Here is a 225,012-nt window from a genome sequence, read left to right as displayed (position 1 = left end):
ACCTAATATTGTTCGCACCAGTGATACAATTTCAATCTGTTGTGTCCATGGAGATGAGAAAAGATATCCGACAGCTGACATCTACATTAAAGTTCAGGACCAGATGTATCTGCTGAATGTGGGTGTTGTGAACAGTTTGCCTTACTCTGCCGTGTTAGGGCGTGACCTTCCTGTGCTTTTTGATTTGTTGGAGTCTGAGCAGACTGAGGAGTGCAATGTAGCTGTTACCAGAGCTCAGGCTAAGTAAGTCAGTACCCACTCTGAGACCCTGAGTGCCCTGCCTTTTTTTTTAATGAGGAGTTTGAGACAACTGTGGTGAAGCCACGGAAGACCCGCAGACAAAGAAGGCAGAAATTCAAATTTTCACCTGTGGATACGCTGAGCCAACACCGTCACCCCTAGGGTTTAATATTCCAACTGAAATTGCTGAACTCCAAAAATCTGATCAATCTTTAATATCTCTTTTCTGGAAGGCCAAAGAAAAGGAACCTGGAGTGGAGCAGGTTAACAGTGAGTACATCTTGCAAAATGACATTCTCTATCGTCAGCAGGGGTCGGTGCTGCAGCTGGTGGTTCCCCAGAAGGTTAGAAACGCCATTCTCACCTTAGGGCATTCTATTCCGTGGGCTGGCCACCTTGGTAAACACAAGACCACAGCTCGCATCAAACATCATTTCTACTGGCCTGGTCTTAGCAAAGATGTGGCTCAGTTTTGTAAAAGTTGCTCACAGTGTCAGATAACATCTGCTAAAATCCCCCATAGAGCTCCACTCCAACCTCTCCCTGTCATCGGCACTCCTTTTGAGCATCTTGGAATGGATATTGTAGGGCCTGTTGAGAGGAGCAAAGCAGGAAATCGTTACATGCTTGTTGTAACAGATTATGCCACAAAATATCCTGAGGTGTTCCCTTTAAAATCTATAAAGGCCAAGCCCATTGCATTTTGTTTAGTGCAGTTCTTTGCAAGAGTTGGGTTTCCACGAGAAATACTAACTGATCAAGGCACTAACTTCATGTCTACTCTGTTAAAGCAAGTTTATCAGTTGTTGGGCATCCGGAGTCTGAGAACTTCACCATACCACCCTCAAACTGATGGGCTGACAGAACGGTTTAACCAGACATTGAAACAGATGCTCAGGAAGTTTGTCAACGACAGTGGTAACGATTGGGATCAATGGCTGCCATATCTACTCTTTGCTTATAGAGAAGTCCCCCAAGCCTCCACAGGTTTTTTACCTTTTGAGCTGTTGTATGGTTATGAGGTTCGTGGCCCTCTAACTCTGTTAAAGGAGATTTGGGAGGGAGACAAGGTGGAGGGGGGATCCAAGAACATTTTGTCTTATGTCATTCAGATGAGAGAACGGTTGGAGAAAATGGGTGAACTTGCTCAATCACATATGGTGGAGGCCCAGCAGCAGCAGAAGTCTTGGTATGATAAATCTGCTCGTCAGCGTGCGTTTGAGCCAGGACAAAAGGTGCTCGTGCTCCTCCCCAGTGACAACAACAAATTGTTGGCAAAGTGGCAGGGGCCATTTGAAGTCATGAGGAAGCTGGGACCCACCACATATGAGGTGTCCACCCCAGGGCAGTTGCGCTCCAGCAAGGTCTTGCATATAAACCTTCTGAAGGAGTGGGTGGAGCGTATTGAACACAAGGCGGATGCAATGCTCATACGGCGAGTGCCTGAAGAAGATGAAGCAGATGAGCAATATCTACCACCTGCTGGCTCTCTAGATTATGATCTCAGCCATCTCCCAGAGGACAAGCAGCAGCAGGTGAGAGAAATGTGTAAATCAGCAGTCTTTCAAGAGAATCCAGGGAGAACTGACATTGTCGAACATGATATTGTGGTACGAGAAGGTGCCTCTGTGAGACGATTAAGTTACAGGATCCCAGAACGTCTGCTGCCTTCATTGAAGAAGGAAATCGATTTGATGCTATCTCTAGGGATCATTGAAAGATCTAAGAGTGAATGGTGCAACCCTGTGGTCTTGGTACCCAAAAAGGATGAGAGTATGAGGTTCTGCATTGATTTCAGGTACCTGAACTCCATATCCATGTTTGACTCCTACCCGACACCAAGAATTGATGATCTACTTGAACGTCTGGGAAAAGCAAGGTACCTGACCACAATAGATCTGTGTAAGGGTTACTGGCAGGTCCCACTCACTCAATGGTCCAGAGAGTTCACAGCATTCAGAACACCATGGGGGCTTTTCCAATTTACAGTCTTGCCATTTGGACTACATGGAGCTCCAGCAACTTTCCAACGGCTGATGGATCAGGTATTACATGACTGCTCTGACTTTGCTGCTGCTTACTTGGATGATATTGTTATCCACAGCAACACCTGGGAGGAGCATGTGGAACACCTGCGAACTGTTCTGGACCACCTGCACTCGGCTGGGTTGACGGTGAATCCGTCAAAGTGTGTTTTCGCCGCTGCTGAGACAGAATACCTGGGCCATGTCATCGGCAAGGGGGTTATCAGGCCACAAGTCAGCAAAATCGAGGCCATGGAATCATCCCCCCTGCCCCAAACAAGGAAGCAGCTGAGATCTTTTGGGCATGGCAGGTTTCTACTGTCGTTTCATCCCTCAGTTCTCCAACAGGGCAGCTCTGCTCACAGACCTGACGGGATCACATTCCCCCAATTACATCCAGTGGACAGAGGAGGCAGTGGCAGCGTTTCATGACATACAACAGTCACTAAGTAAGCAACCGGTTTTGTACAGTCCCAACTTTGATGAACCATTCATATTACAGACTGATGCTTCAGATCGGGGCCTGGGAGCTGTCCTCCTTCAGGAAACCATGGAAGGCCGCCATCCAGTGGCTTACATCAGCCGGAAACTGTTTCCACGGGAAGTTCGGTATTCCACAGTAGAGAAGGAGACCTTAGCGATCAAGTGGGCCCTGGACTCCTTCCGCTACTATCTACTGGGAAGAGACTTCACCTTGGAAACTGATCACAAAGCACTACAGTGGCTTGAGCAGATGAAGGACACAAATGGGCGAATTACCCGCTGGTACCTGGCCTTACAGCCATTCCGATTCACTGTCCACCACGTACCAGGCAAGGAGAACCTTACTGCTGACTATCTCTCTCGCTGTTCCAGCGAGAGCTCTGAAGAGGGGAGGTGTGTGATGGCATGCCACACATGGTAAGCTCCACACCTCACCACCCGTTGATTCACTTTAGTTTAATTTACAGTCATTACTTTAAAATATTCTATTTATTGTTCAATATCGTTTCTTTATTAAATGTATTCATTTTTCCATCACACCTTCCAATGTTTATATGGCGTGCACACATATTAACCTTGCAAGGTCAAAGTTCTGTTTTATGTTATATTAATATATCTTTCTTTGTTTGAGTTACCTGGGGGTTGGTGTCTCCTCCTGTCTGGCAAAAGGTGTGGCAAAGGGCTGGGAGACCTGAAGTACTGCTGACAGCCTAATTGGATTGCACCACATGCTTCATTGCCTGGGGGGTGTTTCATGTTTGTTTAAATGTTTTGTATTAGTTGGTTATATGGCAGCCATCTTGTTTTCCCCCGTGTGTGTCATTTGGTTTAGCTAAACCAGTATTTAAGTCCCCCTCTGTGTCATTTCAGCAGGTCAGTTTACCATATGTTTGAGGTTTTGTTAATTATTATCTTGAGTTTAGTCTGTTGAGTTGACCTCTTTTATTGGTCTGCCTGTTTAAGTTTTGGCTTTGTTAAATATATTTTCATATTTTTGGGTCAATAAAACCTGTTTTTTGAATTAAAACCACCGGTGTCCTTTATGCTTTACTGCTTGGTCCCTGACACTGAACAATGGCCTTCATCATAGTAGGGCAGTGGTTCTATAGCTTCTTCTGCTATGTCCCTTCCATTGTGCAATTTACAAATAATTACATTTCATCCTTACAGGTTGTATTTATCAAGTTTATTTCTTTATTTATTACAAAAAGTCAACAGCTTTGATCACTTATTTTGCAGAAAATACTTGAACTCTACTCTAACTCAAATCCTTCAGTGATGAGAATTTTAAATGCATTATTCTAAGTTTCTTCTTTTGATTCACAGCATTTCTCCAGTATGCACATAGTTATGGTTAATTTCTTGTCAACATGTTCTTGTTTTAGACATTATGCTTGACAAAAATGTAAAGAAATGTGATTATTATTTAAACATGAGTTGGTTAAGGTGCTGGGATGACATGTTAACACCTAGCAGTGAGCATAAGAACCTGACGTGAAAGAAAAATGAACTGTTATTGATTAACATAATAATTCATTATTATTATTGTTATCACCATCATACAGATATAACACGATAAATTATGAAAAAATGCAATTACGCACTAACTGAAATCAGTGTGAATTTTTTCTATATATTTTTATTTTAGCATGTGCATAACATCACTAATATAACCACTATTATATTGTCTAGGGTACACTGTATGTTATACTGAATAGATGATGATGACTACCTTAAACTCTAATATTACTTGATTAAAAGCAGCATTTCCTTCAACATCATCTGCACCATTTTCACTTATACTTCTTTCAACAAAGCAATGTCTCATTTTAATATGACTCACTTCACCAGATAGGTGGCTGCTTATTTGTGTAACCATAAAAAGTGAGGTTGGAAAACTGCAAAGTGCTCCTATAAACCATTACATTCACAGTAAAACTACAGTGTTTTGTACACTACTGCTCATGAAAGTGTTTTATATTGTAAAGAAATACTGTTATTTTCTGCAGAAGAAGCAGTGGCCTTCAGATTTGTAGAAACAGAGAAAATAAAATGTCTGTCTGAAAAAAGTTTTCCATTTTTCACATAATGTGTGTTTTAAAAATGTTAGCTAAACTGCAATAAAATGTTGGGGTTTACCATTTACCATTTCATGTTTTTACTCTGGTCATTCACCCTCCCTGCAGGAGACCTATGCCCACCAAATGTCAGGGCTCTGTGTGCGGGCAGGTGGAGAATGTGGACCCAAGTGCAGAACTCAAACACTAACTTGAAACTCAAAACCACAGCTTTATTGCTGGCACCAATAAAAACAGAAACCAGACATGAACAGACTAACTGGACCACACAGGCAGGATCTGAGGGTACGACGCAACACCGAGCATGGGAAAACACAGGGCTTATATACACAGGGTAGTAACGGGGGAATCGGCAACAGGAGGGAGACACAGCTGGGAGAGATCAGGGCTAACGAGACAGGGGGAACAAAGCCGCACACACTAACATAAGACAAAGACTTTCACAATAAAACAGGAAACATGAATTACAACTCAGAGACACGGACTCAACACAGAGAGACAGAAAATGACACATGGAACTGAACTATACATGAAACCACAATTCCTAAAACATGGATAACAGAAATATGAAACTCTAATAACAATCATCACGACCACAACAAGAGAACAAGAAAACAATCCATGATGCAAAATTAAACCAAAACATCATAAACTCAAAATACTGGGTCCAACGGACCCAGAACCGTGACACCAAAAGAGCAAGCACCTAACTTTGAGACGCCCTAGGGAAATCAGAGATTGAATATATGTATCCTACCAAGCAGCTTTCATGCATAATATTGTCGCTGATTTGAATGCAGCTGTCATTAATTCACCTCTAGGTTCCTTACAGTGTAAAGCCAACTTTATATAAAGATGAGCGTAGCTGTTGTGATGTCAGAAGTTGCTTTGTGGGCTACTGTTTTGGAGTGAAGAGAAAAAACATTTCCAGCATCAGGCTGTAAACATGTTTATTTCTGTTCTAAAGTTGTGCATTTTAACATGGGCGTGAATTAGCATTGACTTGCTTTTAAACTGAAGTGGCCATTCAAGGATCTGCAGTTTTTGTTATCTGGTCAATGGATTCATTTTTAACCACTGGAGATCACCGCTTGGTGAGAAGCCAGAGGCAGAAACAACCCAACCCTTCTGTGTTGTAATGTCATTTTATGGAGGCCGATTTTTGGGAAGTTGCAACACAGGATCCTTAACACCGACCTGTAATATTGTATTCCTCAGGACAATATCACAGCTAAAATATCAAGATGTTCACATCATTTGTTCATAATTGCTCTTTTGCCTAAGAACATCTAAAGTTTCCTCACAGTATTCTAGCCCATATCCATTTTCACACTGACTTCCTTTTTTGTAATACACGAGGAGGAACCATAGGCCTTTATTCAAGTGTGACAAAGATCTTTTTCAGCCCAGCATGTAGCCTACATAATGTCAGCTCTGGGATTAAGATATCTAGGAAGAAATCAGCTTCACTTTTTGTTTGTACTAAACACCTGCAAAAATTCAGTTTATGAATTACTCAAGTTAGTAAATCTCTGTGCGTTAGGAAGTTCATCCCATCTAGATGAAGTCCCAGTTTACAAGTTTACATTCCTGACTTTAGTTTCAGGTGCATTTCTTTTCTTTGCTTAAGCAGCCCCTCCCAAGTTCAGGTCATTTACCGCGCTCTCATGTATTGTTTCTTGAAGAAAAAGAAACCACTAAATGAATAACGATGTGTAAACATTCAGTTACTTCAACAGAAAAGAAAAAAAAACAACTGAACAAATGAATCAATCATGCTTGGGTTAATGAGCAGTAAGGCTTAATAGGTCAGTAACATTATGTCGCAAACTACGGCTCCAAATATTAGGTAATACAATGCTGTGTTAACATGTGACATATGACTTATGTGGATGAATTAATATTTTTTCTCTTGTGATCTAATAAACACGGCTGAACTGAGAGATCCTAAAACTAATCTTTTGTTTTCTGTAGTTTAAAAAACAGAAGACTTGCCACAATGTCATACAATAAATGAATTCTTATCAATGACTTTGAACAACAAAAAGACTGTTTGATATTGCAAATAATAAATAATAATAAATACTACAAAAATAATAGATACTACAAATAGACAGCAAGGAAAATGCCTGGATCGAGGTTATGGCTGCTGATAGACTGAATAAGAGGAAAAAAGAGAGAGGAAGTGAGAGAGGGTGATGACCTTCCTGTCATCCTCATTTCAGGTAAACTCTCATCCATTTATCCATCCCGCCCTCCATCCCTCCCTCATGCTGTGTTCCCAGGGCAGCTTATGCTGCCTGGGGCTGTTGGAGGGACAGCCTGTCCTCTATTTGAGGAATACTGATTGGTTCTCAGGCATACTGAGTTAAAGCTCAAAAGAATCCAGCACACCTTTTGCATTTGACTCCCTTGTATAGTAAAGTAATTTTAATCCCGCTCTCATTGTCAAAGATGGGATTGTTGGGAGCCATATGCTTTTCTTTAGCTTTGGTAAGTCTAACTCGGCTAAATATAACTTTTTATGTTAAAATCTATAAAACTGAAACAGTTGTATGATTTTTCATTGTTTTTATTTACAGATACTTCACATTGCAGAAGGTAAGAAAATGGAGACATTTGCGTGACTATGCAGGTCAAAAGAGCTATGTATTAGCATAATTTGGTCATTTTTAAACTTATGACCATGATAATGACTAGACTATAATAGAATAGAAAATATCATTAAAGCTCAAGATGTCACACTGGCTTCTGTTCAGTGTGACATATATGTGGCTGTATTATTTGTTGCTGTGCAACCTTTAATGTCAAAGTTTATTGCAGTGCATTTCCATTTCTTTCAGGATGCAACATCGTGTCAGCAAGTCCATCAAGTGCCTCATCAATTTTGGTAAAATGGAAGGAATATCCTGGAACAACAAACTATGTTTTGGACCTTCGGGAGAAAAACTCTCCACAGTCTGCACCAATTATAGCGTCCATATCCGGATCCCAGACTGAGAGGAACATCTTTGGTCTAAAACCAGGAACTGAGTATAATGTGACTGTCAAAGCTTTTGTCTTCTTCAGTGTGGCGTGTGTTAATTCCACTCTGGCTTCCACAGGTAAGTCCAACATTTTTACAACAACACTGATTGATCGTGATTGAGAATACTGTCATTTTTTATGTTGACTTCCTTTAGCAGTTTATGTGAAATAGTCTCGCCTGCTCTTTCCCACCAGTCCCTGACACATCACAGATAGTTGAAGGGCAAGCACTATCAAGTACTTCAATCAAAGTAACATGGACAACAGTGCCTTCAGCACAGAAATACTATCTAGAGGTGTACTCTCAGACCACTGGAACCGTGATGAACTTTACATACACCAACACCACAGCTGTGGTAAGAAACCTGCAGCATTCCTCCAACTATGACTGCTATGTCTACACAGTTAACCAGGCAGGCCTGGGAAGCAGAAGCAAAGTGAAGACCATCACAACCTGTAAGTGACCAACTTCAATTAGAATGTAGAAGTGTTTTAGGGTGGATGGGTATTTTATAGTCGCTCTCTGAAAAACAGGTAACTCTTGCAAATGTTTGGTAAATTTAAAAAAGAGAACGTTCAAAGAAATCTCATGACTTTTTCAGGGGGACAGGAGCAGATATTCCAAAATAAATGCATAGAAAGTGAAAAATTACATTAAAGCTATGCATTTATAAATGGTAGCTTGACCCTTTTTAATCAAAGGTCTCTAAGAATTAGAAACTTGTGTAGAAAAAGTATTTCACTGATTTGTGTCAACTATTTAAGAGTATTCATATCTGAATAAATCCCACTCTCTTTCAGTGGTGCAGCCTCCAGTCGGTATTACTGCAACACAGACTAACCAGGTTACGGCAAGAATAACGTGGGAGCCTGTGAATAGGGTCCTTTTATACCATGTCAGGATTCGCAACCTAGATGATCCCAGCAGTCAACCCTCTTCATACAATGTCTCAGACACCAAGCTGGATGTTCAAGGCATCCTCCCATGCTCCACCTATCTGATATCAGTGTTCTCATACAGCATGTTCTTGGTGCCGAGCGAGCCCACGGACTACACATACACCACCAACAGTGAGTCTGCAGAGCCACACAATATCAATAACTTGGTGATTAGGATCTAGGTCAGCCATTCTCTCTGAAGCGTCCCTTTCAGACACTTAGAATATGATCCTCAAGGACAATTCAGATGTTCTGAAAACCTATTTGTTAGGTTAGGTGGAGGCTGATGGGAAAAGAGACATGTGAGAAGATTATTTGGGTTTTATAGCACTCTACTATTAGATATGAGGTTTCCCTTCAAATACAGATTAGAGGCAATGTAGCATCAAACATCAGTGAAATGATATAATTTTCTGAAATAAAATTATATTAATGCGTTGCTTGCAGAGCTGACACCTGTTTCATCAGTATCAGTGGACTACAGCTGTACCACTAACTCTGTCACCGTGTCTTGGCCGGCTGCTTCGGGGGCCACGTCCTACAGGGCCGTGGCAGTTGGCAGTAATGGCACACAGCTGGAATGCACCAGCCAAAGCACCAACTGTCCAATTAAAGAACTGAGCTGTGGCCAGGAATACAAGGTGTATGTAATGCCCATGTCAGACAAATGCAAGAACTTCATCCACAACACCTCAGCTTCTTTTAATACTGGTGAGACCGAATAAACACACACACACAAAGAAAATAAAGCAATGGGGTTCCCTTTAAAGTCTGTTTTTATCAGGGTTTTTATGAAGTGTGTAAGCAGCATACCCAACCAGCTGAGCCTTTGTTCACAGCGGGATTGTTTCCTTCTTCAGCTGTAAAAGCTGAAATAATCCATTTTGTTTTAAATAAGGAAGAATCTGAGAGCTCATATTCCAAATACACGTATAGGTTTGGTATTGAAAAATCTGGCATTTTACTTTTAAGTTTTAAAATAAAGAAGCCAATCTGAAGAGGGACTAAAAAGAATGAAGAAGAAATATAAAGGAGTTTGTTTTAACAAAGAAATGTAAAGCAGTGATTCTCTATTGATGTCCCACAATTAGGTATAATTGTCCACAAATCAAGCATAAGGGGCATAAGGTGGTCTAGTAAGTGGTCACGTATTTCAAGCTTCTACCTTGTAAGGGAACTTCTATAAATGTCAGACTTTCAGAAAGCTGCTCTTGAACTACTGGAGACAATATACAACTCTTTTCATAAGATCAGCAGAAGGCCTCATCCTGTTACACAAGCATGTGTAAAATGTTTTTAATGCTCCTTTAGATTAGACGTTGAAACACTGAACATCTTTATCGGGAGAGACGATTCATAACTAGCAGTATTTTTACCTATTGCATGATTTCTATTGGTAAATATTTGGCCCTCCAGCAATAGTCAACTGGATGTCAGGACTTTATTGTCTATTTTGGGCAGGCAGTTAATCTTTTCATCTCACATATCCCTCCATTCAGTCGGGGATCTCGGAGCTGAGAGTGCGTGTTCAGCCCCACCCAATGGGTCACATTGTGCTTGGCTAAGTTGTCGTGACTTGGATGCTGCTGAATATAATTTCATGACAAGCAGCTCTAACATGTCAACCACCCACGTATTTAATTCGGGACAATGAATCCTTAAGTCAATCGAGTGATAAAACACCTTTTTAAAAAGAGCAAATCCCTGGAAAGGGCAAAGAAAAACTCTATTTTTTATAATAACAATAACAAGCTCCACCAATCAGCTACAAATTAATTTTAAGACAAGGATTGATGTCAAATTTAAGAAGAGGGCTTTTTCCAAGTATATTACACCCACTTGTTTTTACCTCAGGATAGCGATTACTGGTGTCACATTGGTCTTGCGCCTAATGGGAATACTTGTTTACAAGTTTTTCATTCCAAGTTCACACACTTGTTTTAGTGATCACTAGGCGTCTCCTTTGAAAACTGGGTCTCCTTTTGAGATTTGCTGTCTATATCATATTGTGTTGTGTTCAGCCAGTTAAGAATGAGCCTGTGTTTAAGTGAAACCTGAAACATTATACAGTGAAAAGCAACACTGGAGCGCAATCTTTAGTATCAGGGCGTTTTAACCTGAACAGAGATTTGAGAAGTTCACCTTTGATGAGGATATTTAATCCAACCAGTTTTGTTTGTTTGTTTTTAGCTCTCCTGCTATCCATCCATAGATAGCTCTACCATCCATCCTTTATATACAGCATATACGTCATGTCTGTGATGTGCTATTTTTTAAATGACTCTATGTCTTCCCATCAAGCCCCTTGTCCTCCAGCCAACCCGATGTTGTTGCGGGACTGCGACACTGATGTCATCATTTTTTCATGGAATCAGACAAACGAAGTAAACCACTACTTAGCCAGGGCAGTCGACTCCAAGGTATTATATTTTAGATTTACAATTGCTTATTTTTGTCAAATAATAATTGCACAACCTTTTTTCCGCCAATAAAAACATCTTGCTGAGAACTGAATGAGAAGATTAATTTATTAAGCTTTAGAAAATCTGGTAGGCAGATTTCATGCAGAACTAGATAGTCTGTATGAACATTTCCAGCCAGTTTCTTAAACTAGCTCCTTAATCTTTGCTTGTTTAACACTGTTTTTCTCATCTCTTCAAATTCCCAAGACTTTATCTACCTAAGTAGAAAACAGAATCATAGAAGTTGGATTTCAAAAAGAAAGTTTATGAGAGTCTTGGCATACACATGATCTTAAAGTGGTCAGATCAACAGAAACCTAAAAATTTTCCCTCAAATGTTGACCTTTGTGATAAACTAGAACATGTAAATTAGCACTGGCTAAATATTAAATATTCTTCTTTGCACCCAGGGAATGGTCAGGCAATGCATGACTCAAGGAAACAATTGTTATTTCACAAATACATTCTGTGGACGGTACTACTCCTTCACAGTTCAATCTGTGTCTGGGAGTTGCTCAAGTGGCTTCAGCTCTCCTGTTGGCGTTCGCACAGGTATGATTTCAATAAATCTGCAACATAATTTTGGGTAACTAATGTCCCATTTTCTAGTGAATGATTTGACAAATTTATCTCACTGGGGCTAACTATTTAAATAGTCTTTTATCTGCAAATGATTACATTGTTAACATTCCAAATTGTAACAGTTTTTGAACAGGAAATTTAACGTATTCCTGGTTCTGAGAGAAACTGAAGTGCGTTCTCATATCAGCTCTCTGTGATGAATGTGATGAATCCAATTTACAATTCAATATCAGTTGTGTTCAGCTTCTCGTTTATATAAATGCAAACATTTTAGTACATTTATGCAATTCTTTATTTCCACTCTTTCCAGCACCCTGCATTCCGCAGAATCTGGAAACAGTAGCCGACTGCAGCGTTGACAGTTTGCTCAGCAAGTGGGACAATGCTGAGGGGGCACTGTACTACACCGTGGCAGCTGTGGGCAACTACAGAAACAGCAGCTACAACTGCAGCTCAGTGTCCAACAGCTGTGTTATGAAGGGCGTCAAGTGTGGAGACCATCTGACCGTCACCATCAGATCTTTTGACAATGACTGTCCCAGTCCAACAGTGCTGGGGCCACCGGCTGAGACAAGTGAGGAACACATGTTAGAGCAGGGGTGGGCAATCTCAGTACACGAGGGCCGGTGTTCCTGCAGGTTTTAGATCTCACCTTGGGTCAACACACCTGAATCACATGATTAGTTCGTTACCAGGCCTCTGGAGAACTTCAGGACATGTTGAGGAGCTAATTTAGCCATTTAAATCAGCTGTGTTGGTTCGAGGACACATCTAAAACCTGCAGGGACACCGGCCCTTGTGGACTGAGATTGCCCACCCCTGTGTTAGCGCCTCAGACATCTGCATTTGCATTCACTCCATTAATCCAAAAGAGCACAGACCCATTTTTACTGCCAGGAAAACTATAGTAGAGCCGATGTTAAAACTTTAACATGACTTTCCTCAGTGTGTAAAGGGGCAGTGACACAGGTTCTTATGGGTTAATTGGTTTATACAAATCTTAATGATAACTAAGATTTTATCAGTAAAACATATTTAGTATGCCAACCAAACCAATCTCAGTGTTATATTTACATATTTGCATATTTCGATTAATTAAATGTTTATTTTTAATAGCATTGGATTAACTGAGCCAATATTTTATATGCAACAGGATAATCTGTATTGTATCTACATTACTCTAAGTTGCATTACTGCAAATTCAGCTGTTTACATATTAAAGTATGATAATAATAATAATAAAAAAAGATGGCTCACAATTTACTTACTAAAGAATCAGTGTGTAGTATTTAGTGGTATCTTGCGTTGAGGTTGCAGATTGCAGCTAACTGAATACCTGAACCTTACCAAGCATGTAAGAGAACCTATGGTGGTAGTAATGTTTACACAGGTGGTTCAATCTAGGCTCAGTGTTTGGTTATAGTAAAACATGGCAGCACAACATGATGCAGTCTATGGTGGATGACCCATTCCTACACAGCTATGCAAGATTCATTCTAAGCTTGACAAATGATTAACTGCAAGTGAAAACATTATGAATATATTATATTACATGTCTTTGTTACATTTTACCAGTGGATATATATAGAATATAGCCAATAAACAAGCAAGTACTAATTCTATTTCCAAAGAACAATGTTTTTTAATGTCTTGCTGCATAATTTAATTGATTATCTTAAAAGTTTTGGACTGTTGGTTTGTTAAAAAAAAACCTGTAAAAGACATGACCTGAAACTGTAGGAAATTTTGACTAGAATTTTCAAGCCTTTTATAAAGTTGAAGAGTAATTAAAAGAAATCTGTAGATGTATTTGCAATAAAAAAAAAACTAAAAACTAAAAATAGATCGTTTACTTAATTCTAGTACTGTGAAAGTGTTCCAGGTTGGTATTATTATTAACTTGCTTGCTTTCTACCTCAGCCCCATGCACTCCCCAGAACATCTCAGCAGAGAGAAATTGTGCAAAAGACTCCATCTCTGTGAAGTGGGAGATGAGCAACGCAGCACTTTTCTATGTTGCAATGGCAAAGGACAGCAATGGGGTCATTCATAGCTGCAACTCCTTGGATATGTTGTGTATGATCAGTGGCTTGAAGTGCAGCACCAGCTACAAAGTCTATGTTATTGCCTCCAACTTCATGTGCAACAGCTCTGAGAGTGACATGTTTACCATAGAGACAGGTAACCTCTAGTGAAGATGCTCATTTAGTTACTTTATGTAAAAGTTGCCAAGATGTGCATCTTTTTTCTGAGTGAGCATTAATGACAAAAATGTCACAGTCATATTTGCACATTTCTTTTATTTTATTAAAAGTTAAATACAGTTTTGTTTCTTTCTGATTGATAATGGCCCACTTGTGTCATTTCAGTTCCCTGCCCACCAAATAACCTCACTGCCACCCTGGACTGTGCAGCCAATGAGGCTCTGATTTCGTGGCATGGAAGTGTGAGTTCCTACACTGCTACCATTATAGATTCAAGTCAGCGACTTTTAAGCTGCAGTTCCACTGCAACCAACTGCAAAATACCTAACCTGAAATGTGGCGAGCTCTACACTGTGACTGTCAGCCAGCATGACGGCAACTGCTCCAGCATGCCCTCTACGCACATCTACATGGAGTCTGGTAGGAAAATTTTCAAAATACATTAAAAACTGACCACATGTCAATTTGTCAGATCTAGCGTAGTGCTGATAGTCTGAAAAGGCCTAAAATGCTTTTTGTACACAGAAAAAACAGTTTTGATTTATTGTAACAAAAAGGTGTGTTCCCTCGGACTTTCCTGAGACCACAAGAGTCATTTTGCTCCACCAGCACCTGACCAGTAATCACTAACCAGGGGCTACATCCATTTATGAAGTCTAGAGCTTAGCAGTTTGGAGTCAACTGATTTTGACACTAGACAGAGAACTGACCGAGAAACTGAGGGAGACTACACACTTGTACAGTAGACTGTCAATCGCATGGTAGACCTGCCAAATTTAGCTTCTTAACTCTAATGAATGACATTAATTAAAGTGATCAACATGTTATATTCACTAATGCTACAACACTGAGCCCTATACTAGCAATACTAGGAAAGTATTTACAGAGGTCATAGATCTTGAAGAGTCATCCCCTGCTGGCCACTAGAAAGAATGTAGGTTACAGGCGCTTTAGCGTTGGCTTAGTTTTCACACCCAGATACAAATGATCTCTTTTCTACTAAGACAGACAGTGAGGCTCTAATATAATGGATCTTCGCCTTTCCATTTCCCTAAACATACTTTCGATATTAAGTTTGACAGAAGTATTCGTTTTGAATATAAAATTAAATGAAAGTTATTGATTCACCAATTCATTTCTTAGCTGCCTGCCTTCACCCAACCTTCTTATTTTTCGTTCAGTTCCTTGTGGGCCAGCCAGCGCAAGTGCCAGGGTGGACTGTGCATCAGGCAATGTGACAATAAGCTGGAACGCATCCCAAAATGCAGAACGTTATATCGTCAAAATCTCAAACGGCACCATGCCGTTGACGTATAACACCACACAGACAAATCTGGCAGTCCACACACTGGAGTGTGGCCAGGAGTACAAAGTGAATTTGATGTCCTTCAATGGCAGCTGCGTCAGTCGTCCTTCAGAGTTATATTTCAGGGAAGGTAAGAGAAGTTAACCCTATAAAGTTTTTTTATTTCATTGACATCAGTGGTTCTACTTTGCTACCTACTAAGATAGTTTCTTCATTAAATAACAGCTGAGCTAATCAGAAAATTTCACTCCCAGTTCCATGTGTACCCACTAACGTTGAAACAAGGAGAAGCTGCAGCCAGAATTTTGCGGACGTCATGTGGCAAGCAAGTCGGGGTGCCATAAACTACACTGCTACTGCTCTGGATGCAGATGGCAGTTACTTAAAGTGTACATCCAATGAGACATCGTGCAGGCTGGTCAATGTAATGTGTGGACATGTGTATAATATCAGTGTGGTTGCTGTGGATAACACGTGCACCAGCATGAAGAGCCGCACATTGCAACTACAGATAGGTACACGCTGACAAAAATATAAGTTAACACTGCTTATGTGCAATCACTGTCAAACTTACACCATGCATGTGTTCTGTGTCGTTCCTCTGCAGAGCCCTGTTCACCCTCTCAGCTGACCGTCTCAGTGAACTGTAGCAGTAACTCTGCCAAGTTAGCCTGGCAGAGCAGCCCCAACGCAGTGTCTTATACTGGCAAAGCCATAACCGCAGACGGTCACAATGTGACCTGTTCCACAACGACAGAACTCAGTTGTAATTTGGAGGGTCTGCAGTGTGGAAAGATGTATAACTTCACTGTGTCAGCTTCAGATTATTACTGTCAGAGTCCAGACAGCAAGCCAGTCATCCATACAACTGGTAAGAAGCAGTAGCACCTCTGCTTTTATTCTACGTCCTAATAACCCTCTCGTACTTATCGAATCCCAAACAGCAGTTGAGATATTGCAGACGAGTAAGTCTAACTGTTTTTCTGTCATCTCAGCCCCATGTACTGTGCAGAATATGCTGACCACTCTTAACTGTACCACCAACATACTGACCATCAGCTGGACACCGGGATCCATGCCAGTAAACTACAGCACCACAGCGGTGATGACAAATGGCACTACACTTCGCTGCGTCACGCAGAGTTCTAGCTGTACGATGCCTGAGTTACAGTGTGGACAGCAGTACAGTGTGAGAGTCAAGCCCATCAGCAGCACATGTGAAGGACCCAGCAGTGTCCCGGAGATTGTAAATTCAGGTATTTTAGTTGACTTGTTAAAGTTTATGACTCTACGAGCCATGATCTCACTCGACATTAAAATGTTTTTTTTCTGTCTTCCTTTTCCTCTTTGTCACATCATTTCTCTCACAGTTCCCTGTGTTCCTGTGAACATCCAAACCCTGGTGGAATGTTCCACTAACAGAGTGTGGGGATCCTGGGATGCAGCTCCTGGGGCAATGTACTACATCTCCACACTGAAAGGAGCAGGAGGTTTCTCTACATCCTGTCAAACAGCTAACCAAAGATGCCTCTTCTCTGGTCTGCAGTGTGCTCAGACATACATGTTCAGTGTGATGGCCTCCAACAACAGGTGTAACAGCTCAAACAGCGTCATGGACACAGCAACAACTGGTAAAATATGGACTAAAATATTTTTTGTAGGGTGTGAAAGCACAGCTTACAAATTAGATTTGCTAACAAGTGATTCTTCAAGTTGGGCAAAAGAAGATTATCTCAGCGTTCATTTTCTCCACTTTGACTTCCAGCACCCTGTGACCCTACAAACGTGGCTGCTACTCTGAACTGCCTCTCTGATGTGGTGACGGTTACTTGGAGGGCCAGCGCCGGCGCAAATTATTACACAATCCTGGCTGAGGCCAGTGGACATGTCGACTCCTGTAATTCCACTGGTACTTCCTGTGAACTAACCAAGATGCAGTGTGGGAATGACTACACTGTGACTGTTCTGGCAGGGGACACAAAGTGCAACAGCTCCATATTTGCTAAAACCAACATTACAACAGGTACTTTCATTTTTGGTACAAAGAATGACGTCAGGATAAACTGAGTAGCTCAAATTATCCTCATGCAAAAAAAGAATGAAATCTTAAACTTCCTAAAACTGCCTACAATTATAGATTACTTAACCAGAAAGATTCCTTTAATCAGCACATCTGTAATGTGTTTTGTGTGCAGCTCCCTGTGCTCCAGTAATCCAAGACCACTCACTGAACTGTAGCTCCAACCAAGCTTTGGTCACCTGGGTTAAGGATGAGGATGCCATGACTGTCATGGTCAATGCAACCTCCAGTATGGGATATATGCAGTCGTGCAGCTCATCTTCCAACAACAGCTGTGTCCTGGATCTGCTGTGTGGAAACACTTACACTGTAAAGGCTGTCGCAAAAGGACCTCAGTGTCAGAGCAAACCCAGCTCTGCTTTTCAGATTGTTACAGGTAAAGAATATAAGAAAAAAATTTGACTTAACAATTGCTGTTTCTTTTTGATGTCTTTCTCTGATTTTCTTTTGAAAACAATTCAGTAGTGGTGGTTTTTATACTTTAAAACAGTACAGTTTTTATAGCAAAAGAAAGAAATCTGTCAGCACAACTTATATATATATATAAAAAAAAAGTTTTGTTAAAAAAAAATAATCTTGTAGCCCATTGCCCATATCGTCTTTTTTGTTAATTCACAGAACATGTCCTTTTTCACCGTAGACCCAATTTAAAAAAAACGCACACACATACACAGAAATTTTTCTACTAAATCTTGGAAAAAAAACAGATAATAGTACTTTCTATCATTTATCTATTACTTAATTACTTTGATGTAGTTTAAAAGACCTTGACAGAGGTCTTTATTAGCAGGAAAAGTGTAAAACATCTGAAAATACAGTTAAGTCCAAGTCCAACCAGCTGTCCAGATTAGAGTCTTTGCTTGGCCAATTCTGGCCCCCAGACCTAATGTTTAACAACCCTATCATAAGGTTTAGGGATGGGTTAAAAAAAAGGTTGAAGGTATTCAGGAACTGAACTTGTCTTCTCTCACACAGCACCCTGTACCCCTGCAAACGTGGAGTACCAATACTCCTGTGACACTGGCATTGCTTTTGTGAGTTGGGATGAGACTTTGGGCAGGAAGAGATTCTATGTGCATGCTCAGTCTGGAAATCTCACAGCCTCCTGCAGCACCAGCCAGACTGACTGCTCCCTGCCCACGCTGCTTTGTAGTCGCACATACAGTGTAAAAGTAGTAGCTCTGGCTGACTCCTGCAACAGCAGCGTGCCCGGCGTAACGACTATACAGACAGGTAAGACGGAGAGGATGTAGATGCAGGTGATGTATATACAGCTGGGAAAGTCTGTGGGAAATTCAAAAATACTATTTCTGATTACCATGAATACAATTTCCAATTTCCCCATGTTCCCTTTTCTACTATCGTAAGTATCCAAGTGTAGTAAACTGTATATAATACAGTAAATTCTGTATTTCTTTTAAAATACTTAGTTGAAATGCCGAGTAATGCATTGGATTAAAAATTATTTAACACATTTATTTAAAAAAATATATATAAATGTAACTTTTAGCAAATACATGGCTTAAGATAGCGGTCCCCAACCCCCGGGCCACGGACTGCTACCGGTCCGTGAGACGTTTGGTACCGGGCCTCGAGAGTTGAGGCGGGCGTGAAATCTATGGTTTTCAGGGTTTTTATTGGTTTCTATCCTTATTTTTTTATTGTTATTATTGTTAACTTGTTTTCTCTGGGTCTTTTCCTGTGTGTTATGAATAAGTCTTCTTTTTTTGGTTACCAGTACTGGTTTTATTTTGTTGTATTTATCCGCGACACCTTAAAGGCCGGTCCATGAAAATATTGTTGACATAAACCGGTCCGTGGCGCAAAAAAGGTTGGGGACTGCTGGCTTAAGAGATACCAGGTGTAACTTCCTAAAAAATTTAAATGAGGGTTAATTAGGTGGTGTTTGTACTCAGTGGTTTTTCCTTTTGTTTTCCTGTCAGCCCCTTGTGCTCCAGTGAACGTCAGTGCTTCCCTGTTGTGTGACAACAACACTGCGGCAGTGAGCTGGCAACACAGTCCTAGTGCAGTGTCCTACAGTGTGAAGGCAGTTGGCAGAGACGGCGACCTCAAAAGGTGTGCCACAAACAGCACAAGTTGCCTGCTACCCAACATGCACTGCTCTCAAACCTACATTATCACCGTCACTCCCTTCTCTATGCGCTGCGAAGGCAGAGAGAGTTTCCCATACACCTACAATGCAGGTGAGATAATGCCAAATAAAAAAAATAAACTGGATAAACTTGGCTTTAATCAACTTTATGCATTCTTTAAAATAACCACTAACAATATTTATTTAATAATTATTATATCTATCTTTTATTAATTCAAAACAAAGATTTCGCTTTTAATATTTTTAATTATATTTAGATTTATAACCCGTCCAACTTTATCTCACCATCTTTTTCGCAGGTTCCTGCCCTCCCACCAACGTCCACATGTCTCTGCAGTGCGATGGAAATGTGAGCCGTGTGACCTGGGACCCTGCCCTTCGAGCAGATTTCTACTTGGCCACAACCGCACCTTCTCTCACGGACAAACACATCCACAACTGCTCATCCAATGGAACAAGCTGCTCCCTTACAGACCTCCACTGTGGAGAAACAGTCGTTGTCACTGTTGTCACCATAGAGAGAGGCTGCACGAGCCAACCCAGCGTACCATTCACCTTACAAACAGGTCAGAGAATTGAACCATCCATCCATCCATCCAACTTTTGTAGTGTTCAACAAATACAGCTACCATAGAACTAAACGTCAGATACAATGTACAAATCTGTTTGCCTGGTACTTTTGTGCATCAACATTTTATTAATATGTTATAATGGCTCACATCTGCCACGTTTCAGTTCACCCATATGCAGACCATAACACAGAGCAGAAAGTGAACTTATTTTTGAAAAGATATAACAAAAGTCGACAAAGGGTAAGGTCACTAAATTCAAAGGGTACAAAACCTAAACCAAAACCTAAACAATGCAACAGAACTAGGAACTAAAGAACTTGCAAGAAAGAACCAGAAAAAATGATAAACAATCATATAGACAGTTGTCCTGTCAGATATAACCAACTTTCAGGAAATAAAATAGAACTTACGCAGATTTTGTCTTACCCATCCATCCATTCTCATTCGCTTATCCTTGTCAAGGGGCAAAACCCTATGATAGGCTGGGACATGCTCTTTCCCCCATAGGGCAAGAGGCAGGGTACACCCTGGGCAGGTCACCAGGGCTAACACAGAAAGGCAGACAACCATTCACACTCACGGACATAAAAAAATTGCTTGTTAACACATAAGATAAGCAAGACAGTTGAACGCACAGTGATCTTAACACTAATTAATGCCATACCAATAAGTTGATTCTGTTCATCTGGACGTAAAGTTTCCAGTGGGAGACGAATTAGGTAGGTTTTTCAGGTAAAATCAAATCCAAAGACAGGATCTGTTGTTGCTCATATTCTATTTCTAAAATAGTGTTAAAAAAATCACTGGGACACTAATTATCAAATTGTCTCTCTACCTGTCTCTCCCCCTTCTTAGTCATCTGCCCACCCACTGGTGTGACTGGAGTGACAAATTGCAGAAACAATGACATCACAGTAAGCTGGGACCCAAGTCCAGAAAGCGGAGTGACCTATTTCATCTACTCCCAAGGAAACAGTGGGATCGCTTATAACTACTCCACAACTCAGACGTTCTATGTGATGAATGGGCTGCAGTGTGGACAAGCATATATGCTCTCAGTGGCTGCCCAGGACCCTGACTGCACCAGTCTCTTGAGCAAGCAGATAGAAACTGAGACAGGTTAATATCTGGATATTTCTGGGTTTGTTCACCAACAAAGTACTGGTTTGACATCCTTTGCAAATAATTAACCCCAGTTTGGTCTTTTTTTTAATGCAGATGATTTTGTTCATTTCTCACATAATGACTTGTTGTTAATCTCCTTACTTCCAGTTCCATGTCCTCCAACCAACCTGACTGTCAAAACTGAATGTGCCACAAACTTAGCAATTCTGAAGTGGGCACCGAGTAGACATGCCATCTCTTACACAGCCACATTAACTGGTACCCACGGCCACTTAGTTTCCTGTGGTACCAACAAAACAACCTGCTCATTGAAGGTGGATTGTGCAAAGCAGTACTCAGCTTTTGTGGTTGCTTCCAGTGCAACATGCAACAGCAGTAAATCAGATAATCTAACTTTTGTCTCAGGTACATGACATCTGCTTTTAGGGTTAGATTTTCTTTTAAATCTCAAAACTATTAAACAGTCAACTGATAATCTTCCTTTCTCTTCTCTTCCAAAAGCCCCTTGTCTGCCTGACAGGGTACAAGCAAAGCTGGACTGCAATGCTAACACCTTTGCAGTGGAGTGGAGGGGAAGCCTTGGGGACATTGATTACACTGCAATCGCCATCGGCAGCGACAAGACACGGAGAACTTGCAACTCTAGTAGCACCAACTGCGTCATCCAGAACCTAACTTGTGGCCTCATTTACAGCATTGTCGTCACAACCTCGTCAATCGACTGCGGCTTCATTGAAGGCTCCGACTATAAGACACAGTCAGGTAGCAAATATTCTTTGACCAACATTAAAATTGGGGCAAATGTTTTGAAGTCACTAAACAAAATCCATAACAACGTTATAAAACATATTACAATTCACACATCCTGAGTCATTTAATATTTAATATTTATTTTTAGGTTTTGTGCAGCAACATTCATACAGTATACTTCTATCCCTTCAAATTTTTCATTATAACCTTTATCTAACCTACTTTCACCCCATTTAATAACTTTTAAAACCACCCACATCTGCAAGTTAATCTTCCTTGCTTTGTCTCCAGCCCCCTGTAAGCCAAACAGCGTGATGGTGAATTTGCAGTGCAGAACAAACATGGCGACTGTCAGCTGGGCAAACTCAGGCCCAGACCAACTGCAGGTGGTGTCAGCGAGGGACAGCAGAGGAACAGTCACCACCTGCAACTCCACCAGCTCCAACTGCACCTTCAGTCAACTTAAGTGCGGGGAGATATATGCCATCAGTGTGGTCGGTCTCACAAGCAACTGCAGCAGTGAACTGGCTTTTGCCCAAAGACTTAACACGGGTAATTTAGCAAATAATAATGAACAGATTGATGCACTGTATCACTGTGACAATTCATCAAGCTTGTTTATAACAAATGCAACAGGTTGTTTAGACTCAATCACATTTAGAAGCACAAGACATAATGGCCTGTGTCATGGCATAATTGAAACCTCTATTAAGTTACAGCACAGCAGAATAATAATAATACAGACAAAAATAAAAAAATAACTTTCATTTTTCTAAATTAATTTGCTTAGAAGAGCCATTATTTGTGATCTGCACACAAGCTGTTGTGAATGATTGTTAAAATAAAGGCAGAAAATATAGCCAATCATAGCCAAACACTCCCCAGTATTGACATAATTATCAAGGCTATATGAAAGAATAAATACCCCCAAACCCTATAATGTAATGTAAAAATATTTTTTAAAATGTAAAAATGTTTCTATAAAACTACTAAAAACTGAAGAATATTTTAACTGCATTATATTTTTTTACTTATGCAATGAAGCTGAAGCAGCATTTTGAAATGGTATTAGATTTAGGCGACGCTGATTTGACTTCTGACATCATAGTCATCCATCACTGAACCTGGACAAGTACATGCCATTAGTGTAGAATATTACAAGCCTGAGCACTGCAGGAATAAACAATATCACACTAATCCATACACTTACCTGTTTCTGTCCTCCATCAGCTCCATGCATTCCCACACACGTCACAGCAAGGGTGTACTGCAACACCGGCATCACTGCAGTCACATGGGATGCTGCGCTGGGTGCCACATCTTACACTGTCTATGCTCGGGGCAGTCTGGGCTACAATGCTCAGTGTAACAACACCGACACCAACTGTGACTTCCTTAACCTGGCCTGTGGACAAGACTACAACATCACAGTGGTGGCTCTCCATAACACCTGTGTCAGCATGGTCAGCGAGACTGTCAAGGCCACCACAGGTAATAAAATACAACCTGTCATACCCACACAACAAACTGCTCACTAAAAGTAAATTGTGCACAGCTGTAATGTTGCTAATGCAACATGAAACAACAGTGCATCAATTTTTCACACCTACTTTTAGTGTTTCTTTGTGTTGCAGTTACTTTTAATTTACTTTAATGAACATAGCATTAGCTTTTTTATTATTAGCGGCTAAGCTAAATGTTAATGTTATAAAAAAAAGGTAACAGCAATTAAATACCCCCCCCCCCCCCCCAAAAGATCAGCTGAACATCTTTTTTGAAGATTAAATACATAAATTGTGTTAATAACATCTGCTACATGTTAAAAGTATTAACTTTTCAAAGTTAGTGTCCCTAGTTAACTGCTAACCTGCAGTTATCCTAACAGGAAAACCATTTACTATGTCAGAGCTTTTAAAGTTAAAGAACATTTCTATAGAAATAACTCCTGTTCCTGTGAAAATGAATCCCTGAAACTCAAAATGTAAAAAATTTTTTTTTTTTTTAAAAACTACACCTGCTGTTCTTTTTTTCTTCCCTGTTTGTTAGGTCCTTGTCCCCACAGTGGTCTGAGAACATCCCTGGACTGCAACACCAACACAGCTGTGGTATCTTGGACTACAGGAATTGGCATCCTCTACTACAATGCCACAGTTCAAGCCTTCGGCTCCATAGACAAGCAGACCTGCTCTACAAATGGCTCCTCCTGTAATATCAGTTCTCTGCAGTGTGGGGAAAGCTACAAAGTGAGCGTCAGTGGGCAGGGACTATACTGCAGCAGTCCTGCTCAGGACTGGCAGAGAGTGAACACAGGTGGGGTCAATTACATCCTTACAAAACAAGCTGACACCTAACTGGAAGATAATGGATAAACTGTTCTGTGCACATTTGCATACACTATCCAAAATGTTTTACTGCTTATCAGCTAATTGTTCTCTTTATCTGTTTTAACATACTATGGAAACCATTTCTGCCCAAGCATCTCACTAACTAGTGTTAATATTAGTTATAACATGTAACTGTATGAAATGCAAATACAAATTATTCCTGATTCATTCTGACATCTTTTTAAAATCTCAGGATCTAGCTCTAAACAGAAACCTCTATCAATGAACCGTGAAAAATAATCTCACTCACTGCTTGTTTTTCCTCCAGCTCCCTGCCCTCCCACCCAGTTGATGGTGAACTCTTCATGCGAATCAAACAACATCTCAGTGTCCTGGCAGGCCTCTCAAGGCTCAGTCTCCTACATGGCAGTGGCTGAAAATGAACAGGGCCGCCGGTGGTCGTGTAACACCAGCAGCACCAGCTGCCAAATATCTGGTCTGCTCTGTGGGCAACAGTACAATGTCTACGTTGTCGGTATTGATGACAAGTGTACTGGAGCCAAGAGTGACATGAAGAAGATTCGCACTGGTAATTTGTCTATTGTTATTCAAAGCTTTGCACTATATTCACTGATTTATTCATCAGTTTCAGAAAAAGGGATTTCACATTTACTTTGTATACTTTAACAATTCTTTGCTGTTACTGAGCACTAGCCAAAACAGAAACAGACAGCTGCCACACACTTGATCTTACTCCATTTATGACATATGAATCATTTAAATGTGGCTATAAAGACATGACATGGTGTAATTGGGATATTGGTTAAAACTTATAAACATTCAATTGAATTCATGAGCTAAATTCATATGTCTAAGGTGTTTTTTGTCTTTGTTGTTATTTGTTGTAGCAACCATACCCTTAAATTAGACAAAATACATTCTTAATAAACATAAAAAATTAGCAGTTCTGTGTCTCTGTTAATGATTTCTGTTACCATACAGAAAGTATTGTGTTTGCTTTGTTTCCAGCTCCGTGTGTGCCACAGAACATACAGAACCATCTGGACTGCCTGTCTGGTGTCCTGAACATTACCTGGCAGTCGACAGGTTACTTTTTGAACTTCCGCGCCTCTGTGGTGAACAGCAAAGGTCAAAAGAGCGTTTGCACAACTCCTACGCATTACTGCGTTGTACAGAACATGCAGTGTGGGCAGACCTACAATGTTACAGTGGTGGCCCAAGATGAAGCTTGCAACAGTTCCCATAGCCCCACAGAGCAGGTCTCTACAGGTCGGTGCAGCTCCTGTTGGCAGTTCTAGTGCACCTGCTCTAGTATTCAGTGTTCAGCTATTCAGATCTGATATCAGCACCTCTTATCTATATCTATTTATCTTTTAATAGCTGTTTGATTAAAGTGATTTTTTTGGTTCATACATCACATAATAAAGTTTTACCTTCTTGTTATTTACCTTCAGTCTTTACCTCAACTTCTCCTCTTTTTCTGCCGTTCCACTCAGCTCCCTGCCCTCCCTCATCCTTCCTTTCTAATGTGAACTGTGGCACTGGCGTCGTATCTGTCACCTGGAACAATAGTGTGGCAGGGGTGATGTATACAGTGTCTGCTGCAGATGCCAAAGGTGCCAGACACAACTGCAGTAGCACAAACAACGGCTGTAATCTCAGCACACTGGCGTGCGGGATGCAGTACAATGTCACAATCACACCATACAGGAATGAATGTGTGGGCAAAGACAGCCAAACTAAAATGGTCAAAACAGGCAAGTATCAGCTGTTCTTCTGTTTTTGATCGTATATTCCTCACTTCCATCCCATATCATCCTCTCACTTGTACAGGCTGTTGTTAGAAACCCTATTCGCTGCTTATTTCTGGTAAGCCTGTGGTCTTTAGATGATGCAAAAGATGGCTTTGTGCATATAAGGTTAACCAAAAAATCTGTCATAATTTTAGATCACAGTTCTAACTCATGTATAGTGATAGTGACGACAGAAACACACCAGCCAAGTCATTAGTTTAACAGACTTGTTACAAAAATGCACAGATAATAAAATATTACGACATATTTCAGCAGCTGAGATAATTTCTGGACTGCAGATTTGAGCATCTGTTGATGATATCTACAGAATATAATTGTAAATCCGGTGGTTTGTGTAATCTATGAATACTGTAAGCACCTAATTTCCTGTCCCTGGTTGCCTCCAGTTCCTTGCGTACCCCAGCTGTCAGACGTGGAGATCGACTGCCTGACGAACTCAGCGTGGGTGATGTATAACGAGTCTGCCGGGGCCAAAGAATATGTTGTGGTGGCAACAGACACCAGGGGTGCTGTTCAGACATTTGATTGTAACTCCACGTCAGATGGGATGTGTTCTCTGCCACCACTTACATGCAGCCAGAATCTCACCATTACCCTGAAGGCCAAGGACCAGCAGTGCACCAGTGCACCCAGCAACTCTGTCAAAACCGAGACAGGTAAGGGAAAATTATAACGAACGTAAAAGCAAACACCGAAACTGTAAAACCAGGATAAAAGGGAAGTCACTTTAACTAGAATATCACCAGTGCTCTGATGCACTGTGGATTTAAATAGACTTAAACTGATAATATCAATTATATCATAATATATGTTAAAATTATTAAAAAGAAACCATTTAAAAGGCCAGTAATATGAGGCATGAAAATGGTTCTGCTCCTCTGAATCTTTGGTTTTTGGCTCATACAGCTGTTTACCCATTGCTCTGTCTGCAATTTAAAGGATGTGTGAAATGCACTCAGTGATCACCTAATGGGGGGGACAAATTGTGCTCGAGGTCAGCGCCACATTTGTCATTTTACAAGCAGTAAGCGGTAAATGAGCTACTACATAACTGATGTTCTGGTTTTGTTATAAACTGCTGCTTCTTCCTCTTTTTCGTTTGGCTGCTTCCATCTCATCCTATCACACCCACCCTCTGCATGTCCATCTTCACCACATCTGTGAGGTGAAAATTGATAATGTGGATACAGCTTCACAGGCATGAAATATTTACAGTTAAAATACTCTTTGCATAAAACAGCTGAAAGTCACTGTTTTATGGGTTAAATATGTCTAACTTGACTCTGAGTGTGAATGTGTCCAAGTTATGAGTTAATTTTCTTGGAAATGTAGCCCACGCTGGGTTTTTCATGTGTAATGTGTTGTTGTGTTGTGTAATCTCAATAATATTCAAGAAAGGACAGAAACAGAAGTTCAAGTCTGTACCTCAGAGTATTCCTCTTTCTACAGCTCCCTGCCCTCCTAATGGCGTAAAGGAATTAGTGAACTGCAACAACGGAACAGTCACGATTACCTGGTCGACTGTCTCAGGTGCTTTAACGTACACGGCCACGCTGGAAGACGTGTACGGAGACAGTACCACGTGTTGCACTACATCAAACACTAGCTGTGATGTCACACATCTGCCATGCGGCGAAATTTACATCGTGCACGTCACGGTTGAGGGACGAACCTGCAACAGCTCAGAGAGCGAACAGCTGATGTTTAGGACAGGTACAGTGCACACAGTAAATTACATAAAATATTCATTAACATAACTGGGGGGAAAAAAGAAAGCAGACGTATATTTCTGTCCCACTCAGTGCCATGCGTTCCTGAGAATCTCAAAGCCAGCCTGAGCTGCAGCAACAATGTGGCTTCCATGTCATGGAGCTCTATGAAGGAAGGACAGCTTTTCAGCGTAAAGGCAGTGGGTACTGACGGGCATGTGGACGAGTGCAGAGTTCCTGACAAGCAGTGTGAACTGACCAATCTGCACTGTGGACAGTACTACACAGCCACTGTGTCTGCAGAGGACATGACGTGCAAGAGCAAACCGAGTGAGAATGTGACGATCAAGACAGGTATGCACTCCGACTGCTGAACCGTTTTATTGCTGTCGTTTTATTTTGACAGGAACACAAGTTACCAGTGATTTCGAAACTGTCATTGAAAGTTTAGAACTTTGCATCTACTTACGGTACATTAAATTCAAATTCTACTTGTTTTTAAAAAGGTGATGCCAGTTTATTTTTCTCAAAGAATTTTTTTTCATTCAGAAGAGGTAATTATACATTCACCTACTGGTCACTTTATTAGGTACACCTTACTTGTACCAGTTTGGGCTTCCTTTTTTCTTCCTGGCTTAGATTCAACAAGGTGCTGAAACATTTCTGAGATCTGGTGTCTGTGGAGGCTTTTTAAGTACAGTTAATTTAAAGAGATGATTTGACTTTGTGACATGGTGCAGGATCCTGTTGTAAGCAAGAATCAGAGGAGGACTACACTGTGGTCATAAAGGGATGGACAACAGCAATATTTGAGTAGGCTATAGTGTGTAAGTGTGCTTAGTTGGTACTATGAGGCCCAAAGCGTGCCACGAAAATATCGAACACACCATTACGTCACCATCAGCCTGAACAGTTGAAACAAAACAGGATGGATCCATGCTTTCATGTTGTTTCTGCCAAATCCCGATACTACCTTCTGATTATTGCTGGAGAAATTCAGACTCATCACACCAGGCAACATTTTTTCAAATCTTTCTGTGATATTAATCACGAACTTTCAGGAATTACAGCTCTGCTCTAAACATTGACAATTGTCTCTTCTCATCAGTGCCGTGCACTCCAGCAAACGTCTCCTCCGTGGTCGACTGTCAGGCCAATTCTCTCATCGTTTCCTGGTCGAAAAGCTCAGGAGCTGATTCCTACATCGCCACACTGCACGACAGCACCAATCAGGGCACAACATGCCAGGCCACAACAGAGGGCTCCTGCAATGTGACAGGACTCGGCTGTGGACAGATCTACCATGTTTCCGTAGTGTCTTCTGATGGGTACTGCAACAGCCCGCCCACTCCTGTTGTTGACACACCGTCAGGTAGGACAGAGAGAGAATTCAATGCATTTTAATTATAGAGAATTATCTGTGGTACAACATGAAAAACGCGTCACATGTGTAAACTGAGAAAATGTACCATTTTAATAAAAACATTGCCGTCCTTGTCTGATACAGGATTCTTGCTGCTCAACAGTCCTGTTTCTTCTTTTATGCAAAGTGCATTTTAGGCCTGATTTATTATCTTTGTATACCCAGTCAGTTGTTTACTGACTGCCATTTAACCCAATTAGTTGGAAAATGTTCCTCATTATTCCTGGAAACATTTTCACCCTTTTGTTCCCGCTACTTAACTTATTTGAGAAGTATTGCTGCCATAAAATTCAAAATGAGCTCATATTTTTCTTAAAAATTAACATTTTCTCATTTCAAACATTTTATATTCTGTCTTTCTGTGTTCTATTGTGAATAAAATATGAGTTTGTGAGGTCTGCAAATGATTTTACCCAGCATAAAACTACTTTAGAAAACTGACTTGTAGTTTTGTGTAGTTAAAATCTGCTTTTCTTTTTCATATTTGTCAGTTGCGATACAGTGATGGATGATGTTCAATTTTACATTTTAGTAAAATGCTCTGTCCCTGGCTTCTACATTTTTACTATTCATATAAAGTTTCCTGTCTTATCTGTCTTTCCCTCAGTGCCCTGTAATGCAATAAATATCAGGGCATATATGGACTGTGCGATTAAGGCAGCTGTGGTTTCATGGTGGCCGAGTGATGGAGCCTTGTCATACATCGCGATGGCCACTACAAAGTCAGGTCACAACGTCACCTGTGAGACCAACAGGACCTCCTGTGACCTGACAGAGCTGCTCTGTGGACAGAGCTACTCTGTGTTTGTCAAAGCTATAGGAAAGACCTGCAGCAGCATCGCTAAAATGACAGGACAGCTGGTCACTGGTGAGCAGCACCACAGAGGCTTCACGAACCTATATAGCACATCTTTCGTCTTGCCGAGTTTTTCCACCTTTAAAAAAAGTGAAACAAACTGCTAATTTATTTAAATTGTATAATTATGTTGACCTTTCCCACTTAAAACCAACCAAAGTATCAGTAAAAGTGATAAAACACAATTAACCAAAATGACCTTAAATGCACTAAAATTCTTGAAACAATAAAGTTTCTGCTTTTTTCTAACATTACTTACATTACATAACTTTACTACAGTGGACCATATCTACGCTACCTTCTTGCATTTAATTTGAAGCTGCAGTTCGAACACACAAAGCTACATTTTTGTCTCAGTTTTCCTCCATCCTCTCTTTTAGAGCCTTGCATCCCAATCCAAATCACCACCCAGTACAGCGTGACAATCGGCCAGGTGCAGTGGGACATAACCAAGGGTGCTAATTACTACACAGTCACGGGGCAAACAGACCAGGGACTCACCACCTCCTGTGTTACCAATGACACTTACTGTGCATTGTACAACATGAACTGTGGCCAAATGTACAGCATCGTTGTCACAGCAAACAACTTTGTGTGCCAAAATGTGTCTACCTCTACTGAACAAGTTTTAATTGTGACAGGTGAGAACACGTGCTAAACAATTTTTTGTTCCCTGATTTATTTTGGTATCAAAATATCTTCATGTTTTCCTCCATGACTACTGATGGGCTCTTTAAATTTGCAGATCCCCGCTGATAGTTTATTAAGTCACTTTGGGCAGCCTTTAGCTTCAACAATTGGACAGAATATATATCAACATCCACACTAAATCATTCTGTTGTGTCTCTCTTTCCGCACTCAGAGCCGTGCCCGCCCAATAACGTGCAGACAAACGTTAACTGTCAGAATAACCAGGGGATGGTCTCCTGGGAGACAAGTTTTGGTGCAGTGGGTTACGAGGCTCGCTTCGCTGGCCGTGACGGACACTCGCTGTCCTGTCATACTAATGCCACTTCCTGCAGCGTGGAAGGACTTCACTGCGGAGTCATCTACCACACTAATGTCATTGCTATTGGGGAGAAAGTCAATAGCAGCAGGTCCAACACTGTCCTGCTGTATTCAGGTACCCTACCAGCCTAATTTTATTGACATTGTATGCTGAGACCCCCTTCTCTCTTTCCCAAACTTTATAACTGCAGTTTTCACTTATAGCTGAACGGTTTTAAGATGTGTTTTAATGAAAATAATGTAAACTGCGAGAACTTGATTGAAAAAAAGCTAAAATGATAGAAGAAATGAACTAAAAGTAAGACACACGTAATAAACAGAAAATATCACGTGCCATCTCTTGGTCTGAAGACAGCCAACCCCCTTAAAAAGTTTTCTTTTGCTTCTTTGAACCTCATTTAAGTGTTTACTTTTATAACAGCATCATAGCAGGCAGCCTAGGCAACAAACAGCGTCTTGCTTGCTGTTTTAAAAAATCAGGGACTTTTTTTTTTTTTTAAAAAGGGCATAAAAATCGGGTATTTTGAGCTACATCAACTACATGCCCATGCAGAGAACCTGTGCTTCTCAGTGAATGTGTACTCGTCTGCCGAATTGTATAACATCTATTTTCTGAAGTGGAAACTTGAATAATAAATATGATTTGGAGCCGTGCATTCATGGAGATCATTGCAGCTTTAAAGTCGATGTCCTGCATGGCAGTACTGATGTTGTTGTTTTTTTGCCAATAGCTCCCTGCGCAGTTGGAAAGTGCACAGCTAACCTGGACTGCTACAATGACACAGCCACAGTCTCCTGGAGTCCAGTCAGTGGAGCAAACTCCTACATGGTGACTGCTGTTTCAGCAGATGGTTCCCACGTTTCCTGTGAGAGTACTGAACATCAGTGTAATCTGACAGAGCTGGAGTGTGGACAGGTGTACAACGTCACTCTCGTAACCATCAGCGACCACTGCCGGACTGAGAAAAGCACTAATATCTCCTTTAGCACACGTGAGTTGAGCCGCGTCTCAATCACGATCTTAAATTTATTCTACAGTCTAAAATAAAATCATTAAAACTATTTTCACTCTTTGAATTACGGCCTAGGCCCCTGTAAGCCGTCACGTGTGGGAGTGGATCTACAGTGTGGGACAAGTACAGCCAACATGTATTGGGAGGAAAGCGCGGGAGTGGAGCTCTACATGGCTACTGCCACCAACATGGGAACAACACTGAAGTGCAACTCCACCAATTCCACCTGTCAGTTCTCTAACTTGACCTGTGGGGACACCTATAAACTCTCTGTCATTGCATACAGCAACAGGTGCTACAGTGAAATCAGTAGCACTGTGGAGATTCAGACAGGTACAGTAACTCGTTAGTACTGATTGACTGAATGAGTGATTTGTACTTTAATTACTGCCTGATTGAATTAATAACATGCTTTATTTCCTATTAAGTGGCCTAACCTTAATTATTAATTATTCTGTACATAAAGATAGGTTGGGAATTTTCATCCACAAAGACTGTTTAGATTTACTCTATTAATCAATTAATTACTATTAATTTCCCTAAATTTAACAGTTGCTAGACTGACAGCAACATCCCTCAGAATACCAATGTGACTCTTCTTTTGTCAGAACCCTGTAAGCCAGATGGTTTGAGGGTCCATGGGTCATGTAACAATGAGACGGTGCTGCTGTACTGGTTTAAGGCTAAAGGAGCATCGGCATATATTGTGAAAGCAGACGGAAACCTGGGATACAGCACGTCTTTAAAAACGAATAACACAATGATAGAGACCAACCTGCCCTGTGGACAGCTGTTCACATTCACTGTAAAAGCTCAAGATGACTGGTGTGACAGTCCTACAAGCCGGCCTGAAAAATACATGACAAGTATGTGTCTCATTTAGATTTTTTTCACACATAACATGCATAATGTGTGATGATTAAACTGTTAACCTTCTCGTCAGCCCCCTGCGTCCCAGCACATGTACAGAGCTTTACACGCTGTGAGCAGAGCCTGGGCTCAGTCAGCTGGGCCGCGAGCGATGGCGCAGAGTCCTACATGGCCATTGCAACAGGACAGGATCGCCACATCCACACGTGCACCACAAACACCACCATCTGCACCTGGAATGATCTACACTGTGGTGAAACGTACACAGTTTATGTCGTTGCCATGAACTACGTATGCACCAGCATGCCGAGCAACAGCACTTCAATTCGGATGGGTAAACAAGCTTTTAAACAGCAGTAATATTTCTGGAATTGTTTTAATGGGGGTTTTTTTAGAGCACATGAAAATGAACGCACTGCATGCAGAACAGTAGCAGTACAGAGCTGAATATCTTAGTTTTAAATTGCTGACATTTTATACCATTTCCTAGCACTTTCATTTTGTCGCTCTAGACAAATCAATACAATTAAATAAAGAAATAATAATCAAATTAATCAACACTAATAAATGTCTAAACTTATGTCTTCTCTTTTTAGCACCATGCATACCTCAGAATCTGACATCATCTCTTAATTGCACTACAAAGGTGAATATTATTTATCTGGATTTTCTTTTAACTCTTTAAAAAGGTTTCGGCTCAGTAAATTAAAGACATACCCAGTTCACCTGGGTAAAGATAAACTCATAGATCTTACTCCCTGGTTCATTGCTTATATAGCTTGAACTCTCTTAAGCAAACCTTCGTGTGATTTTATTGAGTAATCTTCAGGAAAAGTGTCAAACCTTCTTGAAGGACATTCAAAGTAAGAATGCTATCTTGATTTCTGATGAGGATTGAATTGTATGATTGAATTGTACTGTAATATTTTCTAAGGTGGGATCACTGGCCTGGAATGCCAGTGAAACTGCAGAGTTTTACATCGTGACTGCAGAGAACAACATTGGCCACAAAGTGCAGCTCAGTACCAATGATACCTGGACTTACATTTCTGAGTTCCACTGTGGTCAGGAATACTTCCTGTCTGTTCAGGCGGCAGATTCAGTGTGCACAAGCCGCCCCAGCCCACCTTTAAGTCTTACATCAGGTAAAATCCGGTTTATACTTGGAAAAATTTGTCTTCAAGCCAGTAAGTAAAAGGGCAATGCATATATTATATTTCTTTGCAAAAATGCACGATAACCGTAAAAACAATTGTACATAAAGGATTTTATGTTGTAAAATGCATCATTTCTTACATATACTAAGGAACTGTAATTGACAACGAGTGGTAAAACAATTTTTATTGCCGGTCACTTAAACGTGATTTTTACAGACAGACCTGGAGTCATTGAAATATGTGCTGTTAAAATGGAACTGTGCACCATACTTGAGACCCTTTTTTTCTAATCCAGTCTTTTCTCCTTTCGTCCCAAAGAGCCCTGTTCACCCACCGGTATCTCCAGCTTCATGAACTGCATCTCCAACATTGCTGTGGTGTCGTGGACTGGCTCGGCTGGTGCAGAGTACTACATTGCCAAAGTTAGGACGGAAGATGGACAGTCTTCGAGCTGCTGGTCTGACAGCGAGCAATGTGCCATGCCCAATGTCCTCTGTGGACAGAACTACACAGTGACTGTGGTGGCCTCAAACAGGAAGTGTAACTCTGATCCCAGTAAAGGTGACCCACTGCGATCAGGTGAGGACAAATCAGTATTTTTGCTACGCTGTTGTTATTTTTACTCTGAAAATAGAAAGTGTGTAAATAATTCAAAGACAGATCTAATTTAAGTCTTTTTTAAATGTAGTTCTGTGTTCATTTAAAATGTATACTTAAATGAGTTTCAATTTCCTATTCTTCACACTTTTATCTAGTTCCTTGTGTTCCGACTAATGTGGAAGTGAAGATGGTTTGCTCCAAAAATCAGGCTGTTGTGTCCTGGAGTGCTAGCAATGGGGCTCTTTCTTACAAAGTGACAGCAAAGAGCACAGTGGGGTCCATGTCCATCTGCCAGACTGCAGGCCCAAGGTGCACTTTGACCAATCTGATGTGCGGACATGACTATTCTGTCCAGGTGGTGGCAGAGGATGAAACCTGCTCAAGTCTGCCCAGCCCAGCTATAACTTTCCATTCAGGTAAAACAGTGAGATTTTAAATGAATCTCCTTTGGACTGTGTGATGTTCATGATGTCAGTGTGTCATAGATTTATTGCTCTTAGCATGTGCAAGTACTCAAAGTGTTACTCCCTTCTTTTGTCAGTTCCCTGCACACCCAACATTGGCACAGTGATTCTGGACTGCTTCACCAACTCAGCCCTCTTGGACTGGGCCTACGCTGAGGGTGCCTTGTATTACAATGCAACAGCACACTCATCCAGTGGCCATGTTTCCACCTGCAGCTCCAACATCACCAACTGTGAGCTGCCAGGCTTACAGTGTGGTCAGATCTATGACGTGATCACTGTGGCCTCAAATTATGAGTGCAGCAGCCCTCCCAGCTCCACACTCCAGGTGGAATCAGGTAAAAATGCAATAAAAATAAGTTAAAATTGTGAGGCAATGATTTGCTGTAGTGTACCACTTATTTGGTAGTTTCACAGTAATTTCAAACTGGCGGAAAACATATTTTTTTGGCATATTTCAACTTCTAGGGGGGCATAAACAAATGCAAAACTCAGTATTGCGGGAGTTTAGTTGGGTCGCTTACTAGTGCAAACTACATGTCATTTTTTAGGGACCTGAAGATGTTATTAAGTTTTCCATTATAAAATTATTAGGTTTTTAGGTATAAAAGCCTTGATGAAGCTTAAGGAGCTGTTATGTTATCTGAGTCAGAAGTGTAAGCACCTAGAAATGGAGCTAGGGTTGCAGCTAGCCACTATCATTACACTTACTACCTCCTCATTGAGCTATTTCACTTTGTCCTTCAACCACCAGTGCCTTGTCCTCCCGAGGATGTTGTGCATGTACTGGATTGCTCTACTAACACAGCTGTGGTGGAATGGCAGGCCAGCAGAGGGGCGGACTACTACATTGTCCAAGCCGCCGGCGTGGAAGAAGATGAAACGAGTTGCGAGACAATGTCACAGTCCTGCATCCTCGCAGACCTCTTATGTGGCTTCACCTACAACATCAGCGTGATTGCTGTTAATGATGTGTGCAATGTGTCAAAGAGTGACACACAGCAGATGCAAGCAGGTACAATAGGGAATGTTCATGTCTGACAGCCAGTTACGACATGCTAAGTCCATAATTTTCTTAAATAGGAAAATAAAAATACATAATGTTTTTGTGATTGTTTAAATATACTACTGAACAATCTAATATTTACACACAGATGTTGTTACTACTAGTTATTATCATTGAAAAGGTCTGTATGTGATCATTGCATCTGTACTAATCGTTCTTTCCCTGTGTTTTTGCAGTGCCCTGCATACCACACCTAGTGGAGGCCAGGGTTGTTTGTGAGTCTGGTGCTGTGGCAGTGTCTTGGGAGCCAAGTAAAGGAGCATTATCCTACACGGTAGTTGCCCAGGGCCGCGGTGGCTACGCTTCAGTTTGCAACAGCAACGACTCAACCTGCCTGCTCGGTGACGTGCTGTGCGGCCTCAACTACTCGATCACTGTTACTGCTTCAGATGACACATGTAACAGCACTGAAAGCTCTGCTGTGGAGATCAACACAGGTTAGAAGATTTCATTTATCAAAATATGATGGATTTTTTAAAAAGAAATCATGAATATATAGTATATTAGAGTGCAATTAATATTCTTCTGTGTTCACATTTGTCTTTAGTGCCATGTGTGCCTCAGAAAGTAAGAGCTGAGATGGTGTGCAGGAATGACACAGGAGTGGTATCATGGGAAGAAGGGGAGGGTGTGTCCATCTACAAGGTCCAGGCTTTTGGACCTGATGGTCACAAGTCAGAGTGCGACACAACTGAAAGCAGTTGCAAGCTACCCAGCATGCACTGTGGCCAGCTCTACAACCTGACAGTTACAGCTCAGGATGGACGCTGTGATAACAGCCGAGCCCACCTCAGCCTGCAGTCAGGTAGGTGGGAACTACTGTGTGTGTGTGTGATCTGTGTTTTAAGATGTCTTTAAAGCTTAGCCAATGATAGTAATGATGAAAAAAATGATTGTATGTTGTTGACATGTCAGTTGTCTTACTGCTCATATCATACCTCATACCTCAGCAATGCTTAATTCATCTTTTTCTTTCACAGTGCCATGTAAGCCAACCAGCGTGAAAGCTTCTTTACGATGCCACTCAAACTCTGCTGCAGTGACATGGGAGGGGGCCAGCGGAGCTCTCCTATATACTGCAGTGGGTGTTACAGCAGATGGCCGTTACAGGGCTGAGTGTAACAACACTATGACCTTCTGTGATCTGAGTGAGCTGCAGTGTGGGCAGACCTACAATGTTAGCATGTTCAGCCAGGATGAGTCCTGTTCCAGTTTGGAGGGCAACAAAGCTTACGTACGAACAGGTATCAAAAGCAGCGGAGGCTCAGACATGAACTCAGTGTAACAGCTTGTGACTTTATACAATCTACATACAGATGGCAGGCTTAATAATTTATCTGAGTAGTTTAACAATACTCAAACAACTTGTGTCTCTGCCACCCTCAGCGCCTTGTCCACCACAGAATGTGGTTGTTGGTGCACAATGCGGAGCAGGTTCCATGGTTGTGTCCTGGTCCCCCAACCCCGATGCCCAGTACTTCCACGTGGCTGCAGTGAGCAACACTGGGGCGAGACTCTACTGTAACTCTACTGGAAATAGCTGCACTCTAAATAATCTACCCTGTGGACAGAGCTACAACATCACTGTGCTGTCTATAAGAGATGGTTGCCAGAGCAAACCGAGCGCTGTGGTGGAGTCTTCTTCAGGTAAACTTTTCTTATAAATACAAAATGTACTGATGTGCTGGAGACGTGATACACTTTCTTCATGTCTTTGTTCCATAAATAAGACCCCAAATATGAGACGGTGTATTAATCTGGAAAGCAAAACAGCTGCAAATATCAATCTGATAATAAATATTTGTTAGTTTATTTCATCTTTAAAATCAAGGCTTAAGATCTGAATTATGACAACAGCTGGACCATCAGGTGCAAAAGCCAGCAAACCATGTATGTAACATTTCTTTAGAGATGGTGTTATAGAGAGTTTCCAGATGTGGGAAGTGGGAGGAGTCCCGGCGCATAACTGCAGTTCAACATGTTGAAATAAGAAGCTGAGCTTATGGTGCCAGTGAACATCTGTAGATGATTAAATATATATATATTACATTTACCATGCGCATTAATGTTTTGCCTGATCTTCGGCTTAAGCCACAGATTTTTCACAGGATGTTAACCGGTGGGTGCTACTGGAAGTTTAGAAATAGATATGCTTTCCATCATTTTTTCTTTTATGTTGAATTAAATGTGGATCTCCTCTGGAGCAACTTGCTCATTATTTTGCCTTTCACCTTTAATAGCTCCATGCATACCCAGGAACATTAAGGGTAGTCTGGACTGCATATCAAACAGTGCCTGGGTGACGTGGGACGACTCGATGGGAGCAACCAGTTACTTTGTGCTGGCCCGAGCAGCCAATGGTCACAACTCCAGCTGCACTACCACCTCATCTCCCTGTAAAGTCCAGGATTTGAACTGTGGGACACTTTACACCTTTAAGCTCAAGGCTATCAACAAGCACTGCAGCAGTATTGACAATGCCACCTTTGAGCTTGAGACAGGTATTTAGCAGGAATCTCTGCACTCTGGATCCCTCTCTGTTAAGTGTGTGGTGTTTTGTGTGTTTTTGTGAGGTTTCTGCAAAGTATTTTGACCACTGACATCTCTGGGTGAGGCCTGCTATCTATATCTTTTCAGCTTGTTTTCAGCTGTTTTATCATTTGTGACAGATTAGACATTGGAAAGGATTTTTCCTTTTTCTAATTATTGGTTTGAATTCTTTTCTGTAGGTCCTTGCACTCTAACATCCATCAGTGCAATGAGCCAATGCAACAGTGACACCATCCTAGTTGAATGGAAGGTGACTGCAGGGACACCAGTCTATGTGGTCACAGCTGAAGGTGATGACAACTCTGTTGTTACCTGTAACAGTACCTCCACTTCATGTGTACTCCAGAATGTTCACTGCGGCATGCACTACAGCGTCATAGTAGCAACTTCCTCTGATAAGTGCAGCAGCTTCAGAAGCCCTCCAAAGAAGATCCAAACAGGTATTCTTCAGCTTCCCAGATTTGTCTGCTAAACTACAGTAGAGTTTCAGTACAAACACCCACAGAGATTTGAATCAGATAACTCTGTCTTCTTTAGCACCTTGCGTCCCAGCCAATGTAACAGTGGTGCCATCGTGCAAGGACGCTGGGGCCAAAGTGAGATGGGCGGACTCTCTGGTGCCCACATCATACCAGCTGATAGCCACAACTCGAGATGGACACGTGGCAACCTGCAACACCTCAGTGAACAACTGCTCTTTGGTTGATCTTCACTGTGGTCAGCTGTACAATTTAAGCATCACTGCCAGAGGGGAGAACTGTACCAGCTATCCCAGCAGTTCATCCTTTAAAACAGGTACAAATAACTGATCAGTTATTTTCTGTCATCTTATTGAGCTTTACTTCTTCAAGTCTTTTGATTAGTTTGTGTTACTGAAAAGGGTATCCTGTTTTTTAGATTCAACATTTCTAAAAAACTGCGTTTAGAAATTGCGCTGCATGCTACGTTCCCCTAACAGGAATCCTCTCTCTCCTTCCTATCAGTGCCCTGTGCGCCCTCTGATATCGCGGTGGATATTGACTGTCAGACCAACTCGGCTGCCATGTCGTGGAACAAAAGCACGGGTGCTGTGGAGTATTTTAGCTTTGCACAATCCACGAATGGAGTCGCCCTGTTCTGTAACAGCAGCAATCCCTCCTGCACCTTCAAAGGGCTGGAGTGCGGTGGCGTTTACAATTTCTCTGTGACAGCCTCTAACAGCATCTGCAACAGCTCATTCAGCTCACCTCTGCAGGCCGGAGCAGGTAAGTCAAACATTTATATTTAACCACAAGTTTGGGGGAAAAAAGTGTTTAATGTGTTTCTACTCCTACATTTATGGTCAATTTGCAGTGTTATTGATAAAATGCTTCTTCCTTCTTCTTCAGTCCCGTGCCCTCCTTCTCGTGTGAATGTCCGTATGCAGAGGATAGACAGGTTATACTGGGCCATGATATCATGGAGCAAAGTTACATGTCCTGATGTTGATTATTTGGCGGAAATCAGCGGTCAGATTGAAAACAACCCACAAGCCTTGATGACTGTCTCTTCTTATTGGCTACCCAGGCCATACTTTGAATTTCCAGTGCCTTGTAGCACTGCTTTTAACATCACAGTGCGTGCCAAGAACTCAGCTGGTATCGGCAAGCCATCGAGTCCCATTACTGCACTAACAGGTAACTTTCTGTTCTCATTTGTAGACTTTAAATGGAACAGGATGTGTTTTTGCATGGATGTTTATGCAAATGCAGATGGCTGCAGTTCCCTGGTTCTGCTGGAGGTCTCTTCCTATTAAAAGGGAGTTTTTCCTTCCCACTGTTGCCAAAGTGCATGTTCATAGGGGGATTGTTTGATTGTTGGGGGTTTTCTGTGTTATTGTAAGGTCTTTACAATATAATGCACTTTGAGGCAATTATTTGTGACTTGGCGCTATATAAATTAAATTAAACTGATTTATTTTGAATTAAACTAAACTTATACCATAATGTCAGCCTCAAGTTATAGCGATTTATACATCAAATGCAATAATAACAAAAGTATAGATAAAATTTTAACTGTAGCATTACCCTTTCCTTCGGTTAACAGCATTTTCACTGTTTCCTTCCCAGCCCCGTGTGCTCCACAGAGTGTGATGTACACTGGCAACAGGCAGTCTGCTGTCCTATTCTGGAATGCTTCAGTGTTTGCTACCAGTTACACGGTCTACAACGTATCGAGAGGAACCCGTGTAAAACTATGCAACACCACCGAACTTTCCTGCCAGCTAACCGACTTCGATCCTAATGCAACTATAGTGACAGCTAGCAATGCTGTAGGGGAGAGCAATCCCAGCCAAAACATTACAGGTCAGACAGACAGCAGTGGTCTGCAGCCTGCACGCAACTTAGGAAAACAGATTTAAATGTTTCTACACTCCTTTGTGTTTTATGTAATTCTTTATAACTTTGTATAATGCCACTAAAAATTAAATGTGGTTGGTTCTTTTTCTATATATTGCTATTTAACACAACCCTCTTTGAGACATTTTCTTACGAGTGCTTTCCGCATCTTCCTCAGGTCCAGTGACAACTCGCAGAAGAAGAGACCTGGAATTTGTTCAGTTCTATGCCAGTTTAGAAGAGGGTTAGTCTGTTTGTATTGGTGTAAAACAGCATCAAGATAGTGTTGCTCATGTAATCAATCAGCTGTCACTCACTTCCCTCTGTCTCCGTTAGATCTTGAAATCCCAGAGGTGCTGACATTAACAGTAACTGGAGTTTCTTTGCATGTGAGTTGGACGACAGTGACGGGTGCCACCGAGTACACACTTATGATTGAGGAGGAGCAGATAAAGGGAAAAGCCAGCAAGCCGGCGAGAGTTCGAAGAGTGGAAGGTGACTCTTACACAGAGACTGATCTCAAACCCCAGACCACCTACTGCGTCAGGGTGGCAGCCAAAAATGCCATCAACCAAAGCAGCTACTCCCAGTCCAAGTGCAGAAACACTGATGCTCTAGTGGGCTCTTAGTGACACACACACACACATGCACGCATACACACAAATTCACTTAAATAGACACTGGACTAAACAGAAATACTATCATATGCCACTTTGTAGCATCCATAACACAACTCATGCTGGTTTGATCGTACACATACTTTAGGAAGATAATTGTGAAAAGGAAGTAATCACACATACAAAGTCATGATAAAATTATGTTTCTTAAATGTCACAAAGAGATGATGATCAAACCTAACAACCACTTATAGATTTAAATGCTTCTGAATTTTCTGTGGGAGTAGTTTGTATATTTGCATAAATGTAGCTCTGCTGAAATTATACAGTATTTATCAAAAACATGCTTATATTTTTGGGGTAGGTTATTCGATTCTCTGCATGATTGATGAAAAATGTAGTGTAAACAAATAAAATGGTAATTTATAAAGCTATATTTGTAAAGCCATGCAGTATCTGATCTTTTTGATGTACTATGTGACTTCTCAGATTGTAAACACGCCGACAGATGCTTTTGAACAATCCCAGAAATTAAAGAATAAAAAAAAGGTTGAAAACACACAAAACAAATCTAATCTGGAGTTTCATTTTTTCCAACTTGGAAAGCACACCATCTTTTAACTCTGAAGCTTTACATATCAGGGCCTGTGCAAGTCTGAAGATTATTTTAGAACAACTTCAGATAAACAACAGAAGACATTACATTATGTCACTATTTATTCAAAAAATGCTAATCCAAATTACAGAAGTAATCTGTATTTTCTCATACTCAAAATCAGAGGTCTTCACTGGGATTTATGCACTGACAGGCAGATACGTGGATAGCTTTAACACTTAGAACAACCAGGAGGGTCATTTTGACCTTAAGTAGAATTTGATTTGGGCCCCCCGCCAGCACCAGTCCCGCCCACCTCAGCACCACTAGTATTATCTATAGTTTGTTCATGCTTTATCATTTGTGCGTTAAACATCAAACACAACTATTATCATAACTTACTAGTGTGCTGGAAGGAAATCAAGACAATGTATGATTCCTGTTCATGTGCCTCACAGCTGTTCCGTATTTCCCAAATGTGGTAAAGCGCAGTGATATACTGTGAAAGGAAATGATGCAACTGAAGCCTGGCAGCATCTGGTATATACAGTGGGGCAAAAAAGTATTTAGTCAGCCACCGATTGTGCAAGTTCCCCCACCTAAAATGATGACAGAGGTCAGTAATTTGCACCAGAGGTACACTTCAACTGTGAGAGACAGAATGTGAAAAAAAAAATCCATGAATCCACATGGTAGGATTTGTAAAGAATTTATTCGTAAATCAGGGTGGAAAATAAGTATTTGGTCAATAACAAAAATACAACTCAATACTTTGTAACATAACCTTTGTTGGCAATAACAGAGGTCAAACGTTTACTATAGGTCTTTACCAGGTTTGCACACACAGTAGCTGGTATTTTGGCCCATTCCTCCATGCAGATCTTCTCGAGAGTAGTGATGTTTTGGGGCTGTCGCCGAGCAACACGGACTTTCAACTCCCGCCACAGATTTTCTATGGGGTTGAGGTCTGGAGACTGGCTAGGCCACTCCAGGACTTTCAAATGCTTCTTACGGAGCCACTCCTTTGTTGCCCGGGCGGTGTGTTTTGGATCATTGTCATGTTGGAAGACCCAGCCTCGTTTCATCTTCAAAGTTCTCACTGATGGAAGGAGGTTTTGGCTCAAAATCTCACGATACATGGCCCCATTCATTCTGTCCTTAACACGGATCAGTCGTCCTGTCCCCTTGGCAGAAAAACAGCCCCATAGCATGATGTTTCCACCCCCATGCTTCACAGTAGGTATGGTGTTCTTGGGATGCAACTCAGTATTCTTCTTCCTCCAAACACGACGAGTTGAGTTTATACCAAAAAGTTCTACTTTGGTTTCATCTGACCACATGACATTCTCCCAATCCTCTGCTGTATCATCCATGTGCTCTCTGGCAAACTTCAGACGGGCCTGGACATGCACTGGCTTCAGCAGCGGAACACGTCTGGCACTGCGGGATTTGATTCCCTGCCGTTGTAGTGTGTTACTGATGGTGACCTTTGTTACTTTGGTCCCAGCTCTCTGCAGGTCATTCACCAGGTCCCCCCGTGTGGTTCTGGGATCTTTGCTCACCGTTCTCATGATCATTTTGACCCCACGGGATGAGATCTTGCGTGGAGCCCCAGATCGAGGGAGATTATCAGTGGTCTTGTATGTCTTCCATTTTCTGATGATTGCTCCCACAGTTGATTTTTTCACACCAAGCTGCTTGCCTATTGTAGATTCACTCTTCCCAGTCTGGTGCAGGTCTACAATACTTTTCCTGGTGTCCTTCGAAAGCTCTTTGGTCTTGGCCATGGCGGAGTTTGGAGTCTGACTGTTTGAGGCTGTGGACAGGTGTCTTTTATACAGATGATGAGTTCAAACAGGTGCCATTCATACAGGTAACGAGTGGGGGACAGAAAAGCTTCTTACCGAAGACGTTACAGGTCTGTGAGAGCCAGAGATTTTCCTTGTTTGAGGTGACCAAATACTTATTTTCCACCCTGATTTACAAATAAATTCTTTACAAATCCTACCATGTGGATTCATGGATTTTTCTTTCACATTCTGTCTCTCACAGTTGAAGTGTACCTCTGGTGCAAATTACTGACCTCTGTCATCATTTTAAGTGGGGGAACTTGCACAATCGGTGGCTGACTAAATACTTTTTTGCCCCACTGTATGAAGCTTTGGTCATTTGGATAAACTGGCCTAGAGGGACAGACCACTGTGTATTATGTAAAACCCCACAGCACAATGAGCATATAATAAACCTCACAAGTCTATTTTTGGGTTTCAAAACTTTCAAAATGAAATGTTCTGAATGCTGTGATAAAACAGTTTCTGTTTAAATAAATTATTTCAGTGTAAAACTGGGACTGTGTGACACCTCAGTTGTCTGAGGTGATCCTGACGGATCAGAACTAACTGATAATTAAGGACAGTCAAGTTTTATCATATGAACAACAGTATGTTACCTGAAAGTATTCAAACACTGTATTACGAATTCTTGTCTCTGTGGGAAAGTTGCATTCACTATATGTGTTTAGGGGTTTTCGTGGCTGCAGTGAGTGATGCTGCAAGCAGTGTTTTAAGAGAGAGATAGAAATAAAATGGTCTTCTTGTTTGGATTTTGCAAGTCCACAAGACCTCAAGTCAGTAAGAGAAAAGCACCCTCTGCAGTACAGCCCATGCAGCAGTCCATTGTCCATAGCACAATCCATTTTCACACAGGAATACACCATAACACAAATATTTTTTATACACATGCTGTATGTCTCTTACTGGATATTTAAGTATCGTTTTGTTTTTAATGGGCATATGGAAGCATGGTTATTTTCATATTTCCATAAAATGTTAACCTCTCTGATAGTTTTTTTTTATTTTTTATTTTTACATTGAATACTGAAAATTCTTGATAATACATCTATCTCTGCCTGGCATGCCCCCCCTATAATATTGGTATATGTTTAACACACACAAAATATACATTTATCAAACTGGTTTGTGTGACATTTCAAGCGCTCTTTGGGGCCCCCTTCTGGTGTTGGAATCCCATTTGCAATTCATTTGCTCGGATTAATAAGGTGCTCCACACTCTTCTTCACTCTGCAACCCATTTGGTTCTCCACCCGTTCCACCACACACTGCTCTGCTTAGCTATGGCTCAATGCGACCCTGCAGTACTTTTTAACCTTTTATCGTTATATATTTAACTGGAGCTTTGCAAAAGGTTGTCAACAGCCAAAGAAGAGCTTTGAATTTCCTTTGAGAAGCCTGGAGAACTGTTAATGACAACAGCTTATAGAAATCACAAAACAAGACTGCCTAAGAGAGTTCAGGCAGAAAAAAAGTGGTCATATCCATCCAAATATTGACATTCTGGCTTGTTAGACTTGTACAAACTCAATTTATGCCTTAGACTGTATTAGCATGTATGTGTGTATGTTTTTTCTATTTTCCATAGCAAAATGTAAAGAAATGCAGGTTGGCTCAAGGCTTTTGCACAATACGGGATATATTTGTGGTGGAAAATGGACATTTGTATTACTACATAATTGCTTTGCTTATATTATGTGGAGTAGAAGCAAAAATATTTAAAAATAAGTCATATATTTTACTTTCAAAGACATGCTCAAGCCTGCTGAAGCCTCGATTAAGCTTTAAGGGATTTTTCCAAAGCCAACAATTATTAATTTAATATAAAAAAAAATAAATTTTGACCAGTTGGATGCACTTCCACAACTCTACCACTTTTGAAGCCATGTGTTGCCGATATATTTTAAATAATGTAAGAACAGAACCATCTTTGCTCACCCTCCCCTCCCCCCAAAAACGCTCCAGACTCGATAACAACAGCGCCCTCTGGTGGCCGGCGGGCGGGGTTACAGGACTCTAAGACGAGACAAAGATGGATCTGACGTTCAGTCCGCCGCTTCACAAGCAGAGACATCAATTTGTCGTCGATTTTGTCAAGAGGAACAAACCTAAAAAGGTCGCTAATGTCTTCGTGAAAAATAAATTTTTTAAAACTTTAGCTTAAAAGCAAGAATTTCGTTTAGCGACGTTTGACTACACCAAAGCTAATTATGTTAGCAAACATTTTCACCAAACCAATTAAGTTAGCTACTATAGTGCATAATAAACTACGTTGCCTTGGCTTTTCTTAACGCTTTGGGTTCACTGTATTTACAATTTCTTATTAAATTTCTTTAACCGAGAGTCTGCGCTGTGCCTTTGTCCAGGTGGTGGACTTGGGCTGCGGTGAGTGTACCCTCCTCAAAATGCTCAAGTTTCACCACGAAATTGAACTTCTGGTTGGAGTGGACGTGAACGGTGCCAAAGTCAAGAAAAGGATGTATGTATGTATGTATGTATGTATGTCTGTTCACGCAAATGGTGAGAGTTAAGATTAGACTGCGGGGTTAAAGTAATTTAAAGTGTATTCTTTGGCGAATCTTGTGCATCAGTGCACCAACATATATTCCTCTTAACATGTTAACGGAGACAACAGGTCTGTCTAGGCTATGTCGAGATTTTTCATTTCGTTTTATAAAATAATCCCGTCCACACTTAAACTCAAAAATGAAGGAAAACGCTGCTATGAACATGCCAAAGCAACAGGTGGCGATATATTCCTAACAGTGTAGAAATGTTGGCCAATCAGAAGTCTAGAAGCCTCGGTGGGAAATAGTAAACAAGGATGGGGCATAGAAGCAGAACCGAGTCGTATGTGTGGAGGGACAGTAACTGTGTGTATATGTAAGCATTTAACCACTGCAGAGAGTACAATTAACAGTATTATAGAAATTCATTTCACCGAAACGTCTGTGAAGGTTCTCAGTCATCCAGGTCATCGTAGTCAAAGGAGCTTGCGAAGAAAAGCGTCTGGACTTCTTTAAGTTGCTTGAAGACGTTTCACCTCTCATCCGAGAAGCTTCTTCAGTTCTAAGGTCAAATGGTGGAGAGTCCCAGATATAAACCTAGTGGGAGTAACCCCCCACAGAGGGACAAAAGGACCCCCTGATGATCCTCTAATCGCCTGAGCCAAGGTGTGAAACTGGGCGTGGGTCCCAATCAGCCAGAGTTTCGGGTGTGTTCATTGTGAAACCTGGCCCCACCTTAGACTCAGCAGTCCATCTGCATCTTAAGGATAAAGGACACTCTTTCGAGGATGCCAATGTTCACATTTTGGACAGAGAGGACAGATGGTTTGAAAGAGGAGTGAAAGCCATCTATGTCCACTGTGAGCGACCATCTTTGAACAGAGGCGGGGGTTTACGACACCAACTCTCTGCCATCTATAATCCAGTTTTGAGATCCCTTCCCAGACGCCTTAACGCCCACTCACATCCTGGGCCATCTGACCTCAGGAATTCGCATGATAAGGTGGGGCCAGGTTTCACTATGAACACACCCGAAACTCTGGCTGATTGGGACCCACGCCCAGTTTCACACCTTGGCTCAGGCGATTAGAGGATCATCAGGGGGTCCTTTTGTCCCTCTGTGGGGGGTTATTCCCACTAGGTTTATATCTGGGACTCTCCACCATTTGACCTTAGAACTGAAGAAGCTTCTCGGATGAGAGGTGAAACGTCTTCAAGCAACTTAAAGAAGTCCAGACGCTTTTCTTTGCAAGCTCCTTTGACTATTTCACCGAAACAATAACGTGGCGCACATTGTGACGTCAAAAAGGCGCACATCTTTGACGCTGCATTTTCTCCGTTTTTCTTGTCCACACATAAATGCAAAAACGGAGTTTTCAAAAATATCCACCCTGGCCGGAGTTTTTAAAAATCTCCATTTTCAGTGACCGAAAACGCTGTTTACGTGTGGACGCAAGGTGCAAACGCATAGAAAAATCTGCGTTTTCAAAAATACCCGGGTACGTGTGGACGTAGCCTAGACCTTTGCAAAAAAAATTGACTGAAACGACTTTATGAGATCACTAAAATATTTCTGTAGAGTAAATATCCTTAGAGTGGGTATTTAATTTGGTAAAATTTGTTATCACAAACTACAAGATGAAGGTTTGATCGACGTTTTTGAGGCTTTGGATGTCTTCAGGCCTGTGAGTCAGCTGCTTTCAAAGAGTCCTGTTGGTTATATCGTAACATTGCTGATTTTCACAAATCCCCACCTCTTGCATTTGTCTTAAATAAAATGATAAGTACATAGTGTAAAACTAACACTGAAACTAATAAAAACCAAACAAAAGCTAAACATTTTTAAATGATAAAAACTCGACTTGTACAGGGAGTGCAGAATTATTAGGCAAGTTGTATTTTTGAGGAATAATGTTATTATTGAACAACAACCATGTTCCCAATGAACCCAAAAAACTCATTAATATCAAAGCTGAATGTTTTTGGAAGTAGTTTTTAGTTTGTTTTTAGTTTTAGCTATTTTAGGGGGATATCTGTGTGCAGGTGACTATTACTGTGCACAATTATTAGGCAACTTAACAAAAAACAAATATATACCCATTTCAATTATTTATTTTTACCAGTGACACCAATATAACATCTCCACATTCACAAATATACATTTCTGACATTCAAAAACAAAACAAAAACAAATCAGCGACCAATATAGCCACCTTTCTTTGCAAGGACACTCAAAAGCCTGCCATCCATGGATTCTGGTAGCTAGCATTCCACACACACACATACACTTTTTGCCAAGGTTCCAGCTGCAGTCACCAAGACATGTAAATGTATTTAGTAACCCTCTGGGGTTTATTGTATTTTGCACACCTCTGTTGCACACACATAAGAAATTCACTCACATGTGTTGTACCAGTGTACCTGCACATGTTATGTGATACGGGAAATCTCCAATTTTTTTAATTTTTTAATTTTTTTTGAGATTAAATAATATACCATTGTAAAGACGACACAAGAGTTCCAGAGGCTCTTCTGGGAGCCAGAGTCGACCAGAAAAGGTTTCCCCGAGCTTGAGTCCTCTATGAAGAGCAGCCTTTCCTTATCGGCAGCGGTCACAGCCGCTACAGAGCGCTGGCAGGCTTGTTTCCCTGGGCCTTAAAACTGCAAAGGCGGCACGGTGCTGTCACGCTGATGGTAAAAACACAGGCCTTTACCACAGTGCCGCTGTGCCACTTTATTTTTTAACAAAACACTACGCTTTATGTATAAAGAACTGCCTATTCTACTACTTATTGAAGAAAAGAATCCACAAAAGATTAGTTTTACTTTCTTTTATTTGTTCCAGATAAATTATAAATTATTTTTTAAAAAGCAATGAAATGCATCAGATGTCTCCCATGCTTTCTTTTCTGCTGTAATTTTTTTTTTTGAACATAAATTGGTCTATTGAAAATAAAATGTAGTAAGAAACACTACATTTTTTCAATAGGCCAATTTATGTTTAAGAAAACCCCAACAATCAAATGATCCCATCTGAGCAAGCACTGGGCGACGGTGGGAAGGAAAAACTCCTTTGTCTTAAAAAGAAGAAACCTTCGACAGAACCAGGCTCAGATGGTGCGGCTTCTGTCAAGACCGGTTGGGGGTTAGGTAGTTAAAAAACTACTCTAACGGTACAGCACTACAGCTTTTTGGTGGAAATGGGTGGAAGGATGGGTGTTACACCTCGTTTCATTGGAGGTCTTACAGGTGGTCGGGGTGTAGATTCAGCTTTTTTACAAATAGGTGGCAGAGGGACAGGACTAGGTTGTGGAATTATAACTGATTGGGTGGGAATCGGTTGCTTTCCACTTCTGGATATAGGTGGAACACACATCCTACGAAAAGGTGGTAGGTTGTCGGTCGAGAAAGTTTCCTTTTTCGTTGGTTGTGTGACTTGAGGAGCGGGTGTCAACTTTGTGTTTTTCGGTCTAATGGGTGGCAGTGGAGTCCGCTGTAACTGTTGTTCGTCAGATGCATCTTCCCTGCCTACGTAAATGTATTTATGTTCCTCAAAAAGGGCAATGTCTTTTTCAACTTGACTCATTGCCTCTTCAAGAAACATTTTGTAATTGTATTTTTTGTGCTGTGAAGGGGAGATAGTAAAAGGGAGGGATTGATATTCAAAGTTTAGCTCATTAAACCTCCTCTTTAGGCCCTGGAGAATGTTTTGTTTCTCCTGTTCGGCCAGTGGTTTAACTGTTTCCTGTTGTTTTGTTAACCAGGCATCATTGTCCTGCTTAGCCTTTTCTTTCTCTGCCTTTCTTCTACGCAGGTAGCCTGGAACGATTCCGTAATCGTTTTTCTGTAAATAAAAGGGGACAAGTCCAGATTTCTCAAGGAGCTGCTTGTCCCCTTTGCGTGTATCCACACAAGCAGGTTGAGCCATGACTTTCTTCATGCCTGTGTGTTCTGGTTTTTTCCTGAATGTGTGTTCAGGTTTTTCGCCTTCTGGCCTCTGTGGGCACATTTCGCGATGAGATGGGGCCTTAACTGTTCTTGGCACCATGGTCCTGTGTTCATTTTTATATTTATTTTCTAATACAATTGCTTCCCTGTATTTAGAAATATACATTTTAGGTTTGGGTGGAGGAAGAGTACTCTACTTTGGGAGAAGGTTATAAGCGCTTTTATCTGACAACCTAATTCAATCGCTAGATTAAAATCACCTGCAAGGGAATTCTACAACTGTGTGTCGAGGCACCCCTATTTATAGATTTTTATGGCCTGGCATGTGACATCATGGTGGCCTGGCATGTGACATCATGGTGGCCTGGCATGTGACATCATGGTAGCCTGTCTTTGTTCTGTCATTTAAGCCCCACCCCCCTGGTTACTGTTGCTATTGTAACTATTATATTATGAATGCTGGTAGCTAGCATTCCACACACACACATACACTTTTTGCCAAGGTTCCAGCTGCAGTCACCAAGACATGTAAATGTATTTAGTAACCCTCTGGGGTCCAGAGTATAATTGGCCGTTTTTGACTACTTTTGATTTTACCTCTATATTTCACCTTTAAAAAAATCTTCTTCTTTTTTTTTTTTTTTGGCACAACCTCAAATATCTGAAATTTGAGTTAATTTTTCATTTATACTATATTTGCACAATAGATCTAAATTCAGACAAAAAAAAATTCAAAATCCGAGTAGAAAATACTTGTCATTTTTACTGTAAAAGCCACAAACATGTTTAAGGAATTGTTTTCATAACTTGAAATGCGAATAGAAGTTGTACATTTGTAAAAATTATGCACAAGTTTTGCAAACAACTTTATGTTCAGTATAATATATGCAGGTTTTCTTCCTGAATACTATCGTTGTTTATATTTACTGCGGGAAGAAACGGTTTTTATAAGGAAAAACACTAGAAAGCACTCAGTCCCCCTCCCAACTCCCCCAGCCTTTCCTATTGGTGAAAAAATATACCATGTGGACCAATCAAAAAATGATAGGGCAACATAGCATTTAGTTGTTTACGAAGGCGGGCAGGTGTATACATATAGTTTGAGTCTGACGGCTCTTTGTTTGCTTCTCATCTGTAAACTCTGCATACTCTCTCATGTGATTCAGTTTGTTTTGAAAAGTCTCAACAGGATCTTGAGCTTTATTGTGAAAGGTTTACGTGGAAAACAAACAAGCGTACAGCGGAACCACGCGATGGTTTTACCGTCATTGTTGCTAACGAAAACACGTAAAAACAGGCACTTGCCCGCCCATAGTGTGGTTATATTAAATATAAGAGAAAGAGAGAACTTTAAGAAATTAATATAGCCACTAAGGTGACCGTCAAAACGATGAAAAATACTGCTGTAAACAGTTTATTTTACGACATCGCGAAACAAACGATAGCGTAATAGGAAACGATAGACATTTTTATATCGTCATTTGATATATATCGTTATATCGAACAGCCCTAACATACACTCTTATATTTGTACATATATTTATTCTTATAATTCTCAGATTTACCCATTCGTATATTTTGCTTGTTCTTATGTTATTGTATTTTGCACACCTCTGTTGCACACACATAAGAATTTCGCTCACATGTGCTGTACCAGTGTACCTGCACATGTTATGTGATACGGGAAATCTCCAATTTTTTTTAATTTTGTTTTTTTTGAGATTAAATAATATACCATTGTAAAGACGACACAAGAGTTCCAGAGGCTCTTCTGGGAGCCAGAGTCGCCCAGAAAAGGTTTCCCCGAGCTTGAGTCCTCTATGAAGAGCAGCCTTTCCTTATCGGCAGCGGTCACAGCCGCTACAGAGCGCTGGCAGGCTTGTTTCCCTGGGCCTTAAAACTGCAAAGGCGGCACGGTGCTGTCACGCTGATGGTAAAAACACAGGCCTTTACCACAGTGCCGCTGTGCCACTTTATTTTTTAACAAAACACTACGCTTTATGTATAAAGAACTGCCTATTCTACTACTTATTGAAGAAAAGAATCCACAAAAGATTAGTTTTACTTTCTTTTATTTGTTCCAGATAAATTATAAATTATTTTTTAAAAAGCAATGAAATGCATCAGATGTCTCCCATGCTTTCTTTTCTGCTGTAATTTTTTTTTTTGAACATAAATTGGTCTATTGAAAATAAAATGTAGTAAGAAACACTACATTTTTTCAATAGGCCAATTTATGTTTAAGAAAACCCCAACAATCAAATGATCCCATCTGAGCAAGCACTGGGCGACGGTGGGAAGGAAAAACTCCTTTGTCTTAAAAAGAAGAAACCTTCGACAGAACCAGGCTCAGATGGTGCGGCTTCTGTCAAGACCGGTTGGGGGTTAGGTAGTTAAAAAACTACTCTAACGGTACAGCACTACAGCTTTTTGGTGGAAATGGGTGGAAGGATGGGTGTTACACCTCGTTTCATTGGAGGTCTTACAGGTGGTCGGGGTGTAGATTCAGCTTTTTTACAAATAGGTGGCAGAGGGACAGGACTAGGTTGTGGAATTATAACTGATTGGGTGGGAATCGGTTGCTTTCCACTTCTGGATATAGGTGGAACACACATCCTACGAAAAGGTGGTAGGTTGTCGGTCGAGAAAGTTTCCTTTTTCGTTGATTGTGTGACTTGAGGAGCGGGTGTCAACTTTGTGTTTTTCGGTCTAATGGGTGGCAGTGGAGTCCGCTGTAACTGTTGTTCGTCAGATGCATCTTCCCTGCCTACGTAAATGTATTTATGTTCCTCAAAAAGGGCAATGTCTTTTTCAACTTGACTCATTGCCTCTTCAAGAAACATTTTGTAATTGTATTTTTTGTGCTGTGAAGGGGAGATAGTAAAAGGGAGGGATTGATATTCAAAGTTTAGCTCATTAAACCTCCTCTTTAGGCCCTGGAGAATGTTTTGTTTCTCCTGTTCGGCCAGTGGTTTAACTGTTTCCTGTTGTTTTGTTAACCAGGCATCATTGTCCTGCTTAGCCTTTTCTTTCTCTGCCTTTCTTCTACGCAGATTCAGGCGTGCAGCAGCAACCACAGCCTCCCAGACACTGTTCAGAGAGGTGTACTGTTTTCCCTCCTCGTAAATCTCACATTTGATGATGGACCACAGGTTCTCAATGGGGTTCAGATCAGGTGAACAAGGTGGCCATGTCATTAGTTTTTCTTCTTTTATACCCTTTCTTGCCAGCCACGCTGTGGAGTACTTGGACGTGTGTGATGGAGCATTGTCCTGCATGAAAATCATGTTTTTCTTGAAGGATGCAGACTTCTTCCTGTACCACTGCTTGAAGAAGGTGTCTTCCAGAAACTGGCAGTAGGACTGGGAGTTGAGCTTGACTCCATCCTCAACCCGAAAAGGCCCCACAAGCTCATCTTTGATGATACCAGCCCAAACCAGTACTCCACCTCCACCTTGCTGGCGTCGGACTGGAGCTCTCTGCCCTTTACCAATCCAGCCACGGGCCCATCCATCTGGCCCATCAAGACTCACTCTCATTTCATCAGTCCATAAAACCTTAGAAAAATCAGTCTTGAGATATTTCTTGGCCCAGTCTTGACGTTTCAGCTTGTGTGTCTTGTTCAGTGGTGGTCGTCTTTCAGCCTTTCTTACCTTGGCCATGTCTCTGAGTATTGCACACCTTGTGCTTTTGGCCACTCCAGTGATGTTGCAGCTCTGAAATATGGCCAAACTGGTGGCAAGTGGCATCTTGGCAGCTGCACGCTTGACTTTTCTCAGTTCATAGGCAGTTATTTTGCGCCTTGGTCTTTCCACACGCTTCTTGTGACCCTGTTGACTATTTTGAATGAAACGCTTGATTGTTCGATGATCACGCTTCAGAAGCTTTGCAATTTTGAGACTGCTGCATCCCTCTGCAAGATATCTCACTATCTTTGACTTTTCTGAGCCTGTCAAGTCCTTCTTTTGACCCATTTTGCCAAAGGAAAGGACGTTGCCTAATAATTATGCACACCTGATATCCGGTTGTTCAGTCTGACGTCACTAGCCGTGTCTGGGTCTAAACTCCGCTGCAGGTCCATATATCAAACGATCACTATGGGATTACTGAGAGTTGAAAAACTGTCTAAAGTCTTTCATCTTTAATAAAATGATCAGCGTTCTGCTCTACCAGGTGTAACAATTGAGTTTAACATCCAGGCATCCATGAAAACGGAATTTATGACATTTAACGGAGTTAGAAGTTAGCAGGGAGTTAGCTCGCTAGCTTCTATCTAAATACAATATAGCATGTCCTGACTGCGGGGTTTTGGAAACAAATTAAAACGTACAGCTCTGTTATCACTTCCAGCATAAATGAAGACAGAAAACTAAACAGCAGTGACGTTTGTAGGGTTACTGAAGTTGGGCTAGCTGGTATATAATGATGTGCTACGTGACCGCTAGCGACACAGCTATGTTAGCATAATATAAACAAGCTAACTTTTTTCCACTGATAAAAGTTAACGTGAGTGTTCTCGGTGGTCAGGAACAAATGTAATCGCATGGCAGGATGCTGTAAAAGGACCAAACTTCAGCCAGGAGAACACCTGAGATAATCCATCCACAATACGAGGTTAGTCATTCATATACTGCTGCATGGGCTGGGCTGTAGTTACATGTAAGGTTTTAAAAACTGAGCTTAAATAAATGATTAGCGGTAATAAAAGCCGAGGGAGGTCAACAGTGGTCGCTGACTGTTTTAGGAGCTTTTTGAGATCAAATAGAAGAAAATACATAACATTAAACATGTTAACAACACAAAAGCCATATTAAACGCAGACTACTTTAGACCCGGAAGTAGGATTCGTCGCGTCATCACTGAACAACCGGATAGGGTGTTGATGTCATTAGACCACACCCCTTCTCATTACAGAGATGCACATCACCTAATATGCTTAATTGGTAGTAGGCTTTCGAGCCTATACAGCTTGGAGTAAGACAACATGCATGAAGAGGATGATGTGGACAAAATACTCATTTGCCTAATAATTCTGCACTCCCTGTATAAGAAAATCTTCTCTATTCTGGCCCAGTCAACATTCAGCATTCGCTGACATTGTCTGCTTCCATCTGCTTCCTTTTGACTGAGTCCTCTGGGACCTCAGAACATTTAAAAAACACTAATTAAAGCAGAAATGGAAAACAGTGTGACATCAGTGAGAACAAATCAAGTGACGGTCATAAAGATTGGAATGATTAAAAAAACAACAAAAAAAACCCCGCCTCTGAGACGGGAGACCAGTTAAGTTTAACTTTAAAAACTGGTTGAAAGTTAGTAATTTAAAATGATCTTAAAGTCTTGCTCTGATTATTGTCTTCAATAAAGATGAAAGCACCAGGCAGCACAGTAATGTGCAGGCTCTGCTTGAATGTTTCTTTAGGCATGGATTAGCTCCTATATCAACTGACTACCTGGAGCCAAGTTACGATCAGCTGTGCGTTGAGCTGTACCAGGGCTCAGTGACCCAAAAAGACGCCCGCTTCAAAGGATTTGATCTGGTCACCAGTATAGAGCTGTAAGCTGCTGCATTCTCCTCACTCTTTTGCGTTCTGTTCATTATTACAAATGTTTTTTCTTTCTTTGCTTTTATGCTCGTCACTCTGTGCTGCTTCTTGTAACTGTGTTTTCTATCTGTCTGTGTGTGCAGCATTGAGCACCTCACTCCTGCTGATGTGGAGCTCTTCTCTGAGGTGGTATTTGGTTACATGACCCCAAAGATGGTCATCATCAGCACCCCAAACTCTGAGTTCAACATCTTCATGCCTGGAGTGTCCTGTTACAGGCACAGCGACCACAAATTTGAATGGACCAGAGCAGAGTTTAGATCCTGGTACATTAACTTTTTTTTAGTCATGCAAATAAATTCATCCTGAAACACTGTAGGAACCTATCCCCTACTGAGCATACAACACAAATTTAAACTGCATCCCTTCTCAGGGCTATGAAGGTGTGTTTGGACTACGGCTATGAGGTGGAGTTCACTGGTGTTGGAAAAGCCCCACAGGGCCAACAGGAGGCAGTTGGGTTCTGTACCCAGATCGGTGTGTTTTACCAGCTCTGGGGGAGAGATTGCTGCAAGACGTTGCTCGTCAACGATGCAGAGGATTTGTTTCCATATACATTGGTAAGTATATTTCAATATTAGTACAAATGGAAAAAGCTAATTATTTCTGTAGTACAAACAAAAAGCATTAGTGATAGTGCTGTGGTATTTGTGTTTTCACTAGCATTTCCTGAGCTGCTACTATTGGAATTATGCACTATTAATATTATTAGCTGCTGCAGCTGGTCTTTTTGATTTATGTGATCATCGATTCATACTGCCATCTGGTAAACAGGAAACAGCTGTAACCCATGTCTTCAGTCCTGTCAAGTCTTTTAAGCCTTGTCTCCCATTGTCCTCTAACTTATTTGTCTACTGAAACATCCTCTGTGTTTTCTGGGTCATGCCAGAAGGGAGGGATGGATGGATAGATACATAGATCTTTTTTTTTTATTTGCATTTTTGATGAAAATGTACATGTGAAAATATTTGATGAATGCACATTAGTTACTTCCTCATCAGTTTTTATTAATTAGTCATTCCAGTGATTTGAATACACCTAGCAAACCAGAGGTAAAAGCAATATTTGATGATGCAGTAGATTGCTTTTAAACTGGTATGAAATGACAGTATTTACCGCCCTCTGCTGGTGGCTGCTTAAAATTGCAAACAGCTGGACATACATGTAACACCAGCGTGATTAATAGTGATTAAGCAAAAATTACATTTCTATACCTCTCTAATAATAACTTTGTGGTATTAATCAACAGCATTAGAGCTTTTATCCTGAATATATGCTTCCCCAGGTTTCTGTTTCATACAGGTTTCTGTGATGCTGCCTGCTTCCTTTGACTTTTGACCTGTGCTTTTTCCTCTGCTCTGTCAGCTTTACAGAGTAAACTACCCCAGCCTGTGCGACAACAACATCTTGCGCAGGGTTCTGGTGAGTGAAGTGCTGTACGGGGCAGAAAAACTAAAGAATAGATGGATGGAGGAACAGGCCGACGGGATATGTGATGCAGTTGCACTGTGTCAAACTGAGGGAGGAGGTGAGGAATTCCTGTCAGATGAAGCAGACAGGGTGAAAAGCATTGTTTTATCATCTTATTTAAACACGTTTGTTTAAAATGCACCAAACCGTATACCTACAGCATGTGCAGAGGAGATGAAAGATTTAATGGAATGGAGTGGTGCATCAGACAGTGCTGAAAAACAGGGGTCCTGTACATCATGCAGGTGAGCTTCCTCAGGAGGATGCCAGTATGTGGTATTAAGGAGAGGCAGCATCTCCCAGCGTTTTATTTTATGAGTTTTTCTTTATTGACCTTTTTGTGTGTACTAATAGGATTGTGGCTGTACCACTGGATGTGCTGTGGTCCTGCTGTCCTAAAGTCAGTGTGCTAAGTGGAAGCCTTGGTAATCTCAAACATCTGCTGATGGATGAGCCGAACATTAAACTGAGCCAGGATAGCTCTGCTGTGCTAATAAATCACTGGGAACAAGGTATTGTTTGATTCATTTTCTTTGTGCTTCACTAAACGTTTGAAGTGGTTTTTAGATTGTGTTAATTTTTCTGTGAATATGAATATTTTCTTCATTCGTTGATGTAAGTTTGACTCTAATCATCTCGTGCTGCATAATAATGAATGTAAAAGAGTCTGGCTTAAGTCCAAAATTAAAATCTGATGTTTTTCATCATTGACCTGTCTCATATGCACTGGTGCATATCAGACAATTAGCAAGGCTAATGGAGGCTCAAGTTGATGTGGCACAAATAGAGCCTCAGGTCTTGTGCTGACAAACAACCCTCTGTAAATGAATCTGCTGTCTCAAGCAAATGCGTGTTATGTACCATACTGTGTGAAAATCCAGAGCCACACCTTATTTCTTTATATTTTACTTCCAAGGAGCCAGACTTTCTTTTACATTTTTAAAGTGGTCTTGAGGAATAGTTCTCCAAGCTTTCTGACGGTCTTTCAAAGTTATTCTTCGGACATTGGCTCCTTTCCCCCCCACTCATTCAAGTTCTGAACTGTGAATCATTCAAGCATCAAAAAGGCACCTAACTCAAGGGATGAACCAGTGTTGTCTAATAAAAAGGCACAACAAGACAGCTTGATAAAGAAACTTAAGTTAATAAATTTAATTACAAAAATTGTTATTAATTTGTATCTCTAGGTACTTTATTATTAGCAGTCAGTCACAAAAACATGCCCTCCTCTCATTTTCTGTAGTTAAATCTATGAAAAATGCCAAAGATAACACAAGTTGAAGAATAAAGGTGCCAAATATTGATTTTAAAGCTCAGTAGAAGTCCACAAACTGTATTTACCGTATTTCCATGTATGTTTCTACAGATTTCCCATCTTCCTAGCATAATATAGAGAAAGGAGGGTGGCTCAAAACTTTTGCACTTACTCGATTAAGTCAGAACACACATGTCAAGCCTCGATGAAATAATCCTATGGATGGCCAGAAACTGTTCTCCACCCCTTTGCATAACTCATACTGACTAAAACTTCAATCGTGTCAGCAGTGACAGTATTAAGTGTATTTGTGTGGAAGGGTATTGCAGCCTTCCACACAAATGCAGTACTAAGAGGTTGTGCAGCAGAGATCATCAACTTGTATTCACTGCTCACAAGAATCATTTTAGCCACATTGACCACAGAGTGCTTTGCTCACTTCCCTTTCACAGCTCACATGCATCGTCAGCTAACCATGCAGCTTGTCATTGCAGTTCTTGTGTTCGTTGCATGAATGTTTCTGTGTTTGTGACTGTGACGCTTCATTGGGATTCTCAGACCAGGAAGAAAAGGAAGATGACTACAATTTGGATGACAGTGGGTATCCAGAGGCCAGTCTGCACAGCCACAGTGCTGAGCAAGAGGAAGACTGGGAGGAAAATGATTGATGTGGAGGATGTTTTCCAGGTATATGTCAGTGTGATTACTGAGTTCATAATAAATATGAGAAAAACTTCAGATTGTCATTACTGCACCGTCTACACACATCAAAAGGACAAAAGCACAGGCTAGTGAACATTAAATCATTTTATTCTACTGTAGACATTTTAAGCATCCAGTACACTTGTTAAAGAAGCAAATGTTGGTCAAAAGAACAAGTCTTTAACAGGGAACACACTGGACAGTGTCGGAACATCACTATACAGAAGAATACACCTTAGTTTTGTAGACAACAGCTTCACAGAAGAGAAGAAGCAACCATGTTTGTAACAACATGTTAGGTACCGAGATGAACATACCTGTTTTACACAGGTAAAACAAGGGATTTTTACTTTACAAAACAAAACAACCGGTCACCATAAATCATACACATAACAGTCATATGTAGTGAAAGACTTTTAGAAACAAAAATCTTAACAAAAATATGGCACAATATCAGCAATGAAAGATTCAAAAACAGCTGCGTTCATTACATGTGATCAACATCAAACCAAAATAACACTGATTTACATTTATATCATATACACTGATGCTTATGCAGACATCTCTTCTTCAAACAAATGAAATTAAGTCCGTAGTAAATGGAAAGCAACATCCCTCCTTCAGCGTGGAAATGGATTAGAAGATGGTACAGCTCAAGTGAGGAGAAAACATTACAATGTGTCAGGCTCTGCAAAGCTTGTCACAGCTAAAAACGACAGCATAGTCATGCAGAGCACGGGAACGTAAAGACAGAACACTGACGTATAGTTAAAACACCATACACTGATGACACTTTGTGCAGATATTGATACAAGATGTATAAGAGTTAATCTAGAAGAGGCACTGATCCTACTTCTACTATGGCTTACGACAGGAGACAAGATTAGATGCTGTACAGTCTGTTGTGTCTAATGCTCTCAATGTGCATAGACCTACAGGCTCCCAGGTAATAACGGTTGTGTACTTTGGCTAACTTGTTCAACTAAACTGTGCACTCACTCTCCTAAGAGGCTAGAGATGGAAAGTCTACATGCATGGCACTAAGGATTTTAAAACTCTGGTGCATCTGAGTGCTCAAGCCTGTCTCCTGATATGAAGCTAGCAGATATACACGTTACACCCAATTACTGTAATACTCTGGGTCTTTTCTTTGAAGTACAGGTGCTATTGAGGATTTCCTTCATGGCAGTGAATTACTTAACTAATCCTTTTCTGTCCTATATTTTAAAACTAAAGAAAAAAACCATAGTGTACAACAGCTGCACCAGTCAAACAGTTAATGTGTCAGAGGATCTTTCTTGTGCAAGCATCCTGATCCACCAGACAGTTCATAGTGATATAGCTACAAATAGATATACATCTGCAACAGTGAATATTTTAATATATATATATACCCTTCCATGTCAGTATTCATCAGAGGCCACTGTTATTTTTTGCATTCACTGCCATGTAAATGCAAAGAGCAGTAACAAGATAAAAGAGGGCAGTCTGGGACTACATACTTCTGCCACACTGTTATGATTAATTCACCTGGATCCAGAAAAACAGATAAGTTTGATATTTTTTTGACGATATTGAAGATATGACTCATTTTATTTTTGTGTGGAGACACTTAACAAAAACAACTCTGTGAAATTTAGTTTGCGACTGTTGCTTGTAGAACTATTTAGTCTTATTTTGTTATACAGAGGAAGAAACTAGAGAATGAGGTTGCCAATTAGGGAAATGATCCGATTTTAATTTAGTTTCAGCTTCACTTCAGGGGTTTTCTTGATGCTCTTTTGCTTCAGCTTCTATTGAGCTGCAGTATTGATGATGCTGTGATTTTTGGTTTAGTTTCCATCTCCTAATTGTAACATGGTTAAAGCTGTTAAAAAGCACAGTCTTAATTTTCTACAGTGTTTATATAGAAAAACAAATATTAAATAGCCAAGTCACCACTGACTAAATATTTTTGACAGCTCTGCATTTAGACAACGGGGGCCTCTGTGATTACATTTGGGGAAATTGTCCTCTTTTCTCTGTGTGGGTACCAATGTGGCATTCCTCACAAGAGATTATGTGTCCCTTCACTGAGATAACAGCGTTACTGTTGCTGCTAATAAAAGTGGCCGGTGTACCAGCACAACAAAGGAATAACCACATACACTCACACACATTCACACATCAAATAGCTAAATTTTTCATAGCAAAATATTCTCACCGGAGTGCCAACGACTACTTTTTGAGCAGCTTATCAGCAGAGATTAAATCCTATTTGATAAAGGAAGTCCAAAACAAACACCAAAGGAATGTCCTGATAGGATGTGATGTGTTTTCAGTCCGTTCTGATCTTCCCATCCTTGTGCCGTCTGGAGAGGAAAGGTAGATTTTTCACTTCATAAAAGTTTCAGTTGGTTTTACTTTGGATGTTTGGAGTTTGGATAGCAGGGAGCCAGAATTTAGATGCACAAGTGTTTTAGAACAATTGGTCACTGTGTTTCCTCCTTTCATTGATTCTTTAAGATAAAACCCGTCCACTTCTTTCTCCTAATGATATCTTAACCAATATAAACACAGGAAGGGTACTGGTGTAATGTCGACGGATCACTGAGTGATCAGCTTAGACACATGCTGATCGAGTAGGAATGAAGGTTGAAATGGAAACGGTCTCATTTCCAGTTGTTTCAGGTGTAATCAGAGATGCTGCACGTCTAACGCTTAATCACCACCTGCTCGTACGCTCCACCACCAACCCTAAGAGGACATGAGGAGGCAGAATTGGCAATCACACACTTGTTTAAATCTTCATTAGTTATCACAAAAGGTACCAAACTGAAATCGTGTTATATAAAACCAAGATGGGGTGGGAGGTACAAAATATCATCTGAGCTCCAAGGCTGGTCTGGTAAACAGATGTTAGAAGTTTTGTTACATTGAGTTTGATTGAAAACAAAACAGTCCCCCTCTATCTCTCAGGTAGTGCTTCATTGCAAAGTCTTTGGTCATCAGAACTTTCCTTTGCTCTGCACCAAACCTGTAAACTTTAGGAAGAACCACTATCAGCTTTTTGTCTGCATTAATATTGAGACAACTGCGCTGCTGTGAAGTCACTACACTGCATTCCAAATTATTATGCAAATGATATTTGTCGCTTTCCTTTATAGTCGATTCAATGACAGTCAGTGTACTTTTCAAGTCAACCGTCAGAGCACAATTCAGATTTTATTGAACAAACCTCCCAGTGACAGCTGTGGTTTTGCAAATTTAAAACAAACAAACAAACAAACAAACCCCTCAAAATGCACTGATCCAAATTATTATGCACAACAGTTTCAAAACATTTTATTGGTTATAAACAACTGAAAATTGATAAATTTGCAGCATAAGGTCATATTTACTGAAACCATAACAGGCCAAACTCCATGTTAACTCAGGAACCCTTCTTTGATATAAGTTTCACATTCTTGCATCCATTGAACTTCCAGGTTTTTGGAGAGTTTCTGCCTGTATTTCTTTGTAAGATGTCAGAATAACCTCCCACAGCTGCTGTTTTGATGTGAACTGCCTCATGACCCTCAGATCTTTTGCCTGAGGATGTTCCAAAGGTTCTCCACAGGGTTGATGTCAGGGGAGGATGCGGGCCACACACCATGTGTTTCTCTTCTTTTATTCCCATAGCTGCCAATGCCAGAGAGTGGGACTGCACCCCTCAGTAAGACTGCTTGAAAATTACTCTTGATGTATTTCTGGGCCTACTGTAGCCATTCCTGCTTGTGAGTATTGGTTAGGTGGTGGCCAAAATGGTAGGTTTATGCATAACTGCAAGCCTCTGGAGGTTTTCGGTACTACCAGCAGCTTCAAATACCTGCTTGCTGCTTTGTAATGGCATTTTAGCAGCTGTTCTGTGAATCTGATGAATTTGTCTGGCAGAAACCTTCATCTCTATGCCTTAGTCTGCACGAACCCATCTGTGCTCTGACTCAGCCACAAGTTTCTTCACAGTACAATGGTTACGCTTAAGTTTTCATATTACATCTAATGTTCTCAGACCTTGTGTAAGGTATTGCACCAACACATTTCTGCAGCAGAGATCCTTTTACTTTCCCATATTGCTTGAAACCTGTGGCATGCCCAATGATGTGGAACATCTTAAGTAGTTTTCATTTTATTGGGCTCACCTGGCAAACTAATTATGACAGCTGTCTGAGATTGATATCAGTGATCCAAAGAGCCCAGAGACACAATACCATCCATGAGTTTAACTGAAAACAAAAGATTGAATGTTTACGACACTAAAATCTTATTTGCATAATAATTTGGAACGCGTTTGTACACTCGTCTCTCTGGAATCATACCCTCAGAAATCCCTACACTAGTTTGCTTGCTTTCTTCAGGTAATTGTGATGCTCACCTGGTGGGAAGGTGATGACTTCCAAGCGCTGTACTTCCCCCGGGTCCAACAAACAGCCGCAGGCCTTCCTCTGAAACGGTGTTCATAACATTTGGTCAGTACACGGAGAACCCACATCCTCCTGTATAATTCTTGTCATGACGAGCAGCCAGTTGCTAGGCAACCTAAAAATAATCATCTATTGACAGCAGCTTTCCATTTGTAGCTTTGAGCTGGATGAGACCTTGGAAGGGAAAACAATGCCTCACTCCTTAAAGTACACACACACACACACACACTGACTCATGGGAAATGAATATGCAAATGTGCCGTGCATTAAACACATGCAGTAGTAACCTAGAATTGGGATGAATCCCATTGTTTTGTTTTGTATTGATTCATCTATTTTAGTTATTCATTAAGCTGAAATCTCTGTAGATCCATCAGATACTACTTGCTTCTGCCTGTGAAGATTTTCTTCATTTATATATTTCACAGAGATGCAAGTTTTGAAACTGACAATTTATTCTTTATCTAAGAGACCAGTTTAAAAGGAAAGGTCCCATAGCTCGTGTTTATGTCATTTTAGTGTAAGGATAAGAAAAGAAAAACAACAACTGCAAACAAAAAACAAAAAAGTGGACATGTCATACCCTCAGCACTTGAGTCCAGTAGGCCGGGTGTAAAGTCCTGACTCTGGAGAATCTTTTCCACAACATCGTCAGCATCCACCCGAGTGTCGTCCATTCTCTTCAGCTGAGACTCCATGGAGTCCTGTTTCACTGGGTGTCTGAGGGGAGAATACACAAGAGCGTCTGGAGTGTTTGAGGACAGCTGCTTTTACTGCAGAGTCAAACTGAAGCTTTGCTTCCTGTACTTCACATTTCATTTTGTGCTAATGAAGTGGAGTGATCAACCTGCTTACTTCTGCTTACCCAGTCAAAACTATACAGTGTTTCAACTACTGTTTCAATCACTTACATTACGTCCATTGTAATTCATCCAGTTTTCAACACTAGTGGCGTGTGTTTTAATCACCATAAATGTAAAGTGAAGTACATTTTTTTATGCATTATAATAAAAGGTTTTAAAATATTACTTGTAAATACAGTGACGAGGCAAATTATTTAGAACTCAACTGATCTAAAAGGTCATGACTGTATCTGAACGTATAGTGAAGAGCACTAGAACTGCTGCTGCTAGTGCAGTGTGCCTTCTGACTACCCCTCTCTGCTCATCTGTTAATGTAACTTGCTGGCAATGTGGTTAATACTGAAAACATCTGTGATCAACTAGGTGAACACTGCTTATTAAGATTATTATCAAGGTTAGCATGGTAGTCACGTATGCATTGTAATTTTGTGGACATCTTATCTGTATTGACTGTTTTCTGGCAAAAGGTTTGAGTTTTTAATCACTCGATTCGTAAGTGTAGGAAGCTCAATCATTTCCTGCTTCCTGAGTTTGATAAATTTACTTACAGCTGCATGTCAGAAAAGTAAATATGTGGTTAGGTTAGCAACAACATAACAGGAAAAAGCTATCCTGTCACCACATGTACTTGGGGCACCCTTTGTTAACAACAATTCACACATGAATTATTATTCATTTCATCCTTGTAAAAAAAAAAAAAAAAAAAAAAAAAGACTAAACGTGCCATTTTGCAGAGGACAGAAGCATGACAATACTTCCTGTCTTTTTCTTGTCACAGTGAGGTATCTTAGCAACAGGGCAGAATGGTAGTTTATTTAGAGGTGCAGATATGATATTCTCCTTATCAAGTCTCTGCAAGAAAACTGATAAGTAAATTCCCATAAATGCTTAACTATTCCTACAAAACGCATCCTAAGCTGCATGTAAAACTAGCCCGCAGGAATACTCCTCTGCTCATGGTTGGACATTTTTAGATCCCATAAACACAATGAGAGTCTTTCAAAGAATAAAAGCTCACATAATGAAACCACAAATACACTTCCTCCAAAGCTCTTCTACTCTAACAGCTGCTTCCTGAAACATGACACTGGTCTCAGGGGTATTAAGTATAACTCCTACCATAAAAGCCTACCACGTTTGGCATGCTAACTGGATTCTCTCATCAAATATGATAAAGAAACATTTGTGTATACTTTTAGTACACACTGCATAAATAAATAATTTCAGTCTGCAGCTTTAACCGGTTTACCTGTTGAGCCGTTCACAGGAGGATGCACTCCGCACTGGTGTGCCCGGAGCATTGCCGGAAGCTGCTGAGGAGGTTGGGTGCTCAGGCAAAGCTGGACAGGTTCTGGATTCTCTGTCTTCACTGGGCTCCGGGATGCTACCAATACCTGTTGAAGCGCTGCCTACTGAATGATTTCTCCGGTGGCTGAACTCTGACATGCTGGAGGAGCGGGAGTGACCGGTGCTATAGCCTGAGAGACATGGGCAGTGACTGTATTAACATACAGCACCAGTATTTTACTTGATAAGCTCAGAGATTGTAACAGGTACAATTTTCTGTTTACAATTCCCCTTAAATGCATCATATGGATACAAATCCTGCACCAGTGTTTTGTAGCACTTCAAAGACCTGCTGCAGATATATATTCCTAATATAGCACATGGGTTAAATCTGCATTGCAACACTAATAAAGAGCAATTGATACGTACCCACACAAGTCCAATATTTTCATTACTAACTGGAGACAAATGACTTATTTGAGCTCATAAATGAATCAATCCATATCAAGTGCATACAGAGTTTTTGTTCTTTTGAATGCACTGTGCAGCAGATTTGTAACTTGCTCTGTACTAAATGATTTAGCCGTTCACGTGACACCCACACTCATGCTGTTCATGTCTGCGGGAAGCCAGCTAAAGCAAGAAGCGATCTCGGGCATCAGGTCACTTCCCACACACTAATGAGAGGTTTGAATAAATCTATCAACCATTTCACATGGAAGGAAATATATTTTTAAATTCTATATGAGCGGGTCATTAGAGCTGAGCTCAGTGCATCTCTTCACTTCCTCTGATCTTTTATTACTGTTATCCGATCTGCCTGCAATGGAAACTCGAGCCCTGGCTCTGAACTGCGCTGCTGGAGTGTCAATGGAATATGATTTTATTCTTTCCCTCCTCCTCAATCCAAAGGCCTTGTTTTCTCATTTTGACCTTGCACTCCTATTATTTAAAGTACAATTGATTGCAGGCGAACAAAAAAAATTAGCATTATGTTTTATTTCTACTACTCGCTGCTAGCTTGGATACATACATAGACTATCTCTAAAGCAAAGTATGAACAACAGTAGATGATAACGACAAAAACAAAAACAAAAGAAAAAACGGTTTACATTTTATACCCTTACCTGAGAGTTTTGACTGTTGGCTGGCGTAGCTGGAAGTTCGGGAGTGGCAGCAGCCACCAGGGTCATCTGACACAACAGGGCACTTCCCTTCCCGATTCTCTGCTGGATTAAAAAAAAAAAGTACAGACCCAGATGTTGGATGTGGATTTGAGTGAAAAACATGCACGTACAGCTTCTATGAAGCATCCTGTAAAAAATAATAAAATAAAGAAACTGCCTTCAGATAAGCCCATGCTGTGGACTAACATTTATGTATAGTATTCAAAGTGGAAGTAGGTAGTGGAAGCTGGAAAGATATTCATGCGTATCTAGAGTGAAATAATTCACTATCTCTGAGTTAATGAGCCAGTGGCCACAGTTGGCATGTGCAGGGACAGAGTCACTTCTGCTCAGACGAAAACAAACATATTTCCATCTGAAAAGAGCTCAAGTTAGTTCTGCGACCAAAAAGATGGTCTGCAATGCATAAAATCTCGGAAAATATATCATCAGAAGGGCAAAGCTGGATGCTAGTTGACAGCTTGGATAACAATTCTTTCAATTTAAGCCTTTAAAGAAAAAAAAGAAAGAAAAACACGTGCCACAGTTTTAATGTCAAATGGGCAAAAAGTGGGAGCTGCCAAAAAGCAATAACATTTCAGAGTTCAAATGTCTGTGGGAAGGTCTCAGCAGCCTCAGCAACACAGCAGAAAATAGACTACATAGAGGGGGATAACAACCAGAGACACATGAGGGGAGGTGGTCACAATGACCTCACAGCAAGTTTTTCTTTCTTCTTCTTCTTTTCTTTTAACTCCAGGCATTCCTCTAATTTAGAGAAAGAATTCCCTTCTGCACTGCACCAATCCACAGTGATCACAGCCAGAAACAGCAGCTTGTCTAAAACATACAGACTTCTTACACCTCTCCTAAATTTTTTTAAATGACACAACAACAGGTTTGTGTAGATTATCTCTGCTGGACAAATATCCACCAACAAAACATGATCAAAGACTCTCATACAGGACTTGAACTCGCGCATCTTGCACATATACGAAACATGGGGATGCACCGCTAAGGCAAGTTGGGAATGACATCAAGTGCATTGCACATGCAAACACACAACCCGTACCAGAAAGACTAGCACAAAAGTCCTATTTTTAAGCATGTAAAAGCCCCCTGGGTTAGAGCAGATTGGGGTTCATCTAAAAGAAAGCTAGTTTAAATTATACATGAAAGAGCTCTGCTACTCTCTGAAGCTTCCAGGAAGAACAAGCATTAAACACAGCAATGCGTTCACACATGAACACACATACTGAATAAGAGAGTGAAGAAGGCGCTGAAAGAGAAATCTTCAAGAGAAATGGTTTTTGTAGTAGGGGATGGGAGCAAAGTACAGTAGGAGTTATGGCGTCTATAATACAGGAAAAATCAGACAGGACAGTTTGACAAATGAATATCAGCAGCGACGCGTGACACTAATGACAGCTAAAAACATAACTGTTAAGATTATGATGACCTACTCATGAACACTTTGTTTTTATTATCTTTTAGCTTTGTCAGCTACACAGAACAGTACAGCGTGGGCTACAGATTGCCCCTAACTGAAATAAATTTTAGCTTCTGCCTTTATCTTACAAGCTACAATGCTGGGAAGCTCCTGGAAGCTCTCCATGATCTTCCTGTATAAATCTAAACCAGATTAGCAGGAACTTGACACATCAATTACAGCCCCCTCCAAAAGGCCCGGTCACATTCACCATCTACAAGGGATGAAAACTCATCACAGATGAAGGTCTCTGTTTAAAAAAATAAAATCTGTAGCATTCAAATGTAGATTAATGTTAGTTGAAAGATAAGAAATCTCAATAGAAATAATGTTATTTTGCACTTCAGGCTGTGTCACACTAGCGCTGAGAAAAAGACTAATCTCAAGAGACTTCCTCATAAATAAAAGGTTATATTTTAAATAGATAAATAAAAAGACTAAAAATAGGACAGCAACCTTCTTGTGACTAGAATCCACCGTTGCCTTGTGACTGCACTGGATTCTTTTACTTTTTGACAACTGATTGCAAGCGGTCAGGGCATCCATTTTCAACTAGGTCATTTGGTGGGAGCCGACTTGTCTCCAACAACTATAGTTTGACTTGAAATGACTGCAATAATGCTCAGACAGCCTGTCAAATGTTTGCAAATAATCATAGTCTCATTTATAAATGCAGACAGATTTCCAACACGTTGCAATCAATCCGAGTCTGTCTGCACTGATCAGAGCAACTCGTCTGTACCGTCAACTGGTTGTTTTCTATAAAACAAATGTGATTCTGCAGGCTAATTGCTGTCCTGCAGCAAAGTCAGCAGTTGTGAAGGAATTTCTGTTTTAGACCTATGAGGTTCTGGCTGGACTGTGCATGTAGACAGCAACAGATTTGTAATATGACACGATATTATCACAGTTATTTGCTATATTATCACAAACAGGTTCCACATAATTGACAACTTGACCCGATTCTATTGCAAACTTATAGCAGACTGATTGCAGATTGATGTACCAAAGTTGCAAAAACTGGTAAGTGACCCAACCCTCATCTTCACAGCAGCTATTCTAAAGGCAACACGATTGCAAGTATATTGCAGACAGTCACAATCATTTTGCTTGTGTTACTGTTTTCGTTGGTGTGACAGCAGCATTAAAAGACAAAGAGCCAGACAAAAGCATATTAAAGTGAATTAAGTTATCAAACACTTCACTAGATCACAGGTAACTCACAGGTCAAAGCTAGTAAAGGTTTGTGTGTTACTTTTGTTACAGGTGTCATTCTATGGTGGTTTATGTAAGAAAGCTGGGTCTGCAGGTTGTTCTGCTCTGTGGTAACACAGATGGGCTCTCTACAGTAACTCTGTTTGACATTTTCATTTCCAAATTTTATTAGATCAAACAGAGCTGCTCTGTCTCTACTCCTGACCTGGTTTTATCATTTGCATAGCTTCCTGTTTTCTCAACTATAAAGCAGCGACTCATTCAGAACATGAATTTGTCACCTATTCATTCCTTCATGATCATGTTTCCTGTCTGGGTTCAGCTCGAGAGACGATACTAAATGACTGAAAAACATTAATATTTTAATTTGACACAATTTCCCAGGAATACATCAAAATGAAGCAAAATTATTTATCCTGAAAGTGATTCAATATCTTTAGAAACGTTTGCTTCTGCTGGCATGGAGACTATTATTTGTAGCGCACTGTATTACGTTTTGATCAGTTTGAACCCAGAATGGGTGAAAATCAAATAAAAGGAGCCTTTAATGTTGGTACATCAAGCCAAGCAGATCAATCTGCTGAAGAAAATAAATTCTGAGCAGTGGAGGAAAACCTTTACAGAATAAAAATTTCATCACTTTGCTTTAAAACACTTTCATTTGTCCATCTCTAATACTCTTCTTTTATTTGTATTAGTTGTTTACTTTAGTTGATTAAATATTACATTTACTTATTCATACATTCATTCTTAGTTTTGTTTTTGCTGAGAAAACCAGGTTGTCAATGCTCATTTTTGTCAGTCAACTTTTCCTCCTCCAGATCAGTGCTAATCTCACGAGTGATCGTTCACGACTCCAACTGATGGAAATCGGTTGTACTAACTGAGAACTTAAATCCCTGCTGACAGAGCAGACAGGAGTGGCTGCACGATCTTAGATAATAATAACAACTGAAACATAGAAGTGGAGCTAAACTCTGAAAGAAGAAATTCTCAGCTTGTGATGAAGTACGATCTGTCAGGTGCCGGCAAATGTTTGGCAAAGCCAATGAGAAGATGAAGCAGAGAATAGGAGTGTAATGTAGCGTCGGCCTCACCGGAACAGCCTTTCTGTGAATCCCCTCCCTTCCTCTCTTCCAGGAGGCTCTCTGTATCACCCTGGATCGCGATCATTGTTGCTGTGCAGGGAGGCCTGATGACAGAGGCAAAACAACTGGCCTTTATGTTCTACTCCAATACTTAAATGCATCAACTAAACCCTAAGCAAAGACAAAAAGACAAAACTGCTAAAGGATTAGAAAATACAATATAACACATTATGTACAAGCTATTACTCAATGCTTTAAATAATGACAGCTTAAGCTCACAGTCACTTCAGAGTAGCAAAATCCTGTATCCAGAGAAACCTTTAAGTCTCAATGTTTAAACCTGTAAGTAGTACGCACACAGCTAGAGCTGTGGTAATAATTTAATTTAGTCATATGAAACTGAATAACTGAGGAAATAATAATACCTGTAAAGACAGAGCACAAGCAACAGCGCCGGTGCATCAAATGTAGCCGTTTTGAGAGAACAAAGAGGTTTTAAGTTACGGTGCAGGAAAGGTCATTGGGTCGGTTTTGTTATCCTAGCTGTATTATCCACAAATCCAGATAAGCACAGCTCACAAAAGAGCATGATTAGTGTTTTAGTCTGAAAACGATTGGATTTAAATGACTTTCCAGTTTAAACATTTTTCAGTCAACAATCTCTGCTCACAGACTCTGCAGAGACGTACAAAAAATTGCCTTAACTCACGTTTTAAAACAGGGATCCCCCGACATGAGCTGTGTACTGATGATAACCTGTGGAGAGAAAGAAAAAAAAAAAAGTTAGCTTGGGTTTTACTTCCATTCAACTTGGCCAACTTCAGAAAAGTTGCCCACTTTAGCTTTGGAGTCAGCAAAAATGTGCTCACTGATTGAGGGGTCATGAAAAACAGCAAATAACGACTGTGGGCCTGCACGAATCTGCACGATCCTTTTTATTTCCCACAGGTGACACCTCTCATCTATGGCCATGGATTATTTCTGGCTCCACTGAACGACTCATCTTTGCTAGCAACATTTATGCAAAAACCTTTCCAGTGTGATTCTCTGAGTTTAGGAAAAACACCGCACTTGTGTCACTGAAGTCACATCAGACTGTTACCTTGAGAATGGAGTTATCCTGACGAGTATTTTTGGTATCGTAGCCTTCCAGCAGACATCTGCGGGTTGTATTCCCTGAGCCGGCAAACTCTGCTAAATTCAGATCTGCAAAACCAAGCTGAAGGAGAAAGAAAGAATGACACAGGGTTTGTGTTTTGTTATTTGCCCCCTGAGGAGACGGCTCTTTTTCCCAGTCAGCAATATGACAAACTCTGGGTGGAAAATGACATCAAGAAGGACAGGAGACAAACTTGAATAAAACAATATCAGCAAATCTTACAGTTCACTTTTTCTTCAAATGATAAGCTAGGAAAGGGATACCTACTTAAGTATGTATAATAATAGGGTTTAGTTTGCTCATTAAATAATTACTTTCAACTAAACAGAAAAGGCATAACATAATGAGCCAACCTGCAGGCAGTGAAGGCCATCTGTTTGCTACATGCTCACAAGGCTAGCTACTTCAATATGGCTGATTACTGTAAAATCTGGGTGACCTGGAGGTTCGGCTCAGAGGACAGGGGTAGCGCATTGTAAACCTGTAATGAGTTACCTTTGCGTATGCCTTTCCACCCTTCAGCTCCTGCATAAGACAAGCAAAAACAAAAACATAACATTAATAAAATGACTTGATACTGTTAAAAAAAAAGGTTCCATAAGTTGTCTCCAGCTGTCATGCTAATGTTTTATATTGAACTGATCCTTGAATTTTTTTGTGGGGGAAACACTAAATTAAAAACATCAGTTTATTCTCTACATTCCTGATACTGTAATTTAAAAAAGGTATAATAATTAAAAGCTAAAGTAAAAGGTTGAGGGGATAAAGGTAAGGTAAGGTAAAACTTTACAGTTGTTAAACACAATGTTCTTATCACCAGAAAACTTTCAAAGTTGCATCCAAATAGCTGTGATGGGAAATTTTCAACAACATGAAAAGAAAAACAATTACATTGGTAAAAAGGAAGCACCCATGTAGGAAACATGGGGATTATCTGACTACTTAATATTGTGAGTCTCCTAAAACAAAGGGAGAAACACATCAGAAATAGCTTTCAGATTCAGTTTAATTGGATTTTAGTTTATATTGCATGAGATCATATGTCACCTCAGGGAATGTCACATGGTAAACTCAAAATATTACAAATATAGAAACTAAGCCAACAATTCCTCTTTGTGCAATAGTGAGCATGAAAACATGCATGCTCACAGCCAGAGACTAGATCTATTGGAGATGGTTATCTAGGAGATTGTGATTGTCCTGCAAGAAAACAGCCATTCACCAGCTGAACTGGGGAAAACACTTTGTGTTTTATTCTTTATTTGTCAGGGACAATGCACAAAAATACTGATCTCATAAGAAAAAAAAAAAAATTGGATTTTGACCAGATTTAGATACTAGCCGATTTCTATCTGCAGTCTTTGGGCAGGTATACATAATAATAAACAAACTAGAGTAGAGATCACTGACAGTGTACACTGTGTGATAGGGAGTATATGTACATGTACTAGTTACTCTAGTAAAGCTAAAGTAAATTAGTTTCCTTGGCTTACTGTGTCCGTTACAGGAGTTTGCACAACTTTTGTGTAGTACTCTGAGCCAAAGAGCCAGAGACATTGGGTTGTTAATGAAGCTGTAGTGCTTTGTAACGTTGCACAAACTTAGTGTAGACAGTGTAACTTGTGTGGGGCCAGAAAAATAGCTTATTTGGAGGAAAAGCCAAAAAAACCCAAACCAAATTCCTGAAGCAGCTTTTTCAAACATAACAGGTGATTTATACATCCAGTTTTTTATGTCCTGATTTCCACTATGACTCAAGTAATGGCTAAGTCTCTGTTCATTATCACAACGTCAGGAGGCATCAACTCAGGACAGGGAAACTTTGTCCAGAAGGACTGACCAGGCTTAGGGTGGGCAGCTATCTACCGTGACCGGTTGCGGTGAGATGAGAGTGGTGGGAAAAAGGCTAAATCATAATACTTTACCTTTCTGACAGACACACGACACACACAGGGGTCCAGAACACCTGTGCCTGCGTTGGCGCTCATCTTGCACGGGAAAGAGAACCGTTTCTTCCATCGGACACAGTTTGCCTGCACAGGTTCCCTGTATGGACACACAGACACCAGCTTTAAGCACCCAGTAAGGTCACATGTTTGTTTGATTCGTATGCTGGAACCTGAAAAGCTAATTCACAACTTGGCCTCTAGATTTAAACGAGTAGAGGCTGGTGCAAACACTGGCATGATTGATAAAATCATTTGAGTATTTTTTATTGTTTTCGACTCTACTTGCATTGTATGCTGTATACAGAAGGGATTTGGGAAATAAATATTTGTATTCTAAAGAGCAAACAAACCAACAAACATATCAGTTCTAATCTATTGTAATTATTTGATTTGCTACCAAAACAAACACGCAAATGTATCGCGACATTTTAAGTGAAAGCCAGCCCAAATCATGTATACAGCCACGCAACCCGCCCTCAGAAACTTCATTTCATAAATTTCAATCTCTGTTACGTAACAAATGAAGTGACTTCAGCTGAAAGACTGCTGGATTAACATTTCCCGCATCTCTTCCCTGCTTAAGGGCATCCGTTCAAGCTGCCAATACGAGCCCATGTGCTCATTCTCAGCACCTAATAAGCAAGCTATTTAATTACAGCCTTAATTTCTCCTATTGATTCATTTAACTGACAAATCCAGGGGCTTTGGTAGCAGGTGTGGTGTTTACTGGCACGAAAGTAAAAAGAGAGCGGCAAATCCTCCACCGTCTAGAGGTTAAAACGACTGTGAGGTGCAGCCTGCTGTCAGTGAAAGGATGAGACGAAGTGAAAGAGAAAGACTGAGCGTGGGCAGAATTACGATACCGCAGATGGCCTCACTTTCACTGGCATCTTCTCCTCTCCCACTCACCTAACCAGCTTCCATCTGGTAGCTTACACACCATTCATTTGGTTTGGCTTCAGCTGGATTTCAACACACACACAAAGACTTTTTAATACAGTATAAATAAAAATGATGTAACAAGCCTGAAATCGGAAAGGAGCGTTAAGACTACAACAATTAGCAGGGTGTGCAGATCCTTTTTAAGATGGGCAAAACCGAATGAACATACAGGGCTGCGTTTTGCCCTGTATCCCTGCATTACTATAAATAAAAAGCAGCAGATGCATGACTAATGTTTCACAAACGCTGACTCCATCCTGAGGTTGATAAATCTCAGACAGCGAACTCCCCGAGTCGAGAGGGAACTCCCAGCCAGCTGGACACACCGTGTGCTTCGGGAATTCTGACTCGAGTTTATGCGCTGTGGTTCACTGCACTTCTCCGCGCATCAAAATCCTATTAGCGTGCGTTATGACTAAGTCTGGTTTTAAGCACAAGCAGAGGTCATCTCTGTCATCCCTCTACACGGCTCGGGTCTCTTGTTAAACAACACATGCTCTTTAAAAGGCGACTGCAGGCAGACTTCACACGGGAATGCTTCCACAAATACAAATCTTTTCAACTGTTTGGATGCAAAGCTTTCAGACCTCGATTAGATCACTCTGGATGTTTTCACTGTCATGTTTTCAAAGATGCATCTTTATAGAAATAGAACAAACTGTTTTTTCCAGAAATGGCCGTGCATATCAGATGAAAAGCTACACCAAAGGAAAACTTCCCTTCCACTTCCAGTTTGGAAGATTAAAAGAGTCTGAGAGGAAATCTAGTTTTTGGGGCGGTCTAACATAAACCAAACTGATGTTAAAAAAAGAAAGAAAGAAAGAAAAATCCTATTAAATCAGCAATGGGTTGAGTATAAAACACTGTCGAGCCAATTAGGGATTAATTAGGGACAGAACTTTGTTTGGCTTCATCTTTATTTTCCTTCTTTTCTTAAAGTGGTTACTTACACGTGGAAAAGACCGCAGATTTCATAAAAATAATAAAAGGATGACATTGACATGACATCTGAAAACATCCTAATTCACACTGTCAAGCACAGACTGGACCTTTTTAGCTAACAGAAGCCTGTTATATAATCAGAGTGAAGCCCATGTAATCCCTAAAGCCTACAAAAACTACAAAACGATGTGTGCTGCTGCTGCTTTTATCCAGTGTTAAAGACCCGTCTAATTTATGAGTGAAAGGCATTAATGGGCATGCTGTAGGAACAGCTTTAAGTTGACACAGTTAACATACTTAGGGGGACAACTCTGCAAAAGGTCACTTCTTGTCATGGCCAAAAGCTGGTACTTCATGATGCGGTTCCTTATAACAACTATTTTAATGTGTATGTGGTCAAATATTTTGACACTTTTAATTTGCAGAGTTTACCAGTTTATATATGTCACACCTCTGCCACCTTATAAGCTAAAAGTCGAGTAACTCCTCCTTTACATTCTTTCTTCTGTTCGAAATGTGGCAACCTGAATTTATTTTAGACAAGCGGAGCTGTCACAGGGTGCTGTTTGAGTATGAAACATTTCTCTCAGAGATGTGCATGTTTAGGTTTATTCAAGTCTGAGATTTAAGCAACCCCTTTTAAGCTGTCCAAGCAGCTTTTTCTCAGCCTCCGTTATTTGTTAGTTTTAAATGACTTTTTTGGCTTGCAAATTGTGTTTCCACACAAACCACTACAACTGGCTGAGGTAAGCTGCAAAGCTCATGTGTCACAAGACCACCTATTAGCCAATAAGAAAAAGACACAAACCCTGTGCAGCTGGGTTGTCATTTCCTGGATGTTAATTGTAGATGTACAAACAGAGATACTGCACATGTCGATTCTGTTTATGGAAAGGATGTATCAATGTGGCCAACACACGCTCAGGAGTAGGTGGGCCTTTTAATGTGCATACTTAGAACTCTGAATTTTCAATTGATTTTCCCGTGGTTTGGTTTTTAGAGTGATGCTGCAAATGAGTTTGTTGCAGGAGCCTTAGATTTTTTTCATTTAAAAAATGAAAAATGTGCATCTTACGTTGAGCCCAATGCTACAATATAACGCTTAAAATTAATATTTCAATTCTGAAGCTCTGCTGTAAAATGTAGAAAGTAAAGGAATTACTCCATCACTTGAACAACTTGTCCTGTTACTCTGAATTGACACGAGAGCTGCAAATGAGTCATTTGGCTCAGAGTCTCTTCTCCTTAGCGCTGCTGTCCATCACTGTCTTAATGTTATGGGAAGCTTCACATATATCTGAGCAACACTGGGCAGCTCTGTGTGTTTTTATAACTAAAATCCAAACACATACTTAAGTTAACTGGTACTGCTTACTGACAGCGAAATAACAAACAGCGACATAGCTAACTGTGAAATATAAATTTCAGGCTCTTATTGATACTTCTTTCCCTTTCAGGGTCACCAGAGCGGCTCATTGGCCTCCATCTAACCCCAACTCTAATCTTGCCCATTCTGGTCACTCCAATTGAAAATCTTAACATCTTCAACTTAGCCTTTTGTCTTTCTGTTAGTGTCACAGTGTCCAAACCATCCATCATAGCAGGTCTCACTACCATCTCTGTTTCACTCGTGTTACTATCCCTCTGTCACAAATTACCCTGACACTCTTCCTCACCCTGCCTGCACTCACTTCTTCACCTCTCTTGTGCAGTGTCTGTTGCTTTGGATGGTTGACCCCAGGTATTTAAACTCATCTACCTTCACCGTCCCTTCTCCTTGCATGTTCACAGCCATACCTGTCTCCTCTCAGTAACACATGTATTCTCTCGTTTCTTTATAACTTTCATTGCTCTTCTCTCCAGTGCATACCTCCCCCTCTCCAGGTCTCTCGCTGCAGATCACAATGTCATCTACAAACAACATATTCCACAGAGACTCCTGCCTGACCACATCTGTCAGCCTGTCCATCACCACTGCACACAAGAGAAGACTCAGAGCTGATGTCTGATCTAATCCCACTTCCACCAGTCAGTCCTAACGCACGCTTCACCACTGTCTCACTTTCCTATACCACCCTCACATACCTCTCTGGCACTCCTGACTTCCTCATGCAGCAACACAGTTCCTCTCTCTTGGCACACTATCAGATCCTGTCTCTAAACCCAAAAGGACACAGTGACCTTCTCTAGACTTCTCCATGAACACTGAACAAACATATTGACAGCGCTCAGCATGCAGCCCTAGTGTGGCTCACAGATTACCAAAGCTGCGACTGTTTGCAGAAAAGCTGATTCCTATCATGCGACCTGTGCAATCATCTTGCAATCAAAAGTGGTCCTGAGTGCTCTGGACAACCATTTAGTCACCACAAGTTGCAAAAAATTCAATACAACCATCAAGCAGCCTTGCCAAGCTAAGTGTATCCAGTGTTGGATGGTTTTTCGGTTGAGTGGATATAATGTAAGTTTGCTCGGATAACATTACCTCATGATGGCGGTCCATAAGATGAGCCCTCTTGTTCAGAGTATTTCCAGAGATAATAAAATATCGAGATTTGATGCCCCTGTATCCATACAACACCGCAACACTATCAATTTTTCTCCCAGCTCTAGTATGTATGCATTGCAGGAAAGGCATTTAACAGTCTGAGTATACAAAAACTGAAATGTAATAGTGTATAAGCCAGTAATCGTCTAATTATTCAATCTGAGAGTTAATGAAAATAAAGATAATCAGATGAGATGATTATCTTTGCTCGTCTCAATTTGATAACACTGATGTTTACTACATTGGCATGATCTTATAAACTTTAGGAAGAAAACTTCACACTTAAAATTTAAGTTGCTGGCCTGGTATGTGAAGACTGGTCAGCTATACATACAACTATACACAAGAAGTGAAACAATTTTCTGACGAAATGGGGATATGACAATATACACAGTCCTTGCATTAGAACTCGGGTTCATATGTTGATTAACGGGAGGTTGATTAAACACACTGAAACACATCACACTACTTCAGTGAATACATCATGGCAAAATATGGAACTGACACCATTGAGTCAGCACCGAAAAGCTTAAGGAGTAATATTCAGCTTTGTGACAGCTATGTGACGAGTGAGCTGCCCTCAGTACTTAATTCCACAACTAAGCGAAGAAGTGGGCCTAAAATTTAACCAGGGAATTCCAAATGGACACTTGTTTAAATGAACGTTACCACCAAACACCCAAAGCTACTAAAACTAAGCAACGCGATGCTGCAAACTAGCACCGACCAGAAGAAACTAATTAGCCCTACACCATTAACGTTATTGGCACACAACTAATGGACGTTAACTATGTTCTTGTAGCCCATTAGCTTAGTTAGCTGTTAACATTTCCTAAAGGCACGAGTTAGTTCACCCTGCGGACTGAACAGCACGCCGTCAGTCAACGTTTGAGTGGCTGAATCAAAGCCAAGCACCCTCACCGAGAAGACTCCTCGGAGAAGCCGCCGTCCAGCAGCCTGACTTTACAGAAGAGGACACCGTTGACAAAGGGGACCGACGACAGCTCGTCCAGGTCAAAATCCACCTTGAACTTGAATTTCTTCTTTTTCATCATCATTAAATCCATACACCGCTTCAGTGCCTTTGAAAAGATGCTCCGGTGTCGCCCGTCGCTGACATTACTGCCCCATTGTTGTGAAGCACAGACAGAACCAGCTTGGTGTTTGTGGGAGGATGGTGAAGCTACTGGTGACAAAAGTCCGTCATCGGCTCAGAGTACGGGCAGAGCTCTATCCTATCTTGATCTTTCAAAATAAAAGCGCACGTTTCATGTGCAGCATGGAATTGGTGTGAAAAAGTTCAAAGGTCTTCTTTGAATGTTGGCTACCTTTTGTTTTGTTCTCAGATAAAAATGTGGAGGCCAATCCATGATGGGTAGTGCTTTGTAAAACGTATTTGTTTATCAGATTTTTTTTAAATTACAAGTTTGGGTCCTTGGAAACAAAAATATAAATAAATAAGATCAAGATTCAAGAAGTTTATTGTCATGTACACCGCAAAACACAAATCGTTAAGTAGAGCAATGGCATTCTTACTTTGCAGGTTCGCTTCACACGACTAAAAGAAAGCAATAATAAGTAAAACAGTAAAACAGTGCTTTGTAGATCTTGTAGCTTATATGTGGATGTGTGTGTTTGCGATTCTGATGATCCGCGGGGATTTTAAAATTCAAATAAATGTGTTGCTTCAATTCCAAGACCTGTTTTTGTTTTTAAGAGCTAACACTTTATTTAAGAAATCCTCTTTTCTCATTCCCAGGAGCACACAAACATTTGCCTTTTTTTTAATATGTCAGCCTTTTCTCTGTTGCCGTTTTGTTTCTTGGTTATTTTACTTTGAAGCTATTGATGACTAACCGGATGTGAAAGGATAACAGCTTTATGTTTGTTGCAAACCGAAGCCCGCCTCCTCTTTCGGCAGCACTGATTGGACAGATTACTACAAGAAAGCAAAACCAGCTGCTGTTTAGTTATTTGACGTTTGTCTCCATCTGGTGGTACATCGTAGGAACTGTACAGCCAATAAACTGTTGCACAACTTGCACAATTTAACAGCATATGTGTTATTCTAGAAACTTTTCCCATCCCTAGTAGCGGTTAAAAAGCTGTTCCCAAGCAGGATGAGAGAAAAGGAAGGTCCAATTAAACATGAAGATGTACAATTTCTCTGAAAGATTTAAACAAAATATGTCAAAGTGGCCTTGAAGAGCACCCCTCCCGTGCTTTGAGGCAATTACAAGCTTATGGGGTTAATTTTGCCCAGAACAGCTGCCGGATTCTTTTGAGTATGACTCACCGGATAGACAAAGATAAGTTATACCGACTTTGTACTGCAGACCGATGGGTACAGGATGACGATCCTTGCACACTAGGCTACTGTACAGTCTGAACGCGTGCGTGCGTTCGCGTGGGGACGTTTCCACCACAGCAAACCAAGTAAAAACGCCTAAAGGTGGACAAGACTTGAGAGGATGAGAAAAAGCTATAGTTGACTTGTGAGGAAATGTTGAAATGCCGCCCATGAGTAGTAGTAACAGAGCAGTGCGCGTGTGTTGTTGTTGAAGGGTGTGTCTCCGTGAGCGTGTGCGTGTGGGCACTAAAAAGAGGAGGTCTCCCAAGGCGAAGTCAACCGAGTCCCTCCACCGATCTGTACAGCGCTCCTACCTCATCCGCAAAAAGCTCTCTGTTGGCCAAATCTGCACATTATCGTGTGCCCGCTGGACTTTACACCGACGCCGACCCATAAGGACTTTTCTATCACTTCCCTAGGCTACACCGCGGAAGTCCTGAAACCAGAAGCGCAAGCCACAGGAATCAGTTGCCACATCAGATTGCTTACCCAGTTTCTGTTAGTGTGTGTGTGTACGTGGAGCTCTACAGGCCTGCGACGTTTTTCATTTATAGTTTTAAGATGTATCAGGTGGCGAGGAAGCTCTTTTTTACGGACTGTCGATGCGCTGACAATGCGTCGAAAGCATACGAAGAGCTGTTCGCCAAGCTGGACACTAACAAGGATGGAAAAGTGGATGTGTCCGAGCTGAAGGCAGGCCTGGATGCTATGGGCATCAAGGCTGAGAAAGGGGCAGCTCAGGTAGAGTAACGGATCCAAACAGGAGTGCGCAGAAATCCCAAATACGGAGAGAAAACCACAACAAATATTTCTTGTAGCGGCAGCGTTAACCTTAAAAGAAGTGAAATTACAGCCGCCAGAGCAGCCAAGTGCAGTCAGATTGACTCTTAGAAGGTTATTTATTTGTTTTCGTTACCGATCTTTATGATGACTGGATTCTTATTTTTTGTGCGCATTACACTGACTTTTAACCAAGTGTCCGATTTTCGCAGGCAAAGGTCTGTCTTTGAGAGGATGCACGTGGTACTAATTTTTTGACTGACAAAATAGTGCAATTATAACATAATCGTCTCATCAGCTGATTGTTACACCCCAGGTTATTTTGGACCTCTAGACACCTATTTGCAGTTCAGCCAGAGATAAAAGCGAGAGCGGTGTAGTGCAGCCTCAGTAATATTTTCACAAGTTGGAAAAAGTAAAAGTTCCCACGGCACCTCATCAGCAGAAGTTCAAATTCCTAGGAAGCTTTGGGAGCTTTTAAGGACTTGCTCTTGCTCTTAGAACTGAAGAATCTTCTCAGATGAGAGGTGAAACATCTTCAAGAAACTTAAAAAAGTCCAGACGCTTTTCTTTCCAATCTCCTTAGAATACGATGACCTGGATGACTGAGAACCTTCACAGACATTAAGTACTTGTTTTTCAAGTTTATCCATGCCTAGTTAGGGTTAAAAGCATTTCTTAAGCCATCTAGATTCTAAATATTGTTGCATGCCCTTCCTTTCTTTGAGCAAGGCAATTAAGTCCATATACCTGCACAACAGGCTCCAAAAGATCTGACAGCAGTCTTGTCCTTAAACTAACACTAAAGCTCTCCTCCACAGTCACAAACAGTCACTTTTGTGTAGCTGCTGAAAATGCTCTTACTCTGAAAGTGCAGTATCTGTGAGAGGTTATTTCCACGTGCATGCTTTGTTGTCATGGCTTAAAAGTATTTTCTTCAGTTTCTTGAAAACAGCTTGAGTAGTGAAGACAAACTCTGAATTCTCTGGAATTGCACTCAGGACACCCAGGCGTCTGTAAAGAGCTGAAGGGATTGGAAAAAAAACTGCTCTAGAATTTTTAAAGCTGTCTCAAAGGTGAACTTTTACTGTGGGCTGAGACTGTAAGTGGAAGGTCCCACCTTTACTAATCAAACAACTGCACATTCCCCACACATAACTGTGTAATAAATGGGTAGTAAGACAGATAACCTAATTTGGTCAGTGCCCTCATTCGGAGCAAAAATTCATCTGTCAAAACTATAATGCTCTCCTCCTTTGTGCTCTCATACAAACATACTGACAGTTCTCATTTGCTGGTTTACTTCTTAACAAAGAGCCAATGCTCATAACAGATTTGGTACCAGGCGTTATTTTTGTTTCCATTAATTCGCTTCAGCCTGGAGAAACAATGGATTTTTTTTGTCTTGATCTTGGGACATCGTCAACACTTGTGAAAGCAATGGCAGTAACTCGGGCAGACAGAAGGCTAAAAACACAGAGAGTGAGTTGAGATAAAGTAAAGGAGCATTTTGCTGCGTTATTCTGCCACCAACCGCCACAATCAGCCAGCTGCTGTTTGAGCAGGAGATGGAAGACTCCCCTTATGGCTCAGCAGAACCCAGACCTCTCCCTCCGCCTTATGAGGAGGTCAAACACCCGGCTGCAGCAAACAAATGAGGTACGGCAACACGAAGCAGAATGATTGCTAATATTCTGTGTGTGGGTGTGTTTTTTTTTTCCCCTTTAGAAAATCATTTCTTCTGGAGACAGAAACAAAGATGAGGGGCTCGACTTCAGCGAATTCTCCAAGTACCTGAAAGAACATGAGAAGAAATTACAACTGACCTTCAAGAGCTTGGACAAAAATAAAGATGGTACGGTGCCATTTTAATATGTAGCACATTTTAATATTGAAAATGCACAAAAAGAGAAAAAGTAGAAATAAATGCTTACTTTCTACAGGTCGTATAGACATTACGGAGATAAGGCAGTCACTTGCTGATCTGGGGCTGGAAATCAGCAAAGAGCATGCAGAGAAAATCCTTCAAAGGTATTTCAGCTTATTTATTTATTACAGCAGTGTCCCGAGCAAGACGAGAAAGAAAGCAGCCTGACGCGCCGCAAGTTAAAGGTGGGAACCGTGTGAGCGACTGATAACTGGCTCAGTGTGTGGTTTGGCTGAAAAGAGGAGTGAGTGCACATGATAAGGAGCTGGCAAGATGTTTTACACTCCTGACGCGGCGCGTCGACACCAGAAAATAATATTTTCGAATTGCAAGTGCACGGCTGGTCGCTGACTTTGGACCAAGCCACGTCTTGTCAGTCAGAATATGTTTATTGGTGTGTTTAATGTCATGCTGATACTCAAACTCACTACACATTTGGATGTAAAGAAAGAGTAACACATGGTTTTAACACACAGTAGCAGTTTAGTGAGAATAAAAGAACTACTGGTATTGATTAAAACTCTGAAAACTCCTGTGTGTTTATCAGAATTACAGTTTGTTCCATAAATCCTTCATTATTTACAGAAACTAGGAAAAAAAACATGTTACTGGTGGTTTTGGCCAGGCCTGCATGCTTGCTCACTTCACTCATGTATTATAGCATGTGCGTTAATTTATCATGTTATTTTTAAAATATTAATTATATTTATCTTATCATTATTTTATATTCAAAATATCAACACACACACACACACACACACACACACACACACACACACACACACACACACAAAGAACAGTAAATACATATAAATACAGTCAGTTGTCAGTTGTGGTTCATGCTGCAGCACGGACTGAACTGTAATGCACAGGATTTGCATAAGCAAAGCTTGAAGCTGCACATGTGCAGGAGTACACATAACAGTGGAACTAAAGTAAACACAAAATGCAGTAACTGATGAGGGAAGTGGGGCTGGAGGGGCCAGTGAGGACAGTAGCAGAACATGAAAGTAGAGCAGTGGCATATTAAGTATACAGCCTCAATGGTTTAGTTTTTAAATAAATAAAAAAGCATCTAACCTACAGTATTGATGTGGATGGCACCATGACTGTGGACTGGAATGAATGGCGAGAGCACTTCCTGTTTAACCCAGCCACCAACCTGCAGGAGATCGTCCGCTACTGGAAGCACACCACGGTAAGGAGTGCTACTCACTATCTCTACATTATGCTGTATGTGTCGCTGTTGTTTTAGCGTTTGCTTTGTTTGCAGTAGTTGGCATTAGTTTCAGATGGTTGCAGTTGTTGCTGATGTTTGAGTAGTTGGTGTGGTTGCAGTGGCTGGTGCAGGCAATTCCAGGTGTTGTTTTGCACTACTTCAATGGCTGGTTTTGTTGCAGAAGATGCCGTATTTCTTATTATTATTGGACATGGGTTGGTGTGTGTTTTAGGTAAAAAAAAAATTAAAAAAAATAAAAATCTATATATATATTGAAGTTTAAACTCTGCACACTGTTAATATTTTAGTTGCAGTGCAGGCTTCTGTCACAGAGAGGTGACACACAATAACGGATTTGGGGGAATTTTGGCAACAGATGAGTAGTGTGATTCGTTCATGACCAGGGCAGATGAAAGGGGGGAGGAGTCTGAAGAATTTGTCACTTGTGAATGAAATGAACTCTGAATGGTAAAAGAAATCTTCTTGAATGGAGCAAACATGAAACTCTGACATTTTATTAGATTATCAGGGAATAATCAAACCCTGAAGGGCTGCTGCCTATATTTAAGTACAGTTGCGTGCTAGAGGAGCGTCCACTTTCAGTCAGTGGTTAATCTCTAGCGTTCGCTGAGTTCATTCACTGGCATAAGCTCGGAAGTCTAATTAACCTTTGGTTTCTAAGCTTGGCAGAGATGAGCTAATTTCAGCCTGAGCTGTGGGTGGATTAGTGTATCATTTAGGAGGACTGGAGGAGGTGAGAGGAAGACTATTTAGTCTAGAAAGGAACAGGAGAGAAGAATCCGAGATGATGCGTCTGTGAGACTTGATGACTTGTTGGGAGCATCTATGGCAATGACAAGGTCTTGTTATTTCCAGCGTTCAAGCCGAAGCTCTTTGGATTTAGTGCGTTGCTCTGCGGACTGTCGACCTCTGTCTGGGCCCTTGATCAGAATCGTGTGAAGGATCCTGACGGGTCTGAGAACTGGTGTTTATAGGAGGGACTTTGTCCTTTGTTAGAACTGCTAGAGCTAGCAGCCTTATCAAAGGCTTGAGATGGCCTTGGTTCTGCTGCAGCCTCACCAGCAGCAACAGCAACGTCAGGAAAGCTGGTTTTTCCTCGACTTGGAAGATGATTGGCTGTATGAGGTGGATGTGGACATGGTAGGTTCTTGTATTCAGATGTTGAGTTTTGGTTGTCATGTGGTCATGGGTAAAAGTATTATTATCTTTAGCTGAGGCATGGTTGAGGTAGTTTAGAAATAGTGTAGCAATTATGTCCACCGGAGAACACAAGTTAATATTTTCACCTTTACATCATGTCAGGTATGAAGAGGCCCAGCCGCTGACTAGCATTCTTTAAAAACACATCATACCTGACGTAATGCACAGGTAATATAAGCTTCAAGGGTACCAAGGCAAATTTCTAGCCAAATATAATTTTATAACACAGTGTTCTATTTGCAGATAAAACTAAAACTAATGTTAGCCGTCAACTCCTGCCTTAAAAATGTCTTAAGGGGGCAGATTTGTTATTTGTGGTTTGTTTAAAAAAAGGCTGATACATTACTGCAGTGGTAAAAGTAAAAAAAAACAAAAACCAAACCCCCCCTGCTGCATCTGTGATCTCAAAACGGCAACTTTACGTCAGTGACGCGCGGTGATGTAACTGATCTCGCAGCATGGACCTGTAGTTATGCAAGTTTTGGATAAGGATATGGCATGTGTCCCATCCTTCTAGGCATTACGTTTAAGGTGAAGCTGGGAATGTGTGGTTATGAGGCTGCCCAGCTTAGCTAAAAGTTCATCTGCAGAGTAGTCTAGTTTTGACACCTTTACATTTATTAATAAAGACGTGGTTTAATGATTGCTAAAATAGTTCCTGGGTTTTCCAAAGGGTGGCTGCATAGGCAGAAACCACCCTCACTAACTTCTGATGCAAACCATTTTGTTCTATAATAAGGCTTGAAGTGTGACAGAAACCGCTCAGTTCAGAAAGGGCCTTTAAGGGTTCTTCCTTCCTTCTAAACTGCATTTAAAAGGATTCAAAATGGTAGTGTAAGAGACAAAATCAGAATATAGAATAAAGCTCTTATGTTTTGACAGTAGTATCACACGCAAATCTGCAATTTCACCAGCTTTCAGGGACTATTTAGCTTTCTTTGACAAACTTACTGTAACAGCATAGTATCCAAATGATTGACCTAGCCAACATGTCATTAGATTGTGTTAAAGCCTTTATTTATTTTACATTTTGGCCATTTCCGTGATTTTTTTTTTCTGTATATTTTGGAAAAGGGGATAGCGCTAATTAGCCAGTGCTAGCAAGCGAGCCCAATTATCAAAGAGCATTACCGGTACTTGTTCACTGTGAAAAAACAAAACAAAAAACACCTTATAACTGAGTAGTTAGCTTGGGAAAAGAAAAGTGCAGGAGCAACTTATGGTCTTACTGGACCTTAAAGGTGGAACTGCAATGGGGGTATTTTTTATTTTATTTTTTAGTATTAATAAATATATGTTGGATTTATTATTTGATAAATGTATTCTATTTTTTAAAGAGTGAATATTTTATTTATTTTTGTAAATAATAAATAATTCTACTAATAATTACAGAGGTTACAGGATTAAGACTGTCCCAGAGGCTATGTGCATCTTTTATAGACAGTCTATTCTCAGCCGTCAGTCTCTTTGACTGTGACTTGATTGTACTGTATTGGGTGTAGGTTTTGGACATTGGTGACAGCCTCACCATCCCAGATGAGTTCACAGAGGAAGAGAAGACGACAGGTCTGTGGTGGAAGCAGCTGTCTGCAGGAGCAGTGGCGGGTGCTGTGTCCCGTACAGGAACCGCCCCTCTGGACAGAATGAAGGTGTTCATGCAGGTGGGTCAAGATTTCTTTTAGATTTTATAAAATTCCTGTTGGGTTGTTCATCGGTCCTTTTCTCCAGGAACTGGATTTTTACTAAATGTGTGCATTGGTCCATGTGGTGATAAGTGTGCTTCAAAATGCTGGTCTTGTGTTAGTTTGGGTTATCCTGTTTTTAAAAAATACCATATAAATACATTCAGCAGACACTTTATTAGGTACATCTTGCTAGTACTGGGTTGGATTCACTTTTCCCTTCAGAACTGCTTTCATTCTTCATGGAAAAGATTCAGCACGGTGTTGGAAACATTCCTCAGAGATTTTGCTACATATTGACATGACGTCATCACATAGTTGCTGCAGATTTGTCGGCTGCACATCATGATACAAATCTCCCGTTCCACCACACCCCAAAAGGCTCTCTATTGGATTGTGATCAGTACAGTAAACTTGCTATCATGTTCAAGAAACCAGTTGATTTAAGCTTAGTGACATGATGCATTATGCTCCTGGAAGCAGCCATCAGAAGGTGGGTACACGGTGGTTATAAAGGGATGGAAATGGCCACCATTAGCACTCAGGTAAGCTCTATTGGTAGCAATGGGTCCAAAGTGTACCAAAGTAAATATCCCCCACACCATTACACCATCACCACCAGCCTGACCCAATGATTCATGGCATCGTGGATCCATGCTTATATGCTAACCACTGTACTATATTCAAACTCATTTAAATCACCCTTCTTCTCCATTCTGATGCTCACTTTGAATTTCAGCAATTAAATTTCGAGCCCTTGCTGCTTAGTTATAACTTAAAAGTGCTTTTCCCCCAGGTGCACGCTTCTACAACCAACAAAATCAGCCTGGTCAGCGGCTTTAAGCAAATGCTAAAAGAAGGAGGGGTGGCTTCTTTGTGGAGAGGAAATGGTATCAATGTCATGAAGATCGCCCCCGAGACAGCCATTAAATTCATGGCTTATGAACAGGTAAGTTCTCCTCCTCTTTACAGACTCCAGTATAAATCGCAGCTTATGTTCACGTTAAATGTTACATGTTGAGAACTACTAACACTAGCACTCACTTTTGTCACTGATGTGTGATCCTGCTGAGCCGTTCGGTTTTCATGTTCCCGTGTCACCAGTATAAGAAGCTGCTGTCCAGTGAACCGGGTAAGGTGAAGTCCCACGAGAGGTTCATGGCAGGATCGTTGGCTGGAGCCACCGCACAAACTGCCATCTACCCCATGGAGGTGAGTGGAAGTGTAGTCTTTACAGCACAGATGCATAAAGAGTGCACGTGTGGATGATAGTAACAGGAGGAGGCACCACAGGAGGGGCAAGCAAGTTTCCATATCAAATATGGAGACACATGGGGGCAGGGATAGCTCAGTAGGTAAAGTGGTTGCCTCATGATCGGAAGGTTGGGGGTTCGAATCCACTGAACGGCTACACTGAGGTACCCCTGAGCAAGTTACCGTCCCCACGCACTGCTCCCTGGGCGCTCCATTGGTGGCTGCCCACTTCTTCACTGAGTGAATGCAGAGGAGTAATTTCTCTACGGGGACTAACGCATACACCCACATTATAGATGGTGCAGTTTTATTGGTTTGTTAATTACCTCATGTGTCTTGTTTGATCATATCTTAGTGTCCAAACAAATTTTAGATGTCTTAACCAATCCAGTAGCATAAAAGATGCAGTAACACGTTAAGTCAAACGTGCAGCCTGATGTAAAACAGCCACACTAATCATCTTTGTCTCTTCAGGTGATGAAAACCCGTATGACCCTAAGGAAAACCGGACAGTACTCGGGAATGTTTGACTGTGCCAAGAAAGTCCTGAAGAATGAGGGAGTGAAGGCATTTTACAAGGGCTACATTCCCAATATTCTGGGCATTATCCCCTACGCTGGGATAGATCTGGCAGTGTATGAGGTAAATCCTGATGAATCATTCCTGTCTGGAAAAATGTTCGGAAGGTTCAGAATCACCTACAACACTATGCTTCCATAGAAAACTCCATTTTAATCTGTTTAAGCATCGCTTGTGTGCTGATTTTGCAAAATATTATGCATCAACCCTCACTCTCATCTGTCATTCATTCCTGTGTATTCCATACCAGAGCTTGAAGAACTTCTGGTTGTCCCACTATGCCAAAGACACAGCCAATCCAGGGGTTCTGGTGCTGCTGGGCTGTGGTACCATTTCCAGCACCTGCGGCCAGCTGGCCAGCTATCCCCTGGCTCTGATCCGAACCCGCATGCAAGCACAAGGTACGGTGAACCAAACCTTATTAAAGAAATAGCCCCCTTTATTAATGCTTGCATTTAACTTGTAGTACCATAATGCCACTGAGTTGTTCAGAGATTATAAAGTGTTTTACGAGGAAATTCAAGATTTTTTCATGAAATCTCTGCTTAAATGGAAAATTAATAAATCTATGTGAGTTCTTTATAACTACTCTGTTTATTAGACATTTGAGCCATGCATGTGCTTCAGTATTCAAGAGAGGAAACGGTAAAGGACCTGAATGAGTGCTGAGACCATTTAAAGTAAAACTACAAGAGTACAAAATATCATAAACAAGCCCTTTATCTAAATTTTACTTGCAGTAATGTGAAAAAAGCCCCAAGTTTTTATAGGACATCATTTAAAAACATGATTTAAAAAACATCACCTGATTCTTAACAGGTCTTAAGTGCTTGAGGTTTTCCGTTTGATTTCATTAGTCTCTCGTCATTAAGCTTTGCTGCATTTGTGCACAGCTCTCGTAAGGTTTTGCTCTTTTTTTGCAATTTCTCTGAGCATCATACATTCTGTGGATAATCTTTTTCACTGCAGGATGATTATAACCCTTCTCAGACTGATGAGCAGCAACAGTTGCATCTCTAAGATCATTGCTGATGTTTTTCCTCCTTGGCGTTGTGTTAACTGCCAAAACTTCTGCTTTAATACAGGTGCTCATACTGGCTGATGATTAGTAATCAAGTGCATTTGATTAGCAGTATCGGCTACTTTGTTTTTTACCAACTGGTTCTGCATTTTACAATTTAAAAAAAAATAGCACTGTAAAATATGTCAAGTATTATTGTTTCTTTAGAAGTTCTGTTTAAATAATTTAAGACTTCCAAATGATGATATATAAAACACCTGAAACATGGTGGGCCACCAAAAAGTATCCACATAAATATACTGGAATAGGTTTTATTTTGCATTTGTCTCTTAACTTCAATGAGGTATCATTCAAATAAAAGAAATACTTCAAAACTGTCCACAGAGCGGGTTAAATAACCTTAAAACCGTGGTTATGAGGTTTAACTGAGGACTTTGTGCTTTATTCTGAAGTCATCAACATTTACACTTGGAAAACAATTTTCAGTTCTTTAATCTAAGCTAATTTCAAACATATGCTGCTTATAAGCAGCCAATACTTCTAAAATCTAGAGATTTTAAACATGAGGAGATCTTTTTCTTCACTCATCTGGCTTTACCTTTCTTTTCTCAGCTTCTGTTGAGGGCTCAGAGCAGCTGCCGATGAATCTGATGGTGAAGAAGATTATGAAAAAGGAGGGCTTCTTTGGACTTTACCGCGGCATCCTGCCCAATTTCATGAAAGTCATACCAGCCGTCAGCATTAGCTACGTGGTGTACGAGTACATGCGGTCTGGTCTGGGTATTCAGAAGTAGGCAGCAGAGTTCTCAGTGACCGCATGTGTTTACAAGTGCAAGAAAAGGTGCACCCAACTTTTTTTTAAAATTTCAAAACACTCCCTCCTTTTTTACATATGTTGTTTGCCCTTGTTTACCTGCAGTCCACTGAGACCGCAGGCCTTTGCTCATACAAAGAAAATCCTGCCGCGCTAACGCAGGGCTGACAGTGAGTAGGAAGATCTCTACAAAGTTTCCAAATGTTGGTTGTGTTGATTGTGCACTCCTAGCTTTATGTACTCCAACAAGCCTCATGATCTACTTCAGATCAGTTCATCTCTGGCTTTGAAAACCAAGAACACTTATCAGGGTAATTTCTTTTTGGTTTAATTGTTGAATAGAAACGTTACTCTAATATTTAATCAAAAAGTCCAAGAAGTCACCTGCTGCAATCTTCTGTTTTTTTGTTTATCTTCTTATCATCAAAAATAATTTGACCAAGTCCCACGTGTGGTGGGAAAACTGTTTCACAAAGAAATCCAAAGAAACTAAAACAAACAAACAAGTGCAATACTGTATTTACACATTGTGTGACATCTGAGAGAGGTTTGACTTTTTAATAAGGGATTTCATCTGAGGGTCATTGGTTCATTTAAAGGGTCTTTTTATACGGGACAGAAGTAGAATTGTGCCTTATATGTTTTTTTATTCTCAGATATCTGTGGACTTCAACACCCCTGTTTTCTCTTGCCTTTCTTTCAAATATGTCTTTATTAGGCGCTGGTGTTTATGTGAATAAATCTGGATACAAATGTTAGAAGATGTGCGTGCATTTCTTTTCAAACATCAATAAAATTATTTGTTGTCCAGCTGAGACAATTAGTGTACAGTGAGCCCAGGTTTTTATTCTACACTGTGTTCACGTCTCTGGCCTCGTGTGACACTCGATCGCTGAGGCTTTAAGTAGAGATTAGTCCACTTCAGGTCTTATGTAATAACTGCTTTCCCTGGTGATGACAATACTACAGTGTAACAGTGGAGCTGCTAATTTGAAGTGCAAATGTTGCCTAAAAAATATGCAATTTTCATTTAACAACTCAAAACGTAATATGGGCAAATTCTTTGAATCAGGTAGGAAAAAAGGGCTATAAGACCATCAGCAGGAATCCAATTATTTGGAAATGGAAGAAATATAAAATGACCATCAATCGTCCCCAGTGTGGAGATCCATGCAAGATCTTACCTCACTGGATGAGGATGATCATGAGATAAGAGGTAGATCAGCTCAAACCGCACAGGAGGAGCCTGTTAATGACCTAAAGGCAGTTAGGACCACAGGCATCAAGGACATCATTCATTCAACACAACACGCTGTAATAGGCTGAGATCTTGCAACACATGTTCAGGCCAGTCTAAATGATTCTGCGATGAATTGGGAGAAAGTGTTGTGATCAAATGAAACCATAATCGGAGCTCTTTGGCATCAAATGAAGAAGAGAAATGCTGAGTATGACCCAAACACCAGCATCACAACAGTCAGGCATGTTTTTCTGCTATGGGGTTCAGAGCAACTGTTTGTTTCTTTTAAAATATTTTCAAAGTGAGCAAACTTACAAATTTTGTAGGAGATAGAACAATTATCTTCCCCAGTGTGTGTTAAATATTAACTCAGTAAGAAGATTACAATTTCAGTGTCTTTTATTTTCCTTCTTGCTTCATACAATATGAACATCCTTGACTTTGGCGTCTCCTAGTGGTTTTAAAAATCACTGACACATGATTCTTCTCTATAATATGAAAGACTAGGTTCAAGTTTAATGTAATGGCTTTATGTGGAAGAGAAAACAGTATGGAACAAATTTTGTCCACATTACCATGAACAAGTGGAACACATGTTACTAAAAGGTAGACAGACAGACTTGAATTTTATTTATTTATTTTTATCTCTGGTTTGCTTTAACAGTTCAGTTTGTAACATGATATTTAACACAGGCAACTTCTAGAAACAGAGATCAACCCAACAGGTTCAGAGATCATCAATATCAAGAAAAACTTTGAAGTCAGATCACCCAAATAAAGATTTAGCACAACCCAGGGATGCCTTGTCCAGCCAAATGTCATCAATCCCTGAAAATGCTCTTCTCTGGGTATGAACCGTTCATTATAAGGGTGCCTAAGAGAGAAAAAAACGCAACAGTGGTCAGGATGGCGCGCAGGGCTTTGAACCAACTGGGGTAAGTGGGAAGGAGAGACAGATCATAATGGAGTGAGATTCCGAGTCCCATGATGACCATGGTGGCAGCAGGAACAATGCTGTCACTCATCAGCATGGCCACCCAGGCCAAGAGGGAGGGGACGACGCTGTTGGCCAGGTTTATCCAGTCAGGTTTTGCTGGGCTGCTCTCGGGAAGAGCGAATCCCCATCTCGCTCCACCAAGGAAAGAAATGATGGAGGCAGCATAGGCTAGCTGGGCATAAGCCAACTCTGGGTAGTAGCTCTCAGTCACAGCCATAAACAAGGTGGGTGAGACGAAGGGGACAAGCCCCGAAAACCCCAGGTAGAGGGCAGGTCTGGGACTTTTCAAAAAGTCCTTCATGTCATAGCGCAACAGATCGAGTTCTCTAGGGGGAGGTTCAGGCAGTGCTCGCTTTTTCAACCTCGCAACAGAAGTGTGGAAGTGTTGGCTCCTCATCCAAAAAGAAGCATCATGATTCTGGTTTCTATGGAAGAGGTCAGTCTTATTAAAACTAAACACAGCAAGAGCTTTTGCTTGTCCTGTTCCTCTTCCTGCAAACCAGAGACTAGCTGGTGAAGCCCAGCTGGAAGATACAGATCCACAAACAGAAGCCCCAGTCCCAGCTGACGGCCAGCATTTTTGCATAGGACCTGCCCAGCGTAATACCTGGAAAGATATTCACGATATATATATTTTTTTAAGTTATAAAACTACAAAAAGCAATGAAAAGGTAAAATCATGTGTATGTTACCTTCTGGGCTGCAAAGCTGCCTTTTCTGAATATAACAGAAAGCATCTAATGAAAAATGGGACAAAGGAATGGTTAAGATGAGCACACAATAAAGGTCACATAAAAACACAGGGAGGAATTTTTAATGTTGACAAATCTTCTGATTTTAAAACATCTGTAAATTTCAACCTTGTCTATCAAGCGTTTTTAAAGGAATATGAATCAGAATAAATAAAGGAATGATAATAATAAACGTATCAATTGTAGCAATAACTTCAGACTGACGACAGAGAAAATCGTCTGTTCAAGGGTACAGGTGTTGTTGTTAAACTAATCAGGCTTTACCTTTGCCTCTCGCTTACGCTGCTAGGTGAAGTGTCTCCGGTACGACAATTATGCAGTTCAGTTACACATAATAATACATTATATCACATAAATGAATAATTAGACGTAAATTCGAGGATTTGGCACCCCTGTCGCTTTGTAGCGGAGTCCTCCTAGAAGGACCTACATGTGTGTCTCTGTTGATGACACCGGCTGATACGTCAAACAAACGTTACACGGCTAAAGCGCCAACATCTGCGGTTCAGGGAGATGACAACATTACCTTTATTTCAGCAGGTAAACTTCATACTTTTAAAGCTGTTTCTCCCCAGGGTCAGCGAGCACCCAGCCTACCCAGCTCTGGTACACAGCTATTTACTTCCGTGTTTGAACCTTGGCTTCTACAATTTCAGTTCCGCTACAGTGGCGTTGACAGAAACGAGTTGTCGTTCAGTTTGCATTTGTCTCTTAAATTCAATGAGGTATAATTCAAATAAAACAGAAGTATTTCAAAACTGTCCACGGAGCGGGTTAAATAACCTTAAAACCGTGGTTATGAGGTTTAACTGATGACTTTGTGCTTTATTCTGAAGTCATCAACATTTACACTTGGAAAACAATTTTCAGTTCTTTAAGTAAGGATTTATAGTACGACAAACAGCGGCAAATTCTGTTTTGTTCGTTTTTTCTTTCTTTTTTTGTTTAACAATTTGACGTAAAAACAATACGTCTTAGACGTAACGGAAGGCCTAAACATAACTAGGACACATAAAGAAAACTAAATGTAAACTTAAACAAACGGGAAAAAATATTAGACTTGGTTAGTTACATAATGAGGTTGTTTAATATGAAATTATTTCACATTTGTGAAAAGAATTTGGCGTGACTGCATTGTGTGGCAATAGTTGATCAGTCCTGCACTGTAGTTTGTAGGAACTTTAGCACATAAAAAAACCCAACCTGGCCACCTGACATCAACTATAAACTACAAAGCAAAACAGTCTAAACTATACTATGAAGATGAAACACAGCTCTTGTGCTTGATACAGTGCTTTCCATCCTCATGCATCTTATTTAAATCTAAGAATGTTGGTCTTATTTCCAACACAGTTAAGTCAGCATTCTTGTGCATACGGTCATTAAGATCTGCAGCTGGACGGCAGTGGACTTTTCAAAGAGCAGATTTCGTGTCCTTGATATGCACGTGATTATTCTTCAGTGTGAACATGAAAACTGGTCCTTCGGCTGTTTAGAAGATACTCAGGATTCCTTTGTGAACTTCCAGCCATCATTGGTAGATTTTGTGGTTTGAATTTATTTCATTTGGGCATAGTCTGTAATTTTGTGGTGTTTAAACTCTTTAATAATTCAAATTTAAAAAAAACAAACAAACAAACAAACAACTTATTAATAACCGAATTTGAAATAAAATGGAACCGAGTGAAGCTCTTACCAGCGTGCATTTTCTTCAAGTCCCAGTTTTTGCTTCCTCCTTATGGATAACTGTGCAGAGCTCAATGAATGTGTCTGAATCTGTCTGAATATCTTTTAGGTATAAATGTGATTAAAAAGTGGGAAAAAAGTAAACCCAGAAAGAAAAGGTATGTTAGGTACAGTTTGTGTAAATTTTATGTTATTTTTATTTAGCGAACTTTACGTTGACTGAAAACAGCATTTAAATTGCATTTACCATTTTGTTACATTAGTGATAAACATGCAGTCAGAATTATATTTTGTCCTTATTTTGATGTTTACATGAATAAGGACATGAGGGTGTGTTCCAACCTCATGTCCCCCTGTAGTTGGTGTGTTCCAACTACAGGGGGATCACACTCCTCAGCCTCCCTGGGAAAGTCTATGCCAGGGTGGTGGAAAGGAGAGTTCGTCCGTTAGTCGAACCTCGGATACAGGAGGAACAATGCGGTTTTCGTCCTGGTCGCGGAACACTGGACCAGCTCTTTATCCTCTCCAGGATACTTGAGGGTGCATGGGAGTTTGCCCAACCAGTCTACATGTGTTTTGTGGACTTGGAGAAGGCATTCGACCGTGTCCCTCGGGGTGTCCTGTGGGAGGTGTTGCGGGAATATGGGGTGTCTGGCCCATTGCTACGGGCCATTCGATCCCTATACAACCGTTGCAAGAGCTTGGTTCGCATTGCCGGCAATAAGTCGGACTCGTTCCCGGTGGGTGATGGGCTTCGCCAGGGCTGCCCTTTGTCTCCGGTTCTGTTCATAATTTTTATGGACAGGATTTCTAGGCGCAGCCAAGTGGCGGAGGGCTTTCGCTTTGGTGGCCTCAGAATCTCATCTCTGATTTTTGCAGATGATGTGGTTCTGTTGGCTTCATTGGGTGAGGGCCTCCTGCTGGAACGGTTCGCAGCCGAGTGTGAAGCAGCGGGAATGAGGATCAGCACCTCCAAATCCGAGGCCATGGTTCTCAGCCGGAAAAGGGTGGAGTGCCCACTCCGGGTCGGGGATGAGTTCCTGCCCCAAGTGGAGGAGTTCAAGTATCTCGGGGTCCTGTTCGTGAGTGATGGGAGAAGGGAGCCGGAGATCGACAGACGGATTGGGGCTGCAGCTGCAGTAATGCGGACGTTGCACCGGTCCGTCGTGGTGAAGAGGGAGCTGAGTGTAAAAGCGAAGCTCTCAATTTACCGGTCGATCTACGTCCCTACCCTCACCTATGGCCACGAGCTGTGGGTAGTGACCGAAAGAACGAGATCGCGGATACAAGCGGCAGAAATGAGCTTCCTCCGAAGGGTGGCTGGCCTCTCCCTTAGAGATAGGGTGAGAAGTTCGGCCATCTGTGAGGGGCTCAGAGTAGAGCAGCTGCTGCTCCACATCGAAAGGAGCCAGCTGAGGTGGTTCGGGCATCTGACAAGGATGCCCCCTGGGCGCCTCCTGGGTGAGGTGTTCCAGGCATGTCCCACCGGGAGGAGGCCCCGGGGCAGACCCAGGACACGCTGGAGAGATTATATCTCTCGGCTGGCCTGGGAACGCCTTGGTATTCCCCCGGACAAGCTGGAGGAGGTGGCTGGGGAGAGGGAGGTCTGGGCCTCTTTGCTTAGGCTGCTGCCCCCGCGACCCGACCCTGGACAAAGCGGATGACGATGGATGGATGGATGGATGAATGCTGTTAGAATTTTATAATTTCCAGTGAGCAATCAAGACAGACAGTAGTAGTTATTATAGTTTTGTATTTTCTACTTAGGCTTTATTTTTATTTTATTCTGACTCATTTTTGCTTTTAATTCAGTTTCGTTTCAGTTAATTTCCAGAGTGGATTTTCTTCTTTCAAAAAAAGTTTGACTTGTTTAAAAAGGTTTAGTTTAGTTTTTTTAGTTTCTGTATTAGTTTTAGTCTTTTTATTTGTGTAAAGCATGAACCATGAAATAATTGCGAGAACATTCTATTAAAAACAAATATGAATAAATAAATAAGAATGAATTGGCATATAAAAGATCTCACCCTATGGTAAGCCCGAGCCCTCCTACAACCTTGATCAGGAAGAGAATGGATGGGTGAATATAGGAGGATGAATATAGTAGTTCAAGTTATCATTAAAAAATAACTTTTACTACAATTTATTGGTTAAAATTTCTTGTGCAATTTATTCTGTTTTTTCAGTAAAAAAAAAAAGATGATGTAAAGGTTTTAAACACTCACAAATACTCGTGTATCAAATACAATACACTTGGCATTACAGTTTTAATTATTATTAAAATATCAGAGCCAAGATTCTGGAAAATCAGCACTGGCATTACAAAAAAATAAAATAAAATAAAAATACAGAACCTTTTCAAGTTTCATATGTCTCAACAAGCATATTGATCAATAACTCATCAGGTAATCTGTAATAAAGCTAAGGACATTTACTCCACATCCATAAAAACCAAACAAAAAAGGCCACACTACCAAAAAAATATACCTTCAGTTCCAATAAATAAATAAATATTTGTTAGTTCTCCAAGCTCACAATATCATTTCAGGTAGTTTTTGTTTTAATTTTTGAAAATCTAGTTGTTGTTGTTTTTTAAATTTTATTTAACTGAAATGTTTCCCCCCACACCTACCTTCAGATTTTATTCTAGTTTTAGTTAATTATAATAGCATTTTTCTGGAGATGTGTAACTTTAAGTGTGTGATACTGAAACTGATGCTGGATGATATCAATATAAACCACTTATTGTCTAGTGAACCAGTGAAAGATAAACTTTATTAACATGCCATAGAATTAAAAGTTTTATGAGAAAGGGGAAAATATCCGCCGTGATTAGTTTGGGTTGAAAGCAGTAAATGTAATACACATAAAAAAATTAATTTATTTAAGAAATGAACCAGTCTTTTAATAAGACCACTCTCTGTAAGACGTTATTTTTTAATGGTGTAGGTAAATTTACATCTTCCCCAGCAGGAGGCAGTCAAGCAACAGATAAAACTCCTCTATAAAAGAAGCCACTTTTAGGAGTTACATTTGTTTGACTACACAAGAAAGAAAATTGAAAAAATAAAATATGACATAAAATATTACATTAAATATATTTTCTTATTGAATTAAAGCAAGTTTAATTCTACAAAACTAACCCACATAGCAGTAAATCAGGGACTACAGTGGCTAGTGTTGGAAATTATTTGCAGCATAGCAGATTCAGATTTCATATTACGAAGACAGACTCATCTGTGTTCATTAAAAAAGAAATAGGAAACTCTTAAAGAGCTCGTGTCATTTCCAGTGTTTTCTGATAAATCCCACATTGGAATCAATGAGCTTTTTGACAAAATATCACTGCTATATTACTTAGTCTTAAGCAAGAGTCGGATCATCTGGAACCAGGAAAGTCAGCAACCTTCAGCCACATGCAGTGCTCAGTGCTCATCACCCTGAAAGACAAAAATTATTATTATTTTTGTGTGTGTGTGTGTTTAAATCTCTGTTTATTAACACTTATCCTCAACCTATAAGCAATTACATGATATCCTCCAGCTCTATGAAGCTAATGTAAGATCTTTATTCTTGTCATAAAAGAAAATAGAAAACTGTGCTCAACTAAGGAGAAACTCATAGCAGAGTAGATACTGACCCCTCCACAGCAGTCCCCGCACAGAGCTCCCAGCAGGCCGTTTATCACCTGAAAAGCACACAGCGCCACCTGGATCAGACCCATGACCAGCAGCACAGAGAAGAGAGACAGATGCCAGGGCACCACACCCGCTGGCTCTTGACACACAGTATCCCTCAAAGTTGCGTTGCCTAGGTAGTCTCTGTAGAGGAAGGGTTAAAAAGAAAAGAGCAAATATGTGAGATGTTTCGTGAGCCACAGTTTACCTTAAGATACAAGAGACAAGTGCAGCAAAGGTAGCACTAATACACTTCGACTCTTAAATGTTCAGATTAAGTTTACATTTAGTTGTGCTTAAAATAAACAGCAGTTTACACTGTTATTGGCACAGAATTCTTAGTGTTTGGCTCTTAGCAAATCAGTTGCCAGATTTAGCGTGAAGCCCTTTTACAAGACAGTATTTGTATGTCTCTCTGGTTGTGTCATGCATCTGTACTGCAAACAGAATCCCCAAACAGGCCCCACACTATCTGAAACGAAGCCTTCACTGAGCACTGAGAATTGGAGGTGCTACAAATTTAGCCTGTATGTATTCCAAATGCTTTCATGTGTACCCAGCTGAAAGAAAGGACATGCTGATCATTCCATTGCTATGGACAGAGTGATAAAAAAAACAAACTACTGAACGCATTTTAACACTTGATTATTCTCTATGTCTCACCCATTGGAGAAAGGATAGCCCCAGTCGAGTGTGGTGCCGTTTATAAAAAAGGAACACTTAGGTCCACGGTTGATGGCCACCGCTGAGACTATAACTGAGTAACCGGCACCAACAACACCAATACCTGCAAACAGCATCGAACTCAACATCTGCAGAGAGAGAGAGAGAGAGAGAGAGTGGGGAGAAGCATGGTCAGTTACTCATACTGAGAATCAAAACATTTAACAATGCCCCTTTAAGCTTCTTAAAATAAGACATCAATGAAGTTATTGTGTTAGTATCCAGAGGCCGTGCTCAAGGCCAGGTGCACAAAGTAACACTTGCACACATTCCTGAAGTATCGATCAATTGCGTGATCCTAACTGTACAACGCAGGCTCTGTGCTACACAGCTGTGCGGGGAGTGTTACCATGATTGAATTTGTAGTACTTTATGGGAGGGTGTGTGTTTTCCCAATTTATTGCTGTGTAAATCATGAGGGGATGTGTGTACATAGTTCATCTGTGTTTGTTTTCCATTACACGCTCAGAGTATCTCAACGCTGAAGTTAACAGGTGACTGGTAGACCCTCAAGCATAATACCTCTAATATAAATGTTGTTTTTAATAGTTTTAAAACTGTTAGGAGGAAAAAAAACCCAAATGACAAAGAAAACTTAGATTTTCTGAAGATTCCCTGAAGACCCTTGTCCTCAGAGAACAGAGGTCTAACGTTTCTGCCTAGACTGGAATTTTTAAAAATCTAATTTTCACATTCCTTTTAATTTAGATTAATTCTCAATTAATTGCATCAACTTACAGTAATATTTGAAGACATTTCTGATCACATTTGTGCACTGGGTCATGCTCTAGGTAGCAATTATCTAATGCAGCTGTATGCTGTATATATATTTGAGTGCCTTTTCAGTCTTGTTAAATGTGTGTGTGTTTTTGCCTCCACGGAACATCACTGAGCTTTACTTGTCCAAGCAAAAAGGCCAGGTTTGGCCTAATGGTCACACCTTTTTTTAAACACACCGCATATTCACTTTATTCCATGTAGCTGCCTCCTTTTAAGCATCTTTTTGCACTTTCGTTGTTTAAAGGGCCAGTTGATTGGTGCCATTGTTGATGTCACTAGTTACACTTGCTGTTTATGTGTAGTCCAATTGAAACTCAACATCTCATTTAAAGGAGAGACTTGTTTCAGAAAAACAGATCAAAATTGAACGTGAAAAATCTTCTCACCGCGAATCTCCGACCACAGCTTTCATTGCCACAGCAACCGCAGCAGTCATTGTTCTTCAGACCCAGGAAGACCAGAGCAGGGAAGATCATCTGCCACCCAAAAACACACACAGTTCACACACAGATCATTAATGAACCGGTCATTCATTAAAGCTGTAACAAAATTGTTAATCAGTCTGAAACTGACTGTGTATCTAATGATAAACGTTCCTTTGTGCAGTTTTCATATACACATAATAATAACAACAATAACTAAGAAGAAGCGTACAATTTATTCACAACACCGTTTGACATGCAGTGCTTAACAAATGTATAAAAAACAAGAAAACACAAATATTTTAGAAATGTGCCAAAAACTTGTTTAAACCTAAATTTGGACTGGCATAACATTCAATCAGTAAAACATATTTTTCGGTCCACCATAATTAGGTGTAATTCTATACTTTTGTAATTTCTCTCTTTTTTGTAAAACAATAAATTAGAGAATTCGTGGATAACAACAATAATTATATTTTAACATGAAAAAATACTGATTAATGAGTTTGCATGTACAGATGGATTCGCTATTACAGAAGCATGAAAATTATTTTGGTAGTTACTAATACTGTTAATTTAGGGGAGTTGTGACATAAACTTTTTATTGAGCGCTGGTCTAATTAACTGGTTAAGTGCAGTATAACACATACATTGCAACTTTCTGATATTCTGCAGGTATTAACCATTTAATTCCAAACTGACTGTTAGATTATTTACTGAGAATAAGTTTAGCTATACCAATAATTACAACATTAATGGCTAACAATCATGACGTCATGAGCTGAAGATGAATTAATTCATATTTTAAAAACATAATTTCATTGTATTGTTCACTAATGCACTCACCAGCACTCCAGATCCCAGAATGCCTCCAAAGTACCAGACCTGGTCTGTGATGTTTTTACTGTCCACCGACTTTCCTCCGGGAAAGAAGAGCAGGATGTTGCAGAGCACACACACAATGCACAAGGGTATCAGAGTGAACCCCAGACATCTAGCAAAGCCACCCGAACACATTCTGACGCTGATGTTTCGACAGCTCCCGACGACACCAACAACACCTGAAGTTAGAGAAGGGAACTTTAAAACTCCACCTGGGATGCTGTTTCCGTTGAATTATCTCAGCGAAATGATTTAGACTTAAATTAAGCCCAGTCTTTATCCACTTCAAGGGGCTCAAATGATAAAATGTTGAGATTGTGGCACTGAAGAATATCACTGCACCTATTACATTCGACCTGTATTAAGCGCAGTGTCCCCAACACACCCTAAAAGTTTCTCACCAAATCTCAGACCTTTTGAATGATGCGTCTGCTTCACCTGTCCCAGATATGTGAGAATAGTTAATAATTGAATGAGCCTTTATAGAATCCCCCTCTCCCTTCTCCCCACCCCCCACCCACGCCTTCCCCTCACCCTCCCTTCACCCCATCCCCGCCTATCTCTGTGTGATCTCATTGCTTCAATTTTACATTAGGCAGCTGTAATATGGCAGGATCTCTCCCAGTTGTGCACGCAATGTGCAAACACACATGCACATGCTCATGGCTGCATGCAAACACACCGAGAGCCATTAATGCTGAATTACATACCTGTGTGTGCACACAGACACAGCAGTGAAGACACAGCGGTCACACTAGTTAATGTTCTACACTGAGTTCACATGGAGACAGAAGAGGAAGTGACAGACAGTTGGTCTATACAGTGAGGCCCTCTTAGCTGTTAGTCACCTGACACAGTGAGTAATCTTGGAGTGGAACATTATTATGAGCAATGTTCATCATTAATCACTGTAGAAGTGTCAGAAACACCCAGTAGAAGTACAGTGGACCACAGCCTTTCTTGTAATAAATTATCTATCGATTAAATACGAAAGCTTGTCGGGTGAATAACATGTGAATTCTGTCTTTAATCAACTCTCATTGTAAATGAAGGCATCTATTGATGTTGATCGGTTAAATTTAATTTGGTCTTTTCAAGGTAATCTGGGTGAACTACTTAACAACAAGGATCTGGATTAGACATTGGTCTCTGATATCTATTTTTGTGTGAACCTGTCCCTGTGATTTTAGTTATGATAGAGACATTACAGAGAAGCATCAACTATTGGATCTTAAGCTGGTCTAAAAACCCTTCCACAACATCATATGATTGTGGATACCACACTATAACTTCCAGTTTTCATATCAAGACAAACAGTGAAATTAAAGACTACTTCGCAGTAACTGTTCAATTAAATTCCTGGAGATGTTTCAAGATGACTGCTGAGCAATCAGACTTGCTTCTGGAATGATTCTGGCTTTTAATATAGTGAATAAGAAGAAAACATGTTGACAAAAGACATCTAGTATCACATAAAAAGCATTCCTTGTTTGGCAGAAGTAAACAAATACAGTAAACTATATTTGGCTTCCTCAGGTGGATCTACAGTATTTGGTCAGTCTCTTTACACATTTTTAAATATACCTGTTACTATTGATAGCGACAATTCTCCATTACTGTAAGCTTTAAGTGAACTCCCAATAAAAGGCTAACAAATGTGAGTAGCTGTTAGATAACTATAAAACTTTAAACACTTGGATTGTGAATTGTATTTTCTGGCTGTTATTTTGTATTTAGTGAATTATTAAATTAAATTAAATTATTAAAATTCCATTCATGTACAAAAGTGCATTTTGTTATTTATTTATTGTTTTAATAGTCCGATTTAACCTTTGTTCCATCTTTGAAAGAACCCACATATCTAATGGAAAAACAATTTCCATTAGATATTCCATTATGAGATTCCGTTGTAGTTTTTTCTGTTAGTGTTGAGATTGTGCCAGTTCTCAGTTTTCCGAGTGAAAACTTAACCTTAAAGCAATTCATAAAGTGGCACATAAACGCAGCAGTAACAACAAAAACAACAATAATACTGATTATCCCGCCGATCAATGATCGATGTTGTCTGCGATACGCTTATCTTGTCTGCCTTGTCGACATCAGAGCAATCGATCAGAGGAGTAAAGTCCAGTTCTCTTTTTTACTCGTCCGTCATTTTCACGTAGTTTCTGCCTCAGTCGCTGATATTTGAAACCAGAATGGGAACCGACTTGACTTTTTCCTCTCGTCGGTCCCCTGTTGTGTGTTTACACGGCTGCGTGGCCTCCAGCCAACCTTTAGCTTCCAGTATAGGACTGGGTAAGTGGGTGGAGTGCCGTGGAGAATTGAAACGAAAAGACAGCCAAAAACTTTTATATTCTTATTTCGAAGTATGAGCACAAAGAATCTGACTGCGTGACGCAAAATTTACCAACATGTTTGTAACCCAAAAGACAAAAAATAAAGGGTGACAGTAAAGATTCAGTTGGTATCGTAAGCGCTAATCTGATGCTATTAAACCATCAAATCTCAGCAACTGCTATGAAGACTATGCTGAGCCAAAAAGGGATTTCCGGTATGTGCCAAAACATCATTGCCCATATTTAAACCGTTATAAATGACTTACTTGCCAATAATCTGTTAAACATATGTCAAACGTATCTCTCATGAAAGATATCAAGTCATTTTGAGCCACAAATAAGAGATCTGGCCAAGAGGGCGGCGGCCAAAAAGGGCTGGATTTATTATAGTATTGGTCACAAAGAGTCATAAAGATACTTTTCTTAATCGTATATATATATATCGATGTGCTGTGAATACTTAAAAAAAGAAAAATAATTCGACCTTAAGCTAGATGAAAACACAGGTGAAAATGTATATACATTTTTATATTGGCCACTAAAATTGGATGCACCTGTATTCCAGTCAAAATCCTTCTCCACCTATAAGCTATATGTTTGAAGCCACCTCAGTGTTTATGTTTTGTCTATAAGATGTTAGAAAGTCTTAGATACTGGTTTGGTCCAACCAGCAATTTAAGACTGAAAGATATTCAGTTCACCGATGGATCACTTTGTAAACCCTTGCAGCTGGATACCAGAACCTTATGTCAGGCTTCCTTGTGGGACTTGACAATGCATTAGTTAAAATAGATACAACAGAGCATATAGGTCAGAATCCCGATTATAGGTATAAAATTGTTATTGTGTCGATCATTTCTCGTAATGTCTTGTTTCACCTAGCTTGATTGTGATTGGCTGATTTGTTTTAAAAAATCAATACATCTCACAATATTGATTAGTATTCCAGTTAGAGTAGTATATGTATATGATCCCCTCACGGAGCCGGTTCTGTCTATGCTTTCATTTCTGTTTAATATACTGTATTCTGGTGCTTCTGAGATACAAATATAAGTAGAATATAGTTTGCAGAGCCCCGAAACTGACAGTATCTGTGGAGTCCTCAGCCATTGGATATGGATCGTGGATCTTTTGAGCCAATATTGATCATGTGCCCCATCACATGAGCCAAGGTATGAAAAAAGGCGTAGGTCATTATCAGCAGAGGTTTCGGGTGAAACCATTGTAAAACTTTGCCTCACCCTGTCATGTGACCTATTGACAACACCTGACACAAGATGTGATTTGGGGTTGAGGTGAAGGTGACTCGGAGGGGATCTCAAAACTGCATTTTAGGTAAGCCACCTCCACTGATCTTTCCAAGATGGTCATTCACAGTGGACATAGATGGCCTCTTTCACTCCTCTTTTAAGCCATCTGTCTTCTCTGTCCAAAATGTGAATATTGGAATCCTCAAAAGAGTGACCTTTATCCTTTAAATGTCTTATCCTGTCAAGCTGGGGGCTGTTTGGTTTCTTCAGTGTAGAGGTCTGAGCACTCCAATGGGTAACCAATTTTTGTCTGAGGGTGTGGCTGGGTCTGAAGTGTACTGGGATATCGTGCTTGGAGATTCAGAGAATAATATCTGCATGATTAAGCTCTAGCAGTACTTAATCAAGAACAGGGAAAGGGAGCTGGTGGTTGAAGTCTAAAGCAAAAATGGTTTGCATGACATAAATGAGATGGTATTTAAATTTATTTTAAAAAAGCGTTGTGAACAGTAGAAAATTCTAAACACATTTCAGCATTACCATTTTAAAAAAGGAGTGTCAAATGAACTTATAAGAGAAAAGTGTTCAGTCACACATATTCACTTAATTGTATATTGATTATATAACCAGTTATGTGGGCCAAAAAAGGCTAAACAGTAATTACACATTTGCTTATAGAAGTGAGCATAAATCTGGTTTGTTGGTGTTTTGTGACATCTACAATAAATATATAAGCTCATTTGTAAATCTAAAAAGCTAAATTGGGCTGTGAGAAAAGAATTCAGCTAAAACATGATGTGGGAGTGTTCTTTTTGTCAAATTATGCTGGAGTGTATGGAGGTAAGGACCTAAATGCAAAGACGCTGAGAGTTAAATGTCAAAAGCTGTTTATTTGTAAGCTGTTGTAATAAAAAAGTGGAAAGTGGAAACAGATCGGTAACAAGAAACAGGTGAAACTAATCAAAACTAACAAGAGAGATCCACAAGTACAAATAGGCGCAGTGATTTCTATATGAATACTTTTAGAACAACAAAATTGTCGTAAAATTGCATGCAGCCAACAGGAAGAAAAAAAAAAACAAACATACAAAAACCCCAAAGATGAGCATTATTACTGATGCTCATCAGGGATAAACAAAGACATTAGATGCTATTAAAAATATTTTAAACCCCCCTACTATCTGAGCACAGAGGTCAGAGGGGTTGTTCCAGGAATGGTGACACTGTGACTTGACTCATCATTAGGAGGTGAGTTTACATAACATAACATGCTTTGGACCAGGTTTGGTTTGCAGCATAAGTTACTATGGTGATGTACCCTGGTAAGAAAAGAACCACTGTCACAGTATAGAAAGCCCTGGGTTAGGTTATGTGGATAAAACCAAATCCAGCTTTGTTGTACAGGCCTCAGAACACCAAAATAAATAGTGAAGAATTAAAAGCCCAAGAAAACGCAAAACCCAGGGCCCAAGACCCCGGACCATGACAATTTCATGCTAGGAATGCTGTTGTGATCTAATATGTTGCACAAACCAGTCACATCCATCAGTCATGGGTACATATTTGTGTCCAGATGTCCTGAAGCGCGGTGGCAATGCGGCAGATGCTGCAGTTGCCATAGCAGCAGCCCTGGCAGTAACAGAGCCGTGCAGCACCGGCCCTGGTGGAGACGCCTTCTGCTTGTTCTACAACGGAAACACTGGAGAGATCAGAGGGATTAATGGCAGGTGGGGAATCCTTTGGTGCTTTCCTTGTTTTTCCCTATGTGTGCAAAAATAAACCGAACCTCTCTCTGTGTCCTCAGTGGTCATTCTCCCCGAGCACTGACCCTGGACTTCCTGGAAGGACAAGGTTACACCGCAGAGAAGCCTCCTTCAGTGTTTGATGCTCTGAATGTTACAGTCCCTGGGGCCCCAGCATGTTGGTGTGATACTGTGCAGCTGCTAGGAAGTCACAAGGTTTACTTATGTTTGTCTTCTATATCTGTGACATGGGAGTGTTTTATAGAACACTCTGGCAGCCCGTCTGAGATAAATCATTTGACTGAGGTAAATACCTATAAACCCTGCAGAAGTGACCAGCATGCACAAACATGCCTGGAAATAGGACTTGACTTTGAACCAAAGAGACATCAACAAAGAATGGAAAAGCTTATCATTGCCTCTGTAGAGATTTCCTTTATTTGGTCACAGCTGCAATAACTTGTCCATCTATGGTTAAATTTGATGCAGGTCCTTGAAAGTGGGGACAAAGTCTATCTAAAAAAACAAACAAAAAAGACTCCCATTATATTCAAAGACTCCCATTATATTCAAAGACTCCCATTATATTGGAAGCAACAGAGATCAATATGACTTGTTCATTACTTCTCACCTTATATGTAGGTTAAATGACGTGCAATGTAAATGGCGGTGAAGGAAAATCAAACACATTGCTTGATGACCAACATTCAAATTAGTGGAATTCCCTCAGAAAATTGTAAATTAGTTGTATCCTTTGCTTATTTTGTCACGGAGCAGTATCTCACTCTTCCTGTTCAGTTCAGTTTCCTGTTACATGCATGTGTTTCCTCTGCCTACTTTGCTAGCTGTCCTTACAGGAGGTCCTGAGTGGGGCTGTGGAACTAGCAGAGGTGGGGTTTCCTGTGGCTGAGTTAACAGCTCACCACTGGGCGAACTGGGTGTCTGCTTTGAGGGATGCTGGAAAGGAACTGGGTGTAGAATTGATGATTGACGGTCATGCGCCCAAATGTGGACAAGTATTCCAAAACACTGGCCTGGCTCGAACTTTGAAGGTAAATCCACAGGTCACTTGAGGAGCAGAAGGTCATTTATTTCTAATAACTTGTGTTATTCACACAAGAAGGAAACACAACAATGTAGAAGTTGTGAGAAACCCCTGTTTGTTCTGTGTCATTATAGGAGTTTTCTAAATTTAACTTAGCCTTTTATACTACAAGGCCTTGGATAAGCCCAGAGGTATCATAGGAAGTTAAATCTCTAAGAGAAGAGTAATGGAACAGTGGAGAGGAAGTAGTGAAAGCAGAACAACAATAGATAATGGGGATTAGATAGAAATGGATGGATGTATGTGATACTTTTAAAAGCTTGTCTTTGGGCAGAAAAGCCCCATCTGAGGATATAAGGGCAGCAAAATGGCTCATGTGGTGTCAGCATTCTGGCTGTACAGCTTGGCAAGACCTGGCAAAATTCGACAGGGTACAGTGTGTAACAAGATAGTCAGTAGAGGGAAAAAAGGATTTGTGTGATGTATTGCTTCTGACAAATAAAATGGTGATTATGTTTTAAGTGTAGTTTTAAAAGTTACTGTGAGTAATTTGTTATGACCTGAAGCCAATAAAGCTTCAGGTCATAACAAATTTATTCAGCTACTGAAATGCGAATGCTGCTTTTTTTAGTGCCATGTGTCAGTACTGTAAGTACTCCACCTTAATGCATATTTTAGTGGTGACTCACAAGCAGGCAACCACACACTCAGATAAACACACAATGACATAAGCCATGGTTTTCTTTAGTCTGACTGACTCCGGAATCTATGAAATGACAATAGTTGTATAAATGTGCCATTACATATACAAAATTAGACACAGAGTCATGGCTGAACATTCACATGGATTGAAATCAATTCAAACAATCAAGCGTTTATAATACCATAACGCAGGAAGATGGCCAAATGTGCCCTATCTCAACACCCACAGACACACGCACACACCTACACTCATGACCATGAGGCAGTGGAAAGAACAGCGATGACCTCAGCCTCATTGATGATTAGATTCTTTGATTGTTCTTCGATAGTTTTGCGTGACTTCACTGTGGGGCAAAGTCACAAGCACACACACACACACACACACACACACACACACACACACACACACACACACACACACACACACACACACACACACATTGACTGGAGTGAACTTTTAAACGCTGGACAAGTGTTCCTCGATATCATGTTAACCACCATCTGTAAAACGTTTTGTACTGTGGCTGAGTGAGCAGTACATGAGCTCATGTATCGACAGGAGCTCGGTGAGCGTGGCAAGCCAGCTTTCTACCAGGGCAGAGTGGCCCAGGCCATTGTTGACGTCATCAACCAAAATGGGGGAGTCATGACCTTGGGTGACCTGAGCAGCCATGACAGCGAGGTCATCACCCCCATAAGCACAGAGTACAAGGTCAGAAACCAAAGATGCCGGTCATGTGTGTATTTTAATAACATGGTCAGCAGAATGAACTTGACTTCACTGTGTGTTTAGGGTGTACGTCTGTGGGAGCTTCCTCCTAACAGTCAGGGACTGGCTGCCCTGCTCATGCTCAACATCCTGGAGAACTTTCCTCAACTCAAAGGTAACCACAGGGACAGTGAAGAAGTCCCTGCCAGGTGCATTATTGCCTGTTGTAAAATCTTAAGTATACAGTAAATATGAGTCTGGAGAAGTGGCTGAGTCATAAAAATAAAAACCATATATCTCCTACATTTTCATAAATCACATTTTATAACCCAACCCAGTTAGTTACAGTGTTCTGCCTGTTTGTCCCAGCCCAGCGCAGGGGAAATAAAAAGCTGCTCAGCAGAAAAACTAAAGAGACATTCAAAATATAAATAAAACAGTAAAATTAAAATGGATTTTCCTGCATTATGGAAGTCAGCTCGCTGGTGATTTCACTGGCCCGACCTGCCGTCCCTGTGCTGGAACACATCGCAGTGTGCTCTGATCTACCTTTGACCAAAAAGGGAAAAGGATATGCTTGTCCACAAAAACTAACCTCTATGAGGTTAATTTTTTTCCAAATAGCAGGGATGCCAAACATGAGGTCCCGGGGGCCAGAATCTGTCCAGCAAAGACTCTAAACCGGCCCCCTGGACCGCTTTGGAAAATATGAAGAAAGCTTTATCTGTAACTGTAATTGATAAGGACCTTCCCCGTGGCCATTTATACTCCACCAAAGTAATTATGTGATAGATATACAGTGAAAAGCTAGAAATCTTTCTGTTTTTTATGCTATTTACTACAGGTTTTTTCCCCCCATGGGCTCCACATTTATAAAAAGAGATTTTTTTTGTGAATTACCATTTTATATTTACAGGAGAGACTGGACAATGAGCTATAGCAACTTTTTTCTATAGTTTTACACATTAATTTCTTCTAATTTAAGTCCAAAGAGTCCTAATTAATTCATTTCTTTCACTACAGCACCACTTCTTTATCACGTAACTTATGTTATCTTATGGATTAAATTTGTACTACTTCTTTACACTGACAGAAAGTAAATTGTAAAATAAGTAACTGTTTTTGTTTTTGTGCAGTCAGAGTTCATGAACCTACATACTTGGCTTTTCCTGGGCCCTATAATACATTTCTATGTGTTTGTGTGTGTGCGTATGTGTGTGTGTGTAGCTAAAGGCCATAACAGCTCTGACTATATCCATGTACTGGTTGAGGCTGTGCGATTGGCTCTAACAGATGCTCTGCGTTACCTGGGTGACTCAAGTCATGTGACTATCCCTTTGGAAACCTTGCTGGACAAGGGCTACAGTCACCAGCGAGCACAGCTCATCAGCACGGACAGGTGTGTGTTTCTGCGTGTGTATATCTGTTAGTACCAGTGTGTACCAGTCGTCCTCTGTTGACTTTAGATAGGTCTGTAGACTTATACTTCCCCTGACCTGAGCGCCCATCCCTTCTCGTCTCTTCCCTCACATTCACCCAGGGCGTGTGTCGTTGTGTGAGTGTATATTTTAGAAACAATGTGTTATATTGTTGAGGACTTTGAACTTGATCTGGTCTTTATCAGGGGAAAGACAAACAGACTATAAAAGTTAACAACAACACAATAATTGTATTAACATATATTGATGTATACCAGGTATTAAATCCTGCTTTTTTGAAATTGCCGAGTTCATTTCGGTGTCACTGCACCATCAAACACACAAATCCACACACTAATTCTACGTCTCGCTTCCATTGGTTGTCAACTTAACCTAAATGAGTCAACCAGGTCCAAATGAGGCGTCAATTTGATTCTGATGTCTTGTTATCCTCACAACCTCTTCACACTTTTAATGTTTAGATGCTTCTAATAAACTAGGCAATAATGGGAAGTCATATAAAAACAGGAAATTATAAATATTTTTTACTGCACTGCAATAATCTGGTTATTGTAAAAGAAATAGAAATCTACAGATAAAGGTACTTTAAGGCAGGAAAACTCCTCAACCCTCGTTCATACCTGTAATATTGTGTTTATGGAAACATTTATTGCATAAGTATGAAACCTTTCAATTATCTTTGCAAACTTGGTAGTTTGGTTTTGTTCTTAAACCAACACGTTTTCTTTTCAGTCTACTTGAGTCTTAATTTTTCTTTCATTTTCCAAATATTTTAATAAATCAATAGTAAAAAACAGACCTGTCAGGTGAACTTATTAATGAATATGATTGTTCTTGTATGTTTGTGTGACTCTGCAGGGCCATGGAGCGAGTGGAGCCCGGCCTGATGACAGGAAGTGACACGGTGTATTTCTGTGTGATAGACAGTGAGAGGAATGCATGCTCCTTTGTCAACAGCAACTATATGGGCTTTGGGACGGGGCTGGTCCCTAAAGACTGTGGATTCTCACTACAGGTCTGAAGGGTCAGAAAGAGAATGTCTTTATTTGTGCGCATGTAAGGTAGCAATGGCGTTTATCTGTTTGATTTACTGAAAGACTAGGAATTCTTCTAAATCATGGAAAAATGCTAAGAATTTAGTGTAATATGAGATTATGCTTCAAATAATTAGGGTCATTTTTAAAGTGATCAGCATAAAACAAGATCCTGCATTACCACACTTTCAGCTGATTTCTCAGCTTGCCTCTTATATACCGCATTAATAAAGCTCTATAGGTTTTTATAATTACAATAAACTTCCCAGTAACACAGCAGCACATATGTAAGAGAATTTTACATGAACATGAATGCTGCCGTGTGAAACTAAGGGAAAAAAGACATATAAAATGAAGCCTGGGTGGAAAAAGTTGTAGATTTTCATATTTCATTACCTTAATTTGCATGCTCACATTACCTTACAAGCTCATTTTTGTTGTGCATGTAAATGTATTGATGAAGTCATGAAGACATTGTAGCCTCCTAAACTGGAACCACATAGACTGAAGCATAAAACATAAGTGTTTAAGCTAAAAGGGTTGAATTCTGATTTCTTTGTTCTATCTCTGCAGAATCGCGGCGCTAACTTTTCCCTGTGCCGTAATCACATAAACTGCGTTGCTGGGAGGAAGCGGGTGTATCACACCATTATACCTGCACTCCTCACCGATTCAACAACCACATCACAAAAACCCCGGCTCCTTGCTGCTCTCGGCGTGATGGGAGCTTTTATGCAACCACAAGGACACGTACAGGTACAGAGTCAGCAAGCGTCACAGAGCAACAATGTGGGGCATAATTATATTTTTATTCTAATAATAGACACACACACACACACACACATATATATATATATATATATATATATATATATATATACACACACAGCGGGGCAAAAAAGTATTTAGTCAGCCACCGATTGTGCAAGTTCCCCCACTTAAAATGATGACAGAGGTCAGTAATTTGCACCAGAGGTACACTTCAACTGTGAGAGACAGAATGTGAAAAAAAATCCATGAATCCACATGGTAGGATTTGTAAAGAATTTATTCGTAAATCAGGGTGGAAAATAAGTATTTGGTCAATAACAAAAATACAACTCAATACTTTGTAACATAACCTTTGTTGGCAATAACAGAGGTCAAACGTTTACTATAGGTCTTTACCAGGTTTGCACACACAGTAGCTGGTATTTTGGCCCATTCCTCCATGCAGATCTTCTCGAGAGCAGTGATGTTTTGGGGCTGTCGCCGAGCAACACGGACTTTCAACTCCCGCCACAGATTTTCTATGGGGTTGAGGTCTGGAGACTGGCTAGGCCACTCCAGGACTTTCAAATGCTTCTTACGGAGCCACTCCTTTGTTGCCCGGGCGGTGTGTTTTGGATCATTGTCATGTTGGAAGACCCAGCCTCGTTTCATCTTCAAAGTTCTCACTGATGGAAGGAGGTTTTGGCTCAAAATCTCACGATACATGGCCCCATTCATTCTGTCCTTAACACGGATCAGTCGTCCTGTCCCCTTGGCAGAAAAACAGCCCCATAGCATGATGTTTCCACCCCCATGCTTCACAGTAGGTATGGTGTTCTTGGGATGCAACTCAGTATTCTTCTCCCTCCAAACACGACGAGTTGAGTTTATACCAAAAAGTTCTACTTTGGTTTCATCTGACCACATGACATTCTCCCAATCCTCTGCTGTATCATCCATGTGCTCTCTGGCAAACTTCAGACGGGCCTGGACATGCACTGGCTTCAGCAGCGGAACACGTCTGGCACTGCGGGATTTGATTCCCTGCCGTTGTAGTGTGTTACTGATGGTGACCTTTGTTACTTTGGTCCCAGCTCTCTGCAGGTCATTCACCAGGTCCCCCCGTGTGGTTCTGGGATCTTTGCTCACCGTTCTCATGATCATTTTGACCCCACGGGATGAGATCTTGCGTGGAGCCCCAGATCGAGGGAGATTATCAGTGGTCTTGTATGTCTTCCATTTTCTGATGATTGCTCCCACAGTTGATTTTTTCACACCAAGCTGCTTGCCTATTGTAGATTCACTCTTCCCAGTCTGGTGCAGGTCTACAATACTTTTCCTGGTGTCCTTCGAAAGCTCTTTGGTCTTGGCCATGGCGGAGTTTGGAGTCTGACTGTTTGAGGCTGTGGACAGGTGTCTTTTATACAGATGATGAGTTCAAACAGGTGCCATTCATACAGGTAACGAGTGGGGGACAGAAAAGCTTCTTACAGAAGACGTTACAGGTCTGTGAGAGCCAGAGATTTTCCTTGTTTGAGGTGACCAAATACTTATTTTCCACCCTAATTTATGAATAAATTCTTTACAAATCCTACCATGTGAATTCATGGATTTTTTTTTCACATTCTGTCTCTCACAGTTGAAGTGTACCTCTGGTGCAAATTACTGACCTCTGTCATCATTTTAAGTGGGGGAACTTGCACAATCGGTGGCTGACTAAATACTTTTTTGCCCCACTGTGTATATATATATATATATATATATATATATATATATATATATATATATATATATAATCTCAAAAGAGAGAGCAGAAGGTTTGATTTTTAACATGAATATTTTGTCATTGGCAGAGCTAGTTTAATGTCACTACACTTATATCCAACTTGACTTCAGTGTCATCAGATATATGTCGTTCAATCTCGTGACCAATGCTGCTCTTGCGTTAGGTGCTGTTAAACATGATGGAGTTTGGGATGAATCCTCAGCAAGCCCTGGATGCACCTAGAGTCTATGTAGAGTATGACCACAAAAGTAGGCCTGCACAAAAACACACACACAAACACGCGCCGTTATAGCAAATGTTAGAATCATTTGCAAGCTTAAAGAGCAGAAGAACATTATGTCTTGATTAATGATCAGTAACATTGTGTGTTTAGTCAAAATATTGATTAGATAAGTCATTCGGACATTCATTTATGCCACTATAACAGATTGTTTGCATGAAGTGAAGCACTATCGCTTTGGATCAGTGCTGCCTGCTACACGGCGATGTGGAACTCGCTTCATTGTGGACAGTTATGCTGGTGTTGAGCCCTAGTGCTTCCTGGGTTGTTCTTGAACATGCTGACTGATTTCCTCTGATCTGAGGGTGACATTTGGCAAAGTGGTGACACATCAGAATAAATTGCACTTATGTACAGTCGTTTGAAATGATGATCTGATGAACTGTACTTGTGTGGAAATGGCTCAATTGGACCTTTCCAACAATTCTTCTTTTGAGAGTTTCACTGAGTTCTTGGCCTTTCTCTTTGTTCCCAGTATTGGTCAGACCAATCTTTTTATAGTGGCAAAGAGAAACCACTAGTTGTAATCAATCATGATCATTAAGTTAAATGATTAAAAGGCTCTTTGTCATGTTATGCTAAAAGATTCTTCAGCACCACAAGATTTAACTGCATTTATATTTGAACCTTTTTATCATGTGTGGAGAAAATCCAAAATAAATTCAAACTTGTGGACCCAATTCTTGCTTTTAGCCATTAAAGATGTATGCTGTACAATCAAGTGTGTTCAAGTGTATAATTGGCTCATGTGCTTGTGTATTTTTTATTTTTGTCATATGAAATGCACATTAAGCTGTTTGGTAGTTAATGTGCCATTGAAACACATGTAAACATAGCAACTAACTTTGCCATAAAATATGTTGCCATGCATTTTATTAAGTGGTTGGCTGGTAGTCAAATCAGCTGTTCAGCGTGATGTAACATCATTTGTTAAGTAGATGAGACTTTCCTTAAAAATGCTGATGTCATCTCTCATTTTTTTCTTTTGTTTTTTACTTTTGGAAACACTTGAGAAGAAAACTCCTCTAAATTATGTTGTATGTGGTCACATTTTTCCCAGCTGGTCAGTGGTTGGTTAACCTGGAGGAGGGGATCGACCAGAAGGTAGCTGAGGAACTGAAAAGACGAGGACACCGTGTCAACTGGCCAGTGTCAGGTACACATAATTAACTGTTTGCTCACTATTAATAGTTCCATTCAATTTTTCTGTGTAATTTATGTCATACTTCTAAAAAACTGATCATTCTTTTGAAAACGCTACATCCCGATGAACAGAATCAACTTTTTGGGATCATTCTCTTGCTCATTAATGAAAGCGATTGAAGAAAAGCAGGAAAAACACCTTTGTAGTGCAAAATGTCACCAAAACAGTTACTTTCGAAGGCCTTTGCTCTTAGTCGTAAGTCAAGGTAATACGTTTCAGTTCTTTAGTCACGACTTATGTCATTAAAAGTTAATGTGTGACATTAATTATTATATTGATGTGCAATACACTAACGGCAGTAAACAAATGAGACCATTTCTTAGAATAACCATGAGGTTCAAATCAGCGGCATTAGACCGCAGTTCTCATAAACCCTTTTGCTTCCTGTTGTTAACAGGATGTTTGTACTTGTTCCTCTTACGTGCTGCTTACGATGGCTCTCTGGTTTTTCTGAGTGTGAATATGATGCGTGCATCAACTTTTGCCTATCCAAGATTTTCCCACTGTGATAGTCGGATCATAGTGCGATCAGCTTCTTGTACAACTAGCAGCACAGAATATAAAATATGCTGAAGAGTTCACATTTCTGCATTTTGAAGTTAATTTTGTATCAAATTCCATGTTGTGGTTTAATGTTAATTTAAAACCATTAACAAAATTTATCATAAAAGACTCAGTTCAGGATAATTTTAATGAAATATTATTTGATAATAAAAGGTTTTAGCTAGAGGAATAAAAAGTCAAATAAAAACAATCCTCCCCACTGTCCTTGTGTTTGACTGTATTTTCTACAAAATGCTAACCAGTGAAGCCGGTTTTAACCTTTGAACTTTTTGTTTTAAGTTTTTGTGATTAATGATTTACAAATCTAAAATATCTAACTGTTCAAAACCTGTCAGTGAAGAAAAGAACAGTGCACGCATCTCCCTACTGCTCATCTTCATATCCTCTGGTTTACATGTTCTACCTATTTTCAGACTCTGACTAACACTCCAAAAACCTTGATTTCATGATGCTAGCATGCTAATTAGACTTAGAATGTATTTTCATTTGTTGTACCTACAGTCCATACAGCTCAGCGGGTTTTTGCATCTTCCTTTTCATTCACACACACAGGCCACAAGAGGTCTCAGTTTGGGCGGGGGCAGATCATCGCAGTGGGGGATTGGTGGAATCCGTCTGTCACCCAAGGGGATCGTCCTTCCAGGGTGCTTTGGGCAGGATCGGATCCCAGAGCAGATGGATGTGCTCAGGGGTACTAGAAAATGCTCTTGCCTTGTTAATGATGTAATCAGAAGATTTCATCATAGAACTACTTGAAAAGAAATGCCTACAAATGTTGTGCAGTACACAGGTTGTTATTTGTCAGCTGATATTTGACAGTGAGCTTTATAACTCTTTCAAAAACCATTGTACCTTCAAGAAGTGCCTTGTGGAATCATGTTTTTATGCCTGTGTTCACTAGATGTTGAGTTAAAGCACATTTGCTGAATGTAGAGTTTAGTATAAATCAGCACAACCTCAGATTATTTATAATGTGAAAAGTGACAAACAGGAAGATCTTTATCTTTGCTGCATTGATGCCAAAGATGTCCTTCCTCAACTCTGTGTTTTGGCAGAGATAATTATCTGTTTCAGTCTCTTTAATTAGCTGGTGCTGATTTGAAGTTTGCTAGAAATGCAGTGTTGTTCCCTACATAAACCTCCGTCCTCAATAAGTTATCATTCCATTTTTACTCTGCTCTGAATTATGTACATCAGTATTATAGTGTCAGCGTTAAAAATTCTATTTTGCATAATGTTGCTTTTCCTTTTTTTCTGTGAATCATTTTCTGTTATTGTTAACATCTCATCAATTAAAACATCAGTATTTCAGATTTTCTGTCAGTGAAATACGCTTCATCAGTTCGCATTAACTTAAATCTGCCAAATACATATACGTGTGCATTTATTTTAAGTTGCTGTTTGAATCTTTGGTTCTAATTTTATAGTTGTTTCTGAATTGCTTGCAGCTTTAGCCCCTGATGTCAGAATCAAACAGCAGTACAAAACATATTTTATGAATTGTGCTTTTACACTGTTAGAGTAGAAGTACACCGATCAGGCATAACATTATGAGCACTGAGAGGTGACGTAAATAACACTGATTATCTCTTCATCATGGCATCTGTTAGTGAGTGGGACATATTAGGAAGAAAGTGAATATTTTGTGCTTGAAATTAATGTGTTAGAACCAGAAAAATGGGCAAGTGTAAGGATTTGAGCCAGTTTGACAAACTTTAATCTCCAAAACCACAGCACTTGTGGGCTGTTCCTGGTTTGCAGTGGTCAGTATCTATCAAAAGTGGTCCAAGGAAGGATGAGTGGTGAATCGGCAGCAGAGTCATCAGTGGCCAACGCTGATTGATGCACGTGACATACGAAGGCTGGCCTGTGTGGTCCGATCCAAAAGACGACCTGCTGTAGTTCAAATTGCTGAAATTCCCAGTGCCCGAGATCTCAGTCCAATCGAGCATCTGTGGGATGTGCTGGACAAACTCAGATCCATGGAGGCCATGCATCACAACTTAGAGGACTGCAAAGATCTGCAGCTAACATCTTGGTGCCAGATACCGCAGCACACCTTCAGGGGTTTAGTAGAGTCCATGCCTGAATGGTTTAAGGCTGTTTTGGCAGGAAAAGAGGGACCAACTCCTTTATTAGTCAGGTGGTCATAATGTTATGCTTAATCAATATATTAGCTTATTTTCAAACCTACTTTTGTAGAGCTTGAGAGTAAAAACATGAAGCTGCAGAGCCTAATAAACTAGAAGAAAACGTTTCAAAAAGGGCTTGGATGTAGAGATGCTCGGGGTGATTCTTAATCATTGTTCTTGTAAGACGTTGGGACAAAAATCACAACAAATCTCTTCCCTCCTGGAAGCTGAACTTGCTTATTGCCTGACCTTTTTGGTCCGAGGCAACAAAATATATAAACATAATTATCAGAATCTCAAAGGCATTTCAGAGTGTGAGCCATTTCTGCATGTTTTCAGTGCCTGGTTTCAAGCAGGAAGGGTGAAGTGATTTACATTTGTGTATGAGCTTTATCTTTTAGTGAATTTTTAGCCCCTGGGAAACGCCCTGCTGCCTCCCAGTCTAACACACAAACAGAACACATAAAGACAGAGGCACAGTGACAGAATAAATTACAGTGCATGCTGTGGCTTCAAATCCGTGAAAAACTCTCAGCAAGTTGGTAAACATCTTGAGAACCACTTAGCTGCCAGTTCACACATACCCACCGCACAGATTTCTCTTTGTAGAATAACGATGTTGGACTTTGTTTCAGTGTTGATCTCCTTAGAGCCCCTGGAGCCACCCTGGTACCACGCATTTGCTCTCAAACATACACTCTGGTCTTACAAAATCTGCCTGAATCGACGCAGCTCCTTAGTCCAGGTTGTTAGTGGTCAGTACCAGCTTACCCTGCAGTTGATCTGGATGTGCTGAATTCCAGCTGGATTATAAAACAGCTCACAGTGTTGAGGGCATCTGAAACACACACATGTATCCATACAGAGGTCACATTATGCTTTATTGACCTATATACACCTGCTGACCTACGGCATCATTACCTGAAACAAACAGGTAAATTGTATCAAACGCTTTAAAGCCATGACTGCCTACTCTATAGCGTGGAAACCTTTAATACACATTTTGCATCCACCGATCACACAAACACTGCTGTTGTTGTCCGATGACAAAACTAGTTTACTTGTTCACAGATTTGAATATGTTTTCACCTCTTTTAGACTTTCAACTGGATTTTTTTCTCATTATGGGAAGACTGGAATTTCCACTCCCCTGATATACTAAAAATCTACACCACCGTGCAGTTTTAACCAATAAATAAAATAATTCGAGCAGCACCTTACATACCAACTAATACCAAATTAGATGTGGTAGGAAACTCAAAAAGTCCATTCTCAGCTAAGGCTGGTGCTTTGCAGTCCTGAAGGTTTTTAGAAAGCGATCTGGATTCCCACTAAAACTTCCCACTTCCCACTAAAACTAAATATTATAGACTATCCCAGATTATGGATCTGCTCTTATGATTAAGTCACTGTGAGGGAAAGTGGCTCCTTGCTGTGTAAGTATAAGAGTGCTCTAAAAGACCCTGCTATCTAAGAGGCTGTGGGAAACACACACACACGCACACACACATTTGTGGGTTTCTTCGTTATATTTGTGCCAGAGTTCTATTGGGTCACCCTCCAGCTTCCTGTGAGTGTGTACTTCCTCATACGTGTGTCATGGCAGAACCTTCTCAGCAAAGGAAGGAAAATCTAACACACTAGCCTAGCAGTTACACACAAGCACACACACACACAAACACCAGGGTCTTGTCACTTATTTTCGTTTCCTGCCTCCCCAGCTGCTCGGACCCTTCCCTCCCCTCTTTCACTCGGTCTCTGCCTTCCTCAGCCCATTCGAGCTCTCTCCTCTCCACCCTGTGGTTGTGAGCGTGGATTTTCTGGGGGGTGAGCGATGTGTTGTTCGGTGGGTTTTGCCAGGTCTCTGGGCCTGGCTCTGTTGCCTCTGGCCCTTTGCTGTATTGTGGCAAACCTGCTACTGCTGTTTCCCATGGGAGAAATCACCTACATTAAGCAGGACCGCCTGGCCAGCTACATCTGGTACTTTGGTGGCCTAGGAGGTGGGGGGCTGTTGGTGAGTACAAAAAAAAAAAAAAACCCTCTTTGATCATCTTCTGTCATTTTTAATTTGTAACATTATAGTTTAGGGTTTAAGTCTGATTGGATCATCAGATATCTGGAGGTTTAAATCTGTTTTTAACTTCCGGTCATGATGGTGACTGTGCTCAAAGATTCATTTATTTTATACTTTGTATTACATGGAGAATTGCCAATCAATAATAGAAAAATTAGCTGGTTATTTGTCTATATTTTTTGTATGTACGACATTTTGAGGTTTGAGGCTTTAGACAACACCCTGTCCAAATGCTCCAAAATAATTGATCGTAATAGCGTTTGTTTTTTCATTTTTTGCTGTTTGAACGGTTGGCAGCTGTAGTGGAGAAGAAGAAGAAACTAGAAGCTTGTGCGTCTGAAGGTTTATTTGTGTTCCATTTGATGAGCTGTTACTGAAAACGTGACATCACATGGTATAAAGTTCAATGTCCTTTTACTAAAAGTTCAGCTTGGATGCTATATAATAAGCATTTTTTTTCATACTCTGGAAAATTTTAAATATGTGGCAGCAATGTGATTTGGGACAGATGCCAGTGGTGTATCTATCTCCTTTAGATGAGGTGAAAGGGTGAAATTCAGTGATTCTCAGTGTAGTGAGATTTCCTTTTCATTTGTAGCCAGCCATTGTTTATCATGAGTCATTTTCACTGCCGTGTGTAAGAAGCATTCTCTCACCCCGTGACCATGTGACTCTGAAACACTACCCAGTTAGCAGATGAAATCCTTTAAAAGCGTGATTACAATTGCTGGATGCTTATGTCACCTTCCTGCCTCCCTCATTCAGCAGTAAGTGCAGCAGGTGCTGGCACATGTAGTCAATGGCAGTGCCACTGTGTGTAAGAAAGCCTCGCTTTTGTTGATAAGTTGATACTAGTCAGAACTCATTTATGCTTTCAACTTGCTTTTAACTTCTACTAAATTAGTTCAGTTGTAGTTGAGAGGATTTTGGTTGAGTTTTGATTTTACGTCAAAAGTTTGTTAAATTCTGGTCGTTTTCCCATCAGCACCTTTCAGACAGAGTGTTTGCAGTTGCTCAGTGAGAACAATGGAGTTTTGTGTGCATCCACAGTTAATCCATCTGCTCTGCATGCCGCTGATCTGATGGGTTTATGCTCGGACTGAGCAGAACGGAGCTGTTCTTTTAATTTGGTTTTGTGGAGGAACAGAGGAGAGACTGTAATCCCCCCCCAGACAAGACCGAGTGTGTTAATCAGCAGAACACGTGCACATTTTGAGTAAAAAAAATATGCTCAGAGTGTCTGTGAAAGTGCTCAGGGTTTGTACAAGTTGTAGCATCAAGACTTTGTGAAGAACAACACGATAAAGACTGGATGTTGTGCATTCCACTATCGCCCTTGCCTATGTTTCTGGTTTTTCAGTTTGGTCTTAATTGAAATGTTCAAGCTTTCAAAAACAGGCACCACTTATGGCAGGTTTTGAACCTTTTTTTTAAAGAAAAATTCTGAGTGTGATGAGTCTGTACGGCGGCATTGATAGCTGTTGGTATGAAGGCCTGCATAGGATAAAGGAAAGAAGCCTGAAAACCATACTGACTTACACGGTATATTCTCACTTTCCTGCTCTTTCTCTGTAATATGTCACGTCTTTAACTGCTAAAAGGTTCTCAGTGTAATTACTTTTAAACAAGCCTGATAAAATACTTATAAAGGGCAGTCTGACTAAAATCCATCTTGGGCCTCTTTGTCTGAGAAAGGAATGATTTTTAGTCTGAGTTTGTGTCAGTCTTTCCCTCTCTGGGCTTTATCTTTCTCTGTGGAAATGACCAAATGCTGAGAGTCAAAGAGCAAACTGAACCAATCAGGGCATAATCTATTTTTGGGTTACTCCCTTCCTCTCCCTTGCTCTTCTGGCTTCCTTTTTCCTTCTCTTCCTTTCTCACTGTGCACCTCCCGCCGCTGCTTGTCGTCAGCCTCCCCTGCTGCCTCTGTTATAGGATGGGGCTTTAAGAGGGATGTCCAGGATGTGGAACAACACTGTGATCCCTCTCTTTGTTTCTGTTCATATGTTAATGTGTTAAACCAAGGGAACCGCCTTTCCTCTTTTACGATGTAGTAGGAGAGCAAAAGATACCGACACAGGGAAGAGGAGGACAGAAAATAAGGGATGAAGAAGATAAAAAGTCAATTCCTGAAACAAACAAATGTTGGATTGCCTTTAGTTCTTGAGTTGTACACACAAGTACACTATGTGGCAGCTGCCGCAATTCACACTGCACTTTAAATGGCCTGTGCTCATGTTTGCCCATCTCAAATTACTGGTACCATTGGGACGCAGAAGGGTCTGTCATAAAGTTATGTTTAATGTGCACTATTAATTAACTCCAGCTATAGCAAACGGTTTCTCTCTGTTAGGGCAATGAAGAGAAAGCAGGCTTATTTCATGTGGAGGTTGGCCATTTTGTTTTGGACCAAAGTCAAACAATGTATGATATGTATCATTAAAATCACTTTGAATTTGGATCTCAGGGAGAATAGTCACATTTTTCACCACCTACATGAAGCCAAGAATAGCTCTAAGACTAAGTCCCATTAAAAAACTAACAGCTGAATGAACATTACAGCTTCACGCTGATTGTGTTGAATATATGTGATTCGTTGTTAGGTGACATTTGTACAGTATTTAGTGCGGCAACATGACATTTGAGGATAGAGTGTGCCACATGTTGGCTAGATTGCAAAGCTCTTTGAGAAAACGTTGTGGTATATGCTGTATGAATGAAACACAGGATTTGACTTGTAAGCGGTGATCAACAGTAGGTGGCAGTAGAGATGCTGGTATAGAGCACTGAATTACTCTGGCAGCTCCTAGTAACCAAATGCAAAGATTGCTGCTATTGGGTGTTATTAATGGTCAATAAAACAAATAACAAATACTTTCTGTACTTTTAGATGCTGGTTCCAGCGGTTGCCTTCACCACGCTGGGGAAATGTAGTTGCTGCTGGAATGAGAGTTTAATGGTAAGAGACGTGTTAAGCTGTAAATAATGCTTAAAAATCTACAAAGGAGACGCTGTGCTGCACAGAAAATTGGGTTCACAACATGCAGGCCGTTATTTCCAAACTGCCGGCTGCCATTTTCATTTTCTAAATCTAAATGTTTTCCTTTTTTTTCTCACTACTTGCTTGATTACAAGGGTAAAGTTTTTAAGCTGCCCAACACTGTGTCCTTATGAACTGAATGCTAATTCTAAGCCAGCTATGATAACTCAACAAGGCCCCCATTGTTAGGTAACACTCAACAAAGTAAGCTTGGCTCACACCCTTCAGGCCACGGGCACAGCTGCAGATACACGTGTGTGTGTGTGTGTGTGTGTGTGTGTGGCAGCTGCCTCTGTATCTCATTTATGAAATGCATAAGTGAAGCAGCTTTTCATTCAGGCAGAAATAAAGCTGCACAAAAACACGAAAGCACGTGTTTAAAAATCCCTTTGTGTGCTGCTGTTCCTCTGTAGATGTGTGGGTCAGTGTTGGCAGCTGTGGTCGGTCTGGTGGGGTCTGCCTACTGTTTCATCGTATCAGGGTATGCACTCCTGCAGGGCCCCCAATGCTTCACCTCGTATGGATGGTCGTACCCCTTTGCAGACCAAAAGGGCAGGTAAGGATACATCCTAGCGCTTTGTGTATGAAGATGTAGATGTCTGCATAGGTGCGTGTTTTGTGCGGCGTTGTGTAACAATCGTTTCGTTATCAGTTAATGTTGTCTATGAAATGTCATAAAGTAAGTATTCAGGTAAGATTTTGAAATGACTTGTGCAGTCTTTCGTGCTTTTCACTTTCGTATTCAGTTTATTATTTCAGCTCTCTTACGTCTTCTGAAAGATTATCAGTATTTTGAATACAAAGGTAATTTTTTAATATAAATACCTGTATAAAAACAAAACAAACAGAAAACCAACTGTATTTTTTACTGAGCTTTCTAGTACAGATGAAAAAGTTGTAACTCTAACTTATATTGCTGCAACACTGGGTAATAAAAGAACGATTATTAAAAGCACGCTTTTACACAGAAACTGTGAAAAGAGATTATATCACATGCATTATTATTTACGCATTATTACTGTGTATTATATCAGGTAATTAAAATACAGAAGATCAGTCACCTTCAGTTGTGGGTCTCTGCCTTCACGTTTTTCTCCATTAACTGAAAAGCATGCTGGGATGAGATCAGTTAACTTGACCGTTGAAGAATATCCCGTTTGGTTACCTTGAGAAAATTTGCACTGTGCATTTGTGCTGTTCGATTAGTTTTGAAGCATTTAGCTGAAGCTGAGCAGAGAGTATAGCCATTTACTGGTATAGTCTGGCATTTTTGCTCCATAACCAGCAGTTTGTACATGTCTGTAAACCCTATATTTCTATATATTAAGGTCTTGACTATAGACTTGGTTAGATGTTGCAAAGTTGATGTTTTTCTGGAGTATAAATAATGTTGTCAATAATTGTATCATACACTTTAGTTATTGTCTGTGGCCTTTCAGGCTGAAATGATTTGTGCATTCATTTATTCTAAAAAAGCACCAGATTGTTGATTTGACCACTCTTAAAGCTTTTGCTCTGTCTCTGATAGTTTATTATGATTCTTCAGTCTACAAGTGACCTCCCTCACTTGCACTGTCCTCCCTTAAGGCCTCATCTTTAAAATTAGAGTAGGAAAGCTTTTAATTTAACACTTTGAATCAACTCATCACATTTTGTCTGCTTCATTTATCAGTTCGCTTCAGTTTTATTTATGTAGCACCAAATCACAACAATAGTCTCCTTAAAGTGCTTAACCCTTTCATCCATAATGGACAGCTATTCAGAGGCAGTTTTCTTGTATTTGTGTCAGTGTTGATGGTTTACTTGCACATAAAAAACCCCACATTGGACACTGATATGTCACTCCATACTATAGCCTGCTGCTCACTGGTCGTTTAAATTTCAGTCAGAACATGGTATATTGTGTTTAGGTGAAAACTAGAATTAAATTAAAGGATTTTAAGTGTTGCTTATAGTGCGGAAAATATGGCACCTAAGAAAAATTTGCAACAGTAGGAAGGAAAAAGTCAGGCAGAACCAGGCTCAGGGAGGGGCAGCCATCTGCCGTGACCAGGTCGGGGTGATTTCTGCATTTGAGTCTTTGCTGCCTTTCTGGAGAGAATGTAGCACAACAGCACTTGCTCTAATTTTCTGGATCAGTTATGCCAGGGGTGTCAAACTCAAATACACAGTGGGCCAAAATTCAAAACTGGAACAAAGTCGTGGGCTAACATTAATATTTATTGAAAAAAAAAAAACTTTCTCCAGATATAAGAATGAATCTTTTCTTATGGACTCAAATAAGTTTTGCTGGAAAACTGAATATGGAACAAGCAAAGCTTAATACTAAACAATATATATATAGTAGCTGTATAATACCAGTAGGCCAGCTCTAATAGTAATTTGGTATGGCTTCGCGGGCCAAATGTAATTAAGCTGCGGGCCAGAGTTTGACACCTATGAGTTATGCCTTCACCAGTTTGTGACTTGCTCTTTGATAATCACACTTACTCTCTGTCCCAGGTATCTTCTGCAGCCAGAAACGTGGACACGGTGCCTTCAGCCGGTTAACATCATAGAGTGGAACATCACTCTGCTGTGTGTCTTACTGGGCCTGGCAGTGCTGGAGTTCATCATCTGTCTCCTACAGCTGGGAAATGGCCTAGTCAACGCTGTCTGCCGGCCCTGCTGCTACAAGCAGGAGTACAGTCTTAATGCTTAGATTCATCTGCACAGACATACCACAGATGCATATAGATACAACCATATCGTACATGTACATTACAGTAATGGACACAAGCACAAAAGGAAGTCTCCACACATAACTTCACTGCAACGTGTGTGCGTGTGTGTGTTTGATTACAGCACCACATCTCCAGTCAGCCAGGTTAGATTTGTAATCAGTTTATTTTCAAGTTCAGTCAAAGTCACCAGTGGTGCCGGGATATGTGTCTGCAACAATGTAGCTCTGTATGACTTTTTTTATTCCATAAGTAGGACATTGTAACTTACTTTAAAAGCAGGCATAGCAAGCCAACATGTACAGATAGTAAGAGAGGATGGGAGTATTAGGTTTACTGAAGTAAAGTCTGTCAAACGTGGTGCACAGGCTTGCTCAGTTTCTTCACTGTTGTTTTATGTTGTATGCTACACAGCTGTGTTAACATTTTTAAGGCCTGAAGAGAACTACGTTAATAACAGAGCAATCAGTATCAAATCAACTGCCTGATATTGTTTGATAATGTGAACATTACCTTCTTTTGGGTATTTCCTTTCCCTGGTTAATGGTGTTTTTGCAAGAAACAGTGCGTGTTGCCATGATTATAGTCTTTGAATGTGCCGTCTTGGCTAAAATGAAGCACAGTGATGTGCCCTTTATGTCTAATTTTATTTTTGTGGTCCCAGGACTTGCAGTGTGTTGGATCACACATGCAACACAAGCCGGTTTTCTTTTTGTGCATGTGTGTGTGTGTGTATGTTTTTACATCTATTTTAATTTTCAGTATACTTTGTTGTAAATTGTTGTCTTAATGTTTCTCAGATGCTAGTCCAGTGTTAACAAACATTATATATATATATATATACACACACACACACACACACACATATATATTTTAGTGGCATATTTTTATAATGTATGGTTTGTTTGTGCTGCCTTGAATAAAAACGAACAATTTCTGTTTTATATGTATGCATCCAGAGTTTTTTTTATTATTTAAAAACAAAACAAAAAAATCTAACTGTTGCTTCTGTAGAGGGGAAATATCCCAGACGCAAATGCAATCATGTCCTTTGAGGTCAAAATGTGGATTTTTTTGTGTGCAGCTCCTGTGGTGTGTTGTAATCAATACTAGTGAGTACTGAGTACTAGAGTTTCCAGAGTTGACTGATACTGATATTTATCAGATTGAGTAATTGTTGCCTTTAACCCTGAGAGCCATGCAAATTGGTGCTCATTTTTTTTTTAGCAGTGTCCCCTCCCTAAACCGTGTGCACAGCGACCGTTTTCTCCTTGTTCTGAGAACCTTTACACAAAGATAAATTAGGAATAGTATTAATTAATTATCATAAACTGACTTTTAGCAAAGTAAACGCACAAGTAATGAACCCAAACACAGAGACATCTTTATTGGCTCAGTGAAATGAATCTGGTTGTGACACAAGGTCGTTTTCAACATTTAACCCCTTGCATTTAAAATCAAACATTTACTCAAAAGTCCACTTTTACGTAATTGGCTAAATATAACGTCACTGGATTTTTTTGCTGAACAGAAAAAAACTCCGATTTGACACAGATAAGAATCTTTGGATTCTTAAACGAACGATGTTGATTTTTAAAAACTTTATTTTGAGCTGTAGTGAAAATCTACAAGGGAGTAAATGATGAAGGTTAAGACTAATCTCTTGGTGTTTGGATTTACGAGAACAAAACTGTTTGTGTTCTTATGCAAGTCTCGCCTGCTGATCGAACACCTGGCAGTCTGATGGTCAGTGACCCCTCGGTCCTGCTTGGCTGACCTCAGCCTGCGAGTCATCTGACGCAGTATAAAGACACAGAGCTTTAAACGTCGCTGAGACACACTGGTTGACAAACATCCAAGACTTTTAATTCTCTGCGCCGTGGGTCTTTATCTTCAAGTTCTGCGAGAGTATTAATAATAATTCAAATAAAACCAAGAGTCATCATTATCATTATCACCACTGTCAGCTTTTATTTTGGACAAAAATGCTGAGGCTGGATTTAAGGGCTGTTTTGCTGTTGTTTTGTGTGGTAACATGTGTTTCCGGGATGAGACGAGAGTACTTTCTAAAGATAGAAGAGGTGTCGTGGAACTATGCTCCAACTGGGATGAACATCATCCAAAACCGCTCAATCCAGGACGATGAGTAAGTGCGCACGATACATTTTCCATTTTATCACAGAGTCATAAATCAATATGAAATAAAGAATCAAAATGGGTACAATTAACCCCCCCCCCCCAACACGACATGTTAATATTTGCTTCAACAGCAATTGACAAACAGGAATGATCACATATGGTCAGCAGATACTAATATTAGAACACAGTTATAGCCTACTGAACGCATTGCACTGCATATGACAATATATAAGTTAATATGAAGACACTGTGATGAAAAAATGGCAACTATATATTTATAAATGTACTTCTTGGATAATTTGGTATCCTGGTGTTGCTCATGCTGAATCACTGTCATGGGTTATTGGTTCTTTACGTGTACCATCACAGTGTTGGTACACGTGCTTCATCTTGTAGTCACAGGACCAGACTTATCAGCATAAAATCAGTTTTTGGTGATAAAAAACTACTTATTATTTATTATAGAGGTGGAGCGTAAACTTTGCCCGGTGCTTTTGCAGCTGGCCTTTTGCACGTGTATTTGTAGGAGTTTTTCTTTATTTAATATTTAAACGAATCATGCAAAATTGATTCATTAAGTGTTATTCATTTGGAGCGAGAGGAAGGCTTGGAGCTGTTAGAGCAGTGTGAAAAATTTTAATCTGTCCCGTAACCCTTTCTTATTCCCAGAATCTCAGTTGTGCTCCTCTATGAAAACCTACTGGGCTTGTTACGAAATGATGAGAATCGAGCTGATCTGAACTTCACACGTATACAAAAGAGTTGTGTATACGTTGTTTTACTGTTAGCCAAGTTACTTTTTATAGTGAGCTGATAAGTTTGAAGTCTGACATTTTTACCCAATAAAACGTCTCTGCATGTCTTTCCTCGACAGTCACTCTGTATTTTTTTTCTGTCTTTCTTTACTTCTCTATGTCACCGCTGTTATATCACATATTGAAATGTCTGTCGGGGAATGTATGAGTGTGTTGGATTAAATGGTAAATGGCCTGCATTTGTATAGCGCTTTTCTAGTCCATAGGACCCCAAAGATTAATGTCTACATCTTGCAATAGCCTACATAGCAGGCTTTTCATATGCATCTCTACGCACAGCCTCACACAGCGCGCGTAACGGTGTTACTCAACACGTTGTCATCCCGACGCGTTGGTACGTTATGCTGTGGGAGTGAGAACGGTCTCGTTACTCGATGCGCACAGTCACGCAGTTGAGCACTTACTAACAGTATCATCATTAGCACTCAATTGTGTTTTATGTTCTTCTACACATCATATATCTTATTACAGATTTCGGTGTATTTGGGAAGTGTTCGCCAAAGTGCAGCCTTTCTCTTGGATAAATCGCGCTCCAGTCTCATATATTTTATTTTATTCATATATATCAAAGCATAAGCATATATCAAACATATAGATTCTTTTCCAGCTTCCCCTCTCTTATCTCATTTGCGGTGCTATTTCAGGAAGAAAGATCCTGCGCATTTTTGCCATTGGGACCTTAACCTTTTAGTAAATCTGACCCATGATGTCATTTGCGGAAAAAAGAGTGTTAGAGACACTCAGTCTCTCTAGAAGCTTTACGTGTTTTAACTTACATAAGGACACATACACAAAACCACTCTCATGCATCTCTGCCTGAACCCCTCAACAGAGAAGCCTCCGTCTTTTTAAAGAGCGGTCCGCAGCGTATCGGCTCAACCTACAAGAAGGCTGTTTATAAGCAGTACAGCGACGCCACCTACAGGACAGAGTTGACAAAAGCAGAATGGCTGGGTTACCTCGGACCTCTGTTGATGGCTGAGGAGGGCGATACACTGATTGTCCACCTGAAGAACACAGCGTCCAGACCTTACAGCGCCCACCCACATGGTCTGAACTATACTAAAGGCAACGAGGGTGAGAAATGCACAAACGGACGTACTACTAGAGTGGAGTGGAAAGGTTAACACATGCGTGTGACTGTGACTGTGTTTGTGGGTTCACTCCTCAGGAGCACTCTACCCAGATGGCACGGGTCCAGAGCTGAAGCGAGATGATTCGGTACCTCCTGGTCAAACAGTGACCTATGAGTGGACCCTCGCAGAATCCCACAGCCCAACATCACATGACAGCAACTGCATGACCAGATTCTACCATTCCCACGTCAGCCCGCCAAAAGACATCAACTCAGGGCTGATAGGGCCCCTCATCGTCTGTAAGAGAGGTACATTTACTCCACTAAATTTACTTAAGTACAACTTTAATATATTTTATTTATAGTCCAGTGTCTTTCAGAGCCAAACATTCTACCTTTTACTCTTGTTAACATTATGTAACTATGTTTACATTATAGATTCATAATAGAACACAATAGACAGTTTTTAAAAACGTGTTTATTTTTATATTTATATCTATTTTTCATCCCCCTTTTCTTTTGTATTGTAAAGCACTGCCTGTCTTTCTAAATGTCCTCTCCTCTGCAGGAACTCTGGACTTACATGGCGATAGTTCAGCAGACTACCAGTATGCTCTGCTGTTCATGGTGTCAGATGAGAACTTCAGCTGGTACCTGGATGAAAACATCAGGACATACATCACAAATCCTGCCAGAAACCTGAAGGAGGACGAAGACTTCATTGAGAGCAACAAGATGCATGGTGAGAGGAAGCATCAGAATCAGAAAGACTTTATTTATCCCAATTAACATATCATGCTAACAATTAGCATATCACCAGCATGCACACTTACAAGCTTGCATTTGCATCCCTGCACCATTTTACCCTCGCTATGTATTACAGGTATTAATGGTTTGCTGTATGGTAATCTTCGTGGACTGAGCATGTGCCAAGGCAACAAGATCCAGTGGCATTTGTTTGCATTAGGCAATGAGGTAATCTATGTTATATTATCACATCTCTATTCTTAATATTACTGTTACAGAGAATATTTTCAAAATATTCAACTGAGCATTTAATCTAAACATTTAGTTCAATTTATAATGTTTACAAACATTTAGAAGAACAGGTTGGTTCTTTTAGGGGGTTCCAAAGTGGATCATTTGCCTCTATCTCACCCCGTTCCCTGCTCACACTGACCCTCCTCTTTCACTTTATACATGAATCTTCTCTGTTGTCTTCCTCTTTCTCTCCTGCCTTTCCTTCCTCTGCACATGTCCATAATATCTCCATCTCGTCTCTTGAACTTTGCCTCCAAACAGCTTAACCTGAGCTGTCCTTCTGATGAACTCATTTCTAATACGGTCCATTCTGGCCACTCCCCACAAAAATCTCAACGCCTCCAGCTTGGCCTCCTGTCTTTTCATTAGTGCCACAGTCTCCAAACCATCCATCACAGCAGGTTTCACTACTATCTTGGAAACCTTCCCTTTCACTCTTGCTGCTATCCTTCTGTCACAAATCACCCTGGCACTCATCTCCAAGCACACTCCACCCTGTCTACACTCGCTTCTTCACCTTTCTTGTGTGCTGTCTGTTGTTTTGGATGGTTGGCTCCAGGTATTTAATTAAACTTGTCCATCTTCCCTCCCTCTACTCCTTGCATGTTCACCTTTCCACCAGCCTCACTCTCATTAACACACATGTTTCTGCTGACATTCCTCTTCTCTCCACCTCTCCAGGCTCTCTTCCACCTACTTTCAACTCTCAGGAGACAGTCTTTCAAAGACAGAAGGGGCTGTGGGCATTATCCTAATTGTTGCTAACTAAACCATGAGACACCTGCAAATACAGTCAGTCTCACAGCTTGTGCTTTCAAAGGTTCAGCTTTTTTAAGGATTTAAGTTTGCCTTGCTGAGACTGTTGCAGAAGTTTTCTACTGATAGTCTTTAATCAGATAAGGTTCAAGTTTAATAAAAATGTGAGCATGTGTTACTTTCTGTGGTACAGATTGCTTTCATTATTATTATTGCTAGTTTCAGAATTGCAAAAAGGATTTCTAGTACATTCACCTCCTTGTGTAACATTATTGAAATATTATTTATCTACAGGTGGACATGCATTCAGTCCATTTCCATGGTCAGATCCTGACCACTATGAACCATCATACAGACACAATCAGTCTTTTTCCTGCTTTGAGCACCACAGCGGAAATGGTAGCTGACAACCCAGGACACTGGCTGCTGGCATGTAGTGTCAATGACCATCTGATGGGTGAGATTATGAATTACAATTCAGGGAAGGATACATTTCTGCACACCGATTAATAATGTATTCAACATTGTTTTTTTGTGCTTTTGTCCAGCTGGAATGCAGGCTTTGTTTGAGATAAAGAAGTGCTTCCCCAATGTCCACAAGCCCCGGCCTTATGGAGAGCAGCGACAGTACTTCATTGCCGCTGAAGAAGAAGTTTGGGACTATGCTCCTACAGTGCCTACAGATGGGTTAGTTACTGTACAAACTGACAGGAATGTAGAGGACTGCTGGTCTGCAGAGATCTTTCTTAATTTGAACTTTGCTTTTGTGTGAGCAGTGCGGCAGAAACGTTTGTAACCCGAGGTCGAAACCGCATTGGAAGCCGCTATAAGAAGGTTCGCTATGTGGAGTACACTGACAACACCTTCATGACAAAGATGCTCCGCAGCCCAGAGGACCAGCACCTTGGAATTCTGGGTAATTCAAGCTTGCGTGGTTTTGGAAAGTTTGATGTTGCTAAAATCTGAAAACAACAACAACAAAAAAAAACAAACCCAAAACCCAGAAACGAAACCCACCCACACACACACACACACACACAGACACACACACACACACACACGCACGCACGCACGAACGAACGCACGCACGCACACGCACACACACACACGCACACACACACACACAACAGAGCTTCTCTGGAACAAGTAATGAAATCATTTTTTGATTTTAATAAAGTGAGACAATAATTAGAGCAGCCAAGTGCCAATGTTAAAAATAAAAACACAAAACAATCCAGTTGTTTCTTAATTAGTAATTACCGTGGCTCGGTGCTGTCATTGATCAGTAAGTTACGGCCTCGCTTTATTTAATCAGTTTGACAGTTCGCTCTAAGCAAAGATTACATCAAATTTCAGAGTTCATTCATACTGTAGCGTTCCCATATGTTCTCAAGAACCAGACGTTTTGATCTCAGTTTGTCCGTTTATTCGGTAACACAGGCAACTTCGGGGAGAGTGCTCTCGTACAACACCTCACTTCTGCCCCGCACAGTCACACAACAACATGGACCCCCCCTCCCCTTCCTGCACACATTAACTCCCTTTTTTCCTGCAGCACAACCAAACATGTATCTTAAAGAAATAACAACAGTGTCAACCTGTCACTGTAAAATAACATTTAACCATCGTTACAATACCTTTCGAGCTATTGCGTTTGCAGACAGAATGACACAAGCGCACAAACGCTAACAAAACCACAACTGCCTCAGTTAATTACATGTTTTTTGAATGAATTGCTTGCCAGAAATAGAGTTATTGCAATTCAAAAGCACAGCAGAGTTGTGGAACATTTCCAAAAACTGCCTTAACTCATATTTGAACAAACTCATTTGGTTTAGTGTCTTAAACCATGTTGATAATCCCTCTAATTTTATGAGCTGTTATTATTAAAAACTATATTGCACCCTTACAGCATCTTATGCACGTTGCACGTTAATGTTTCCAGGTCCTGTGTTGAAGGCTGAAGAGAAAGACACTATCAGGGTGGTGTTCAAGAACAAAGCCAGTCGGCCTTACACAATACAACCTCATGGAGTACAGTACAGCGTGGAACAGGATGGCACACTGTATCACAATGAGTTGGAAGGTTAATGCATGTACATTCATAAGTAATGCTATCAGTGTTAATATCTGTTTCATCCATCTGAACTCCTCTTCTTTTCCTCTCTTCAGAGTCTTATACAGATAAGAAACTGCGGGAGCTGAAGAGGCTGCCAAGTAAGTGGAAGTCTGCAGTTGGAGTACCATTTAGCATTTTGTTGATGCTGTTATTATTGCTAATGAGAATTCGCCATTTCTCTGTGGAAATGCGTGAGTAGGGGTGGTGACTCCTCCCCCTGCTGCTCTGGTCAGACCTGGGATGGTGCACATCTATGAGTGGATGGTGCCTGTAGGTGCTGGACCCGTAGAAGGGGAGGCTGACTGTCTGACCTATCTGTACTACTCTGCTGTGGACCCTGTTAAAGACACCAGCTCTGGACTGGTGGGGCCACTTCTCATTTGTCGACCTAAATCGCTGAAGAAGGGAGTACAGGTGAGAGGAAAGACAAAAAAACCCCAGCAAGTCAACATATTGTGTGGTTCAGGTTACAGAGCAAGTTACATCCTCCTGAATTTGGTATTATAAAGGTAGATATATTTGGAATAAAATGATTCACACCAGGCTGTGCAGTGGACATATAAATGTTTTTTAAACTCAAATAGAATTATCAGTAAATTACACAGAAAATATTGATGACACAGGACTCGTTCTGCTGGCCTGAAACACGTGTCTTGTGTTAGACTGAAAAAATGTTGCAGTTTCTTATAACAAAAAGAATGAATCTTCCTGACATCCTGATATTCCTGACAGTGGCATCCAAAGAGGCGGATCGTCTTAAAATCAATAAAATGTGCTTTTGGCTTTAGTCATCGACTATCCACGGCTCCTGTCTCCAGCCTGGAAAATCTCTTCCTAACCTGAGTGTTCAGTCCCACTCTAACATCACAGAAAAGAAAAAAAAACAATGTTTTGTGGCCTTACTGGATTAATGAAGCAAAATCTGACACATCACCTCTTCACCTCTCTCTCTTTTCATGCAGAAAAACTATAATAAAGAGTTTCACCTCATGGCCACTGTATTTGATGAGAACCTGAGCTGGTATCTTGATGACAACATTAGGACTTTCACTACTGCTCCCAACACTGTCAACAAGGAGGACGAGGGCTTCATCGAGAGCAACAAAATGCATGGTGGGTACAGTGTGAAGTTTCATTTTAGTCACCATGTAATAGTTAAATTGGGGACAGCTATTATTATCAACTAATGTCCCTTTACTGGCTCAGCAATTCACCATAACGTACCTAATCTCTGTGTGTAATATTTCTGTGAATTTCTTTTTAGCCATCAATGGGTTCGTGTATAACAATCTCCCAGGGCTGACCATGTGTAAGGGCGATAAAGTATCATGGCACCTGTCAGGACTGGGGTCAGAGACAGACATCATCAGTCTCTACTTCCAGGGCAACCGTTTCATCTATGAGCAGAACAGACGGGACACCATCAGCGTATTCCCTCACATCTCACACACTGTCACTATGGAGCCGGACAGCATGGGTATGGAGCTTTGAACCCTTATTTATGTTGTTCTGTTTAGTTACACTTTAGGTGTGGCCCATGCATACAAAAAAGTAAAAGCCCAAAGTTCAAGTTCAAATGAAATATAGAGGAAGATGGGTTGAATTGATTTATTGGCAGCTACAGCAGCTGCCAATAGGAAACTTACATTAATCATTTGAAAATGATTGACACTACTCTCTCTTTTATTTTAAACAGAATGGCATCACAACAAAACAGATTAAACTTAATTAAAAATGTCCGACTATCTGCTGGTCTGACCTAGCAGACACATGGATTTACCTAGATGGGTGATGTCAAAGATGCACCCTGTGGGCCAGAACTGGTCTAATCAAAGGTCCACTGGATACTTTTGAAATAAATAAATAAAATATAAATAAAACTGAATTGAATTGAAGTTGCCATGACAGCGGTGTTAAGAACCATTGAAGTGGACATGAAACACTAAATGTATTAAGGTCAATTTATCCCATGAGTGCCATGTCTGTGAAGCTGGGTTTAATAAATAAGTGCTTGAAGTTACAGTTTCTAGAGCATGTGTAGCGCCGTTTTGTCCGAGTAAAGAATGTGACATCACTGGGTTGGTCTAGTTGGCTGTTGCTATCAGTCTTACATTAATTTATTAGCTAACTACAGCAGCGACAGAACTGATAATTCAGTGGAAAACAAGACTAAAACTAAAAATCAGTCGAATGACCTTCATGCAATTTAACCCCCAGTTCTACTGAGGTTCTGTCTTTTCCCAAGCAAATGCAAACAGTTTACAACATATCATATTACTATGTGTGCATCATGCCATGAATAGAAGTAGGTTTCCTACCGAAGCATGATTAGGAATCTTAACATCCATCAGCATGAGTCACTCTGATACATAAGCCTGAATCATTGCTGAATTTACATTTACAGCCTTCTTACTCAAAGACATTACCCTGAGGAAATGTGCTTAAGTCAGGGAGCTATGCTGGTGCATTTCTTTGATTTGTGACAGATTAGCATACACATATCCATTGATGGCTGCACACAAACATGCACACATTGATTTGTGACAGTAGGTTGCAGTTCTTAGTAGACTGACTCAGGGCACAAAAGCTAAAAGGTACTGTTGAAATGTTACATATTTTTAAGGCATCACAGACTGTTCATCATTTGTTTTGTTGGATAGTTCAGTAAATGGGAATGATTTCAGTAAACATGAAATACAATTACCCTTACTATGACCTTGGCCATTAAATCTTCAAGAAGTGTTGAGTGAGAAGACTTGAGAGCTAATTCCAAAAAAAGGACAAGTGTCATGATTTGGTGCATTGCAGACTGAGCTAGGAAGGTAAAAAAAAGTGTTAAGAAACAACAACATTTGGACAAAACAACAAAACCAGAGAATTTAGTCAAAAGAGCACATTTGTAAATCCAACAGTCACATTGTGTGTTACCGTATCTGCGTGTGTGTATGTGTTTTAGGTCAGTTTGAGGTGGTGTCTGCTACAGTGAACCATTACCGTAATGGGATGAGGGCCAACTACACGGTAGAGAAGTGCAGCATACTTCATCGTCAGAGTGAGATGATGTTACATTCAAAAACCTACTACATCGCTGCCATGGAAATAGACTGGGACTACGCTCCAAACCGCACCTGGGAGGTGGAGATGTTCCGCGGCATGGAGAGGTATCAGCTGTAGGGCACGAGCCTGAGAGCTGCCGTGGAAACAAATACAGTATACCAGCAGCACATATATGTAACTCTTGTGCGTCTACCTTTATACAGTATACATTATGTGTTTATTTTATGAAGCTTATGAAACATCACAGAAAACAATAACAAATTTAGTAAAGTTTAGGGAAAAAAGTGTCCCATTGTTACATGAGAATGCTCATTACTCTAAACATGCAGACTCTGAGTATCTTAATGCCTTTTATGGTAATAAACTGCTTTTGGACATTACAATAGGAACACAAAAATAACAGTGACCAACCAAACAGATGTCAGTATTATATTATAAAGTTTATTCTGTATATAGCAGAGCACTATACTATTTTTAGGATATGAAACTGTCGTAGATTGTGGTAGGAGCGCTGAGAAAGAATTAAATAGTAATGCTGGCAAATCGAGTTTTCTTTGGTTGCCTCTTATATAACAGTGAAAACTTGTTATAGTGGAACTGCAGCTGTTTTAGTAAATCAAAATGTGTTGGTGACTCTCTCGCTGCAGTCCTGCCCCCGTCTTTCTGGACAAGCAGGGTGGATTCATAGGCTCTCGTTACAAGAAGGTCGTCTACCGACAGTTCACCAGTGACAAGTTTACCAAACAGGTCGAAAGAACCGCTGACATGGAGCATCTCGGCATTATGGGTGAGTATATTGAAGAGACCACTGACACATACTGTACAAATTCATATTTTTCCATAAAGTTTTTGAAGCTCTGACGAGAATATATTGTTGGTGCAGTAAAAGCCACTGATTGTGCTACATATTGTAAATAACACATGATTAATCGTGTAACGTCTTAAGCTCCAGTTGGTACTTAAAACATTTGCCTTCTCTTTAGGTCCAATGATTCACGCTAATGTTGGAGACAAAGTTAAGGTGGTTTTCAAGAACATGGCAACCAGACCTTATTCCATTCATGCACACGGAGTCAAAACAGAAAACCCCAGCGTCCACCAAACCCAACCAGGTACAGAAATGCCTAGAAATAATAGAAGCGGATGGAACAAAGGGACACAATCAATAAACAATTTCAGTCACTGTGGAACTTTTTTATGACTTCAGCAGAATAAATGTGTTTTTTTGAGAACATAGAAAGGGCATACAGTATTCCCTCTCTAATGGATCATGCCATGTTCTTAATGTATAAATGGTGTCCAAAACATTGAAAACTACAATGTGTTTCTCAGGTGAAATTCACACCTACTACTGGTATGTCAACAAGAACACTGGACCAACAACAGAGCAAGAGGAGTGCTCTGTGTCAGCGTACTACTCTACTGTTGATGTTGCAAAGGTACGATGATGTAGGCAAGATCAAACACAGCACAGGCAACAACAAGTACTCACAGACTTACATGTTGTCCCCCTGCCCCTCCAGGACCTTTACAGCGGACTGATTGGTCCATTAGTCGTCTGCCGCCGTAGTTGGGGCAGGTGAGTATCTACATGTTCTGCTTGATGTACAGCACAGCACACATTCTGTTTATGCAGTACCACATAATAAAGTATGATAAAATATTTGCGTCTTCCAGGACTTTAGGACTGAAGAAGGAAGTGGAAGAGTTTGCACTGCTTTTCCTGGTTTTTGACGAGAATGAGAGTTGGTAAGTAGCAGATAGATTCCCTTTGAAACCTCTGCTTCCTCTATTCAGCAGGCAATACATGCTAAAATGACACAAATTTGAAGTAAAAGGATCCAACCCAATTTCTTAATTCCAATTCAAAATTACATAATCCTCCTTAAATTCACATGCTTGCAAACTCACGGAGGGTAAATCAGATGGAATGGGTGCAGCTGAGTTATGAGAGACAGGTGACATCAATCAGGAGAAGACACTTGAAAGTAAAACACAAAGCAAGGTAACTACAAAAGCAGAGTGGGACATGAACACCATAACTGAAACACGTGAAGACTGACACATGAATCAACAGAACAAAGGTTAATACAGCCATTTTTTTTTTTTTTGCCTTAGCTGGCTCGACAAAACCTAAAATTCCAGTAAGAGATAACAAGTATTATGATGGTGGTCATCAGCTTACCCTGTTAAGCAGTGATTTCCGCTTCAGGCTCTGTATGCACTCTGCGCATTTAAAGGGGCGTTTCACAAGCCACGTGACTTCTCAAAGGAGTCCACACAAAACGATTCCCAGGAGTGTCCCCTCCTGATAACTAGAGATGTTATCAGGTGATAAAATGCTGATAACATTACAATAAATTACAAATTTATGGAGATTGATTGTGCAGAAAAAACATCGCTCTTTAAAGAAAAAAAAAAACTTTACCCTGCACAGAGCTGTAAAATAAACATTTTAATTCAAGTTAACTATTTTATCACCGATTGAGCCTCTGTTTGTTTGTTAATAAGTAATCATAAGAAGTATATCAGTATGATAAGTAATTATTAGTTAATTATTATTAATTATTATTAGTTTCTTTTTTATGAAACAGAAAACTCTGACTTTAAACTCAACACAGCTCACTAAGCCATTAATCTCACTTTGTAGGACAGTCCTCAGGAGGACAGTGACTACTACTGCAAATTCATGAACCAAACCCCAAAAACAAAAAGAATGAAACCCACTCCTAGAAAATCACAAGGTGATGGGGCGACCGTAGTTTATGTGGTTGGGAAGCTCATCTGTAACCGGAAGGTTGCCGGTTCAAACCCCCAGCTCTCTCTGTCCTGGTCGTTGTGTCCTTGAGCAAGACACTGTACCTTACCGCCTACTGGTGTTGGCCAGAGGGGCCGATGGCTCGATATGGCAGCCTCACATCTGAGGGCAGCTGTGGCTACAACTGTGGTTTGCCTGCACCAGTGTGTGAATGTGAGAGTGAATGAATAGTAGCATTGTAAAGCGCTTTGGGTGCCCATATAAATGCAATCCATTATTAAAGAAAAAACAGAGCCTCAGTCACAAAAGAGGAAATAAAAACATCGATCCAACACTAAATACGCAAACAGAATTCTAAAACAGAAGCAGAGATCCACTCTGAGGACCAGGACAGCAGGATATGATGTTTAGCTGAATTTTCCTGCAGCGCCGCCTGAAACAGGAAGGGCTGTATATTTATGACTGCTGCTTAAACTACAGGTATCTGGATGAAAACATCAGAGCGCAGATCAGGAACCCTCGCCCAAATTTAAAGGATGATGAAGACTTTATAGAGAGCAACAAAATGCACGGTGAGACAAGCAGACACGTACAAAAGGATTTTTGAACGTTTTTGTTTTTTCATCTACACATAAAAATATATATTTTTTCTTTACAATGTGTGCATGTTTGTGTGCAGCCATCAATGGATATGTGTATGCTAACCTGAATGGTCTGAACATGGAGGTGGGCGATAAGGTGTACTGGTACCTAATGGGAATGGGCAATGAAGTGGACATACACACAGCACACTGGCATGGCCATAGTGTGGAATATAAGGTATATAGAAATGATTCAAAAATACCCTCTCACACAATCACACAGTATATAAACGCAGTTCACAAATGCTCTTTTCTCTGCAGCTGGGTGGAGGTGCTCACCGTGCTGATGTGTATGAGCTGTTTCCAGCCACCTTTCAGGTGAGATTTCAAAGGAATGGCTTCTTTTAAGAGCTGAGTCTTTCCTCTTTGACGTTAAGGTCTGGTGTGTTTCACTTTAACACTAGCATGAAGGTGGATGACTTTAATTGCATGTGGTCAACCATCCAAAGGAAGAGAGAAGAGAGGTTATGAAGAGAGTGCAAGCAGGGAGGAGTGGGCGGAGATGAGTGAAAGTTAGAGAGACACGGCTGAAATGCACTAAATATACACATAAGGTAACAAGGAAATGGCACACAGGATGGAGACACAGCTGAACCTAATTAGACAAGGCAACGGGGAAGCAAAACCAGATATGTGAAACATGGAAACACAAGACCTACACAATAAAACAGGAAACTGGGGAACATGACACAGGAGTGAAGAATAGGCAGACGAGAGACATGTTGGACCCGGGAAACATGGATAAACCACAAGGAGGAGAAACAAGACACAACACACATAAGCACAAACACAGAATGGGGGCAAAGACATGAGGGGAGCCTAAATGTACAACGGTAAACATGGTGGTAATCCTGAGGTTATTCTAAGAATAATAAACCATCACACAACAAGTCATAAAAACACAAGAGACACAAAAAGCTGGGTCAAAAGCACCCAGAACCATGACAACCACCTTAAAACACAAATTCTAAGCAATTTATCCAACAGAATTAGGAAATTGAACTCTAATTGTTCTGCTATTGAGTCATGTGATTTTCTATCTACTTTCTTTTCAGACAGTAAAGATGCGTCCTCAGTATCCTGGTACCTGGCTGCTCCACTGTCACGTCACAGACCACATTAAAGCTGGCATGGAAGCCATGTACACTGTTACTGAAAAACGTAAGGAACCAGTCTGAGCAGAAAAATTCAGGCAAATAAAAACGAGGATGCTGTGTTGGTGATAACTTGTTTGTTTGTCTTTGACAGCAAAGAAGAGTGGAATCTTTGGCTGAAGGAAAAGTGAGAGACGAGTAAAAGGACGATGTCAGTGCCTCAGTTTACTAAATGCCTCCGTTAATGATGCATAGCAGAAACTTAACATGGAATCAAGCATTACCAACAGTTATTGTATAATAAAATGTCTTTTTTATAATCATTTTTGCTCAGTAACTTTTCTAAAGACTGCCAGACTGTAGTGAAAAAATAATTAAAAAATAAATTTAAAATCAAAGTTACTGTGTTTGGGTCTCAGTATCAGTACCAGGGGACACTGTGGCCTTACAGTTCACATTTATGGAGCCATCAGTCACAGTTGTCAAGATTGTCTGTTTGTGTGTGTGTGTGTGTGTGTGTGTGTAGTCTTTCCTTTTTAAGTATATGATTTGGTAATTGTGTTTGACAAAAAAAATATCTGATTTGATGAGATTATCAATTCGATTCGATTCAGTTCAATTTTATTTATATAGCGCCAAATCACAACAAAAGTCGCCTCAAGGCGCTTCATAGATACAGAGAAAAACCCAACAATCATATGATCCCCTGTGAGCAAGCACTTTGGCGACAGTGGGAAGGAAAAACTCCCTTTTAACAGGAAGAAACCTCCGGCAGAACCAGGCTCAACTGCTGTGACTGGTTGGGGTGAGAGAAGGAAGACAGGATAAAGACATGCTGTGGAAGAGAGACAGAGGTTAATAACAGATATGATTCAATGCAGAGACGTCTATTAACACATAGTGAGTGAGAAAGGTGACTGGAAAGTAAAAACTCAATGCATCATGGGAATCCCCCGCAGCCTATGTCTATTGCAGCATAACTAAGGGAGGATTCAGGGTCACCTGGTCCAGCCCTAACTATATGCTTTAGCAACAAGGAAAGTTTTAAGCCTAATCTTAAAAGTAGAGATAGTGTCTGTCTCCCGAATCCAAACTGGAAGCTGGTTCCACAGAAGAGGGGCCTGAAAACTGAAGGCTCTGCCTCCCATTCTACTTTTAAATACTCTAGGAACAACAAGTAGGCTTGCAGAGCGAGAGCGAAGTGCTCTAATAGGGTGATATGGTACTACAAAGTCATTAAGATAAGATGGGGCCTGATTATTTAAGACCTTGTATGTGAGGAGCAGGATTTTGAATTCAATTCTGGATTTAACAGGAAGCCAATGAAGGGAAGCCAAAACAGGAGAAATATGCTCTCTCTTTCTAGTCCCTGTCAGGACTCTTGCTGCAGCATTTTGGATTAGCTGAAGGCTTTTCAGCGAGTTTTTTGGACATCCTGATAATAATGAATTTAAGTAGTCCAGCCTGGAAGTAATAAATGCATGAACTAGTTTTTCAGCGTCACTCTGAGACAGGATATTTCTAATTTTAGAGATGTTGCGCAAATGGAAGAAAGCAGTCCTACATATTTGTTTAATATGTGCGTTGAAGGACATGCATGTCCTGGTCAAAAATGACTCCAAGGTTTCTCACAGCGTTACTGGAGGCCAAGGTAATGCCATCCAGAGTAAGAATCTGGTTAGATACCATATTTCTAGGCTTTTCAGGGCCGAGTACAATAACCTCAGTTTTATCTGAATTAAGAAGCAGAAAGTTAGCGGCCATCCAGATCTTTATGTCTTTAAGACATTCCTGCAGTTTAACTAATTGGTGTGTGTTATCTGGCTTCACAGACAGATAGAGCTGGGTGTCATCTGCATAGCAGTGAAAATTTATGCTATGTCTTCTAATGATGCTGCCTAAGGGAAGCATGTATAATGTAAACAGAATTGGTCCTAGCACTGAACCCTGTGGAACTCCATAATTAACCCCAGTGTGTGAAGAGGACTCTCCATTTACATGAACAAACTGGAGTCTATTAGATAGATATGATACCACATTATATCTGTGATATCACACAGTAAATATAAATTCATGAAATTCTCAAAAGAGGAAACTTGGATTAAAGGGATGTGGAAAAAAGAAGCTGAGGAGGCTGAAGGCCAGGTTCAGTTATGGTGCTGTGCCACATGAGTAAATGATTTGTTTCCCTGCATGCTGTGTGGTGCTGCTGGTATTTATAAGTTAAGAAAATGCGGAGCGATCCGTGTAAATTGTGTGCTGAAATCAGACCTATTATTTGCATGCATTTTGAGGGCAGTAAATATACTATATGATCCTTTGAAATAATCAACAAAAATGTATTTTAAAAAACTAAAAAAAATTGAAAATGTCCAGATTTTAGTCCTTGCATATTATTATGTTTTGAGTGACTGTGCATGTTTGTGTGCAGAACATCAAATATTAAATGTGTCTTCATTTAAGTTTTCTCAAGAAACAGTGAACAATCAGACAGTTTTGACACAATCAAATACTTTGAAGAAGGAAATAAACTCATATTAGAAAACAATAAACAAGTGGTTTGATTTTGGTTCTGAGGCTATGCAGTTGTGGCAGACTGAGGCAACCGAATACAAAATGCTCCTGTGCAGAAGGAATGGGTCACCCAGACTAGACAATGGAGGGACTCACCAAGCGGTATATTAAACAGCTCAGCAAGGCTGTGCAGCAAAACCCACAGTATACACTCAGTGGTGAGCAGCTGCTGGAGTACATCATTGTGTCAGAGGATCCAGCTGTGGCCATCACAGTTATTCAGTCTTTGAGGTAAACCTCTGTAAAGTAAAAGTAAAGTGAGCTTGTTAGTCCCCATAGGGAAATAGTTCCTCTGCATTTAACCCATTCACCCAGTGAAGCAGTGGGCAGCCACCAGTGCAGCGCCCGGGGAGCAGTGTGTAGGGACGGTACCTTGCTCAGGGGTACCTCAGGGTAGCCGTTCAGTGGAGTCGAACCCCCGACCTTCCGATCATGGGGCCACCACTCTACCTACTGAGCTATCCCTGCCCCCCCCCCCCCCCTTTTTTTTTTTTTTTTTTTTTTTTTTTTAAATTATAGGTCACTGGGTTTCCTTCTCTGAAAAGTTAATGTTTCAAAGAAACTGCAGGAACGTTTTTGTTTTACAACAATCATTGCTTACTAATTACTGACCATAGGTCTGGTTTTTCTTTTTATGTGGCCTTTTTCAGCTTTATTAGATAAATTTAGTAAAGAAATGACAGGAAAGCAGGCGCAGAGAGAGAAGACATGCAGCAAAGGACTGTGGGTCGGACTCAGCTATATGGCATGTGGGTACCCACTCGACACGCTGAGCTAAACCGGTACCCAGGTCTGGTTTTTTATCCAATTTCCAGGTCAAAATTTCTAGAAGCTAATTTCTTCTACAGATGTTAAAAACCGTTAACCGCTAAAACTTCTTAAGTTAGACTCATGCAAACATCCTCATTTAAATATCAGTCTAAGTAGACATAATGGGAGTTTTACATGTATGTTCATGTGTCATACTTTAATCATACAATCATGCTTTACGTTTAAATTAATGATTATGATCCAAAAATTGGTTAAGTAATTGTCTAAGATGTCACATCTCATTCATGTGGTTCATTTATGCTACAATTTATTTTTTAGCAAATAAAGCAAAAACATTAGTGGGAAAGTGAATTTCACAATCTAAGATCTCTAAATAATCTTAAAATATAAACAACGTTTGCAACTTTTGCACTGTTCTCTCCCGGTTACGCTTTTTAATTAGGCACTGTATTCCCTTTATCATACTTTATGTGATAAAGTATAATGAATGCCAGCTGTACGCATGTCAGCAGTGAATGAAAACAAACAAACAAGCAAACAAACAAAAACGGGTCTTAATGGTTATGTCTGTGGGCATAGGTGTGCAATTGAGATAAAGTTCTTAAAGCACATAGAATAAACAACTTATTTAAATTTCTTGCTGTGAAACACAGCCAGTCATTTGTGACATGTGTCACAGCCAGTCATGCGGTTGTACTATAAAGCATTTGGAGTAACCAGTAAGACTGGAAAGCACTACATAAATGCCAGTCCATTGCAATACTTCAGTGAGGGCTCAGTCTGGGCCACCATTAGGTGGCAGGATTGCCACTTTAATGAATGTAAGAATTCCTGCAGAGCTGAAGACACAAATTAGTGTAAAGTAACTCAGACGTCCCAGACACGTTTATCTGTTTTACCAAGTATGAGGTCTCGTTTTCTGTAAACTTGTACATTTAATGTACATCTCTTCTTATTTCCTGCATTAAATTTACATGAGAACCATGGGAAATGTAGACTGTTTAATGCAGGTGTCACTATGCTGTATAGTATTATACTTCAAATTTCTTCTTCTGAAACCCAGGTTCCACTTTTCTTCCAGCTGATGTCACTGCTGCAGCTCACGGGGATTCTGTGATGGAAACGCAACCTTTTGAGCCTGTGTCCCACAGCGGCACCTTTAGGGTGGCTGGCTCCACTAGCAGCAGTAAATCCACAGGTACTGATGAGAAATTCAAAGCTTCAGTCGCTGCTCATCTGAAACACGCCACACAGAAGGGATCCAACAGCTCCTATAAAATGTGTCCAGAATTCTTGGAGACCATATGGTGCAAAGAAAAAAAATGCTCAGTATTCTTTAAACACAAAATGAGATGAGTTGCTTTCAGTATCCCAAACTCCTGTAGGACCCTCAAACACATTTTAAAAGTAAATATATGTTTTGACAGGCATGTGAGGGGCCAATTGTTCTCTGATTTTGCCCTTTTATTGTTGAGGGGATCTGAGATTGTGAAGATTACCTATCACATTCACACAACTGGCACAAACCAGAAATGTATATGCCACACACACACACACACACACACACACACACACACACACACACACACACACACACACACACACACACACACAGCCTTACTGAGTGCAGATCAGTGTCTAAGCAGCCACCTGCAGTCCCCCATTAGCTGGCAAGGAAATGGAATTGAAAAGATTCAGACCATGAAATGTGGCCAATAATGCCAGCTCTGATCTAAACCTGTACTGAATCTCAATGATGTAGTAACAGCACTGACACATTCAGTTTGTGAAACCTTACCTGACACATCTCTCTAAGCTATGGATCTGTCCCTGCTGCCGAAGCTGGCTGAAGCTGTCACAGCTGTCCTCACTGATGCGGCTAATTTAATGCTGCGCATCAGACGGCAAACCAACAAAATCAGACGTGCTAATGTCGCAGCGGCAGCTTTATCCTTGGCATCATGGTGTTGGGTTTTTATTAAGTATTGGTAGAGATTGTGTTTCCCTTTGAGTTTGTTTGACACCTTGCCTTGATGTGCAGGTGTTATGAAATGTTGACTCAACAGTGTCCTTAAGTGTATTCTGATGTAGTTTTTTATAGTGGCCAGAGGTGGGACCAAGTCATTGTTTTGCAAGTCTCAAGTAAGTCTCAAGTCTTTATCCTCAAGTCTCAAGTCAAGTCTCAAGTAATGTCAGGCAAGTCAGAGTCGAGTCTCAAGTCACTGGTGTAAAAGTCCGAGTCAAGTCACAAGTCTGAAACTTTGAATTTCAAGTCCTTTCGAGTCTTTAAAAAAAAAAAAAACGAAAAAAGCATGTTGCAGTTATGCTAAATGTAAATATTAGACCATGTAATTTTTAAATCTGTGTTTTTCTCAACACATGACAAAATAGTGAATGTAGAAAATATACACAAATTGTGAAATTGCACCTCTTTAAAATGCAGCTCAATTAAACCTAGCTCCAAGAATAATTTTCACCGACAGTTCTGAGATAAGCTGCATGTTATTCTTGGATGCGGTTGTAACTTCAGGTCACTGCAACAAGCCCAGGTACAGTTTACCGACAGATGGGTACAGGACCTTGAAATGCACCGTGTAGAACGAAAGACCATCGTACGTATCATAAGTTTACCAGTCTCACAAATCGTCTTCATAAATACACATTCGTTAACCGTTTATTAATAGGACCTTTGAGCTCAACGGTAATTAATTAGCAGTGGAAATAATTTCTGGTACGCGTTACAGAAATGTAGCAGTGACAATAATATTGTATGCTGTAATCGTACTGGGCAATTAGTGATACAAAAAACCTGTTTTATCCTGTGAATAAAAGTATATGTTTTTGTCAGTGTACCATGGTAATAACAGAAGCGAAACACAATATTGTGTCAGGACAATTCACTATTTATGCACAATAAATAAAGGAGCATAGCGCGACAATTTCTGTTCAGCGCCAGACTTGCTTGTAACCTATATCACCAATTATGTTATGAAAATGACGCATTAACTACAACAGCAGACTGACCTTCGTGTAAATGCTTGGAGCAGACTAACCTGTGAGCTGGAGTGTTCTGGGACGTTATATTTGATCTTTGAATGGCTGCAATCCAGGCCATCCGTCGCCTCTTTGTTACTTCGGAAACATGGCTCGAACAATTTCTCTTCAACGACGTAATCCGATAACAACCGATCTCTTTACCCGTCGGCTTCCCGTGGCTGTCATGCGACCGGCTATTGCAGTTAATAATACAACAGCTTCTTGACATTTTTGTGTTTCTTTTTTATCGCTGTGATTTCAATTGAAAGCCTGCGTGCGCTAGTACCTCTTGCCACGAGTTCCCAGAATCCTTTGCGGTTTTACCCCTGAATGACGTCACATTTTCAATCTCTATATAATATGCATGTTAAATTTTATATTTGGGGTAAAATATCAAGTCTTTTCAAGTAAACCGGTTCAAGTCCAATTCAAGTCCCAGGTCATTGGTGTAAAAGTCCAAGTCAAGTCACAAGTCTTAGAACATTTTTTCAAGTCAAGTCTAAAGTCATAAAATTAATGACTCGAGTCTGACTCGAGTCCAAGTCATGTGACTCGAGTCCACACCTCTGATAGTGGCTATATAAATACGGACCTCTCAAATATATTGTTTCATTAGCAAGGTTTGAAAAAGATTATAGCTTACCAGTCAAGAGAGTGAAGTAAACTGGTTAGGGAATGCAAAAATTAAGTAAAACTGATCACTATTCCTAAAATCCAAAAATGAGGACATAAATGTGGCAAGCCAAGTTACACTACAGTCTACTCTTCACTTTGATTGGCTTAATACGGATAATTAACTTCATTGTAGGGCACTTTGTTACCCACTTTACCAAGTTCATGACAAGCAGATTTTAATGAAGTAGCGCAACGTTCACAGATCGTTTGTTTGACAAATTGTTGAATGCCCAAAATGTATCTGCATATTATCGAGCTACAGAAAACGCAGCGTTAATTTTACATGGTGATCTGCATCACTCGACAGGTGCATTGATCACTTGGTTTTGTAAATGTTCACCACTTTGAACTGTGGATTCAGTGGATCCTCCTCTGAAGGAAGTAGTTAAAATGAATCACAGAAGCACTTTTGCTTAGATTTTAAAGAATTTGACCAGCTAAGCAGGCATTTATGGGTCTTTTCACTTGATTCGGATCATTCTTAGCAATATAGACGGTTCAACCACAACCTCAGTATTGTGTCCCTCTGTCTTTAATAGATTGTCTCGTTATCCACCTGATTTTACTGCCATTCCTCGCCATCTAACTCCTCATTGCAGTTATTTTTGGATTGTGTTTGGATGGATTCTTCCAGTGTTTGCCGGACTTTTTTGTTTGTCATTAATTTCCATTAGATGTATTTTTGTTTGCATTTTGTTTGCGTAAAGTTTCTGTTCAGTGATCATTTCAGGACACATCAGACCTGGCTGGTTGTGCTTATCGCAGCATTTTTAGCACTTACTCAAAAAAACTCCAGTCATAGGCATACAGCCGCTTTTAATACTTCTTGGTCAGAACCAACATAATAGTAAAAAGGCTGCAAAATTGTAGTAGCAGTAGTTAAAGTTTAAACCAGTTCCCATCAGTTAACAAGTTCTTTGTTTGACTAAAAATATTTAAAGGTAGCAAGAGGTGAAGACAGGATTAAAAAACAAAAAAGAAAAGAAAAAAACAGCTTCCCTTCTCTCACCAATCCCACTTGGTAGAGCAGATTGCCTAGGCTCAGATGCATGTCAGTAATTAATTCATTCTGCGAACAGGAGAATTTGCAGAGAGATTTTGCAATAACAATAAACTTTCATACTGCAAACATTCAAATTAGGGTTTGTACCTTTACAAATGCTTTCAGTTCACCTACAGGCAAACAGTATTAAACCCCAAAGTTTTTATTGTTATTTTTATTACTTTCTACATATGAAGCAAGAATATGGAATTATGTAGCAAAGAAAATATTGATAAATTGCTGTAAGTGTGTCTTATATTTTAGATTCCTCAATGACGCCGACTTTTGCTTTTTTGACCGTGCTGCAAACCCTTGGCCTTCTCTCAGTGAGCTTCATGACGTAGTTACCTGAAATGGTTTTCACTTCACAGGTGGGCCTTGTCAGGGTTCATTTGTGGAATTTCTTGCCTTCTTAATGGGGTTGGAACCATCAGTTGTGTACACAGCTGACAGTCCTATTTGACAGTTGTTAGAATTCATATTATGGCAAAAACCAGTCAGCCAAGTAAAAACAAACAACAGTCCATCATTACTTTAAGAACTGAAGGTGAGTCAGTCTTTGAATGTGTCCCCAAGTGCAGTCGCAAGAATGATCAAGTGCTAGGACAACACTGGATCACCTCTGCTGCTAAATCACCAGCCTCAGAAATCACAATTTAACAGGACCTCACGTTAGAGCCTAGATTAATGCCACACAGTGTTCCAGTAGCAGACACACCTCTACATCAACTGTTCAGAGGAGACTGTCCGGATCAGGCCTTTATGGTCAAATAGCTGCTAAGAAACCACAACTAAGGAAAAGGAACAAGCAGAAGAGATTTGTTTGGGCCAAGAAACACAAGGAATGGACATTAGACCAGTGGAAATCTGTACTTTGGTCTGATGAGTCCAAATCTGAGATTTTTGGTCCACCCGCTGTGTCTTTGTGTGATGCAGAAAAGGTGAACAGATGGTCTCTACATGCCTGGTTCCCACCATGAAGCATGGAGGTGTGATGGTGTGGGGGTGCTTTGCTGGTGACACTGTTGTGGATTTATTCAAAGTTGAAGGCACAATGAACCAGCATGGCTCCAACAGCATCCTGCAGCGACATGCATCCCATCCAGTTTGCATTTAGCCTTCAGGCTGTATAAGCGCTATTTGACCAAGAAGGAGAGTGATGGATTGCTGCGTCACATGGCCTGGCCTCCACAGTCACCTGACCTAACCCCAATCGAGATGGTCTGGGATGAGATGGACCAAAGGACCAAAGTGAAGGCCAAAGGACCAACAAGTGCTCAGCATCTCTGGGAATTCCTTCAAGACTGTTGGAAAACCATTTCAGGTGACTACCTCATGAAGCTTATTGAGAGAATGCCAAGAGTGTGCAAAGCAGTAATCAAAGCAAAGAGTGGCTATTTTGAAGAACCTACAATATGAAACATGTTTTGAGTTATTTCACATTTTTCTGTATACTAAATAATTCCATATGTGTTCAGTCATAGTTTTGATGCCTTCAGTGAGAAACTACAATGTAAATAGTAATTGGAAGTGTTATCAGTGTTGCGGAAATTGGGCACCATTCACAGTAACTGTGAGTGCATCAACATGTATGATGAGGTGAAAAAAAAGGGCACCAAAGAAACAACAGACTGAAATTCTGTACAAGGACCGGACAGCAGAAGACTGAATCAAAATGACTTTCTCTGTTGATGCCTCTTTTTGACCATTTGGGACAATATGCAAAACGTTGAGCCAACAGTGGAGCTTCCCTGCTCTCTCTGCAGAGTTGCATCTCATGCAAAACAAAGAATTTGGTGCTAGTTTTCCAGTTTGATGGAGCCCCTTGTCCCACTAGATAACTAGATAAAAAAGATAAAACAGGATCCTGTGAATTTTGATCAGCTTGGAGAACTAATAATGCAAGAATGGATCCTCATTAGTCTGGATTTGGCCCAAAGTTCTGATATCCATCATGTCACAGAGAACTGCAGAATGTAAGAAGAAGAAGGATCAACACTGTAAATATTCTTTTCATAACTTTGATTTAACTATCAATAAAATTCTTTGAAACATATGAAATGCTTATGATTGTTCTTCACTATAGTAAAGAGATCCATAAAAAATAATCCAAATAAAAACTGAATGAAACAAAATGTTTTCTTCTGCCAGCTTCTAGCTTCTCACTACTAAAGATGGATACTAAATGCTTGTTCTGGCTCCGGCTGGACAGAGGACCTATCAGGACTAATCACCTGCGACATCAGCATGTTAGAAGCAGAAGGCTGGTGTTGCCTGCAGTCATATCTCTCCCTCACCAGGCTCTCTGAGCAGATTCAACATGAGCTTAATTAATGATTTGATAACTGCAGAGGCGTTAAAAGGAGCATGGAGACGAGCATTAATCCCATATAAAAGAGCTAAACTGGTTAGTGATGTGTGGCTTCTTACATGCTCACGCTTATTCTGATTGGCTCAGTGTGAGCTCACCAGCATGCTGAGAGTAAGACCGAAGTAAGAACTAAAGAAAGCAGATGTTTACGGAAGGGTGTATCAGTGTGAACCTTCACACTGCAGGGAGCAGCGGGTAGTTATTAAATCTAGACGGAGATGCCATCTGTAAGATATGCAAGTCCGTTTGGATGAATAAAGGTGGGAGGATTGGGCGCTGTAAGGTTGTGACTGGCAGTTCAAAACACCATAGGTGGATTTCTGAAAACCTTCAATTTGCACAAGTGGTCAAGGAATCCACTGAGCTTCACCTGAGACCACAAAATGAACAGATGCGGATGGATGAAGTTTGGTTATTTCACTTGAGAGAATATATTTTTGTTGTAAAAACTTTTGCATGAAATACATTGCTATGAGTTTTTGGTACCAACCCGAGGACAATGATCACAGTTTTTTATTTGCATATGTATTTTTTATTACCTCCGGCAAACAGGTAATGCCTTTGGTAGCATTTACATGCATCTAAAACTGCTGAAGCTGCTGTGACAATCAAAGTGTAAATAACGGCTTTATAACCCATTAGCTTGACGAGTTTCAGTTTGTGGCCTTCGTCTGGATCATAAAAGTATTTGCATGTGCTTTATTAATATGTTGTTCTGTCTGAAAATACAATAGCTTGAAAAGTTTTAAATAAATTCTGATAAAACCTTATCAAATTTGGCTTCCATCCACCCAGGTGTTGAAGGTCTGCTTAACAAATTACTGGTTGAAAATTGACAAAAAGCCTTAAAACTTAAACTATGATTCTTACAAGTATGGTGTGTATTGTCAACATATAGAAAGCACTGTATTAAGATTTTAAAATATCAAGTCAGATTTCACCTCTGACCTCTTCTTCAAGGTCAGTAGATTGATCTGAATGTCAATGTGATAATAATGTTATGTAGAGGAGTTTGAAATGCTGGTTCTTAATGCCGTTGTTTGTACTGACAACAAACGTGCATACAGGGAATGATATATAGTCAGAAAAGGTCAAATTTTCATAAACATTGTTTTATCTTAAAATTCTACTACCTTTGTTTGTATTGGACACGTTTAGGACATGATACTGGTATATGGAGATTCAAAAATCACATCACAGTTTGCCTCCAAATACGTCACATTCAAACCTCTGACCTCACTTTTACATTTCATATCTGTATTTCTTTGAAGTTGACCCCAAAATGTGTTATAAACAAAGTGAAAGAGAAAGAGAATGAGCTAAGGTTAGTTAGAAATGATAAGATCAGGTTATCCATGTCCAGTTGTTCTTAATTCAGTAGCTATTATTCATTATGGGGGTGACCGTGGCTCAGGGGTTGGGAAGCTCATCTGTAACCGGAAGGTCGCCGGTTCGATCCCCGGGCTCTCTGTCCTGGTCGTTGTGTCCTTGGGCAAGACACTTTACCCTACCGCCTACTGGTGATGGCCAGAGGGGCCGATGGCACGATATGGCAGCCTCGCTTCTGTCAGTCTGCCCCAGGGCAGCTGTGGCTACAACTGTAGCTTGCCTCCACCAGTGTGTGAATGCGAGAGTGAATGAATAGTGGCATTGTAAAGCGCTTTGGGTGCCTTGAAAAGCGCTATATAAATCCAATCCATTATTATTATTATGTACTTCTAAAATAAACATATCATACTACCCTTATCTGATTTTAACTGCAGTACAAACTTAATAACATATGTTAAAAATGAAGAAACCAAAATAAAAATATATAAAATACATTATAATTCCCTTAAAACTAAATATTGCTCAGAGAGTCAGCTGCCTTTGCAGAGGTTGCAGAGTGCTTCTTGTATTTATTTATTGCCATTTAAGTCATGAATATTAATGGTTTAAAGTAAAAATAAATCACCAAAAACTCCAATAAGCTTGAAGCCGAGAGATTTGACAGAGGGCAGGTGTGGTAGTATTACAGTGCGGCTCTGAACACATATTAAATGTACCACAGACTGAGCATTTAAACATTGAAAGAATGATGATCATTTATGTACAAATCTTCTTGCTGTAGAAGAAAGAGAGTTTTTGTTTGAGTCATAGAGCATGACAATGTATCGCATTCTGCAGCCAGACTGGAAGAAGCTTGGCACTTGCATCACTTCTGCTGAAACAGAGCATGGCAGATATCAGGGGGACAACATCTTTGTGGCTCTCTCATTGAACAAACCCAACGAAACACATCACATTAATTCTTTGCTTTGCCATGAGGAGGCAAAACACCAAACAAGCCAGCTGTCAGCGAAAGAAAATCCCCCCCAGGCCAGGTATAAATCTGGATAGTCCAAGAGTAAAATCCCTCCACCATTCAAAAGCATAATCGCCCTAATCCCACATGTATCTGTCTAGAGGCTCGAGACTTGGCCTGAATCTGTCCTTCCACTTAGCCATTCCTCTGTGTTTGTGCCTCTGCTCTGTTTGTGTAAATGCATTTGTTGTTGGGCATTATGTGGTGTCTTCATCATCAGTATGAAGCTCTGAACAAACACGTTCAGTGCTTCCCTTCACTTGACATTAAGTTCATCATTAAAATGTGTATAAAATCAAATAACCTCAGACAGAGTGCCTCTTCTTTTTAAAACAGATTTACGCTATTCATCCAAACGTATGCGGAAATAATACTCCTTGAGTAAGATTTACTCAATAACTTCATTCATTTTGAGATGCTTCTAGAATTTCTCCATTGCATATATTTTCCACTTCCAGAAGTTTTATTTCTACATAAATGTTATTTCTCTTTTTTAAGCGCTGCCTGGTTAATGTTTTATTTTGGAATGCCCGCGCCACCAAAAACAAGTTTGTGGAGAATCGATCCCAGTATGCAGAGTTCCAATGACTAATTGTGACCTCTCCAGCAAACTGCAATCACACAGTATTGACTCCATTTGTGTTTTGTCAGTCTTTGGTTGTGAGGACACTGCTGATGATCTCATTTAATCATCAGCGACATTTAAATGTCTAAATCTGGTCACATTCTAAATAGTTACTACTAATACATACACTTACTGGACACATTATTAGGTACACTTTGCTAGTACCTTGTGGATCTTTTGTTTACTTTTGGAACTGCCTTAATTCTTGGCACAGATCTAGAGTTGGATGTCTCAAGACCACTTTTTCGTGGTCTCGCTCTTGTCTTGGTCTCGCTGTCTCGGTCTTGCTGTCTGAGATCAACATAGTGGTCGGGAGATTTGGAGTCAACAGTATCCATGACACACAACGTAACGTTCGATAGTGTGTCATGCGTAAAAGCATCAGCTCTAAGAGCTGTGCTTAGAGAGTGCTTTGTAGTGAATCAGAAGAGTCGACTCCTCACTTCATTTCCTTTCGCTGCTCAGCTCTCACACAGTGGCTCATCTATGCTCCAATCCCTCCATATTGTGGCCAATCACATGCGAGGATATAGGATAATATCATTATGTGAAAAACAGAGAGGGTGAGAGACGCGGCAGTCAAGTGGAGCGTGCGTCTGTCCTCTCAGTAAGTGAGTGAGACAGTAGACAGTGAGGAGGGCTTTGCAAGTGCATCGCAAAAACACATAAACATGCCTGACACCCGTAAACAGCGCAGCATCTGGCTGCAGTTTAAAGACTTTTTTGTCTCGGTCTGTCTTGGTCTTGGTCTCGATACCCCCTGGTCTTGGTATTGTCTTGGTCTTGGTTTAGGGGGTCTTGACTACAAGTCTACTCAGATCGTGGTATAGTTGAAAGATAATTTCAGTTTCTTGTTCTTAATAACAGGATTTGCACTTGGTGTGGTCTTTTGTTGCTGTGGCAGTTCTCCTTTGAAATTTGCTGCGTTGTGTGTTGAGAGATGCTCTTCTGCAAACGTTGGTTGCAAAGAATCTGCTTTATTTCTGTTCCGTTCCCATCAGGTCCTTTGACCTCTGGCTTAACAAGGCATTTTTGCCCAGAGAACTGACACTCACCAAATATTTCCTTTTATTTATTTATTTATTTTTTACCATTCTCTGTAAACCCTAGAGATGGTCCTGTGGCAAAATTCCAGTAGATTTGCTGTTTCTGAAATACTCAGACCAGCCTGCCTGGCATTAATAGCCATGCCACATTCAAAGTCACTTAAACCACTTTTCGTTCCCATTCTGACGCTCAATTTCATACGGGATTTCTTGACTATGCCTACGTGCATGCTGCAAAGTGACTGGCTAATTAGAAATTTCTAGCAATGAGCAGTTGAGCAGCTGGTTCTAATGAAGTGGCTGGTAAGTGTATATCATCATACAATCTGCCTGGATTCAATTTATAAATGTATACATTTAAATGTCCGCTGGGATTTGATTGTGTAGCTGGAGGGTAAATTGTGTGGTTGTCTTAGCACAAACATTTCGCAAGCAAATAAAAAATGCAAGTCAAAATTTGCTTGTAAAAGCTTTTAAAAACAAATGTGGATATTTTAAACAATGATGTCTCAATCAAATCAACCAAAATAATTTGAACCAAACAATTCAATCCTAATATTAATCTTGATGCCTGATGGACTGTTTAGACATATTTTAAACCTCAAATCAGAAGAAATAGCTCCTATGGAAAACATTAATTAATTGATGAAAGTTTACAATGGCTTTTAAAAGAAGACCATTCACCATTTTAAACCAGATTCAGACTGATTAGTAAAGGTTCTGGTCACTGTTTCCAAATTCAATTCAGTTCAATTCAGTTTTATTTATACAGCGCCAAATTGCAATGACAGTCGCCTCAAGGTGCATTATATTGTAAGGGAGACCCTACAATACAATAATGTGAATTATTCAACCACAACAAAGGCATCCAGTGAACCAGTGTTACACAAAACAGACGCCCTTAAGAAACTTAAGGGACTTTGTTATTAGCCTTTAACAAAATCAGAATATTTCTTCCAATTTATTTCACTCAGTCTTTAAAAAATAACAAACATAACACAGTTTAAAAGGCATAAAATAGTCTTTTTCAACAGCAAGGTGACTCAAATAGAGGTATTAGATGAAAACCTGACATATCTTGGCATGGTGTGCAGTGGAGGACAAAAGAAGAAGTCGCAGGCTTAAAAAACAGACAAGTCTGAAAATCTTTACGAAATAGGAAAAAGAGACGTGACACAGGACCTAAGATGAATCTGGATCTTCAGTTAACACATCTGCTGCTCACTGCAGTGTTAATTCTGGCAGAAAATTCAGATTCAGTTTCAGTCATGGTCTTGTGCCTAATATTTCACTTAGTTTTAGTCATAATTTAGGCATCTAAGTTTAGCTTTACTTGACTAAATAAGATTATCATAGACTACACCTTAAGTTGATTTAGCAGTCATAGATATTAAGTGTAAAAGCTTCTTATGTTTGTACCGGGTTTTGAGTTTACAAAGCACTTTATTTTCCTTCACATCAAATGCGGAGTGTGTCCGTATGTCTGCTCTTCTCTTCCTGACTTTTTGTCATGTTTTCATGAGAAAGAGGGAGCATGGAAGCTCCCCTGCCTCCCACACTGTTTGTTAGCAGCAGATCAAATGTGCACATCTAACCTTACTCAAGAAGGCAATTACTTTTGATTGGATCACTTCCAAACTCGTTCTGCCTTTCTACACAACTTAACTAGTTCTGATTGGATCTTGTCTCCAGAACATTTTCATCTTGTTTTATTAGCTGATGAAAGGGTAAATGCTTTTCATCATAGTTTCTGTCCTGGTGTGTTTTCATCTTGTTTTAATCAGAAACAAAAACTATGGTGATAATTATTGGTTAATGAAATTAAGACTGGTTCATTAATGGTGCTAAACATACTTGCAATAAAAGCATACCTGATTAGAAAAAGACACAGTGGGACACTATCACTCACTGACTGGCCTCCCCAGAATGTGGACATTATTGAAGCAACGTGGGAGAAAATAAACGGCAGCAAACATCCAAAGAGATTTGTCCTTCAAGAAACCTGGAGAACTATTCCTGAAGACTACTTAAAGAAATGACAAGAAAGCTTGACTAAGAGCGTTCAGACTGTCTTGAAAGATAAATGTGGTAATACCATACATAGACTTTCAAGTTCATTAGAGTTCTATAAACTCAAGGGTTCATACACCGTTTTCAGGGTCAAATTCAAGCACTTTTTAAGCACGTTCAAGATCCATTTTCAAGCTTTTCCAGCACATTGCCAAAAAACACAATATATGCTTCACTTTGCATCACCTCAATAAGACAATGTAAAAATTTTAATCAAATCATCTTAGATTGACTTAAATGTACCTTTTCACCTTTGGTTAAAAACATAGAAAACGTGACACAAAATGCTGCAAAATTAATTCCCTATAAAACCATCAGTAAGATGTTTAACTGTGTTGCTGTCTGTATTGTTTAAGTCCTAAATTATGGCCTTTAAAGTATTAGTCCTAAATGCATCATGTACAGTAAGACAGGAATGGAGAATAGAGGAATGGAGGCTTTGAACAGATGACATAGCCAGTTCAATTCAACACATAAAACTTTAAGAATGCAAAAGGATCTGTCTAAAAGCTGTTTATTTCATCGATCATCTGTGATATTATTATATACAGTTATAATGCATTGTTCATCTCCCTTAAATAAACAGGCAGCCTCAAAATAGGAAACATTCATATACGAAAACACATAGATATTTGTCTGTTGTCTCAGTGGCTGATAGTGCCCCACAGGCCTCAGTGTGAGCTTGAAGCAATTTATAATTTTTAAGTTGTTTAATGTGTAAGCCCTGACAATAAAAAGATTTTGCATTAAAGCCAGGAAACTTGACTTTTCTTTGTGACCATATGGATCAGTCATATCACCCCTAAGGTGTTGCCAAAGCTGCCAAGTTAATAGTCGAAAAAGCTGCAGCAATACACAAAAATATAAACAGTATTCTGTTTACTTGGTGACAACTTCGATTTTACCTTTTACTTAGAAAGCCTTAAGTTGGCTAATTATGTATCGAGCTAACGTTTAAAGCTTTCACTTGAGGGAAGTAACTCACATTACTGCAACTGCTAAGTAATGTTAGCTAAGTACACAGCATATTCTATAAATTACCATGCCATAACTAACTGCTATACTAGCGCTGCTGTATTGCATCACACTCAGTGCATTTCAATAATGTATCCCCTGAGTTTGCTAGCTAGCAAAATAATAATCAATTGTAACATCAAATGATTCAAGAGTGGAAACTCCACCATTGTGAAAAAGTGCAAATCCTTTTTGCAGACTTTTCAGGTGTCTACTCATGAATTTGGTCCTTGTCTTATCCATGATTTGTATTTGTATCAGATAGTAATTTGTTGTGAATAAAGTACAATTACAATTTCAAGCAGTTTAAGCACCACATCTGAAACTCAAGCACTTTTCAAACCTTGAAAAGACAATATTAAAATCCAAGTATTTTCAAGGCTTTCAAGCACCCTATGAACCCTGAAACTCTGTTAATGTCTTATATACTGTATCTCCATGTATGTTTGCACGTTTTTATAAATTATTTCTATAAATTTGATGAACATAAAGAAATGAGGGGTATGTCATTAGGGTGATGGTTGGTCTAGTTTCTCCTTTCTTCTAATTAAACTTCCTGCAGTTATTCTCCTCTCTAGTGAGCGGAGTTCTGTTCCCACTCCTCAGGCTGACACTGTTGCTGATTGTCATCATTAACGCCACTATATGAGGACCAGGTGATCCATCTAGCCTCTGCCAGATAGTCTCCCTCTCTCAAGTGGTAACAGGCCAAATCTAACCTCCTCGCACTTACCTTTTGCTCAGTTCCCTGCGGTAACCATTTCAATAAAGACTACAAAACCTTCTCTGAGTCTCTTTTGGTTCTGCATTTAGTGTATACACTTAGTGTATTGTGTTGCCATTCAATACTCTGGCCATATGATGAACCCAGGTAAAGTGTAGAGTGCATGTGGAGCCCTGAGGAGCATTCATTGAAAGCTGATTAAAAATGATCTGAAAGCAGAATATCTATTTTGCAATTGCTCTCTCCGGAAGAAATGTTTCGGATTATTAAGCAGATCGGTGCACACATACTCAAAACAGGGTAATTAAAAGATTTAATTTTAGATAAAGACAAGATCAGTACTTGTAACAACACATACATACATTGGAGAGATGAGGTTTTTTTCCCTTTGTAGTCGGTGCCAGATTGTTACCAAGAGACCACATCTTAAAGGTACACAAATATTGATTAAAGCAGTTTTCCCTTTAGAATTGAATCCTTGTTATCCACAGTTAGAGTAGCACCGCATAAAAAGAAAGGGCCAAAGAAATGTCTGGGGAAAGAAAGTCCAGCTGGAATTTCAAAGTTCATTTTTTCCTTTCTTTTCGTTTTTAGTGCCAGCTGGCCATCCTGTCAAAAAAAAAAAAAAAAAAAAGACAGTCTGAATGGAGTTTAGCCAAGGACATATTTGCGTGCTGACATGTCTATTCTCTGTAGTCAAGCCTCTTGATGACAAAGAAAAAGAAAAAAATCCTACCTCGTGTTGTTGTGATTGAACGACCTTGGGTTTGTTTGTTGCTGTCAAACTCTTGAAACAATGTGTTGGAGAATCTGAGGACTTTGATTCTTAAGACTCAAATATTTCAGCGACAACATTCAACAAAAACACAGATTAAGACCCCCTGGAGATATAAGCATCTACTGCTGTCAGACTGCTGTCTGTTTCATGTTTCAGTTTTCCTTTTAAATAGTACGCGTGCAGCACACTTCTCGTACAGTTTTAAATACACTTGGTTCCGTTGTGGCGATCAGTTTCGTGTAATTGCAAATTCAATATCTCGGTGCGGGGCAGGGATAGCTCAGTAGGTAGAGTGGTGGCCCCATGATCGGAAGGTCGGGGATTCGATTCCCCTGAACAGCTACCCTGAGGTACCCCTGAGCAAGGTACCGTCCCTACACACTGCTCCCCGGGCGCCCAATGGCTGCCCACTGCTTCACTGAGTGAATGGGTTAAATGCAGAGAGGAATTTCCCCACGGGGATCAATAAAGTACACTTTCTTTCTTAACTTCAGCATTATCTTGTATCTACTCAGCCCTCCAATAATTTCAGACAATGTCTCCAGCAATGGTCACTCTGATTCAGTAACGACCTTTCAGCCCCCCTTAAAGTAATTATGAACTCATTGCTGCAGGCAGCGTAAAGTCTTTTCTTCAAGCTGTGCTGAAGGTTTTATTCTTTTAAACCAGTGAATGACATGGAAAGTATTATAAGAAGGATTTAATGAATAATAAGCTTAAAAAATGAACATCAAGTGGATTGAAGGGCAGACTTTGGGAGTGCACGAATGACCCGTTTCAATCAGAGATTGTACATTTGTGTCTCAACCTCCTTATATCAGCAGAGTGACGACATTGTATTAAGTTCAGGTAGACATAAAATCCCTGCTTCATTACTCTTAAACCTAAACTGTGTCAGTACAAATTAAGTATAAGACTATTGAGATGATTTTTTCCCTTTTTTTGTAATTCACATGAGATACAGTACATGAATATAGATTTCCATATTTGTCTGCAGAAGTGGATGATGTGATGACATACTGTGATAATGTTGAAGCAAGAGTTATTTCAGCTGGGCTTATTTATGAATTGGGAGCATCTGGGTTTAGCAGAATGCACCACAGAGAGCTGAGATTGCTGGAGGTGACGCTTACATGGTAGTTGAGTCTGGCTGGTAACAGTGGTAGGAAGGTTCACCACAGCAGGACAACCACATGCAAGATAAAATATTCTCCTCTTCTGTGCTCTACACACTGTTCTTGAAGGCCACTTGAAGTTTGGAGGTCTGCAGTGACTCTGCAGAAAGTTGGTGACCTCTCCCTCAGCACCCGCTGACCCTGCTCTGTGATTTTAGGTGCCCTGCCACTTTGTGGCTTAGTTTCTGTCGTTCCAAGTTTCTTCCACTTTGTTTTATTACCAGTAACAGCTGACTGTGGAATATTTAGTAGTGAGAACATTTCACAAATGGTCTTGTTTTGCAGGTGACATCCTATCATGGGATGATTCACTGAGCTCCTCCTAATGTTTGTAGAGGTAGTCTGCATGCCATAGAGGCTTGTTTTATACAGCTGTAGGCACAAAAGTGATTGGAATACCTAAAATGATCAATGATCTGGATGGGTAAGTGAATACGTTTGGCAATATACTCTGTATATTTCAAACTTAGAGGTTTGAATAGAACAGTTTTGTCCTCTATGGGTAAATTTTTTTCATAACTCTTCCAATTGAAGGAGCGTGGCCACTGACTGACAGTCTACTGGGCATCATCCACCGCTTTGTTTCATTAAACTGGGCCTCTTCTCTGTGTGTGCACAGTTCGTGCCTCTGAGGTCTTTTAAATTGATTATATGACTAATATTGTTGCTTACGACACTGAAAAAAGGGGATTGGCCAGCTCTTGGATTTACGTAAGCAAGTGCCTCATGCTTTAAAGTTAAGTGTAACTATATAGTGTAGAAACTACATGATATGCAGAGAGGGTAGATTAAATTGTTTATATGCACGGGTTTCAGACTCACGCTCTTTAGATCGTGGTTTCAGGAAGGCATCCATCTCAGTCAACTCGAGCAGCCGCCTCTACTTTTTTTGGTATACCGAAAAAAGTAAATTGGGTGGTTGTTACATTAAAAAAGTCTAACTTGTAATTTGAACACAATAATTTCATGTTTCTATGAACGTAATTAAATCATGAAGGAGCTGTACGAAATTCAACAACTTAATTTGTTCTTGTTGAGATGACATGATACAGTCTAGTGAGAGTGGTTAGTTGTTGAACTCGTGAAATTCACAAGATCGCACGAGATTTCAAACTGCAGGAAAATCACTGGAGTTATAAGAGGCAGAGAACTACACACACACCACGCGCATGCTATTGCTGTTTATTGTGGATTAACCTGTCAAGGACAAAAACAAAAAAATTCTGCATCAAATACAGGAAATCATAGCTTTCCTGTATTTCCTAGATTGGTGGCATGGTGGTTCATGCTGTTGCTACACAGTAAGAAGGTTCTGGGTTCAAATCCTCATTATGGCTAGTTTCTCTGGGTATTCTGGTTTCCTCCCACAGTTAAAAGTCATGCAGTTATTAGAGTTAGGGTTAACTGGTGGTTCTAAATTACCCGTGAATGTAAGTGCAAATGGTTGTTTGTCTCTATGTGATAGACTGGGGAGCTGTCCAGGGTGTACCCTGCCTCGTAACCTATCACTTCAGGGTTATTTCCCAGCCCGCCTGCAACCAGGATAAAGATAGAAGGATGGTAGTTGTTGAAGACCCGTTCAATTTTTATGGTAACCAGGATCTAGACTTTGTTGAACATGTCATATGTAATATGAAGACAACATGTAGTATTTAAGTGACCAAGTTGTATTGGGGTAAAAGTTATTGAATAGTGTGGAAATAAAATGACAAAACTGTGAAGGATTAAAATATTCCAAGAGCTCAACTTACTTCATCTGAACATGTTTCAATCACGTTTTATGAACACAAAATGCACAGATTTATTGACATGAATAAGCGTTGATTTAACTCATTTGTTTAAGTTTCTGCCAAAGCAAAACATTTGTGTGCAACCAATGTCCACTATTGAATCAAATAAATCCAACATGGCTTTTTTTCAGTGTATGTGGTACAGTAAGCCATGATACAATAGCACTTGTGTTTACTCTGCCTCACTTGTTCCCTATCAGCTGTTTACATCAAGTTTCCATTTGTTCTGAACTGAACCTTTCCAAAGCTTTAGACTGTCTCATGAGCCACGCACAGCTCTCATTTTGGTGTATGACCACTCCCTGCAAAATGCCACAAGATATTCAGATAAAAAAGGCACACACAAGTGACACTGCTGGTACACTTAGGTATAAACTGTAAAAGAGTCAGTGGAAATACATGATGATTGCTTCTAAAAAGATAAAATGAAAGCACAGAAATAAACCATGTATGAGAAAATGCCTCAAATATATGGGATTTCTATTTTTTCCATCTTCAGCTTTTTGTGACAAACAAAGAGCAAACCTGCAGTATTTCTTAGGAAAAACTCCCAAGTTGCTTCACTCATCTGAAGCCAAGAGAATACAATGGAGACTGGTGTCATCCAAAGATTTACAGCAGGCAAACAGCAACCTAAGCTTCACTGTACAATGGAAATGGCTTTGATTCAAGTTTAAATGTCCCCAACCCAATCCCAATCCATGCAACAATGACACAAATTATTTTACTTTATGTTGAAACCATTCATTTAAACCCTTTAAGCTGTAAACATTACTTTGACAGAGGCAGACAGCTAGAATTGTATTTTCCCCAGACTCCATATAAATGTGCAACTTTCCTTTGTGATTTGTTGGTAAGCAGCAATTCTGTGAGAGAAAACTCCCCTTTTGGAAATTACAACCTTCCCCGCTGTCCTTGGTTCATCCCTTGTGGCTTTTCTTTCATTAACAAGCTCTCATCCTTTTTACAAAAAGCTGATCTCATGTCACAAAAAATCTATAGTAGAGGAACGCAGGGAATAATAGAGAAGTTAAATTGATCTGTAAAGCTCTCAATTTGCTTTTGTTCTCTTTTTTTATCTGGGCAGTCTTTAGAGTTTTATTTTGAAACACAACACTGCAACAAACATTTCTCTTGTGCAGTGCTTCTTAAACCACAGGTTAACATAGTAACATATTAATGCCGTGACTTTAATGTTGCTGAACACAGTGGCTGTTGGACATTATTGAAAAAGGTTGCTCTATACATTATTTAATATACTGCATTGAAACGGGTCATGAGTATATCAACGATTATACATCATTTTGTTTTTTAGCTCTGCTTTAACATAACACTAACGCTAAACTATTACTATAACACTACATAACGCTATGGATGCTGGTTTTTGTTGATGTTAAACATGGCGACTCTGCTGGATCACTGTCATTAAGTCAGCACAGCCATGTGCTGTCACTCACCCAGCCAGAATATCAGGGAAAATTGGCACCTTTGCCCTGGATGCAGAGAGAATTAAAATGAAGTGATCAAACATTTACAGACCCGACACTTTTTGTTCTTTGTAATGCAGAGCAACCACTTTACTATTCTCTGCATGTTTTGCCTCGACCCATCTCAAACCTCAAAAACTTTTTAACTTTTAAACAGAAAATACAAACATGTGACATTGCTATTCAGCTCATGTGCTCCTATTAGAAGCACTAGGTGAAGCATTTCAAGGATCTGAAGATCCCTTACAGATTATTGGACCAGATAATCTTTATTTTAATGAAGGGGCAATTTAATTTGCGAACAGCAGTCAACACAACATGCTAAATTAATAATAAACCCCCACCCCCAGAAATGCTAATATATTACATAACATAAATTAGATACTGTCACAATAAAAGCTGAAATGAGTTGTAGAAGCACTCAGCTAGATACTCAACAGCTGAGGGAACAAATGATCTCAGGTGCCTCTCCTCATAGAAGAGTGCCTCACTGATGCTGGTGCCAGTGGTCTTTTGGCAAAGTTTTCATGTCTTTCTTTTTGTTTGTTTTGGATTTTTTTTCTTTTTACTGTCTTCAGGGGGCCAAACAACAAAATAATCATGAGGTAAAACTAGGCGTGTGTCGTTACGATAAGTGAGGCTTTTCCCTGCAGAGTCAAGAGATTCACTGGATGAGGAGTCAAGAGAAAATTATTAATTTCTTTATTTGCAATTTATATGCATTAGAGACTTTTAACAAACTACATATTTTGGACATATTGGGCTAGCTTTCCCCACAGTCTGGGAAAACACCTTTGGATGTGTTCCCTACATGAGGATAATGTATGTGACCTCCTGTGAATCACTGCTTGTATCCAAATAAGGATTTATTTAGGAGAAAAGTTTAACGTTTTTTGACTTGCTCCAACTTGAACAGTTTGCTTTTTGCTGCTGCCTTTAACATTCAGCCGCTGATATTTACAGACCAGTCTAATCAGAAAAAGAAGCAATAACAATAAAATTGATTTTGCTCCATTTGGTAAATATGAAACTGGATTAAAACTAACAAAACATCAATCTTATACAAGGTATTTCAGTTAAACGAACAGATTCTAATTGTAAAACTGATTTTAAAGTGTTATTAACATCCACATTTTGATTAAGACCTGCTACACCATAAAAATGAGCAAACATATTTAGTGCTGTTCTGTATTTCAGAAATGAGGACCACAGCTGGAGACAGCACATGAAGCTCAGAACATTTGCTGAACAGAGCAGCAGTCGAAAGAAGCTGCTTCACCTCTTTGGGGATTTATTCAGATGCTGAACTTATATCCTTATTATTGTTCAAGGCTGCTTCAGATTGGCTCCCATTAGTGGTGTGCGATACCACTGATTTCATTTCCGATCTGATACCAAGTAAAATTCAGGGTGGTATCGACGATACTGATCCAATACCGATACTTTGTACAAAAACGTATTTTATATGTTGTATCTTTTATTGTATCTCAAATTATAGCATTATCATGATTACAGGATATCGTATTACTTATTCCTATCACTTAATAATGCAGAATTCATCATTTAGAAATAAACAAACTGAAGTTGTGCGCTATTTGAACATGGAGGACTCCGCAGAGATGTCTGTCCCCTAGCAGCACCTGTCCCTGTCCACTGCTCCTCTTCAGTTTGTCTCAGCATAAACTCATCATATTCTGTGATATGATTTACTCTGAGGTGTTTGACAAGGTCAGTGGTGTTGCCACAACACCTCACTTTCTTGCCACATGTATCGCAAACCACGTCTCGGCTGTTTGTGGAGGTAAAATACATCCGAACGTGACTCCACTTACGCTCAGCCATTGTGAGTGCGCACGCCAAGGGGCTGCAACACATTTCTACAGCTGGCACATGACAATGGAAGGCAGAAGAGAAAGTAGTTCCTTCCAACATAGACAATCCGAACGATATAGTTTCTTTCCACTGTGTTCCTGTTAATGATAAACTACAAATTTACCCTAAATTACTAAAATATCGATATTTTAATATGAGAATCGATTCTAGAACATAAATGGCTGGTATCGGAGGAATCGATATTGATCTGCACATCACTAGCTCCCATCATCAACATCAAACTAGCAGAGAGCAGAGCTCTGCAATTCAATTGTTTGCAGTCACAAACAACTGTATCTTAATAGAGATGCATGTGAGCAGCTGAATAAATAGTTTTGTCTCTGTGACGATTTGTGAAAGCAAATTATGGTCATGATTTAAAGCAAATGTCAGTGGTAACTTGACTCAGTCACATTCATGCAGATCTTTAATTAAAAGAAAGTGTGGATTATAGAGATATATTGTATCCACGTAGTGGGAACTGAATTAGAAACAAAACTAATATGCAAAATTATTCATTGGATTTAGCTGTACGTGTGTTTGTTTGCTCTTCTGCTTCTAAATTGAAAAGGCAAAAATCAATAACAAATCATCCATCCATCCATTCGCTTCCGCTTATCCTTTTCAGGGTCGCGGGGGGTGCTGGAGCCTATCCCAGCTGTCATAGGGCGAGAGGCGGGGTACACCCTGGACAGGTCGCCAGTCTGTCGCAGGGCCAACACACAGGGACAGACAACTATTCGCACTCACATTCACTCGCACATTCACACCTAGTGGCAATTTGGATTATCCAATTAACCTATCCCCACAAGCTGCATGTCTTTGGACGGTGGGAGGAAGCCGGAGTACCCGGGGAGAACCCACGCAAACACGAGGAGAACATGCAAACTCCACACAGAAAGACCCCGGCCTGATGGTGGAATTGAACTCAGGACCTTCTTGCTGTGCGGCGCGGTGCAAATCAAACCTGCTCTTGCTGTTGACGAAGGCGGTTGCACTTTTCTCCTCTCCTCCTCTCCCTTAGCTTCCCTGCTTAGCGTCTTATGTCCTTGTCTCGTGTTTTTTGTATTACTTTCATTCGTGTTTTTTGTATTCACGGCAGCTTACGGCTGCCGTGAATACTCAGAATAAGATCTCTGAGTGCAGACTGGATGACATCTTGGGGAGGCTCACTGTGGTCGTGAGTTCTCAGAATCGGCTCTTTGCGCACAAGATTGACAACATCACAGAGCGCAAGTTTGATAACATCATGGAGAAGCTCACGGCTCTCCAACGGGAGATTGGGAGACCAGTGTTGGACTGTTAGAACAGCTTTGAAATTCATATGAGTTGTTCGCACTAAAGTAAAAAGTTAAAAGCACCATCACTTCATGCGGATACCCTTTCGGCGCCAGCTGCAGTCGCAAGGCTGGAGCCGAACAAAAACACCCTGATAATGGACTGTGTTTAGTCTGTTCCTTTCCATTCCATGCAAGGCCACCTGGCTTGGCTGGAAGACTGTTTTCTTAGCCTAGCAGGGCGAAGGACACTGTCTCAGCTGAACTCTGGACACGCACACACATACATATACACTGATATGCACACACTCATCCCCCCTCCCTTTCCAAACGCCTTCGATGCTTGTTCCCTCCTGGGGAACACGGCGGGTCTGAGCCCGCGCTGGAATGGTAGCGCTGGGCAGGATGGCTGCTGTGTTTGCTTCGGATTACTCCCCATTCCCCACCCGACCCTGTGGCTTGTCACGTGTTCCATAATGTTGTGCTGTGGACATTTGTGCTTTTTTGTGCAGAGGAGGTTTTTGTTTCCTGTTCTAATGCTGTCCTCCCAGGAGCCCAGCATGAGTAGAGGTCTCTTTTTTCCTCTTGTACTTTGTAGTGTATATTTCAGTGTTCTTTTTTTCTGTAACGGTACCGATCTCCGACCTGTATCCCCATGTGATGTCTGTGTTGTGATGTCCTGCACGTGGCGAATAAAGCCTTGATTGATTGATTGATGTGTGTATCTGTCTTGTATTTATATGTACTCCTACATACTCCTGTATTACTTACATTAGTAAGCAATTTCTGAACACAGACATAAATAGTTAAAAAATGCTACATCAAGTACAAACTAATAGTTTAGGCTCTATTAATAGTTAATTGTAAATCCATGTAAATGATTAACATCCCTTAACTTAAGAATTAAGCTTATTTATGTGATTAAGATATGCACTATACTTTGTGAATAAACAGTGGTGAATGGGGAGCAGTACATCGAGACTCAATTAGTATGTCTCTGCTATATTCACAACAGAAAAATGAAAAAGATGAAGCACAAAGGGATAAAGATGATAAAAATTTAAAGGAAAAATGAAATGAAAGAGCAATGGAAATTCAGAGCTTCAGGGACGACCTGCCATTGCTTCATCAAGGAGAATCCCAAATTAAAAGGGTATTGATTTAAGTAGATTTGTTGCTCTATTGCTTCCGGTTTTACTTTCTTTTTTCCTGCCACTTGCTTGCTACCTGCTTTTCTCAATATCTTCCTCCTTTTTTTCTGTTCTCAAACTGATCTCCCTGTTGGAGCTCAGTCTGGGAGGAGTTTTTTTTCTCTCCTTATCTTTCCTCATGTTGTGCATTTTCCATCGTTATACCTCTCTGACCTGTCTCCCCCATGTGATGTTTTTGTGCAATGTATGTATGGTCGGAGGGTAAGATGGTGCCGCCATTGCATGCAATTGGTTGGCAGCCTTAACATGAAATTTCCCAATAAAGGTATCTTATCTTCTCCATCTTTATCTTCATCTTTAATCTCTCTCCTTGCCCCCCCTGTCTTCACACCAATTTTTCCTCTCCCTATCCCCCTCCCTACATGTCTTCTTCCCTCCTTCTCTATCTATCTCACGTCTGGGAGTAGAAGAAGAAACTCTACTAACTTGCAGTTATGTAGTTATAGGTTTAAGTTTCTGGGTGACTGGATATGCCATGATGCGCCCAGCACTTCTTCTCCACCTCTGTTGTTTCACTCCCAGTGTGTTTATATACTAATACTGCATGCCATTAACCTTTTTGTCATGGTCCCTAGGATCTGTAGGATGTGTTGTGTTTTGCTGCCAAAAAACGTTTTGGTGTTTGTATTTGACATTGATATTAGTAGTCATGGGACAGAATTTTATGCCTTAAAAATGTTAATGCCTAAATGATACAATTTGAATAGCAAATGTATTTTATTCAAAATTGTAGATTTTAGATGATGCTTTCATTGTAGAACTTCCAACTTTCCATCCATCCATCCATCCATCCATCCATCCATTCTCTTCCCTTATCTGGAAGCTGTTCTCACAAACATCAGTGTAATTATGAACAAAACTGGGGAGAGAAACAGTGTGCAATCCACCCTTTAACAACAATGGCCATGGTCTTGGAAGTGGCCATTTTCATCTCAGCCACTTCACTGTCTGCTGCAAACTGCTCCAATGCAAGTCAATGACATCAATGTGAACACCACCAAAAAGCAAAGGTGTGATCCCAAGGCCACTGAATCTAAGAGAAAAGGTTTGAAATAAAAAGAAAAGCTGGCATACCAGAAGAAGGGGAAGAATGGAAAAAAAGAAATCTCACCACACTACCTTAAGATGTTTTCAGTTACCATCAGAAAAACCTAATGGGGCTATAGCATGCTGATCATTTACTTCAAAGTGCATCTAAAACTGACAGAGGTGGGACCAAGTCATTGTTTTGCAAGTCTCAAGTAAGTCTCAAGTCTTTATCCTCAAGTCACAAGTCAAGTAATGTCAGGCAAGTCAGAGTCGAGTCTCAAGTCACTGGTGTAAAAGTCTGAAGCTTTGAATTTCAAGTCCTTTCGAGTCTTTAAAAAAAAAGAAAAAACGAAAAAAGAATGTTGCAGTTATGCTAAATGTAAATATTAGACCATGTAATTTTTAAATCTGTGTTTTTCTAAACAGAAGACGAAATTGTGAACTTAGAAAATATACACAAATTGTGAAATTGCACCTCTTTAAAATGCAGCTCAATTAAACCTAGCTCCAAGAATAATTTTCACCGACAGTTCTGAGATAAGCTGCATGTTATTCTTGGATGCGCTTGTAGGACTGGCTTTAAAATCGCATGACAAAAATATCATACACATTAAAAAAAACTGTATCACCAACGTAGCCTGGACAACATTTGCTAGTTAGATGAAGTCAGCTATCTCATTGTAGCAAAAGAGAACCTACCGTTCTTTATGCAACTTCAACTGTCGGACAAAGTTGGAAGTTGTTCCATCTCTGCCTGTGATTCTCTTCTTGCATGTTTTGCATATTGCATTTCTGTTTTTTGTTGACTACTTCATAGTTTATGTACCTGAAAAAAATAACTCCTTGCAGCATTTTTGAGCGTTTTTTTTTTCTTTTCTTTTTTAAAAAAAATCTGGTTAATTTGATTGGCTGTGCTACAGCTCACGCACACATACGTACGGAGTGTGGTTTGAATGAATGAACTGAATTAATGGTGCACACTTTCTATATAATATGCGTGTTAAATTTTAGATTTGGGGTGGAATATCAAGTCTTTTCAAGTAAACCGGTTCAAGTCCAATTCAAGTCCCAGGTCATTGGTGTAAAAGTCCAAGTCAAGTCACAAGTCTTAGAACATTTTTTCAAGTCAAGTCTAAAGTCATAAAATTGATGACTAGAGTCTGACTCGAGTCCAAGTCATGTGACTCGAGTCCACACCTCTGAAAACTTAATGTTACCTTTAAATTTGTGACAGAGCTCTACCAGCTACAACTGATGTAACAGGTAATGCAAAACCAAGACTGTGATGTTACAGCAATGGAGACTTTAAATATAGCTTGTTTGGACTGTTTTGTATCTAAAACCATACAGTACAGCGAGAAAATAAAGCATTCTGTGTAAGTGGTAGCTGAAGTTGTTAAGTGCTCTTAGAACAACTTTTCCAGTTTCCTTGGCTGTGTATCAACTGATCTTTCTACCTACACAGGCAGAGCTGACTGCATCTACTGATCTATGGACATGCACAGGACTGCCACCATTTCAGGATTAGAGCACAAGAGTGAGTTTTTTCTCAGTGGTGTCTGTGCAGACTAAAAGCTGCTACAACAATAACTGTTTTTCAAGGCTCTTAAGCTGTTTCTAAAACATGTCACCAGACAATGAGAGGCCAGAGCAGTACTCATTGTTAAATTATGTAATGTAGAGTTTCTTGCGCTACTTTGGTCTGAAATAAAAAACAAAACAAAAAAAACACAGATTTTTAAGAACGTGCATTATATTGTCAAAAATATTTACTTCACATGTATATGAACTGGAGTGACGTCCCATTCTTAATTCATAGGGTTTAATATGATGTCAGCTGTAACAGCTTGAACTGTTCTGGGAATGCTTTCCACAAGCTTTAGGAGTGTGTTCATGGGAATTTTGGACCATTCTTTCAGAAGTGCATTTGTGAGGTCAGACACTGATGTTGGATGAGAAGGCCTGGCTCACAGTCTCTGCTCTAATTCATCACAAAGGTGTTCTGGTTGAGGTCTTTATTGACTGTGCTTTGTGCAATGATGTACAGTAAGGGCGATCCCCAAACTGTTCCCACAAATTTGGGAGTATGAAATTGTCCAAAATGTCTTACTTTACACATTGCATCCAACATTTTGCATTGCACTTGGTGATGTAAGGCTTTGATGAAGCTGCTCAGCCATGGAAACTCCTTCCATGAAGCTCTCTGCACACAGTTCTTGAGTTAATGTGAACGCCACATGATGTTTGGAGGTGTGTAGCAACTCAGCAGTTGCCTCAGCATCCGCTCACCATACACACAAACCCCATGACTGGACTGGTTACAAAGGTGCATCTTATCAAGGTACCACCCTAAAATTCACTGAGCACCTGAGAGTGACCCATTCTTTCACAAATGTTTGTAGAAGCAGTCTCCATGCCTAATCTTAATTTTTTACACATGTGGCCGGGGAGGTGATTAAAACAGCTGAATTCAGTGATTTGAATGGCTGAGTGAATACTTTTGGTAAAAGAATGTATATTTATGACATGATTGTTGTAACAAAATCAGGTCACTGTTGTCAGATTAGCATGGGTACAAGTCAGTTTTGTATCTTTTTCATTATATTATAATTTATTTATCCTGATGTTAATGTCACTGACATCAAAATTGTCCATTTCAAGAGTGACCTGTGCGGAGCGCCATGCAGATGCTATGTTGTGTTTGTCTTGTGTAGGATATACACTACCTAGCTCATCAGCAGCTGCCTTCCTGCAGTGTGTGCTATCAGTGCTAATTGTAATAATATGTAATATGTTTAATATGGTTACTGCATAGCTGACTTTAAAATGATATTAATGTTGATGTATGATGTTATGTCATGATTTAATGCCAAACACATGGTTTGTGCTTCATGCTTGTCACCTCAGTGTGATGAACCCTCTGGTGGACTTAACTGCATGCCAACACATTTAACCCATCTGGCTTTTGGCATTCCCGCTGGGTTTAGAGCAGTGAGGTGTGCTGGTGAGCATCACATAAATCACAGCAGAGGATGTAATCATCATGCAAAGCTGATGCAAGAGTCAGAGGGGACGCCTTGTTTGACTGTAGATATCGTATGTGAATGTGTCAAGCTTTCCAGGGGTGGCTGTAGACCACACACGCACACACGACCACACACGCACATGTGCACACACACACACACACACACACACACACACACACACACACACACACACACACGATTATCTGACTATCAATGTCTCCTCCTCTATTATTAATGCTCCTCATAACCCTCCATCCATCCATTGCTGGCTTAGACTATATATTATGAAGCTGTTTAATGAAACATAAATGGATGCGGTGGAGTTACAATAACATGCCTCTCTGACTTCATCTCTGACGGAGAATCCTGACGGTTTTGTGGGGTGAGCCGCTGCAGCTGAATGGGCCATAATAACTTATTACTAATAAAACACAATATCTGTCAGAAATATCATCTTTAGCACTGAAGATATTAAGATGTGAATCATTCATTTCCTCCAAATACAAAAAACCTAATTGAGTCTCCTTTAGCATTTCCATTATTCATGTTTCTGTGGATTGTGGTCACATTTCCAAGGTAGGGTGGGAATCCAGAAGATCAGTGTAATTACAGTATGAGTAATGACCCAGCAGTGACTCAGACAGTGGTGATTTTCTCCCAAGGTCCCATGCATTATTTTGCTCCTTTATTCTTCAGCTTCTCGACCATACCAGCTACCTCGTATATCACACAACTACTGTATTACTCTGCCATTACTGAGCTGCACCTTCAATAGGGATCTTCTGCAGAATAACAAAGGATTCATGGCTAGATTCCAGCTTGCAAAGCACCAATAGCGCTTTGGTGAGAATAGTGTTTATTACCTACCTTGCAGGTGGTGGATTTAGTAGATATAAGTCTACTCTTATCAGTGGGAAGCACAAAGAGGTGAACAAAGTGGTGCCCTGAAATGTTTGATTTCTGACTGAAGATGTGAGTCACTGTTAAATATTTTTTTTTATGGTGGAAATGAGCTATGGGGAAAAATAGCAGCCAGATAAATTCAGTATTTTTGTTCTTTTTGACTCACCCATTAGGCATTTACAGCTGTATTTTCAATGCCATGACTCTATAGTCCAGTTCCAGTAACCATCATACCTAAATAAAGTGTGCCTTTTCATTGAGAACTCAATATATTATTTAACAATTCTAATAATACAAGCTATTTGTTGAAAAAGTAACTTTGGAAAACGTGTGAACCAGGCCCCAGTAGTACAATGCAACTTCAATATACACAGGGTGTCACTCTGTACTGTAAAATCTAATTAGTTCCCAGAAATAAAATAAGAAAAACAATTATGTAAACTCGTTGCATAAAAATTTAAGTCAAGCTTAATTAAGATGACAAAGTTAGGCCAACTTTTTCATTTTGAGTAAATGGTCTTGAGTAAATGGATAAGTGATCAATTTGTTAAGTTAACCCATGTTTTCCCTTGGACATTCAAATGAAAGGACTGGCACCAGTAGCATCTGACTAACCACAAATAGGAGCAGCTGATTCCACAAGGGAAGATAAAACTATACTGCCGATACACCCCAGGAAGAAGTGACACGGATACAAAATAAACACAAAATATCTTTGACAGGAGTCTTTTACTAGGACTCCCCACTTCAAAAACACCTCCAGAGGCCACTGAAACAGTTAAGAATAATATTAGTCACATAATTGTATTGAAAAATACTCTCCCTGACTTAAATTAGCTATAGTAGAGAGTAGCCAGCACCCTCCTGTGATCATCAGGATAGGCAGCATTAGCTGATTGGACAGAAAGAATGGACAGAATACATTTATTCCTCGCTGTATGGTCCTGAAACCCAAAAGTTCGACATCATCACCCAGACTAATGCATAACTAATAATGACCCACAGGTAGAAGGAATTTTCAGATTCCATAAAAGCTGAGATATTTACATTGTTTTTTATCAAAGTTTTAAGTTGCTGATGTTTATGTCAAAGCTTTAGATGTTTTCTTAGCCAAGTCAACTTTTAAGTCTTGATAAAATTGAAACGTTATGAAAAAAATTCAGAAGGGGAAATGAAATACAGAGGTAAACCATTTTTGTACCAGGCTGTAAACATTTTACAGTTTATTTTTGCTCTAAAGTCTAAAGTATTTTTGCATAGTTTGGGCACTGACTTGGTTCTGCAGCCAACCTCAAGTGATTTAGAGGAATCTGCAGAGTTTGCTTTTTCTTTTTTCTTGACACCCAGAGTACGAATAACAATGTCCGACTACCTCAGCCTGCGACTTGAAACATCCAGTGTCATTTTGGTTAGAGTTACAATCTATACCAATACTAATGTCCTTTAAAGATATCCATCTCATTATTTTTTTCTCAGCAAGTTGTCCCAATTAAATTTGTTCCAATTAAAATAGACTGTACATTGCTTTAAAATATAAAAAAAATAATCATACCTGCATGTGTTTTTCAGTACACATTTCTCTTTCCACTAGCGGATAGCCCATTCATCATAATCTGGTAGCCTCTGCACAAAAGCAGAGAGAAAGAAAGAAATACTGTCAACGTCATCCAAAAAACTGTCCCAGGTTTCACTGTCTGTTTGATGGATGAGCCCATTTGATGCTTTGCTTACGTATCAGTTTCTCTTTAGCTACTGTCTGCCTCTGTTTACAGGTATGTAACATGCGGGCTGTTCTCCTGGTTTTTTTTGCACAAAGTTTATCCATCTGTTTGTGCACATGCTTAGACATCCGACTGTCTTAGTTTCCTAATAGAACAATATCCCATCGAAGGAGATCACTTTGACAGGAGGATGGCTGAAAACCTAGCAACCTTCCTCTGCTTTTCTCCCCCCGCTGACCTTTCACATTGACAGTATCAGCATTTATTTTGTCAAAGCAGCATTTTGAACTAGCATCCCATTTGGTCTCGCATTAGAAAGAAGAGAAAAAAGGCGGAAAGAAGGAACAGACATCTGAGACAAAGGTGCTTCACAACATGGTTCCTGCTGATTAAAGAGAAGCAGGCCCGAGAGAGGCGAGCTTCAAAATCAAAGACACGGGATTAAGTTGACCTCAGAGGGAATCTCAGCCTAATGCCTTGGCTTTGTCCTGCTAGTCTTTGTCGGCGAGTAAACAGCTCACACAGAATCTCAAAGTAAATGAGGATGTATGCCTCGAGATTTTTCATCTGGATGCCATGTAATCAGCATCACAAGTTCCCGCTGAGTGCACCAAGTGACTATTTTTCTGCACGGATTAATTTGTTCTGAGTGTTTTATTTTGCTCGCCTCCCACAGCCGGAGCTGTTTAAAAGGAGGACTCGCAGCTGTCCTACGCTCTGTACCCATAACGACTTTAAGCCTCAAAACTAATCTGAGCTTCTCAGTTGAATTTCTTTGTGACTGTGAGCAAAATGAGACAAATTCAGATTGTGTAATTTTTCTGTACCACTAATCTCTCATACAGGGATTGTGAACTGTGTCGACACTGAGCCAGAGAAAAGTAAAAAAGATCCAGGAAGACCTCGCCTGTAACTAGACATATAATTACTTAGCTTTTAACACAAAATAGAATATGAACTATTTAAAAAAAAAACGTTAAAAACTTCAACACCATCTTGATGTTGATACGTGTGATATTGTGTTGAGTAGCTGACATTAAAAATGGTTTCAAAATGCAATGCAATACATTTCCCAATAATTCAAATGGAAATGACAGAATAGTAAAACAAAAATAAGACTTATAATGTGTAAACTGGATATGAGCTGTCAAAATGGTTGTGAGTTAAGAAACAGTCTGACCCTCTCATAAAAGCCCAGAGGTCAGTACTACCAATTTAAATTACCATTTTATTTTATTTTATTTTTGGAGATATGCTAACAGGAAAAACAATGTTCTCTTTGAGGGAGGGCATGGGAACAGAAATAAAGAGGACTTAATCCTCGTGTAACAGTGACACTGATCAAGTCTCTGAAATCCCAAAAAACCTCCAGAGGATTCGGAACATAAGAGTGAGACTGGCTTGGCGAAGAAACTTTACTGTTTTGTCTCAGTGATACAACACAGAAAGTTAGCATGCAGCATTGATAGCCCCCAGGCACATGAATGTAACAGAGCAGTTTCCACATTTGAACATTGCAAATGGAGACTAAGCATAACAAAGTAATATATGATCACACTAAAATCATGTTTTATTATCATTTAAGCATCAGAATAAGCTGCTATTTTGTTTATTCATAGAATAAAGCTAGCGAACATGTTGTAAAGGCTCACCTTTCAGCACATTCACTTCACCAGATGCACCTTGTTTCTTTTCCTCACCTTTGATTGGGGGTGGTGCTTGACCTTAATTGCACTCACCTGTCACTTGTTATATAAGGACTGCACTCACCTACCCCTCACTCTTTCTTCACTCCCACATGGGGTGGCAGCTGAGGTGAGTTTCTCTTTGAGTCTCCTGAGTTCATGAATCTTTTTGAGTTACTTAAATCATACTTTATGTCCTTTTTAGAGATAGCAGTCCATGTGTCTTTCCTTTACCCGTTATCCAATAAAAAGACAAAACCTGCAAATGATTGATGACTGCTTATTCTCATTCTAATCGGCTGAGCCCATGATGATGACTACTTAAACCCTGAACCTTCCTTCCTCCAAAACAGAACACAAAAGCTATTTTGGCACTCAGTGCAACAGGGTCGCAGTGGGGCTGAAGCATGACCCTGGACACACTGCCAGTCTGACAACAATTCAGAATGACCAGCACCATGTGCATGTCTTTGGACTGCTTGGGGGGAGGTGGTGTCAAACCGAGGATCTTCTGAATATGAATATATATAGAATTTGTTTCAAACATGCAAATATAGCTGAAATAACAAGAGGAAAAAAAACCCTTAAAAACATCAAGTTTTCTTTAATATCTCTACACGTATACCCCTTATTTCAAATTTCATTGCTTGCAAATCAATATTCAGAATTTAACATATGATCCATACATTTGAAACTATAATCTACACTCGTATACAAGACATAAACACACTCATAAACCAATTTCAGCTTGTAAATCAAAACAAACTACATTTAAAGATAAACGAAGCACCCTGTGGTTAACACCCACTTAATCTCTGAGCTTATTTTATATCTATGTGACAAATACTTTAATGAACACTTTAAGCTTGGGTTACTCTTGCCTTGATCCATAAAAATGAGGACAAGGCTTCAATAGAACACAATGAGACAGCTCAATCACAGATTTCCTGTATTCATGGAATTTATTATTTTTAAACAATCGTGAATATTTGTATTGATGTACTTTTCTTAATTCCATCTGTACAGGTGTTCCACACAATAACTCCTGTGACTGTAACTTGTGACTTCTTATCACGAGGTGACAGTGCTAACAATATCACTGTACTGCCCTAAGAAAAAATGATTAGGGCTTTTGAGGCGAAATGATCTATTCTCAGTGGGTAAGAAGCCCAGCGTGCTGGCTTAACTTGGACGATGAACTGAAGCTGCAGCTCAACCAGGTTAAGGCACCTGATCATTTGTCATACTATATATTATTAGTAATACCAAAAACACAAAATATATGTTTACATTTTATTATATTTTTACACTCATTTTTACTTGGGTTCTTAATTGATTTCAGTTTAATGAACTAGACCAGGGGTGCCCAATCCCGGTCCTCGAGAGCTACTATCCTGCAGCTTTTAGATGCATCCCTACTCCAACACAGCTGAATCAAATGGTTTGATCTCTTCAGCATGCCATCATGTTTGGCAAAGGCCTGATAACAAGCCATTCATTTGATTCAGGTGTGTGGGAACAAGGATGCATCTAAAAGCTGCAGGACGGTAGCTCTCGAGGACTGGGATTGGGCACCCCTGAACTAGACCATCTGTAAAATAATCCCCAGAGTCCCATTAGGCTTAAAAGAAAACAAAAGCGAGGGTATAGGGAACGGATTCCCATCTGAATTCACATCATTTTTTTAAACCATCCCTCTCCTTTGAGACAGAGTTTTGAAATGTAGATTTGGCAGTTATTATTACCGCAGCATTTACATATCATTATATAGTATATGGTTCATATTTCCCAGAGATCATAAAAATGTAAATGTTGAAGTCTACCAGGTGTTTAAACGACCAATGCTTTCAGATGACCAGGAGTCATTAAACAGCCAAGAACTTCCTGTCTCTTGCTCAGTTATTTGTTATGAGATTCTCACACTGAAATCACATTTTCCTTGCTTTCGTGAGACCTTGCAGTGGTGCAGTGGTGCCGTGCTGCGTGAGCAGGAAGAACTTTGAAGGTGCAAAAACCATTTTTACAAGCAGCCACTATTAAATCGTACAGTACAGCTTCATTCTGTGAATACGCACACCCAACTCTCCGTGGAAGGACACGCTCTACAGCAGCATAATGTATGTCGTATCTGCATTCAGTCCATATGCTCCCTCTTTTCTCCACTGGTCAAGAGTATAGTCAGCGGTGGTCTCAGAAGGATTAATTATAAACCCTCTAACAAAACAGGCTAATGAAAACCTGTCAATCTGTCTGCTCGTCTTCTGATTCACTGCCGCTCTCCTCCTCATTAGAAGAGCACGAGATAACAGTGATGAGCAGAGCTAACTGTCAACCCAGATCCATATTTTAGTCATGTTCATGTTAAAAAGCATTTACTCTATAGTTGACTTCAGTCAGATGTACTGATGCATGAGAATGAACACTGCTGTTAGGGCTGAAACTCAGGAGAGAGCTTACAGAATTATCATGCTGCATCAGTGATTCGGCGCTGTTTAATGATATTCTATACATCAGGAAAACACACACAGTTCACTATCTCGCTGCTGTCCTCTGCAGCCTGGAGCCTTTTTGCAGCTATGACTTCATAACGCTTCCTCATTGACATTCATTGGAAACGTTTAGGTGGCAAACTATTGCTTGATGGTTTCACAGCAATGAGCTGGTGAATTCAACATGGCTTTTAAAAAACTACTCAAACACTGTTATTTTGTCCGTGTGAAATGCTGGAAAGTTTTTGGCATGCTGTTTCGGGAAAGAGAACCAAGCATTACGTTTCCTACAGGAATATTGATGTCTGAAAACTGTATGGTACATCTCAGTTTACTCTAAACTCAGGTGCATGTTTTGACTGATGAGCTCTTTCTCTTTCTACAGCAACATTCCTGCTCCTCTAAAGTGCTCTGCTCAAATTAAAACTTGAAAAACCCCAGGGCATTCTGATTGCCCGGGGTACCTGAAACTGTGTTGTTTTCATGACTTCTGGCTAATGAAAAAGGTGGTGAATGCACTTCACCAAAAGTCAAAAGGCAGGTGCTGAAAAATGCAATGTGAATTATGTGGAATAGAATCTGCAGGATGTGAGAGGCCACACGTTTGAGTGCCAGGCAAGACTTTGAAATTTTCTATCAGGATAGATTCCAACTTTGAAACAAGGTGTGAATATTTGAGTTTTTTCATTTTCCCCTCTTCATGCCATGACTCTGTTACATGAGCTTTATGCTGTCTATCAGTGAATACGCAATCTTTTTAGGAACTATTATAATTTTATATACAGTAGAGCCACACTACTGTGTATAATCACCAAACAATGTAAGATTTGTGCCTTAGCTGCCTTACATTAACAGCACTGATGTGATTACCCAAATCGTTTTTTTTCTCTAATTTTTAATCTAAAAATGTGCACAAGCTCTTACATGGAAATGATATTTTTAAAGCTAAAATATAATAAATAAAACACATTTGATTAAGATGTCAGCTTACAACATTTTTGAAAAGAAAGATTAGTTTTAGCAGATGAATATTATGCCTCATTCATTTCCGACCGCCCAGAGAAGTCCAGTGTGGACTTGGACAAATTGGGATATAAACATGTGAAATCAGTTTGTTCTTTGCCTAATAAATAACAGTTTAATAAGTTTTTGACAGATTTCTAAAATATTTGTGTCTTTGTTGTTATGACAACTTAAATTTGTTAAGAACTGTGTGCAATCTTTAGAAAATCTGAAATCCATCCATCTCTTTTCTACCACTTATCTGTGTCTTGGTCACAGTGGCTATAATCTAAGCAGAATCACCCAGACCTCCCACTCTATGGCCACCTCCTTCAGCTCTTCTGAGGGGATACCAAGGCATTCCCAAGGTACCCAAGAAACATGGTTTCTCCAGCATGTCCTGGGTTTCAAAAACCTCATCTAGGAGGTGAACAGAAGAGATCCTGGTCTGGTGTCTGAACGTATTCTACTGATTCCTTTTGTCATGGAGGAATACAGAGTCCCTCTAAAATGACTAAGCTCCTCATTCCATCTTTAAGGAAGAGCTCAAATACCATTTTCATGTCTACCCAAGTTATTCTAGGAGCTATGAACTTTTACGTCATTTGACTCAGTAAAACCAGGATCCCATTGAGGGATTTTGTTATTATTTGTCATGGACTGCTGGGGCAGACTGTGTGGAGTGAGTAGAGGACCCAAGAGCAGACAGAGACGAGGAGACAAAACTGGACTTAACAAAAGGCGAAGCTTTATTTAGGGCTGAAAACTCACGGAAAAAAACAACAAAGTAACTGAGGGAAAAGCTGAACATAGACTAGGAAACTATGGCTACGTTCACACTGCAGGCGAAAGCGCATCAAATCCGATTTTTTTGACCCTATGCGACCCATATCCCATCATGCTATGACAGTGTGAACGGCACAAATCCGATATTTTCAAATCCGATCTGGGTCACTTTCGTATGTGGTTCTGAATCCGATACATATCCGATGTTTTAGAAAGCGACTGCTGTGTGAATGGTCAAGTCGCATTAAATCCGTCTTTTACGTCACTGACACAAGACAGACGCCAATTATCAGCGCCCGAGAAGACATCGCGAACGCTTCCTGGCCATCCAGTGTAGATGTCAGTGAAACTGTTGGGAAGACAACGTTGGAGAAACGTGAACATTTTATTTGTGCTGTATAATCTGCAGATTCTGACAGAAATCTGCAACTATCCTTTGAAGCACCGCTCCTCTAAAACAGCAATAAGGATCATTATTAGGTTATTTACATAATAATGTAGATAACCTAATAACTTAAAGCAAAAATTGGGAAACGTAAAGCCTGAAGTCTTTATATTAAGGGCCATCAGTCAAACAATACTGTTTGCTCTGGGTCTAAACAGAGCGCGTTGTGTGTGACGTCTTCTTTTGCGCATGCGGGCCGCTTTGAGCGTTCACACTAGAGCACGTTTGCTGTCGCATTTTATTTGTAGTGCGAATGAGCAGACAAAAAAAATCGGATTTGATCAAAAAATCAGAATTGAGCATCAAGACCTGCAGTGTGAACGTAGCCTATGACTCTTACTGTGATTTTTTACTATGACTTGACTGGGAAACCATGACAAGGAGTAGGGGAGATAACACAGACGAAGCAACGCTGAACACAGCAAGACTGAGGACTAAATACACACATGAAGTGATCAGGGGAAGTGGAGACACATGAGGACACAGCTGACTAGAATGAAACATGATGACAACACAGGGGAGAGTAAAACTAAATGCAGTGAACAAAGAACACCAGACTCTTTCAAAATAAAACAGGAAACACAGAGATATAGACATGAAATGAACTTGACAACAAGAGCCACACAGACATGATACATGACAGGTAGGCGCACGAACCAGGAAGACTGAGTACAGGGGGAGATGGCAAAAGGAATTTAACAAAGGACTAAACAGCAACCTGGAAATTAACTAGATGAGCCAAACTGAAACTAGAACACCAATGAATACAAAATGATACATTAAAAAAAAAATACATACTGGGTTACACGACCCAGTACTGTGACATTATTTGCTGCCTGCTTTGTGTGAAGAAAACAAAGAAATCATCATTAAAAATAATAAAATTAATCAACTAGAGCAAAATTTCTGAGATCAACATCATTCACTGACATTCATAAATGTGATCTTACTGGACAAATGGTTTCGTCAAAGTAGGCTGATATATCGGTGCAACTCTATACACAGTGTGTACATGTACAAACATTTAGAACGCATAAAATATTAGCATATCTAGCATGACATTATATAATTTTCAAACAACAAATAAACAAAAAGAATCACACTAATAATACTTATGATTGTTTACATTTTTGTGGTTTCACCACAAGTCCTGCAGCCTGAGAGTGTGCGGTAAGTGAGAGGAAGGAGGCCGGGGACTAGTGAGTGTCAGAACTACTATCCAGGATGAAACAATGAACATCCATTTGTACATCAGGAAGTGCTTAGTTAATACCTCAGACAGCAGAAACCCAAGAAAGAAGAGGAGCAAGAGGAGGAGCCATCATGAAAGGACAGGCCCCTGCACAGTATGTAGTGGCTGACATTCAGTAATCCTACTAGTGGATTGAAACCTGGACTGAAAGACAGCACAGAAACACTAATCATGTCAGCACAGGAACAAGGTCTGAGCACAAGATCCATAGAGGCAGGGGTCTATTACACCAGGCAAGATGTAAAGATGCCCCTGAGACAATCCAGCACATGGATACATGGAGCGCCATAACCAAGAGGCTGCCATAATATACAGAAACATCTGTGCCGAGAATGGCCTGGAAATCCCGAGGTCAAAATGGGAGACGCAGGAAGTCACATGTCCTGAGAGCAGGTCAAGCACGCAGGACCATGACAGGTTTTGCTATCACAATAAAACATATCTAGAAATGGTGTTTTTAATTTCACACAGTAGCTGCAACTTAACTTGAGTCCACTACACATTGCCCTAAATGTTGCTTTTTCCATGGAACATTTTTGAGCGTTGTGGAAAATGCTTCGGCTGCTTGTGGCTGAACTTTGTCTCCTCATCTTCTTCTAGCAAACTCTATTTTTATCCTTACTCACAGAAACCAGTTTCCATATAACACGGTAAAGAAAGCTCCTGTCAGAGTAGAGACACTAGCACAGTGTTCAAAAGCAATGCCTGTAGGCTAGATCTGGGAGCTCTGAGCAAAAGCTGACAGAGACGCAGAAAAAAATCATGTAAATCCATTCTTCGAGGTTCCAGCTGAATCATATGACGACAAAAGAAACAAACAGGACCCTGTAGAAACAGGTCAGGCGGAAGCTGACATTTAATTTCAGTCTCTTTATAAACACCATGCATGGTCAGAGAAGTTATCTGAAGGATACAGAGTAATTATTTGATAGTACTGAAACTGTATCACCCAATGCAGACTGCTGAGTTTCCCTATGGTCTGTTATAGTTGGGCTGTTTCATTCCAGGATTAAACAGGGATCTGCATCTTGCTATAGACAGTGACATCTATCCATGGGGCATTTGGATATGTGTTCACAGAATCGGTTGTTTTCACTTTGCAAATTTAAAAAAGTAATCTAGAGCCAGACCAAAATGTAATGGGTTTTTTCCAATGGCTATGCTCCACATCTCTCACAAGGTACTCAGCTGAAATCCAGCTGGGTACCTTTTGCACAATCTTACTGACACACAAACAAATGGCTCTTTAAACAGACTCACCTTGGCCTTGAAGAAAAAATAGTGCTCTTGAATTTATAACTGGCTGAGATCTGTTCATGCAGTCCAGTTCACCTCCAGATGTGGTCTATTAAATTCACACTGTGTTTTTCACACATTTGAATTTACATCTTTGTTTTTCATTGCCAATTACCAATTTATATTAATGTCATGATAATTGTACATGCGGCACAGAAGATAATAGAAGAAGTCAAGTATTTAAGTCAAGTGTGTTATGCACGCTGTGTTTGGGATATTATTAGCGGTATTTGAACATAGTGGAAGACCTCTGTGCCCTACTGATTGCAATGGCTGTCATGGAGTGAGATACTGGAGTTTGCAGGTCAGAGTGACCCGGTAGTGATAATGAACAGGAGTAAACTAGAAAATACCAGATCTTCTGAATCCCTGTTAGACAGTAGGTTAAAGAATGGAAATTTACACAGAGAGTGGGCTTGGTAAACTACTGTCTGTAAAAGTAAGAATCCCTGAAGGTCCATGTGTGTGCGTGTGTTCATCTTTAGTTGGGTTCATATCTGTTTGTCTATGTCCTAACCTCTCTGAGGCACACTTTGTCTGGTTTTTCTGTATTTTGTGTACACTTCATGTTTTCAATAAACTATTTCTGCCATTTTAAGCTGTTTTCTTTTGTATAGTTTTGATTGTATTAGAAATCGTTTGACAGTCACGTTGGAGAGTAAATTTGGTCTTCTTCCAGCTTCCTCCAGACCCCCTGGCAACAAAACGTGAACTGTATATTCCATGGACTGGTGGCGAGTAAATGCTGGAGGTTGCTGCCAATCAGTTCTCCTTTTTTGGTTTGAGTGACTTTTTTACATTTGACAACTGCTCTGCAAATAGTTGGCCAGTGTTTGCAAACAAGTTGGTGCATTTTTTAATGCAAACATGTGAAAGTGTCAATCTGCTAGCAACAAATCAATCACAAGAAGGCTTTTGGTGCAGCACTTTCTTTCTAACTGATATCATATAGCCACTGTTGGCAACCTTCAGCAATCATTTGCTACCTAGTTGGGGAATACAGATTTTGCCTTAACACTTTAATTTGCCAGGCAGTCTCTGGGCTGGTGTCAGCAAGAAGTAAAAAGCCCCCAAAACAATAAAACACTGGAAACTTAATATTCCAAACAGCAAAGCTTTTGGCTCACAGGAATTTCTTCAACATATGTTTACTTCATTTGAAAGTTTGGCCACATTTGTTATGCACATAACGTCTCATTTAAAGGTCTCTTTCTTCCGGGAATTTCAGATTTTTGGACCTTTGCTGTCACTCGAATAAAAAATTTTTCCTTCCAGACTCTCCACTCTGTGTTGCTATGGAGACCGCAGGAAAGCTTGACCTTTTTTGAGAACTAGGAAAAATGGGGCTGTCTTGTAGTATGAGCTGACCTTTCATCCTGAGCTCTCCTGTTTGGATCTTATAGCTCTAAGTTCTCCTTAAAATATTTCATCCGCTCATTCAGCAACATCTCTGGCTGCTGACTTGTGTGAGCGTGATGGGGAGTAAAGGGGCTCCGAGATAGACCAAGCTAACCTCTAATTACTCCCCAGGAGGGATGAAGCCAAACCCCTCTGTGTATGTGTGTGTGTGTGTGTGCATGTGTCTGTTAGACTAAATGAGAGTCTGGGGAGCAGACTCCCTAAACAGTACAAAGTATTCTGCCTTTCCAATACAGGTGGATGTCCCACCACCATAACAGCAGTTTTCTCCTGGATAGTTGAACAAAGATGAAAATAATTTAGTCCAGCAGGTATCTGTGGTCATGTTTTTTCCATTAATTTTCTTACTTACAGGTGGCCAAGGAAGTGCTGAAACAATTAAAATTGAACATAAATAAAGAAAAAGGGTGAAAAAGAACAACTGAATTCAAGTACTATCAATTAGCAGAAATGCAGCATTTATGGCCACGACTTCTTACTGCCAGCAGCAGAAGTTGAAATCTAAAGGGGTATTTGAGCAGAAACACATCATGGCATTTTCATAACCTTTTAAGCTGATCTCAGATTTGTTAGTAATGAAGCCTCCTGTTGGAGAGAATGAGTGTTAACGAACAAGACTGCAATCACACTTCATCACAAGCATACTTAATCTAGCTGCTGCTGCTGCCTCTGTCTTGTGCTGGTCTTTCTTGATTGAGCATTTTTGATCTCAGTGGGACTAATTTAGATTAAATAAAGCCTTAATTGGCTATGAAAAGCTTGTAAAACAGCAAAAGATTCAGACAGAATCCATGTTCAAAACTCAAAGGATTTGTTGTCCAATTATGATAATAATGGCGCCTATAAGTCTACAGTTTTGTTTTTGAGTGCTTGTTTTCACGCTTATCAGAGCCTCCTGAAGAAGCAACCGATTAGTCTGCCCACAGTGAGAGTTTATCTGTGTTTTTAGGGGTCATTTCTTATCTTGTATGATGGTGCTCTGAATTGCAAGCGCACCTCAATAAGTCATGTCCAGTTGAAACACAGGAACCAAGTTGATAATGTGTTTTGCTTTTGTATATAAATCTACCTTTTTAGTACAAAAATCTGTTTTGCTTTATTTAGTCACTGGCCATTTTATCAGGTACACTTTCCTAGTACTGGGTTGGACCTTCATTTGACATGATAGCATCACACAGTTGTTGCAGATTTACATGTTGACTGGCTATGATGCATGATCCCGTTCTGTCACATCTTGTTCTCTGTTGTTTTGAGATGTCGTGACTGTGAAGGACATTTGATTACAGTGAACTCACTCTAAAGGTGAAGCAACCTGTTTGAGATAAAGAGCTTTGTGGCATGCTAGCCATCAAAGGATAAATTCTGACTTTACCATCCTAATGTCACAGTACAAATCAAGACTCAACAGACCACACAACATTTTCCCAGGTTTTTATTGTTCAGTTTTGTTGAGCCTTTGTAAAGTGTAGTCTTAGTTTCTTGTTCTTAGCTGACGGGAGTGGTACTGAGTGTGGTCTTCTGCTGGTGTAGTTCATCTACTTCAAAGTTCGATGTGTTCAGAGATGCATTTCTGTACCTTGGTTGTAACAAGGGGTTACTTGAGTTACTGCGTAGTTGCAATGAAGAAGGCGAAACTAAATCATCACTGCTAAAAATACATTTTATCAACAGTTTAGCTACATCAGAATTTGAATAAAAAGGGTTAGCATAACTCTTAAAAAGCTTGTGAGGCACTGGATTCAAAGCAGGAAAGGGCAGTTTGCTGGCATTAATATTTGCTTAAATTCTGTAATAAATACTTACTTAGCACTTAGTTCCTCCTATGCAGAGCGGCGCATCGGGCAGCTGACGATCTCCATCGACGTCGGTCAGCGGGAACTGCTTCATCTTCATCCCAGGCAATGTCGACGGTTTTTATTATCATCCATAAACGTTTGATGCCACGTGATCCTTGGTCAGCCTTGCTTTTGCTTGCCACAGCGCGGGAACCATATAATGGGGATCTTGGCCAGGTGATGAGGGGGTAGACGTAGAATATGGCCCGCAAATCGGAAGTGCTTTTCGGCAACAACATCAGCTAGGCGAGTGCCCGCTTTTTGTAAGGCCGCTTCGTTCATTATCCGGTCCTGGTAGGATTCGCCACAGGCCAGGTTGTTGAAACACGTTCAGGAGCAGAGTGTAATAAATAGAGATGAACATAATTTTAATGTAAGCAGCTAAGCTGTGGGTATTGATCAATTGATTTTCAAAACATGCAGACAAAATATTTCACAACATTACTGTCCTTCCTGACTGTGTGTACACTGATATTTAAAAAGGCAGTGCATCATGTGGAAAACACACTCTCCCAGCTAGTGTTCATAAAATCACAGGAGTCTATTTGCATAAGCTCCGATGCCCAGATGGCTGACACTAACTTCACCTGACGTAGCAGAACAATAACCCTTAAAGGGAAGGCCTTCAAGTTCAGTAACTGTCCATAAATCCACTGATTAACCTCACAAATGGTCCACACTGTTGCCTTGAAGCATTTATTCCAAATCATTAACCAAGAGTGCATTTTTCATCACTGTAAATTACTTTTGTTACCACTGCGTCTTTTCCATGGGACTCCACTTTGAGCACACACGTCCCCACAGTGCACCTCTCCTCTCATAAGGTGGTGGACCATAACTCCCTGAAATATGTTTATATAAAGTCAAGCAGAGAAGAACATAAATTTTCAAGCCCGAAATGCATTATGGTTGGCAAAAGTTGAGAGTATGCAGAGCTATGTAAAACCCTGGTGGGTAATAATGAATAGAATGGTCATAAATAGGGACCATAGCCAGCTTTACAGTCAGTCATATTGGATAGGAAAGAAACTACTTTGTGCTTGACATTAACATGCATCTTTGACACGTGAATTGGATTTATTCAGTTTATCCATTTTGTTTAAATCAGAAGAAATGCATGAAGTGAACTGATTATGCATATCCAGACCTACAACAGAGGTGAGTACATCCATGGGCGATATCCTTTAAATGTCAAGAGTAATGCAATTATGGATAGGTGATGCAATTTTGAATAATTTAAGCATTTAAGTATAATGTAAGTATTTTATTTGCTTTTATGTAAAATGAAACATGAACACTTCAAATTTGCTATGTAGAAATACAGCCGCCACAGAGGGAATCTCAATGCAGCAAAGTCAGTATACTTTACATTAACCGAGTTTCCCATCTTTTACTTTTTTTTTTTTTTTTTTGCCTGTCCCGTTTGGCTCTTTTGCCATCAGAATTGTTGTCTAAAGGCAAAGAAAGATGCCCAACGGATTTACTTTACCAAATTGACCATCCCAGCCTTGCCGTAATGGTCCATTTGATTCACCTTTTATTGTTTATTTTATTTTCACTTACTGAATACGGGACAGACTTGACTGGGGGAAAGAAGGGGAGAAAGAAAGAGGGAAAGGGAAACAGCAGAGAAGAGGGACGGGGGAGAAGGGCAAAAAACAAAAACCAACAGAACGGGCAGAGAAAAAAAAATGCATATATCAATCACCTGGATCACCTGCTGAGAAAGAAAAAAGAAAACAAGCAGAAGAGAACAAGAGTAATAGAATAAACAACATCACAATGATATATGGGAATATGACAGTAAATACTAAATGTTAAACATTATTGTGCAGCACATAAGATCAACAGAACACAGTGTGCTTTGAGGTAGGAGCCAAAAAGGGTGTAGTTTGTGGGTGCGATCACCCGTGTGTACACCTGTGAGCATGGACGCGCTTGTTTTTTGTTTTTTTAAAAGGTTCCTTCATGTAATAATCTGCTAGAGGGTGTGGGGGGGCCATAGCCCCGTCCTCCAGGGCATGAAGCAGGTATGGAGGAGATCAAAACTCCAGACATCCAGAGGCCCCCAGAACACAAGGAAGACCAACAGAGGGGCAGCTGCGCCACTGTCCCAGAAAGAGCTGAGGAGAGTCCCAGATGAGGGCTCACTCAGCAGCCGCTGAGCAGAAGCCAGGGGGAGTTGCAGTGACGCGCCCGTGAGCCCCAGGCTCCAGGCCCCGATAAGCGGCCGCCAAGGAGTGAGCCGGTGTGTACCTGGACGCCCATCCCCGGACACAAAGAACCACCAACGCACCGATGTCTGAGGGGGTCCGCCACTGGCAGGGGAAGTGGTGGTAGGGGGAGATAGGCCTCCAAACCTTGGAGGGCCTGAGATGTCCCCAGAGAGGTGGCGCCTGACACCCAACCTGACATATAGACACAGACATACAGGCACACACAGATACAAACATCCATTCCCACCCTCATGCTCTCATATGCACTTACTCCACACTCAACCAACGTGGAGACAGACATAAAGAGACGCTGTACACACGATCACACTCCCCAAGCGTACTCTACAAACCGGGTCTAGGTGCCCTTGCCCCTGGAGGGGGGAACTGCACCCAGACCCAGGTGGTGTTACCCTTTTCCCTGCGGTGGGGGGAGGCAGACCGCCCCGACTCCGCAGCAGCAGGAAGGCCCCACACTCCAGACCGCAGTCGGACGGCCAACTCCTCCTCCTAGTCCCCCCGCTCCAGCAGGTCGCAGAGAACGGGGGTGAGAGAAGACTCCAAACCTCCCTCCACCCGCTCATTGTAGTGTTGATGCATGTGTGTTCTAAGGTGCATTTAAAACCCAGGAGGGCATGGAGCTACCTGCCAGAGAGCAGCAGGTAAGCGCATGGTCCCTCCTGCTAGCCCTCAATGTCTACGTGTATTTAAAATTGAGAGGTGGGCAACGATGCCAGGGGTGGGGTGTACACCCTGATGGTACTTTGGACTCCGTGTATCGTGCCCACCCCCAAGATCCTATATGTATGTGTAATGAGAGTGTGAGTAATGTGAATGTCTAAGTTGTGGGATAAAATTGAGGCAGAGGCAGCCAGAAGGGGACGGGGGGGGGGGGGGGGGGGGTAGCCTCCTCTGCACCCTGGTGACATACCCCTACTCCAAGGTCCTGCATGTGTGGGTGGTTGTGGTGGAGCGGGAAGAGGGAGGCAGCTGGAGATGGGGAGGGAAGGAAGGGAGGGGCAAGTGACCCCTCCCTGGGGCCAGCTCCCCCGCTGACCCCAGTAGGCACCCCCATACTCCGCGACCCACCAGGGAAAGGGGGCCCAGGCCCATCCAGACCGGGGCCCAGTGCAGCAGCGCCTCCCAGCCCCATCTTTTACTTTTGCCGGTGGTTTGTATTTAGTTTACAAGATACCCGTGTTTTGTTAACCTGTGGTGAAATATTCACCTCTGGGTCATATGTGTTCATATTTTGCCTCTTTACAAACCCTTGTGTGTTTTGGTTGTGAGCTTTGGGTCATTGTCTTGCTGAAATACTCCTCTTCTGCAAAGCTTCTCAAGAACACCTTTGCATTCTAACCCGCTAGCAGTGGTTGCAGACCTGGTCCATGTTTTTAAAGCAAGCATTTCAAAGGCAGCAAGACCACAAGTTCATTGTACACAGTCACATCATTTTGGGTCATGCCATGGTCTGTCACCACTTTTTACACTAGTTTGACTGCTAGCATGAAGTTTATGAAGAAGGAATATGATTAAAAATGTTCTTCTGGCCACGTTTTGTTGCAGCAAGTCAAGCCTGATTGCCTTAGCACATTACATTATATTTCAATATACACAACTCACTATTCACAAACATAGTGTGAACTACATTATATTCTTCTTCCCTGGATGAATTGCATTGTATTAGTTCTCGATTGTAATCGGATTATGTTCTCTGTTTTGGTTTGTTTTTACATCCATCGGGGCCTGTTCCTATTTCTGCATGATTTCTTCATTTTTTGCCCCCAGTATTGTTTCTAATTTCAGAAACGAGTCCATCAAACCTATATTTTCTTTTCTCCACTTCTCCTGTGAGACTAATTGCATTTCTTCTTTGAAGCTGTTTTAACTGCCATATGTGATCATTTAAGTGTAAATCATCTTATATGCAAATGATGAAATAAGGGAGCACCTTTGTATGATCATGGCTGAGGAGGAAGTGGCAATGAGGCTTGTGCTCATGAGGAAACCTGAACAAGACCATGTATATAAATGACCTTGTAATTTTGATGAAATGCATGCTTCCATGCTTTTTTGCTTAGTACACTCAGCTGCAAATCTATGCAGGGTTTTATGCATTTATATGCTACTGTGACAGGCCCTCTGATGTCAGATGATCAGAACACCAATACTGCAATACTCTGGAAGGACGGCCAGTCTAGTTCATATTGATTAATGCTATGATTCCTTCCATACAAAGCTACCAAAACCTCCCTGACCCAGTGAGAAAAAAGTAATTATATTAAAACCCCCAAAAAGAAACCATCATGGCAACACTCAAACATTGGTGGTGGTGGTATCACAGTCTGGGACTACTTCAGGACCTGGACAATGTCCTAACATTGAAACCATGAAATCCTGAAGGGGAATGTCTGCCTTCAGTTCATGTTCAAGCAGGACAATGATCAGAAAAACACACCAGAAAGTCCACATTTGGATGGCTAAAGAAAAGACAAAATCAAGATTAATCAAAGCTTTCACAGCACGGTCTCCTGATTACTGTTTCATCTTTGTGAAGTCAGCACAGCTGTGTGTATTAACAAAAAAAAGTAGTGCCTAAAACTAAAACACTGAAAGTTTAGATAAATATATTCACATAATTTACCTAATTACTCTGTATCTTTATGAATTCTTATTATGAATATAGCTCTAGGACACAGGGTTGCTCATTGCAATATAGTCATCAGCTAGTAAATTTATATCAGTACATGATGAATCAGGTTTGTAATCACCCAAAAAGAAAACTGACAGAGACAGAGAGAGAAAAAGATTTTTTTTTTTAAAAAGTTGCTCAGCGTGTTTTCACAACTCTGGCTGAATGTGAGAGCTGGCTCATGAATATTGCATGGGATCTTATGACTCCATTAAGTGTGATATATTCAACTTTGAGTCAGTCAGCATGAAATGATGCAGTTTAATGCGGCTTTAAAAGAGTATTTATCATGTTCACATCAGGGAGTCTGTCTATAAGATAGAACTGTTGGTAGGTAGACAACCTTTTTACATCAGCCGGCTAAGGGCGTAACATTTCTACAAATGTAATAGGTGTTAAGTTCAAATGCCGTATGAGCCTTTTGACAAAACAGTGTTTGTGAGGCTTTGTGAGCTCACATTAAGCGCCTATTGAAGAGAAAGATATGAGCACAAGCAAAGAGGATGATCATGTATTCATGTTAAAAATGATAAAATATGGAATTATCCTTGTCTTAATGCATTTTTCTGTGGCTATTTAACACCAAAGTATGTATCTATATATCATTTACACAGTACATTTAGAATGCACACCATGAGCCATTTTGAAACGGTTGATGTATTTAGCTCATCCGCAGAGCAGCTCACTGTTCTATCAGAGCAAAACAAAACAAAAACAACTGAATTGTACGAACCCGGTAATTAAAGTTAATTTCACGCATCTGCAGTTTGTGATCCACTAGACACGGAAGCATTAATCATAATTAGTTGAGATGCTCAGATGCCCTCCAGACCTATCAATCAGCAGGCCACCTCTGGCCCCGATGGCAAGCTGCAGAGTGTTGTCTGCACTGCTGAGCGGGTCATACGCTGTCAGCAGCAGCCGCTCATCGAGTCAGGAAGAAAAAAAGGGCAGCAAGGATTGTCACCAACCTTTTTCACCCCGGCAAGCACCTGTTCGAAAAGCCTTCTTCTGGGAGACAGAAACCGTCCAGATCCACCAAACCCACCTCCTTCACTCTTCTTGCCAAAAATTGCTATCTAACTGACAACCAGCCCTCAAAGGACTCACACAGTGTGGACTCATACAGACCCACCTGTTAGCCTTGTTACTGTCATAAATTATTACCCTTTTTGTAAACAGCATGACACTACTCACTGTGGAACATATTCACTAAGCTCTATATAATTTATTCCCAAGAGAAATACCCTCATCCTTTAGAGGCTGTAAGCAGCAAGGGAACAATGAGATGGGCAGTAAGTAGTGTGTTTACTTATTTGTCTGTCACTCCATACTTATAAACATAACTTCAATCTATTTTTCATTTTTCTCCTTTTTCATCCAAATATAACAAAATATTGACAGTATTCCCACAAAATATCTTCGTAACTTCGTAACTGAATTCAAAGTCAATAGGATCCATTAGAAAGTAATCACGTAGAAAATATGCTCTTATTTGTTATTTTTCATGGATCCCTCAGTTTTTTTCTGTATTTAAACAATAAGACCAATAAGAGGTCAGGACGTATACTCGGTAAATTCTCTTTCTTTCCTCACTGCAGAATTTTTAAGGATAGCACACAGGAATACTCTACTGTGCTGCACACCAGGAACGCTACTTTGATCTCACTTCACCTGTGGATTTAAGCACATTTCACAATTGAGGAGCTGAGTTATTTCTCGACAGGGAGTACTGCTGGTGGATTTGCAGGCAGATGCCTGCTGAGGACATCCCTGTGTTTTATTCTATGCCGCAGATTGAGTTTCTTGCTGTCATTAAAAACAACCATTGAGGTGGAAACTGAGTCCCTGTTGTGTGCCCTTTGTCACATAAAAAAACTGCATTGCAAAGTTTTGTCTTCATTTTTAAATCATCTCTAACTCTCCTTGTTTCCATGTATCAATCTAGAAACAGTCGCACTTGTGCTGTGGGTCACCCTATGACATGAATTTGACCAAGTGAGGCACTAAATCTCAGCACATAAGAGCACATTGCAATATCTATAAGTTATGGTTGTGCTGAGCATTTCTTACTACAATGTTCATAGTGTGTGTTTGTGTGAACGCCTCTATGCACCTGATCTGCTCTTTAACGGTGTCATGGTCCTGCGACCATGACTCAGTGACTTTATGTTTATGTTCTTTATTGTTATTACTTTCATTATTATTCATGGCTGTTTTGGGATGGTTTGTGTTTGGGATTTTAGACACTGGGTTCTGGGTTTGTGCTCCCTCTGTTGGTCCCTGGTGTTAGTGTTCCCCTGTCTCGTCAGGTTAATCAGGTCCAGCTGTTTCCCCCACCTGTGTGTGATTTCCCAGTGTCTCTTTGTGTATTTATAGTGTGTGATTTCCTCTGCTCCTCGTCGCGTCGTCTGTGTTCAAACCTGGTGTAATCCCCTGCGTGCTCTCCCTGCTGTTCTCCCTGCTGTTCTCCCTTCATGCTCAGGTTTGCTATTTCTTTGTGTAGTTTCTCCCAGTTAGTTCATCCTTAGTTCTGTTTTGCCATCCCCACTTTATATTGGATATTATCAATAAATCACCCTCACACCTGAATAAGTGCTGCGTTTTGAGTCCTCCTTCCGCTCTCCACACGGCCGCTGCCCCGGACCGTGACAAACGGGTCTGCCAATCTGAACAAAACTTTGCATGTACATCGTCACACTGTAGATAACTTAATGGTCACCAAAATTTATGGAATTTGGTTTCAGTCACCACTAAATATATGATGAAGAATATAAAAAAGTGTCTGTCTGTATCTGGAAGTCCAACAAGATCACCCTTAGGGGACATCTCCCATTTTGACCAGGGGGCTTCGACTCCATACTCAGCACTAGGGATGGGTATCGTTTAGGTTTTATCCGATACCGGTGCCAAATCGGTACTTTTGAACCGGTGCTTAAAGAATGGAGAACACAAAATTGGTCCAAAAACCTCTCATGTTCAGCTGTTTTTTGTAAAAAGATAACAATGTTAGCCTTTTCTGCAGCTATGGGGCATATATGGTATCACTCTTGGCTGGAAGCAGTGCTTAAACAATGGAAAAAACACAAACTTTGTCCAAAAACCTCTCATGTTTAACTGTTTTCCACTTTTTCTTTGGTCATTTTAGCCTTTTTAGCCAGGGTGAAGGGAGTATCTGCCATCAAACAAGAAGACAGCCGCATGTAGCTATGATGATGTTTGCTAGCTCACCTTACATGCATTAATGTAATAACGTGGTTAGCCTACTCAACGTAAATTAGCTACTCACGCAGAGAAGAACGGCTGCTGCCACCATCATCCGTCATCATTTCTGCTACACTGGCAGGGCTAGGGGCCAGGACTCTCCTCTTCGTGTTTTTGGGGGATGTTGCATAACAGGCAACCCACCGGCAGTAGATGTGCTCGGTGTGAGGTCTCGCGGCAAGCTATCAAATACGGCGCATTTCTGGGCTTTTAAAAAAAACGCTATGCGTCGCCAGGTGTTTCATCGGATTTGAGGTGTTACCTCCTTTGACAGTATCACAGTATCAGCTTAAAGCACTTGTTGCAGGCTGCTGAGTTTGCATCTTTTGCTATGAAGTACAGCCAGACTTTTGACCGCTTCGCCTTGGACATTTTTAATCTGTAGCTCTGCTCTAACAGAACGTACGTACCTGGCCCCGCCTACTATCCTCGGAAACGTAAAATGATTGGCTAGAATCTAAAGTGTATCACAGCTCAGGAAAAAAAAGCACCGAAATAAAGCACCGAAATGTGCGCTGCTTTTCGGTCTGGTTACTACCGTTTATGTCAGAACCGGTGCCATCATGGCACCGGACACCGGTACCCATCCCTACTCAGCACAGATGTTTCTGTACACTATGCCGGCCACTTGCTTATGCCGTTCCATGTATACCCTGTCTGCTAGCATCTTGCACCCTGCTGTTATGTGCTGGATGGTCTCAGGGCCACTTCCTCTACCTGCCTGTGATACATACCATGCAGGGGCCTGTCCTTCCATGATGGTTCCTCCTCTTTCTTGGGTTTCTGCTACCTGAGGTATTCAGTGAGCACGCAGTCGGTTGGAGCCATCCTCCTGATGTATTCGTGGATGTTTGTTGTCTCATCCTGGACACTGTTATGGACACTCACCAGCATACAGCGTACAGCCTCATGGTGCTGGACTTGGGGTGAAACCCTCCATACTTGGTCAGGAGCTTCCTCGTTTGACTTCTCAGGACTTGCCTGACCCTCTGTAGGTTCTTGGTGGTTGCAGCTTTCCTAGCAGCCTTTTCATGGTTCCGATTTGCCTGTGGGATTTCCAGGTACTTGTAGCTGTCATCTATGTCTGAGGTATGGACAGCTTGCTGTACTTTTTAGGCACCTTTTTCATTGCACCTTTCTGCAGCTCTGATAGTTGACTAACCTCCCTCCGTGCTACCTTGATCTTGGCCTATAGTCTCCTTCCATATGGAGGGTACTGCTGCTTGTGGCTGTTCAGCTTGTAGCCAAGCATCTCACTGATGCTGCTGTAATGTAGATCGGTAATGGTCGCCGTAGGTATTGTCCGTAGCGTTGCATTCACATCATCTAATAGATCTTCTGAGATTACTTCATGTAGTCTTGGTAACCGTCTATGGAGGATCCTTGTTTTTAAGCTTTGATGTACACTGCAGGCTGTGGTGTGCATTCACTCAGCTTTAAGTCACTCTGGGTACTTGGCTAGCTTAGCGTTAGCATACTGTCTGCGTAGGTGTTTGCAAGGGACAAAGTTGTGTTAGCATTATAATACAGTTGTTTCTAATCTGGAGTTTTCTATCTGCCTGGTATGCAAATTACTGAAGAAACTTGTAATGTGATTACAGTAACAAGTTACTTTGTAACACGTTACACCGAAGGCTGAAGAAGAAAATGTGTGTATTTTTTTCTGTTGTATTCTTTCCTATCTGCAGTCATATGAAAAGAAAATTTTAACAGGACTGTATGCAGCATGCAGTCTGCATTGTGCATATATTCACCCAGTATTCATTTAGTACCTCTGCATAGACTAATGGCTGTGGCCCGTGGTTTATTTTGTGGTGAATAAAATCTTAACCTGTGTTCCAACAGCAAACCACATAAACCCCCATCGACAATTTATGTGTGGATTCACTGTGACTGGTTTCTGTGCAAAAAGTTTTTGTTTTGAAGTGATTGATTTTTTTTTTTCTAAATTGCATTTTGTTATAAACAGTATGCATAACACTCTCAAATAACTCCTATTCATTTTTAATGAGGGAGATGCAGCAATCATCATGAATCCTGTGAAGTTTCTTCAGAAGCTCATAATTAAAAGTTTTTTTTACACATATATTTAAAATAACTTTTGCTGATGCCAGTGTGTAGATTTAAAATCTATAAAAAAATAATCATATTTTGTGTTTTTGTTTTTCCACTCAAACACTTGACTGCCCCAAGGACAATTTAGACACAGATGACCTGCAGATATAACATGATACTTTAATAGGTGTTAGTTGCTCATGGCTAATGAGTCCAAACACAAATATACACATACATCACTATATACATAAGAAAACAGTAATTTATTAGACAATAACCACAGCAGGAGTGCCAAAATAATTGCTGTCACATCAGCATGATAAGACTGCAATATTTGTGGGATTTGTGGGAAATCTAAATGCATGTATTCTTTTTGTTTTGTCCTCAGCAAGAGAGGAGAAAGATGGGATTGAGGGCATGAAACTGGAGGCTTGTGGTGAGCCACAACACACTTTTCTTTCCTACTGAAGGCAAACCGTGTTTAGTTTATTAAAATGCAACACACTTAGTGTTCACAGAGCACCGAATACGAATCATCAACGAAGGTTTTATTTTGTAGAGATGGATTAAAGTAATAAAATAAGGCATAAGCAGCTGCGAGAGTCAAATTCAAACAATGTGTCAAAGGACCACAAAACATACAAAGAAATGTAGAAATTGATTTGCGCTTTCTTCTGTTGAAATCTAATTGTGTTTACTAGGTTATTCTTAAAATCACAAAAGATCAAACAAATCCCATCCACAAAACAGGGATCTGTTTTAATGAAAAAACAACATTTGTGAATAAAACTGTTGAACCTTGAGGGCACCCTGACAGGGCTGACAACTCATCTCACGACTTGTTCCACAGCGCACAAATCCGTGCTTCAACTCCTGGCCTGAATCCAGCATTTGTTCCCAAAACTTTCACATTAAACTTTTGCACACCTTCAACTCCTCTGTGTGGCACTCCTGAGCAGCCTTTTCTTTACTCAGACAACCTGTGAATTTACACATGTTTCTCCCCAAGTCCCTGTTTCATCTTGAACCCAAGTCATCACCTCCAGCTCTAAACCAAACCACTCTGCTGGGACTCAACCTTTTAGTTTTTATTTTTTCTCTCTCTGTACCCACCAAGTATTTTTGCTGTTAAACTTAACAACACAAGTCAAACAAAAGCAAAATGTCATTGGAAACATTTTCTATTTGTCCTCAAACTGGTAAATGAAGAGATTGTTTTCTCTCAGTTTTTAACAACATCCATTTCACTGCCGAGATAAGATCCAAACCATCAATCTATACTCCCTACCGGTCATCACATAACAGCTGGAATAACAAGCTGGTCAGAAGAGGAGATAGATGCCACTGATGTGAAGACATGAAAACTCATCATAATGCATGGAGGTTTCCACCCGAAGTCCAGCAACAGAAAGAGGGAGGATTAGTGAGTGTTAGACCCACGATTCAGGATGAAATATAGAACATTAGTGAATACAAGACAATGACCAAAATGAGCTGCTCTAAGAATGCCTCATTATGCTGCAGAGAGAAGGTGATAAGGAACAGGAAGAGGAACTATCAAGAACATCATCAAGAAATGCTGGCAGTTGCTAGAAAAAGGCAAAAAGAACTCTGACCATTGTAGGCAGAACTGACCCTAAGTACCAGATCCATAAAGACAGGAAGGAATTTAACACACCCAACATGACCCAACTGGCTGGAATAGTATAGGTGTGACAGATATAGACTGAAAGTCTATTAGCTGCAGACAACCAACCAACCCTGTGAAGCCAAGTTCTGTACTAACACTAGATGGACAGACATGTTCTAAAAACCTTAGGCACTTATTTCCTAAATCCAGCTACACTCGGTTAGATCTATGTCAGTTTCTTCCTTTATATTCTGTCTATACTTTATACTCTTTATACTCATGTTCTGGCCACAACAAACTCTATCCCATAAGGTGGTTCATAAATATACTTGATAGAAGAGAATCGTAGGCCTAAAGTTGTTTTTGTATCTGATCTGATCTGGAACTGTGATAAACTGCATCAGATGGTAGGGAAGTCTGTCAGACAGACCTAAAAAAACCCCAAAGAGCTGTGAAAATGTGGTAGAGACCTTTTTTTTGAAGGATCTTTAACTGTCGTGTCTGGAAGGATTTCTCTTGCAAAGTGGTAGAAAGTGGAGACAGAGTCTGAATGGGGTATTTCCAAGACCTCCATTGCTGAGGTGGCTGCAGAGTTGTGGTTATAAGGACATCAGTGCCTGTTATGGTGGCAACTTGAGGAGTGGTTGGTGGACACTGGTGGTGGGAGGCAGTCTTGTTGAAGAAAAAGAGCTTTCCAGGCTTTTGACAGGTATTGGAGAGCCAAGTGAGAAGTCCTTTCGATAATTTCAGAAGTAAAACTTCTGTGGGAGGAGTTCGAGTAGGCACATGGAAGGACTTTTGGCAGGCCTTAGAAAAGTTCTGGTGAGAAAACTTGTAATTCCTCATGACAAAAATGATTCTGAAAGATGATATGAATGTCCAGGAGGAAGTTTTGTTTTTTTGTTTTTTTAGCATATAGCAACATCTTGACAACATTTTATTTATTTGGAAAAACAAAAAATTCAAGTACCCACTGTGTGTTGTTGCCTTTCTCTGTGTTTATAATAAAGCTTGTGAAAAACCTTATGACTCTTCCGTCTGTGTCTGCATTTGGGTCCACTCCCACCTACTGGCCTCCGGGCCTTCTTGACAAAAACATTGTTGGCAGTAAACATTTATCTAAAAATATTATTAATGACACAGTTTAATTTTAATTTTACCAAAATCCCTTTGTGATAGAATAGTTGGAAAGATGACATACTGTCTGTCTCTGGTAGCAGAGATAAGGACAATTGAAGGTGATGCAGAATTACCTGAAAATAAGACATGACACCAGGTGGGCAGTCTGGTCTGATAACAGGTTCATGGTAAGGGCAAGCAAAGCCTTTTGGATTGCTGTGATTGACAGTTCTGTCAGACAGTGTGGAATTATAGAAAATCCAAAGCAAAGCCCAGAGAAGAGACAGATAGTGTTGGGCAGAGGAAGATAGTTTTTAAGATGTTGTGTATTGTACAAGAGATGCATTGAGCTGTCATGAGGTTGCACCGGACATCAATGAGGAAATGATTAAAAAACAGTATAGTGTCTCTTCACTCCATCTGCATCCTCGCTTCTGTCCATCAAATTCCAGTAAAGACTGCATGAATGACAGGAAAACACTTGGGACTTGTTGTGTTCTCTGTTTGTGCTCTTGATTATAATTAAACCACATTTTTGGTGTAAAAACTATTTTCTATTTGTGCTGTGCCTCCAGAGCATGAACTGTACAGCATCCTATAACTGTTTGTACTTTTTTTGTGGCACGATGGAACTGTGATTTGTTGCATTCTTGTTTCTAGGCTTGATTTGTTTGTGTCTGTTTATGTCATTAGCCAGAGTTACTTTGTTGTTACACAATATTGAATCTTACTGGTAGATGAAACAGATTAAAACTGAGTGCTGGCTCAACTGTAATGTATAAAAACATTAAATACCAGAATCCCCATTGACTTTTCATTAGAGTCAAGGTTTAATACAGGATTTCTGATGAGATTAACCATTAAAAGATTAAACATGTCTTAGAGAAAGAAATGAACTGAAAACTTTTCAGCATATAGCTATGCAATGTATTTCAAACCATCAACCTCAAGTGGCTGGTGAATGGGATACAGCAGCCTGTAAATATATTGACTTATATTACTAAACTAAAGACACTGGCACATCAAAACTGAATGACATTATGCCCAAGTTGTGTTTTGAAAATACAACTTGGGCAATAGTGACACATTTATCACTCCAAATCCTGTTTTACCCCAATCCATGATTTCTTCCAAAGATAGACAAGTAGTTTTTGTTGCAGAAGGCTAACAAATGTGAAAAAAGTAAAACAAATGAGTAAAGACTAGACAATGAAATATAAAAGAAAGGAAACCAAATACAAAAAGCAAAGTTCCCGAATGGAACATGAACCATCAGTGCACCCCTTTAAATGGACTTCGGGACCAACAAAAACGCCTTGCTCAATTTTGGGTTCACTTTTCTCGAGCCCAAATGTATTTCTTAAATGCTGAAACGCATTGCTGTTTCTCTCCAAACATCCTAGCTGTCAAATGCTTAGAAAAGAACTTTTAAATAATTACACATGCTAGATGAAAATGGTTTTTTTTTTTACATTTGAAGTCAGCAAGTGAGATTTATTAAAGTACAGGTGAAAGAACGTCAGAAGCAAAATGCTTGTTGGCCAGTGTAATCGCACATATAACTGTGTACCAGTAACATCTCTGATGTAGAGAAGCAACCAATTACTGAAAAAAAACAATCTTTTCTCTTTTACAGCAGCCAGTATATTTTCTAAGAAATGAAATGCTACATGTATAAGAAAACAACTTTATGACTGCATATCCCCAAACAGCTCACTTTCAGTGCAAAATGTCTGGAAAGAGCCTTTCTGCAAATGTATCTTTTTTTCTTCCTGGGATTTTGCCCTACCTGTGACATCAGCGGACATCACCAGATTTTTGGGGTAAATAGTACAACATTGTGCATCTCTGGTGTAGTATCAGAGCTTGTAACCAGTCGCATCAGCTGATAGTTTTTGTTATCTGTTCATTTTTAAGCTGTTAAAACTAATTTTAATATCATACTATTAATAACTATTAAAGCTAAGCATAGTCTAAAACTCAACATTTTATTTAAAAATAGCAGTCAAGAGATTAAGACATGTTCACTGTCTGTTTCTTGTGGTGGCTTTGCAGTGACAGAGTGTGGGCTCCCCGAAGATGAGCACAACACAAAAAACCTGTCATTCCACTTTCCAAACCTGCTTGTGCATGAACTCCTGCTGACACAGGGAAACGTTTCCAAAAATAACTAATGAGTCATGCACACACTAATTCATGATCAATACTGTGGTTACTATTTTACCTGATTATTTTTATTATTATTATTTCTCCCTTTTATCCTCCTTTTTCCTTTTTTTAACCATTGCAGCCACATTAGGCAGAACAAACAAATCAGGTAAGCCCTCAAGGGAATCCGTCTTTTACCTTGACTGCTGCTGTCTTATCATCTCTTGTACATTTCCTTGTGCAGCCTGTAAGGGAGTAAGGGTCACAGGTGGTGTTCTGCCTCACAGCACTCACTTTAACTTCATTATGCAGATTTTCCCCCATTTTGTTATTCACCCAGCTTTGCAGAGTCTGGAGATGAATCATTAATGGTCGGCAGTGATATCACAGCAATCAGTAATCAGTACGTCAATACATCTCTTGAGACTAAATTCAGAACCAATTTCAGAACCATTTATCGTTCATATAATCGCTGAAGACTGAAAAAGGTTCAAATTTATTTTTGACCAAAGGAAAAAAAAACCCTGTCTCTGCGTTTGACACTGACTTATCAAAGATTGAAAATGGTAATTATTAAAAAGAAGTAATGCAAGCCTCACATTAGCGCTCTCAGTAAGAGGCATGAACTCACGGTTTGCCATCAGCCTTCTGCACAGGAGAATGGTTACTTTAAAAACTATGTGGAGACGAGGCTGAACGATAGCAAGTGGCAAACTGCAGGCTGATGATATTAATTATCACCATAGTTGGCAGTTGACCCCAAGCTTCAGGGATGTGCACATAACAACATTATTTAATGTGTTGCTCATGAATTTTATTGTTTTTTTCAAAATAAACATGAATTCCAATTTTGGTTCTTGCAACACATTTCAAAAAAGGTTGGAACAGTAAAGCATTTACCACTTTGTAATGTTGCCATTCCTTTTCACAACACTTAAAAGATGTTTAGGGACTGAAGACACCAAGTGATGAAGTGTTTCAGGTGTAATCTTGGCCCATTCTTCCTGCAAACAGGTCTTCGTTGTCGCATTTAGCACTTCAAAATGCAACAACTCTATACCATGACAGACCCTGGCTTTTGGACTTGTTGCTGGTAAAAGTCTGAATGATCCTTTTTGTCTTTGGTCCGGAGCCCAGGGAGTTCATTTCTCCCAAAAAATACCTGAAATACTGATTCATCTGACCACAGTACACGTTTCCACTGTGTGATCGTCCATCCCAGATGCCTCCGAGCCCAGAAAAGTCGATGGCGCTTCTGGACACTGTTAACATCGGGTTTCCTTTTTGGCACAGTACAGTTTTAATTGGCATTTGTGGATGTAACTACATATTGTGGTACTTGACAAATGTTTGCCAAAGTAGTCCTGAGCCCATGTAGTGATATCACTTATAGATGAATGACAATTTGTGATGCAGTGCCACCTGAGGGATCAGAGATCACTGTTGTTCAGCTTTGGCTTGCGCCTTTGTCCTTTACGCACTAAAATTCCTCCAGATTCTTTGAATCTTTTAATTATGTTGTGCACCGTTGAAGGTGAAATATCCAAATCTCTTCCTATCTTTCTTTGAGGAACATTGGTTTTACACATTTCAATAATTTTCTCTTGTATTTGTGAACAAGAATCACCAGTTTCGCAAACTGGCAAATATCAGCCTATCTTTGCTCCTAAAGACTTGACCTTTCTTGGATGCTGCTTTTGTATAAAATCATAATTACAATCACCTGCTGACATCACCTGTTTTAAATCACATCATTATTTAACCAATTTACCTGATTACTAGCCCTAAATTGCTTCTGTCCCAACCTTTTTGGAACGTGTTGCAGGTCTGAATGACAGGAAAGGATGCATATTTACAAATGAAATGAAGTTGACCAGAAAAAATATGAAACATTTTGTGTTCGTATTGTCTGCAATGGAAAAATACTTTTTTGTTTGTGTTTTCCATGCTGTCACAAATTTTTCTGGTTTGCGTTTGTACCTGTCTAAAGCCCACTGTCACTGAATCTGTAGTCCGGAGATGTAAACCCAACCAACCAAACATGTATTGGTTTTTTTTCCTGTTTTTTTCCCCCTCTGTTTTCTTAGGTGCCAGATAATTGACCACATAATTCTTAGACGAAAGGCTGTGTAAATCCAGCACTTGAGTTAAGAAAGCAGGTTAGACTTATTGCTCTTTTTCATAAGTTCATCCATTTACTTCTCTGTGTTGGATATCCTGCTTTCTGCAAAGTCTGCAAAGTGTCAAAGCTTTGCTTGGATTTCTTTGTGTTTTTGTCAACATTTCCCCTTGAACCTATCTGCTAGTTTGCACTTTGGATGACTGAGAACTTTGTTTTTTTAATTTTGTATATTTTAGCTTTTAAATCATTCTGTCTGTGGTATGAGTAGTTCGTGTTCTGCAAGGACCCATTTTGCCTGCACGTTTTGGTGAGGGAAGGTCAAAAGGACAAAATAAAACAGCGGTCCTCAACCCCCGGGCCTCGGACCGGTGCCGGTCCGTGAGTCGTTTGGTACCGGGCCGCGAGAGTTGAGGCTCAGGTGTGAAATGTATGGTTTTCATGGTTTTTATTGGTTTTCAGCATTATTTTGTTATCGTTTTTATTGTTAACTCTGCTTTCCTGGGTCTTTTCAGGTGTGTTATGAACAGAGATGGGCAGTAACGCGTTACTGTAATCTGATTACTTTTTTCAAGTAACGAGTAAAATAAGGGATTACTATTGCAAAAACGGTAATTAGGTTACCGTTACTTTCCCGTAGGAACGCTGCGTTACTGCGTTACTAAAACCGTGATTTTTTTGCGAGAATGTCTCATGACATGACATAAGCGAGTGCGGCGTTAGTGACAACAGCTGTGTGCAGATCAACAATGGATCATATATCGAGTGCAGGAGAGAGTATGAGCGTGCAGCGTTTAAAGCGTGGAAGTACTGACCTTACTTTGAGTTTGATTCCATAAAAAGTGACAAAAACATTAGCGTCCATTGTGCGTGGGAAGAAAACTTCTATTTACAGCGGAAAAAAACCCTAAACAAGCACCGAGTGCGCTACGACGTAATGGGAAATTCACAGAGAAACTCGCGGATTCTTCCACTGACCGCTGCGGCACACCTGCACCAGGGTAAACCTCCGCCTGCTTTACAGGTGAAAATAGAGCAACAGGACCGCTAGTCTTTGATTTTATTTATTTTCTGCTGTGTTTTACTTGCATCTATTTGAAAGAGTGAGTGTAAACACAAAAAATATTTTATTTTATGTGCTGGAATGTGCAGAAAATAGGTTTAAATGTTAAAAAATTTCTTCAAGTCAGAGAATGGTGCATATAATTTAATTTTTGCTTGATGCATAAAGTTAAAAGATTAAAACTGATAAAACAGGTTTTAAAAAAGGAGACTTTTCCATTTGATTACATTTTGTATGATGGATTATGCAGAAAAAGTAGAATTGGGCTGAAAGATCTATCACTTTATGACCTATTCAGGTGATAAATCGTGTTTTTAAAAAGTAACTAAGTAATTAATTACTTTTGAAAATAAGTAATCAGTAAAGTAACGGGATTACTTTTTGGGGGAAGTAATCAGTAATTAGTTACTGATTACTTTTTTCAAGTAACTTGACCAACACTGGTTATGAATGAATCTTCTGAAATAGAACATTCAGAACTCCTAACAGGAAAAAAAAAGCAGCGACTTGGCTGCCATGATCAGGTTTTAACCTGAATGATGACTGCCCATTAGATTTCAAGTCAGAACACCTACTTTTAGATGGTGGCTGTCTGACAGTTGCAGCAGCCCCAGCAGCCTAAAGGACAGACCACTGGCTTCCCAAGCTAGTGATAACAGGTTTGTGTCTCATCTAGGCTCCAGAGTAAACAAAGAGTAAGATATAAAAACTCTAAACCTATCCTTCCAGTTAATGTGTGACTGTATACCAACTACAATTGTGGACATAGTAGTTAGGTAAGTAAAGCAAAATGTATTTATATAGCACTTTTTAAGACAAGAATCTATTACAAAGTTCTTTACAGGGAATTTAATAATACATCAGACAAAAAAAAACATAATACACAACAACATTATCCAAATGCCTGTCTAAATAGAGAGTTTTCGGCTCTATTGTACAAGAAGCCACAGAGTCAATGGTGCATAGAGGGAGTAAGCCCATTTTTAAACGGGTCCTTGGAATAGCACTTTGGAAAATAAGGGCGGAGAAGATGGATGATATAAGTGGGGGACTCCTCTAAGGCCACAAAGATAAGAGTGAAGATTTTCATCTGATACCTGCACCTAACTGGACACATTTCAAAGACTTTAACAATGGAGTGATATGTGAGAATTGCATGTAGCAGAAGGGCTTTTGTTTCGTCCAGTGATCACTGTGAAACTTGAGAAACTCAGTTTGCAGTAAAAATGCTTTTACATTATACTATGACTCATCTGGGAAGAAGTGGCAGCAGAATGTATCATGGGATGGCAACCAGCTAGCAGAGGTAGTGTGATGCTCTGGGTAGTTGTCTGCTGGGAAATCATGTGATTTATGTGAATGTTGTAGGTACCACCTAACTAAATAAGGTTTTTATGCTAAGTATAACCCTACAACCCTTCATGGTAGAGGCATTACATGCTGGCAGTGACCCCTTTTAACAGGATAATGAGCTCTGCCACACAGACAAAAAATATTTCTGGAATGATGTGAGAAACAGGACAAAGAATTCACAGCCTCTTAAATTCCCCAGGTCTCAACCTGACCAAGCACTTGCTGGAAAAGAGCAAGTCTAATCAATGGAAGCCCCACCACAACCAACCCCAGAGACACCGTGTACACAGGCCTGTGGCACTGAAATGTTTTGTTCTCTACCACTGGGTAAAAAAAACACATCTTGAATGTATGTTTATATGAAGCCCACAGGACCACTGTTGGACTGTGTGGCGGTTTTGGTGTGGTTGAAGAGTGCAAACCTAAAGAAGCGTCCAGTTTTACTTAATGCACACACGGTTTGTGCACTACAAAGTGCATGTCGGAAAACCAAGCACTCTCTGAGCAATATGTACCCATAGATTGAACTTCCTGACTTTCTCCCCATTGGATGTAAACAAGAAAGAGGTAATCTGTCAACAAGGGTGCTGGTAAATAAGCTGACACAGCTTTCTTGGGGGGAAAGAGGGGATCTTAACTTGCCCCTACATTTCTGTCACTGACTGTTTTTACAACATAATGCACAAGTGATAATGGCTGCCAGGGCTTAAAGAAGAAAAGTGACGCTTTCTTGCACAGGAGTCTGGTGAACATTAGTTATTATACTATAATTTTCCAGCAAAATTAAAGTGGTGGAAGGTCAGATTATCAAACAATGATATTTAATGTTAAATGAATGTTTTCTTTTAAACCAGTATGGAGATGTGAGGACATATAGCCTCTCAGTCTGTGCTCCCAACCTTGAAAAATGTTTAATAGGCTGTTTGAACCAACCTGAAATCAAAAGAAGGAAGTTCAAAGAATAAACTAGAGATGGACCTAATAAAGCAGGAAAAAGCAGTCTGTGGACCGAGTAGGCAAAAAATTCATTCAAAAGGTGCCATTCAGTATTTGATTTATATAATACATGCAGTCTGCACAAAGTCAATATTTGGTCCACTTGGTAGAGGACCAGAGAAAATGACAGATTTTCCTATTTTAATGCCAATTACACAATCCTGAAGGCAGTGCTGGCAGCTCTTGGTGATAATTAGCTTAAAACTGAGGTTCCTCATTTGGCTCACCCTGAGCTGCCCAGGGCTCTCACTTCAATTCTGGCACTAACCCTTGTTGGTGTGTTCCATTTTGCTAGTTTACATTTAAGTTGTTTAATATTTGAAGCAAAAGCATTTGTATGGGCTTCCTCTTTGCATACCTTAAAGTTGACTTATATGAGTCAATGACTGCTATCATCATAACAGCCAAAATTTAAAGAAAAATTAAGAAACAGTTTCTGCCAAAATCAGCTGTTGACTGCTCTGCCAGCAATTTAATCTATGCCATATGTTCATTAGAATATCTGGAGTGCTGCACAAAGACTATGCAACCATTAGTATTTAAATGGTTTTGTATAATTAGAAGAGATTGTAATTTCATTGTGTCTATTTTCACGGTCTTTCTTACAGTGAGTGGGCTGGTAGGAAGGAGTGGGAGGGATTTCTGAACAGCAAAGGCCTCAGTTTGTTAATGCTTTAGATCTGGCAAAATTACTGACATCAGTCAGGAGCCTTCACATTAAGCCAATTAAAATGGTTTTGAAAAACCATTAGTAACACTTACACCACTAGCGGTATGAACTGTGCTGATTTTATGCGTAGCTGAATATCAGTATGTATCTTCACAGAACAGTGTAGGTGGTAGGCAAGAAATTATAGATGAGAGAAGAAGAAAGATGAGGGGGCAGAAGAGAATAAAAGCGTCCCAGGAAGAGCGGAGTATGGGGTATAACGGGCCTAGTGCACCTTTCGGAGGAGTAGAAGCAAAAGAGCGAAGAAGTGAGAACTTGAGCACAAATAGTAGATGTCTGTCTTTAGAGTAAACACTGGTTCTGGGACTACTTTTGACAGCCCCTCTCTGTGCAATAGTTTGCTGAATGTTATTTTTTTGTTTGTTGTTTTTTGGTATTCTTGGTACCTATATGATTCCTTTTTACTTGGGTTTCCCTATAGCTGTTCATTTCCAAAACCACAAAGTCAAAATCCATGATTCAGTATTCAAAATACCGTATTTTCCGGACTACAAAGCGCACCCGAATATTAGCCGCACAAGCTAAAATCAGGGGAAAATGTTTTGTACATACATTAGCCGCACCTGACTAAAAGCCGCAGGTGTTTCAATGTTGACTTATCATATGTAAGAGAATATGCACAAAGGGAATTGTCAGGAAAGAGATGGCTGTTTGGAGACACACCCCTTTTATTAATATTTTGAAAAACAAGTTAGGGGTACATATTTGCATAACTTTTTAGGTATATGTACAAGTACCGGTAATTACAAGTACGAAACATGTACTGTGCTTCATAAATGAGTAACAAATGTAGTACATAACAATAACCTATACAGCACACCAGAAAAATAGATTCGGACTACCTTTTAGGCTCAGGTGCAGTGACACGGCTTTAACAAGAAGAAAAGTCAGTCATTCACCACCATCTTTCTCTTCTTCCTGCGCACTAAAACCACCAAAGTCCTCTTCTCCAGTGTTGGAAACGAACAGGCTCAGGGTGGCTTCGTCATCCACTCTCCGCTTCTCTCCTTCGTTGTCACTTTCAAAACCAAAGAAATCCTCGTTGTCAGTGTCAGAGTCGAACACCCTCAGAAGGGCCGTGGCGGTGTCCTCCTCTCCATCATGCAGCAGTCCAGCCCTTCAAATCCATTGGTGATCATGGATGTTTTCACACTTTTCCACGCTGTTAGAATCCACCGGTGGAGTTGGGCATAACTTGCTTTTCGCAAGTTTATCGCCGCTCATTATCTACGCCTCCCGCTGAACGCGTAGCGCTACTTTGAAGTTTGTTTTTCGCGCTACTTCGTACGGCACTACGTTGCCTGGCGGACGGACATGTGACCAACATACCACTCTTGAACCCCGATCCTTCCGCCAGGCAACGTAGTGCCGTACAACAGCGGAACAAACAAAACAAATCGTCTTACGATATGACAAAAATCACGGACAATCCATAGAAAAGCCGCACCTGACTAAAAGCAGCAGGGTTCAAAGCGTGTGCAAAAAGTAGCGGCTTATAGCCCGACAATTACGGTAATGCTTATTTATCTCCAGCTGCAGGCCCACAGTTCATCCTGTGTCTGAAACAAGCTGTTTTAGCTCCCTCCTCCTCTACTCAAGCCAGCTTTCTTAAGATTGGCTGCCTCTTGCAAACAGAGGGTTTGAACAGGAAGTGGGTGGGGTCGTGTGCCTGAGATCACCATATTGAGATTTCCACTATCATTACACTATGCAGAATCAAGAGTAGAAAAGAATGCCGTCTGACACCTGAGCTTTAGTCTAACAGGCTTTACTCGCTAATTTACTGCCTTCATTTAATGTGGATTTAACAGACGGCAGGAAAGAGAATATTCTACTTGAATAGTCCAGTTTAATGTGTGGAACTAACAGCACCTCTTAGATGAGCAAGTTGCCATTGCAGATTGTGCTCATTAAAATGGAATACAGTCATCTAATATGCATTTTAACATATTTAATATATTTTAATGTATTTATAAATAGATATATTTGCATTAAAAACAAAAAAGGTTCACACTTTTTCAACTGGCAGAGAACAGGGACCACAAAGTGTTGCTTTGATTCTTGCTCTTACCACAAACATAGACATCCGTACCTGGGAGGCTTTTTAGCAGATGGTCAGAAGTTGTCAGTGATTGACTTCAAAAATAAAAGTCATGTGTTTTTTGTTTTACTTTTTTAAACAACATGCTGAGTGATCGCACAGTTGACAGTATGAAACCTAAAGCCTCTGTGCAGTTGGCACAATAAGATTTGTAATTTTGTGTATCTGTGAATCCTCCCTTAGATATGCTGCAATAGAGACCACGCTGGATCCTAGCCTAATGCAAGTATACTTTATAACCTGCTTGATGTACACACAACTAGATGATTAAAGTGCCAGGATCCGACTGCACTGTTCTACCTGACCGCACTGACACATGTCAGCGTATCCAATTATGGCTTTGTAAAAGGAATATAAACCTGGAGCCTTTTTATTGTCTCCTACCCTTCCCAGACCATAGAAGGTAGGAGAGTGTGTTGGTGAGCACATCACACTCCAATGAGATTAAGTGAAGATGACAGTTAAATAGGAAATTAGATAAAAACATCATTCCTCCTTGCTTCACTATGCTTTTAGCTTTCCACACAGATTCTCTGGATTATCGTCAAATAGAAGCCCGTCAAATGCACTCATGTGTGATGTTTTTGTTGAGATGTTATGAGGCGTGCCAGATGCTTTGACAAATGGTTAAAAAACTACCAACTGCCCTGCCCGAGCCTCAGTTTTGCTTCCGAATGTGTGATTGGGAAGATGTTGCAAGTAAGTAAAACTGCTGATTTCATACAGAATAAACACTGTCAGCATGTGTGTGTTTTTATCTTAACCACAATCAGTAGTCATGCATCCGTAGTGGGTATATGGTATGACTTTCAGCATGTTTATCAGCAAACATGGCAGCTCCTGATATGATGATGTGTATATAGTATGACGATGATCTTCAAATGCATCACTCAGACACGTGATAGTGTTTTTGCACCTTCAACAGTGAAGAACAATGAACTTTTGCATTTAATAAAGTAGGTCCTTTATCGCTTATTACATGACAGATGGAAGTGAAATGTGAAAGGAGAGATCATTGACAAAAGTTAAGTTAAAAATTTAACTTATTCAGTTAAAATTTTTTCAGCTTCTAATTTTGAGGATTTACTCAGGAAGGAAAGATTTGAGGCTGGCAGCTGACCTTAGATTCACCTGTACTTGTCTTCATTTTACCATTTTCATTATACATAGTGCTACAATGCACTGTTTTGCATGAAAGATGGAAAGCAGGAAAGAAGTAGCAGTGTTGAGTGCAAGATACGTTTGACAAATTTATCTTGATCCCCATCATGGCACTTATTGCTATGCACAGTTACTGAATGAAGGAGTGTGCACGAATCTCTGTAAACTAGCAGTCGGCACTCTTAAGGCACCTTGAAGTGATTGTTATATTAATTAATAAATAAAATTTACATATATAGAGAGAGAGCTTCTTGATTAAATTTTATAATTAAGCATCCCAAATTCCTAATCTTATTTAGGAAAGAATGTGGCAGTTCACATTCAGTCCAAAGTTCCTTTCTTTCAAGCAGGTTATTTAACCAAGTTACACTGACTGTTTCTTCTTCACTCACCTCTTTTCACTCTCAATGTGTTTTTACATCACTCTGCATTTAATCATTAGTTATTATTTATTTCTGGCTTCCTTCCTCATGTCACAATCTGCAATGGCAGATCGTGTGGAGTGAATGAGGTGTGGACCCAAAAGCAGACGATAAGACTTAAAACTGGACTTAGCAAAAGGTGAACCTTTATTGTGGCGGATACACAAACGTAAACCAAATGAGGGAAACAACTACAGAAGAGACTAACATAAAATCTAAAGTGGGAAAACCTAAAATACACAAAACCTGGAAATAGTTGAATATCTGAACCACAGAAACGCTGGGGAGATTAGCAGACGATCCAACAGTGAACAGAGGGAGACAGAGGACTTAAATATACAGAAGGATAAAGAGGAAAGTGGAAACACACGGGGAGCACACCGACACAAATGAACAGGACGCCACAGGGGAAGCAAAACTAGACGTAATGAACATGGAACACGAGACTGTCAAAATAAAACAGGAAACACTGAGATGTAGACTGACAAGTGAGCTTCACAAAGGACCGGAACGTAAACTCAAAAAAACTCAGCTTTATTGCGGGATAGTAGACAACAGAAACCTAATATAACTGAGAACATAAACTAAGCAACAAAACAGTTGACAGGCAAAACGCACAGCATGGTAGACAGTAGATCATGACACAGACAGAGGAAAACACAGGGCTTAAAAAAAACAGAGGGCGCAATCAGTGAATGAGAGACAGGAGGGAAACACAGCTGGGGCAAATCAGGGCTAACGAGACAAGGGAAGCAAAAACTGATACATTAACCCGAGACACGGACTTCAAAGTAAAACAGGAAACAACACAGAGATGCGGACTTGACAAGGGGATACAGCAGGCAGGGGAGAAATAAACTAATGAACACAGACAGAAGCCAAAAGAGTAAAACTCTAACATAAACCACACAGAGAACCTAAACTCAGAACAACCCTATAACCCATAAGACAAAGAAAAATATAATAAACCCAATCAAAGAACCAAAACCACAAAACCTGTACATGTGAAAGCACAATACAACAGTGACATAACATGGAAGACATGGCACTCAGGGGAAGCGTTGCATGAATCATAGAAGGAAACAAGACATAAGGACTCACACAAACACAGACACACAGAGAGGGACACAGGAAAAAGACACAAGTGGAGCCTAAATCTAAACAGAATCAACTCAGAGCTACTAAATGAACTTTAAATAATATATCATAATACAAAATGACTCAGAACCACGACACCTCGGTGTGATTTTGGTTCTGTCTCCCTCCCATCACCCCTAACTGATCACAGCAGAGCCTGTTTCTACTGCTGGTAACGGGGAGTTTTTCCTTCCCACTGTCGCCATATCATAGGGGGATCTTACAATTTAAAGGGCCTTAATTGTTATTGTGATTTGGTACTACTGAACTGAACTCAACTACAGAGCTATGAAAGCCTCAAGGAGCAACTCAGGCTAAAACCCTGAAGACTGCAAACTTCTTTTATCAATTGTGGCAAGGCCATGAACCAAAAAAAGGAAGTGTTTGAGGCAGAGCTTACAAGAGTGTTTATGTTATATGGATGTTTGAGTAAAATGCAGCTGAACACACAACCTGAGGCAAATGCAGTGTTTTGAGTTCAAGGTGATCTGAAAATTATCTTTATTTTTTTTAAAAAGCAGCTGAATGGCCTATTGTCCTTTAGCAGCACAAACCAGAACCACACTGGATTCTGAGATGATGGAACGAGGCTGAATGATTAGGTGTTTAGGTAAAAATGAAAAGTGCAAAGAAGAATTACTCAGGGGTGAATTGAATCAATGTTCTTAGCCCTCACAGGCACACTGCAACAATGAAATGTGAATGAAAAAGGCCACTGTCTTCACAAATTCATTTATTGTTAACAGCTGCTAAAGGACCCATTTTCATCAATTTGATAAGGTAATTGTGATTCCCGAAAAAGCAAAGTCCATTTAGGTTTCCTTGAGCATTCGAGAGGTATGTGATTTAGCCCTGTGTTTACTGCTTATGAGGACTTACATCACAGTGGAACACTAGGAAACACCGAGGCCATATTTTCAGCCCGCTTCTCCCAAGTGTCAGAGAAAAAGAGTCTCAAAAAGTCTGTTTTTTGTTGATTTGCTGAAATGTGTCAGTGTCGCAGAGAGTTCAAAGCCTTGGTAACTATTAATCCATCACAGGCTTGGCTCCCTAGCCCCTCTGCTCTGACCTTGGGCAATAAACAGCATTACTGATGTATTACAGGAGCAGAAACTGAATAATTACATGGAGGAGTTGAGGGAATTTGACACACAGCATGACAGGCTGGATGCTGCCAGCACAGATGGGTATAAATAGTAGATGTCATTGGAACCTTAAAACGCCTACAGATCTGATTGTATTGTGGGGTAAAATCAGTGTGGGTAGTGATTATGGATGCAAGGAGTTTCACAGTGCTTAAGGATATTATAAGTACAAATGACCAGATATTCAGGTCCGTATGTTTTCTAGCAAAATTTCAATTCTCAATTAAATTTTTTGCAAGTGAGACTATTTTAAAGAGCTGTAGAGCAATGTGTAGGAATGCCAAGAAATGTTCACACTTGGACTAAAACCAGACATTCACACAGAAAGCTTAGAATCAAGCACCTTATCTCCTCTTGTTGCAACATTCAGCATTTGGGCTGCACAAAGTTTCTGTTACACTCTTAAGTTGCCATTGTCAGCACTAGTTTCAATACTTGCTGAGTCATTAATACCTCCTGCTCTCTTTATCCTGTGTTTGTCCACCAGTGGGTGTCTGCATGGTGTCTGTTTGTCTCTTTCATTTGTCACTGATGGTGACAGCAGATGTCAAAACCAACAGCAATGCTCCATATTCATGCTAGGAGGCTCAAGAAGTAATGTTCATCAGCGTATACCAAATCTGGACATCCAAATATACTGAGTGTTTAGACTATTTTAGAATTGTAGGTTGCAGGTTATGAAATTTACAAGTTATAAAAAGCACAAAACACATAAACATTGATGAAAATATGGAGAGAAAAAAAGCATCCTCTCAAATCACCATGAAGAACAAAGGCAGTTCTGAAAGCACAAGAGGGCCCAGCCTGGTACTAACTAACTGTCCTGTGAGCGTGTACAATATCATGCCGGCTTGGAGCTCACTTCCCCCTCCTTGTGATGACATATGTTTGTTTTGCACTAATTTTTTGTCAAGTGCACATTATATCTTTCACTTTCACCTGTTTTTACCTCTCTGTGTGTGTGTTTCTGAATACATACTAATGTGACCATGTTTCATGCATTGAAGGAAAGGAGCTGGAGCAGCATCTATTGTGCTGCAGTTCAGTGCGTCTGACGAGGAAATTAAAGTGTATTCTTTTGCCCCACCTGCGTCACCCTACTTCTACAGCTGCGCCCCCAACAAAACAAACCGGTCAAACTATATATATATATAAATAAAATAGAGAAAGAACGCTAGTGAGATTGAATTAGGGCATCACAAGTAAGCTTTAAATTTCCAATTCATCAAATTTCACATGCCGAGCAGTCGTAACCTTTGAAAATATTTCATCTTCTTCTCCTTTCCTGTGTTTCTTAGACCTTTCTCCATCTCTGAGAGTGTCGCACATCATTTTCTTCTCTCCCTGGTGAATACAGCAATTTTAAATTTAGCTATGGTGACATAATGTGTGACAAAATGCTCAGAGACATTATATGTTTGCTACTATTTTTTGAGCTATTTGGAAAGTTACATCTGAAATAACCTGCCACTTAAAAAATGTTACTTCATCTATACTCATTTCTTTTCCATAGTGGTGAGATGCTGAACTTTGACATCTGCACCAAAAACTCATAACATAACAACAACATGAGATGTGTTGAAGGTGTGATCAGGACTGTGGTATGTCATTTTCTGATTATGGAGCAAGTATCTTGAGGCGACTTTTGTTGTGATTTGGCGCTATATAAATAAAATTGAATTGAATTGAATTGAAAATTGAATTATCTCCATGAATGAAAAATTATATCATTCAACAGTATGATGCATTAATCTGCCTATCAGATTTAATTACTCAGTAAATCCTAATTGTTTTGGCCCATTTTAACCCCTGGGTATTCTCCTCTATTTGTGCTCTGTTATTACTTGTTGCTACTACTATTTTACAGTTATTGCTCTAGTCTTTAACCTTTTATGCAATGGTGTTAGTATTGTTCATGTGACCTGGGATAGCTTGATATAAATTTAAAACTCCTTTATGTCTAAAATCCTTCATGCAATTCATTAATAAAAACCACATTGATCAAACTTGTATTTCTGTGTCAGAAAGACAGATAAACCTGCAGAAATTACTTGTCTTAATTTGATTTAAATGTACCTGTTCGCTATTCAATCGAATGTTTTTCAACTTTAAACACCTTACCCCCTAAAAAGTTTCTAGGAACTTTCTAAGTTCCCTTGGAAGTGCAGGATTGTTCACATTAAACTGTCCTTAGTGGCAAGAAAGCCTTGGCGAGCACTGAACTGTGCCAAGTGAGGTTAAAATCCTTGAGACTGGAGCCAAAAACAAATCATACCCAACAAGGCCAGAGCCTACAGTGGGAGGTAGTAAAGACTGACAGGATCTTTTATTTTAAACATTAATTTTAACTAACTAGATTGTATGAATAGGACTTACTGTTTCATTAAACACATATCAAATACAGAGGACAGGTGTTTTAGTTTAGGTAAAAGAACATTCCAGTAGTATGAGACTGCTGTCAATGAAAGGCAAAACATGAACCCATCATCCCAACACTGAGGAGGGCTTTTCCAGTAAAAACGTATTTTCGCAGGAAAAGGTTCTACATTATTAAAACATAAAACTACAAAAGTCCATGAAGTACATGTTCAAAAGCACAGACTGACTGACACAATAGGAAATAGCATGTTGTGCATATTCATATACAAAGGGATGCTTTGTGTGTCATGTGACTTTTGTTCAACACAAAATGATCCCTGTGAGAGCCACCTCAATAATCAGGGACGTTATTGAGATGATGATAATATATTGATAAAAATCTACGAGGAACATAAAAAATTCAACATCAAAATGAAACATTAAATATAACATATCTAATGTGCAGTCATTACAGTACATATAAATAACAGCGTTAAAATATAATAACTCAAGTTAACTTTTATTTTACTACTCTGTCTAAACCCTGTTACTAACAATTTCCTGCAGCTTTAATGTCTTGTGTTATTTACAATAGTCTTGCATTCTGTTCTTATATTTTTTATATTCCCATTGTATCCCCATTTTTCCATCATCATCATCATCATCTGATATTTGATTCTAGTTTGATCATAGGGGTAATTTTATGGTCAGAGGATGTATGAAATCCAAGAAACACAGAATCCAAAGCACAAAGCCTGGCCCAACATGCTAAGTTGGATACCAGTTGGATACCAATTATATCCAAATGGGGTTTTAGGTTTTCTAAAGCCAGTTAACACAAATAAAGCCTGACTGACTGAGTGTAAATTGCTTTCTAGTATACCCCTCTGCTGTACCTCTTCCATTATAGGCCTTCTGTGTATATACGCTCCAGTCCTTCCTGTGTCGTTGTGTCTGTTGAGCTACCGTCTGTGTTTCCTGTTTCCTGTCCTGCCCTTGCACTTGTGTGTTTACTGGCACCTCATTGCTGGTTTTGATTTGGGTATTGTTGGGACTGTTTGTATTAAATTCGGAATATATCTTTGTAATAGAAATGGTGTATAGTTGATTCTATTGCAGATATTAACATCCCGTTAATGTATTTATTCAATTCAGTTTAGTTTCATTGGTTTTATTGCACCAAATCACAACAACAGTCACCTCATTAATTGATTAATTTATTAACCCTGAAAACATGAAGCTAGCTCTTACCTACTAGTAACTTTTAAAGTAAGGTGAATTATCGAGCAATTAATAAGGATCAAGTGCTGACTCACTTCTATCTACTATGTAAATAGTACACACAGGTTGGCCAAAAAGGTCTTTTGAAATTCATATTATGAAAGTCTAATTCTATTAAGTATGCTAAAGTTATTGTGTGAAAAATTACGACTTCATGAAATGACCTGTCAGTTTTGTATCTCAGACAATTGGATCTCTTCATTCACCTGATTGTTTTCTATCATGTTTTCTTTTGTGAAAGGAGACAAGAAGTTTGCATGAATCATAAAATAATAATTTTTACACTCTTAGCTTATCTCAGCTTCCATTCTCTTGTCCTTGTCTCGTCCTTGTCCACTAAAGTTCTGTGATAAGCAGCTTGAAGAAACTCTGTTAACACCCTTCGTACTGTTTCATAGTTTTAAACCTCTTGTGTAATATCTTTGTGCTTTTTGTTTGCCTCACAAGCTCAAAAACAAGATTCACTACTACCACTTCTACCTTCCTTCATCTGTCATGACACTTGGAGGTTGAAAAGGTGAGACTGAGGTCTTGTTGACATTCTGAGAGATGAGCTTTAGCGGTGAGCGGTCAGAGGGATGAACTCTGGCTGTTTGCAAGCACAATATCAATAATACATGAGGTGTTTAGTGAGTCTGTGTTCGCCAGATCACTTTTATTTATGGAGCTTCTTCTGCATAATGCGGCTGAAGATGTAATCAGTGGAACAGCAAAGCCGAGTGATCTATGTCTGCACTCTTATCGGATCACTGAAAGGTTGCGCGCTGGCCGGGTGGGGACGATATGTACCAGTGTTCCTAATTAATGGTGGACATTGTGTAGATGCAACGGTGTCAAAAACCATCCTCAGCCCTTCACCTCCTTCGACATCATTATCTGCTGTGGCGATAAGAGACAAAGGTGATGTTGAAAAGTGTTCAAGAAAATTTATTATCAAACTTAGAGTCCCTAAGGTGGCTTGGTGTTGATAATTGATATGTATCAGGAGAAATATTAAATCCTCTTATGGAGGTAATCAGGGCAGACCATGAAGAGATGGCTAATCTTGAAACTCTGTCCCTCACAGTGCCCTCCTAGTGTAATATACGAATATTTCTCCAGCATAAGAAAATAACTTCATAACAGTTTGAACTTTTACCTTGTATAAAATATTTGATGAAATTACAAGAAAATGTTATTTTTATTTTTTAAAATTTGTACCAACCCGTTTACAGTCATTAGCGGTAAAACATACTATGTCAAGTTAGCTTATTACTGCAAAATGATGTACAGGGTATTTATGAGTCGCGGAAATGTGGCTGGAAAAGGACCTTAGTTCAAGGAGACCACTGAATAAATGCTCCCACCAGCTAAGTCATGCCCAGTATGAGCATTACTAAGGATGCTTTTAAAACTGTCACTTCTCACATGATATGCTGTTGATTCTCTCACGAAACCCTGCTCGATGCCACACGTCCCTCTAGTTTGAAAACTTTCCCTCATTTCTGAAGTTGGTAATGAATTATAGTTGATAACAAAAAGACATTTATAGTCAGACAAAAACTTGAATATTCAACCTTTTCATGGAAATACGTGAATGGGTGCTGCCTCCACATGTGTGGAGACACAGAAAAAAACTGGCAAAAGAAAGCTTATGGGGAATTTGATTACGGTGAATGAACAGTTGTTTTACAATTGGTTCATGTTGGGTAGCGTCACAAAAGTGTTTTGTGTTTTTGGTTCTTTTATTTTATTTATTTTATTGTGTTTTAGCTTTCTTTGTCTAATGGGTTACAGGTTTGTTCTAAGTTTATATTCTTTGTGTGGTTTATGTTAGAGTTTTAGTCTGCTGGTATCTGTTTGTGTTGATATCTCCTCTGTATCCCCTTGTCAAGTTCACGTGTCTGTTATGTTTCCTCTTTTACTTTGAAACACTGTCTCATGTCAGTGTTTCTGGTTTTACTTCCCTTGTCTCATTAGGCCTGATTTGTCCCAGCTGTGTTTCCCTCCTGTCTTCCATTTCCTGATTGCTCCTTCTGTGTATTTAACCCCTGTGTTTTCCTTTGTCTGTGTCATGACCTCTGTGATTCTGTACTCTGTGTTCTGTCTGCGAGCCTGTTTATTTTTTTGTATTTTTTCAGTTTAGTTTTTTGGTCCTTTTCAGGAATAAAGCTGTTTTGAGTCCTATCCCGCCTTCACGCAGCTTTCACTTGACAAAAGGATATAGTGGTGGTGTCCTGTACACCGTTATTATTATTTTATACTACTTTTTTCCTGTCACTGTTTGGTTAACACCTGAGAGAACTGGTTGGTTGGACTTGTCTAAAGATGAATAATTTAGCAGTAGGACATCAATGAAAAATAACCATAGTGGTTGATTTTTAAGGAGGTTAATGCCTCCTTAATGTTAATGATCATTTGCTGTTAATGTAAGATTTGTGACCTTTCTGAGGTAGGTCTGGTCACCCTGGTAACTAAGGCTGCGTTCACACTGCAGGTCTTAATGCTCAATTCCGATTTTTTGATCAAATCCGATTTTTTTTTTCTGCTCGTTCGCACTACAAATAAAATGCGACAGCAAACGCGCTCTAGTGTGAACGCTCAAAGCGGCCCGCATGCGCAAAAGAAGACGTCACACACAACGCACTCTGTTTAGACCCAGAGCAAACAGTATTGTTTGACTGATGGCCCTTAATATAAAGACTTCGGACTTTACGTTTCCCAGTTTTTGTTTTAAGTTATTTTGTTATTTACATAATAATGTAAATAACCTAATAATTATCCTTATTGCTGTTTTAGAGAGGAGCGGTGCTTCAAAGGATAGCTGCAGATTTCTGTCAGAATCTGCAGATTATACAGTACAAATAAAATGTTCACGTTTCTCCAACGTTGTCTTCCCAACAGTTTCACTGACATCTACACTGGATGGCCAGGAAGCGTTCACGATGTCTTCTCGGGCGATGTCTTCTCGGGCGTCTGTCTTGTGTCAGTGACGTAAAAGATGGATTTAATGAGACATGACCGTTCAAACAGCAGTCGCTTTCTAAAACATCGGATATGTATCGGATTCAGTACCACATACAAAAGTGACCCCTGTCGGATTTGAAAATAACGGATTTGCGCCGTTCACACTGTCATAGCATGATCGGATATGGGTTGCATAGGGTCAAAAAAATTGGATTTGATGCGTTTTTGCCTGCAGTGTGAACATAGCCTAAGACAATGGAGAAAAAGCTTTAGCTAAAAAAGGTAGTAGTCATTTATACTTCTGTGAAACCAGATTTTTTTTAAACGATCCTTTAATAACTTGATTCTTTTAAATTTTTGCAAAAAATTTTAATGTATGTGTGATATTTGCACAGGGTATATAAAAAGTTTTTGGTTAGGGAAATAATGTGTAGTTCAGGTCAGGCAAATATAATACTTTTGTAACTGTGTTTAACTGTGTGGAGTTTGCAGGTCCTCTCCATGTCACTTCAGGTTCTCTCTTGGTATTCCAACTTCCTCCCAGATGCTTAATGACCCCCAAATTTTCATATTGATCTAATAAAAAAGTAAATATGTAGCTTATGTAGGGGAGAGGAACCAACTAAGATCCAGAATGGTAGTGGAGCGCAAATGTGTCTGTCTCTAAAGCACTTTGGAGCCTATAGCACTGCTATTGCCTATAAATAAAATAGACATGAATCTATCGACAGACTGTAAATATTTCCATGTTCACCCTTTACTTTGTGTTTACTACAGTGTACATGGGATGGGCATAAAGCATACTGCAATGTGCACATTTATGGTAGTGCTATGGTATGATACTGCATGTGATTTTAATATTGCACAACAATGGAAATCTATCGCACACAAATAAGCTAGTTAACTGCACACCTTGGTTATACATCATACATGTGTTGTATTGGAAGCAATTAAATGTTTGTTTTATGGGGATTGTGACAAGAAAATGATATAATACCACCAGCCTTATCCTGCAAAACAGTGGAAAAATGGGGATATTGGGCTAATGTCACCTGCATTACCTTATGCTGCAACTAAACTGCTAGAAATGGCTGAAATAGCACAACAGAGTTCACATATCTAACTGTGTGCTCTTTGTTTGTTG

The 225,012-nt window shown here is 40.2% G+C and overlaps 10 protein-coding genes across 14 annotated transcripts; 6 read left to right on the top strand and 4 right to left on the bottom strand.

Moving 5' to 3' along the window:
- The first annotated feature begins 7,279 nt into the window (after positions 1–7,279).
- Positions 7,280–42,388, top strand: fndc7b (fibronectin type III domain containing 7b). Its single transcript, XM_085436494.1, has 58 exons — positions 7,280–7,328; positions 7,633–7,929; positions 8,048–8,308; positions 8,654–8,923; positions 9,239–9,502; positions 11,093–11,211; positions 11,664–11,805; positions 12,146–12,409; positions 13,756–14,016; positions 14,205–14,459; positions 15,221–15,475; positions 15,600–15,860; positions 15,953–16,216; positions 16,341–16,601; positions 16,716–16,976; positions 17,111–17,368; positions 17,541–17,801; positions 18,401–18,658; positions 19,369–19,629; positions 19,838–20,104; positions 20,966–21,229; positions 21,383–21,640; positions 21,737–21,997; positions 22,277–22,537; positions 23,216–23,476; positions 24,032–24,295; positions 24,638–24,898; positions 25,339–25,599; positions 25,827–26,087; positions 26,531–26,800; positions 27,594–27,857; positions 27,947–28,207; positions 28,962–29,225; positions 29,884–30,144; positions 30,513–30,773; positions 30,995–31,255; positions 31,872–32,132; positions 32,229–32,486; positions 32,762–33,019; positions 33,097–33,357; positions 33,620–33,669; positions 33,958–34,168; positions 34,499–34,759; positions 34,936–35,196; positions 35,322–35,582; positions 35,999–36,259; positions 36,487–36,747; positions 36,858–37,115; positions 37,291–37,554; positions 37,697–37,957; positions 38,551–38,811; positions 39,040–39,300; positions 39,398–39,655; positions 39,844–40,104; positions 40,228–40,515; positions 40,948–41,184; positions 41,396–41,461; positions 41,554–42,388. Exons 1-58 carry the CDS (start codon positions 7,280–7,282, stop codon positions 41,844–41,846), a joined length of 14,295 nt encoding a protein of 4,764 aa, XP_085292620.1. The 3' UTR covers positions 41,847–42,388.
- Positions 42,389–46,251: 3,863 nt separating this feature from the next.
- Positions 46,252–59,800, top strand: henmt1 (HEN methyltransferase 1). Of its 2 annotated transcripts, XM_085436532.1 has the most exons (9): positions 46,252–46,395; positions 46,646–46,758; positions 56,157–56,291; positions 56,424–56,606; positions 56,714–56,900; positions 57,706–57,868; positions 57,971–58,055; positions 58,165–58,322; positions 59,624–59,800. In XM_085436532.1, exons 1-9 carry the CDS (start codon positions 46,312–46,314, stop codon positions 59,731–59,733), a joined length of 1,218 nt encoding a protein of 405 aa, XP_085292658.1. In that variant the 5' UTR covers positions 46,252–46,311; the 3' UTR covers positions 59,734–59,800. The 2 variants fall into 2 exon arrangements, with proteins under 2 accessions (XP_085292658.1, XP_085292659.1); XM_085436533.1 differs by lacking the exons at positions 46,252–46,395; positions 46,646–46,758 and adding an exon at positions 46,771–46,799.
- LOC146688962 (uncharacterized) lies at positions 49,603–51,677 on the bottom strand. Its single transcript, XM_085436534.1, has one exon. The coding sequence runs from the start codon at positions 50,898–50,900 to the stop codon at positions 49,968–49,970; it is 933 nt and encodes a 310-aa protein (XP_085292660.1). The 5' UTR covers positions 50,901–51,677; the 3' UTR covers positions 49,603–49,967.
- A 57-nt stretch (positions 59,801–59,857) lies between the features above and the next one.
- On the bottom strand, positions 59,858–80,087 carry LOC146688960 (EEIG family member 2-like). Of its 2 annotated transcripts, none has more exons than XM_085436528.1 (11): positions 79,779–80,087; positions 74,402–74,522; positions 72,972–73,001; positions 72,420–72,536; positions 72,027–72,073; positions 71,327–71,421; positions 67,487–67,588; positions 66,322–66,550; positions 64,793–64,929; positions 64,161–64,230; positions 59,858–62,503 (listed from the first exon to the last, which is right to left on the bottom strand). In XM_085436528.1, the coding sequence occupies exons 1-11, from the start codon at positions 79,922–79,924 to the stop codon at positions 62,461–62,463; spliced, it is 1,137 nt and encodes a 378-aa protein (XP_085292654.1). In that variant the 5' UTR covers positions 79,925–80,087; the 3' UTR covers positions 59,858–62,460. The 2 variants fall into 2 exon arrangements, with proteins under 2 accessions (XP_085292654.1, XP_085292655.1); XM_085436529.1 differs by having other exon boundaries at positions 67,487–67,585.
- A 1,118-nt stretch (positions 80,088–81,205) lies between these two features.
- Positions 81,206–92,465, top strand: LOC146688959 (mitochondrial adenyl nucleotide antiporter SLC25A24-like). 2 transcript variants are annotated; one of them, XM_085436360.1, is made up of 10 exons: positions 81,206–81,948; positions 83,716–83,842; positions 83,931–84,018; positions 85,001–85,112; positions 87,857–88,015; positions 88,833–88,985; positions 89,141–89,248; positions 89,765–89,932; positions 90,120–90,270; positions 91,503–92,465. In XM_085436360.1, exons 1-10 carry the CDS (start codon positions 81,769–81,771, stop codon positions 91,682–91,684), a joined length of 1,428 nt encoding a protein of 475 aa, XP_085292486.1. In that variant the 5' UTR covers positions 81,206–81,768; the 3' UTR covers positions 91,685–92,465. The 2 variants fall into 2 exon arrangements, with proteins under 2 accessions (XP_085292486.1, XP_085292487.1); XM_085436361.1 differs by lacking the exon at positions 81,206–81,948 and adding an exon at positions 81,961–83,615.
- Positions 92,466–93,340: 875 nt separating this feature from the next.
- On the bottom strand, positions 93,341–95,329 carry LOC146688958 (transmembrane protein 69-like). Its single transcript, XM_085436535.1, has 3 exons — positions 95,220–95,329; positions 94,634–94,678; positions 93,341–94,548 (listed from the first exon to the last, which is right to left on the bottom strand). The coding sequence occupies exons 2-3, from the start codon at positions 94,676–94,678 to the stop codon at positions 93,766–93,768; spliced, it is 828 nt and encodes a 275-aa protein (XP_085292661.1). The 5' UTR covers positions 95,220–95,329; the 3' UTR covers positions 93,341–93,765.
- A 3,908-nt stretch (positions 95,330–99,237) lies between these two features.
- tm4sf4 (transmembrane 4 L six family member 4) lies at positions 99,238–103,305 on the bottom strand. 2 transcript variants are annotated; one of them, XM_085437202.1, is made up of 6 exons: positions 103,262–103,305; positions 102,825–103,039; positions 101,943–102,032; positions 100,717–100,865; positions 100,017–100,197; positions 99,238–99,816 (listed from the first exon to the last, which is right to left on the bottom strand). In XM_085437202.1, the coding sequence occupies exons 2-6, from the start codon at positions 102,993–102,995 to the stop codon at positions 99,802–99,804; spliced, it is 606 nt and encodes a 201-aa protein (XP_085293328.1). In that variant the 5' UTR covers positions 102,996–103,039; positions 103,262–103,305; the 3' UTR covers positions 99,238–99,801. The 2 variants fall into 2 exon arrangements, with proteins under 2 accessions (XP_085293328.1, XP_085293329.1); XM_085437203.1 differs by having other exon boundaries at positions 103,274–103,302.
- A 1,661-nt stretch (positions 103,306–104,966) lies between these two features.
- On the top strand, positions 104,967–119,015 carry LOC146688956 (uncharacterized). Its single transcript, XM_085436253.1, has 12 exons — positions 104,967–105,158; positions 108,023–108,176; positions 108,254–108,407; positions 109,037–109,243; positions 110,498–110,650; positions 110,732–110,822; positions 111,875–112,046; positions 112,945–113,101; positions 113,694–113,876; positions 115,820–115,904; positions 116,997–117,092; positions 118,257–119,015. Exons 1-12 carry the CDS (start codon positions 105,059–105,061, stop codon positions 118,400–118,402), a joined length of 1,698 nt encoding a protein of 565 aa, XP_085292379.1. The 5' UTR covers positions 104,967–105,058; the 3' UTR covers positions 118,403–119,015.
- A 1,168-nt stretch (positions 119,016–120,183) lies between these two features.
- On the top strand, positions 120,184–128,616 carry tm4sf1 (transmembrane 4 L six family member 1). Its single transcript, XM_085436254.1, has 4 exons — positions 120,184–121,850; positions 124,801–124,869; positions 125,364–125,506; positions 127,453–128,616. Exons 1-4 carry the CDS (start codon positions 121,671–121,673, stop codon positions 127,649–127,651), a joined length of 591 nt encoding a protein of 196 aa, XP_085292380.1. The 5' UTR covers positions 120,184–121,670; the 3' UTR covers positions 127,652–128,616.
- Positions 128,617–129,488: 872 nt separating this feature from the next.
- cp (ceruloplasmin) lies at positions 129,489–143,563 on the top strand. Its single transcript, XM_085436237.1, has 24 exons — positions 129,489–129,816; positions 131,457–131,701; positions 131,796–132,008; positions 132,268–132,441; positions 132,583–132,674; positions 133,791–133,953; positions 134,045–134,183; positions 134,273–134,412; positions 135,442–135,582; positions 135,669–135,713; positions 135,815–136,029; positions 136,578–136,728; positions 136,880–137,092; positions 138,572–138,776; positions 139,320–139,459; positions 139,656–139,784; positions 140,005–140,111; positions 140,196–140,251; positions 140,350–140,421; positions 141,911–142,002; positions 142,110–142,249; positions 142,333–142,389; positions 143,127–143,232; positions 143,320–143,563. The coding sequence occupies exons 1-24, from the start codon at positions 129,656–129,658 to the stop codon at positions 143,343–143,345; spliced, it is 3,222 nt and encodes a 1,073-aa protein (XP_085292363.1). The 5' UTR covers positions 129,489–129,655; the 3' UTR covers positions 143,346–143,563.
- Positions 143,564–225,012: the final 81,449 nt, after the last annotated feature.

This window comes from Copadichromis virginalis, linkage group LG17 (genome assembly GCF_057382275.1).
Source record: "Copadichromis virginalis isolate Kocher_CV1m ecotype Utaka linkage group LG17, C_Virginalis_male_GT1.1, whole genome shotgun sequence".
Classification (NCBI taxonomy): Eukaryota; Metazoa; Chordata; class Actinopteri; order Cichliformes; family Cichlidae; genus Copadichromis; species Copadichromis virginalis.
This window is presented reverse-complemented; position numbering and strand designations above follow the sequence as displayed.

Bases quoted from the DNA above. Each gene is read 5' to 3' on its own strand.
- cp (XM_085436237.1), top strand. From the start codon at position 129,656: ATGCTGAGGCTGGATTTAAGGGCTGTTTTGCTGTTGTTTTGTGTGGTA. The intron at 142,250-142,332 runs GTATATAGAAAT...TTTTCTCTGCAG, and splicing joins GCCATAGTGTGGAATATAAG to CTGGGTGGAGGTGCTCACCG. The intron at 143,233-143,319 runs GTAAGGAACCAG...TGTCTTTGACAG, and splicing joins GTACACTGTTACTGAAAAAC to CAAAGAAGAGTGGAATCTTT.
- LOC146688960 (XM_085436528.1), bottom strand. From the start codon at position 79,924: ATGGATTTAATGATGATGAAAAAGAAGAAATTCAAGTTCAAGGTGGAT. The intron at 71,422-72,026 runs GTGAGTTAAGGC...CTCTGTCATCAG, and splicing joins GGGGATCCCTGTTTTAAAAC to GCCTCCCTGCACAGCAACAA. The intron at 64,930-66,321 runs GTAAACCGGTTA...TTCTCCCCTCAG, and splicing joins TCCTGTGAACGGCTCAACAG to ACACCCAGTGAAACAGGACT.
- fndc7b (XM_085436494.1), top strand. From the start codon at position 7,280: ATGGGATTGTTGGGAGCCATATGCTTTTCTTTAGCTTTGGTAAGTCTA. The intron at 9,503-11,092 runs GTGAGACCGAAT...CTTCCCATCAAG, and splicing joins CTCAGCTTCTTTTAATACTG to CCCCTTGTCCTCCAGCCAAC. The intron at 38,812-39,039 runs GTATTTAGCAGG...TCTTTTCTGTAG, and splicing joins CACCTTTGAGCTTGAGACAG to GTCCTTGCACTCTAACATCC.
- tm4sf1 (XM_085436254.1), top strand. From the start codon at position 121,671: ATGTGTTGTTCGGTGGGTTTTGCCAGGTCTCTGGGCCTGGCTCTGTTG. The intron at 121,851-124,800 runs GTGAGTACAAAA...CTGTACTTTTAG, and splicing joins TAGGAGGTGGGGGGCTGTTG to ATGCTGGTTCCAGCGGTTGC. The intron at 124,870-125,363 runs GTAAGAGACGTG...GTTCCTCTGTAG, and splicing joins GCTGGAATGAGAGTTTAATG to ATGTGTGGGTCAGTGTTGGC.
- henmt1 (XM_085436532.1), top strand. From the start codon at position 46,312: ATGGATCTGACGTTCAGTCCGCCGCTTCACAAGCAGAGACATCAATTT. The intron at 46,759-56,156 runs GTATGTATGTAT...ATGTTTCTTTAG, and splicing joins GCCAAAGTCAAGAAAAGGAT to GCATGGATTAGCTCCTATAT. The intron at 56,607-56,713 runs GTACATTAACTT...ATCCCTTCTCAG, and splicing joins AGAGCAGAGTTTAGATCCTG to GGCTATGAAGGTGTGTTTGG.
- LOC146688958 (XM_085436535.1), bottom strand. From the start codon at position 94,678: ATGCTTTCTGTTATATTCAGAAAAGGCAGCTTTGCAGCCCAGAAG. The intron at 94,549-94,633 runs GTAACATACACA...ATATCTTTCCAG, and splicing joins GCAGCTTTGCAGCCCAGAAG to GTATTACGCTGGGCAGGTCC.
- LOC146688962 (XM_085436534.1), bottom strand. From the start codon at position 50,900: ATGTATATTTCTAAATACAGGGAAGCAATTGTATTAGAAAATAAATAT.
- tm4sf4 (XM_085437202.1), bottom strand. From the start codon at position 102,995: ATGTGTTCGGGTGGCTTTGCTAGATGTCTGGGGTTCACTCTGATACCC. The intron at 102,033-102,824 runs GTGAGTGCATTA...TTTGGGTGGCAG, and splicing joins TTCTGGGATCTGGAGTGCTG to ATGATCTTCCCTGCTCTGGT. The intron at 100,866-101,942 runs GTGAGAAGATTT...CTCTCTCTGCAG, and splicing joins GCTGTGGTCGGAGATTCGCG to ATGTTGAGTTCGATGCTGTT.
- LOC146688959 (XM_085436360.1), top strand. From the start codon at position 81,769: ATGTATCAGGTGGCGAGGAAGCTCTTTTTTACGGACTGTCGATGCGCT. The intron at 81,949-83,715 runs GTAGAGTAACGG...TTTCCCCTTTAG, and splicing joins CTGAGAAAGGGGCAGCTCAG to AAAATCATTTCTTCTGGAGA. The intron at 85,113-87,856 runs GTAAGGAGTGCT...TATTGGGTGTAG, and splicing joins GCTACTGGAAGCACACCACG to GTTTTGGACATTGGTGACAG.
- LOC146688956 (XM_085436253.1), top strand. From the start codon at position 105,059: ATGGGAACCGACTTGACTTTTTCCTCTCGTCGGTCCCCTGTTGTGTGT. The intron at 105,159-108,022 runs GTAAGTGGGTGG...ATTTGTGTCCAG, and splicing joins AGCTTCCAGTATAGGACTGG to ATGTCCTGAAGCGCGGTGGC. The intron at 115,905-116,996 runs GTAGGCCTGCAC...CATTTTTCCCAG, and splicing joins TGTAGAGTATGACCACAAAA to CTGGTCAGTGGTTGGTTAAC.